Raw genomic sequence first — 288,358 nt, forward strand, 5'->3', positions numbered from 1 at the left:
CGTCATGAACCTTCCCATGAGTCTCTGCAGTGTGGCTATTCTTTCCTTCAAACTAGAATTGAGTAGGTTGTAAAATAATTTTCAATTTTCTAATTTCTTGATATTTAAGAACCTTTTCAAGAAATATACCTTTATTTGGACAAACAACACATTTAAAATTATATAAAATTGCCCTTAGATGGTACATAAACGGGCTATGATTACTTGAAATTAAATAAAAATGTCAGACAAATCGACACCTTTCAGAGGGAGGATTCCTCAGATTAGAACAACGTAAACTCCGACGGGTCATTCCCCTGCGTGATCGCAGAAAAACACAAAGTCACCAAAACAAAAGCATTACGAATACGAGATACTGACCAATTCTACCATATTCTGCCTTTTAAACTACATGTAGATATGCCTACGAAGACTTTTAAACAGAGAAGACCGTTTGGTAAGTATTTAAAGTTAAATTTGCACGATGTTATGACCGAGGACGGTTATGACAAATAAAAATTACATCATCATCAAATTCAATACACATCAACATGAAAATATTGAACATTTGTGAAGCTTAACTTTATAAGTAACCTTTATCATGTTTATGTTTTGTTCTGTTTAAAAAATTGTCCTGATCCTGCCATGGGAAAATCGGCAGGCTAAGCTGGTCAGTGCCTTACAATCAACCAGCTTTTCACGTCATTCAAAAAATGTTATAATGCAAGCGGTTTGACAAATCCTTGTTAGGGACAGGCACATCTGAGCGAGGGCGCTATTTATTTTACTTGATATTAAAGCCCTATGTAAATCTGTGCCATTTTGTGCCACTGAAAACACCATTTTGGAGAAAATGATGAATAAAACCAAAATTAATCTGTTTCAGATGCTCTAGTTTGCATTGACAACAGATTCAATGCTTTAGGAAGCAGAATGCAACATTGACTTCACTTTGAATATTTTTTTCTGTGAGATATGCCTTGGTGAAAATCACCGTTTTGGTCAAAAAAGGGGTCAAAAGGGGCATTTTGGGAAAAAATTCTATTTTGACCCAAAATTCATCTTCTGACAAAGGGAAACATGGTTTGACAAAAACTTTCATCCTTTTCACATAACAACTCCAGTTTACTTATTTGCTGGGAGAAAGCACTTTTTTGTTGTCGCTTGGGAAAAATCATTGTTTTTGCCTAAAATGGGCCCAAAATGGCCGAAAAATGGCAAAATTTGACCAAAATGAGCACAAAAATCACTTTTTTACCACCTTAAAATTTGAATTTTCATACAAAATTTCACAGATGTGTTGAAAATGATAACATACATAATATTCAACAAAAATTAGATTAAATTACAGTGAAAACAAAAAAAATTGACAGGGGGCACAAAATTATCAAGTCCCCCCATGCACTCCTATGGTAAGTCTTATCAGAGAAAATGGCCCAATGTTCCACAGTAATTTCGTCATAACTTCACTTAGCAATACAGTAGAAGATTGGTTTTGGTGTCAAATTGTTTCTGAGAAGTTCTCTCTTCCAATAAACAACAATTCATGTTAAAAAAATGAATTTGAAATTTTTATGCCTGTCCCTATCCTTGTTTGGATTGTATTTTGTTGTAGTTGTACAGACTACAGTATTTTGGAAATTTTAACATCTATTGACACCTGGATGAAGAAAGAAGCACCAAATGACAGGGGGACAAGCATCTTCACATACCCAAACGTAGTGGAGGTGCTTAGCATATGTGGATAAATCTAAAATTACAACGGATTGGCTAGCATTTCGAAATATGGATTCACATATCCCTGGCAGAAATGTCTATTCATGAATGTATTACTAACATAACTGGTTTTTAAAGGGGAGTAACCCTATTGGTTTTGGATATGGATTGTCTTTAAAATTACATATAATATCAAATATTGTCCCCTTTATGCAGCTTTGTGAAAAAAACGAGAGTATTTTCTACGTAAATGTGAATAAATAGCAAAATTTGCAACCCAATACTTGGTATGCGTGAATTGCATTCTGGGAAGGGAATGATAACATGTGCCGTAATTCCCGTTCGTAGTCATGTGCCATGCGTGCGTGGTTGCACTGACATTAACCAAGCTCCACTGTACTAGGTACACATTCCAATACTACGAGCTACTACGGTGACATTTCCCCACAACCAGTCTTTTTGTGTTCGTCTGTATATCGTTCATGATGATTTTTGTATATAAATTAGGGGTTCATTCATATATTTTCATGACTAAACGATTGTTTATGCCCGAGGGCTTTAGCCCGAGGGCAGAAACAACGTTTAGTCATGAAAATATATGAATGAACCACGTTCATACATACGCAACATTCTGCTTGCTGTTAAAACTAAAAATACCATCATTTTAAACTAAAAACTACCAGTTCCTTATCATTTTTTAACAGTTTCTCCATCGCTAATTGTAAGAAAACGTTTTCTTGCTCAGTCCTTCGTGCTTGGACGCGCGCGAGCGTCGCCCACATCACTCGCGCTTTGCGTTAATAGCTCGCGAACATAGACGCTGCGTAATATCCTACTCATGAAGCGTCCATCAGTTCTCGCGGCTTGTTTATGATCGAACGCCGGGCATAAACGTTGTTTATGCCCGCCTATCGACCAATCACGCATGCTGTTATATAGCGAGTATGTATGAATTATGGCTACATGGAATGGCAATAGAGCTCAATAACAAAGCAAAACAGAAATGCCCCGATGACAATGCTGGAAATGCCTGTATTGAACGGAAAATTTAGATTTTTAAAAACTCTTTTTCATACCAATTCAGAAAAAAAAGAAACCAAATATATTTCCCCTTGCAATATGTACATTTCAAATGAATGTAAATAATTTTGGGTTTAAAAAATGGAGCAGAAAAAAGAACTATCACTACCGGGATTTGAACCGGGGACCTCTGGTACAAAATACGATGCTCTAACCAACTGCGCCACGCCGGCAGCTTCTAATTTCGGAAGGAAGTAAAAAGCTTTATAGTAACATGGTCGATCTGAAGTCTCTTCAGCAGTTATTGCGGTTCGCTCTTTTCACACAATGTGAATGATGCGAAACCAAACTAGCTGTTGAGGAGACTATAATTATTTACGATAAGCCTGTCCATAATTCAAGAAATTGGTAGCCAGCAAGGAAGCTATTTTTGTGTGAATTCTCTGATTTCTCCGGAAATACATCGACTAGGAGCGTCAAATTTCAGGATAGTACTGAGAAAAATACGATCTATTTTGTGATACCAAAAACTCATTAACAATGACAAAAATCGGGGAGATGATGTTGTCGATCGGGTTACGGACCTTTAAATCCACTAATCCCACTATCATCAAACTACAAATCAATTCTGTAAACTACATTTTTATCCAAGAAATTAATAAAAGAAGATGTAAAATATGCTTAAAAGTTGAACCGATCGAGTCGCCTTGGTGGTGTGTTTCCGATCATTTTACAATGTGGTTGAAAAATATTTCCAGATAAAAGATCGCCATTAGGCATGGCCCGGTAACCTGCATACAAATTTAACTCAATCATCCAAGTGATAATATTCTGAACTGATGTTACAAAAATGAGTATTGTAAAATGCGTCGGTGTTAGCGTGTGGGTCGGCGTAAACAAGACACAACACAACATGCTGTATCTTTTGGGACTCGATATAACTAAAAGGGTGCAAACCACTATAGTGAGAAACATCCCACCATAGCGTCCTTTATATGGGTGTCTATCTCGCTACGGTGGGAATTGTTGTGTACATTACCCCGATAGCAAGTACCGCCACACAAATTCAATTTCTGCAGGTAAAAAAACTTCCCGCAGTTCGCCCTGTCATGTTGGCTCCCAATCTCCAAGCATGCTGTGTGGATAAACTTACTGGGGACCATCACGATCTTCCGCTACGTGTTTCAGGGCTATTTATTGTCCAACTTGATGGAGAGTTGTGTTCTGTTTAAAAAAAGATGTCAGTATGTCTGTGCTGATGAAACTAAGTTGGATGTGGACAACTACACACCACCAATAACAGTGACTGGGCAGTGATTATAGAAAGAAGGAAAAGAGGGATGAAAAGGGGGATTCATGAAGCTCAAGAGTGTTGTGAGGGATTAGTTCGACAAAGATCAATTGAGAGTTTGTAAAATGCTGTTTACTTTGCTGTCTTCCGTCTTTAAATAAATTTATCTTTATTACACAATGATCATGACAATAACAAAAAATATCAAACTTGAAAACAATTAATTAAGTCCCTTCAACATGTTCAACCCGCACCCTCCGGGATTCCAACGAACTTTTTATTTCATTCTTCATATTCCCAGAAAAAATATCTGTCTTGAGAAATCTCTTTAATTCCGCGCTTCCGCGGATTTCGAGGTCCTGCATTAAGCATACCTGCCATGCTAAAGTTTTGGAGCTTGCATCACTGGTTTTTCCATCCAGCTCTTTTAAGTCAAAATAGCGATAAAAACATGGATTTTGGAATAAAATAAAGCTTGTTTGATGAAATGAAAATATGTTATATCTAGCTAAAATAATGTTTAACCTTGATGTGAGAGTTTAATTATTATAAACTTGTAATTTTAGTATTATAGCTCTGGTGGTCTAACAGAAATGATCGCAGAATTGCGGGCATGATCATCTTAATACTAATTATGGCGTGTCCGTCCGTCCTCTGTCCGCGCGCTATCGCGTGCTCGCGGTGTGCTGTCGCGGAGTATCAACGGGGGTGTGCGCAGAGTACCGCATCGCGCATCGGAGAGCATAACAGTGTGACAGGTGCATCTCATCAGACCAATCTAGGCCTTTTTCAAGACATGATTAACATAAAATCATCAGTTATGGTAAGGCCTATATAACCCGCTTATGCTCACATTTCTCCCGACTGAATTGACGGCCTACATCCAGATACTACTAGAATCTCTGGGTGTTTTTGGGTCCTCCATCCAATGTGGTAGTAGGACAGGACTTGAAAGAGGCGAACGATGTGTTTTCAGATTATGGGTACCGAAGTAAATTAAGCGCCACAGCTACAAAACAGAGTTGATTAAGTTGTGAGAGACGTATATCGTAGTAGTTTGAAAGGTCAGGACAAGTATTATGGGTAACGGTGTTAGGTAATTAGACATAGGCCTATCACGAGAACCGCCCAACCCGAGAACCGCGAAATCTAGTTGTTTATATTAATATCGATCATGCCCTCAATTCTAAAGAATGATCAAGCCCCCAATTCCAATTGAACCCCTATAATTAAAAGATGGATTCATCATAACTGATTTATAACTTTATTGTTATTTTTGCTACAGATCAACGGAAGCGAGATGTGGAGGAGATACGTGATAAACATCCTAATAAAATACCTGTAAGTACATGTACCGTAAAACCCCGTCTACAAGCATATAGTGTGCTTCTGATGAAAGCTACATTAATCCAGTCGCCATTATGGAGTTTGAGCAAATAAATTACGGATCCAAACATGTACAAACAAGTATTATTTTAAGGCCGATCTATTGTATTGGTATATTAACGCTTGCTTCGAATTAATTAAGCTTTTATACAAAACACTATATATGCTTGTAGACGGGGTTTTACGGTATTTGAAGGGTGAATTCACACCAACCAATATTGAGAAAATGTTGAAGGCGGTTTAGGCATTTAACAAAAAGTTCTTGTTTCAGTCGTGTACACTTGTGGTCATATATTGTGTGTGTTAAATAAAGTGGACAAAATATCGGACTTGAATTATTACTTTTGGCTAGATGTCACAAGACAATTCTCAAAATAAAATTTATTGATATTTATCTGTAATGTTATACTTTAACTAACGCCTGCTGATTACGAGCTGATCAAACTTTACGGGCGGCTTATTTCCACTGGGGCTGGTCCATGACAGACAACACTGGTATGGATAGGCAAATTCGGGGCTTAACAACCTTCTTGTTTCAAAATATGACTGCGCGAGATACTGGCTCTCTGTACACAGAACCAAACAAAGGCTTAATGTCCCCTCTAGGAAGGACAAAGTCTTCTCATGGTTCATTTTCTCTGTTCTAAATCACAGCAGCTGAAGGGAGTATCCCATTATGCTTTGCGGTACCATAATAGAACTGAATGTACCATTGAAAATGTACACAAAATCCCTCACTTCAACTTTAAATAACTCATTTAAATCAGGGAAGCTTAGACATTTGTTTGCAAAAATATGACCCCTAAAGTATTGTGAAACTATCCATAGCTCTCAATATGTAAGCGGCTCTTGTTCATATTTTGCATACATTTGATATGGGCATGCAGATATATACTGCAATGCATGATAGGATACTCCCTTCAGCTGCTGTGGTTCTAAATGCACCATTGCAATAAGCTCAAAATTTCATAACCTGATGATACAGATCACTGCCACTCAAGCCTTGAAATAATTATGCAGGTGCTACATGTAGGAGTAAATACACCCTCGTTAAGCCATCAATTGCTCCTGGTCCTTATAATATTCACATGAACCAGGAGCAATTTTCTAATTTAACAACTTGCTTGTGGTTCCAGTTTTGAACTTCACGCACATGTATTACTGGTATGCTGTATTGTATGCAGAAAAGGATATACTACTTGAAAATTGCTCCTGTTTCTTCAGAAATTGCTCCTGGTTCTTGTAAAATCCCAGTGAACCAGGAGTAATGTTCATAAAACAAATTGCTCCTGGTTCCAGTCGGCTTATTTCAAGGCTTGCTGCCACTGAAGATCATGAGTACTGTCTGAAAATTCCAAAGCAGCAATAGATTAAAAGTTAAACTTCAGTCATATGAGCGTACACTACGAATGAGCCGTAAAGTCGGCAAATTGTTTCTCATTTGATAGCATTTAAACCAGTCAATAATCCTATTGCTGAAGAGGATAATTATTATAATCTTCTACCTATTTCTATAGAATCATTAAATAGCTCTAAATAGTCTTTGTTTGCTTTGGCTAAATCATGTTCAAGTGGTGGGTAATTACAATTGCATTGTATTTTGTCTATGTATGTATAACCAACAATTAACAATGAGAGGACATTCCTGAACCTCATTGACTTGGGGATAATTTGAAATGACCGCCAATTATGACTTTATTACCAGCAATGTGGAAAAAGAGACACATGTAAAACCGAAAAAGGTACCATTTTGTTGAAGGAGCAGAGTTCAACAAATCATAACCCCGCTTAAAGCTATGATATATATTTTCTAAACAGGAAATAAAACAAAATTGACCGGGGGCTGACTTTACAGCGGATTGTCGTCCGGTCACATATTGTAGCACTATATTGATATTTATTTTGTGATATTTTGTTTCAGGTAATCATTGAAAGATTTGAAAGAGAAAGAAATCTACCTTTGCTAGATAAATCAAAATTCCTAGTACCAGATCACATCACCATGGGAGAACTAGTCAAAATTATAAGGTAACTAAGGTTATTTCATTCTTGATACCAAACTAAACATGTGCTCCTACGTACCTAAAAAGGTGGACCAAGTTTGATAGAAAATTGGATCGATTGAGCCCATATTTATTGGTAGAGCTATGAGTTTTGAAATATTTTAAAACTTATTAGTGAGACCAACAGATATTGAAGTATTCAATTTGATCATTATTATGTTTTGGATCCAATATTTTCACACACTTGGATTCATCAAAACCTTATAATAAGATGAATTGGTCATTGGTGCATCAGTGTGTCTATTCATTTCTCAGAAGTTGAAAAAAAAATTGTTGCACATAAGGTCATATTATCAAAATCAGGAATTATTTTTTAAAAGCTGGAACTTTCCTGTTTCATAAATAGTGATAGGTTTTGGGTTAAGTGTGCTTGAAATGTCTAAGTCAGGGGTATCATCTAAAATTAATTGTGAAAAAGAAAAGAGGTTAAAAATTCATAAAATGTCGGTGAAATTGTTTGAAATATGGGGTCATTTTGACTTTTGGGAATAAGTATGTGTATCACCCTTTGAATACAGAGTTGACCCATTAGGAGTGTAATGGTTTCCTCATTTAAACCACAATATTGGTACACGTACATGTAGGGGCACATGGTTGGTTCATGGAGCTGTCGACCCATTGGGCTATTCCAGTTGAAATCCATACACCCACTATATGGAAGACATGCCCTTAAACGTCCACACAGGGAGTGTGAATTTTAAATTTAAATTTTAAATGTGGGAGATTAAGGTCATGTATTCCATAAGGGTTTACATGTACATGTACCGTATTCATTCTAATAAGCGCCCAGGGCGCTTAACAAAGTCATTTTGGATGGGCGCTTATTTTTTACCTGGTTTACCTTATTTTTTTGTTAGGGGCGTTTATTAGAGACAAATTTATGTTTGTTATAAATGGGTCCTGAGATGTTCTAGTAGCTTTTCTGATGTAGAAAATGTATTGGAAGTTTACACAGGACTTCTAGTCCTCCAGCTATTTCACTATCGATGTCTAACCGTCATATGCGTAACTTCAACATTGATGGTATCCTTTAGCAAATTGAAAATACCCTGGGTGGGCGCTTATTGGGGCATGGGCGCTTAATGAAATGAATACGGTAACTGAAATAGCTCATTGTGTTGCCCACCTATACCTGTGCATGGACAGTATTTTGTAACTTCCATATACATACTAATCCTTATCTTACCCCCTTTAATTTTTGTTCATGCAGGAGGCGGTTACAACTAAATCCAACACAAGCCTTCTTTCTCCTCGTCAACCAGAAGTCCATGGTGAGTGTATCAACTCCGATCTCAGAAACATATGAACAAGAACAGGATGAGGATGGGTTCCTGTATCTGGTCTACGCTGCACAAGAAACATTTGGAGGGTAGAAAGGAAGGGAATCGTAGAGAAACTTTTTTATATTATTGTAGGTGCACCAAAAATTGAGCTATGAGAAAAGATATTGAATTTATTTGAAAGATATGTTATTAAAATTGTATAAGTTTTGACTGATTGTTGTGTGCTGCATTGTCAGAAAATGATATTTGCACTTAATGAGTGCGTTATATTTAGTTGTGATAAAGTAGTGTGCATAGCCTGCATGTTGAAAATTTAATATGGACTCACACTTGTGATAAGTTACCACTTTGTGTATCCAAGTGTGGCCAAAGAAGCTCCACTTAAAGCCATATTATAACATTTGCTGAGGAGAACGCCCTCAAAAAAATTTTAAACTCAGGTTTTTCCCGATTGTAATGTACTTTAGTAAACAAAGATTCTCTGAAAAATCAAGACTTTAGGTGCTGTAGTTTTGTCAAAATCCAAGATTTTGAATAAACCGCCGGAACCGGCGTTTCGTGCGGGACACACACACACACACACACCAGAGGGTCGTACCATATTACAACCGCCGGAGTAACATGGATTGGCGCTAGTTGTAAATTCTGATTTTCTATGCTTTACCTCACTTGTTCGCCTCAAAATTAAAAGGGGACATATCTGACAGTAAATGCTAATATTTTATTTAAAATGAATACTGATCTATTTTTAAAGAAATGTTATAATATGGCTTTAAAAAACCCCCATTCAAATGAGAAATTGAAGTGTACACACATTTTGATTCATATGCAAGTAAAACATTGGTCAGAAAGTTTATTTACCATAGTACAGTATGTGTTGTCTCAAGTTGAGAGTAACGCCATTTTTGATTTCATAGTGGTAGATTCTAATCAATGGTAGTGCGTTTATGTGGTTGCGTCATCAGCGTAAAGACAAATCACCCTTCTAAGCAGGGGTAGCGTTAACCCCCGATCGGGGGTAAATGACCCCCTAAATTTAAAAAATATTAATTTTTCACCCTCCATATATTGGGAATGTGCAACCTCGGGGGTGAACTCTGACCCCTCTACTTTTGGACCTTACTCCTACCCCTGACTACACTAAAATATTTTTCACCCCCTGAGATTTAATTTTCACCCCATGTATTTGGATTTTCTGCAAGCTCGGGAGTGAAAAACACGGGAAAACAACCCCCGACTTTCGGGCCTTAATGCTACCCCTGCTTCTAAGTGTGTGTATACGTCCCGTGGGATTAGGTTATATAGCGCGAGCGATTCAAATCTACCACCGCGAAATCCAACATGGCGTTACTTTCAACTTGTGACAAGGCAGACTATACAAGTGAAGTGAAGTGAAGTTTAATGAAGAGAATTGACTCTGCCATGTTTGTGTGTCACTGATGGAGGGCAAAATAGTGTACCTGTAAATTATTTTGTCATGCACCTGACAAACTTCCATTTCAAATGAGTGCATCTTTGTTTTCGGCATGTAATGCATTGTGCTGATAGGGTGTGGTACAATGTAAGTGCTATATGCGCAAACACTTAATGCTCAAGCTTAAAGATGCAAACAATCATTCAATTTCAGGCTTTTGTAATAAATGCCAAAAGTACATGGTTTAAGTACATGTACCGTATTTGTTCCATTAACCGCCCATGCCCCTGTAAGCGCCTGCTCAGTGACTTTACAACAAGCAAACTGTGATATTAGTTAAACTTCCCATTCAAGTCTGAATCATGGTCTGAAACATAATTATGACACACTGATGATGATGATGGATGGATATTTTGGACCTTTTTTACATATCGTTGGCTTAAACATTGCAAAAATAAGCGCCCACTCAAAATGACTTTGTTAAGCGCCCCGGGCTGTTATTGGAATGAATACAGTACATGATTTTGGTCTCCATGGATGACAAACCAATGTGGCAGATTTACCACAGTGATACACATGAGGCTTGTTGTCTTTGAATCTAATCTCTTTGTTGTAGTCACATTACCTTATCACAACCATAATTTAAGTTTGTTTGGCTTATAATTGGCAAAAAAATTTAACTCATAACATCATGTATTGATATAGAATGGCGTGCACACAGTTGGGCTCAGCACTTATGCTAGTTTTGCATTGCGTAATGTGTGGTTGGTGTGTGCTTGTGTGAATTTACATGAGTGTTAGGGACTTTATTGATTTGTGTTGTGACATAAACAGAATGTTTGCCAAATTTAAGCCGAACAAACTTTAGAAGGGGCATTTGCAAACAAATGTATAGCATAATGAAGTAGCATATGTTGCTTGGTTGAACCACAGATTTGAATAGAGGGAAATAGAATAAAAGACTTCTTTGTCTATCCATATGAAATAAGTAATCAGTTATGGAGAATCCTATCAGGTAAGCTACATTTGGAAGGGAAAACAAAAATGATATTTGTTGGTTTTGTCAATTGAGCATAAATCTGCTACGGTGGTTGTAGCGCTCCGTAAACTAGCGATACACATCATCACCACCATGTCATAAAAACTAAGCACTCTTGATCTGATGATAGACATCCTGAAAATGTATCTGGGTTAAGCTTTGCAGTGAAGTATATGTTCTGTTTCCCTGTATTTAGATCTGTGGAACACAATAAAGGATATTTGATTTTGGTATGGTTTTTATTTGTACAAAATAAACATATATTCAGTTTCATGTAGGACAGGTATCACAAAAGTATATGCAGTGTTTAAATTTATGCTGGCTCAGTTTTGTAACCTTACTGGTATGCAATTTCACAGAATTTGATGAATTAACATAACCAAAAATTCAAAAATGTGAAAGCAAACAACAGCTTATATCATATGTTGGTATAATATTTTGCTGTAAACTTTTTGCCAAGTGTGTACTTCCGCGATGTGAACAAGGCACCTCTGAAACATAGTCTGAGTTGTGAGTTGCGCCTCAAATGTCAACATCGCGGAAGTACCCTCTCGTCAAAGGTTTGCAGCAATTTATTATAGCGTAATTCCACGGACTGTCTTGAAAGGCTGATAAAAACAGTGTGCATCTAAAATCCATGATGATCACTGAATTAAGTTAACTGTAGAGGTAAAGAGCTTTGTCTAGGTGCACAAGTTGCTGGGGCTCGAACCCGCAACCTTGTTATCATGCGATAAAGTGTGTACTACTGTTCCACCATGCCCTCTAGAGTTGCAAAGTTTTTAGAATGCAGATGACAACTTAGTCCTCTTCAGATCAGCCCTTAAATTAAGAATTTGAAAGGGCAGCCAATCCAAAGCAATTTGAAAATGGCTTGAAAACAGACAGAAATGTAGGGCACCAAGGCAACAGTATATAGATTAATTTGAGGGCTGCTTCAGATACTCTAAGAACAATGGCCATTGTTTTGTCCTGCAGACATCCTACACTAAGGATAAAGCACAATTGAAGAACCAGCATGAATTTAAACATAATGTGAACATTGTCTGGTATTTGATCAACATAATGGGTTACCATGGAAATGTATTATTGTATATCTTATGAAATGTTTCATTTGGGGAAATTATTTTTTCATTGAAATCAAACATAATTAATCCTCTCTATGTTGGGTATTTTGTCAGTTTATTGTGTCTCTTATTTTATGACAGTATATTATTATTGTGTAATTGTTTCACATATGAAATGCTGCTATTAGTGTTAAGCTTTTAATTTTTAAGGTCATATCTTCAATTTTGTGCTTTCACATATTATTGTATTATAGCTTTTTACAAATACAATCACCAAGTTGAACACAAAATATTAACTCCCTGAGCACTACCTGCCGATCTAACATTGCTTCTGATTGGTCAATTATGTGATATCTTCACTTTAATCACCAATCAGAATGGAGTTTTTCAAATAATTCACCCCAATTTTTTGCGTGGTGAAATTATTCTAACAATGTTGCTGATTGGTCCAATTGATAATGAAAGCTTCTTTTTGGCCAATCGGCAGGTAGTTCTCATAGGGTTAAGATGAGTGCAAATAAGTCGCATGCAGAATGCATACCACAACATTTACATGTAATATTACTGATAGATTTATGTATTTCCTGAATAATACAATCCTACCAGATAAGGTATCTTACTCTTCCCACAATGCATTTCTTCCATTTTAGTTTTCTGTACTAATTTGCTATCTGGCGCAACATGGGTCGATAATGATAAAAAGTACTCAATGAACAGAACACATCCAGATCTTGCAAAATATGTTTATTTCTGACCCATGTTTAGCCAGTCTGTTCACAGCATAACAAAGGGATTCTGTACAAAGTTATATATGAGTCCCATTTGCTGTAATGAGGTAATGCATCATGTTGCAAAGGATTCTGGGAAGGGTAAGATACCTTCTCTGACAATCTTAGTTCAAGGAAAATAAATTAATATGTCAGTGATGTGTAAATGGCAGATTTATTTATTTTCTGAATTATACAATTGTAGTTCAAGGGGAATTGGGTTCAGTGATAAGCTGTTTACTTATATATTTATTGAAATCTTTATCAGTTGACCTAACTTAAAACATATTTAAATAAAATGATATTAAAAAGTAGCTTTAGAAGTTGCAAAAGTTTTGTTTTAGTCTGTATGCTGTTAAATACCTGCATGCTGTTATTTGCACTATATCGTTATCATGCTTTTGTATGCTGCATATCATGGTGTATATATTTCTAACATACAATATTATTGAGATATTTGCAGTATATATAAACCAAATAATACTTCTCATAGATAACATTTGCTGATCATTGCAAAAATGAAAAAAATTGTACATAAGAAGTTTCAGAAGTCAGAAACAATAGTTGGAAAATTGAACATAAGTTAAAAACAGGTAGAGGTGAAATTTATTTATAATTCTGTAGACTGGCATGTTTCATTGTGGGTATATTCAGTGCAAATTACACCATCTCCACTCAAGTGTTTTGCTCACCTGTCTTCCCACTAGGCAATTTTACTTATTACTTAAAATGTTTGTTGACCCTATATTTCATACATTACAATTAGTAGATGGATTTGAGTTTGTGCTTAAAAATCTTTGAGGTGATGAAGAATATGATGTCATGGGGAAATATAGGTTCATTTGCTTTTTAAGCAAATTGCAATTTTGTTTTCCCAATCTTTATATTAGAAAAAGATAATTGGCATAGTTTGTTTTTTCAGTGTTATTTTTATTTCTGGTGGATATCAATTTATGGTTATGTTGTACCTTAAATTAAAGTAAACGACAGAGCCTAATTTATATCAGGTTACCCCTAAATTCACCGTCAACAGTGAGTAGAACATTGCCTTACCTTGACAAAAGGACACAATTGACATTTTTTCATAAATGTGACACGATCTAGTCCATGGGTGCCAAAAGCGGCAAATTTGAAACTGAGTTAAATGTCAAAATATGGAGAAAAAACCAATAAAATACATCAGAAAATAGACATCAAAAAGCTTCATAACTTTTGAACCAAGTATGCTAGACCTTTGGTGTTTTCAATAAATGATAGCCTATTGTATGTAAAATGTAATAATTACAGTAACTCAGTTTTCAAAAATGCCTCCTTTGGCCCCCATGGACCAGATCATGTCATAAATGAGTTTCACCTTTGACAACCTCAGGCAGTTGATAAAGAACATCTGAAATCCCCAATTTCAAACCCTTACCCTCAATCCAAGGCCTTTAAAGTTCGTTTTTGCTTTCAACCGTTTTCAGCAGCATGCCCTTTTGTCATGGTAGAGCATGTGCAGAAAGCGGCTAGGTTTTGGAATGTTAAGTAAGGCTGTTTATTGGAACTAATCGTTTTAAACACAATTATTGAGATAAATTTTACACTGCCACAAACTGTATAAATGTACATGTATAGCATAATAGGTACCTAAAGCCAATGGCATTCTGAAACCAATGTACAAGATGTGCATCCATATCAAAAGGATGCACTTGTCAGCTGCAACATGTGTCTCTTTTTACATTATAGCTAGGAATAAATACCAGACTCATCTCAAGTGGAGATCACTTCAAATCATCCTCAAGTCACTCTGTTTAGGAATGATCTCTGTGTTTTCTTGTGTCCACCCACCCGCTATATTGATGGTTCGGTATTTCAAAAATAAGGTTTGTTGTCTAATATAAAATTAGGTTCGCTATGCCGAAGAGGCACATTGTCATGCTAAGCATGTTGAAATAAAGCAACATGCACAGTAAGTGATTAACCAGTGAAATGTGATTATTTAGAAATGTATAGCAGAGAGATCTCTTGTGCTTTGTTTCTAGTCTTGTTAAATGTTAGTTAAATTCTAGTCAATTATAATATAACTTACATCCTTGAACAAGTTCATCTGGAATGTAATATAATTATACAACTGAGATTTTTATTCTTTTTCCGCAGTTCCAAGATAAAATTATTTTTATTCACATTTTAGTGATGTTTGGTTTTACCAGAATCATGGGTGGTTTCATCACATCTGATTTCTTCTTATAGGCAACAAGAACTATTTTTGAAAAACTGAAATGTGAGTAAATATCATTTTATCTCAGAATTGCACAAAAAGAATGAACAATCTCATTAGCTTATCCTATTTTAGCACAAAAACCCATAATTATGTACTTATGTAATATAGTATATTTTAGGTATTAAGTAATACCTAGATAAAAACCTCTATTTAGATATAATATTAGAAGTGCCTATGTTTAGTGGTTATGTGTATTTATTTAGCTCCTGTTTAATGTTAGAAGGTGGGTGGTTCTGTACATATCTGAATAAAGCTATTATGAAAATTTTCAAACATTAGTAAGACACTCCCTACGCTCTGGTTTTGTTTTAGGGATTCAATCATGTTTCATTGTTGTTCGTTATCATTGCCTCTCAAGATTTAATACAGTAGATTGATTATTTCTCAAATGGCAATGTTCAGCCGCTGCATTCAAAATAATGAATTCAACATCCAATATTGTGTAAACAAGTTCCAGGCATGAGAAATTTTATCCACTCACACGGTGAGAAGTTTCTGGGGCAAGACTACATACTGAAGGGCTTTTGTTCAAAATAATTTTGATTCTGAAAGGTTGTCTGTACATGCTTTTCTGTGGACATTCATAAACCAAAGTTTTTGTTCTGAACGGTCAGTTGTTCCGAACGGTCAGTTGTTGTTTGAACGGTGTTTATTCTGAATGAATGTCTAGAATAACATGTTCAGGCAAGCAATCCTCGGAATTTGGAACAAAAACACTTTGGAATATCGCTCTGACCCCAAATAATGTTAAAATATGGTCTTATATAGACTTTTCACCAGAAGACCCTTTCTGCAATCTTGCTGTTTGCTTGAAGCAATGACTCTCTTTGAAATTATTAATGTTGATAAGCTGTTACAACCATTTTTGATAGTCTGCTTTCTCTACTCAAAATAATATAATATTTCAAGGCTTATAAAGTAGTGGAATGTAAAAAAAAAAAATATTATTTTTTTTACATTCCACTTCTATATTTATTAAAAATAATAGGATACTAGAATAATGGTCAGAATTTCGGCTTCTCGCAAAGATTCTGTTGAACAGATTTGTCTGAATCAAGTTGATTCTCGCAAACTTTTGTAGTTTACACAGAAGTTTATTTGCAAGAATCAAATGATTACCACAAATTTATTCTGCAAGAATCAAGATTGGTTCTCGCATTGTGAAACAAAATTCTGACCCTGAATAAGTTTTACAATTCATAAATGAGCCAAAAAGCTACTTGAGTACTTTGATCAAATATGGAGTATAGGATTACTGATCTTGGCAATGAGAAGAAATAAATTGTTGTACATATTGATTGTATCATATTCAGATATTTGTTGTATATGTATTTTTATTGTGTTTGCCTAAATTACATTACAAATTAAATTACATTGACACAATTTGTTGTGTTAGTGTTGGAGGGTGGTGGTGTATGCTGTCAATGTAGGGGAGATGAACCATATCTATTCAGCATAACTTGGTGTGCTTTGCAGCTTTTATGCTTATCCCATCAGACTTCTTGTTGTACTGTGAAAAGAAAGGAGGGCAGTATGGACAATTGCATTCGAAATCCACACTACCCTTGCAGAAGATTTAGGTAGTTTTGGACATAGGGTGTAAGGGTTTTATATAGACTAGACAATTGGGTAACTTCCATTTGAAATACTCCAGTTGTGGAAGATATAGGTAAAGCCATATACAGGGGGAGGATGGGTTTCAAAATAATTCCATTTGAAATATATACTCCCTCTGTGTAAGCCTAATTTTCTTAAATCCTCTACAAATAGATCGATAGGGATTTTTTTTTGAGGTTTGGTATTGCTGGAATTTAACCAATGCTGGAATTTAACCAAATTATGTTTGAAATATTTTTATACCAAAATATCAAATAACAACACGACATCCAGCTAAAAAGATTGCAGGAACAGCACAAACATTGATCAACCAGGAATCGAACCCAGGACATTTAATTTGATAAGCATCCCTTTTCAAACAATGAAGCATATCATTCCCTTATGATTTCTTTTTCAGTCTTGAGGCCTCTTTTAATGACAAGTTTAGCTCCAGACGTCATATGTCATAATGGAAATATAATGTTACATTGTTCGAGAGGGTGATATATTTAGTGATAAAGCTTTTAAAACACTTTCAATTATGGATGAAATGATTTTGCAAGAAAATTCTATACACAATTTACAAATGTTATTGCTTTGCAGTGGATTCTACCTTTCCCAGTGATTGCAATTAGTTGTGAATAAAAATCTTTTCAGATAATTATTTTAGAACTACAACACTGTCATGGGGATGTTTAACATGTTTAAACACCTTATCAGTGCCATTTACCATATGCCCAGGAAATTATGAACCTTGCAACTGTTTGAAAAATTACGTCACTCAACCGTCTACCCAACCTTGTTGTAAAATTGAAAAAATATGGCTAATATTAAACAAGTTCTGTGATTTTTCAAAACAAGATTTGCTATTAGTTCATTATAGTAACAGAACATACAGTGCTGGGTAATGTTTTGAATAATCATTTTAATAAGGTATTGTTTTCAGTTTGGCAGACTGCCGAGTAGAGATTTGTCTCTTTGTTTAATTCATATTACCCCTGAATTGTCTTAAATTTGCAAACAGGGATTAGCGAAATTAGCCCTTTAGAGCTAGAGGGCATTTGATGGTGATTCAGCGTGATAATAAAGTTACTGGTGCAGTGCCACATGGTCTGAAACCCTGCCCTTATGAAAAAACAATGATCAAATTATGATCGTAACGATGAAAATCTTGATCGTTACGATAAAAAAATGGTCGCAGCGATCAAAATTTTGATCGCAGACGATCGTACGACCATGTTTGCCAATTCAAGAGCATTCTGAACCATGTGTAAGATGATTAAGAGATAAATCTGTATTCGGCAGTCTGCCGAACTCATAACGGTATGATAAAAATGTGATCTTTTCAACTAGACATACTTCGGGTAATTGACGTAGGGATAATTATATTGGGCAAGCTGAAGTGCTGGTGGGCAAGTAGTGGAGCATAGCAACTGGTCCAATCTACACCAACTAGCAATTAGTCGCCCAAATATGAGCCTTGCAGGAACATGTTACAGTTAGAAATGTAGGCATTTTAAGACATACTAATAATTACTGTATGACAAGATGAAGTTATGGCGGGCCAGTAGTGAAACGAAACAACTGGTCCAATCTATATCAACCAGCCAATCAATCAGAGTCATCCAAAAACTTTGAATTTATGAATGCCGATTTATGGTTACATCGGTTGAAATTCACAAACACTGTTCTTAAAACGTTTTAATAACATTTAGATGTCGGGTTATATAAAGGTCATGAAAACGCTTTTAAAACGTTTTATATGAAAAAACACAACATTTTTAAAATGTTGTCATAAATGTTATTGTAAAATATTTCTTGGCAAACATTTTTGCCCAATATTTTCAAACTTTGTAATACCAAATGTTATACGTTTTAAGTTTTATACCCTTTATATAACCGACAATAAAACGTTTTCTGTAAAATGTTTTGTGTTTGCTGGGGGTATCATGGTTCCTGAGTTTGGTATAATCTGAATCTACCATAACAAAAATCGTACAATGTCTACGCGCATCTCAATTAGTGTGCACTAGCAGCTCCTTTTCCCTTATCATGCTTATCATCAGTTGCTGAAGCTTCGTTGACTTTAAGTTGAGGTACAGGTTCCTGTATGTTGAGAGCTTTGAAGACTTCCTCCAAAGCGACATGATCACCAAAGACTTCTTGTTTGAAATTGAGGAGGACCATCTCACCACCTGGAATAAGAATGCCAAAGAAAAAAGTCCAGGATAATGCTATCAAGGATTTCTTGATTCTAGAATGATTTCAATATGAAATGGATATAGGTCTAGGGCTGGCAGTTGGTAAGAGGCATTCGGTGAGAGCAAATTAATGTAACAAATATGGGGTTATTGGGTGAGAACATAACCTTTTTTAAACGGAACCTTTGGGTGAGAGCCGAAAAAGTGCTACAGAAACCTCGAACATTAAATATCTAGTTCTAGTTGTTTTGTCAAAGTAAGTAACAAAATTAGTGATAAATGAAAGTTGCAGTTCAAATTGAAAAATAAAGGTCTTTGGGTGACAGATGAAATGGAAAAATAAGGGGTCTTCGGTGACATACCATGTGTTTGTAAACAAATATGGGGTCTTTGGGTGACAGCGACGCTGAAAAAAAAAAGGGGGGGTGTCTTAACAGCCCTACATACGCGCCACCTCCAGGTGGTGGCACCTTATCATTCCGTCGATCATGATGATCATGCTATATCCGAATGGTTGCTGTAGTAGCCATCTGCTTTTCGGGATTTCTAGTAGCTTCTAGTAAAGGGCGAATTAGCGCAGCGGGAGGGCGAGTTAGCGCAGCGGTAATTCCCTCGCTTTGCACTGCTGAGGTCCCGGGTTCAAACCCCGGCGCGGCCCAAGGACTCATGTGCACTTGGTTTATCCCGATTCCATACTCGCTCTCGCAGGTTTTCTACGGGATCTCCGGTTTCCTCCTGTATCGCAAAAATCGGTGATTAGTTGTTTGGTTATCAAAAACTTCCTTCACCCAATGGATTTTGGGGGAGCTGCACAGACAATGACAGATAATTGGTGGTTATTACAATCTAAATGCGGATAGGTGTGCGCCGTTCGGCAGCATCCTAGTTGATGCCATCTGATTGTGATGATTCGCCATTGCTAGCGAAATTACAGCGCTTTGAGTCCTGAAGATCTGGAGAAAGGCGCTTTATAAATCCAAAATTTATTAGTAAACACAACACAAAAAGAAAGCCCTCAATGTAACCCGTCATAAATCCAAACCAGATCCTGTTTATATGACACTTTGGTTGATGATACGATCGTATGCAGAATATTTTTAACTTCAATGTAATACCACAATAATGCTATAAGAAATTAAATTTACAAAGAATGACACCACTGAGTGTTTTGTTTAATTTGGAGCATCTTCCAGTTGCAAATTAAAACGATCAAGCACTGGAATGGCTAGGGCCAAGCTTGCTTGCCCGTTATGAGCTCCTGTCGACTATTTGTCGCGGTTTATTCAATTGTTATTATGTTAGTGATGTTACGCGGTCATGGTGCATTCGATATCATCTAGCGGTCGTTTCGGGCAACGACATGGTCACACTCTGTAATTAGCCTGTGAGTGCTCCATTCAATTTCTAACTTTTGAAAATGCACCGAATTTCAAATACGGTGTCAATATTTGTCAATTTGAAGCTTTTGGTAGCAAACGTGGTATTACATCAGTAACATCACATTGGTCCTAACAAGATTCTGCATACGACCGTATTAATCAAATTGTCATAGCATGCGCAGGTTTAGATTTATGACAAGTGCTCTTTGAAAGCCACACGCTTTTCATTTGAGCTAATTATGTAAATTTTGATGCCGTCCCAACGCACATGTGCTTACCTTTACTGACAATTAAAGTCCCTCCAATCTGGAAGCCTTCTCCTTTCAAGTTGCCTGCTATGCCCAACTTCTTGGCCTGAAAAAAGTCACAGATCTGTTTATTGGATGCTAGCTGTATTTTGCTCTGTTAGTCATTGATTTTAGGTACATATGACATTGAGATATATCACTTTGTATATGGAATCGTCCGAAATCCACTTAATGCTACGCAGGGCGGATTCATACTCCACATGCATACCGTAAAAATTCGATAATAAGCATATGTGCCTATTAACGAGTTGCCCGGGCGAGTTGCTCAGACAAGAACGAATTTTTAGGGTAGTTGGGTAAACTTTATAATTTTTGAAAACAAAATGAAAAAGTATAACAAACTACCCTAAAGTTTACCCAACTACCCTAAAAATTCATTTTTGTCCGACCAACTCGTTAATAGGCGCATATGCTTATTATCGAATTTTTACGGTATGCATGTGGAGTATGAATCCGCCCTGCGTAGCATTAAGTGGATTTCGGACGATTCCATATAAGCTCATATACAAACTGATATATATGTAGCAAGTATTCGTGACCTAAATCTGTTTCAATTCATGCGTTTCTAAAAGATAAGCATTAGAATTAAATATGCGGGGTTTGTTCTGCCCAAAATTTCTTCTTGCAGAAGCGAAAATAACTCTGCGGCAAAATTGCTTGCGTAAGACTGAGTTTGACGCACGGTAAAACATGCGCTAACGTGCTTACGGTTACTAACCTTGCTATATACCGCTCGTGACTTTTTCGACACAATAGCAGGTATAATGTTCACCATGTTATATCGTTTGTATCCAATACTTTGGTATGTCTGTTTCTTGGTATCTATGTACAATTCTTGAAAAATAAAGAAGAAATAACCAATTCTTATCATAATGATCAAATTACTCGTAGAGTCACAGTGTACAGGCTGTATCCAAATGATTGGTACCCATCAGTTTTGGTGTTTATTGACCAGTCCATTATGTAACATTGGATCTTCTTAAAATGCCCACTATTTATAAATTGATAACCTTTTATAACATTAATCTATAAATTAGATAGCTCCTGTTGTATTTTGTTGTACCAATCATTTTGATACACCCTGTATAAGTAATAGTTTTATCCATTTAAGTGAGCGATGGTTATTTATAAATCTGACATCACGAACAAATGGGTGATTTGACCAGAGGTGGTAAAGTACACTTTGAACCTGAAAGGTAACGTAAATTAATCCACATACCCATTGAACTTGAATGTTGAATACAGATATACCATGTGTCATGTAAATTATACGGCTTAAAGATGGAATTTTGTCACAATGTCAACCTTTTTAAAAAGCATTACAGCTGCAAGTTTACTTACACATAATGCTACTTACCCCCGTCCCAATATTTGCCTTCCTGGAATTCTTCCACTCCCAAGTCCTCAACGCCAATTCCGATGAGACGCACGTTGTTCGCCTCCAGCTGGGGCTTCAGAAGACTGAGTTCCTTAGCACCCAGCCTACAGGAGGGTCATCCAAATCGTCGCAGGAAATGGATCACACAGGATTGCTCTTTCCAAAGAGAGGACATTTTCACCATCTGACAATATGAGGATAGAAACTTGTGATTCCAGCTGGTGATTGCTAACGGTTACTTAGACAGCATCATTTCGAAAGAGGCATTAGCAATTTTTGTTTCTGAGACAAATGTCCATGAATCGAACAATTATAAGTATAAAGCTGAATTTAGGTTTTGAGCCAATGAGGTACATGAAGAGCGCTTTTTGTTGCGTTGGGAAAATCGCGCAACCTCACTTATCAAATACCAATCGCTCGATTATAAATTCAGGTTAACCCGTAAATTTCGATCATGTTTGGTAAAGGTACACCAGAAAACCAATCATAAGCGGCGGAAGCTGCGGGTTGAGGGAGGGGACACGTCCCCGTGACCTTTCCTAAATGTTTCCATGGAGGATACCCCTAAATATCCTAATAGAAGTAAAAATAAAACAATAATTGCCCTGTGTACATATATGCCAAAATAAGGTACACTATTGGAATAATGGTCCATAAAATACCAACGTACCTTCCAGTAGAAATCTATCAGGCACATCTATTTTCCATTCTATTTTCAGTCATGTTTAACCTGTAAAGGACGCCGGGGGGGGTCACTCACATTGCGGCCTGTACACCATCCGCGACAATCAACTTTTGAAAAGCACCCTAAACAAGGATTTAACCCTTGGCTAAAACAATACCCTAAACAGGTGTTTTCACACCCTAAACAGGGATTTTATTCCTTGCATCAAATTTCATACCCTAAATTTCATTTCCGCGTATTAGCAATTGCAATTTTGCTACCCTTTTTTTCCAATATATTATGTTTTTGACACCCTAAACGCGTTACGCGCGTATCGTGCGTACCCACGAAAAACTACCCTTTTTACGCGTTTTCATTATCGCGGATGGTGTACAGGCCACAATGGGAGTGACCACCCGGGAAAGGACGTTTGTTGACGTAAGAATGATAAGATATTCGACCTCAAATATAATGGATTTTTCTTCAACTGCAATTATAAGGATTTGAAAGTGAAACAGATTGAATAATGAAGACTTCTTGCATAAATATTTGACGTCGAGTTCATGGAGTAGAAGTACTTACCTCCCCTGTGACAACATCCCTGACAAGATTATTTGCAATGTTTGAGAGATCCATCGTCCCTAAATCAAAGACGGAAACAATTTCTATTCGAATAGGCAATTTAACACGTTGTATGTGATATCAAAAATAAAAGGAAAGCAAGATCAAAGTTTAATTTGTAAAAAGAGTATTACATGGCCTGGACTATGGACTATAGATTGTGAACCAAGATTGTGTTTCAATTATTATCATCCTATCATTATACAGTTGCTGGCTACCTTTAACTATTGCCACCAAAATAATAATTGGTGCCTATTAGTGGCTCCGGAACCGGGGGCCTGGGGGCCGCCCCAATAATTTTGGTGAGGGGTCCCAAGTACCCTAGGCCCCCAATAATCAAATTCCTAATTTTAGGGTAAAATTCATAATTTTAGGATAACATTCATAATTTTAAGGTAAAATTCATAATTTCAGGGTATAATTCAAAATGTAAGGCACAATTCATGTAAGAATGTATGCATTTCAAACGCCTCCCCTTCAGCGTTTCGCGCCTCGGAGCAGGCCCAAAATTTTGCCCCCTCACAATATTCAAAATCTACCGGAGCCTGTGATTATGGATTAAGCTAAACATTTTGATTTGTTTGGGTTTTAACAACCCTGGATAAACCTCTATAAACTCTACTCTTTTCGAAACTGGCTGCGAGATACATGTATAATAGGTATGGCTCTCTGTACATGGAACCAACGCCTTAACGCCCCCTTCGAAGGAAGGAGTACTTTCATGATTCCCAATTCTAAATGAACCAGGGAGAGAACGGAAGTCTGAATGTAATCTACAGAGGTTGCCAATTAATTTCTGACATTTTTCCCAAGTCAACATCCCAGCATATTCCCACCGCCGGGAATTGAACCCGTATCTGCTGACAGTAAAAGCTAACATTTTATTGAAAATTTGTTGGATTCAAAGTAGGGAAAACGAATCCCACATTTTGTGGAACATAGTGGTGCAGGAATTTATTATGTATATAAAATTTTAGATAGCGAAGGAGGCGGCCTGTATGTAGCAGGGCGCAAGACATTTCGAGACACAATTAATATATGCGAGGATCGGAAAAAAACGATGCAAGTCCGAGAGATTATGATTTAAATGATGATTTTGAGGATCGAGCAAACTGGCATATGAAAATTTTGAGAGAGAAAAAAAAGGTTATTCCTTCATGTAATTTTACACGAAATTAGGGTTAGGGTTAAGGTTAGGGTTAGTTTAGGGATAGGATTAGGGTTAGGGTTAGGATTAGGGTTATGATTAGGATTAGGTTTAGGGTTAGGGTTAGGATTAGGGTTAGAGTTAGGATTAGATTACACGAAATAATTACATGAAGGATCGAATTACATGAAGAATCAGGACTCAGCGGGGATTGAATCCTGGGCGCTGGATAACCGGTCTACCTGAGTTCACACTTGGTACTCGGGCAATCTCAACTAAAGGCATATAGGCCACCGCCTTCTTCGTTATAATATTATAAATGGCCGCTTAGTACACAGTGAGAGAGTTATCATTAGGACTTAAGTTGAGATTGCCCAAGTACCAACTGTGAACTCAGGTAATGCAGTGGTTAAGACTCTGGACCGGTAATCCAGCGACCGGGGTTCAATCTCTCCAAATTTTCATATGCCAGCATTATATACAATTTTAATACAAATTATAATGATACAACTTTAAGGCAATGACCGGTAATAAAATTAGTAGCAACAACGCAAGTATTGGTCACCCAGGAATCGAACCTGTGACCTAACTTTAATATAACCACACTTTTTAAAACATGTTAAAGTATCCCTTTTTCAAACAACGAAGCATGTGATAATCATATGATTCTTTTTTTCAGTCATGAGGCCTCTTTAATGAAAAGTTTAGTCATCAGACGTCATACTTCATAATGAAAATATCATGTTACATTGTTTGAAAGGGGGAAGCAAAAACAAAACAAAAACAAAAATAACAAACAAACAGCAAAGCCGTGCAATACATATAATTAACTACTTAGTAAAGAAGAGTAGTCAGACAAAATATTTCACGAACGTTTAGCTTTTCGGGGAAACCCTACATTGTATCAATGAATGCCAATATTATGTGTTAATATAAAATGCGTCTTTTAGGATAATTACAATCTATTTGTGAACACTGTTAAAAGAAGGGTGCTTTTAAAGGAACAGTCCGGCAATCACAACTTTATGCCTTATATGTTAGAAATATAATTATCAAGCACGAATCACGTCAGTTTTATTTAAAAGAAACTCATATTGACTTTAAAAACGAATTAAAACAACCGTCTCTCACCACGCGATATTCAAATTCCCCGGGCACCGAAATTGCCTGTGGCAATTACGACCCAGTAACACAATGAAAGCTGACGACAATTGAGCACAAATAACCATGACGTCAATTGCCACAGGTAATTTTGGCGCGGGAGTTTTGAATATCGCGTGTTGAGAGCCGGTTGTTTTTATTCGTTTTTATGGTCAATATGAGTTTGTTTTAAATGAAACCCGGTGATTCGTGATTGATAATTGTTTTTCTAACATATAAGGTATAATGATGTGATTGCCGGAGTGGTCCTTCAAACATCACACAACTCAACGTTTACCCAACTCTTTGTAAATTTGAAAAGATTGGGTGATAGATTTAGCAACATATTTTAAGATGAACAACACGATGTCCGAAATTGTACAGGCTACATTTTTGGCATGATTAGCAGCATGTTTGTACGGACACAGTACGTAAACACGGGACGTCAATCTGATGATATTCAAGAGTGCCATCTATTACATAGATTGAAGTGACACCACCCGTTCAATCTCGTCCACGTACAAAAACCGAATCCGTCAAAAAACATGGTTAATAGTATGGTTCCCTATCATGTCGTGACAAACTGACAATGAAAAAACGGCACATGGAATCCGCATGGAATGTCTTCTGCTATAGTGCACTAGCTCCCTTTCCCTTATCATCAGTTGCTGAAGCTTCGTTGACTTTAAGTTGTGGTACAGGTTCCTGTATGTTGAGAGCTTTTAAGACGTCCTCCAAAGCGACATGATCACCAAAGACTTCTTGTTTGAAGTTGAGGAGGACCATCTCTCCACCTAGAACAAACATACCAGAAGAAAAAAAAGGTTTACCTATAGGGAAACAGAATCAGTTTATGATATCTTCATCATGCCCTTGCGGACGGAATGATTTTTAGAAGCAGCTCAATCAATAATACACAGTTGGGAAGGGGAAAAGGGATGCCTTATCATTCTGTCAGGTTCTATCCAAAAGGTTCGAATGTTGTACGTGTTGTAGTAACACTACAGCTTTCTACTTTTCTGAAGTTTTAAGACGAATTTTAAAAACTGTCAAATGTAGGAAGCTCTTAGCTCTCTTTGTAAAGCTTTATACTCGACATTTGAGCTAAGAATGTAAATGTTACGGTAATTTTGATGCCGTATATCGCACATGTGCTTACCTTTACTGACAATCATAGTTCCACCTGTCTGTAAGCCATCTCCTTTCAAGTTACCTGATATGCCGAACTTCTTAGACTGAAATAAAGAAAGTCAAATCTCTGATTAATACTAACTTTAATATATTATGTACTTGCTATGTATTTGCTTGCTCAGTAAGTCAGTTCAATTTCCTCTGGCCTATATTGAATGATTAATTACATATATTCGTTTGATTAATTGTTATAAAGGTAATATTATAATGGTTTTTATAGAAAAAAGCAATGATATAACCACTTTCAACTGTTAAAAGCTCTTTTGATTTGAACCGTTGAATAGTTGTACTATTGTGCAACGGCTGGAAAAGAATTTGTTTCGTATCGTTATATAAAACAAAGATTGCTTGCCTATGTTTGTGCAATATACAAATATATCACTCTGTCAAATTTCAATTTCCGGCTCAAATGAAAATTACAATAGCATTAAATGGGAGCCTTTCCCTCTTCCCGACGACGTAGTGTAGTTACAGCATAAAAACGCTCCGGTAAAATAGCCCTGCGTTTGTCGTGACGACAAAACGCACGAAAACGTCGAATTATACTGGCGTTGATCTTGCCTTACGGTTTAGTACTAACCTTGCTATTTGCATCACGTGCCTTTTTCGACATAAGAGCAGGTACCATGTTTACCATGTTAAATCTCTTGTATCCAACACTTTGGTAAGTCTGTTTCTTGGTATCTATGTACAATTCTTTCACAATAAAGAAGAAACAACCAATTATCATAATGGTCAACATAATATGATAATAATATATTTATATTAGTTTTATCCACATAGGTAAAGTAAAAAGGGATTGCCTAAAGTGGCTAATGCTTGTCACTGGAGGCTGATGTAAACGCAATCCTTATTTCCTCCAAATGGACTTCTACAGATAAGAACTTCTACCAGGCACGTGTGGGATTCAACATTAACATGATTAATTGGAGAATAAGGGGCAATCCAAAGCGTTCTAACACTTTTATCCGTCAGTGTAGGCAGGGGCGTAGTCAGCTTTCTTGGTCAGGGGGGCAAAATAAAATTTTGGGGGCACAGACGAAAAAAATGCAGTTGCATCATACAATACATAGAGTCTGTATGTCTTCGAGCTTCCCTAAAAGTAGGTATGTCACAGTGGCTGCACAATAATTCTGCTACACTGTGCATGCAAGCATAACAGTGAATTGAAAAGGGCGCGCTTCAAATTTGGCCAATTTTAGAAAACATCCATGTCGATAAATGAATTTCTTCATATGCTTCATTTATCCAAATTGTTTAAATTTTTAATATATGTGTGTGAAGCCTTTCCGAGGCTAACATCGGGTCCTTAAATAAAAAATTGTTTTGTTTGAGAGCTACTGCCTGTTTTTATGGATTTTGAAGATCGCTCATAAATCAGTAAATATAGGCCTATTGAAGTAAAGGAACTACCACCATTTAGCTGAAATACTAATCTTTCTTAGCATGTAAATTAATTCCGTCGACAACGAATGAAACACTTCCCTAAAACTAGTTGAAGCAAAACATTAATCAATGATATTTTTAGGGAGTAATTTTCCAAACCACAATAGCTCTAAGCCATTGTGTGTGTCCAAGGCCATACTATTTTTGTATACGCGGTACAGTAAAATAGCTTTTGCTTTTACCGATTATCCTCCCATGTTAATCCAGATGACAAAATGTTAATTTAAAGTCTCTTTGCAACTGAATTTTAATTTTTACTTTTCGGACTTGGCTTTGAGTAATGGTGACACATACCATGTTTACAGTAAAAATGAAAATTATTTTCCAGACACCGTCAAAATGTCAATTTTTTTATTTTTTTGTATTGTTTTTAAATAATTAACTGCAGTTCATTTATTCAACCTCATAACAGGATCATACTTAATAAATTTATGATGAATGAACAGACGTTCATTAAATATTGAAAAAACCTAAAATTACTCATGCCTAATTTGCATAATAATATCATAAATACATAATTAGCTGTAATTACCTAATTTGCATAATTAATTACTTTTTGTGTATTTTTTTGTTATCAATTGAAAGAACTTTGTATACATATGTGTGCAAAAAAACCCGCACCTTTATATCATGTACGGTTTTCTATTGGCATCAATTTTGCATATTAATTAGCTGAACTTAGTCATTTTTTGAGATTTAATTTGTCTGCAGATTGGCCGAAATTGCTAAAATAGTATATTTGGTTAATTTATTATAATTATTCAATGATAGATTTTTAATTTTGTTTTCTGTAACGAAGTCAGGAAAGATATGCATTTAACATGTGATATTTAAATTACACTGCTTTTTCAAGCAAGCGTCCAAATATACCTTCAAAATCTTAAAATGTGCCAATTTTGTCATTACAGCCATTTGTGGCAGGATTTCATTCCATCTACGAGCATCTTTAAATTGACACTACGTCACAATGCATTGACCGATTTCAATTCTGTTTTTTGATTTTTGATGCTTTAATAAAGCTCAATAATGTAGGAACATTAAATAACATGTTTCTGCTGCGATTATTTTTGAGGTGATATGCCTACTAAAAGGGCCTTATTGGGACGATGTGCGCGCGTAGCGCGAAAAAAATGGTATTTTACGCTATTTTCGCCCATTATCCGGCTAAAAAAGGGCTTGTATTTTACACTATTTTGGCCCTGAATTTTGCTAGAAAAGGGGCTCCTTGCCCTTTTTCTTTTCCTTTGCCCTCCTGATTTTCTCTTTCATGTTCTTGTCACCCCCCCCGCTGGCTACGCTACTGAGTGTAGGGTGTTGTTGCAGATTGAAGAGTAATCACACTAAACCTGCACACATGAGATATATAAGACACATTATAATTGACTTCTTCGTGTCTTTTAGGACTGACTTGGCTTGAAGGGCCCAACAATGATTTGTGGGGAGGGAAGCCGCAGGATTGAGGGGTTGGGAAAGGTTTATCGCGAAAGTAAAGCAGCGTTATTAGATATCAAAAAGTACGGATATACGGCTTATACATGATGCTTTTCTATCGGTGTCCCAACCGCTTTTATGCGACACTGTACACTGTACTGCAGGTATTTTTTATGCGACACTGTACACTGTACTGCAGGTATTTTTTATGTTCACAAAATACTACTAAATGTACTTACCCCCATCCCAATATTTGCCTTCCTGGAATTCTTCCAATCCGAATTCCTCAACGCCAATCCCAATGAGACGCACATTGTGAGCCTCCAGCTGGGGCTTCAGAAGACTAAGTTCTTTAGCACCCAGCCTACAGAAGGGTCATCCAAATCGTCGCAGGAAGTGAATCACGCAGGATTGTTCTTCCCAAAGAGAAGAAATTTTTACCATCTGAAGTTGATAACAATGAAAACATTTGGTATCAGTTGCTACCAGTTAATAAAACAATCTTATTTTAAAAGATGCTGCTGATATATTTGCGCATTGCTGCAGCAAATTTCCACGAGTTAAACAATTAATTATTATGTGAGTATAATTGTTTGTCAATTTCGATCCGTTGCATTAAATTATCATACAAAAATGATTTTGAGGGCGAGAACCATTAAGATTACAAAAAAATAAGATATTATGTTGGAAACAGATACACACTGAAGATTTAACGTCATTTAACGTCAATGAATCTGAAATTGAATACATGAATACAAAACCCACCCAAGTCCATGGAAAGTGGTTTTGAGAAAACTATGGACTTTGGTGGGTTTTGTATTCAATTTATGTATTCATTATTGTATGCTTAATTTCCGTATATTTAGAGAATCGAGCAATTAGCAATAGGACTATGGGTATTTTGTCCGTTGGATCATCAGTGTATGATTAACAGTACATTTCGTGTAGAGAGGCACAATTGTACGTGATCTCTCTCTCTCTCTCTAGATGCCATATCCTAAGACGTTGGCGATCATGTCATGCCACAATTCTCTGTTATAAGCCATCTCCAGAAGCTCTGTCGCTTTATGTTCAGCTCCCCTTTCTTTTAGCCAGTCTTTCAGATTTGATAACCACATCACTCTCTTCCTGCCTCTGCTCCTTGTTCCTTCTATTCTTCCTGTCAATACTATGTTCTCGAAACCATCCTTTCTGAGGATATGACCAAGGAATTTGAGCTGCTTAACTCTGATTTCACGTAACAGCTTCCTGTTCACATTTGCTCTACCTAGGACATCGTCATTAGACACTTTATCAGTCCACGGGATCTTCATCATTCTTCTAAGGAACCACATCTCGCAGCTCTCTAATCTTCTTTTAATGTCTGTTGTTATTGACCATGCTTCACTTCCATACATTAATACAGTACGTGGTATAGATTACTTACAAACCGTTTCGAAAATACTAGGGTGCTGACGTCACAGTATTCCCTTGTCAGTCAATTAACACTGATTCATAATAAGAAAGCATAAAGTGATTCTATAACTCTACATTGTGAATGTAAAGTTAATAAATAATAGAGGTAATTATTGAACTTGAAATCCTTACCTCTCCTGTGACAACATCCCTGACAAGATTATTTGCAATGTTTGAGAGATCCATTGTCTCTCCAAATCAAAGACGGGCTCCTATTCGGTGAAACAATATTGAGACGTCAATGTAGTATGCAATCCAACTAGAACAAAATGTGCGCAAGATCAAGGGTTATAATATGAGGAAAACAAGAAGGACTATGGACCTTGATTGTGTAGGAAATTGTTGCGCGTCGCCCTATTATCTTATCTTAGATAATGAAGTAGTATACAGGTTGTCCCAAAAAGATCTTAAAAATCGGATGGCGAACAATTGGAGAAAAACGGTAAAACCTATTAGGTATTTTAAATCTGTACTGTAAAGAGGAATAATCAAGCTTTAATATTTCACTTCAATCGGTGTGTTAGAGCAAAACATAATACTCCAGCAAACAAAAGGGTCAAAAATCGACTTGGGGCTAGTTTCACATTCATTATGTATAGGGACTGTGCACTTTTACATATTATGCATTAGTTACAAGTGCTCTAATTTCTACATGCAAGCTGTATAAAAGTATACATTTTGGAAGGAAAGGAAATTATAGTCATGATAGTCAAGGAATCTAAATAGACACAGATTTGGTGTAAAAATAACAATGTCGGAGATAATCACGCACCCCCCACACACAAAACCACATATTTTGCTTCGCATTTTTGAAAAAGGAAAGGTCAAAAACTGGACTTTTGTGTGTTTTTGTAATCTAGACACTCCAGTTTTTTTTTAATTATTGACCAAATAATACCAAAAATATGATTTCTTTTTGCTAAATCTTCCTATCCCAAGTCGATGTTTGACCCCTTTGTTGGATAAAGCATAACTTTTGTTCTAGACCACCGATTGAAGTGAAATAAAGTTAATATTAAATCGTGATTATTACTCTCTACGGAACAGTTTTAAAATACCCTAAACATGCCATATGTTTCACCGTTTTCCTATGATTATTCGCCATCCGAGTGTTGAGGTCTTTTTAGGGTACCGTGTATGGTTACGTGCAATCTTCGAATGGTCCGCTTGTTTGGGACTCCCTGAATGGCTACGTGCTATCTTCGATTGGTCCGCTTTTTGGGACACCCTGTATGGCTACATGCAATCTTCGATTGGTCCGCTTTTGGCATTTGAGACATTCTGTACACTCCCAGCAAACACAAAAACGTTTTTAACACGTTTTAAATAAGTTATATTTTGGGTCTTGGTTTAGGTAAAAACGTTTTAATAACATGATGTCGGGTTATAGGTCATGAAATCGCTTTAAACGTTTTGTATGAAAACACACTACAACAATATTTTTAAAATGTTTTCGAAATGTCATTGTAAGCTATTTTTGCAAAAATTTTTGGCCAAATATTTTGTCAACACTTAAATAACATTATGTTAAAATATTTGCACCCAGCAAATACAGAAATGTTCTTAAAATGTTATTTACAAAACGTTTTAATAACATTTAAATGTCGGGTTATATAAAGGTCGTGAAAACATTTTAAAAACGTTATTGTAAATATTTTGGGCAAACATTTTTTGCAAAATATTTTTCAACCCCCAAAAACATTCTGTTCAGAATGATTTGTACCAAGTTTTCAAAAATGTTTTTGGAATGTTATTAAAACGTTTTTATACCCTTTATATAACCCGACATTTAAATGTTTTCTGTAAAACGTTTGTGTTTGCTGTGTAGTAAATTACCAACAAATGTTATTTAATGTTATGAAAACGTTTTATACCATTAATGTACCCTTTATATAACCCGACATTTAAACGTTTTCCGACAGCCTTTTATAACCTTTTGCGAATGATGTCGTAAACGTTTTGTGTTTGCTGGGCTGTTCCATTCTTGTTTCCATTCTTGTTTCTTTGCCTTGTTGAAATTCAACTTGACCGACGTACTTGTGACACGATTGTTTGATGACATGTAGAACTGTATTCATTTTAAGCAAACTTGAACTCTGATGGCGCTATTTATCTTAAATCTTGTTTGAATCTTTACAAGGGTTAGACACTTGCATAATGACATTAAAACATCAGAAAAGTGAGTAACAAATAGCAAGGAAATTTTCTAAAAAATTATTATCATGAAATAAAAGCAATAACTCATATTATTGGGCTAAATTAAACTATATGAATTAAAATATATGTAAATAGCGCCCCCAATTTGCACACAGATATACATTTTATAAAGTAAAAAATGCCACAAAAAAGCAGAAAAATATGAAAAATTTGATGAAGAAAGGAAAAGCTATGTTAAAAATATCTAAAAAATATATGTGTATAGTATGATAGCTATTGGTATTGTCCAGGTATAGAATTGAAAATTATATTATGTTTTGATAGAAAAATTATTAAATGATCACATCAAACAACCGTGGTGAGTAAACATCAAACAATCACATATAGTTATCTATACGGTTGAGAGTGGCATCAGTTCCAATGGTATTGAACTCATATGAAATTGAACTTGACCGATGCTCCTAGTGAGTAAACATTAAACAATCACACAATTAGTTACATGCGCGGTTAAGAGCGGCACCAGTTCCAATTGTGTGGTTCATTAACAATTATATCTAAAAACTTGACCTAACCAAAGTTCATTCCATTTATGTACAATCACATTTGAGGTTTAGGAACTGTGTCTCGACGGTTGAGTATGTCGAAATTGCAGTATTTTGAACGAAGTCAATATTCACAGTAGATACTAAAATTATTCCAATCAGTACCGCAAGAAAAATGGATATTGCAGGAAAAGTAGCGCTTGTTACAGGAGGAGCCAGTGGCATTGGGAAAGCTATGGTAGAAATAATGCTTCGGAAACAAGCAAAGGTATGTCCATAACACCTCACTTGTAAACTTCTGTATTTTGTAAATATGCTAGTGAAAATATAAAACACCAAGAATATAATGAAAATAATGTAAGCCATAACAACAACAAAAAACCCCGACAATAACAATAACAACAACAACAACGATAACAACAACAAATATCCATTCTCACACATTCAGAGGACAAATCCACAGTGGAACAAATCAAAGCTCTAAAATGCGTTTAAGGGATGTGCAATTTTGTACTCACACCGTGGATCTTAGGAGAAAGCAAGCATTTGACAAGCCGATCAAAATGTATGCAGGCGATTTCAGGCCCACCGTGTTGGGACACCATTGAGGGTGTTCCAAAAATAATCTGGCTTATAATAATCCGACACTAAATGTGAGTAGATAGCAATACGAAAATAACGAAAAGGTCCTATATGTACTCGCTCATAATAGGCTAGCTAAGATTTAGGATTTCCCAACATTTTGCATTTGCAAAGGTGGGAATGGCAATGATACGTTGGGAGGCCTGGGCAAAGATTTGTTTTGGCGACTTTACCACACTATTTTCAAAATTGTATAGAATTTTGTAAATAATTGAGCAGCCCTAACAATTGAAACACATTTATAATATTTTGATTTGTCTTTTGCAGGCAATTTTTATTATTGATATTAACGAAAAAGCAATGAAAAAAACGAAGACAGAACTGGAAAAGGAGTTCGGTACAGGAAGAATTCACATGTGCAAATGTGATGTATCATCTAAAGACCAGATGGAAGGTATAAAACCAGGATCCGGCACAATGCCATTAAAAGGACTATGTTCTGCACCCGCCAATAAGAACTGAACTAATCATGAGCCGTTCTCTATGGTATTTCTGTTGTTCAAAGTTCGTTACCCCGACCATTATATTTTGGTGAAGGGGTCGCTAACCACATTTAATATCCAAAACTAACGATTTGGGGAGCACATTCTGAAAGACAGAATACTATGGTCAATCTAGGAACACCTACACCAGTATTCTTGATTTATTGCTTCACCACGTCTGCATATTTGTATTGAAGCAAGCTTAATTAAGATAAATATTATATTATTAGGTAATGTTAGTTAGTTTTCTTACCCTTGGTTTCACATGGTTGACGCATTTGAACAACTGCACTTATTTTCTGAACAAGGACGAGTTTGTTTTGTTATTTAGTAAACGCAAACGCAAATGTTTCTACAAATTAGTTGGAAATATCATTAAAGCCTTCTGTCCCTTCCCGACCATGTTGCAGCTCATAGGAAGCCTATTAACTAACCCAACGAAGCTAGAAAGAAAATCGAGCCCAATGGAGATATTTAACTCATTGAATACTTCTTATTCATGTCGATAAAAATAGCAATAGGAGTAACTATATACTTTTACGTCATCTACACGGCTCCTATAGAAAGCGTAGCTGTAACAAAATTGATTTAGTTTTTGTCTTTTCCGCACAGAATGTTTCAAGCAAGTCATAGCTACGTATGGTGCCCTTCATATCGTGTGTAATAATGCTGGAATAGCGAATGAAGTTGATTGGGAAAGAACACTACGAGTGAATTTGGTATGTCGTTTTTATTTATGTCAGAAGATAGATTGAGAAAGAAGCAAAGCAAAATGCAATCTTTCAAATCTTCAAATCTGTTTTCCGCTGGAGGTTTCGTAGACTGCCACAGCGTTAGCGGTACCTAGACGAGTGTAGTACAGGTAACAGAACCGGGGATGGTCACTGATACACTGTTCTCCTATCTCAGGACAGGGTGTAGTTTAATCAGAACTGGCTGCGAGATATTTGTCATCGTCTGCATCTGTCCTTCAATTAAAATGCAACAATGGAGAGTGGATACTTGTTAAACGGTTTCCTTCCACTGGGGATCGAACCTGGGGCCCTAACAATTGCGCCACGCTGATCTCCTGTATACCGTAATACCAAGCCGGATACGAATGAACAAACAATATTTAAAGATTCTCCCTTCATCTCTTGTTCAACTCGTAGATGTCAGATCGTAATACCAAGAGATATGAATGAACAAACAAAACCAATAGACTCTCCCTTCATCACTTTCTTAAGTCGTAGATGTCAGATGGCAACCCAAGAGATACTAATGAGCAGACAATATCAATAGAATCTCCCTTCATCTCTTTCTCAAATCGATGTCAGATCGTAACACCAAAATATACTAATGAGCAAACAATATCAATAGATTCACACTTCATCTCTTTCTCAACTTTTGAATGCCAGGTCGTAATACCGAGAGTTACGAATTAACAAGCAATATCAATAGATTCTCCCTTCATCTCTTTCTCAACTCGTAGATATCAGATCATAATATCAAGAGATACGAATAAACAAATAATATCAATAGATTCACCCTTCATTTCTTTCTCAACTCGTAGATGTCAGATATCGTAATACCAAGATGCGATATACGAACTTGAACAAACAATGCTTGGAGACCAAGTTAAAAGAGGGACACTACAGTATCACTACCATGGACAGTTTCACCGTTTATTTATTTATTTTTTGTTTCCTACCGATCATATATAAATAGAATGGTGTGATAATCGGTACTAAGTTGGCTGTGCAGTACATGGAAGGTGAAAGTTGCGGTGGAGGTGTCATCATAAACACGTCCTCAGAATCCGGTAAGAATTATTTTAAGAACAGGCAAACTGTTAATATGACATGTATTATTTTAATAAAATAAGATAAACGGTTTTGGTAAATCTTTAGAGATGTACCGCATCGTTTTTGTAAATTTACTTGAACGCATTTTTAATCTCGCTTTTGTTTTTAGCGATGTCCCTTGAGCCGTTGGTACCAGTGCATGTAACAACTAAATGCGCCATTTTTGGTTTTACCAGAGAAATTGCTGTAAGTAGGCTATATAAATGTATTTAGCAAAACGAAAAACAGTAAGTTAAAATAAATACAGCAAGCACTACTTGCACATCATCATGTTAATAATGTTGCAAAATGAATGACCTCCGATTACCGTCAAGTTTCATCATAACAAACACGAATGTTAATAATGTTGTAAATGAAATGACTTGCGATGACCTTGAAATTACCTTATAAATTTGTGGTAATAATTGACGATCATTTTCATCAAGTTTCATTAAAAATTCAAAAGAATATTTACCTAGGCCTATTTGACTTTCGGTGAATTTTAGCTTTGAATACTTAATTATTTCCATTTATAGTGACCGTGTAAAAGGTAACATTTTAATGCTGATTATTTTCACCAAGGTTCATAGAAACCCAACCATTTTACCCTAATTTACGCTCAGATGACCTTGTAAAATGTTGCCTTTAAATGTTCATCGTTATACCAATTTTCATGAAATGCCGACCATCTTTAATTAATTAATTTGAATTCAGATTGTTCCTGATGACCTTGAAATGTGGTGTCAAATACTCTCCCACCACATTTTACCACATTAGGCCTAAAACAATAGGGTAGGTAGGTCGGGATTTTTTTTAAGATGTAAATTTGATTTGATAAAGGCTTTGGAACGTTTTGTTTAAATTTATTTATTTTAATTAATTTTTTCATTTTTTTTTTGCATCAAAAATATAAAAAAGCTAGGTCGGACCTAATTTTAGGGTAGGTCGGTTACGTCAATCAAACAATTTTTTGGCCTTATTATTATGATATATTTGAAACTCATGCATAGGGACCAACGTTTACCTATTAAAAAAAACGGTCACAAAACCGACGTGATTTAATTATTATCTCTCAATATCATATTTAGACGTTTGATCCAATAGTGGTGAGAAAGAATATTCGAGTAAATGCATTGTGTCCTCCTGGACTCCGTACAAACATATATGAAAATATGAAACTGGAAAAGGAATCATACCGCCAGATTTTGCAACCTTCAGTTGACGTTCTATTTCTGCAAGAATACACGTACGTAGAACACTGCACTTCTTACCTGTAATCATAGTAATGCGGTCCATACACGATCAAAATATTGATCAATATTGGTGACCCTAGATGCAGGAGTGGATACAAAATCTACCATTGTGCGTGTTCAATAGGTAGATTTTGTATCCACTCTTGTATCTGGGGTCCCCAATATTGCAGATTGAACGTGTATGGGCCGCATTACACATAGTGACGATGATGAAGGTGATTATGATATTGATGACGATGAAGATTAAGAGGAATAGTAAGGAGAAACAAATGTGATGATGACGATACATGTAGTAATGATGGCGATAATGACGACAACAATGTTTTTGAGAATGACGATGATATATTGGTGGAGGTGGTGGTGGAGATTGCGATGATGATGATGATGATGATGATGATGATGATGATGATGATGATGATGATGATGATGATGATGATGATGATGATAATAATAATGCTGATGGTGGGTATTGTTGATTTTATTAGTGCTGATGGTGTTGTTGGTGTGTCGTTGTTGTTAGTATTGAGGATGGTGATGACGACGAAGACGTTGATGAGATATTAAGTTGGAGATGATGTTGCTGATGGTGACGATATGGCGTGTGTAGAAAGAAGTGTGCTACCAAATATATAATGTAGTGTATAAAGATGTTGTGGTGGTGATGATGTGGTTCTGGTATTCAGTTTTATCATAATTGTTTGATATCCCTTTGGTTGTTTGTTGCTTTTGCAGGACCCAAGATTTGGCACAACATTTTGTAAAACTCATTGAAGAGCCTTACCATGCAGCAGCTATGTATGCTCCCAGTAAAGAGAAATACGAAATCATTCCAGATGAAACCAAACCATTCCGAGAACGAACAGGTCTTGAGGATACCTATATGAAACTTCGTGATGCTGCAGTCCAGCAATTATAATGGGATATGGAAATGCAATAGATTATAGCATCGTTACTTGTACAGGGTGTAACAATAACATTTATACAATTGCATTTTGACTTCTCAGGAAAAAACTAAAAGAGTTATGGCACAAATGTTATATGCAATACAATCAGTAATATCTTGGCTAAAAGAAGACGTTTAGTTGGTTTGTTTACTAGCTTGGGTTTTAAAAGTTATGTCCGATTAATTAAATCGTCCAGAAAACGTTGGGCCACTTTTGCCATGTTTGCGCATATCAAGTTTGAACCGCGTAGATATGCTTATCGTGCATTAAACATCAAAGAACTGACACAAAAGAATCATAAGTGGTGTTTCTTCATATAATTAACATGAACTTAATAATAATATGATATTTCTTTAAAATCTATAAATGAAGTCATGAAATTTCTTTCAAATTATCTCATATATAAAGTAATTTCTCATATTCCTTAGATATCATTGGTAAAACAGAAAAGTTTTTGCATCCATAAGTACAAAACAATAAAATTTTGAAATTAAGTTCAGCTGGGACGTCTAGCTGTTCTGGGGCGATCACTATTGCCAGCAGTTATGTTAACAAATTCTATACCGTGTGCAATAAGTTCCTTCCGCCCCCACCCCAAAGCATCTTTAATGTATTTAAAATCAAACTCAAACAATAAAGTTTAGGATATATTTTGTTATTTGTTATTTTATTACATTAGTAGAGTCATAGTATCCTTGGTGGTCAATCACCATGATCCCCTTCAAAACACGCTTTCCCCAGTCACCGCCCACTAATGGCACAAAAAGTTCCTTATTCTTGTCTAGTCTTGCCCATACATTCTGGACTCTATCTGTAAGTAATTGTGTTATGATTTTACAATAAGGAGTTTCACAAAAAAAACTTTCTTTTAGAATAGACCACAATATCTCTATTGGGTTAAAACCTTTCTTCGTCCATTCTCTAGCAATTTCTCTCTGCTTGAACAAGCCACTGTCGGATTTGTTTGGACGCCATCTTTAAATTCTCTGAGGTTTGGGGTTCTTTAAATTCCTCAAAGCACACGTCTGTCCACACTACAAGAAATGCAAAATGCCTGGAGAATTTTTACACCATGCATGCCTTAAGAACATTCATAGCAAGTAATCCTGAGGGCAAAAGCTGATGGGGCTCTAACTATAGTGATGATATACTTGGAGCAAACCGGACATTAGGGCGGAACGAACTTTTTGCACACCGTATAGATACTTCTCATAGTTATAAGTAATTGTATGCAATGATGGAAGACACGAGTTTGGAAAATGAGCTACAAACAATATGGTTTCTGCTTGACTCCATGTGCTACCGAATGTCACAACCATAAAAATACGCTCTTCCAACGTGAATTGGGGGTTGACGTTGTTGAGCTGCAGCCACGATTTCTAGTAAATGAGGTTGTTATGTCAGTCAGTGCTTTATAGTTGTGACTTTAAAAACTCAAGGAGATATTTTATTATGTAATCATTTCTACCAGTTCGAATATCCCATTGTTTAAAACTAGTCTCATAAGAGCACCGTCCAACGGGTCCATGGTTCAACTTACTCTATTCAGTCACTTTTGTAACACTTAGACAAAAGTGGCCCAAGCGGTTTTAAGACTAGGTTACATAATTGGCCATATCGTCACTTGCACCATCGATTTTATTGGAACAAGAAAATATCTTGATAGATATACAGGGTGTCCCAGAAAAAATTACCGGGCAAACTAATTTGGCTGTAAGTTGACAATTAAGCATCCAAATCACAAAATTTAAAAAGCAGTGTGTAGCCCATCTTATTTTGCAACTTACTTGTCAATATTACTTGAATTGGTTGACCAATTGCGAAGAAATGAGCGATTACATAATGCATGCGTCAATGCAGTTCATTCCAAGTTTGATCAAAAGGCCCTTTTTCATATTCGCTCACCTCTTCCTAAGTTCTGTGTATCTCATTAAATCTAGTCCTCGTATCTATTTTATAATCGATAATGTTTTGTTATTCATGCTTTCACCTTTGAACGTGGACGACCTGAATTCAGTCAATGAATAAGGGTAAAGCTAATGAATGAAGACATTACATCTCAAAAACTAACAACAAGCCCAACAACTCATCCCGTCTTCCAAAAAGGGTTTTTGATATTCCGACAAGTTGGTTGGAGTGGACATTATTTTATAAATGATGGTTTAACAATGGGTTTTTAATTAACATGATAATAACTGGACAACAAGCATATAGACCTAGCTGTCAAACTCAGATTGTACTTCACTTATAGCAGTGCAGTCTATGCCCATTGCTTCAATTTTTCTTGTCAAATATGGTTGGCGAACAGTTTACTGCCCGTCAAAGGGCCTTCGTTGTCTTAAGATATGCAGAAACACACAGTGCTGTCCAGGCCCAGCAAGATTTCAGACGGCGATATCACAGAAGGCCTCCTTGTGAACAAACAATCAGGAACAATTTCAAAATGTATCAGGAGAAAGGTACGAGCCTCAACCTGAATAAGGGCAGGTCACTGAAAAAGGGCAGGTCAGGGAGACCAAGAACTGTACGTACTTAGCACAACATAGCCGCTATCAGACAAGCCTTCCAACGCAATCCCAGAATGAGTGCAAGGCGGAACAACATAATGTCCAAATCCTCATTTAACAGGGTTACTCGTCTGGACATTTCCTTCCATCCCTACAAGATTTCAGAAGTTTGTATTACCATTTCTTACAAATATTCCAAAAATAAGAAAGAAAACCGATATTTTTAACCAGCTCGAATTCATTCTTTATGTTGTCCAATATGTTAACATTTTCTAAACGAAGAAAGATATTTACAAGCACTGAGTATCATGCAAGGTTTCATTTTAATACTGTAAAGTTTGTTGGTAAGAAATAGATTGTTTAAGAAGAACAAGAAGGATTTCACCAAACAAAATATAAAGCATGTTAACCACTAGTGCATTGTGTTGAGTGAACTTTCTTGCAAACTTGGAATGAAGTGAATTTGTGCACGTGTTATGTAATCGCTCATTTCTTCGCAACTGGTCAACCGATTCAAATAAAATTGACATATAAGATGCAAAATCAAATGGGCTACAGGCTGCTTTTTAAATTTTAAGATTTGTTTGCTTAATTCTCAAGTTATGGTCAAATTAGTTTGCCCGGTAATTTTTTCTGGGACACCCTGTATATAAATATCAAACCAAATAATAAGCGACATACTTGTGTCATTCTATTTTCAAAATTGTACAAATTTTATTGTTACACCCTGTACATGTTGTATCACACACATTGACATATTATTTTGCTGTACATGCTGTAACGCGCTTCCTTTTCACCGATTTTCAAACCTTTTTGCTATTTCTCTTCTTTCTGACTTTAATAGTGTGGTTTTCTATAAGACGTGTTTACGATGTATTTGCCCTAGTCCCCAGGGGCTCGCAACTTTAGAAGTGACGGGTATGTGCCTCTCCGTAGATCCCCATTTTTAAAGTCGAATTTAGTCGAGTTTTTGAGGTTCGGCTACCCAATAACCTCTACTTTCTAGAATTAATTGACCATAGTTATTTTCACACCATCTAAACGAAACATATCTTGGACGTAATTTTACTGGGGTAATAATGGAAATATGAACTTTCTTCTGGCACTAAAATCGCAGTTTCAAATTGAACGTTGGAATTTGTAAAGTATAAATTACGTTGGGTCTTAGGGTGTGCTAACACTTTTCTTTGATGACTTTGACCACAATTTGTAATTTTTTTCACAAATATCTATACTAATAAAATAATAAGCGGTCTCTATCTATCTATAGCTTTTTGGTAATTTGTCCTAATGAGGAGCCAAATTCTATTGGGGATAGCAATGGTAATTTTTCCTTACAAATCCCATAGGATTTGCACTGTGACATTTATATGGCGATTTTGGTAATTTACCCTAATTTTAAGAAAACGACATGTTATTTCAATTTTTTTCAATAAATAACAGCAAAATCGTCTTTAGAACTTATTTTACCACTTTTTTATCACTATGGGGGGAACTTACCAAAGAAATTATAAAAAACGGACCTCTCCAAAAAATGTAGTTGTACTTATAGAACCTACATACTTCATTTTTTACACCAAACTTGCCCGTATCACGAATGTGTAAATTTTTTAGACAAAAGATATCATCCTAATTTTTTTTGCTTTAAAAGTTCAAGAATGGTATTCCCCCCCATTTCTATGAAGTTTCAAGCAATTTGGAGTTAAAATATTTTTTTTTATCGCAGTTTTCTGGGCTACCTTCAGTTAGCCGAATTTAGGCCAAAAATAAAGAAAAATGGTAATTTGTCCTTTCTATCAAACACATTTTTTTTACCATTTTGACCATTAAATCATATCACATGTAACTGTTCTTTTGTATAAGATAAGAAAATATTTTTTGATATGTGTTCATTACAATTTTTACTCCGAGAAAGTATTTTTCTTCTACTTATGAATTTTTTCCCCTTTAATTGTGGTAATTTAGCCTAATTTTTCCAACCAAATCCAAAGTTCGACGGCCTGTATTTTGTAAATTTGGCCTTTATTTATTCCAGAAAATATGATTTTGGGGGATCTAATGATTTGTCTTTTTGTTGAAATCAAGTTTTCATATTGTAATGATTTCAAAATATTTTCAACTTATTTATCCAAAAAATCGGTTGGACATAGTAGTCAAGAGAGGGCGTATTTTCTTATCCATTTCGTGGCGCACACCACCTGAAAACAACGGTACGCACACCAATCGATTTGCCCACGTTTTTGTTGTTCAGTAATATTCCAGCCTACTCGGGTTCTGCTCGGGATTTCATTTAAATTTGCTCTTATAGGGGGGCCTAAATGAACCAAATTTTAAATATTGTATATTTATGTGATCCTTATATTGTTTTTCTTTGAGTAGATGTCCATTTGGCATGATTATTATTTTTTAAGGAAAAAATGACGGATTTCAAGCTGTGTTTCCCGAGAAGGGGGCACTCAAATATGACAGTGTACGCATGCGTGACCAAATTTTTTTCAAACCCCCTAAACAAGTTTTCCTCTGTGAGCAAAATGACCCCATAAGCAAGTTTTTAGCGCGCTTTCCCCAAAATTTGACCCCCTAAACAAGTTTTTGTCTAATTTTGACCCCCTAAACAAGTTTTTGTCCAAATTTGACCCACTTCACGGTGATGGATTTTGACAACTGAGCTTGACTTGATTGAACAATTTTTTATATAGGCCTAAATAATGACACGATGAATTCAGAGTTACCACGAGGCCTTCAGATTCGTAGCTTGTTACATGAATCTTATTGGATTCTCGTAAAGTAGTTTTGTGAGAATATAAAATACCATATAGGCCTACAGCGTAATTTATCCAGAGGAGGCAACGTTATGCTGTGTAGTATTCACATCGTATTTGGTTCCGAATTCGGCACCTAAGGGACCGTTCATAAATACTTTAGTGGGGGGACTGGGCAAAGTGTGTGGGGGGGGTGGGGACACAAAAAGTTTTGAGTTGCACAAAGGGGGGGGCCAAAAAGTTTTGGTTACTAAAGGAGGGGGGTCAAAAAAGTTTTAAACTAGAAAATGCCAAAAGAACAAGAGCATACAAAAATTTTTTACCCCGATTATGGCCCAAAATAGTGTAAAATACGGGTTTTTTTTGGCGCGCTCATTTAATACCAGTATCCCATTAAAGCCTTTTTGGAATCTCAAAGACTTTACATGTATTCTACAATTTGCTATAAGAAAAGGGTAGGCCTATATGTATGTATATCCCACTATATACCGGGTCAAAATGATGGAACCAGCATTTTTTTGTCTTTGCCCCGAAATTTATATTTTGCACCCTTGACAAAGAAAGCTGGCTACGCCCCTGATAGTGATAAACAAGTCTTTTAAGACTTGAAAGTATTAAAAATCTTGAGTATGTGCCCAGATGTTGCTCTCAATTTCCAGTGGCATAGCGACGGGGCGAAGGTGGGGGCATGTACCCTGGGCGCCACTCTTAGGGGGCGCCGAATTGACCAATTCAGCATCGATTCTGGGGCCCTCTAAGCGATGAAAGTCAAAATTTTTGCGCGCGCGCATTTCAGGACAAAGTCATTTGAAAGGTCAATTTAAGACCGATATCCACTTCAATATAACCAAAATTAATTAGCGCTATGCCCTATTTGGGCTCCACGCACAATAATTATTTCAAGAATCGGAGTGACACCTATCCTTAGCCCTGGGTGCCACAAGCCTTAGCTACGCCACTGTCAATTTCCCTTTTTTGTGTTACTGTTATTTATTTAATTATTGGTTATAAGAATGAAACATATGTATTTTCTAAAAATTAGAATGCATAAATTGAAATTAAACTTCATACAAGTCACAGCATGTGAAAAACACATTCAACTTTCATGTTTTTAGGAAACAGACCTATAAATAAATATGAACAAACATGTAGGCCTATAATTGTGACTGAGTTTGCACAAATGGAGTAGCCCCCCTCCCCAGACTGTTTTATAACCTCTTGGAAAGGGGGGGGGGTCAAAAAAGTTTTGTATGTCTATAGAGGGGGTCAAAAAGTTTTAGGTTCTCTGGAGGGGGGTCAAAAAGTTTTGACTCAAAAATTTCCAAGTGCCCAGCCCCCCCCCCACCAAAGTATTTATGAACGGTCCCTAAAGTTGATTATCGTGTGCCATTTTCATGCTTTCTACCGCAAATTTAATTTCCTAAAGTAATCCAGAGAAGGGGAAACTCACAAATCTACCAGCAGGAGTAGTAAATAATGTGAGGAATCTATAAAAGAGTTGAAAATCTTTTTGAAATACATGATATTTTCGTCTACCCGTCTGTCCGCTGAACTATTATACCCATCATAATTCATATGACGTCATTAATGAATATGCATGTTTTTTAATCTAAACGGGATTTTACCACACCACTCTTCGCCATACATACATTCTCCCAGCCACATTTCCCTAACATATTAAATATGAAATTTAAAAAAAGAAGGAAATTTAACTTAGGCAGAGGCGGGGCTCGAACCCACGCTGCATTGCGCCGCTATCACGTATACCATGCATATATGACCAGCGCCTTAGACCGCTCGACCACGAAGGACTTGATAGTGTCATCGTGAAAATTTAAACATATAATATTAATAAATCGCAACTTCATTACTACATCATATTTTGGAATTTCATCTGCATAAAACATGAATGTGTATTATAATAAAGCTACCATTATTTATATTGTTGAATTCTCAAGCGCATAGAGACAATTAATACGAGGGAGGGTCCTATGAATAGGCTTACATACACAATACATAAAATCGATTTTGATATCGGCCACGTGCTCTGCTGTGCATGTTGTTTCCCGCAGTGGCGGAAGTTGTATTACGAAGTGCATCCGAACGCCATTTTGAGGCAAATGCTTTTGACAAGGCATTGGATTGTTCCAGTTTGCATCCTAAATCCACATTAGACCCCTAATTTTATTTACGAAATCAAAAGATTAGATTATCATAACAACAAAACGGTAATCTTTTGTCGGGTCTAATGTGAAAATTACATTAAAAAATTACAGTTTTTACAGAATTAATTTTCACCTAATTCCAAAAAAAAAAAAAATGGCGTATATAAGATTGAAATAAATTCTCTACCTTCTATACTAGATCAATTGTGACGCAAGTTGTTATCAAAAATTGTTGTGATAGATGTACAGTTAATATTCATATATTCCATTACCTATCTGATGGTGCAGTTTTTACACAGAAAATATTTATTTGAAAAACCTACCACTCGGCTTTTTCCGGAAAGGTCACAGGGTCGCCGTGACCTGTGCAATAATCACAATTAAAATTTTTCTTATTCTAACAGCCAGCGTTTCTAAAATGCAGTATGGCGAATTGTGGTGTAGGATTTTACATAGAAGTACGAGGCCATGGTTAAATCACATGTAACACGTCATGAAATATATTTGCATAACACAGTGACACTCTAGGTTTCTATGAACGGGGAATTCCGGCACTGGAAACTTTTTCGGAATCGGAGTTTCAGCAATTTGAAAAGCGGATTAAAATGGTACCCTAAATGCGTTACAAACAATTTTTAAAACTACCCTTTTCATGAAAATCACCGTTTTTTGCCCCCTTAACGCGTCACGCGCGTAACGTGCTCAACCAAGAAAAAACACCCCTTTTCACGCGCCGGGGGGTGTCACTCCCATTGTGGCCTGTACACCATCCGCGATAATGAAAACGCGTAAAAAGGGTCGTTTTTCGTGGGTAGGCACGATACGCGCGTATTAGCCTGAATCCTTCCAGGCCCAGAATTGCGGCGTCTTTATATTACCCACAATCCTTCACGTTGCCTTATTCAGGGCCTGAATTCGTAACATGAAAAATTTTGGTGCACTTTTTTCGTCTGGAGCCAGAATTCTGGCTCCACGAGCGTGCGCAGTAGGAAACTTTTTCTCATAGTCTCCAACACCGCCAGTTTTGTTCCGCTCAAACCATGGCAGCTGAGGCCCGGGTTGAGGAGACTATGTCATGAATAAGTAATGAGCTTACGTCATAGCTTGCATATTGTCGAAATCTGGACAATCATAACTGCAGCCAGCGGTGTATAGACAGCATTAATTGATTTTTGCGGGGATTTTTGGAAAAGCAACAGTTTAATATTTTTGTTTTTAAATCATTATCATTCTTATTCTTTAATATTCTTCTTATTACCATTATTAGTAGACCTTTTTCCAAGGGGGGGTTGTGAAAAGTGGACTTTCTTCCTAAGATTTGGACCCCGGATTTGGACCTTCTTATTTAGACCAAAAACGTTAAAACTTGATTTTGGCTCGTTACGCTCACAAATTGTGATATTTGGGGACTTTTTTTTTACTTTTGCAAAATTAATTTTTCACTTTTTGGTTAAAAAGAAAACCAATCACAAAATGCCGTTCTCTCGACTTTCACTTTAACTGATTTCCCAAAAACCCAGAAAAAAAATCACGCTGTAGTCCTACTACTTTCAACCAGGGTCCAGGGATGTTGTTTCATATCAGTCTCTAAATAGTTCAACAAAACTGATTGCAGAATTTTGCCCTATGCCTTCATTAAGATTTCTCAAAAGCAACCGCAAAAAAGTCGGGTTTATATAAAGGGCATTCAACGTTTTAATAAATAAATTCAACTTTGAACTTTAAAAAAAAATACAAATATTTTGACAACATTTAAAAATGTTTTTCTTTTTTGGCAGAGTTTTTCATGTAAACACGTCTTCATGACCTTATGTTCTTAGGGAGTGTTCATGACTTCTTTGGTGGGGTGTAAAATGGGGGATCAAAAATATTGGGTTCTAAAAGGGAATAAAACCAGTCCTTAATAGCGGAGGGGGTAACAAAATTGAGGGTAAAAAGTCCGGGGTAAGATGTACCAGAAGGCATGCACATTTTAATTCTTTTAATGAAAAATTGCGTTTCATTTTATAAATTCTAACATTTACAAGTTTGTGTTTTTTTACTGGAAAAATTATCACCGAATACATCAAATATCGATTAGTCCTGAAAACACACAGATACCGGCACATGTTATATTTCTTTTCATTTTATTTTTCTAACACATAAAAAAAAAAAAAAGGATAACAACTTGATATGGTCAATATGATTTAAACAAACATCAATTTATTTTAATTGAAAAATACACTAAGAAAAGTTGCAAAATCAATAAAAAATTGGAGGAAATAAAACTGCTTTTAACATGAAGTACCTGATATCCAGATTACTCAGTTTACTTATTTTTGAAAGTTGCCACGTCCCCAACTTTTGTCCAATCTGCAACCCTAATAAACTATGACCAAAGAGGCCTAGCCAATTCTGAACACCTTTTCATGAAATTGTACATCACTCATCACTGTCAGGGCCTAGATTTCAACGAGAATCACAGAATCGATTCTCGTAATGATTCTTGTAATATTCGGGTGCGAGAATCAAAATCTCTCATTGTATCATACAGTAAGTGCAGTGACTAGGATGGATTTTGATTCTTGCAAACCAAGGCGAAATCTAGGTTTCGACTGTGCTGATTTATACAGAGCCCTCGAAGTGACATGGAAGAAAAAAACAGGGTGTGAGATAGCCTTGAGATAGTAACTCGGGGTCCAAGATAGTAATTCGAGGCCCGACTTAGTAACTCGGGGTCTAAGATAGTAACTTGGGGCCCAACTTAGTAACTCGTGCCCAAGATAGTAACTCGTGCCCCGAAATAGTAACTCGGGGTCCCAAAACTACTAGTCAGGGCCCCAATTTACTATCTCGGACCCGAGTTACTCTTGGACCCGAGTTACTATCTTGGACCCAAGTTACTAAGCCAGACCTCGATTTTTTTCTTCCATGTCACTTTGCGGGCTCCGTAGTCAGTGCAGTTGAAATTGCTGCTTTTGGAAGTAAGGCATTTTGTGATTGTGATCCACAGCATCATCCCCCCCTACTTTTCTCAATAAAAAGATTTTTATACCACTGGAAACCTCTGGCTACATAATGTTTATGTACAAAGAATTTCTTGCAGATTAATTTGTTTAGCAGAAATATCATGAAATTTTAATTATGTTCTGGTACACCAGAACAAAATTACAACAAATAATCATGCATACCTCGCAAATGCAAAATCGGAATCAACTGCAATTTTGGGAATAAGCTTTTTGGGGATATCTACCTAAAAATTATATAAAAAGAGGATGCTAGGATCACTAAAATTGAAAATTAACATTATCTAATTATTGTCCACTGTTTAATACATACAGGTACATGTATAACCCACACCACATCCCTCTCCTAGGTTATTTATTATTTATTTATTACTATAATTCATAGTCTGTAAAATTGGTACATACAAAAGTCATACGTAGCTTAACAGGGTAAGGGGACAGTTATTGGCAAGTTAAAAATGGGCGAGTAAGAGCGAGAGAAAATGGCGAGTCAGATAAGTTTAATATCCCCTGGTCCCTGCAGAGGTTAAAGATTGATCCCTGCTGAGAATACGGGAAGTCTCGCCATTGAGTTAAGATTTTTTGGCAGACGAGTTACGATAAGTCCCAGCGATGAGTTAAAATTTACGGCAAGTCCCATCAGCAAGTTATGGCAAGTCTTATCAGCAAGTTAAGATTACAATTTGATTTAGGGTAAAATGGATTTTTTTCTCATCATCATGAACCTCAAGTGTCCTCAACTATAGAAAAAATATTAAATTTGTGTACATCGTGGAACATTCAACTACGCTTGTTACTCCGCAACTAATCATGCTAACTACACATGCGTACAATGCTACTTCACGCGTCCATATTAGCGAGGCTATCTGCGTACAACTGCTTACTACGCACAGCCACGCAAAGAGTATGTTCCACGATGTACACAAATTGGATAATTTTTCTATAGTGAAAGCCATTTTCCATTCATCATAACGGCATTCCTGTAACTCTCTTACAGGACTTGATAGTGTTGCTGTAGCTCGCCGATTTGATCGTGTTGTCGTAAATCGTCATTTGGACTTGATGGCTTTGCCGTAACTCGCTGGTGGGACTTTGATGGCTTTGTCGTAACTCATCTTTAGCTTACTTTGGGGGGGTAATTGAAAAAAAAACCACCCTAATCTCTGTGGGGGGGGGGGGTAACTTGCCTTTTCTTTAACTCGCCTTTTTTTAACTCGCCTTTTTTTTAACTCGCCTTTTTTAACTCGCCTAGTTACCACTGTGTCCAGTATTTGTTGACTTAATTGTAGTCCACATTATCATAATTATATATTATGAGTTCCACTGTGGTAAAACATGTTCCAAATTAACAGTGATGGCTAGTGGCTACCAGCTAGCTAGTCCACTAAACCTAATTGATAGGTAGGCGTAGGCCGTAACAGCCATATGTTGACAATGTCTTTTTCTGTCAATAGTTTTGCCCTCGAAGTTAAATTCGCTTGACTTTTAGTTGAAGTGCCGACATTCTATATGGCACAGGTGATTGCTATGGAGCATTTACCTGTCTCTTGCTTAAGCTTGTTGCTGCAGGTGGTTCCTTCCAATAAGTTCATATTTCATCTGTAAAGAAAAATAACCAAAATATAAATTAAAATATTTAGATTTTAATATTGAACAACCTACAGATCCCCAAAAGTGAAAAAAAAAAAAAAAAATATCTTTGGGCCTGAATTAGTAGCACGGGCCTGACCAGGGTTGTCACCAGGACCCAAATAGTACTGGTTAAAATATTGAAGGCAAAGCGTAGCGAGCGAGGCTTTAGCGCCTCGCACTATCTTTTTAGTTGAACGCTAGGGATCGGGGAATAGGCTTTGAGGGTACCACCCCTAAAAAATTTTCTTCCTCTTTTTATGATGAAATATCATCATCCACTTCCGAAATGTAAAAAAAAAAATTGAAAAAAAACAACTTTAAAAAACCCCAATTTAGTGAGTGCCAGACGGCCCAGTCCAGCGTGGTGACAACCCTGGGCCTGACTATAAATAAGGGGCCCATGCTACTAAGTCAGATACTATCTTGGGGCTTGAAGTTACTATCTTGGGGCCTGAGTTACTAAGTCAGGCCCTATGGCCTAATCCTTTCATCAACCAATATAGCAGTTACTCATGGACTGTCTTTTGGAACTTGAAGGAGAGCAATAAATAGCTCTTAATGAGCCTCCAAGGAGAGCTGTTTCACATAAAGATTAAAATCAAACATCACTCTCCTATATCAGATTTAAGGGGGTACTACACTACACCCCTGGCCAATTTGGTGCCTAATTTTGTATTTTTCTTAAAAATTATAGCACATTTGAGACATGTATATTATAGGGGCAAGGAGTACAACTACTGCACTGAAAATTCAGCAACTCAAGGCAATAAGTTATTGATTTATTGATCAAATACTGGTTTTCCCTCATTTTTGACTGTAACTCCACAACTGCTGTTTGTGCTGAAATAAAATTTCCAGTGCAGTAGTTGTAGTCCTTGCCCCTATAATATACATATCTTACTTGTCACAAATGCACTATAATTTTTGAGAAAAATGCAAAAATAGGCACAAAATTGGGCAGGGGTGTAGTACCCCCTTAAGGAGAGCAGTAGAGAGCAATGCTCTCAGTCACTCTCCTCAAAAGGCAGTCCCTGGTTAATCATAGTACATGTACATACCAGCTTTTTGTTGTACCAGTACTGTTGAGTTCATCACTATACATTCTGATTAAAATGCCACCATCTCCTGAAAACAGTTGCTGCAACGTAACTGTACAGTTCACATCAAGTTGACATCACTGGTATCACCTAGTTGGGAAAATTCAAGAGACAAAATATTAAAATGGAGAAACGTTTTACAAGAACAAACATGTTTCACTGTGCCTCCAGGTTTCTGAAATTGGGCTTCTCCATGCTGCAAGCCCAAGAGTTACATGGGAGGCCTAAGTACGGTACCAATTCAAAATATATTTTTGGATATTGTTTTACCATTTATTTGCACACAAAAGTAAACTGCGGATTTACTGCGCACCTTTTAGATAAAAATTTGATCATTGCATCTGTGTGTGACTTGTATGGCATGCGAGTTGTGTTGGAGATCAATGGTGGTGCATCCGTAGTGTACGTAGCACACGTATTGCAATTTGGCATTTTGCCCATTCATGCCTAAAGGCTAAACTATGATCAGCTCATCATCATGTGTGAGATGGGAGTCAGGACTAACTATAAAAAAAAAGCCCAAAATTTTCCGCTTTTTTCCGCCTTGTAAATTTTGCGATAAAAAATTTTCAAAAAAAAAGCCTTACGAAGTTACGCCTTAACATTGGAGATTGTCAATTTTCTTTTTAAGCTTTTTCAGTTCATTTTTTCTTTTTTGGCAAAACTGCTTTTTCTGTGTTTCTTCCCAAATTGTGTGATTGTCCAACGCGGAAAAAAATTATGGTCGGGAGCAGGACTCATTGTGGTCTATCGTGGATTGCGTACAGAGCTGGCGCAGCACCTTTTTGGGTGGAAATTAAGTAAAATAAAGTCCCAACTCATGCTCGCGTAAATTCACATACATTGTAAGCGTGCGCCAGTCACGCATTACGCACAAATAGCATTTGATTTAAGCATTGCTTGCGACCACCTGCATGGCAGTGCGTGCATGCCATTCTACATACACGTATATCAATACCATGTTGTTTCTTGTTACATTTGTACAATTTAAGTCTTATTTGTTCCACCTTATAAAAAAACGAACAAACTTAAGGTGCCCTCAAAGATCATGTTGTCCGCCCGGGGTTGTCTGCGTCTGAATTTAAATGCATGAATGTCACTCTCCTCAAAAGGCAGTCCCTGGTTAGTGGTTACTCATTGTACATACCAGCTTTTTGTTGCACCAGTAGTACGGTACTGTTGAGTTCATCACTATACATTCTCATTAAAAGCCACCATCTCCTGAAAGCAGTTGCTGCAACTGTACAGTTCACATCAAGTTGACATCAGTATCACCTAGTTGGGGAAATTAAAGAAATAATATCTTAAAATGGAGAAAAGTTTTACAAGAGGGGCCTCTAGACTTCTCGCGTAAATTCACATAATCATGCGCCAGTCCTGCATTGCACAACTAGCGTAAAGCAATTCATACACTCCTATCAAAGCAGCCAATCAGAAAAGTATGAAATTGATTGTGTATATTGTGCACTCTGCGTACTACGGCGGTGTTTCATGCGTGTTCGTGTCACATAGGATTGATTCATTTTTCGGGCGGGTTTATATTTGGTTCTAATTTCCAACATTTTTAGTGATAATTTGATTTGTTATATAAAAAAAGTTAAAATCATGTGTTTTTTTCTTGTCGTGTATGACATGCGCTTATTTTGGGGGCTTTGGGGCACCAGCCCCCCAGGGTAAAAATCAGGGGCAGCGAAATTGAAGGGCTGCAAAAACAAAAACAAAGGGGGTGGCAAAAAGAATTAATAAATAAAAAGGGCAGAAAAATTTGATAAAGCATACAAATTTTTGAAAAAATGTTGCTATACATCAAAATGTGTTGCTTTTAGGGCGCTAGCACCTGAAATCTTTTTTTTTTTTTTTTTGCTCTTCACTTTTACAACCAAGCCGGAAAAAAATGGGTCAACCTTTTCGGGCTGTTGAGGAAGGGGCGGCAAAATTTAATTTTCTTCAGCCCCCCGGGGTTGGAGCGACCACCTTACGCCACTGTTTGAAATAGATTAATAAACACATATTACGTAGGCCCTATTGCCAGTGTTCGAAATATGCCTCAAAAAGTTACAGGGCAGCCGGGTTTGACCTTAAAAGTTACCGGCCAGCAACTAGATGCCAGTCAGAAAAATTACCGGCCAGGCCAAAAAGTTACAGGCCAATGGCCGGCTGACCGGCCCTATTTCGAACACTGCCTATTGCTCGAGAAATTAAGCAAAATAATGCACTTGCGCTGATGTCGATTCGTCTAATTTTGTCTCCCCCCTTCGGGGCTCATGCATTAGACGCACCAACATCAGCGCACATGCATTATTTTGTCTCCCCTTTGGGGCTTGTGCATTAGATGCATCAACATCAGCGCATATGCATTATTGTGTCTAATTTCTCGAGCAATAAGTAATACGCATTCATAATTACCTATAATTATTGCGCCCCAGGCCTTGCAGTTTGACTTTTAGGTGAGCGATCGCTCTCGCTCGCCCCCCCCCCCAAAAAAAAATTCTAGTGAGCGATTTTCCACTCGCCATGGACACTAAATATTACTCGCTGCGAATCTCACAAAATCAGCCAGCGAATTAAGTGTTTAAAACGATTTAGAAAGGTACAATTATTAGTGTCTTTCGCGTGCATTTGAACGTGAATTTTAAAACCGAAACTCTATTTGACTATACCCCAATAAGCGTATTGTGAAAATTCAACCATTCGCGTACCATCATGCTAGCGAGTGATTAACCACTCGGCTTTAAAATCTAGACAGCAAGGCCTGGGCCTGGTGCTCAACTGCGTGCATGCCATATCCGGGGCCATATCAAATCAATTGTCATTGTTGATACAGGTTGTTTATGACTGATGTTTTTTCATGGCCTGATCCCGGGCCTGGCCTACATGGCCTAGCCTACAATATGAGTGAATCAGTCATGAGTCACGACACTGCTCTTGTTTACGGTGTAAAAGATGGCCTTATAAACCATGCACATTATACGTGAAAATAATTGAAATAACTTCAGCTTTTATACTTACATTGTTTACCACCAGTGCCACTGCACCGCACCGTGAATGCCGAGGCTGTGCAGTGTGCATAGTCAGTGCATCCATGTCACTGTGTGGTCTGAGCGGGGTCTGTGGCGACGATCTTTCCTTCTCAAAATCAAGTTAAATATTGCGATCTGACGGTGTGCAATGGACTCAATATGTTACAAAACTACAAAAGTTTCACCATGATGACTAAAAATCGTGCAAAGTTGATTATTTTGGTTTTAAAATGGGAAAATTGTAGAAACTACTAATGGCGGACGCAACAGAAAAAAAAATTTAAACATCGGCTACCAAATTCGCTGGCAAAGAGGTTTATTCCCTGCATCGGTACTCAGCTGTTTGTTTTCAAGCTCGCTTTATGTATAGCGAACAAAAGCTACCCAAATCAGCCAAATGTCGGGTTTCAATCAGGGATCCGTTTGTCTTTATATTCCCATGGTAGCATCATGAACGAAGAATGGGGCACAATAGCAGGCCGTTGCAACTCGTATACTAGCGCAATGCAAAAAGATGGCGTCACCGTCGGCTTCCCCCGTGTATTACTCACCAGCGCCATTATTGGATTAAGGGCGTCGCCATTATTGGACTAGGGCGGCGCCATATTGGAAAAGTGAAGAAAAATGCTGCTGCCACCATGATAGTACTAAAAGCTACCTAAAAAATTATGCGTAGTGCTGTGAAGACTTATTTTACATGACGCCCCTTAACAACGAACAATTTTCATGAAAAGACGTAATTACATATTCATGAGTAAATAGACTTCACCAAGTCTAATGATGACCGGGAACGGTTTGCTCTATTTAATCCGGATTTCGTCATAAAAAAATGAATAAATAAACGTAAATGTCAATATTCAGTCCAAAAAAGAATACTCATGATTGTAGATTAGATTATTTCACTCCCGACTCGTCAAGATGATGACCATTTTCAGCACGAATTTACTAGTTTTATTTAAAAGTAGCCACGTACAATGTAAGATCTTAGATCAAGACCATTGCCGGTCCGATCGTAGCAGACGACGTACATCATGGCGACGTACAAGAAACTCAGATTAGATGAGTGCTGTGTATGCTCTAATACATCACACAGCACTCATCTCAAGTTCTTTAAGTTTCCACGGGACAAAGACAGGTAAATTTTTTATTATGTGTCAAAATCCTGGAAGACTACTTGACCGGGATTGCCTATATAAAGGCAAAGCCCTGACTGACTGTGTGCCGGTTTGTTTGTACCGGGTAAGACAGAGGGCGTGCGTAGGTCTAATCTGTTTATGTAATCATCTGTTTCAAACCACCCATTCTCTGCATAAACAATGACATCTCCAGTCCAGCTCATTTCGGAAGACAGTAATAATTATGCCCTTGTAGAACCAACATATCTACTTTCTTAATTGTTGGCAGATACAGCTTTTTATTTTGGTTGTGTTTAGGATCTACATGTAAAAGTGCAGTAACTGCTGTAATATTTTTGCACCACAATAAGATAGGACCCTACTGCATTTTTAAAGCACATCTCCTTTCTTTTATTACCGTTGGTTACTTTTATTTTTAGAAGCAGTGAAACATTTAATATAAAAGATATCTTTAGCATTACTTGCTGACCAAGATACTGCATTTGTATGGCCTAATTTTTTAGCCATGTGCACAAAAAATTGAGTTGTAATAATAATAATAAAAAACATTGAACGTTTAATACAATCCAAGTTTTCAAGGGCAACATAGGCCTACTTGGAAAATGGAAAAAAAAAAAATTGTTCTGGATTTGGAGTGCACAGAAGGGCTCACAAAATTTTAAAACTCAATATAAGGGGTCAAAAATAATTATAAACCGTTATGGAGGTCATACAAATATTATTTCAAAGCAAAACAGCCTGTAATTATTTCAGGACAGTAAAGTAAATTGCATTTTGCCATTAAAAAAAATGACTCCAGTCATCTACCATACTCAATCATGAACCCCTCAAAGCCCCCTAATTGTTTTGGGCAGCATATTGCATAATTCTAGATGACCAGTAGTGTCCAGGGGATTAACCCTCAAGTTACTACCAAATATTGGCAAACCAAATAGGCCTCATTGACTTATCATTTCTTGACTTTTCTTAACTTGGAAACAAACTTAAATTTCATTGACATAACATTCAAAATTCCAAACACACAAAAAATAATATCTATAATGAAGATTCCAAGACACACTTTAAATCAATTCAACTTTAAATTGAATTTTATTTGACACGAATTCAAAAATAATACACGGGTACATTTCAATTTGAATAGAATTATTATAAATACATTTTGTGATTGATATCTTACATCAAGGTTTCTGATTTTTTTAATTAAAAAATATATATCGGATTTATTTTATTTTATCCAGCCTCAGCCTGTTTTCTTTAAATCGATTTGTTTTTCAATTTTGTTTATTTAAATAGTATATTTTTTATTTGAATCATATAACACCATTGTGTATTTCATGGTGTTATATGGTTCAAATAAAAAATATCACTATATAAATCACATCATCTTTTTTCAAATTTGATGATGCATATAATCATTAAAAAAAAGGAGATATTATATTTCTATTAAAAAATTGTTAAAGCCATAAGGTGTGTTAGGGGCAGTACTTTTTGTGGGACATGAGAGCACATCAGACATATATCGAATTGCCTTCTGAATACGAAGAATCTCCTTCTGATATCAAATAACTTTGATTTTTTGAAATTTGCGATATAATACACAAGCTTGATGGCAAATGATCAAAATCTGATATTTTTGGTATTTGACAGTCCTCAATGTAAACTTAAAATATCTAACGATATGTACTGTAAGTATATGTAGGTCATTCATAACCTCATTAATATACGCAAAGCCTGTAATCCAATCAAAAGAAATTGATTGCCTGACCGCGCACTAATTGCGAGGTCATTAATTAGAGGTTAATAACTGCGCATCGGTTATTTGGAGGGCATTGTGAAAAATCTAAACATTTTGCCTTTGGAACCGAGGGATATTCCGAGGTCCAAAGCAAAATGTTTAGATTTTTCACAATGCCCGACATATAACCGATGCAAAGTTATTAACCTCATTCATAACCGTCACTTTGATCTTTAAAATTAACAAAATAACACAAAATGTTCCTCAAAAGTTTGTAAAAATAAACAATTCTTACATCTTCCCTTTCCCAAAATCGATCAGGCTAAAACAAAACGACCAATAACAAAAGTGCGTATCAGAATCTGTGCAAATATGGTAGCGCGCAATCCAAATACGGCAGCCAGCGCGCGCGCAGTTCATTGGACGCACAATACGGCGCACGCAGAAGTCAATTGTGTGCGACATTGGAACAATTACGCATTTTGCGGTCAATTGTGAGATATTAATGACCTCGATTTGCGTTCGCGTTTTCACAAATAATAAAATATGATTGGATCGCACGCATCGCGTTTATTAATGAGGTTATGAATAACTCACAATGACTCCGGACTTCTGCGCGCGCGTGCGTGTATAAGCTACGCGTTATGGCAACGCACACGCCTACACGATGCCGTCGCGCTTCTGTGATTGGTAGCTCTTGTTGTCGGCGCGAATGTTATATTCGCCTGGTTGATTTTTTTTGTAGGGTAGGTTACAACAATGATTAAAACTGGTTATATTTAACAGCGTTTTATGGCATAAAATAACATAAAATGCCATTTTGATTTGTTCAAAATATTAGATACGAACGGTAATGAATGACAATAATAACTTTGCACCATCTATTTTGTGGTCATTGTGTGAAATTGTCGGGTTTTGTTTTGGGCCTCGGTATTTTTCTGAGGGAGCGGGAGCTACCGCTCCCTCGGAAAAAAATACCTCAGCCAAAAACAAAACCCTCCGATTTCACACAATGACCTCAAAATAGATGGTGCAAAGTTATTATTGTCTAAGTAGGTGGGATGAAAATTCTAACATTTTGACCTTTCGTATTGAAGAACACACACAAAATAGGTCTTTTTAGAATCAAACATTTATCTTCAATATGAAAGGTCAAAATTTTCAATTGATCGTCGGCTTTTCATCCCAGCTACATACACTTTAAGTACATATCATTAGATTTACAAAGTTTACTTCGAGGACTGTTAATTATATATCAAAAACTTGTCATAAAATTTGTTCTCATGTCCCACAAAAGTACTGTCGAACCACTCATACCAGCTTCCTATTTAAATGTTAGTTTTCACATATCACATTCCCCCCTCAGTATGTGTGCATATTTTAATACAATTTCACTCCCAACAAGTAATACACTAATTCACATTTATCTAGAACTGCCCATCGTTTTAATTTTTGCAGGGTATGTTAATTTATTTTTATACATTACATTACAATATGAGGGGTATCACCCTCAGAAAATGTTACAGTATCATCATATTTGACTTTTGACATAAATATTTTCAATTTTGAATCTTAAAAAAAGTGTCACAAAAATATGGACCAGAATAACAGTGAAACTGTATTATACATGTAGTAGGAATTCCAACTGAATGAACACAGCTTTCAACAGCTGTACTCTATCAAACCACGATTGTATATCACATATAATTTTCAAACTACAATGCGAACGCACATCCTTGGATACAATGCTAACCAATCACAAGTGCGTTGGCATGGTTGGATTCAATTTCGCGTTACTCACGCACAGTCGCACATGCTGGCGTACATCGCGCAGTGTACACAAAAAACGTCACTATTGAAAGCTGCGTTCATTCAATTGGAATTCCTACTATAGGTGTGAATTTCACAATAGAGAGCTTGCGATTACCAAACCTACGTTTCAAACGCCTCACGCATCTATTCAAAATCCTGTCACATGAGAGTAATTTTTAATAGATGCACAGGCATTTGATTTGAAACTTACAGGCATTTGAAATGTACATTTGGTAATCACAAGCTCTCTAATATTGAATAATATATTCAGCACTTTCACAAGCAAGTGGCCTTTAAATGGCATGGAGCCACTTCAGTTCTCTGCAATCGAAAACAATCTATTTCTAACAGATTTTCAAGGCTCATTTCTCACACTATCTAAAAACCTTGAAAGTCTCTCTTTGCCTGTACATGTGTACATATATATTCGAATCCACAAATCAGACGTCTCGGTTATCTCAATCTCGATGTAATTTTGTCGGTGAAGGTGCTGCAAAGAAGTTTGGTTAACCCCAGCTTAAACTGCTACATCTGTTTGTCATGATCTTGTGCATCAACAAAGCCCTGTTAATTTCAGAACGGAGATAAAGGAAATTGTAAGGATAAAGGTATACAAAAATTAACCAAACTTGATCTAGACCGAGACTCCTCACTGTGAGTCCTTTCTTTATTTTGCATATTGATCAAATTTTTACATAACATGGTACACACTCATAGAAATGATTTGTTCACCTTGTTGGCGCAATTCAAAAGGAGTAAGTTTGGACAACTCAAAAATAGTGTAAAAGTTGCCAAAACAAAATTCATTTTAGTTATCCGAACTTAAAAAATGCTGAAAAAGCTCAAAAAGTTACGTCAACTAATCAACTTTGTTGGCATTACTTAAAAAGTTGATGTAAGTCGTTGTGTCAACTTTTTAAGTAATGCCAACTTCTGAATTCAAGTTCAGGGAACTTAGAAAATAAACAAGGTTCAAAGAACCAATTAGTTGAGTTATTGTAACTCAACATGTAAGTTGATGTAACTCGTTCATATTAAGTTACTGGTACTTTTCCAATTTGGTACTTTGTTAATTCACATAATTTGATCATTTTCTGCATAATTAGCAGTATTCAAATATTTATTTTTGTAATCAGTGCAAACTTTTGTATCACACCTCTAGAAATTATGCTAACCTAGTTTCATTTTCTGAGTTGTAACAACTCAATAAAGTAAGTGCAAATGAGTGCGACCAACATAATGATATCGAGTCAGCGTTACTCAAAATTGTACGCGTTGGCATTACTCGAAAAGTTGACGCAACAACTTACATCAACTTACTGAGTAATGCCAACGAACAATTTCTATGAGTGCATGTAGAACAATTTCACCACACATAACGTATGCTTTCCAGTGTCTGCACTACCAAATCTCTTTACATTACTCAGTTAATTTATGCGTATTCTACAAAGCTTTTTTATGATAAAAACAAATGGCCAATACATTTATTTAATTATTCACTCTAGATCTGATTATTTCCCACCTATCAGTTAGCTTGTCAAACTAGCTCTGACTATTCTACAAGACTTCTTTCTTTTGACTGTATGTTTTTATACCACTTAACACTGTATCATCTTGGAAACGCCGTTTAACATACAGTGTATGCGTGGTTTACTTCACGAAGGTAGCTAAAGCTGCCCTCACGAAGTAAACCATGTGAACACGCCAGACGAATCGTTTTCAAACGGTGATGAACAAATGTGAAACATGATTGCATCCCATGATAATAGTCACATGAAATGTTGTTACTCAAAACATGAAAAATGCTCAAAACTTCAAAAACGTGTGCTACAATGGAAAATATGAAGTGATTTAATGATATGCTATTGCCAATTATATGGGTTTCTCCAGGGTTATCTGAGCGGATTCTCTGAAGGGCAGAGTGATTTAATGATATGCTAATTATACAGGTATCTCCGGGCATATCTGAAATTTGTATACCTTAACGTTGATTAACTGAAGGGCAGAGTAATAATATGCCAATTATTACAGGTGTCTCTCTAATTCGGTAAAGGTGAGTGAAGCTACCAAAAGAGAGGCCTACAAATCTTTTGTTGCGCGTACTGCTAGCGCGTGCGAGTATTCCGCACTGCGTCTACGCATACAACGCGATACATACTCGTACCTCTATGATCGTGTTACGTGTTATTAATACGCATGATGACGTGGGGTCGTCTACCGTCTGATAGACGACACCCAAAATCATGCGATTGTCCAATCAGATTATGTGTCTACGTAATAGACCACTCCCACTGACTAAGAATTTGAAATATTAGTTTGTTTTCTAAATTACAGACAACTGAAGTGGCTCAAGGCCATAAAGAGGCCATTCCTCACCAATATTACTTGGCGACGGGTATGTGGTGACCACTTCCGTGAATACCAATGGACTAGTAATAAGGCTTACATAAAACCAAATGCCATACCAACATGCAGTAAGTATAACATTTATAACAATATAAAATTCAGAAGGGTTGCTTCAAGTTTGGTTTCAATACGGTTGGAACTGTTGACAAGACCACATTTTAACAAGAAGCCCAATAAATTGTTGACACGTAGATGCACAAATGATTTTTGTTACAACCTGGACACATTTAACAACAATATACCCTAATGGTCACTCACTTCTCAATCATGAATTACTCAATCTAAATGTCTTGCGCTAACACTGATTTTATACCTAATGGAAAGAACAGATTACGGGAACGGGGTAAAATAAATAAAAAAACATGGAAACGGAAAATCGAAAGCTAAGCAGCGAAATTGTTTTTTTAAATAGAATGAAACAAAATTGGCCCATATGTATAAGAAACTAAAAAGAAAGGAAGAAAGCTAAAAAGAAAAGGTTGAGGTCAGGTTTAAATACATAAAATCTACCTCTTCAATGGGTCTACCTGTTCAATAATTCCTCCTGTTTGAGTGAACGCTCCCATTTACTCATCTAGCTAGTTATACTAAATATTCTTACCAAACCAATGTTGTGCAAAAAGATTTAAGTTGATTCTCTTTTTATCAACAGATATTGATTCCAGTAAGCATCCAACCAACAACAATGATCATGGACAGGAAGGTATGGTAGCAATAAGTACTGTAGGGTTACTTTATTTAATTTCATTTAATTCTTTCCCATGATTGATACTGAATGTGTGTGTTTTTTTTTTCTTTTGTGGCTTGTATGAAGTTGGCTTTAAGACGTAATTGAGGGTTATTGAAAAAGTATGACTGCCTCATTATATGTGACAAAGTACAATACACATTACAATGACCGGTTGTGCCACGTGTTAAGCGTTTGAATATTTTTGGCTGGTACTGCACGCCATATTTGGACATTGCATGATTCTGCACTGGTGTTATTAGTTGTAGTTTTATCCAATGTTATGCATTATAGGCCTATAGATCTAAGTTTAGCCTTTTTTGATCCACAGATATTGATTCCAGCCAGCATCCAATTAACCACCATGATCATGGAATAGAAGGTATGTTGGTAATCAGTAATTCTAACCTTTTTTAATCTAAAAAAAAATTTGCTGCCTTTGGCGGCGACAAAAACTTCTTTCCCTGACCCCAACTTCCTACCCCCCTCAGTATCAAATGTGCGTCCCTTAGTTAAATTCTTTCAATCAAAATTTCACTCCTCTGCTAATGATGACAAGTGAAAATCAAAGTCATACTGCATTAGGCCAAATAAAAAGAAACGTTTCAAGTCCCCTCCCGCTTCCTTTTTGGAGGTTTCTTTAATTCATATTTTTATATTTTGAAATTCAGTTATAACTTTTTAAACATTATGTCTAGGAAGCTGAGATACAAGAAACAATTTGGAAGGTTTTGAGATCATTAGAGGGGGCCTACCCTTCAGAGCAACAAATAAAAAGAGGCCTCCTCCTTTTTGCAGGCATTATTGTGCACGCTAAAATAGCTCTAAATATGGGTATTTATATATCGATTCTGCGACACAAAATAAAAAGGCCCCTCCTCCTCCTTTTTTTCAAAAACCTGGACGTGAAACATGTTTTTTATTTTACTTGGACTTTATCAATATGGAACTACACCTTTATCTTGACAATTCATTTGCTCACCCTATTCCTTTTAAAGGAATTTTTATTTAATCTAAAATCTAATTAAAAAAACAAACAATTTCCCTCCGTATATCAACATTTCCAGGGAATAAGCTTCCAAATTCAACTTTTCGAGCCAAGTTCTTCAAGTTTGAGTGATTGCTCCCATTTACTCAGCTAGCAGGTTCTTGCACAGGCATCCCACTAATTTGGTACAATAAGTGCACAAAAACTGCAAAGAAGCAATAATCAGTATACATATTAATAGTTGCAAGAATTTTGCTTTTTGAATCATTTGGATGGAAATTTATGTTTTGATTCTTTTTCAGATACATCTAACACACATAACTTGCAGTACCCACCGCATCCACCACCATCCTATGAAGAGGCTCTGAAATTGCTGAAATTGAGGAAATGTGACGGTAAGAAAGTAATAACGTTTAGGCTTATCATTTAAGTTGCGTAACATTTTGGGAATATAACTAAATGAAATATTCATGTTTCAGAAACACCTAAAACTTTCAAGAATCTTTCTTGCATCCAGGCACCATCTATCGACAAATTTCTAAAATTGAGGAATTTGGGCAAATAAATTACCGCTACAAGCATATAAAAACAAGTACTATTGTAAGACCCAAAGAGCTTTTAACAGACATAGAGTGGCAATAGATTATGTAATGCTTTGTTCGTTTGATGCCGATTAAAGGTAGCTAGGGGACATTCTACGCCATTAATTCATTTTGACTCTAGTACCGTATGGATGTTTTATTTACAGATCTTGAAATCCAGCCAGCCACCTACACAAATCAAGATCATGATGCTTATTGCAAAATGGAAGGAGTACAGGAAGGAGCAAATGAAGTTAAAGGTCAATATCTATAATAAATTACCGAGTTGCAAAACTTTTCGTGATAAAAACTTGAACGGTGGTGATGCAACTGCAAATTTCACTTTTGCAAACCTAATCATTCACTGAGTTACGCTGCATATTCACCTCATTTTTTCAATCTTAGTGATTCAAGTCTAAAAATGAGCAAAAATACCTTTAAAAATCTTTTTCAACTTCAAGGCATTCATCAGTTGATAGCCTTGGCACCCTTCTTTCTCTAAAATTGGAGTGGCCATGAAAATGGGTGCAGCCAAAAATTAAAATCTGATGCCTGATGGGCAAATGGGCAAAAGAAACTGGTGAAAAATCTTTAAGTACATATCCATAACATCACTATAGAAATAATGACTGCATTATCACTTTCTGAACAAGTTCAGGTCAGACAATAAACACAATTGCTAAATATATAATTCATATGAAAACAATATCAAATGTTATGCATATAGATCTAAGATTAGCCTTATTTTGATTCACAGATTCCAGCCAGCATCCAATAAACCACCATCATGACCATGATCATGGAATAGAAGGTATGTTAGTTATCAGTAATTCTCCTGATCTTTTTGATTCTTAAAACTGATAAAAAATTCAAAATATTACAAAAAATAAAAATCATATCTAATAAATGTGTAAGTTTACCCTCTTTGATATGTGATTCATATTATGTTTTCCTACTCATACAGGCGAGTATCACAATAATTTTGGTACAAATGTCTAAAATAGAAGGAGACTGATTACATACTTTGGTAGGCATTAATTCATTTTGACTCTAGTATGGATGTTTTATTTACAGATCTTGAAATCCAGCCAGCCACCTACACAAATCAAGATCATGATGGTTATTGCAAAATGGAAGGAGTACAGGAAGGAGCAAATGAAGTTAAAGGTCAATATTACTTTGAAAAGGGGACATGTGATCAAAACCAAACACACCCAAACAAGATGTTAGCTAGAGATCCCTCTTTTGAACAGGCAACAGGACTCAAATTTCAGGGAGCCCATCATGGCCCTTGCCTGTCCCTTTTCAGTTTTAGACTTGATGCCCCCAAATCTTTTTCAACTTCAATGCATTCATTCATCAGTTGATAGCCTTGCTGCTAGTAGAAATAATGACTGCATTATCACTTTCTGAACAAGTTCAGGCCAAACAATAAACAAAATTGCTAAATATATAATTCATATGAAAACAATATCAAATGTTATGCATATAGATCTAAGATTAGCCTTATTTTGATTCACAGATTCCAGCCAGCATCCAATAAACCACCATCATGACCATGATCATGGAATAGAAGGTATGTTAGTTATCAGTAATTCTTCTGATCTTTTTGATTCTTAAAACTGATAAAAAATTCAAAATATTACAAAAAATAAAAATCATATCCAATAAATGTGTAAGTTTACCCTCTTTGATATGTGATTCATATTATGTTTTCCTACTCATACAGGCGAGTATCACAATAATTTTGGTACAAATGTCTAAAATAGAAGGAGACTGATTACATACTTTGGTAGGCATTAATTCATTTTGACTCTAGTATGGATGATTTATTTCAACAGATCTTGAAATCCAGTCAGCCACCTACATAAATCAAGATCATGATGCTTATTGCCAAAAGGATGAAGGAGAACAGGAAGGAGCAAATGAAGTTGAAGGTCAATATTATTACTCAGTATTCAAGAACAATCACTCCCTAACAATCAGCGTTTTTCTATTGGAGTAAAAAGCCGGCTTTTATCCGGTTTGGGGGGTTAAAGATTACCAGTAGAAAATGCAGTCCTCCGGTATTTGGCCGCGAATGCCAGCTAAATTTTCTCCGCTGTTTCGCCGGCATTTATCCTTCTAAAACAAGGATTTTTTCCGGAGAGGAGAGCCAACTTTTGTCAATAGAAAACCACAGCCTCCGTATTCCGGTTCGCCACAGTGCAGTGCAGTACTGTACAAAAACTCGGTTTAATCACGATGTGTGGGGATGACAACCGGCAAATATGCAAATGACATCAGCGGCATCAGGTATTTACCAGGTATTTTAGCGCAGTAGAAAATCACGGTGAGCAGGAATATTCCGGTTTAATCTCTAACGGGAAAGATTCTTTATTATACCGTATGTTCAATAGAAAAACGCCGATTCTGTTAGCTAAAATTCTGTCTTTTGGACCGGCAAATTTCAAAAGTAGACGGATTGAAAAATCCTCAATCCCCCTTTTTTGATTAGGCAGTTTTGCTTCACACAATTTATTTATATATATGAATTCAGTCAAAACCCACAATTACCAAAAACTTTTACCTGTAATTTTAAACAAAATTTGTTGATTTTGCCCCCCCGAAATTAAATTTGCCCCTTCAATGCCCCCCTGAAAAAAATTCCTGGCGCCGCCACTGAATGGGGCACAATGAAGGACAACCTGATGATGGCTTGTACAGGAGCAGTCAAACAAAGAACATCCACTCATCAGCCAGGATGTCTCAAAACTAACAACTTCTGACTTTACGCTCTGGTAATGGCGTATCAGTTTGTATATTATGATTGTTTGCAATGCCATGAGTCACGCCACTCAGCTACAAGTCACATGACAGTATTAAACCAGCAAAATGTAACAAATTAGCAAACTGAAGGACAGGGGTAATGCACAAGGTGCTCATCCAAACTATAAAAAACTAGTAATTTAGTATATAAACCGATGGATTTTGACTGTAGTATGAATGTATTATTTACAGATCTTGAAAGCCAGCCAGCCACCTACATAAATGAAGATGAAGATCAAGATGCTCATTGCAAAATTGATGATGGAGTACAGGAAGGAGCAAATGCAAACAAAGTTAAAGGTCAATATTATTACTTTGAAAGATGACTTATCACACATCACACCCAAACAAGGTGTTGATGCCTTTGCAATTATTATTAACTAGATTTCGCGGTTCTCGGTTTGGGTGGTTCTTGTGAATGTGATAGGCCTATCTCTAATTACCTAACACCGTTACCCATAATACTTGTCCTGACCTTTCAAACTACTACGATATACGTCTCTCACAACTTAATCAACTCTGTTTTGCAGCTGTGGCGCTTCACTTCGGTACCCATAATCTGAAAACCCATCGTTCGCCTCTTTCAAGCCCTGTGTCCTGCTACCACATTGGAGGACCCAAAAATACCCCGAGATTCTAGTAGTATCTGGATGTGGGCCGTCAATTCAATCGGGAGAAATGTGAACGCAAACGGGTTATATAGGCCTTACCATAACTGATGATTTTTATGTTAATCATGTCTTGAAAATAGACCTATATTGGTCCGAAGAGATGCACCTGTCACACTGTCCGATGCGCGATGCGGTACTCTGCGCACACCCCCGTTGATACTCCGCGGTAGCACACCGCGAGCACGCGATTTCGCACCGCGCGTACGCGATAACGCACCGCGCGAACGCGATAGCGCGCGGACAGAGGTACGGACGGACACGCCATAATTAGTATTAAGACTAGGCGGTACCAGTATTTCCAGATTCTCCGCTCTTGGCTGTCATGTTTATTGGCTTTTGCAGATCTCTAAATCAGGGTGTGTCCTTTGGCTGGGATCACTGTCCTCACAGTTGAGCTCAATTGCAGCTTTTTGCAATTTGACCCGACTTTCGCTCAAAATTTGAAATTTGACCTGACTTTTGACCATGGATGACCTAACAAACACAAATCTGAGCTTCCTTGGCCAAAGTTACACCCACCCACCAAGTTTGAGCGCCATGAGCAATTTGTATGTTTTTTGATCCATGACCTCTCAACCGGAGGTCTGACAAAAAGGTCGCTGTGGAAACTTTTGTTTGTTAGTCCAAGGTCCACCCACCCACCACATTTGAGCTCCATGGGGGCAATTTGAAATTGTTATCTTTTTTGACCTGATCTCTTAACCATAGGTCTGAAGAAAAGGTCACAGTTAGTCAAGGTCCACCCATGACACACCCACCAAGTTTGAGCAACATAGGGGAAATTTGAAATTTTAACTTTTTGACCTACAGATGACCTCTTCACTGTAGGTCTGACAAAAAGGTCACCGTGGAAACTTTTGTTAGTTCAAGGTCCGCCCACCCACCAAGTTTGAGCTTCATATGGACAATTTGAAAAATTATAAACGTGTTCTTCCTCATACCAAGCTGCACCACCCCTCTAAGTTTGAGTAACATTAGACCCCTAGTCTCCGCGAAAATAGGCGGACAGACAGACACACACACACACGATGCACATAATATATAGATAATTTAATAAAATATTGTCCCAAATGGGGTAAATAGGCAAATTTCAAGATGGTCTGCCAAAAAATGCTCCCCACCGCTTGTTAATGTGGCTAAAGACATTGTTCGCTCCTTCTCGGCCTCCCAAAAAATACTTGGCCCTCCACAACAAGTAGTTAAAACGCTTGAAGTTTCCTTAAAGTTTCAGACAATAAATTACTAAATATTCATATGAAAACAATATCAAATGTTATGCATTATCTGAAGATTACCCTTATTTTGATTCACAGATTCCAGCCAGCATCCAATAAACCAACACGATAATCGAATTGAAGAGAGAAAAAGAGAAGAGAGGGGAAAGAGAAGAAAAAAAGTAAAATTCTTAGTGCCAGGTAAATTGCACGAACAGCACATATATCAAGTAGTATTTTGTAGTACCTGGTACTGTTGGGGTTAATTATAGATTAAGCCCAAGCCCAAATGGCCCTAAGATTGGGTTGATTACTCAATTGTAAATAGGCCTGTAATTATTTTAGGCAGCCCTCAACCCAAAAGCTGTTTTTGTCACACCCACTTATAACTTTTAAAATTTAGGCATAGGCCTACATGAAATGTTAATTTTTTACAGATTCATTGATAATTATTTTTACTGTTTCTTAAAAGAATGCCTGGTCGGGGCAGTTTGAACATGCAGTTTTTGGACTTTTACCCCCCCCAATGCAGGTGACATTAAACAATGGTTGATGTTTTGAATGATTATAAAGATACATACTGTTTGTATTGCAAGATTTGTTGGCCCAGGTTGTCAGTTCACAGGGTTTTTACATTGTTCCTATCTGTAAATTTCGTTTCTGCATGACCACTCATCAACACGACCTGGATTAGAACACATTTAGTAGGAATTAGAAAAAATTTTATGAAAACAAGAATCACATCTGTTGTATCTAAAGGGCTGCCTTGCATGATTTTCTATTATTGTCATCAAATTACATGTATGACGACAAGTATACATGTATGATGATCACAATATTAGAATCTCATGTCCATTCATAAAAGAGAAGCATGCCGAAATATCAAACAATTATGGAATACAACAATAATAATCACACAAGGCAGCCTTTTGAGATACACCAGAGTCAACAGTATGCGATGGAGCCTCTTTTTCTATCACCCTAAACAAAACATTTGCAAGCAAGGTAAACTTTTTGCATTATCATTTAGAGCACATCAAAGACTAGGGAAGGTTTTCTCAATTTTTCAAAAACTTGTTATAAACAAAAATATACACCATTATGTGCAATTTTTAGCTTCAAAGTGACAAAATTTCTTATTTCACATTTAATTAATGTTATAAAACAGAAGAGGAAGAAGAATTTGAAGATGAAGAGGAACACTCAACTGAAACAGTTTCAGGTCAGTATTTTCTCTGTATGAGTGACATACTTGAAAGAGGTTATCCACTTTACTCATGTGTGACTTCTAACAAAAGGCGCTGATTCCCATAGTATTCCTCATTTAGACCAGGTCAATGCATGACCTCGAGAGTAACCTGCATGACTTTGGCGGGCTATTTTGAACAGTCATGGTTGCACATACAGGCACTTCTTTTGAAAGTCATAAACAAGGAATAGCAGTTGCTGATAGGATATGCAGCTTATAGAACACAGATAACTCCTATTGTGTGGTTTGTAATAAAAGTGACCGACTCTTCAGCAACACTAAGGACACCACCCACCCAACAACCCTTCACAGAGCATTAGGGATTATAGTCAGTAGTTAAACACTGTTGTACAAGGGTTAAAATAGGCAGGCTACATCTACATGCCTTGTTTCAGGCCCATGGGTTGCGTATTTAATGCGTAACTGTAGCCTACTAAGGGCGCACACCACCAATATAGCCTCCCATTGAACTAGAACAGATTTTTTCCCAAAACTGAATCCTGGTTAAAAAGCTCTCACTTTCTGTTAATACATAATAACTTGTACTTACTCTCATTAAATAAACAGATACAATAGACCACAAGTGTTACTGCAAACCTCAACCAGCAACAAATAGTTCCCCAATAGGTAAGTATTGTAGATGTTTGCGAAGTTGCAAGAAAGGGATACCTGTAACACAAAAACATAACTTCATTGTTAAAACAATTTTTATATGATGAAAAAAATCCTTGGTATAAGGCCCTTCATAATTGATTCTTAATTTCCTGTTTCATGGTTGAAAACAAGGGATGAGGTGATTTAATTATCTATTATTTTCTTTATTTTAAAACAAGTGGTCGCATCCTACATCAAGATGTTTTGACTAGGAACATGCGCAGTAAGATCTAAGATTTTATAGAGTTAGGGTTAATTAAAAAACAAACTTGAAAAAAAAACCCATCTAGCTCTTAATTGAACCTTTGTGGATGTGCGTATCAAGATGGTGATCGATTCCTGGTTCTCTGGCTTAATTCTGTGTAAACTTATTTTATTATTTTAGTTTGTGCATGGGGGTGTAAGAGGAACAATAAAATAGCAATTTGATATGGTATTAATCACCACAGATGTCACTTGTTCATTGATTCTTCCGGATTTGATCACTCACATTTACTCGCTAGTTTTGTACAATAAGTGCACAAAAACAGCACAGAAGCAATAATCATTTGCTAAAAATTAATATGAATTTGCAAGAATTTGGTTTTTGAATCATTAATAACACTTGTGTCAATTCTTTTTCAGATACACCTAACACACATATTTTGCAGTACCCACCACACCCACCACCATCCTATGGAGATGCTCTGAAATTGGGGAAATGTGATGGTAAGATTTTGATAATGCAAGGAAGACACAAGCCTATTGAGGGCACTACACATAGAGACATGTGGGAGAACTAGAACTATGAAGTTTGCACCTGAGAATGTATTTGGAAAACGTTTCTATAAAAATAACTATTTCATTTCTTGGTAGAAGTGATAATGAAAGCAAAATGTTCATATGACGAAGACTCATGAAAGATAGGACTGATAATGGTGAAGAGGGAAGATCATCCATACGTGATGAATTTGATGTCGAGGTCACAAGATCTCATATCATTTTATTTAGAATCAATCATTTCTGTGAAATGGTGAATGAAAAGAAATATTTTATCATTGCCGGTAAACACGGTAAAGAAGCAACATTATGCATTGTTGCACGCCGTATTTGATTAAAAATTCGGCACCCTGACTTCCTATTATAATGATGGTGTCATACTTTCTGCCGCTTGCCGCGTGATGCTTCATCATGCCACATGCGGCACACCACTCCAAAATCGTATTTTGTTCTGATATGTCCGAGTTGATTTGAATTCAACTCCAAGCGGCAAAGCGGTGGAGTGATCGATATATCGGCTTGCCGCTGGCTAACCGCTAGCGTTTTTGGTGCGGCTGCGCAGTGAAGTAAAATCATCTTCAAAGCGGCAAGTGGCAGGAAAGTATGAAACCAGCATAAGTTGATGATCGTGTGTCCTTACTATCCAGGGCCTAGATTTCAACTTGGTTTGCGAGAATCAAAAACCATCAGTCACTCTATGATACAATAAGGGTAGTTGATTCTCGCAGCCAAGTTTTACGAGAATCGATTCTGTGATTCTCGTCGAAATTGAGGCCCTGCTATTGCAACTAGAACAAGAGAGAAAGGAATAAATATTGGTTACTGTTACCTACCTTTGCCCCAAATCCTTGAAATGGCCAATAACACAGGTCAACTTTCATCACACCATTGGTAAAAAAATTGTTAGGGATGCTACTCTGTTGTCAATGAATTAGTGTCCCCAGGGATCTTCATACATACGACTTTGTGGCCCAACTTTGTGGCCCATCTGCACCTATCTGCTTTTTAACAACTGTAATGCCACTTTCCTGCAAACAAATGAATAAAATTAAAGTACTTTAGGCAAATAATCTATATGTTCTATGTTAATCTTCAGATGATGTGCCAATACTCTATTCCACACCATCTGTAGCAGATGTCCATGGATATGAAGGTCGTTTACCTGGTAAGTTACATTACAATAGAAAAAGAAAAATCTTGAGACTTGATAATCTGCTCATGCTTCTCACCTTGCCAGTGATGAAGGCAAGTATTTGCAGAAACTCACTGCTTCAATCTATTCCAGCTCCAGACCTTCAGTGACACCTCAGTGATTTCCCTGGGCCTTAGGATGCATTGAAATTGTCTTTAAAAAGGACAACACCACAGCAAAGATGAAGATGTGTTCTATATTTTTGTGACCTGCTCCAATAAAATGAGTATAGAGCCTCCCCAGCAAGGTCTTGCCAGCCATATGTCTGCCCGTGTATATTTAATGGATTTTACAGATGTGATAGCTCTAAAACAGATGATTTTAAGGGTATATAAACTTGGGACAAATTCAAAGTGACATGTCAAATCAGGATATATTTTAACCCAGTGACCCTTCCATCAGTGTTGTAGTCAAGACCTCTATGTCCGAGACCGAGACCTGCCCGTCCGAGATCGAGACCGAGACTAAACCTTCCGAGACCAAGACCACCCCTTCCGAGACCTCTAAGTTCCGAGACCAAGACCGAGACCGAGACCTTGGTTTAATCCCCTGGGATACTCAAGTTTGGTTTGGGTAGGGGTGTGCCGCTGATAATTTGAAAGGGAACCCATCATTGTACCAACTGTTCAAGAAATTTGGACCTGCAGTTAACACTTTTTGTCTTAATTTTTACAATTTTTTCTCCAAATTTTGGGAAAATTTCAAAAATGTTGGCGATAGTGGAGGCAAAGTTAGGCTAGTGTGTGAAGGGCCAGAAACACCAGTGCGCGAAGCACTCAAAATTGAGCAATTTTACCATATTTGGGCCCAAAACACACTTGTTTTACGTGCTGAAAAGAAGATGCACACTGCACAGGGCAACTATTTGTTCATCTATTTTGCTTTTGTGGAGAATGTTCCCTTGCAAAAGTTAAGTGGGATCCTCGCTTCCACCACCTGCCCACCTATGTTTAATCATGAACTGAAATTGGAAGCTCACATCCGAACAAGCTCACTTATGATTCATTTATAACTTTTTATAACTTTATAATATGATTTCTGTATCTTTATTCTTAACAATTTCTTCAACATTCATTGAAATTTAGGGTAAGGAATAAATGATGAACAACAACAGAAAATCATTTCTTTTTCTTCAGGTCTCGACAGGTCTCGAACAAAAAAACGTTCGAGACCGAGACTTTTGAGGTCCGAGACCGAGACTTTTGAGTTCCGAGACCGAGACCTTGACATCCGAGACCGAGACACTACAAAAAAGGTCTCGAGATGGTCTCGAGACCGAGACCTGGTCTCGAGACCTACAACACTGCCTTCCATGGATATAGACAAATTGTTTCATATTTGAGGGTCAACTTTTGGTATAGATTGGACCGGTAGTTTCTGATTTCTGGCTTAGACACTGAGCCAGGGTATTGTTGCGAACCCATTATTTTGTGGTGTGAACTCCATCAGCCGAAATGATCCCATCTGCGTACACACCAGCGTAAGTGCGGCGAGCTCTAAAGGACATCCTCAGACGTGGTGTCCACGAAGCAGGAATCTCTGAGGTCTGGACTTCACACCAGACTCTGGTGGGTTAAACACTTCCCTCTTCCCTAGATTTAATTAAACCATCATCAGAGATTGGCACTCCATCCTACTTTCAGGCTAGGAATAGCTGGTATGAGTGGCGTAAACCAGCATGCCAAGTCAATTAAATTTAGTGTCATAAAAATTAAATTAATGATGTAAGACAAATCTTATATAGGCCATATAATCATGCATAATTATTATTAAACATGATCTAACAGGATCATAACAGTATTCTGATAGGGTGCGATGCAATTAAAAATTTATGTTAGTTATAAGGTGCTATGCATCACGCTTGCTTGACGCAGAGGTGTCTGGGGATGTGCACTACACTGTGCATTAACAATACACATTGAAGTTTTGAGCCTGATCTATTGCTTTTTTCATTTTTCTTTTCACCCCACAGGTTACAGACCAATTATTGTTAAATGTATAAAAGCACCTGATCCAAAAATAGAAGAGAAACTCAACACTCTGAAAAAGGAAAACAGAAAACTGAAAAAAAAATTAGCACAACGAATCAGGAGGAGTAAATTAAGGGAAGCTAAATTAAAGGGAAAAGTAAATGAATTAATTAAACAGATCAAGAAACTTACAGTCAATTTAAAAGATCCAACACCAAATGAAATTGTTAATCATGTCAGTAAATATTTGAAAGGGTCTTCCTTTACGTTTTTCAAATTACAAATAACGCAAAACAAAAAAAAGAAAAATGGCCGAAGATATACATATTTAGACAAAATTTTCTCAATTACTTTGTACTATCAATCCCCCAAGTGTTACAGATTTTTACGTAAGTCTTTTATACTTCCCAATAAGCGCACCATTTCTAATTGGTTAAAAGATGTACAATTTAAAGCAGGATTTAACGAAGATATTTTTGATGTGTTAAGGGAGAAGGTTGAGAAGATGAAGCAGGAGGAGAGAGTTTGTTGTTTGTTATTAGATGAGGTAAGTTTGAAGGAGGGGTTGTCGTATGATAGAGCTGAAGATGGAGTAGAAGGTGTTGAAGATTTTGGTATGTTGGGCAAGACGAAGACGATAGCGAATCATGGTTTAGTATTTATGGTGAGAGGTTTGTATACTAACTGGAAGCAACCACTTTGTTATTTTTTATGTAGAGACTGTACTTCCGGAGCAAAATTAGCAGAACTAATCAAACTAGAGTGTATAAAAAGATTATTTGAAATAGGATTAATAGTAAAATCATGCATATGTGATCAAGGTACCAATAATCGAGTCATGTTTGAGGAATTCAAGATAACTGATGAAAAGCCTTTTATTACTATGAGCATGTTTGAGCACGTCAAAGAAGAAAACCCTTTATATACTATGTACAAAGAAAAGATTTATTTTTTATATGATCCCCCACATTTGCTAAAAAATATTAGAAATAATTTACATAATCATGACATACAATTTGGGGACAAAATTGCAAAATGGTCCCATATTGAGAGTTTTTACTTGAAGGAGAAAGAACGTGGGCACATGGGTTACAAGGCAGCATTTAAGCTCACGGATAAACATATATACTTGCCTGCCTTCTCTAGAATGAGCGTGAAGCGTGCTGCCCAAGTTCTTTCTCATTCAGTAGCCTCTGGTATAAGCAGTCATGTAGCTTTAGGAGATCTTCCTGCAGAGGCAATTCATACAGCAGAATTCTGCGAAAGAATGGATCAATTATTTAATTCATTCAATAGTCAATCAAAAAGAGCACCATTAGATAAAAAATGGAAAAATGCGTGTTCATCAAAATCAAATCATGTTAACTTTTGGAAAGAACAAATAGACTGGTTGAAATCATGGCAGATCGATTCAAATAAAATTCAATGTGTTAAGGGGTGGGTTTTATCAATGTTTTCTACTATTCAATTATGGGAGGATTTAAAGAATAATTTTAATTTCAAATATATGTTAACGAGACGACTTAATCAGGATCCTTTGGAAAATTTATTTTCGGTATTACGGCAAAAGGGAGGGTGTAATGATAATCCACAATGTAATCAATTCCGCCACTGTTTAAAGGCATCAATCATCGATACAATTCTAAAACCGCATGGACAAAACTGTGAACCCGATCATGACAGGATATTAACAGAATTTCTAACACTTACAAAACGCAAAACACATACATCCAATACAACAACTCCTACAAGTTCTACATCCACATGTACACCAACTTCATCAATAACGACACCAAGATCACTGCCCGAAGAAAATGTTCTCGTGTATGTATGTGGATGGCTGTGCTTCAAAATTTTGCAAAATCACAAATGTAAATCATGTTCCAATTTTATGATTAATAGACAACCAGATCTTGATGATCCCCGTTTAATGTTTTCGTACTTCAAATCATGTGATGTAAAAGACCGTAATTTTGGATACCTTAAGATACCAACCGTACCAATGATTGAATTTATTTCAAATTGTGAAGATATTTTTGCACATCAATTTCAATTATGTTACCATGCAAGAGGTCTTAAAGCCAAAATTATAGATCAGATAAGTAAGAAAACAGCAAGCAATTTAGCATGGCAATCAATATGTAAAAAAACAATGAATGACATGTTGGATTTATTTGTGCGGATGAGGATTTTTTATGCATTGAAATTTTTTAATAGGAAACTTAGGAGCAGTAAAAGAAAAAATCGTAAATACATGAAAGTCAGTCACCTGTAAATTATTTTTATACTTTTGTAATGAAAATGGGATAGGCCTACACATGTAGCTGTACATCTGAAACTTTTGTTGAAATGCATGAAAGACTTGAAAGTGTAAACAGCATAATGAAAAATAATTCAGGCCATATGTGTATGTTTCTTATGGAGCCTGTAGGTCTCTTACACTGTATTACAGCAACCAAATTTTTAATATAGTTAATTAATTACATGTTTTATACTGCATTTTATACTCATTTTTATACTAGTTTTTGAAAAAATACTATTATGGTTGGTATCTTTAGAGATTTCATAGTCCCATTATATTTATAATCAATACTGACACCATATTATACTTACTTGTTTTTATATTTTTTATACATTTCAAAATGTTCATACTTCTTTTTATAAACATTATGTACAAAATGATTTTCTGTTCAACAACTCTTCCTATACTTTTGTACAGGAGCCAACCGTTGTTAATCCGTGATGAACCCACACTTTTGCAGTAAGCGTATACGCGAACGCCAGCGCACATCCGCGTTACGCGTGACTGAGCGTGTAAAATTCGTCATGTCTGGAATCTGTGTGCGTATCACGCTTACAAGTTGAATTCAGTATTTTGGAAGTATCGGGTAAAGATTGCCGTTTTATTCAGTTTTATTGCTGATATCAACAGAAATCACATATCTTTTTGTAAGGCTGACTGTCAATGATTAATTGACATTCCTCATGAAATAATCGGAGAAATAATCATGTGAATTATACGATCTTTAGCTTGTTTTCGTTGTTGAAAGCCGGAATGAAAGGATTCAATCATGTTTCACCGTTGTTCATCACCGATTAACAACTCGCGTCCGGCGCGTCTGCGTGGTTTACTTCGCTCGTGCAGCTAAAGCTGCACTCGCGAAGTAAACCACGCAGACGACGCGGACGCATCGTTGTTAATCGGTGATGAACAACGGTGAAACATGATTGAATCCCTAACTGTATGGAATGCCTCTGCCTGAACCATGGAGATCACCTTTTTTGTATTTTTGTATGTTTTACATGTATTCTATAGATTATTAGAAATGGTGCACTTATTGGACTTTTGTATTTTTATAGGTTTTTTATTCAATAAATTATATAAATATTTAGTTAGGGTGATTAAAAAAAATACATATTTAGTGTCACTGTGTCAGGGTTTTGAAAAAGGAGGTGTTTGTATTTTTTTCTTCAAAAATGGGTGCGAAAACCCATACATTTAAGTGCACAAAATAATACCTGGCAAAAATGAGACCTTTTAATCTCATGCCTACCCTGCTGCTGAACACAAAACTTTTCTGAGTGCTCTGATTTGTAAGGCTATCGAATGTGTTCAACTAATTAATGCAACAGTTTTGTGGCTGAAATTTTAAATAATAAAAAGAAAATTTAAGAATTTTCCAAAAAGGAAGCCGGAGTGGACACTAAACATGTATTTTTTTTTACTTGGCCTTATCACATGAAAATGTAACATTGCTTATTGCCTATCCTTGTAGTGATTGTACTACAGGCTTAATTGCGTCATCTGATCCCACCATCGTTTTATCTACCATGGTCCAACTAAAGGCGACTACTTTAAATGGGTTGACTAAACAAGGTATGGTCACACGGCAGCTAGTGTACTATGTAGTAGATAAAGGGTGAGAAACAGACCATTACCATAGATAATCGGTGTCTTGTTGAGGTATGGTGAGCATGTTAGTCGCTCGGAAGGCGAGACCCCGAAGGGTCGAGCCTTCTGAGCGACTAACATGCGAACCATACCTCAACAAGACACCGATTATCTATGGTAATGGTCTGTTTTGAACCGTTTATCTTACATATACGGTGAGCCAAAATAAACGAATTTGTTGTTATGGTTTATTCATTTTCCAAAAGACAAACTGGAAAAGCTGATATGATTATCTTGTGTAACTTTAGGGTTTTCCAAAAATAAAAACACACCGAGACAGTAAACATTCTTCAAGTGTGTCCTGCGTTCGAGTCTATTTGTCTTATCTAGTGTCAATTGCAAGTGATTTAATCAAATCAATACAGCATTGATTTTAACGGGAGATTCTATTCAATTCACTTGTGGTCCTGTCCCACTCGATAGCCTTATTAATTCTTTAACCATATTCGTAATATTAATAATGAATATGTAAATAGTTCAAAGGTCAAATTACCAAAGTGGGTGTGTTTTACCTAGACATGACGGTAACTCATTTAACACCATAGAATTTATATTTATCTTTAATATACTTATAGAACAAATGTCCTGTACCAAATCAACGCATATTCCTGGGTACCTTCCTCGACCTTTTTTGGTTGGGGTTAGGCCGTAGATTGTTGTAGTTTTTCTACATCTATTCTTGTGGCCTGTAATGTACTGCATTATAGGTGCAAAATATCCTTGGTTGAACTTAATTTGTAAGACCTCATGGCTCTTGTTTTGTTACCTACTTTGTCGGAATCTGCCTTAGTTGGGAGAGGGGGGACAAAGGTAGATTGACATCCTCGTCCTAATTATACAGGCTTTAAGAGACATAATACAAACTAATTTGCATTATTCATTGAAGGTGTTCTTGGTGTCATTCAATACACACAAGTATTGTTTACCATCTTCATTTAAATCTAATATGCATAAACTTGCATAATAATTTATGCTGATCGTGTAAAATATATGCATTTTAAGTTTGTTGAAATGTCCAAAAGTCAAATAATGTGGCCAGTGTTTCTAAATATGAACATGTACTTCTCTTGTTCAAAATTTATTGACCTGACCAAGATTATCTTGACCTGACCAGATTATCTTGACCTGTCCACATTACTTGATATAATCGACAGTTGACCAGACTTTGAACAAAAGAAATACAATAGATAATGGAACAAAAGAAGAGGGCTAGACGTATATAGTTGGATAATGGTTATACGAGCCTGATTTCACACCGAAATGCACGATCCGATGACACATTGTGTATGTCACATGGTGTTTGTACTAACTACATACGTGTATAGTCCGACCATAATAAATTGGGCGCTAACAATCGTTAGACATTGGGGGAAGATGGCAAGACAATAGTCTGATCATGGTCCCTTGCGGCCACATGTACCATGGTCCAGCTATCTTAAAAACAAAGATACTCAATATGTGGTAAAAACATGCACGTGTCTGACTGGGGTCTTAGTCTGCAAGAATCAAAATTGCTCCAAATCACCAGATCATAGCAAAGTGGGCGAGTATCAATTTTGATTTAAATGCAATATGAGACAAAATAGAACCCTTGAGGACTACAAAGACCTGTAAAATGTCTGAAAAAATTGGAAGATTAGTGATTATTGTATGTAAACCCACAGATTATAGAAGGAACTGTCTGGTAAACCATTCACAACTCTAGTTTGATAATATTTTCCATCAAAGGGCTGGGTAGCTCAGATAGCAGAAAACTGGTCAAGCAAACCAGATGTTGTATGAATTTTTTTTCATCCAAATTTTCTTTACTCCATTCATTGTTGTTACTTGGTCAGTTTGAAAAATATAATTTAAAAAATGTTATTACATACGGGATACGGTAGGCCTACCGGTAATAACGTATACGGAGCTGATAATGGAAAGTTTAATATCTTTCCAAATAAACAATATATTCTGATGCTGCATATAGCCTATATAACGGTATTCCATTCGAATCTGAATGTTTTGATTGAAATTTTAAAAGAAATAAAATAATTAGTGCAGCAGGGCCGGGGTTCTCAATATTGTGATCCGCCAAACAATTGTGGTTGGCCCTTGGAACAGTGTTGAAGTGTACAGAAAACATAACAGACCAAGGTGTATTGGTCCTCAAATGCAAATCTTTAATATGATTGTGGCCCATCTGTGGCCGACGACCATACGATATGTATACATGTAAAATTGAGAACTCCTGATACATGTTTACAATGTACATAATTTGAATTTACATAGGGCAAAATGTTGTCAATAAATATGTGATGAACAATATTTTGATGAACAGTGAATATTCATTACAGTGACAACTTGCCATCGTATATCATTAATAATTGAAAAAAAAACAAAAACAAAAAAAACAAAAAAAACTTGTTATATTTGTTTAAGATTTGAGAATTAGAAAAAATATATGCTGAATTAATTTAATTCTGGCTGGCTGAATTATTTCATCATTGATTTCAATTCTCAAACTATTCTTTATTGATATTGTTTTGTTAGATATTATAATACTAGATTGAATTGAATTTATAAATGAACTGTGAAAATGCGAAATTGAAGTTAATACTGGCTGGTTGACTTTTTTCAAATTTCACAACATATATATGTACATTGTTTTTAAAATATTTTGTATTTTATTTATTTACTATACCCAAATTGAATTATAATTATATTGTACATATATACAAAGTGGTATTAAAATTAATATATATTTATTATGCATATACTGTAACAGTCTAAGATACAGTGGTCAGTACTAGTGTAATATTGTGTATTTCCTGCAGACAGAGTCCGAAATATGGAGGTTGTCCCTTGGACAACTAAACATTAATTCTGCTGGTCCTCAAAACAATTTGGTTGTCACCAAAATGGGTTATATTTTTGAGTGCACAAAAATCAAATTTGTTTGATGATTTTTGCTCTGGAAAATAAGTATATAGCCACAAATTGGTAACTTGGTACAACCATGGACGTACTAAATAAAATTCCCCATTCTGATCATGCCAATCTCAAGCACTGGCACCATTGCGTTAAGTGAAATGACCAATTAAAAATGTTCAGAACTAAACATGCTGAACAAGTGGACATCACAGCATAGGCCTACTATGAACTGAGGTCAAATAGTTGTTGTCCAGAGTTCAAGTACAGAGCTCAGTATGGTTGCCCCCAGTGATATTTGTAGAAGCGGAGTCAATATACCGTACTTATTTCGAACACTGCCTGCAGATAATTCTTCGATGTGCCTTGCAAACGTTATAAAATGTGCTTGTATGTATGTACATGAAAATGAGACATATTGGGCTAAGGTAGAGCACTACATCAGTGCAAACCTTTTGTGCTGAAGTGAAAGACATCCTTTGAGGTTCTTGCTGAAATGCAGAATGTAGCCTGCACTCTTTGGTCTATGACAATTGACAACCCAAATAAATGTAGAGAGAGTGTGTACATACTGTACATGTGAAAAATACAGGTGTGGTAAAAAACTCCATAACTTTCAAGTGCTTGTAAGTTGTAGTTATGATATATTATGATGTTCACTAGTGAAGCTTGTACATAGGCCTACTGATAATATTGTGTTGATTTTTTAATTTGTTAAGCACCCTGGGCGCTTATCGGCATGGATACGGTACAAGTACAAGTTGTGGCTTGTCCTGTATCAGGCCTTGTCTTTTGAGGCGAGTGAGAGTGATCAGCCTCCTGCATACAGACATTCTCGAAAGTTTAATTCTGCTAGGCCTAGGTCTATTTCTGTGGCCTGTGGTTGCAATGTTTTGGGCTATTCTATACATTTTCCATACACCTCCCAAAAATAAAACCCACACAAAAAATTACAACAAAGAACTATGGAACTAATTCCAAACATTTTACATTCCAATGGACAGGAAAATGTGATGTTATTTTGACATTTCCTGATGGGAACTCCTAAGCAAAATTGAGGGGAGAATGTGTGGTATTCCAAATGTCGTATTTGGAGGGTAAGTTACGAAGTACTTAGAAAGTACAGAAAATGGATCTGGAATAGCACCATTACTAGATGTATATATATGAAAGTTAATTTGCATATGTGTACCGTATGTACAAATAAATTTGACAATTTTATAACAAGTTTGTATTAGTGTCTTATTGAGCTTGTCATTTAGAAACAAAATAATATTAAAACATCGTTACAGCAAACGGGGTATGCTGATGCATGTCTGTGCATGCAAGAATTTGTGATATTTAGCCCATATTTGAAGAAAAACTGCAGTGGTGGTACATGTACATAACTTTCATTTTCTAAATCAACCCCTGACAGCAGATTTTCAGCCAAACTTCTTTACAATGTAAAAAATAATACAAAAATGTTGATATTATTAAAGTCAGAAAATGGAAAGTAGAAGTAGTTTTCACTTGTTTTCAAAAAGTTGTTTTAACCTTGTTTTTTACCCCATAATTTCCCTCATTTATCGAAGCCCTGCCCTCCTTCATTAAACCTGGCAACTGTTTAAGCTTGATGCAAAAATAAACCTTGATGTAAAAGTAATAATTTAGTTCCTATATAGCGAGGGTGGTCTAAAGGAAAAAATCACCCCTTTTTAGATGATGAGTAGGCCCTATTTCAAGTTGAATGAAGGTGTCACCATGGTAGGTATTAAGGGGGTACTACACCCATGTGGTAAATTTGTGACTATTTTTGCATTTTTCTCAAAAAATAATTACACGCTGGTAACAAAAGTTATGTACATTATTGGGGCAAGGAATCCAATTACTACACTGAAATTTCAGTGACTCAAGACAAGCGGTTCAGTATATATATTAGGAAACGAGGTACATCCCAGCGTTACCTTATTTCTGATTGTAAATAACAAACCGCTTGTCTTGGGTCTCTGAAATTCCAGTGTAGTTATTGGATTCCTTGCCCCTATAATATACAACTTTGTAACTTTTGTTACCACTGTGTTATTAGTTTTTGAGAAAAATGCAAAAATAGACACAAATTTATTGATGGGTGTAGTACCCCCTTAATAGAAGGAGAATTCACAAACCCAGTTCCCTTTGTACTATGATCGTTATGTCTGAGTCGATACTGAGCAATCAGGTATGAATGGTGCACTATCGATTTGCTAAGCTTCTTATCTATTGAGCTTGGCCGGTTATATGAACCACCGTTATCGCAACTTCTAAGCAGAATGACGTCATTTTTACCCACAAAGCATTGTGGCTGTGACCATAAACAAAGGAAAACAATTTACTTCCGGTAATTTTATAACGCCAATATTTCTTATGGCCAAGCTTGGCGGATCGTAAAAACAACTTTGCCAGTCTTGGAAACCTTTCGAAATCATTTCCACTGGTTTAAAAGTCCCGCAGACACCCGCCAGTATTACTAACAAAGTCTAACATGCTAATCACGATCAGAAAAAATACATAAATTCACCGAAACTTTGGAAGGAAATGAAGGAATGCGATCAGGTTTTCCCTAATAATAAATCAACTTGAACTCGGAAACACAATGCAATGAATGACGCAATCGAAGATCATGTGACCGATGCAAAAGGGCATTAATACCATCCATTTCCGGTACGGGTCACCTGGGGGTCGGTTTAGATTCAATTTTAAAATAGATGATCGATATTATCGCATTATAACGATCATAAACATCAAAGGCCGTGTTTGAGGGACTGCACTGATTTAATAAATCCATTCAAGTGATGACTCGCGTTGACTAGGATAATCGGCTTAACCCTATTGAGTGGATTAGGATTTTTCTGTGGAATCTCCTTCTATAATCATGAATGATAATACATTGTGATTGTACCTACCATGGATGGTGTCACCTAAAAAAATATATACTGTACATGACACTGACTGTATACATGAGAGTAAAGAGAAGACTGAGAAGTTTTTAAAATTATACTCACATTTTTTGTGCAACTGCAGTGCAGAGTTAAGTTGATGGAGATTGAATGATGATCATGATGACTACATTGGCCATTCATGCATTACGGTACCATGATTACAGCCATAGTCATGTTGATGTACGTGTCGTGGCGGCTGTGGACCACAGACAGGGTCTAATTCTGCATAAAACCGGGCAACGTTATTTCTATAGATCTGCTGCGCATTTAAATTGCATTGTATTGCATCGTAATTTCATTTGTGTCTATGCTAATTATGTTTACACACCATGAACTCACGTGTTTTCAAGCAAATTCGCCGATAATAGGTGATCAAAAGCGATCGGAATGTTACAAAAGTACAGATCGCATTCAGCTTACTTCATATGAGACGATCTTTGGAAAAATACGGCATAATTTGTCTTGGTGTTTGCGGAATGCCATGCAGTAAAATATTAAAATACGTTGCGGCAATTCATGATTGACAACTAACAATCGGCGTGTCCTTCGTATCCTCCACTGTCAATTTCTTATCCACTCACTAATCCTCACAAAAGCTTTGTGTTGATTACGTAATGTGTGGAGGCAAATTGCAATAAGTACAATGAAATAATGAGTAGGGCGGGCTCCGAGGCGGGTTTCTTCTTCATCTTACGTAACAGTATTGTTCTCCAAATAAACCCGGAAGCTTGTCGTTTGGAGCTCTAGCTGAAATACAGCAAGATAATGTAAGATAGTAAATGTAAACCTGTATTTTGGCTAGAGTATCTCGAGCTAGTGGACCAGTCTATTCTCGAGCATGATGAGTACAATTTGAATCTGAGACTCTCAGGTTGAATGAAGGTGTCAACTCCCCGGGCCCGGGTCCACTTAGTCACGATTATCGCACTTTCAGTTTCCCACGCGTTTGGACGGGAATTGGATTGCGTACTTTTTCGATGTCTAGTGAGCAAATTTTTCAATATTTTGAGAAAATGATGTCAAATTTTCTATTCTGTCCCAGTGGGCACATCAACGTGAAATCAACGTTGAATCAACGTTGATATATCAACGTTGATTCAACGTTGAAAAGTGAAAGTTGACATCAACCTTTTCGTCAACGTTGAATCAACGTTGAAGCTTCAACCTAATTTCAACCCGATTTCAACCTGATTTCAACCTTGTGTTTCATATCAACCTGATATCAACCTAATTTCAACCTGATTTCAACGTTGAATCAACGTTGAATCAACGTTGAAGCTTCAACCTGACTTCAACCCACTTTCAACCCGATTTCAACCTTGCGTTTCATTTCAACCCGATATCAACCTAATTTTAACCTGATTTCAACTCGATTTCAACATTACTTTTTAACTTCAACCTGATATCAACCTAATTTTAACTTCATTTCAACCTGATTTCAACCTAATTTTCATAGGCTTTAATTCTTGGGAGGGGGCGAATTCCTTGAAGAAAAGCGATGCACGCGTGCACATTTTCAAATTTCTTTCATGAATATTGCATTGAAAGGGTGCGCGGCCCGGCGCCCGGCGATTGGGGAAGTTAAGTAGAATTTTATACCAAACTCCATCTTGATTTTAACGTACTTTCAACCAGAATAGTTATCTACAGGTAAAGTCATTGATATGCAAAAGCTTGAACACGACATACTATCATCTATAGACCTAAAATTTTCCCAGAGTAGGCCTACATCATTCATATTTGTAAAAAGGACAGTTTAAATTTGTCCTAAAAATGGAAGTCGCACAAACTCAAAACCAATTTCATAATTATTCGATAATCATATTTCACATTTGTATCATTAATATTGGTCAAATCAGGGTTCAATTTCGTCTCGCATGGTGGTGGTTACTGAGTCATTAAAGCAATTTCGTCTTTTGTCATTCGTCAGTTGTTATTAATGGATGTACAACATGCTTATTTAAAAGGATGGTGTTCATTTCAGATGATGTTGCATGATCTTATTCTTACTTAAAAAAGAAAATAATCATAAAGTTATGAAAATGAAAGAAAACACATTCTAAGAAATATCAAAGATTACAAATAGAGTAACGTTAAAGAAAAGAAATATACATAGTATAACCTGAAGGAATATAGACCTATTCTGATCTTAAACATGTTAAAGTATATAATTGCATCAATATAATATCTGTATATCGTAAAGTTATCAGAGAAGAATATCAAAGAAAGAAAGAACGACAGAACAGAATGGCATGCAATTATAAAAGCCATCCGATCCCCGAACAAAAATAAAGTTGCTTAAGAATGTTTTGGACTTATATAAATTTTAAGATTTAACATGTTTAATCTTTGTAACAATTTATTCGATTAAAAAAAGATTTTAAAAAAAGTAAAAAGAAATTATAGGCTCCATACATGATGAGCTCATTTAAGGTTGGTCTGAACCCTGGAATTATGGAAACTTTCGGGCCTCATAACTTCTAAATTGTTTGTCTAAAGTATATAAAAGTATACATATTTAGAATGGCAAAGACTGGATAAGTTCATCTGTGAGGTCAAATTTGGGCCAAAATGGCACTTTTGGCCCAAAATCCAAAATAACGGTTTTGGCCCACTTCTTTTTGTGCACCGTAACAAAAAATTCTTGAGCCAAAATTAAATTTTATTAATTTTAAAAACTAGATCAAAATATCTAGGACACGTTTTTTCATTTTTTTGAATTTTGACCAATTTCACCAAAAATATTTGAAATTTGTGCCAAAATCGGGCTTTTTTATGATTTTTTTGAAAAATCAACATTTTTTGACCATTTTTGGTGTAAATTTCTCAAAGTTAGTAGAAATTCAAAAAAATGAAAAAACGCGTCCTAGATATTTTGATCTAGTTTTTAAAAAGTAATAAAAAAACAATTTTGGCCCAAGAATTTTGTTGTTATGGTGCACAAAAAAGAAGTGGGCCAAAAACCGTTATTTTTGGGATTTTGGGCCAAAAGTGCCATTTTGGCCCAAATTTGACCTCACAGATGAACTTATCAAGTCTTTGCCATTCTAAATATGTATACTTTTATATACTTTAGACCAACAATTTAGAAGTTATGAGGCCCGAAAGTTTCCATAATTCCAGGGTTCAGACCAACCTTAAGCATAAATAAAAGACAAAAATGTAGGCCTAAAAACATTTAAAACAAAAAGACTCAAAATCAATGACTCAAACACGAACCTTAATATAATGCTACATTTTACTTTACTTTCTTGAGCGATCAGAGTCTGCATGAGTAGGCCTAATAGAACTTTAGTATCTGAGAAAAAAACAGGTCCTATAATTTCGTCGGACTAATATCTCGGGACGAAATTAAAACGTCTTTTGCACGAATATCAATGACACAAGTGCGAAATACTCTGGGAAAACCTATCCTATAGACTTATTATTCGGCTGTAGAATATTCGATGTAACATGATTATCTATACGTTATTTAATCTAGTCCCATTCCATTTCCAGTTATGTTTATGTTGTATCAAATGTTTGATGACGTAAAATCGATAATATATTTCTACCAGATATTCTACGTATTATTTTATCGATTTTACGTCATCAAACATTCGTTACAACTTAAACATAACTGGAAATAGAATGGGACTGGACTATAAAAAAACAAAAAATAACGTAGATATGTTACATCAAATAGTCTACGTCGAATACTTGGAGTCTTATAGCGCCCCTAATATAATAGTAATCAATCCTATTATCACTTCATTCTCTTAAACATGTACTAGAAAGAATTTGAATAAAATCATTCATTACAAAAATAATATGCAAGTAGTTTTATAACGTTGTGTAATTTGCATTTATTTTAATTACAACGTTTCTGTTTTTGCACATAATGTTTCACAAATTCATATATTGTATACCGGTACTTACAATGTAATTCTATTTAAAGAGAAAAATCACAAAAAAAAAGAAGAAAATTAGTTAATTAGTACAGAAATGAAATAAAACTAATTGAAAGTAAGGAGGATTGAAGTTATAGTATGAGGGAAAGAAATTAATAAGTAAAAGTATATACTAAAAAAGGCATCAAGTTAATAGCAAACCAAAAATCAGAAATCAGAAACCAAAAATCAGAAATCAAAATAACGAAAGAACAAGGAGGAGACAAGAAATAGAGACAAATGGCACAGTCAGGAAAGTAGAGAGAAAACGTAACAACATTAGGCGAAGTAAAATAAAAAACATATTGCACGTCCGGGTTTTTGAAAAAAAGGAGGAAGAGGGGGCTTTTGATCTTTTTATCGCAAAATCAGTGTAAATACCCATAACTAGAGCTGTTTTAGGGCACACAATAATGCCGGGAAAAAGGAGGAGGCCTCTTTTTATTTGTTGTTCCGAGAGATAGACCCCCTCTAATTATCACAAAACCTTCCAAAAGTGTTTCTTGATTATCAGCAAGGCTATAGAAAGCATCTCTAAGTCCTAGACATATTTTTAGAAAAAGTTATGACTGAATTTCAAAAAATAAAAATATAATTGAAGAAACCTCAAAAAAGGAAGCGGGAGGGAGAGGTTCGATGACGTCCTAATCCTATATAAAGTGCTTTTGGTGTGATCCCTTTCCCTCCTTAAACGTAAGTGTGAAATGTTGAAAATTCTAACCCAAAAGATAACATTTTACCGATTTTTAAATATTAAACATAATCAGACTTTAGGGGTAGCATTAAGGCCCGAAAGTCGGGGTTGTTTTCCCGTGTTTTCACTCCCGAGCTTGCAGAAAATCAAATACATGGGGTGAAAATTAAATCTCGGGGGGTGACAAATATTTTGCAGTGTCAGGGGTAGGAGTAAGGTCCAAAAGTAGAGGGTCAGAGTTCACCCCGAGCTTGCACATATTCCCAATATAGAGGGTGAAAAATTAATATTTTTTAAATTTAGGGGGTCATTCACCCCCAATCGGGGGTTAACGCTACCCCTGTTTTTGACCCCTTCCCTCTAACAAATGGGCGTTTCTTTAAAGGACATAATCGAACTTTTGGTTTGTTCTCTCAACCTATCTATTTGCACACTTTCAATATGTTTTTAAATTATATAGGGTAGGGGTGGTTCAATAATTATGTGTACCCCGGTGAATTATGGGGGGGCAACAATATTTTTGGTAGGCCAAAAACGGGGGGACTTGTTTGGCATGGGGTGGGGACAAGCGATAGGAGGCAGGGCAAGCGATTTTTGGCACAGATATTTTTTGGGCAGCGTTTCTACATTATTTGCTATTGGCCAGAACTTCACAGAATTGCAGACGTAGGCATACATTCCAAGCTACTACCTTAATAATTCATATATATGTTTTTCTTCTTTTTCGTTTCTTCTTTCCCCCCTTCCGATAGAAAAAAAACAAACTTGTTTTCAGTATAGGGTTATTCACCCTGGTCTTTGATGGCATTTGCTTCTTGTTTCTGCGAGAAGGCATAGGCCTACATTGTCACCATTTATATGGTTTTCATCAAATCCAGACAAGTTTTCAATATCACTATTATCAGCGTATTAAAGTACCAAACTTTTGTTTAATTAAGGCCAAGTCACTTCTGTTGGCTTTGATTCATCTTTTCTAGAGGACTCAGAAAAGTTTACTTCTGCTTCTTTTCCATAGCACATGTGCTTCAGAGAACCGATACCAGTTTTGTTGCTCCAAGTGTTATCAACCAATGCATGTAAAAGAAAATTTGCGACTGCTTTGCGCAAGGTGTTTATGGCGAAGCTTTGATCCCGTTTTATATCATCCGTGTCTATTCTGAAGTTGGGTCTACATCCTTATTTTTTAATCAAATGCGAAGCCCTATGATATTACATTGTTATTATTATTGTTGGTACCACTGCTCTCCTGAAATCTTATCACCTTACAACATACTCCCTCTTCTGCTTGATGCATGATTCGGATTGTGTTGATGCATCTAAGGAACAAAAGAAAAGTATATTTCCAAAAATTTATTTTTTAATACTTGAAAATAGACATGTCCAGTTATTTCTTACAAAAACATTTGAGATCAAAAGTTAAAACTGTATTATACTATGATCAGCTCTTAATAGGCGGGAATTATTCGGTTTTTGTTACTTCGCGAGTCAATAAAGTTCCAACTAACGCACGCGTAAAGCTGAATTTATACTCGATCGCCGAGCGATGCGATTAATCGCTTTTGAAAAAGCGATTTGCAATCGCCGAATTTTGCGATGCATCGCCCGTCGCTTTTGCATTTATACTTATCACGGCGATAGCGATTGCAGACGACAATTAAAATATTCTAAATGCCACAAAATACATTTTTAAAACATCAGTTGCTGTCAATAATTATTGCTTTGAATTAATTCATCACCAAAAATTAATAATCGAGAAAGATAAATGAATTAGCAAAATAATAGATCCAGTTGGTTGCATATGATTGGTTGATGCATTCACGTGTCAAGCGATATCGCTGGGAAGTTGAGATTTCTTCAACTTGCAAAAGCGACGTCGTTTTTGCCTCCGCGATTTGAATCGATTGATCGGCTTGACGCTCTGGAAATGTAAGTAAACATTGAGCATGCGTGAAAATCGCTTTTCTGCAAAAGCGATTGAGTATAAATTCAGCTTAAATCCACACGTCTTCACGCAAAACGCAATTCGCGTAAGTGCTGTGCCCAGCTGTGTGTACGCCGTTCTATATCAATCCATGATGATTATGAGTCCCCGCCTATTAAGAGCTGATCAGAGTATAGTTCAGATGCAAAAGGCGATACATGCCATTTTAAAACGGATTGCATCATGGATTGTCACTTCTTCTGCATCAGCATTAGACCTCATTTTACAGGCATTCAATGGGCCCTATGCCTAGCAAACCATGCTTTATTCTTTTATGGCAGATGTTGGTGGCCTTATGCTGGTTTCATACTACCCTGCCGCTTGCCGCTGTGGCGTGGCGCACACGTATTGCAGACAAACAGACACAATCAAGGCTTGTCATTGGTTGAAACGCCCTGCCGCAGCGGCAAGCGGCAGGAAAGTATGCTGGAGGCTTTAGTGCAAACGTTTAAAAATGGCATGTATCACCTTTTACACCTGGACTTCAAATTTATGCATAGCAAGCCTAAATGAATGCACAATAATTGAGAACTCTCTGGTTTCTTGATAGAAAAACCTGGTTTCTCGTCTAGCTAGTACTAGGCTAGGCCTACAATATTTGCAATGTATTGTCAGGTAGGCCTACATTTCATTGTAAACTGTATCCTGCCCTAGGCTAGCCTAGCATGCGCCGTAGGGTAGGCTACACATGTACTGATGTAGTGATGTACACCATAATAAAATCCAAAATAAGACAATCATCATGTCTGTGCTGATCATTATGCCTAGGCTAACCTAGGGCTAGGCCTAACCCAGTCAGTACTAGTACTACTAGACAGGGCCGGGTAGTGCTAGGTTGCTTTTTAAATTTTCTGCAAGTTCAGGGGTCCCTGCAGACCCCCAGTTTTTCAATCTAGCGTTTATTGCAGACATACTATTTATGCTGCATTTGTGCAACTCGGACTCACCAAACTCTACTCCGGACCCCCTACTTTTTAATTTTCTGCAAGTTCGGGGGTCCCTGCGGACACTGGAGTGTTTAGTTCTAGCGCTACCCCTGCTACTAGAACTAGTTTTGTATCAGCTTTATACTCGTACTTAGTAACAGCTAGACGGTACCAAGCATGCTCCATTTGCTCTTTTCATGTGCTAAACGTCGCCTAAGCATGTAAAAAGTTAAGGCTAAGCTATTAAGCCATGTCATGCATGTAATTGTATTAGCCTAAAGTAACAATCCATGCAAAACACAATTCACCAGACACCAAATGAAGGTAGAGTAACTGAGTAAGTTGGACCTAGAAATGCTATGGCTTGCTAGTCTTAGACAGGTCATTATTTATACAAAACAATGCATACCAATTACCATCATAGACATCTAGTCAACATGGTCAATGAGCAAGGCAAACATGCATGCATGGTATTGGTAAATTTATTTTAAGCTTATCATACACACGATACATGTCATATTATTACAAGCTGGCTGAACTTAAATGCTTTATTTTGTTTCCTGATAATGCACAATTCACAATCAATCAAAATTCATGCAATAATTTACAGAAAAATAAAGGTGTACTTACCAGTTTTTATTTACAAAAGAAGTTCAAAACTACGTGCATCATTTCTCCTTCTGCTTGTTCCAATTAATTAGCTGGTAACTAAGTAGTGTTGGGCAGTATCCAATACTCAGGTATAACAGTGTTGGGTGATATGCAATGCAATTGGGTAGTATTAGGCATTGCAAATTTGCAATACATTTCAACTTCATATTATTAAAAAATAAATAAATATATAAATAAATAATTTAAATAAATAAATAAACAATTAATTAATAATTAAATAAATAATTAATATTAAATAATTATTAAATTAAGCAATTACTTAGTTAATCAAATTATTTAATAAATAATTACATTATAATAATTGAATACATAATTTGAATAAATGATTTAAATAAATAAATAAACAATTAATTAATAATTAAATAAGTAATATTAAATAATTAGTAAACTAAGCAATTACTTAGTTAATCAAATCATTTAATAAATAATTACATAATAATAATTAAATATAGGCCTATAATTTAAATAAAAAATAAATAAACAAAGAATTATTCATTAAATAAATAATTAATATTAAATAATTATTAAATTAAGGGAAGGGGTATGAACGTTTGGACAGTATTTATTGTGGGACATTAGAGCACATCAGACATATCGAATTACATTCTGAATACGAAGAATGTCCTTCTGATATCAAATAATTTTGATTTTTGAAATTCGCAATGTAATACACATTTTATGGCAAATCATTAAAATTGATATTTTGATATTTAACAGTACTCGAAGTCAACTTTATAAATCTGATGATTTATACTTAAAGTGTATGTAGGTGGAATGAAAAGCCGACGATCAATTGAAAATTTTGACCTTTCGTATTGGGCTCTTCCAGAAAATAGATGCACACCCCCTATAGAGGAGTTCGGATATCCGGACTTTTTGTCCCGTCGTGACTGTTGGAAATCCAGACTTTTAAAGTGCCCAAAGGCAAAAAAATCCGGCAGAACAATAGTTCAAAATCAGAAATCCTCAATTTGAGAGCTCATTTTTAACATTTCCGTGATTTTTCCTTCATTTGATTGGATTTCCAAACTTTTTCCAGTAACATTGGCAACTGGAATTCCAGTCGTTTTCAGAAAGCAGACTTGGAAATCAGGACATTTCTTTGATTGAAAATTTACTCCTCTATAGGGGGTGTGCACCTATTTTTTGGAATAGCCCATTGAATATATGGATTTTTCCCCAAAAACACCCAAAAAATTAGGTCTTTTGGGGAAAAAATCCATATCTTCAATATGAAAGGTCAAAATTTTCAATTGACCGTCGGCTTTTCCTCCCAGCTACATACACTTTAAGAATATATCATTAGATTTATATAATTTACTTCGAGGACTGTTATATATCAAAAATTTGAAATTTTTTATAATTTGTCATAAAATTTGTATTATATTGTGATTTTCAAGGTCTGAGGTGCTCTCATGTCCCACAAAAAATACTGTCGAAACTCAATAAACGCTCATTCTAGCTCCCTTAAGCAATTACTTGGTTAATCAATTTATTTAATAAATAATTAAATTATAATAATTAAATATATGATTTAAATAAATAATTTAAATAAACAAATAAACAATTAATTAATAATTAAATAAATAATCAATATCAAATAATCAATAAATTAGGTAATTACTCAGTTAATCAAATTATTTAATAAATAATTAAATTATAAAATTTAATCTACATTTATTAATCAGTTAAATTAGTAATTAGATAAATTAATAGTACATTAATTATTCATTTATTATTGACATATTAATTAATATTATTATGAAATAGACACAGGGCCGGATTTACCATTGGGCCAGATGGGCCCCCAAAATTGCAGTGCCGCCGAGAGCCATTACGGGCCCGGGGGAAGAATTAACGCACAGGCCCTCTTTGATCAGCAATGACGTGCAGGACTTCATAAGTGTGTGGGGGGTGTTAACCGCATGTAAACAGCAGTGAAAACTTCTTAAGGTTCGAAAGTAGCGTGTTTAGCTACCACATAATATTAGGGGGGGAGCGGGGAGTGTTCGCCCTATTTTTTTCTGACCAGCTAGCCTGGCGATGTCAATTTTAAGGTTAGGGATGAAATGATAATAGCCCATGTGAAAGACCTACGTCTTGGCTATGTACGACCACAATATCAGAACTATGGGCCTTATAGCAACAGGATAGCGCAAACAAAAAAAATTTGCAAAATGGCAAACTTGTCCCTTGTTGGGGCAGGTTCGCCCATATGGTGGGGTAAGTTCACCCTAAATCAAAAAAAAAGAAGGTTATAACATTGCAAAACAATAACATATTCAATACAAACATTATTTTAGCAATAGGCATTCATTATCTTCTGAGGAGTTACTAAATTTATTGCAGGGGTCGTGGTCAAGGTAAAATGTAAGGGTCAAGAGCTTAAATGTATTTTTTACAACTTCGGGGGGGGATTATGGATTAGGACATAGGCCTAAATGGTGGTATGAGTATGCCTAATACTGATATCACAAAAAACATGCTTTTCAGTAGTTTTACCTTGTTTAATGGTATAATTATAAATATTTTGCATAATACGCTGATGGGGCAGGTCCGCCCACCAGTTTGGGTTAAGTCCGCCCGGGGAAAATAATAGGGCGAACATGCCCCATCCTCAAAAAGCTTCAAAATGGAGAACGTGCCCCTTGTGCACATTGAATTTTCCTCAGGGTATGCAAAATACAAATCGAATGCTGAGTTTATTATATAACTGCATTAAATCTTTGACAAATCCCATATGTTATATATTGCAGCTCATTATGTTAGCTGGTAGTGTGGTTAGCTGGGGGGTCGTAATATAAACAGTGGCGGCGCCAGGAAATTTTTTCGGGGGGAAACATGAATTTCAGGGGAGGGGGACAAAAAAGCAACACTTTTGCACAAAATTGCCACAAAAGGAGAATTTTTTGTAAGGGTTGGGTTTTTTGCCTTAAAAGTGCGGCGGGGGGGGGGGGCAAAGAAAAGTGCGGGAGGGGGCAAGAAAAAAAATTGGGAGGGGGAAATTCTCCCTCACCCCCAGCCTAACGTAGTGCCGCCACTGAAACAAATGACCGTACGGGTATGCTTCGGTGGAAAAACCGCGCAGCTCCGAAACTGAATTTAGCGCTGACTGATATCATATCTACATACTAACAAAGTATGATGTTTTGCATAACTTTTATTTTGCATAAAGAAACACCGCGCGATGTGTGTTGTAAGGGTGCATACCACCAAATTAATGTCCCTCATCATTTATTAGACATTAGGATAATCATCCCTGAAAACAGAAACATACAGTCATGCAGCGTACACTTAAGTGTGAAACATGTGTTTGAACCTGAGGTATACTGGTATACTACTCTCAGGTTTGACCAAGAACACTAATTTATGCAGGATACACCCCATCCCGACGCCTATACGGTAGGTCTGATCAAACACGGAGAAGCTGAAGGTCACTCTACCCACTCTGTTATTTATCTTCTACCTGACCAGCATGCAAATCCCTCACAATTTAGACAACCGCAGGTCAAGGCCGTGTAGGCCCTATGTGTTGTTCGGTATCGGCTGCTTTAGGGGCAGAATGGATCCATACGGTCACTGTTCTAATATTGTCTACCTTTCAAAGAATAATTTATATTATATGTAGCCTAATACTTTAGGATTGTGGAGACAGATACAGATATTGCTAATTCATTTGTTACATACACAGTCCGCTATATTTTGCCTTTTTAAAATATAAGTTACCAATCATTGTGACATGCGCCCTTATTCACAAACACGAACTGCACGGGGTTTCCCAGCAAAACTTGTATTTTTCATAGTGACCGTAAAGTATGATATTTTGCATATGCAAAACTACATATTTTGCCGAAGTATGTAGTTTTGCATATGCAAAACTACATACTTTTGGAAAGTATGTAATTTTGCATATGCAAGACTACATACTTTTGGAAAGTATGTAATTTTGCATATGCAAAATATCATATTTTGCAAAGGTATGTGGTTTTGCACGCAGCACCGGGACTGATATCAGCTCTACGACACCTAAACTGCTAATTTTGGTATATTCCAGGCGATTTTCCAACCAGAAAGGCAAGAAAGAACCTTAATTTTGATTGTTTGCACCTCCAAAAGACCACCGTTACCTCAAAATCATTCAGGGGGAGAATTCTCACTAAAAATGAAAGGAGGACAAAAAGGTACATGGACGGGTCACGGGTACGGGTTATGATATTAACAGAAATGTTCATTATACAGGAAGAAGAAATTGGCAGAAGAAAAAGATGAAAAGAAGAAGTGGAAAACTAAACGATGTAGAAAGACTCCATTTTGCATTAAAATTTAAAAACATAATTAAACAACAAAACCTTTCACGCAAACAGTATAGTAGGCAGTGGCGTAGATATCTTTTGACATGGGGGATTGCTTAAAAGTATTGTGAATCCAGCGCACCGAGCACTACTAATATTAGAATAAAATGATATGTATAGGCCTACAAATTCGCGCAAAGGGGACGAAACATTTTGCCATATTGAAGCTAAACTGATAAATAGGCTTATGGTGCAAAGATGGTCGCGCAAAAAATGGTCGGAACCTATATATATACAGGCGTCATTGGGGGGGGGGGGTGATAGCAGTGGCCGATCTAGAGCAGACAGAGCATAGGGCCTGCACTTTGGCTCGTTTTTGCAGGTTTACATGGTCCAATAATCACAAGATGACTGACATGTGGTAACAAAGGAAGCAGTCACTGCAATTTGATTATGTCCCATATGATTGGCCATTCAAGACACCCCTGTGAATATACTATAGCGGCCTTTTCAAAATATAATACCTGTTTGCTTGACTGTATTGACAATACCGGGAACAATACACACAGTATATGCATTGGACAAACTTTTTACAATAAGCATGATAAGTGATGATGTGACCTCCAGATTTATACATCGTTCGTCTCGCACACTGACAACATTTGATTGAATGGACTGTAGGCTACTGCGCCGTGATTACGGTGAAGGACACCGGTTCAAATCCTTTGTTTGGAGCCAATCGATAAAGGCATGCAGGGCCTCTATACCCATGTACAGTTTATCCCTACATAACCTATGTCTTGAATACGCTGGCAAAGTTATGTAATAATCGGATTAATACTATATAGCAGTAGGTAAAAACAAGTTTTGAATAATCCGCGCTATAAAGTCCCATTCAGTGATCCCAGCGAAAGTGAAAAAAAAAATCAAATTGTTACGTTTATAATTTTTTAATGAAAAACAAATGGCAAAAAAACAACAACAGGAAAACGACAGTATTGACGAAGTTGAAGCCCCATTCAAATACATGTAGCTAATTTATATACGGTCAGTACCGGTATATAAATTACAGACTCATCACGTAAATGCATTATTTTTTGTCTTAGACACACGGCGCGGCTTTCGGCTGAACCACTGCACTAGCAAGCTATGTTTAAGTTAGCACATCTATGACAATGACGAAAGGTACAAAATCAGCCATAGGCCTTTAGAGAGCAGAAGACACAAAAGTGGTGTTTTATGACCTTTGACATTCTTTTGTGGCGAGTGACATGGTCTTTCAATTCACGCCGAGTGTCCTTGACAGGTTTGACTATGCTTCAGTGGTCATGAAAGAATTCAAAAGATAACCTCTGCCCCAATAATCCCAAGCAATTGTCTGAAACTGCTCCTCGGATCATAAGAACTCAGTCCTCAAATGATAGTCATAATAATGTCCAAAATATAAAAATTACTGACTATCATTGAAGACTGAGTTCCGCAATCTAGTATCCAAAATCTGAATTTTGATGATTTTTACGATCGTCGGGATGAAAAAAAATAAAAAAATCACTGAATGGGCCTTTAGTTCCCTCCTCTCCTTACCCTGGCAATATAAATCAAAGAAAAATAAAGAAAAAAATAAAGAAAACAAGAAAAGAAAATTAACCAAATTAAGGGATCTGTTTTGAGCGTTTCGATAGTATTTTTTGTGGGACATGAGAGCACATCAGACATATCGAATTGCATTCTGAATACGAAGAATGTCTTTCTGATATCAAATAAATTTCATTGTTTGAAATTCACGATATAATACAAATTTTATGACAAATTATTAAAATTTGATATTTTTCAAATTTTGATAAATAACAGTCCTCGAAGTAAATATCATAAATCTAATGTTATATTCTTAAACAGTCCCTGGCATACAGATACCATACATGTATAGGCCTATGTATAGTAAATTTGTCTGCTTTATCTGTTTTGTGCTGTTTAAGGGGGCTCGATCTTTTGTGCGTAATTATAGAGGGCCAGGGGATTCACTCTATCATTAAAAAATCATTTGAAGAAGTCAAAGAGCACTAAGAATAAAAACTGTAGTGTAATTCACGCCAGACACAATTTCTTTATATGACAAAAATTAATTTTTGTAATCGATCAAAAAACAAACGTTTTATATCAATTTTAAATTTAGCCTGAATCCGTAAATATGGTACCTCTCGCCCTTTTTTAGGTCAAGGCTGTTTTTACCATTATACAGCGAACCATTGTTGAAGCTATTTCACATACATGTATAAAACATTCTAGAGAAAGAATGATGCCATATACTGTTGAAATATCTTTTGTTGTTTTCGAATGATAATGTCATGAAGTCGTAAATTTTAAGGTCAAATATCCAAAATCTGAATTTTGATGATTTTTACGATCGTCGGGATGAAAAAAAAAAAATCACTGAATGGGCCTTTAGTTCCTCCTCTCCTTACCCTGGCAATATAAATCAAAGAAAAATAAAGAAAAAATAAAGAAAACAAGAAAAGAAAATTAACCAAATTAAGGGATCTGTTTTGAGCGTTTCGATAGTATTTTTTGTGGGACATGAGAGCACATCAGACATATCGAATTGCATTCTGAATACGAAGAATGTCTTTCTGATATCAAATAAATTTCATTGTTTGAAATTCACGATATAATACAAATTTTATGACAAATTATTAAAATTTGATATTTTTCACATTTTGATAAATAACAGTCCTCGAAGTAAATATCATAAATCTAATGTTATATTCTTAAACAGTCCCTGGCATACAGATACCATACATGTATAGGCCTATATGTATAGTAAATTTGTCTGCTTTATCTGTTTTGTGCTGTTTAAGGGGACTCGATCTTTTGTGCGTAATTATAGAGGGCCAGGAGATTCACTCTATCATTAAAAAATCATTTGAAGAAGTCAAAGAGCCCTAAGAATAAAAACTGTAGTGTAATTCACGCCAGACACAATTTCTTTATATGACAAAAATTAATTTTTGTAATCGATCAAAAACAAACGTTTTATATCAATTTTAAATTTAGCCTGAATCCGTAAATATGGTACCTCTCGCCCTTTTTTAGGTCAAGGCTGTTTTTACCATTATACAGCGAACCATTGTTGAAGCTATTTCACATACATGTATCAAACATTCTAGAGAAAGAATGATGCCATATACTGTTGACTTACGCAATTTCATCATCACATCAGTGTCTTTATTATTTGTTTGAAACCTTTCCCAAACGTTCGTGCTCTTTATGCATAAAACGGGTAATCTATCTTTACAAAACGCGTCTTTTTTAGTAAACAAAAGGCTAAAGATGGCATTATGAGATTTATCATTTATCATTACACGCCTCCACTCAACTGCCACCGTGGCCGAACGGTAAAGCGCTAGACGCGTAATCGAAGGAAGTTTCGAATCGCTGGTTCGAATCCCAACGAAGCCTGTGGAAACTTTTTTTTTCTTCAAAATTCATGATCGCATTCTGAAATGAGTCACTTGTCGGTAAATCATGTATCGTATCCTTAAGCAAATAGTTAAACATAATTTCCATAAAATGTAAGCTTTTCCTGTCAGATATGTCCCTTTTAATTTTGAGCAGAACAAGTGAGGTAAAGCAAAGAAAATTGAAATTTACTCACTAGCGCCAATGAATGTTATACGATTGTAAAACGGTACGATCCTCTGGGTGTGTGTGGGGGTGTGTGCGTATGTGTGTCCTGCACGCGTATTTTTTTCTGCAACTATAACGGGACGCAATACGATACCGGTATGTTATAAGAATCAAACTTACAAGAAAGATGGCTCTTGTCAAATCCTACAATTCTGTCAGAGAAAATATGCATATTTGCATTAAATTTTTAATTAATTGACATAATTGATTAATTAATAAATAGTTTATTTAATGATTTACCATAATTCCAAATATGTCAAACAATATGTCAAATTAAAGCTAATGAAATGCTTTATAAATTGGTCAGAGCGCATTTTGCAGAATGCATTTAGTACTTTAGTTACATGATTCCAATTTTTTGCTATACACGCATAGGAGCTGTACTTTTAAAATCCGCGCCTAATCAATAATAATAGTCTTTCACTCCATTGTCAAAGTACTGTGCTCCCTGTAGCATTATGGAGTGACCAGGTCCTAGAGTGTAGTCCTAGAGTGTGATGGTTTTGTAGCAGATGACAGTGCTCATTCAAGCCTGTCAAGGTCAGTTAGTAGCCACTTGCTGAATGGATGGCCATGCTCAGCTATCAAAGAGATGCCTTGTGCAGCTGCCAATCACAGTAGAGGTTTGATAACATTTTGTTAAAAACCCAAATGTGATATAAGGACAAAGCTGTGCATGTTGGTACTTAATTGTTTGGATTCTTACGTTGAAATTCCCTTGTATTAGTATTTTTATGTGTAGTGTATAGTGGTCATAAATTATATAGCTTTTAAATTTTGGGCATTTTTGCTCTGTTGCACTGTACCATTATGGAATTTGAGCAAATCAATTACCGACACAAGCAGGTATACAGTGTATTATTTTATTTTTATTTCGTATCTCAGGAGCACAGCTCACTTGGTAAGGCATCAGAATTTGGTACACTAGCGCTTCGAACTTTAAATCGGAAGGTGGTGAGTTCGAGCCTCATCACGGTCACATTAATTTTATAAACCAAATAGCCTATTGTTCGAACTTTTCATATTTGTTTTTCTTTTATTGTTTCTTTTCTTTGTCTTTTTTTTTTCTTGTTTTTTTTTTTATATATTTATTTTTCTTTGATCCATATTGCCAGTGTAAGGAGAGGAGGGAACTAACGGCCCATTCAGTGATTTTTTTTCATCCGGACGATCGTAAAAATCATCAAAATTCAGATTTTGTACAAGACTGCGTAACTCAGTCTTCAATGATATAGTCAGTAATAATCTTTTGGTCATTATATGACTATCATCATTTGACGACTGAGTTCTTATGATACACCATCCGAAGAGCAGTTTCAGACAATTGCTTGGGATTGTTGGGGCAGAGGTTATCTTTTGAATTCTTTCATGACCACCGAAGTAACAATTTGATTTTTTTTTCACTTTCGCTGGGCCTCAGTGAATGGGGCTTTGCAACGCGATATATTCAAAACTTGTATTCACCTACTGTTATAGCATTAATCCGATTATTACACAACCTCGCCAGCGTATTCAAGACATCCAATGCAAATAATCACCTGGATTATGACGTATCATACCGTAAATATGGCGGAGTACTCAAATTCATTCAACAAAAGCATGATTACAAGCTATTGCAATCTACCGCGACAGCTCGTCTCACACACATAACAAATGCACAAATACGATCAAATAGGTTGACGACAACGTTTGATTGAATGCACTGCATTGTGCCATGATTACGGTGAAGGACACCGGTTCAATTCCTTTGTATGGAGCCAATCAATAATTTCACGCACATCCTCTATTATTGCCCAATTATTGCCCGGGATGATTGCACACTGTAAAAGAGCTATTGTTATAATGTTTGATGAAATCGTGTTTAACTACCGTATTTGCTTAAGAACGGCACAATACAGATAAAGCAGACAGATTGACTACATGTGGTACATGTATATACATAGGCCTATAGGGAATGTGTGTGAGTCGAGTATTACCTAATTATAATAGGGGCGTATCCAAAAATGAATTCACGCCCCTTTCAAATGTCGAGCCAAAGTGCAGGCCCTATGGGGGGGATGGGGCAATTTTTGACGCTTGCAGAAGTATAACTTTTGCACAATGAAGACCTAATTGAAGCGATTTGGTGGACGATTTTGGCACTATCAGTGTGTAAAATTTGAAAAAGCCGAATTTGTGAAATGAGCGGTCCATGAAGCCTTTTGTACGTGGACAAGTTTTCCCTCATTTTTGCCTATAAATTGGGTTAAACATTGGCAAATGCACGAACGCAGAAGCGAATATGGCCAGTTGCATATCGATACGCAGAGGGCACGGCAGAGGGGGTGTCTGAGGGGGATGTTCCCCTATCAGAAGTTGGAAAATTTTGCAAAATGAAGGTCCAATTGAAGCCACTTGGTGCATCATTTTTACACTATTTAAATCAATTGCTTTAAAGAGAAAAAAGGGCCTGCTCTCATCTAAATTTGCAAAACGGCAGCGAAGTGGTCAATAACCTTGAATTACGAAAAGGTGGATATACAGAAATGGTACCAAAATTTAAGCAATCTATATTATTGGTTGAAAATTGGCCATAATGATATGAAAAAGAACATCACTGTACCCGGTATATGGTACAAATGTATGCGCCGCGCGAAAAAAATGCCATATTAAAGCTAAAGTGATATGATAAATATGGTGCAAAGATGGAATAAACTTGCACGAAGCGGGCAAAATTTGGTCCTTTTGGGGCTAGAATGGCCGGTGGCCAAATATGAGGTTAACTTTGTCAGAAACACGGCATATGTACTGACATACAGGCGTCAACATGGGAAGGGGGATTGTATGGATCGCCCCACCTCCCTCCCCCACTCACTAGCATGTGTAGCAGGCTGATGGTTAATGAAAATATTAATGTGGATGCACGATCCGAAAGTGTTGAGAATATCGGAAACCATATATTGTAGGCCTGTATTAAATTTTACTTTACGTGCATGCACATTAATATTTTTCATTAACCATATAACTGCTATTGGCCTACACATGTTAATGTCTTGTTCTGAAGGTATTCAGTTAACTATTTAGCTCTAGGCCTATTAGTGAAAAAGAATAGGCCTACAACTGAGATGGTTTTTCCGACACTGTTTGTCCCAGTCTTGCGGATGGTGCACATCGTGCATGCACATTAATATTTTTCATTAACCATTTAGACCTACTTGCTATATACACTTGCTATGTCTAGAATTTGTCTTCTGAGTATTTAGTTAACTATTTAGCTCTGGTGCAAATAAAAGCCCGCAAGATGAGGTTGAAGTGATATTTCAATATTCAACGTTGAATCAACGTTGATTCAACGTTGAAATTGATATTTCAACGTTGATTCAACGTTGATTCAACGTTGAAATATCAACCTTATTTCAACCTAATTTCAACGTTGAAATATCAACCTTATTTCAACCTTACTCAATGTTAGGTTGAAATAAGGTTGAAATCAAGTTGATTTAAATTTCAACCAGATTTCAACGTTGAATCAACGTTGAAATATCAACCTGATTTCAACTTCAGGTTGAAATCACGTTGAAATCACCCAGCAAACATTGCAATATTGGCCCAGTAATGGCTTAAACCGGTCTACTTCTGGCAATACCGGACACGGCTGACGGTATAACGCCAGTACAAATCCGATACTGGTTAATGTTTGGCCGCCGTTTTCTTACCAGGATAAGCTGTGCCGTACTTGGTCCATTATTGGGCCAATTGCAGACTACCTGAATATGGCATCGAGCCGGCATGTACATACTGGCCCAGTTGCGGCAGACACTTGTTGGCCGGACTCGTAGGTCCTGAGTACCGGCCCTGTATTGGTCCAATGTTTCATTAATGTGGGCGTGGTTTTGAAACCCTGACATTTTTTACTATCAAAATACAATATTTGATCATTATCATCTTCATTTTGAAGGGCCACATGTTATTATTATTATAAAGAAGAGGCAGCGAGTTTACGCTTGTTCCGAATATTTCATTTACTGCCTTCTAAAGAATCTGCGTGAGCAAGGCATAATTTTTATCCGATGACACCATAGAATATATATTTCATTTATCATATGGCTCGGTTTTGTTAGCTTGGTTTGTTATCGAACTTTAATACTTTGCACATCAGTTAATAACAATTCAATACTGAGTGCAAGTAACCTGTAAGTTTCCTTTTAAAAGGAAATATCTGGTTGAACAGGTGAAACTGACCAATAATGCCTGAACCGGGTAAAAGAGGAATAGAAGAACACTCCACGTGGATTGATTAAATTAATAATGGTAAATTGTTAAAAGGCCAATATTGGCCCATTACTGATTACGTATGGTTTCATAATGGGACTATATTGGCAATGTCCTATTGGCCCAGTACAGTTTCAAAGAAATTGGACCTTTACTGGGCCAATTTGAACCCATTCTGGGACTATATTGGCAATGCCCTACTGGCCCAGTACAATTTCAACTAAATTGGACCTTTACTGGACCAATTTCAACCCATTTTGGCCCAGTACTGGCAATATCTATTGGGCCAGTCGAATGCCCGTGTGCACGACCGTACCGGACCAATACATGCTGCCATTCTTGGTCCATTATAGCAGCTTTTATAGAGCCAGTATCGGGCCGATTGTGTAATGTTTGCTGGGCAGGTTGATTTGCATTTCAACGTTGATTCAACGTTGATTCAACGTTGACATGTCAACTTGTGCCCACTGGGGTATTGTTTGGTAATAATGTCTTTTGCCAATAGTACGTTTAAAGTTGTAATTTTGTGTTTTTGATCGCAAAGATCGGATATTTTCGTTCCCGATTCGAATTCTGAACCCTTCGCAAGGGTGCCGATTTCGGCAGAACTTTGACGATAATTTTGCCTTTTGGACACTAAAATGCTTTCGATCCTCAATTTTGTTTCAACCGAGTCTTAAATTAGCAAGCACAATACGGTTGGTACCACTTTTATATACATTGATGAAATTTTTAAGATTTTTTTTCAAGTTTCTAACCGGCGCAAATCGTTAAGTGTGTATTTCCCATTGACATCCAAAATGGGAAATACGAGTCTGATGGACATAGGAACGGCGTCCATGAGACTCAGCGAGTCTAGGTCCACTCGTCTTTTGCATCTAATTTTATCATCGTGTCTGGCAGTGTTTCATCCCCAGATGCAGCTCAGTTTGTCCAGTAATCACTTCAGAATATTATATTACAAAAACTTAATCAAAGATCGTCTTCGGGACGAAGATTTCGGATGAAAAATAATCACGACATGAATACAACGTGACGCCACACACACACAGCAAAATACTTCTTTCGCGGGAAAAATCCTGTGCACATGAATACCTGGATACGCACCGCCCACAATATACGTCACAAGAAAAACAAGACAGCTTCATGAATATGCTAATTAAAGAAAAATTCTGCTGCCATCTACGTCCACATAATCAGCGTGACGTTCGCTGGCTTCACATCGACGAACGGAGTTTCAAGTCCATCGCACTACGTGCTCTATATACTTATTCCATGACAATAGTAGCTGAAAGCAATGACGTAATCAAAATCTACTAAATATTCATATTTTAGCATTTTTCACTGCACCAATATTGGATTGCTGAACGATTCAGTCCTCACCATCAGCACAACCCGATGACCGTGCGTAGATGTTGAAGGACTTGGAGGATTTAGTCTACGCGCGTATCGCGTTTAGGGTGTCAAAAACATGAAAAATTGGAAAAAAGGGTAGCAAAATTGCATTTTCTAAATACGCGGAAATGAAATTTAGGGTATGAAATTTGATGTTAGGAATGAAATCCCTGTTTAGGGTGTCGTTTTAGCCAAGGGTTAAATCCTTGTGTAGGGTGCTTTTCAAAAGTTGATTATCGCGGATGGTGTAGGGGAAGGTGGGGCATAACGGACCCCCGGGGCAAAACGGAACCACCTGGAAAAATAGGCCTTGGCAAATTATATAGAGGAACACAAGTATGGCTACGAGGATTTACAACAAAAATTTTATCTGAAACAATCCACTGACATTCGAGCAAGATCGAGTCAAACAAGAAATGTCTTTAAAAAAAGACAATGCCTCCAAGATACCATTGGACACCTTTTGTTATTAGTTAAGGAGATACTTATAATGCTAGCTTTAATCTTTTTTAAGGTACCGCTATTGGATATAGATTTTTGTCTGATTAAAATATGTGAGTCCATTTTCTCCTAATACAAGACTGAAACTTTTATTTTAATCGGATATTCGGTTACCAAAATATGGCCTGTCAAAATGGAGCGAAACCAAGTCGTTGGCAACAACTTTCTTTTATTTTTGTTATGCAATGTTGTCAGGTAGGCCTTATTTTCTAATTATATATGCAAGAATTATGCAAAGTAAAATTTTCAGATAGGCTACAAAATAAGATGTAAAACCCATGGATGCATTTAGCAAATTTGAACACCACTGCAACAGTCCGACACACCGCTAGTCCGAATCTAAAAACACTTTAACAGTCCGACACACCCCTAGTCCGAAATACACTGCGCTAGTCCGAGTCTGGAAAACACTTCGCCAGTCCGAAACTGCAGAAAACCAAAGCGGTAGTCCGAATCTGAAAATCACAGCGCTGGTCCGAGTCCGAATATCGGACTAGCGCAGTGTTTCCTAAATTCAGATTCGGAATAGCGCCATGTTTTGCAAATTCGGACTAGCGCAGTGGTTTTCAGTTTCGGACTGGCAGAGTGTTTTTTAGATTTGGACTAGCGCTGTGTCGGAGGAGTGTTTTCCAGATACTGCCAACTGCCAAGGGCTAGTATAAAGGACTAGCCCCGGGCCTAGCCCTAGACTAGTCATGCTAGCATCATGCACTCAGTCATGTACTACACATAACTGTGCGACATACAATGTAGATTTGACACGGGTTCTGTTTTGTATTTTAATTGAGGTCAAACTTATGAACTTACCATTTAAATGTTGATATCAAGATGAACAGAAATAAATAATCCATTCTACTTTCTAGTCATAAACCGGCACGGATCTCACTGTTTAGTGTCATGTATGGTCACTGATGGTATATGGTCATGAGTTTGCAATATTGAAATTGTTATTGAAATCAGTTTGCTAGCCCCGGCCTAGCCCTAGACTAGTCATATGCTAGCATCATGCACTCAGTCATGCACAACACATAATTGTGCGACATACAATGTAGATTTGACATTGAGGTCAAACTCATGAACTTACCATTTAAATGTTGATATCAAGATGAACAGAAATAAATAATCTATTCTACTTTCTAGTCATAAACCGGCACGGAACTCACTGTTTAGTGTAATGTATGGTCACTGTCACTGATGGTCATGAGCAATATTGAAATTGTTATTGAAATCAGTTTCTTCCAAGTTCAAGATAAAAGTAACATGATTGTATTGAAATGTAAGTTATAAACATTCTTCCTGCTGTCCAGCGGGTATGAACTATTATGATGTAGACACGATGATTGCGGCCTAGTCGAGCCTAGCATGCTAGCCTGCATGTCAGTCGGTCTGCTGACTCGCCGCAAAAATACCTCCAATTTTGCACAAAACAATCCATGATGTCAAATTATCACATCCAAAGTGTCGCCATGAACGTCAGCTTCAACTTCTCCAGCCAAAGTTTTTCCATTGATAATCAGGTTTCATGTAATCATGAAATTAAACCTTGTTTAATGTGTATTCCATTGCCACACACAGCATAACGGTTGTCCGACTTTATTTCTACGATATTGCTGATGTGATGAGGCTACAATCCATAATTAAATACCGAATTAAAAAAAATACTAGTTTGCGTCTGACGTCAGGACAAAGGCGCGCAGTGATTGGTTGCTGACCTGCGCAGTATGGCATTTTTGGTCTGGTTGACAGGACGGCATACGCAAGCTAGTCTTTTTAATTCGGTCTTCAATTATACAATATATGAGTTTAAAATAATTCTAATGCATAATTCGTGAGCTTGATAGACCCGCACCATTGGCGCCACGTGCTAGGCGTTTCTAGAATCCCTATAGAATAAGATTAATTTTAATGCTAATTTATTGCACATGCTGAGGAAGCGTGATTACCTGTTTGAACATTCGGAAATGGCGATAGGCGAATTTATGTATGGCGCAAAGAGGTGGGGATATTTATTGGGCTCTCGATATTGGGCGGAAATTAGAGTACTTGTCAGAATATAAATTTGTACAATCGGCCTACATGCCGCGCAATGTGCGGCATTTTAGGTGTAAATTTCAAAGCATACTACCTCCTGCGGAGGCAGAAAAATTACTACCCGTCTGGTGTAAGATATGTAGATGTTTAATGCGCTGAAATTTTACTTTATTAATATCGGATTCCCAAATAATTGTGTATATTGTAAACACGAAGGTACTAGCCATGAGCTGTATTAAGTGCATGGCCTATATGCTACGATGTATTATGCATAGGCCTACAACCTATTTCTAAAAAATCGGGTATGGGGCAAAACGGAACCCTAGGTGTGGGGCATAACGGAACAGGGTTCCGTTTTGCCCCGGGCGTTTTGTCCCACAGATGGGTTCCGTTTTGCCCCAATTGGACATAACTTGTCTTCACTCAAGGAAATGTAGGCGTTATCTAGGGGCCTACTCGAACATGGTAAACACTTTGCTGAAACATAGACATATAACTAGACCTACAGATAGAATTAATGATTAAAAGTTAACCACTTACTCCACAGAGATGGTAGGCCTACTGAATATTTCTTTCTAATCAAATATTAGTCATACATATTATAGGCCTACTAGGCCTATAAGAAGTTAACCACTCACTCCACAGAGATGGTAGGCCCACTTAACATTGTAACTGAATATAGGCCTAGGCCTACATATAACTAGGCCTAGGGCCTACCGATGGAACAACTGATATAGGCCTAAGTTTGCACCCAGGGTGCCGTTTTGCCCCATAGGGGGGTTCCGTTTTGCCCCGATAGTGGGGCAAAACGGATTTTTTTGTTGAAAATATTTCTTCATTTTTATAAAAAATTGTAAGATTCAAGTTATATTGGTTAATGGTATATGTTAAAGGTAAATACAAACTTCAACTGAACATATAATTTTTACAGTCATATTACTTATGGTGACGTCACAGAGCATCCTCAAAGTTAAGTGTTCCGTTATGCCCCACCTTCCTCTACAGGCCACAATGGGAGTGACCCCCCAGGTTCACGCGTTTTTTGGTCACGCATGCTTACTTACATCATTATATTTGAGTGGCCCCCCGGGGTGTTTCCAGCTTCCAAGTCAATACCGGCTTGGGCGATTTTTTGTTATTGTATTCCAACGTGTTCAAATCGGGGCTGTTTTGTACACATCACAGTGCAAATGATGACTTGAAATCTCATCGAAATGCCAGATTTTTCCCAAGTAAGTAATATCATTACCAACATATTATGCTACAATGTATTCGTTACACGGATAGTCATAGATCGTTCCGCAAATGTGAATTTTCGGCTCGGTTAAATCAGGAGTGTAGAATTCGGCAGTCATGAATTGCATGTAAATTGAGTCAATAACATGTTACATGGCCAGGCAGGTGACCTTTACGAGCTGTGTGGAGGGCTGGTTGGGTTTAGAAGGGGGAGGGGGTGCCCGCACGGCCGCGGAGCGGCCTTCGCATGCGTTAGGACTGGTGGTTTAATACTGGTTTTGTAATGTCCGAGACAGAGAAGGCTTGTCCCCTCATTTTTGCCCTACGGCTACGCACTGAACCATGCCCATAGGGTATAATTGCTGATCCATTAATTATCCTTTTCTGGTGCATTGTGGGATAGAAAAGGGAGCAAATTAGCGACCGATTTGCCCCCTTTTCAATCCCACAATGCACCAGAAAAGGATAATCAATGGATCAGCAATATACCCTATGAACAACTTATTCCAGCTCCCTGTTTAGCTCTTTCGTTACAACAACTACAAATAGTTTCCACACACTCTCGTCTATTAGTAGCGAAGACGACATCATGTCTCCAGTGGCAGCATCTTCTCCCAAAATTACACCAACCTCATCAAGAAGTACGCATACTGGTGAAAAAAGAACAAAATGGTCCCAAAAACCAAAATGTACCCAATCTCGTGCTGAAAAAACAAATAAGATCAGCGTCATGACTATAAATTTCCAAAGTGTTAGGAATAAAGTTGGAGAGTTGGCAATCTGCCTTAACTCCTACAAGCCTGACATTCTTATATAGGCACTGAATCGTGGTTGCCAGAGGATGTAGGAAACTCTGAGATTTTTCCACCTGATTATACTGCTATTCGTAAGGATAGACCTCCAAATGTGAAAGGTCAGTCCCATGGGGGAGTCTTTATAGCCATGAGGAATGATCTTATCGTGACCCACCGTAGTGACTTGAATGAAGAAAGCGAGATACTATGGGCACAATTGGAGTTAGTAGGCGCCAAACAGATTTTGATAGGTGCCTTCTACAGACCCCCTGAATCAGGTCCAATTGTTTTGGAGAGTTTGAGAAATTCCCTGTCCAAAATTGATGTGAATAAATTCTCAAACATCTGGTTATCTGGAGATTTTAATTTGTCTCACATAAATTGGGAGGACCAGTGTGTCGTCACAGGTTGTCCTAAACCAGGTTTAGCAAAACAGCTCATTGAGATCGCAAGTGATTTTAATTTAGAACAAATGATTAGAAAACCAACCAGAGGACCAAACATCCTTGACTTGTTCTTTACTTCAAACTCCACCCTTGTTGATAGTGCAAATGTTATACCCGGTATGAGTGACCACGATGGGATAACACTGGTTACAGTAAACACAAAACCCAAAATAAACAAATCTAAACCAAGGAAAGTGTACACATACTGGAGAGCTGACTGGACTGCTATAAAAAATGATCTAGCCGAGATTAGTTCTGATTTTGATGAAATTTGCCTTGACATGGTGAGTGTCAATGAAATGTGGAAGGATTTTAAAAGTAGAATCAACAAAACTGTTGACAAAAATATCCCATCCAAGGTTGCCACCCCTAACAGGAAACCTCCTGGTTCGACCGTAAGGTGTCTAGTTTGTTGAGGAAAAAGAAAAAAGCTTTTGATAAGGCAAAAGTGAATAACACCGAGGCTGACTGGGAGATCTTCCGCTCACTTAGGAAGGTGGTTAACCGTACTGCTAGATCCAACTACAGAAATTTTGTTAAAAATACCTGTGCTGCATCATCCAAAAATTTTTATTCCTTCATCAAAAATCTGAGAAGGGATTCTTTTGGTATTTGTTCGCTTAAGTCAAAAAATGGCTTAGTGTCTGAGAACACACAAAAAGCAGAAACGTTAAACGAGCAATTCGAATCAGTTTTTACACAGGAAGATCTGGAAAATATACCTAAATTGTCCAAGTCCAAATATCCGTCAATGCCAAATATTTACATCACAACAAATGGCATAGAAAAGCTACTGACTGACCTAGACCCTAACAAGGCTTCAGGACCTGACGGCGTGTCAGCACGCATCCTAAAGATGGGGGCAAAGGAGATTGCGCCAGCCCTGGCGACCATCTGCAGGAGATCTCTCGAGACTGGAACTCTACCCGAGGATTGGAGTTGCGCTAACATTACTCCAATCTTCAAAAAAGGGGATCGCACCAAACCAAGCAACTATAGACCAGTGTCCTTAACTTCTATATGTTGTAAGGTGATGGAGCATGTGGTTCATTCGAACATCATGCAACATCTTGATGGATTAGATATACTGACCGACCAACAACATGGCTTTCGCCGCAATCGATCATGCGAATCCCAATTAATCCTGACTACAAATGACTTCGCCAAAGCCCTCGACAAGCGGCAACAGACTGGCGTAATCATAATGGACTTCAGCAAGGCCTTTGATGTGGTACCACACCAGAGGCTCTTGCTGAAACTCTACCATTATGGTATCCGAGGACTGACCCACACGTGGATTTCACACTTCATGACGCGAAGAACGCAGAGGGTTGTGATTGGAGGTGATGCTTCGGACTGGAGTGCGTGTCAAATCAGGCGTTCCGCAGGGCACTGTACTCGGTCCGTTGCTCTTTCTTTTGTATATCAATGACTTGCCCGACCATATCACCTCCACCGTCCGACTTTTTGCTGATGACTGTGTCATGTACAGAACCATCAGCAATGACGCTGACGCTGACCTTCTCCAATCTGACCTTGACAGACTTAGTAGCTGGCAACACACATGGCTCATGTCTTTTAATACAGACAAATGTTTTATGTTACGGATAACAAACTCCCAAAATCCAAAGAAACACAATTACAAACTCAACAACCAAATTCTACAAGAAACAACATCACATCCCTACCTGGGAGTTAACATAGCACACAACATGAAATGGAACAGCCATATCAATACAATCTCCGCTAAAGGTAATAGAAATTTGGGTTTCATCAAAAGAAACCTCAGGGCTTGCACAAAAGACATCAAAGAACTAGCATATTTCTCACTTGTAAGACCATCATTAGAGTACTGCAGTGCAGTATGGGACCCATACACATCAGAGCTTATAAATAAGCTAGAGGCTGTCCAACGCCGAGCTGCCCGCTTTGTACTCAATAAATACTGAACGGCAGAGCAGTGTCACCAAGATGTTACAGGACTTAGACTGGCAACCCCTTACCACCAGGAGAAAAATCACCAGATTATCTGTGTTCCAGAAAGCCTGTCAGGGTCACCTCGCCATCCCAGTTGAAAGCCTGCTGCACCCGGTAACTCGTCCTACCAGGAAGTCTCACAGCAAATCATTCATAAACATCACTCCGTCCACAGACACTTATAAATATTCCTTTGTTCCAAGAACTGCCACTGAGTGGAACCTACTGACAGAATCACTTGTATCAATAGAAGATTCAAAAGCCTTCAAAAGCCAGCTGAAACAGCACTTCATCTAGCACACTTAAATAGCACACACACACGTTCCGGTTCGTCTTTCCCCACTAGGGGTGTTGAACTGTATTATCCAGATCCAGATCCAGAACAACTTCAACAAGGGCTAGCCTAGGTTGGGTCCAGTTCCTCTCGCCCATGAGGGGGGGGGGCAAAGCTGCCTTCGAATGTGTTTGCGTATGTATACTGGTGGATTTTGTAATCAGAGAGGGCTGATACAAGTCAGGTGCTAGTTTATAGGTATGCTAGGTGAATTCAAATTTGCCATCAAATTGCATCATTTTATATATCAAATTAAAGCCCTTGAGTAAACAAAGCCAAAACTGAAAACTTTTTTTTTCATAGCACTTTCCGTAGCAAAGTTACATCTTGTCAAAGATTGACTTTCATCAAAAAGATTCATCTAGCAAAATTCCCCAAACGGCATTTCGGGGTGTTTCTAGATCTTAGTCTCATGGCGACAGTAGCTTTTTTTCCTTGTTTCTTTTATCCAAATCCCGCTAAAATTCAATGTGCGACTTGATTATCACCATAAAGGATCATATATTTGGGTCAAGTGAAGTATAGAAAACATATTTATGTAGGTTTCCTTCACCTACCTATTCTCGAAAAAAATTCAAATTTCTATGTAAATATGCATTGTGTTGGGGCCCCGTTCTCGGCGAATTCACTGACTAGTAAATGTGTTAACTAAGGTTTGCCTGGGTTACCTATAGTTTAGGTATTTGGAGGTAGTTTAAATAGAGTCGATGCATGGTCACATGGGTGGTGCAGAGCCAGGAGAGTGATAGGGCTGATTAGTGCGGGTACTTTGCTTTGGGTGGCTGGTCATGCCGGTGGAATGTGGATTGACCGGGAAGTGGGTTGAAATCACACGACAGTTACGCATTTGATGCTAGAGTACTTTGCTATGGTTTTTCGGTGGTTGGTGTGGTGGGTCAAGACAAGGGGGAGAAGGTTTGAGGTGCAGGGTAGGGTGGCACAGAGGGGAAGGCTTGGTGGTGAGTGGGACCCTGAGGGTATGTGAGCGAGGTCTAGGCTAGGGCATACTGAATGGAGAACAGAGTATGGATATAGTGTTTGCTTGAGTAGTCTAGCCATGAATTTGCTCACTGATGAGCTTCATATTCAAGTGAGAGCTTTTCCATTTGAAATTCAGTCAGATTCGCTGAAGCATGACACCATGTAAAGCAACGGAAAGTTAAAAGTAAGCACCACAGCCGATCACAACGGGTATAATCACATCAAAAATGTTGTTTGAATAAAAGTCAGGGAGGTTAAAACCACAGATAATTTTATTTTCATTTATTTGCATATTCATGAGGTGATGTCATTAATTTGATATTCATGAGGTGACATCTTTATTTGCATATTCATGAGATGATGTCATTAATTTGCATATTCATGAGTGACTTCATTTTGTATATTCATGAGATTACATTTGCATATTCATGAGTGATGTCATTAATTTACATATTCATGAGGTGACGTCATTTTGCATATTCATGAGATGACATTAATTTATATTCATGAGGTGACATTAGTTTGCATATTCATGTGTGACCTAATTTGCATATTCATGAGGTGATGTCAATAATTTGCATATTCATGAGGTGATGTCATTAATTTGCATACTCATGAGGTGTCAATAATTTGCATATGCATGAGTGACTTCAATAATTTGTATATTCATGAGGTGTTGTCATTTATTTGCATTTCATAAGGTGACATCATTAATTTGCATATATTCATGAGGTGACATTAATTTGCATATTCATGAGGTTAAATGAATAATTTGCATATTCATGAGATGATGTCATTAATTTACGTATTCATGAGGTGACATTTGGTTTGCATATTCATGAGTCACTTCATTAATTTGCATATATTCATGAGGTGATGTCAATAATTAGCATATTCATGAGTGACTTCATTAATTTTTTAATATTCATGAGGTGACATCATTTATTTGCATATTCATTAGGTGACATTGATAATTTACATCCATGAGGTGACATCATTAAATTGCATATTCCTGAGGTGACATCGTTAATTTGAATATTCAAAAGGTGACATCATTAATTTGCATATTCATGCAGTGACATCATTAATTTGCATATTCATGTGGTGACATCATTAATTTGAATATTCATGAGGTGACATTAACATATTTATGAGGTGACATCATTAATTTGCATTTTCATGTGGTGACATTAGTTTGCATATTGGTGACATGATAACATCATTAAATTGCATATTCAGGATTGACTTCATTAATTTGCATATTCATGAGGGTTTTTTTGCCTTGTTCATCAGGCTTTTTGCACAATGCACTTGGTCACATTTTTTAAGTTGGTACCCCATTGGTGCACATTTGGAAATTTGGTTGAGATCATCTCCTTTTGCACCTTTTTGGTTACATATATATCTCAAATGTAGTTCAAGAAAAGTATGTAAACCCATATACATTTCTGGAAAGCTGTGTTTCAAGGATTGCCATTACATTACTTATCATTTTAATATGTGATCGAAAGGTAATATAGGGTGTAACAAAATAATTTCACACAATAAGTTGAATAGTATAATTTATGCCAGCCTCATCATTTCCCAGTACCAGGCCTTGTCTTTGAGGCGAGTGAGAGTGATCACTCACCTAAAATGAAGCTGCTAGGGGAGCTTTTTATCACTCGCCTACACCTGCACACCTGACAAGTTTTGAGGAGAGTGATTTGTCACTCGCCAGCAATTTTCTAAAGACAAGGCCTGCAGTATATGTAGTAACTGAAATTCATTTTTATTTTAAGAAAGTACACTTCAGTCCTATTATGACCTGGGGAAAAGTGCTACTCCATTGACCACACAGGACCCTAAATCCCATAGCACTGAGCAGTATAGCTGAGCAGTGTTGCCATAAAACCAGTTTAAGTACTGCATTCATTATTTTAGCTAAACAGGTCAGCTCTGGGGTGAAATGTTACTTTTAGCCATTGATTTTATGATCAATAACAAGCTTTATTGAGATATTTGATATTTGGAAATCGGTTGGGATCCAAATATATTACCAGATCCAAATTTGCACCAGAATTTTATAAATGAAAACTTTGCAGTATAAATATATATCATTGTTTACTAAAATGATATATAGTTTATTATTTCAACACCAAAAATTGAAGAAAATTCATCAGAGGATAGCTCTCCAATTGAAAGAAACTTCTTTTTTTGCAGTGTAATAGTACTTTGGGCCCAAAGCATGACCGGTGTTGCCAATTTTAGGTATGTGGTCACGCGTTTTAAACTCGCCACCCAAAAAGGATGGAGATGTTACGCCTTTTGGTATCAAGTGGCAGTTAATCTCATATATTTTCATAATTACAGAAGTGAAGATATACCTGTTTGAAGTACAGGGGTGGAGGCAGTTCGATTTTCATCTATTTTTTTGTGTAGCAAAAATTGCTACTCACTTTCAGATTTGAGTAGCAATTCCAAAATTTTGAGTAGCAGTTTGTTTTCACCATATTTTATCGATTTTTTTGTATTTTCTTATCTTCTCACAGATTACTCAATCCCAGTACTCAATGCTTAAAAAAATGTTATGCAACTGCAGTGTTGCAGACCGAATGTGGTTCAAAATTCGGCACCTAAACTTCTTAAGGGGGTACAACACCCCTAGCCAATTTTGGGCCTATTTTTGCATTTTTCTCAAAAATTATAGCGCATTGGTGACAAGTAAGATATGTATATTATAGGGGCAAGGACTACAACTACTGCACTGAAAATTCAGGAACTCAAGGCAAGTAGTTATTGATTTATTGATCAAATATTGGTTTTCCCTCATTTTTGACTGTAACTCCACAACTGTTGTCCGTGCTGAAATAACATTTCCAGTGCAGTAGTTGTAGTCCATGCCCCTATAATATACATATCTTACTTGTCATCAATACTCTCTAATTTTTGAGAAAAATGCAAAAATAGGCACAAAATTGGGCAGGGGTGTAGTACCCCCTTAAGCTGATTATCGTGTGCCCTTTCTAAACGCAAAATTTCCTTCAGTAATCAAGAGAAGTCCTACATTTTTGAGTAGAGGAAACTCACTAATTTATTAGCTGAAGCATTAAAATAATGTGAGGAATCTATGAAATCCTAAAAATCTTGTATAATTTTGGAAGATTGTCACCAAGGACACACGATATTTCCATCTCACCACTGAACTATACACCATATAAACAGTGCTACTTCTATGACGTCATAAAATTAATATGCACGTTTTTAGTTATCTGGTAATACATGGAAGTTTGTAACACAACACGAAATTTGCATACAAGGGAGGATACTGTATTTAGTTTAATGGCGTAAACATCACGATTTAGGGACTTTTGAGTCATATTTTTGTGGATTATTTTCTTGGAAATAGAATTTATGGAAACATTTTTGACTTCGACAAATGGCAACTTGCAAATGATGGTACATGTATATTAGCGTGGTTCACGATCGCAAGTACAGGCATTTTTCCCCAATTTTTGGGATCGCATTTTTTGCTACTGGTCTGTGTAGTTGAGTAGCAGTTTTTAAAAAATGACTCGCATTTTGCGATGCGAATCCAGGTAAATCGAACACCGGAGGCGGAGGCGGCGCCAGGAGGGTGAAAGTGCATATAGGAACAATGCCAAAAACTACGTCACGCCGGTCACGCTATTGTTCGAGTTAAACTACATCATTCGCCATTTTGTAAATATTAACGCATGATCGTTGCTTTGAAGTTTCCACCGGATAGTCTGTGGATAGCGCAAGAGCATGCTTTGACCATGCGCAAAAAAATGAATATCATGAAGATGTTCAAGATTGATTCTTAGATGTTTCAAAAATTACCGTCATATTGCATAGATTCATCAAAGATGGTTTGAAGTACTAACCTTATTTAGTAATTTTAAAAAATCGGGAGAATTTTACAAAATCAATGTTTTTACCTGTCGGTATTACAACTCGTGAAACACATTAGTGATGTGCCTGGGTGACCTAATCTACTAACCTTTAACGTTTCCTCTATGAACTCTAACCCTCCTGCAATATGGCGCCTATTGTCTAGAGTTAAACTACATCATTCGGTGTGTTACGTAATAGCTACGATGCCTATCCCTTTATATCCCTGGCGGCGCCAGCGGAGGCGGCGCCGCCTGTACAAACTATATGGGAATTTCACATTTTTACTAACGTCACGGCTGTGTCTTTTTTCTTACAGGTTCTTTCTTCTTCTTTCTTCTTCTTCTTTCTGCCGACCACTACATTTGCTCTAGCACTTACATGCTTACACCGATTTTGACCTAACTTGGTCACAACCATCATTGACCATGCCCCTACATGTCATATGAAACTTGTGGGGTCAAAGGTCACGCATGGGTCATAGGGGTCAAAAACGTGATTTCAACTCAAAACGCTTCTTCTCTCACAGATTACGTAGGACAGTGACAACACTAGCACACATGCATTGTTATTACCCAGTGTCTATGGGGTCCTCACAGATTTGGAGTCAAAGGTCCTTAAGGGGTCACTTCCGGTATAAAACGAAAAACCTTCAAAAATTTTATTTGCTAAGAAAACATAGGACAGTAACTGTATGTTCACACATGAATTGTGGTTACCCAATTCATATGTGGTATTTTTTTATTTGGGGTCAAAGGTCATTAAGGGGTCACTTTCGGTCTGAGATGAAAAACCTTCAAAATGCCCTTCTGCCACAAATAACATAGCAAAGTGGTGCCACGTGCACCCATGCATTGACATTAGCCAATGTCTATGGGCGTTTTCATATATTTGGGGTCAAAGGTCATTAGGGGTCACAACATGGCTGTGTTCGTGGTCTTAGACCACAGCTAAGTCTAGTTAGTACTATTTTTGCAGAAACGTTGATATTTTTGTCAAATCTTTGTGTATGGCTAAAAATTTGGTACCAAAAGAAAGCTAACATATTCTACTTTATTGTTTTATGATTTACAAGTAGGTAAATGAATGTATAGTATAGACAAACTGGGTGATAATAAAGAAAATAATAATAACATAGTGATTTTGTGACAATTATAAACTTGCAAATCGGTAGGAAAAATTATTTTTAAAATTATATTTCATACCCATTGATTTATTTTATTTTAAAAAGCCAAATAATGTTGACTGTTGGGCCTATATATTATACTTTTCAGTAATTAAGAGTGTCACTTTTTTGTTTATTTTAAGTCAATTAATGTCAGCATGATGCTAATGACCTTTTTGCATGAATAACCAGGATAATGAACAGGAATGGTGCCAACACATCACCTTGAAGCACTCCAGTTGTTACTTGGAAAGGCTCTGAGATACTGCCATCTACCATAACGGCACTATTGGAGTCTTTGTAGAGCACCTGGATGGCATGACCACAACCTTTGGTATTCCATAATGCCGCAGCACTGAAAACATGACGGACCTGTTGATGGATATTCATATATGGATATTCATCTTATCCATTTCTAATAAAAAAGCGCCACTGGGACCACTGATGGACACATTTCCCCTGCAGATTAGGGTGGGGGAATCTATACTACTTGTGTAATGCATAAAATGATCTCTACAAACTGTTCTCCCCGAAGTTGGCAACATAGCCTTTGCTCCATTTATACTCGTATATGTATAAAAATGAACTTTGGTGATAATATGATAGTTGAATAGAGGCTTACTAGCCTCAGACAAGGTAAAATTTTCCTTGAAGAAAGTAGGGAAAAGGAAGGAGGAAATGTGCATCTTTAGTGGCAAAAGAAAGCAATGACCCATATGTGGTATTATTTTTTCATTGTATTTTTTGCTCAGTTTAAGTTTTGTGTCAATTAGTTTTTGACAATGACATTGTATGATTGGAAAAAATATGTGAATTATATCTTGTACAATATATTTGCTCTTTATAATACAGGAATCATTGCCAGGTAGGCTTGACAAGGACAGTAATAAAGACACACTGTCAGGAAAAGCACCCACCAACAGAACATGCTCTGATGCCCTCTACCGGATGATACATTGTATAGTGCGGAACATTATGCTGATTGACTTTGAAGAAATTATCAAAAGGTATTGGCAGAATCTTGTTGCAAATGCATTGAGAAAATATTGGCTTGGATTTGTCTTCGGATACACATGGACAGCAAAGGTTTAAAACAATCCCTTTACAATTTTTGGCCCCCATACATAAGTGGGGCTTATGTTATCACCCAAATGGTTGCCTGGTTATTTCTTTTTTAGGCTGGCTGGCAGTATTTTTTTTGTATTTTTTATGTGGAGCATATCTAGGCATTAACAGCTGAAATCTAGGAGATAACGCTGACGAAACTTCGGCCAGGCACAAGTGACCGGGTGAAGGGGGTCGCCGTGGATAGCTGGTCGGGGTATTTTTACAGGACAGGCAAGTGTAGCCGAAAATCGGGCGTTACCCTGATCGGAACCAACTGTAATGGTCTTTTATCATGGATCATCTGCCCCGCCATAGCAGATAAACCACGAGAGAGCCTCAAGAATAAACGCGATACATTCGATCCAATCATTTATTTGTCAAAACGCAAACGGCTGAACGGAGTTACTAATATTCGACAGTGGACCTCCGTGTGTCATCGTAAATATTAGTAACCTCCATGCGTGCCGTGTTGTGCGTCGAACAAATTGCGCGCACACTGGCCGCCGTATTTGGATTTGGCGCTATGCGCTACCAGTTTGCGCTGATTCTGATTCGCACTTCTGTTATTGGTCGTCCTGTTTTAGCCTGTTCGATTTTTGGAAAGGCAAAACGTAAAAATTGTTTATGTTTGAGGAAAATTGTGTGTTATTTTGTAAAGTCAAGAGATGAAAGTGACGTTTATGAATGAGGGTAATAACTTTGCATTGGTAATATGTCACGCATTGTGAAATATCTGAACATTTTGCTTTGGACCTCGAAATATCCATTGGGGCTGCACCCCTTGGAATATTCCTCGGCTCCAAAGGCAAAATGTTTGGAATTTTCACAATGCCCACCAAATAACCGATGCGCAGTTATTAACTTTTTTATGTTTCTTTTTTACATGGCTGCCCTGTAATGGTGCAACCTCAGAAACTATATTGTTGTTTTTCCTATACCTGGGTGCCCAGCAATGTGCAACATTAGAGACTAATTATGTATTTTATTGTTTATTTCTAACACCTCCATACCCTGTAAAGGTGCAGTATCAATGACTAATGTAGTTTTTCATATTCCAGAATGTCAGGAATGTACAGAGAGTTGCTGATGACCATTAACCATGATTTGCTGAAGATAGAGGTCATTCGGTGACAAACACCAAAAGGTATGTCCCCACTTGTTCACGCACTTAGCTATCTGCATCACTTATTACAGTGTTTAATATGAAAATGGGTAGTTTTGTATGTAAAGGTTTGTATTTTCTAGACTAGAATTGCTTTTGTTCATCTCTGCACACTGTCTGCAAAGAGCCGAATACCCCCAATTTTCTCCCCATAGCTGACAGCGCGGTTGTACGTGGCAGTATAGGGAGTCCCATTTCTCCTTTAATTCTGTGGTTATGATCGACCCAAAATGGGAGATTTTGTGCATGTACATTTCATAGGGTGATTTAGACATAGACACATGTTTTGTTTACAATAATAACATGATAATGTGTGCATGGATATCACTGCCATGTCATGATTGGGGAGTGACAGTGCCAGATGGAGAAACCATTAATGTAGCACTGGCCACTCGTGCACTTGAGATCATGAAATGAACGCCACATTAATCAGGTAAGTTACCTTATATGTGACCCGTACAGCACGAATGAGCCGTAAATGTCCTCAATTGTATTCGAGTTACAGTGTAAAATGGGCATGAAGGTCGTATTCATTGGTACCTCAATTTGGTGCTACGTGTACCTCATTTAATGAGATACACGTAGCACCAAATTGAAATACCTATGAATATGACCTTCATGCCCATTTTACACTGTAACTGAATACAATTGAGGACATTTACGGCTCATTCTGTATCTGTACGGTCACATATGTATAAGATAGGCTATTAAGATTTCCCCTGAAGACCCATGTAATTCATCATTTATAATTCATGCATTGGTCACAGCGTACAGCAGCAGAATTGCAATATGCATAACAATTTTCAAATTTTTCAAATTTAGTCATTTTCAAAGAGGTCATTGACCCCTTTGCTGTTGGGGTTAGAGGTCAGGATGGTGTCTGTGTAAAGCTTCCAGTCTCCTCTTTTATTTGATATATTATTCAAGTTATATAACCCTTGGGAAATTACTCAACTGCTTGTCTGTGAGTTATCATTTTTCTGCAGTTTTTGCAGATTTTCATAATCCTTAACTGTGTAAGGTATAGGGAGTTCAATTTTCAATTTGACAGATTTCGCAGATTTTCGATTTACCAGCTTTGAACTGCTGTAACGTTTAAACCAGGAGACCTCCTACCTTCAAAGAATTACCAATCTAAATCTTAGAGTCTCCTCTCTCATTGAACATTAAATCTATGCAAAGAAATTAGTGGGAACCTGTCCAAAATAGCAGTTCTGAAGGAAACAGCATGGTACAGCAGCAGAAATGCAATATGCGTAACAATTTTTATGTTTTTCAAATTTGGTCATTTTGAGAGAGGTCGTTGACCCCTTTGCTGTTGGGGTTAGAGGTCAGGATAGTGTCTGTGTAAAGCTTCCAGTCTCCTCTTTTATTTGATATATTATTCAAGTTATATAACCCTTGGGAAATTACTCAACTGCTTGTCTGTGAGTTGTCATTTTTCTGCAGTTTTTCATAATCCTTAACTGTGTAAGGTATAGGGAGTTCAATTTTCAATTTGACAGATTTACTTGAGATTTTCAATTGTCCAGCTTTGAAATGCTGTAACGTTTAAACCAGGAGACCCTGTACCTTCAAAGTGGTACCAATCTAAATCTTAGAGTCTCCTCTCTCATTGAACATTAAATCTATGCAAAGAAATTAGTGGGAACCTGTCCAAAATAGCAGTTCTGAAGGAAACAGCATGGTACAGCAGCAGAATTGCAATATGCATAACAATTTAAAATTTTTTCAAATTTAGTCATTTTCAAAGAGGTCATTGACTCCTTTGCTGTTGGGGTTAGAGGTCAGGATGGTGTCTGTGTAAAGCTTCCAGTCTCCTCTTTTATTTGATATATTATTCAAGTTATATAACCCTTGGGAAATTACTCAACTGCTTGTCTGTGAGTTGTCATTTTTCTGCAGTTTTTGCAGATTTTCATAATCCTTAACTGTGTAAGGTATAGGGAGTTCAATTTTCAATTTGACAGATTTCGCAGATTTTCAATTGTCCAGCTTTGAAATGCTGTAACTTTTAAACCAGGAGACCCTGTACCTTCAAAGTGGTACCAATCTAAATCTTAGAGTCTCCTGTCTCATTGAACATTAAATCTATTGAAAGAAATTAGCGGGAACCTGTCCAAAATAGCAGTTCTGAAGGAAACAGCATGGTACAACAGCAGAATGGCAATATGCGTAACAATTTTTATGTTTGTCAAATTTTGTCATTTTGAGAGAGGTCTTTGACCCCTTTGCTGTTGGAGTCAGAGGTCAGGATAGTGTCTGTGTAAAGCTTCCAGTCTCCTCTTTTATTCGATATATTATTCAAGTTATATAACCCTTGGGAAATTACTCAACTGCTTGTCTGTGAGTTGTCATTTTTCTGCAGTTTTTCATAATCCTTAACTGTGTAAGGTATAGGAGTTCAATTTTCAATTTGACAGATTTCTTGAGATTTTCAATTGTCCAGCTTTGAAATGCTGTAACTTTTAAACCAGGAGACCCTGTACCTTCAAAGTGGTACCAATCTAAATCTTAGAGTCTCCTGTCTCATTGAGCATTAAATCTATTGAAAGAAATTAGCGGGAACCTGTCCAAAATAGCAGTTCTGAAGGAAACAGCATGGTACAACAGCAGAATTGCAATATGCGTAATGATTGTTATGTTTGTCAAATTTTGTCATTTTGAGAGAGGTCTTTGACCCCTTTGCTGTTGGAGTCAGAGGTCAGGATAGTGTCTGTGTAAAGCTTCCAGTCTCCTCTTTTATTCGATATATTATTCAAGCTATATAACCCTTGGGAAATTACTCAACTGCTTGTCTGTGAGTTGTCATTTTTCTGCAGTTTTTCATAATCCTTAACTGTGTAAGGTATAGGGAGTTCAATTTTCAATTTGACAGATTTCGCAGATTTTCAATTGTCCAGCTTTGAAATGCTGTAACTTTTAAACCAGGAGACCCTGTACCTTCAAAGTGGTACCAATCTAAATCTTAGAGTTTCCTGTCTCATTGAACATTAAATCTATTGAAAGAAATTAGCGGGAACCTGTCCAAAATAGCAGTTCTGAAGGAAACAGCATGGTACAACAGCAGAATTGCAATATGCGTAACGATTTTTATGTTTGTCAAATTTTGTCATTTTGAGAGAGGTCGTTGACCCCTTTGCTGTTGGAGTCAGAGGTCAGGATAGTGTCTGTGTAAAGCTTCCAGTCTCCTCTTTTATTTGATATATTATTCAAGTTATATAACCCTTGGGAAATTACTCAACTGCTTGTCTGTGAGTTGTCATTTTTCTGCAGTTTTTCATAATCCTTAACTGTGTAAGGTATAGGAGTTCAATTTTCAATTTGACAGATTTCGCAGAGATTTTCAATTGTCCAGCTTTGAAATGCTGTAACGTTTAAACCAGGAGATCCTGTACCTTCAAAGTGGTACCAATTTAAATCTTAGAGTCTCCTCTCTCATTGAACATTAAATCTATTGAAAGAAATTAGCGGGAACCTGTCCAAAATAGCAGTTCTGAAGGAAACAGCATGGTACAGCAGCAGAATTGCAATATGTATAACAATTTAATTTTTTTTCAAATTTAGTCATTTTCAAAGAGGTCATTGACTCCTTTGCTGTTGGGGTTAGAGGTCAGGATGGTGTCTGTGTAAAGCTTCCAGTCTCCTCTTTTATTTGATATATTATTCAAGTTATATGACCCTTGGGAAATTATTCAACTGCTTGTCTGTGAGTTGTCATTTTTCTGCAGTTTTTGCAGATTTTCATAATCCTTAACTGTGTAAGGTATAGGGAGTTCAATTTTCAATTTGACAGATTTCGCAGATTTTCAATTGTCCAGCTTTGAAATGCTGTAACTTTTAAACCAGGAGACCCTGTACCTTCAAAGTGGTACCAATCTAAATCTTAGAGTCTCCTGTCTCATTGAACATTAAATCTATTGAAAGAAATTAGCGGGAACCTGTCCAAAATAGCAGTTCTGAAGGAAACAGCATGGTACAACAGCAGAATTGCAATATGCGTAACGATTTTTATGTTTGTCAAATTTTGTCATTTTGAGAGAGGTCGTTGACCCCTTTGCTGTTGGAGTCAGAGGTCAGGATAGTGTCTGTGTAAAGCTTCCAGTCTCCTCTTTTATTTGATATATTATTCAAGTTATATAACCCTTGGGAAATTACTCAACTGCTTGTCTGTGAGTTGTCATTTTTCTGCAGTTTTTCATAATCCTTAACTGTGTAAGGTATAGGGAGTTCAATTTTCAATTTGACAGATTTAGCATATTTTCAATTGTCCAGCTTTGAAATGCTGTAACGTTTAAACCAGGAGATCCTGTACCTTCAAAGTGGTACCAATTTAAATCTTAGAGTCTCCTCTCTCATTGAACATTAAATCTATTGAAAGAAATTAGCGGGAACCTGTCCAAAATAGCAGTTCTGAAGGAAACAGCATGGTACAGCAGCAGAATTGCAATATGTATAACAATTTATATGTTTGTCAAATTTTGTCATTTTCAAAGAGGTCATTGACTCCTTTGCTGTTGGGGTTAGAGGTCAGGATGGTGTCTGTGTAAAGCTTCCAGTCTCCTCTTTTATTTGATATATTATTCAAGTTATATGACCCTTGGGAAATTATTCAACTGCTTGTCTGTGAGTTGTCATTTTCTGCAGTTTTGCAGATTTTCATAATCCTTAACTGTGTAAGGTATAGGGAGTTCAATTTTCAATTTGACAGATTTCGCAGATTTTCAATTGTCCAGCTTTGAAATGCTGTAACTTTTAAACCAGGAGACCCTGTACCTTCAAAGTGGTACCAATCTAAATCTTAGAGTCTCCTGTCTCATTGAACATTAAATCTATTGAAAGAAATTAGCGGGAACCTGTCCAAAATAGCAGTTCTGAAGGAAACAGCATGGTACAACAGCAGAATTGCAATATGCGTAACGATTTTTATGTTTGTCAAATTTTGTCATTTTGAGAGAGGTCGTTAACCCCTTTGCTGTTGGAGTCATAGTGTCTGTGTAAAGCTTCCAGTCTCCTCTTTTATTTGATATATTATTCAAGTTATATAACCCTTGGAAAATTACTCAACTGCTTGTCTGTGAGTTGTCATTTTTCTGCAGTTTTTCATAATCCTTAACTGTGTAAGGTATAGGGAGTTCAATTTTCAATTTGACAGATTTCGCAGATTTTCAATTGTCCAGCTTTGAAATGCTGTAACTTTTAAACCAGGAGACCCTGTACCTTCAAAGTGGTACCAATCTAAATCTTAGAGTCTCCTGTCTCATTGAACATTAAATCTATTGAAAGAAATTAGCGGGAACCTGTCCAAAATAGCAGTTCTGAAGGAAACAGCATGGTACAACAGCAGAATTGCAATATGCGTAACGATTTTTATGTTTGTCAAATTTTGTCATTTTGAGAGAGGTCGTTGACCCCTTTGCTGTTGGAGTCAGAGGTCAGGATAGTGTCTGTGTAAAGCTTCCAGTCTCCTCTTTTATTTGATATATTATTCAAGTTATATAACCCTTGGGAAATTACTCAACTGCTTGTCTGTGAGTTGTCATTTTCTGCAGTTTTTCATAATCCTTAACTGTGTAAGGTATAGGGAGTTCAATTTTCAATTTGACAGATTTCGTAGATTTTCAATTGTCCAGCTTTGAAATGCTGTAACGTTTAAACCAGGAGATCCTGTACCTTCAAAGTGGTACCAATTTAAATCTTAGAGTCTCCTCTCTCATTGAACATTAAATCTATTGAAAGAAATTAGCGGGAACCTGTCCAAAATAGCAGTTCTGAAGGAAACAGCATGGTACAGCAGCAGAATTGCAATATGTATAACAATTTAAATTTTTTTCAAATTTAGTCATTTTCAAAGAGGTCATTGACTCCTTTGCTGTTGGGGTTAGAGGTCAGGATGGTGTCTGTGTAAAGCTTCCAGTCTCCTCTTTTATTTGATATATTATTCAAGTTATATGACCCTTGGGAAATTATTCAACTGCTTGTCTGTGAGTTGTCATTTTTCTGCAGTTTTTGCAGATTTTCATAATCCTTAACTGTGTAAGGTATAGGAGTTCAATTTTCAATTTGACAGATTTCGCAGATTTTCAATTGTCCAGCTTTGAAATGCTGTAACTTTTAAACCAGGAGACCCTGTACCTTCAAAGTGGTACCAATCTAAATCTTAGAGTCTCCTGTCTCATTGAACATTAAATCTATTGAAAGAAATTAGCGGAACCTGTCCAAAATAGCAGTTCTGAAGGAAACAGCATGGTACATCAGCAGAATTGCAATATGCGTAACGATTTTTATGTTTGTCAAATTTTGTCATTTTGAGAGAGGTCGTTAACCCCTTTGCTGTTGGAGTCATAGTGTCTGTGTAAAGCTTCCAGTCTCCTCTTTTATTTGATATATTATTCAAGTTATATAACCCTTGGGAAATTACTCAACTGCTTGTCTGTGAGTTGTCATTTTTCTGCAGTTTTTCATAATCCTTAACTGTGTAAGGTATAGGGAGTTCAATTTTCAATTTGACAGATTTCGCAGATTTTCAATTGTCCAGCTTTGAAATGCTGTAACTTTTAAACCAGGAGACCCTGTACCTTCAAAGTGGTACCAATCTAAATCTTAGAGTCTCCTGTCTCATTGAACATTAAATCTATTGAAAGAAATTAGCGGGAACCTGTCCAAAATAGCAGTTCTGAAGGAAACAGCATGGTACAACAGCAGAATTGCAATATGCGTAATGATTGTTATGTTTGTCAAATTTTGTCATTTTGAGAGAGGTCTTTGACCCCTTTGCTGTTGGAGTCAGAGGTCAGGATAGTGTCTGTGTAAAGCTTCCAGTCTCCTCTTTTATTCGATATATTATTCAAGTTATATAACCCTTGGGAAATTACTCAACTGCTTGTCTGTGAGTTGTCATTTTTCTGCAGTTTTTCATAATCCTTAACTGTGTAAGGTATAGGGAGTTCAATTTTCAATTTGACAGATTTCGCAGATTTTCAATTGTCCAGCTTTGAAATGCTGTAACTTTTAAACCAGGAGACCCTGTACCTTCAAAGTGGTACCAATCTAAATCTTAGAGTCTCCTGTCTCATTGAACATTAAATCTATTGAAAGAAATTAGCGGGAACCTGTCCAAAATAGCAGTTCTGAAGGAAACAGCATGGTACAACAGCAGAATTGCAATATGCGTAACGATTTTTATGTTTGTCAAATTTTGTCATTTTGAGAGGTCGTTGACCCCTTTGCTGTTGGAGTCAGAGGTCAGGATAGTGTCTGTGTAAAGCTTCCAGTCTCCTCTTTTATTTGATATATTATTCAAGTTATATAACCCTTGGGAAATTACTCAACTGCTTGTCTGTGAGTTGTCATTTTTCTGCAGTTTTTCATAATCCTTAACTGTGTAAGGTATAGGGAGTTCAATTTTCAATTTGACAGATTTCGCAGATTTTCAATTGTCCAGCTTTGAAATGCTGTAACGTTTAAACCAGGAGATCCTGTACCTTCAAAGTGGTACCAATTTAAATCTTAGAGTCTCCTCTCTCATTGAACATTAAATCTATTGAAAGAAATTAGCGGGAACCTGTCCAAAATAGCAGTTCTGAAGGAAACAGCATGGTACAGCAGCAGAATTGCAATATGTATAACAATTTAAATTTTTTTCAAATTTAGTCATTTTCAAAGAGGTCATTGACTCCTTTGCTGTTGGGGTTAGAGGTCAGGATGGTGTCTGTGTAAAGCTTCCAGTCTCCTCTTTTATTTGATATATTATTCAAGTTATATGACCCTTGGGAAATTATTCAACTGCTTGTCTGTGAGTTGTCATTTTTCTGCAGTTTTTGCAGATTTTCATAATCCTTAACTGTGTAAGGTATAGGGAGTTCAATTTTCAATTTGACAGATTTCGCAGATTTTCAATTGTCCAGCTTTGAAATGCTGTAACTTTTAAACCAGGAGACCCTGTACCTTCAAAGTGGTACCAATCTAAATCTTAGAGTCTCCTGTCTCATTGAACATTAAATCTATTGAAAGAAATTAGCGGGAACCTGTCCAAAATAGCAGTTCTGAAGGAAACAGCATGGTACAACAGCAGAATTGCAATATGCGTAACGATTTTTATGTTTGTCAAATTTTGTCATTTTGAGAGAGGTCGTTGACCCCTTTGCTGTTGGAGTCATAGTGTCTGTGTAAAGCTTCCAGTCTCCTCTTTTATTTGATATATTATTCAAGTTATATAACCCTTGGGAAATTACTCAACTGCTTGTCTGTGAGTTGTCATTTTTCTGCAGTTTTTCTTAATCCTTAACTGTGTAAGGTATAGGGAGTTCAATTTTAAATTTGACAGGTTTCGCAGATTTTCAATTGTCCAGCTTTGAAATGCTGTAACGTTTAAACCAGGAGATCCTGTACCTTCAAAGTGGTACCAATCTAAATCTTAGAGTCTCCTCTCTCATTGAACATTAAATCTATGCAAAGAAATTAGTGGAACCTGTCCAAAATAGCAGTTCTGAAGGAAACAGCATGGTACAACAGCAGAATTGCAATATGCGAATGATTTTTATGTTTTTCAAATTTGGTCATTTTGAGAGAGGTCGTTGACCCCTTTGCTGTTGGAGTCAGAGGTCAGGATAGTGTCTGTGTAAAGCTTCCAGTCTCCTCTTTTATTTGATATATTATTCAAGTTATATAACCCTTGGGAAATTACTCAACTGCTTGTCTGTGAGTTGTCATTTTTCTGCAGTTTTTCATAATCCTTAACTGTGTAAGGTATAGGGAGTTCAATTTTCAATTTGACAGATTTCGCAGATTTTCAATTGTCCAACTTTGAAATGCTGTAACTTTTAAACCAGGAGACCCTGTACCTTCAAAGTGGTACCAATCTAAATCTTAGAGTCTCCTCTCTCATTGAACATTAAATCTATTGAAAGAAATTAGCGGGAACCTGTCCAAAATAGCAGTTCTGAAGGAAACAGCATGGTAGAGCAGCAGAATTGCAATATGCGTAACGATTTTTATGTTTTTCAAATTTGTTCATTTTGAGAGAGGTCGTTGACCCCTTTGCTGTTGGAGTCAGAGGTCAGGATAGTGTCTGTATAAAGCTTCCAGTCTCCTCTTTTATTTGATATATTATTCAAGTTATATAACCCTTGGAAAATTACTCAACTGCTTGTCTGTGAGTTGTCATTTTTCTGCAGTTTTTCATAATCCTTAACTGTGTAAGGTATAGGGAGTTCAATTTTTAATTTGACAGATTTCGCAGATTTTCAATTGTCCAGCTTTGAAATGCTGTAACGTTTAAACCAGGAGATCCTGTACCTTCAAAGTGGTACCAATCTAAATCTTAGAGTCTCCTCTCTCAGTGAACATTAAATCTATGCAAAGAAATTAGTGGGAACCTGTCCAAAATAGCAGTTCTGAAGGAAACAGCATGGTACAACAGCAGAATTGCAATATGCGTAACGATTTTTATGTTTTTCAAATTTGGTCATTTTGAGAGAGGTTGTTGACCCCTTTGCTGTTGGAGTCAGAGGTCAGGATAGTGTCTGTGTAAAGCTTCTAGTCTCCTCTTTTATTTGATATATTATTCAAGTTATATAACCCTTGGGAAATTACTCAACTGCTTGTCTGTGAGTTGTCATTTTTCTGCAGTTTTTCATAATCCTTAATTGTGTAAGGTATAGGGAGTTCAATTTTCAATTTGACAGATTTCGCACATTTTCAATTGTCCAGCTTTGAAATGCTGTAACGTTTAAACCAGGAGACCCTGTACCTTCAAAGTGGTACCAATCTAAATCTTAGAGTCTCCTCTCTCATTGAATATTAAATCTATGCAAAGAAATTAGTTGGAACCTGTCCAAAATAGCAGTTCTGATGGAAACAGCATGGTACAACAGCAGAATTGCAATATGCGTAACGATTTTTATGTTTTTGCAAATTTGTTCATTTTGAGAGAGGTCATTGACCCCTTTGCTGTTGGGGTTAGAGGTCAGGATAGTGTCTGTGTAAAGCTTCCAGTCTCTTCTTTTATTTGATATATTATTCAAGTTATATAACCCTTGGGAAATTACTCAACTGCTTGTCTGTGAGTTGTCATTTTTCTGCAGTTTTTCATAATCCTTAACTGTGTAAGGTATAGGGAGTTCAATTTTCAATTTTGCCGGATTTCGCAGATTTTCAATTGTCCAGCTTTGAAATGCTGTAACGTTTAAACCAGGAGATCCTGTACCTTCAAAGTGGTACCAATTTAAATCTTAGAGTCTCCTCTCTCATTGAACATTAAATCTATTGAAAGAAATTAGCGGGAACCTGTCCAAAATAGCAGTTCTGAAGGAAACAGCATGGTACAGCAGCAGAATTGCAATATGTATAACAATTTAAAATTTTTTCAAATTTAGTCATTTTCAAAGAGGTCATTGACTCCTTTGCTGTTGGGGTTAGAGGTCAGGATGGTGTCTGTGTAAAGCTTCCAGTCTCCTCTTTTATTTGATATATTATTCAAGTTATATGACCCTTGGGAAATTACTCAACTGCTTGTCTGTGAGTTGTCATTTTTCTGCAGTTTTTGCAGATTTTCATAATCCTTAACTGTGTAAGGTATAGGGAGTTCAATTTTCAATTTGACAGATTTCGCAGATTTTCAATTGTCCAGCTTTGAAATGCTGTAACTTTTAAACCAGGAGACCCTGTACCTTCAAAGTGGTACTAATCTAAATCTTAGAGTCTCCTGTCTCATTGAACATTAAATCTATTGAAAGAAATTAGCGGGAACCTGTCCAAAATAGCAGTTCTGAAGGAAACAGCATGGTACAACAGCAGAATTGCAATATGCGTAACGATTTTTATGTTTGTCAAATTTTGTCATTTTGAGAGAAGTCGTTAACCCCTTTGCTGTTGGAGTCATAGTGTCTGTGTAAAGCTTCCAGTCTCCTCTTTTATTTGATATATTATTCAAGTTATATAACCCTTGGGAAATTACTCAACTGCTTGTCTGTGAGTTGTCATTTTTCTGCAGTTTTTCATAATCCTTAACTGTGTAAGGTATAGGGAGTTCAATTTTCAATTTGACAGATTTCGCAGATTTTCAATTGTCCAGCTTTGAAATGCTGTAACGTTTAAACCAGGAGATCCTGTACCTTCAAAGTGGTACCAATCTAAATCTTAGAGTCTCCTGTCTCATTGAACATTAAATCTATTGAAAGAAATTAGCGGGAACCTGTCCAAAATAGCAGTTCTGAAGGAAACAGCATGGTACAACAGCAGAATTGCAATATGCGTAACGATTTTTATGTTTGTCAAATTTTGTCATTTTGAGAGAAGTCGTTAACCCCTTTGCTGTTGGAGTCATAGTGTCTGTGTAAAGCTTCCAGTCTCCTCTTTTATTTGATATATTATTCAAGTTATATAACCCTTGGGAAATTACTCAACTGCTTGTCTGTGAGTTGTCATTTTTCTGCAGTTTTTCATAATCCTTAACTGTGTAAGGTATAGGGAGTTCAATTTTCAATTTGACAGATTTCGCAGATGTTCAATTGTCCAGCTTTGAAATGCTGTAACGTTTAAACCAGGAGATCCTGTACCTTCAAAGTGGTACCAATCTAAATCTTAGAGTCTCCTCTCTCATTGAACATTAAATCTATGCAAAGAAATTAGTGGGAACCTGTCCAAAATAGCAGTTCTGAAGGAAACAGCATGGTACAACAGCAGAATTGCAATATGCGTAACGATTTTTATGTTTTTCAAATTTGGTCATTTTGAGAGAGGTCGTTGACCCCTTTGCTGTTGGAGTCAGAGGTCAGGATAGTGCCTGTGTAAAGCTTCTAGTCTACTCTTTTATTTGATATATTATTCAAGTTATATAACCCTTGGGAAATTACTCAACTGCTTGTCTGTGAGTTGTCATTTTTCTGCAGTTTTTCATAATCCTTAATTGTGTAAGGTATAGGGCATGTATGTACATGATCCACCAGTGGAGCTTCTGCGACCCCTACGCAGAACTTCCGATAGTGGATTAACTGCGCACGGTGGACGCAAAGAATCCACTGACGGATTTTCGGCGCACGTGCGCTGAAACAACCCTCCGTATATAGGCGCCGGTGGAGTATTTCTGCGCACGGTCGCAGTAGGGTTGCAGGGAATCCACTGACGGATTTTCGGCGCACGTTTTAAAAAAGAATAACTTAGAAAGTATGAAATGTATATGAGTGAGTCAGAAGTTAGAACGGTGGAGTATTTCTGCGCACGGTCGCAGGGAATCCACAGTCGGACGTTCGGCGCACGTGCGCAGAAACTCCCCTCGTATAATAGCTCCGGTGGAGTATTTCTGCGCACGGTCGCAGGGAATCCATAGTCGGACTTTCGGCGACGTTTTTCTTGAATTGTTATGATTTAATATTGGCCTACCTAGAATGTTTCATAAGAGATAATAAAAGGTAGAAAGTAAGAAATATTATTTAGGCCTATATTTTTGAGTCAGAAGTTACGGTTCTGCGCATCGGTCGCAGGGAATCCACAGTCGGACTTTCGGTGCACGTGCGCAGAAACTCCCCTCCGTATATAGACCTTTTTCTCAGACGTCACCAATCAATCGATATTGGGGTCCAGCATTCGAGTCATCAGCACCCAACGCAAAAGCGCCCGTGGCGCGATCAACTTTTGCGCCACACTAGGCGTCCCCTTGCGGGATTGCCAGCTCGAGTGCAGCGTTTAGTTCTTACGGTGTAAAAAGTAAACAAAATTGTGAAACAAAACAAAGATTGAATTTTAAATAGCATTAAATCTATTGAAAGAAATTAGCGGGAACCTGTCCAAAATAGCAGTTCTGAAGGAAACAGCATGGTACAACAGCAGAATTGCAATATGCGAACGATTTTTATGTTTGTCAAATTTTGTCATTTTGAGAGAGGTCGTTAACCCCTTTGCTGTTGGAGTCATAGTGTCTGTGTAAAGCTTCCAGTCTCCTCTTTTATTTGATATATTATTCAAGTTATATAACCCTTGGAAAATTACTCAACTGCTTGTCTGTGAGTTGTCATTTTTCTGCAGTTTTTCATAATCCTTAACTGTGTAAGGTATAGGGAGTTCAATTTTCAATTTGACAGATTTCGCACGTTTTAAAAAAGAATAACTTAGAAAGTATGAAATGTATATGAGTGAGTCAGAAGTTAGAACGGTGGAGTATTTCTGCGCACGGTCGCAGGGAATCCACAGTCGGACGTTCGGCGCACGTGCGCAGAAACTCCCCTCGTATAATAGCTCCGGTGGAGTATTTCTGCGCACGGTCGCAGGGAATCCATAGTCGGACTTTCGGCGCACGTTTTTCTTGAATTGTTATGATTTAATATTGGCCTACCCTAGAATGTTTCATAAGAGATAATAAAAAGGTAGAAAGTAAGAAATATTATTTAGGCCTATATTTTTTGAGTCAGAAGTTACGGTTCTGCGCATCGGTCGCAGGGAATCCACAGTCGGACTTTCGGTGCACGTGCGCAGAAACTCCCCTCCGTATATAGACCTTTTTCTCAGACGTCACCAATCAATCGATATTGGGGTCCAGCATTCGAGTCATCAGCACCCAACGCAAATGCGGCCCGGGGCGCGATCAACTTTTTATGCCACACTAGGCGTCCCGCGCGGGATTGCCAGCTCATGAGTACGCGTTTAGTTCTTACGGTGTAAAAAGTAAACAAAATTGTGAAACAAAACAAAGATTGAATTTTAAATAGCATCGCGGTTTTTCTGTATCTTTTGTATTTTATAGCATCAAAACAAGCTGGAACAAAGGTTACTAGTATACAGTTCCCGTTTAAACAATTATTTTATGGAAGCTAAAGTGAAATATGACAAAACAGAGGAGAAAATACGCAGTATTTGGTGTTTTTACACCGTGGACACGTGAGAAACGCACATGTTGTTTGTTTACATCTCAGACCCCAATATCGATTAGGTGACGTCATCAGAAAAAGGTCTATAGCTCCGGTGGAGTATTTCTGCGCACGGTCGCAGGGAATCCACTGACAGATTTTCTGCGCACGTTTAAGAAAAAGGGCAGAAAATATGAAATATTATTTATATTTTTAGAGTTGGAAGTTTAATAATGATGGTTCTGCGCAATGTTTAAAAAAATAACTTAGAAAGTAAGAAATTATATAGGCCTACAGAGTCAGAAGTTAGAACGGTGGAGTAATTCTATATTATTTTTAGAGTTTATTTTTGATACGGTGGAGCATTTCTGCGGACGGTCGCAGGGAATCCACATTCGGATTTTCTGTGCACGTTTAAGAAAAAGTGTAGAAAATATGAAATATTATTTATATTTTTATTCTGCGAAACGTTTAAAAAATTTGATGCGCAGAACCGTAACTTATGACTCTAAAAATATAGGCCTAAATAATATTTCTTACTTTCTACCTTTTTATTATCTCTTATGAAACATTCTAGGGTAGGCCAATATTAGGCCTAAATCATAACGATTTAAGAAAAACGTGCGCCGAAAATCCGACTGTGGATTCCCTGCATCGCAGCAGAAATACTCCACCGGAGCTATATACGGAGGGAGTTTCTGCGACGCGCGCCGAAAGTCCGACTGTGGATTTCCTGCGACCGCGCGCAGAATTACTCCACCGTTCTAACTTCTGACTCTGTATATACATTTCATACTTTCTAAGTTATTCTTTTTAAAACGCATACGAAAATCCGTCAGTGGATTCCCTGCGATCGCGCGCAGAAATACTCCACCGGCGCCTATATACGGAGGTTTGTTTCAGCGCACGCGCGCCGAAAAATCCGTCAGTGGATTCCCTGCGACCGTCGGCGCAGAATTACTCCACCGGAGCTATATACGGAGGGGAGTTTCTGCGCACGTGCGTCGAAAATCCGTCAGTGGATTCCCTGCGACCGTGCGCAGAATTACTCCACCGGAGCTATATACGGAGGGAGTTTCTGCGCGCGTCGCCGAAAAATCCGTCAGTGGATTCCCTGCGACCGCGGCGCAGAAATACTCCACCGGCGCCTATATACGGAGGGTTGTTTCAGCGAACGTGCACCGAAAATCCGACTGTGGATTCCATGCGTCCACCGTGCGCAGTTAATCCACTAACGGAAGTTCTGCGTAGGGGTCGCAGAAGATCCACTGGTGGATAGCTTACATAACTCTATAGGGAGTTCAATTTTCAATTTGACAGATTTCGCAGATTTTCAATTGTCCAGCTTTGAAATGCTGTAACGTTTAAACCAGGAGACCCTGTACCTTCAAAGTGGTACCAATCTAAATCTTAGAGTCTCCTCTCTCATTGAACATTAAATCTATGCAAAGAAATTAGTGGGAACCTGTCCAAAATAGCAGTTCTGATGGAAACAGCATGGTACAACAGCAGAATTGCAATATATGCGTAACGATTTTATGTTTTTCAAATTTGTTCATTTTGAGAGAGGCGGTTGACCCCTTTGCTGTTGGAGTCAGAGGTCAGGATAGTGTCTGTGTAAAGCTTCTAGTGTCCTCTTTTATTTGATTTTGAGTTTTGTCTTGTAATAAAGGGGGTACTTACTTGTTGGTAGGTGTTTATTATGTTATTTAAAATTTGACCAATATCAATGTATTACTTAAATATTAATAAAATGTGTATCACTTGTTTGTGCATTAGATGCATCAACATATTAGGACAAATGAATTATTTTGTACAATTTATTGAGCAACAAGTGATACCCAGTTAATATTATTTCATTCTCACCAGAAAACAATGCTATTTGCTATTTTTAGAAACAAAATTGTCACGAAAAATGTTGGAAAACAAAAGCAATTATAAATGCATCAACCCACAAGAAAAATGAGTGTGTCTGAAAACACTGCTCATAATAGTGGTGACCCATCACATCGAAACACGGCAGTTGTCGTCAAAAATGAACTTAAAGGTTTCTTTACCAGACTAAAGGACTGCTTTTAAGCTTGAAAATGACACCTCATCCATTGATGTCGCATGTAGAATGTTGATTTTATGGGACAAATAGAATTCAAATTCCTTATTATTTCCTTTATTTTTCGGGGAACATTTTCTTTATTATCTTTAAATGTAGGTTTCCGACAACTGCCGTGTTTCGATCCCGGGGTTTCGATGTGATGGGTCACTGTGTGCACTTATATGCACTCTGATCAAACACTGATCTCTGATGTTGAACATGACATCCATGAGGAGGATGGTACCTGAGTGAATGAGTGAGTGTTGAACATTTACAGGGCATCCAGGTGCAGGAAAAACAACATTAATTTATAGGTTAATAAATGCGTATCACTTGTTGGGAGTGAAATTGTACAAAATAATGCAGCACGCGTACTGAGAATGATACGCATTTATTAACCTATTTCATACACGAATAAAAATCCCGTGATTTTTGCAATTTTTATAACAAAATTGTCACTAAAAATGTTGGAAAATACATCCACCTGCAAGAAAAATGAACACTTCCGAAAGACGCGTATCACGCGGAATGCACACCCGTATTATACAATATTTATGCACGGCTAGTAATTTACTAACGCTTGCTCTGATTGGTTCTCACTATCTAGGAGTGTAGGAATCTCTGATGTTGAACATTAATTACAGGGCATCCAGGTGCAGGAAAAACAACACAAAAATGAATGTATGACCTGAAATAGGAAAAATGCTAATTTTGCCATAACCAAAAAGTACTGAATTTTCAAGTTTATCTACCCCAGATAAAAACATGCAACAAAACCACATAAAACTATTGTACACTAGATTATTAATAGTTCATTAAAATTCTTAGTCAGTGCAGTGATTTGGCTTGTAAATGCTGAATTTCACTGGTTTCAGCATGCCATCACACGGTAGATGGCAGCAGCAGTGTTGTCGTTGTGGAAGAAGCCCTGGGAAGAAACTTGTCGAAGGCCGAGTATGTAGCGCGCTCTAGAGTGTAATACGCGAACAAGATCGCAGTACATGCAACTAAAACAAGTTAACAAGTTTCGTTCATTTCAGAAAAAGTGGAGATTTCATGACGGTAACTTAATTTTTGCTAAATAAAACGGTGTTTAGTTATGAAAATAATATTTAACTGACCAAGAATGAGAATACACGATAGGAATTTTTGTTTTTACTATCCTCTACCATGTGATAGTCCAATATTTTTATCGTAGTGTGCCGGCATCCACTGCTCAAAATATTGGACCTGTCCGTCATTCAAAATTCCTATCGTTTATTCTCTAAATAAATGGAAACAATCATTTGTAAAATACCATGATTACAGTCCAAAATATGTGGAATCCAATAAACCTTGGGTGTGCAGGGATAGCCAACTGACAAACAATAGCGAGCCAGTGGCTAAACCTAATAGCTCTCTCCAAGCAACACAGAAAGAAGATATCACACCAAGGGAAACAAGATTCCCCAAATGAACTGGGGTCATGTTATTTAAATTAAAAACATGTTTGTCAATACAAGACTGATAAAAAAAGAAACGATGAATAAATTTTTAGTAGTTGGATTTTTTGGTAATTTTTCCTGATCAATGGTAATTTTTACCCAACTAGTTGGCAAAAATGGTAATTTGTCCTAAATTCATATCCTCATTAAGGTTACACAGAGAAACGTATAAAAAGCGATATAAAAAGACGTATAAAGTTGTTCTCTAAAACGCGTTTTCTCAGCAATCAAATATCGCAGTGAGTCAAATGTTGGTGCATGGATGTATCTTTACATTGTTTTTGTGTGTTTATACAAATTTTTAGAATCTGTTTGAAAATCCTTCGTTTAAATCATTTTTACGCACCATGTTCAAAAGATCAAAAACACGTTCCATGCAGTTTTTTTCAAATGTTCGCTCCGTATAAAACCACGCCGAGTGATTATTTTCTCTTTTTTTGTATTGTACTACATATCGACCAAAGAAATAATGTTGCCATGGGGAAGAACAAAATACAGTACCGATTAAATTTTATTAGCCCGTTTTTGGGAACAATTTTCTAACTGCCTACATTATTTCTCAAATGTCTGTCGCTTACTTTACCATTTGAATTTCACTCCAAATTTAAGCTACTTTTGCAAAAACGAGGTTTTTCGCCATCGATACCTCCGACATTGACAGCGGTAACAAGCTTGTTTATCATAAGAGCCCAGCTGTTGTGCACTATTCCATAAATATCAGTTTGAGATCGATCATTTTCATGTGCCCCAGTGGCTCAATCGGTTAGCGCGTCGGACTTACGCTCTACTATATAATACTATAGTTTTGAGCTGGAAAATTTTGGTACGTGTTCGAGTCCCTATGTGGTCCATTCCATTTAGTTTATTTTATCTTTCTCTGACTTTTTTTTTTTTTTTTTCTTGTTCGCTTTCTTTCTTTCTGACTGCAGCGATTGATTGTTTTTTTTCTTTTTTTTTTTCATTATATAATTCAGCAATTTTTAGGCCTATACTAGTCTATAAAATAGGCGCGCCTATGAATATATTTTTACAAATTAGATTAACAAAATATTGGTTGTTGGTTTTGTTATTATTGTTGTAGTTATTGTTGTATATATTGCATAATCAGGGTATGCATAGGCCTACTAGGCCTGTTATAGCCTATAGAAGCATTGCGACAGATATCATCCAGGATAATTTTAAAAATTGAAAATTTAGAAAATCCAAAGGAAAATTGCTCGGAAAATTGCCGAAAACGGCTGCCCACAATCACCCCCCCATCAGCCCATATGGTCCTATAATCATGGTCGCCCCCTCCCATCCCTGCAACATATAGGATGACTCACGAGCCGTGGTTTGTCCGTGCCCTAGTTCAGATTGATACACTATTGTACGCGTGAGTTCATTCTTTTATGCATGGCTGTTTCCATTATTAACTTACGCCCCTCTGGATTCAAGCCTTGAAAATCAATTGTATTTAACCTTAATATGCGATGTATTTAATCCAATCACAGATAATAACATTCTGTTCAAATTTTACATACGAAAAACTGTCAACAGAAAATGCGAAAATAATTCATAACGAATGTTATCCCATATTAAGGTTATACTGAGGTATTGTTGGTCGAAGCAGCCAAAAAAAAAAAATCGATTTTCATTATCTGAATATATTATTGAAAAATAACACTTTCGTGTTTTGCAAAAGTTCATTCTACAAATCATATACTTTGAAAACTTGCTTAATTTATTGTTGTTTAATGAGTTATGTACGTTTTACAATTTAAGTGTTGTTGTTTCAGCCCTCTTTACAACGTAACTCAAGAACCACAGGACCTACAAAAGTATATCTGTGATATTTAAATTCTTCTACACGCTCGCTATGAATTGAGCAATGCAATTTTTGCTAAAGTTCACTACCATTCGCAAGATGCTGTGAACTACATTTTTTTGTTGCTGCTTCGACCAACAATACATCGTATTACCTTAATACATGCATTCTATTTCTTATGTATTTTATTGTTTTCAAGCACTCAAGCAGTGATATTTTAGAAATCATTGAATACAAATTAATTAAAATGCACCAGCTAAACCAAACATATTGTTGCATTGAATATCAACATGTTACAACAGTAACAATAATCATTCTAATCATCAAAATTATGTTAATTAGCTAATTAATATTCATTATTGATTTTGTAAACTTTAAAGTCAATATTCTCGTATTTCATATTTTCACCAATTTTGGAATTTCAAAAAAATGTGGAAGCAAAACTACACCTACTGGCCTGAAATTTGGAATGAACATGCTTTAATCCCTGATCTGTGCATTGAGCCTACTTTTGAAAATATTGACTGCATACTTAAAGGTGAACCTCATTGAAAATAAAGTTATATATCAATGGAAAGCTTATGATGTCAGAATATTAAAAATTATTTTTTCCGATTTTTTTGATGGCTAATAAAGCTGAACAATTAAAAAAATGATTGAATTTTTGGTCTTTTTTAAGGCGCCCAAAAAGCACCCAAATCAATCGTCTATGACCTTGGGAATGCTCGTGGACGTAAGCTCAGGGTTCGTGAGTCACGTGATCCTACTCAGGAAACATGTAAACAAGACTTGCTTCCTGTACTTTGCAAGCTGCCCGGCAAGTCTGATTTTCACAATAAAGCTTGAAATTAGAGGAATCTTCAAATTGCTGGTTACTTCTATATATTAGAAATAATAGAATTATTGTCAACACATAAATTGTCCGTACATTTTGACAAAATCAGTCATAACTGGCTGGGTATAACTGGGTAATTGAGTTTGAATTTCGCTGGGATCAATCCCATGCGCAAATGCTGCTACCGTTCATGTCATGGACTGAATAAACATGATCGAATAACAAATTAAATAGTTGTTTGTGACATTCCCTATATGGGCAATTCCACGGTAACTCGTGCTACACTTTATGGCATCCTTTTACATACTTTGTGCTCCAGCTTTTAAATTGATTTGATTGGAATCTGTATTTTTTGTATTTTAATACCCAACATTCAAGGCTAGATCCTCATAGCATTGCTAATTCAGGATATCAACTTTTGTATGTATGGGACAGCTGTAAAATCGGTAACTTCGTACTTTACGAGCAGAGGACATGCTTAAAAATCACTCATTTTTATTTTGATGGTGTGCTAAAACAAAAAACACTAAAGCCTTATTGATTATATGATAAGTAATTGCTATAATAAGGTTTGTTTTGGTATACCTTAAAAAGTTGTGCCCCTCATAGTTTTACATTGACTGGCAAAAACACGGTAACTCGTACATGGTAACTCGTGCTACAGTTTGTCCGGCCATATATAAAATGGTATTGTTCATCTAAATGTCAATTTTTTTTTTGATAACAATTCCTCAACAACTGGTGTAATGATCAAATAACTCAATCTATGTACAAATAACCCCCCAAATAACCCATCTATGTACAAATAACACTATTCAGTGTATGTACCAGCATACAATGTACCACACACATTACATACAAACATCCCAGCGTTACATACGCCTTGCTTGATCCTGTTTGGATATTTTATTCTAGGGCTTAAATTTAAACAGTTACATTGAACAGTCAACAAGTGATAAAACTTTTACTTCCATGTTATTTGACTCTAAATTCCCTCACAAAACTTGTAATGTTCATGGTTATTTGCTCTGTTTTTTAAAAATTGCTTTCTGAGTTATAGAATGTTTGGTCATCTTTTGGTTGAGACCATTTCCTGCTTGGTGCAAATACTCTAGTTTGCCCGATTTCAATCACTTCACTAAGCTGGAAAATGAGCCTCATTACACTCAACAACAAACCAATTTCCAATACAAATCTCAGAACTATACAAATCTCAGTATCAACAATGTCACTGTGGCTGTTAATCTCAGGATTTCCAGTATCTATTTTGTTTGTTTTATTTCTTCTGTTGCCTCGGTTACTCATTCAGTGGATGTTTTAAGGTATCCTCTGTTCTTCCATGAGGCCCATATTAATTGATTGGTCCTTAGGCTAGATCCTAGGGGGTGGAGGGCTAAAAGTGTTGGTTGCATCATTTTGACCAGGTATTGATAGTGGGATATATGCTAAATAGCATGTTTTTTAGAGAGACTGTACAATGTAAAGTCTTTGAGCTTAAAAAAGGACTTTATTGGTGTGTGCAAAAATTTGGTATAAATAAATTTACACTATTTTGGCACATGATCGGGTGAAACTGGCTCCTTGAATCTTATCTCTATCTTTGCCTTCCATATTTTTACTTTAATTTTCCTGCGACAGGAGGTCACTTTTCTCTTTAATTTTTGGCCCCCACACATGTGTGGTTGCCTGGTTGTTTGTTTCTTTCTTTCTTTGTTTGGCTGTCCGGGCGGAAGCAAATTCATTAATCCACTGTGCAGCTCCAACACAATAACTACAAACTTAGTACCGGTATGGTGATAGAATAATGGTGGCTTGATGTGCTGTGTAGTTTTGTGTTATGTTATTTGCATATTTATGAATATTAATGAGCTTATTTACAAATTTTGCCTACATTTTCATTAATCCACTTTGCAGCATTATAAACACAACCAATCAACTTCAAACTTGGTTTGGTTGGATATGGTGGCCTGATGTGCTGTATAATTTTGTGTCATGTTATTTGCATATTTATGAATATTAATGAGCTTATTTGCATATTGCATATTATTTTTTATTTACAAACCTTTGTTATTTACACACTTTTTGTGGGTGTGTGTGTATAGGCACCTTAATTACGAACTGCATAATTCTAGTTTGTCATGGGGTAGGCTGCCCCCTTCCCCCCACACTGGCTACACTGCTGCTAGAAAGCTGTTACCAATATCATGGTCACATATAAATGCATATTCATGTAGTTGGGAGATCCTCTATTGCTGCCAAGTGGTAGATTTTGCATTATCTTTGCTGGTACAGGGGGAAGTGGGCTATGGCAACTCGTGCTACATCGGTAACTCGTGCTAATGGTAACTCGTGCTACAGTTTTAAATGGGTCATTATTATGTGATGGATAGTGTTTTGTATATTAATTTCTTATTTTTACTCAAGGCACTACTAGTAGAAGGAAAATAATAAGTGGCATCAATTAAATTGCCAACATTTTGAAAATATATAAAAAATGCATCTTTCGGTAACTCGTGCTACGCCATATTTAGTGCTATGAAAATGCAATGAAAGAAAAAAATAGTTACCAATACCATGGTCACATATAAATGCATATTCATGTAGTTGGGAGATCCTCTATTGCTGCCAAGTGGTAGATTTTGCATTATCTTTGCTGGTACAGGGAGAAGTGGGCTATGGTAACTCGTGCTACATCGGTAACTCGTGCTACTGGTAACTCGTGCTACAGTTTTTAATGGGTCATTATTATGTGATTGACAGTGTTTTGTATATTAATTTCTTATTTTTACTCACGGCACTACTAGTAGAAGGAAAATAATAAGTGGCATCAATTACATTGCCAACATTTTGAAAATACATAAAAAAATGCATCTTTCGGTAACTCGTGCTACGCCATATTTAGTGCTATGAAAACGCAATGAAAGAAAAAAAAATTAGTGGGGGATTATTTAAAATGTGTTGGATGTTTCTTGAAGACCATATTTCAGAGATATAAAATGTATCAAATTTAAAAGAAAAGTGCCCATGTTTAATAAAATAGGCCCACTTGGAAAATATCTAAGTTGAACAGGAGTTTTTCACTTAAAATACACTCCCCAAAGAAACTTTAAAAAAAAACGAAAATGTTAGAAAAATGCGAAAAAAGTTTATAACTTGAACCTTACATCTGTTTGGAATAATATAAAAGTTAAAAGAAATTTATATTGGCAATTTCATTTTTTTGAGTCATGTCCACTTTTGCTTGGAATTGCCCATATATTCTTGATTCATTTTAAAATGTCTGATTAAAAAAAATATCGTCTTGCAGTAATTAAAAAATTAATAAAAAAACGCCGATTTCATCAAATCCAGCCCATAAAAGGTTTTCATATTTAGCGTATTGCGGTAATACATTCTTTCCACACAATCGCATCGCGATTGAAAGAAACAGATACTCGGGCAGATACTTTATTATAAAATAAATACAATTTAGGCTTAGTATGCCGTTATTTGATGGAATTCTGAAATCTGAATAAAATTAAAATATTGTCACTTGTGTCATGATTCTTTAATGATAGTACAATCAGTGTACGGTACTGAAAAAGTGAAACATTCATTTTTATGGATTACCGGACACGATGCGTAAATTGCTGCTGAATTGCAGGGACGGATATGCACAAACACAGCGACTCGCCGGGGCTTCAGCCGTCCTCCGTGTTTCATGGGGTGTTTCAGCAGATTTGATCAATCGTTCCTTATATTTGGAACATTTACAGGAATAAATTTTGCTGATGAAGTAGCAATAAGTTGGAAATATCAGAATGTGAATATCAAATCGGTCATTTTGTCTGCAAGTTCAGTACAGTCGCGGATACTGAACACTCGGCGTAGTGAGACTCAGTGCAGTCACTGAGCTCATCCCGTATGTATCTTTTCGAGTTCGCCTATCATACATAACCGGCCATGACTGGTTGTAAAGCTAAGAAATAATTAAAAATCCTGTACATGTACCTTATTCTATTCCTTCATTTTCTCATTGTGATAAGTTCATCTCAACTTGGTGTGACGATCTGTACTGGTAGCACTAGCAGTTATTTTTTGTAATCTGTTTTCATTCCGGTTCTTGGTGAATCTTCGCTCTTCGTATGCGTTACTGTAATATTCCCTATGCATATCGTGGATGGCTTGGCCTATCCCAAATCACTCCGGCCAGCACTTTTCCCATTTTTAAATCCACACACTTTATTCAGGAACTTCATTCTTAATTTGATCATGATATTTCCTTCATGTTATTCTTATTTTATTGAAGATAGTTTTCATGTAAAGTAAGTTGACAATGACTGAATTCGTGCATTGGCCCGATGCATGCCACAGTAATACACGGACATTGTGTTTACAATAAAACCCGGAAGTAACTGTGTGTCCCTGGGCTGGCGTCATCAACTAAAGCGCCCAATGTGAACGATTTCGTTTTGTAATTTAGGGGGTGCCAATATCCAATCTTTGCATGGAGATTATGTCTAGCCTGATACGCTATGCAAATAAAAATATTCTTTTCTGCTTCCTGACATCATAAGCTTTCCATTGATATATAACTTTATTTTCAATGAGGTTCACCTTTAAATGTGAAATGTCTGCCATACGAAAGTTGCCCATGACGAAAATTTCATAAGTGCCCATACCCCAATAAGCGCCCATTCCCCAATAAGCGCCCATACCCCAATAAGCGCCCAAACCCCAATAAGCGCCCATACCCAATAAGCGCCCACATACCCCAATAAGTGCCCACATACCCCAATAAGCGCCCACACACCCCAATAAGCGCCCACATACCCCAATAATAGCTAAAGGGCCATTACAGCTACAGGTGCACTAGTCTTAACAAACAAGAATATAAGCTGAATGGACAGTAGACACTGGTAGAGGTCTGAGTAGTAAGGGTAGATCTGATAAGCTTTAAGGAACGTTCAATATTTTACGCCCGAGGGATCCAATTTTTTTGGTGATGTCGGGGGGGTGGTATTTGAATTTTCTTATTTGAACCACGAGAGGGACTAAATTTTAAATGGAGAAAGTTGGGAAAACGAGTAATTTATCCCCGTTTTTCATGTTTTAATGTCTCTTTCGCCCCTTTTCAATCCTCTTTCCCATAATCTTAAATAAGATAAATAAGGTTTTATGTATATACTATAATTATACAAAGCCTAATAAAGAAATCTTCTTGCATCAAATGTTTTATATTTATTTGCACTTGATAAGTGTATGTCTGACATAAGCCAATCTATGCATGATATATAGAATTATCTGATTGGTTATCAGGTTCAAGTTTAAAGTCCATTAATATCACATCCATATATAATGCATGTGTATTTAGTTGGTAAAATAAAAGTACAGAATTCATTAATACTGTAGTTGTTTAATTTATACTCGGTGATGAATTCGCTAGTACAGTATGCGCCATTTTAAAAGCGGTATGATAAACTCGTGAAATGAAAGCTGTGATCCATTCGGAACGGTTGCTCTTTGGACATTAGTCAAGCAGCAAACTAAATTCCGTGGCCTTTTTTTTGAAGACAATGTGCCACCTATCCTAACATGTTGTTTGGGTCCCAAGTAACATATTTATACATGTTTACAAAAATCCAGATGCAGCAGATGGCGGCCATCTTGTTTTTCAAAATGGCGACCATTTTTCAATAATTTTCCAATATATTTCAAACTGACCCTTCCCATTGTGAATTTATTGATACAATAGCAATTGTTTTAGGCCTAGGATATTATTTATGACATGTATGCACTAATATTGACGATTTTGATATTCAAAATGGCCGCCAAAAATTCAAAATGGCCGCCAAATTCAACTTATTTCCTCTATACATACAATGAACATTGTAAAATATAAGTTTAAGCAAGTAACATGTTAATTAATATACCAACAGATACACAAACTCCACACTACACTGCAAATACACACCACACCACCCCACACACCCACCCCCACATTCCAATGCTTACCTATAATTCACTCTCTATGATAACATTTTATTTTAAAATAGTTCCTGAATTTAAAATCTGTAACTTCCACCTTAAATGTCTTCATGCCTCCTCATCTGGATATGATAATAATAATTATGTTCCCGCTAAGTTTGATGTACCGGGGCCAGCCCATACTCATACCCGAACCCGTAATCATAATCTTTACCCCAATCACCCCTAACTTGGTACCTAACTCATAACCCTGTAGGCCTACCCTGCTAAACGTACATCGTACTCTGATATCTATACCCAATAATCCCGTACTAATACCCGAATGTCCTACCCTTATACCCTCCTCGGTTCACATAACCCTGTATTCTTGGTACCCCTAACCCCATCCCTGGCCAGTAGCACTACCCATCCCTGGGGCCCCTAGACCCATCCAAGGGACCCCTAACACAACACCGGAACCCATAATCCACTGCCCAGTGGCCCATAACCTGATATGTTCTGGCTAAATTTGATGTACTCGGACCAGCCCATAACCACTCCCTTGGCACCCTAACCATATCCTTAGTACCCTAAGTATCTTACTCCAGTACCCTTACACAGTCCTCGGTACCCCTAACGCCATCCCTGGGACTCCTATAACGCCAAACCTGGAAACCCGGAACTCCATCCCCAGTACCCCTAACCCTATTCCCGGAACACCTAACACCAACTATGGGACCTTTAACTCCATTCCTAGAACCTCTAGTCTAATTCCATCTTTGGTACCGGTAACCCCACATCCGGTACCCCTTACCTAATGCCCGGTACCCTTAACCCCTTTCCTGGTACCCATTACCGCAACGCCGGGACCCCTAACTCCATCTCCATTACCCCTTACCTTATTCCCCAGGACCTCTAACACCAACTTTGGGACTTTTAAACTCCGTTCCTGGAATCTGGAACTCTCGCAAGACCCATACAGACCTGCCAACTGTCCCTCATTTTGAGGGACTGTCCCTCATTTGGGGTTTTCCAAAGTGAAAAAGAGGGACAGTCCTGCTTTCTGAAAATATAAGTGATGGCAAATTTAAATGTAAGAACAGCAGAAAATGATGCAAATTTCACTTTAAAATTTTGTTATAGCATTCTCTTTAGTATAATTGTGATAAATTTAGACCTGCAAAACCTTCCCTGAATTCTGAAAGTATTGCACACCTCAAGTCTTTGAATTTGTCGGTACCTGGTTTGTGTACAATCATGTACAAAGTTTTGGCCTCAATGTCTCTCTTTCTTACTGCGCTAGGTTGGCAGGTCTGCCCATAACCCGTCCCTGGGATCCTAATCCCACCTTTGGTACATGCAACCCTACAACCTGTTTACCCTTAACCAATGCCCGTCACCCCTTACTCTGTTCTTGGTACCCATTTAATGGGCTACCCCAACCCTGGGACCCCTAATTCTATCACCATTACCCCTTACCCTATTCCCTGGAACCTCTAACACCAACTATGGGACTTTTAACTCTATTCCTGGAACCCTTAACTCCGTCCTCAAGACCCATGACCCATCCCTGGGACTCTAATCCCCTCTTTGGCTCCTGTAACCCCACATCTGGTTCCCCATATTCAATGCCTTACACCCCTTACCCTGTTCCTGGTACTCATATCCCTAACCCTTGGCCTCCATCCCCATTACCCTATTCCCGGGGACCTCTAAACACAAACTATGTGACCTTTAACTCAATTCATGGAACACCAAACTCCGTCCCTGAGATCCGGCCATGAAACATCCCTGGGACCATAATACCATCTTCGGAACCTGTTAGCCCACATCTGGTTCACCATACCCAATGCCCAGTACCCTTACTCAGTTCCTGGTACCCATTTCTCCAACCCTGGTACCCCTAACTCAATCCCCAGTCACCCATATCCTCCCCCTTGGACCTCAAACACGCGTCACGATCATGCGACCTCTAACCCCATTCCTGGACCCATGACCGGTCATCTCTGAAACCCCTAACCCATAACCCGTTACCCTGTCCTCAGTACCCCTAGCCCTTCCTCAGTGAACCTAACGCTGTCCTCGGTACCCATTATCCAAATCCTGGGACCCTTTACTCCATCCCAGTAGGCCTACCCCTCACCCTATCCAATATTTTTCAAATTGACCCTTCCCATTGTGAATGTATTGGTACAGTAGGCATTGTTTTAAGTGCCCTAACACCGACCATGGGACTCTCCACATTCCTGGAACCCCTAACCTCATCCCCCGAACCCCTAACCCTGTCCTTGGTACCCCAAACCCCATTGCTGACACCCCTAATGTCACCCCTGGAACCTATATAGCACCTTCACCTGGATCCATATAAACTGTTGTCCCTGGTATCCCTAACTCCATCCCTAGAAACCATTAAAAATTCCATCCCCCGGGACCCATAAACCATTTCTGGGACCACTCGGTACCTTTTACCCTGTTCTCAATACCCCTCAATACCTCTCAATGTCTGGCCAATGCCATGTCCTGGGGGGTCTTCCTGTTTGAAGGTGTACAGGAAGGTGCCACGGTTTTGGGGTACCTTTTTCAGCGATTTTGGTATATCGATGGGTGGGTTTTCAGTGGAGACCAGTGCAACCAACTGGGCGAATTTGGGCAAAATTGTCCTTAAATGGTTCAAATTTTTTTGAAGAACCACGTGCCCCCTGCTGCCATGTGCTTATGGATGTAGTAATACAGCCTGTAGCCCAAACTAGCACCACCAACTGTGTATAAAGGATGCCCGTATGAGCCAAGAAAACGTTTTTGATACATTTTCTGTGGCACTTTAAAATAATATACTGAAATATAATGGGGCGGGGGTAAGGGTGTGGGGTTGTGGGGTGTGCATTAAGTATGGGATTGTGTGTGTTATTATTTTAATATTCATGTCACGTGTCCAATCTCATATGTTACCAGATTGATGTAGACTTATTGTATGTTTGAAGGAAATAAATTGATTTCAGTGGCCATTTTGAATTTTTGGCGGCCATTTTGAATTTGTAAATCATTAATATTGGTGCTACTACATGCCAACATGAGAAAACTACTATAACAAGCCTAAAACAATCACTACTGGGCCAATAAAATCACATTGGGAAGGGGCAGTTTGACAACTATTGGAAATATTTTGCCAAAATGGGCGCCATTTTGAAACACAAGATGGCCGCCTTCTGCTGCATCTGGATTTTTGTAAACATGTATAAATATGTTACTTGGGACCCAAACAACATGCTAGGATAAGTGGCACATTGTCTTCATCAAAAGGCCACAGGCCTTAAAAACTGGGTAGTTTGCTGCCCGACTACATGTTGGGAATTAATTTGGTAAGCTTTACAAATATCTTATCCATGCATTTTAACAACATTTTTGTGATAAAAAGAAATAATTTTTGACATATTTTACTTGTGTTTAGAGGAAGATGAATAGCTAATGAAGTGTTTGATGTTGTATTCGTCGTCTATCAAGTGGTATCATGTAGGGCCTGTATCCAGTTTAGCCAGTCGTTATAGTGGACACACACTTGGGTCCTAATGGGACCAGGCTCAAGCAAAATGCGCAAACTAAGCTTAAAACTAAGAAACAGAATGAAGAAAAAGAACAAAGAAAACAAAGGCCACTCCCAACAAATCAATTGTACAATTTTTCTCTTAGCCCTTGGGTCGAGAAATAAGAAATTTTGAATTTTTATTCTGTGCCCGATACAAAATGTTAGATCTAGACCTATACCCAACGAATCTAGGTGTTGCAAATAAATGTACGTGTATGTACCGATTAGGGGTGGGTGGGGTAATAATTATGTGTCCCATGGAGAGGGTGCAATTTTAATGAAGCAATGTTGGCAAAGGGCGAAGGGAACAATTATTTTTTGGCAGATATACCACCACAAAATTGGTGTCTAAATTCCATGTTATGTACGCACATATTGTTTTATCCTGGTAGGGGGGGGTAATTTTTTCATCCCTGTGGCCAACGCATCCCTGTGGCCAACGCATCTCTAAAACGACGAGTGAAACAATTGATACGAATTTATTTTCACCTTTCACCACAGAATTAACCATGCTGGCTTTGGTATACCTGATACCGGTACTAGCTGTTTCTGTCGGTGCGCAGAATAACACGTCCTATTCTGTAAGTACTGCAAAATGTAACATTTTTAGTTTAGCTCACATGCACGTTGACATTAGTAATGTTTATGTTTTGGTCCTAAAAGTGATTTTGTATTCCATTACCTTTGTTGTTATTAATCAGGGACAGACTTAGGTTTCAGTTTTCTACTGGCCCTCCGGGCCAGTGAAATGGCAAATCTAATGGCCCTGTAATAAATTTACTGGCCCAGCTTTTTCAATATGTTCTACTGCAAAAAAACCTCAAAAAACCCTTTTTTTTTTTTTTTTTTTTGGTAAATATCTATATGAATTTTTAATCATTTGTCATGAAATGTGTATATCGCGAATTTCCAAAAAAAAAAAAAATCAAAATTTTATGATATCAGAAGGACATCCTCGTTTTCAAAATGTAATTCGATATTTCTGATGTGCTCTCCCACAAAAAATAATATGTGGAAACTTTGCTATCCGAGCCCTTTAAAGTCAAGCAAACCTTGTTTTGTACTGAATGTACTCAATGTAAAGAGTGTAGTTATACTAGGAGAAGCCAAATGGCGCCGTTTTCCCAATTTTGGCGTCGAAAGGCGCCATATGGCGTCAAAAGGCGCCGTTTAGCGTCACTTGGAGTCACTGGATCCATTTTGGCGTCACTGGCGCCAACTTGGCGTCACTGGATCCATTTTGGCGTCACTTGCGCCAACTTGGCGTCACTGGATCCATTTTGGCGCCAGTCGGCATCATGAGATTTTTTGTCGTCTTTGGCGCTGATTTGGCGTCGGGTTATTCTCCCACATGGTGTTAGTGGCGCTAAAGTGGTGATCTGGTGTCAAACCTGCATCAATGGCCAATTCTAACATTGCAATTAAATTGAATAATGAATATTTTATTATTGTGACATTGTCTACCATTAATTGGTGAATAGACATGATAAAATTGCATTTAAAAAAAAATTTATGTGCATTTTGATTTCCTTTCTTAATTTTACCTGCATTAATTTATAAATAGGCCCAATAAATATCAATCCCGCTGCAGTAATTGTTTGTTTGTCCTTTTCCAACCTTACCCTAATTGTGAAAATCTGGAAAAGTTTTTGTGTCAGTTCCTGCAGAACTGACACCTTTAGTACAGGTTTGGCGATCACGTGACAAATCGAATCTGTGACGTCAGTATTAATATCGATATCAATTTAAGGCTGTTCTAGTTAAATTACATACCCATTGGCATTTTGGCTGTTCCATTTAATTTACATACTCAACATTTCCCTGTGCACTTAGTCCATGAATTGATCCTGATTTGCATTGTCGTATAGAGTTATATTTTTGTACACAACATGGATGTTACTATTGTTTTAACTAAATGAAGCATACTTTTGCTTTTATCTTTCTTTGTCCTTTATTAATTATAAATTAGGTGATTTAATTAAAATAATTCTTTGTTTCAGCGACCCAGGGGTAAACAGACAAACAAAAACATAGGTCAAAATCCTTCAATTTCTGTGAAAATTGAACAAAAAGTACCCAAATCCCTACATTTTATATCTCACTGTGTTATAGACAAATTTTATACGTCACATTTAAAATCATTTAAAATGACTTATAAATTGCCTTAAATGCTATAATGGGGTCTTATACATTAGTATTGTGTGAACTTTGTTTTTAAATGCCTTTGGCTTCCAGGTTAGTTTCTCGGAGCTGGTGAGGTGTATCTGAGTGTAACTTGGTAGGGTGGTGGTAAGTGGCTGCCTTAAAACTTGGTGCATTTTTTTGCGCAAAATATGAAAATTAGGTAACTAATTTGCATATTTAACTTAAAAATTGTTTTTTGGGTTGTTGTTTTTTGCCATTTCGAAGAACTGGTGAGGCGTATAGGGATGTAACTTGATGAGGTTGTGGTAAGCGGCAGTTTCTCGGAGCTGGTGAGGTGTATTGGGGTATAACTTGGTAGGGTGGTGGTAAGTGGCTGCCCTAAGACTTGATGCAATTTTTGGCGCAAATTAGCTAGCTAATTTGCATATTTAACTTAAAAATTGTTTTTGGGTGTTTTTTTGTTGCCATTTCGAAGAACTGGTGAGGCGTATAGGGATGTAACTTGATGAGGTTGTGGTAAGCGGCAGTCGTAAGATCCGATACAATTTTTGTCGCAAGATGTGCAAATTAGTCACCACATTTGCCTATTATTTTATTTGTCGAATTGCTTTTGGCCATTTCTCGAACTATATAGAAATGTAATTTGGTGGGGTGATGGTTAAGAGCAGTCTTAAGATCAGATGCTATTTTGTCACAAAATATGCAAATCAGCCACCTCATTTCCTTTTTTCTATTTTTAAAAACACTTTTGCCATTTTTGGAACTGGTAGGGGTATATAGATGTAACTTGGTATGGTGGTGGTAAAGGGCAGTCTTAAGATCCCACGTGATTTTTTGTCGTAAAATATTCAAATTAGCCACCTCATTTGCATATTTGTTTATTTTTAAAAGGCTTTTTGCCATTTTTTGGAACGTGAGGCGTATAGAGATTTAACTTGGTGGGATGGTGGTAAGGGGCAGTCTTAAGATCCCATGTGATTTTTGTCGTAAAATTTGCAAATTAGCTACCTCATTTGCATATTTCTTATTTTTAAAAACGTTTTTAGCTAGAATAGAAGGCTGACGCGACGCTGCGCCAAAACACGTATGTAAGTGTATAATTATTTAATAATAAATGAACTACCACTAAATGTTCCTGTCAGTGCTGCAGTGCAAAAGTTCTCATGCAATTCCATCTTTTACATTACATTCAAATAATAATTACATTGTAAATTGGAACTGACACCAATTTTTTTCAGGAATTCTTGTTTACTTTACAAAAGAATACCAACCCTAATTTTGGAAATTCCAAAAAGTTTTTTTTTCTGAATTTTTGATAAATGCTGAAAAGTTTTTAAACAGTTTCTTCACACTTTACACAATTCCCTACTATTGAGTCTAATAAAGAAATTTCAGTTACAAAGTCATCCAGTGGAATGGGTTAAAATTCGCTGTACAATTCTTCAAACACTGCTTAATATGCATCTGTGTGAGCATTGAAATCATCAACAACCAGCCCCAGCAACCAGCATGCGTGCCATGTACCGTTGGATGTTGGTATTCGAATGCAACCCTAATGTTTTGGACTTGCAAAAAAACCACAGTCCTTGATTAGGGTAAATGGAATGTATGCTAAAAACCAGAACGTAGCATCTGTATGTAATCACAAAATTACTAAAATAGTGATTCTGGACCTAAAAATATTTTCAATTATTTTTGGTAGTACATACTTAAGTACATGGTTCCACAAAAATGCCTAATTTTAGCCCAAAAATGTACTACATGTGAAGGTTTCCATTAATATTGAGTTCCTCTTTCAGTTGAAGAACCATTTTGAACAAAAAAATTGCAAAAAAAAAAAAAACAACAACAACAACAACAAAAAAACCTAATGGTTTGCTGGTCGATATAGTAAAATGAAGCACACATGACAGCTGGTAAATCCAAGTATTTATCCCCTTCTAATCTTCCTCGAATCTGATTTTTCTTTTCAATGAGCAGACCGTCGTCTATTTCAGTACATATTTTTTAACAATTAAGCCGTATTCAGTTTTGCATGGCAGGCATGTATGTGAATTTGCAACTTTCATTGACATATGATTAGATAGTGAACGTATGGGCCTTCTTTATGTACCGATATGGGCATTGACATGAATGGCGGTGTTTCACAATAGGGTCATGATGCCAAATTGTATTTGTAGGCAACATTCGGCTACCGAAAGTTACCTACGAATACTTAGTTATTTTGTTAATATCTCAGAAATAGTTAAATGTAGGCTATTGAAACTTGGTAGTATTAAAAAAATACATTTGATATTGTAATTTCACTTGTGAATGTGGGGGTCTGGGAACCCTTGGGAAGCTCTATGGATGTTTGAAGTAGGCCTATATACATAAAGTTATTGTAACATAAATGATATATTTAATCATTTTAGTCCAAATGGCAGGGAAGATGGGAGATCCGGGATGCTACAAACCACACAACCCAGTGTTCGCATGCGCAATACACAAAAACTTCAAGGGCTCTTGAGTCGTAGAGTTTAAATCTGGGTGTCATCAATTTGGACGGGTTCAAAATCAAATTGTAAAATTAATGTTAAAATGGTTCATGTATTGTGACACTTTTTAAAACGTTCAAATCAACAGCAGGTAATGCTAGTCAATCTTTGTAGGGCTGTCCACATCTTCAAATAAATGTGGGTATCATGGTGTTTGAGGTTTTGGCTGTTGAAAATATCTAGCAGTTTGTGTTGATTTTGCTTAGTAATATGTCACTAAAAAAAACCTATATTTTTTTAAGTAAACATGGTACCAAAACCTACAAACACTGTAACACATGGTTGGTTTGGTTGCCAATTTTTCAGAATTGCTTGATTTGAGATATTGAACAGGCTGCGGGCATACCGGGAATGAAATATATTGTTTATTGTTTATTTTTACGCCCTGGCGCTCGAATATCTAAAAGAATTTGGGGGAGTGAGGGAAGAGACACAAAACATTGTCTCTGATTATATTTTGGCGATGTGTGTGTGATATCATTACCTTGGCATGATATTTTGAATTTTACCTTGGTGTGTGGGCATGAGAAAGTGCCTAAATTTGTGATACCCACGCTGAATGCATAAGAGAACCAAATAGGTGTCATTAAATACCAAAGGGTTTGCAAACTGAGCCTCTTGTACATTCCCAACTAATTGTTGATGTTCCCAGAACTTAAAAATCTATACATGGTTACTACATTTTGTCTTCCATCATGTGTGACAGCTGTGTCGGGAGGGGTTGAGGGACTCTGCCTTAGTTATTATGAAATTGAGGATGAACATTTCAATGATTTCAGTAATTATTGAAAACCCAAAATACATGCCTTTTACATGTGTGCAAATTTTTCCTTTATCCCAACTAACTGAAATAATGCATACACATAATTGCTTTCATTTTTTTGTTCTACCAGTGAGTCTTTATCATTACTGATGAACACAAAATATTGTTTTTGATACAGGTATTATTGTAACACTGTGTTTGCTGCCCCCCAAATGAACAACTGACATGGCAAATCCACAAGTTACATTCATATACTGCCATCTTCTGGTAAAGTAAACATTGCAACAAGTGTCCAGGTTTCAGAGATCAATTTCTATTGGTGTAAAGTTTTACTTTTCTTCCAACCAAACCCCTGCTGTTTACATTATGAAACAAAGCAGCCTGTATTTTTATAAGCAGATGTTTCTGCATTGATTACAGGTAGAACCAAAGTATACTCAGATTCCACCATGTTTGTGTGTCACTCATGGTTGCAAAATATTGTATCTCTTGATTATTTTGCTATATGCCTGGCAAATTTTAATTCAATGTACATTGTTGTTTGCATCACTGTTTTTATCATTTTGTGTAAACCAAATATCAATTTTGAATGACTGGATTAAACTTATATTATTTAAAAGGATAACATATTGATTTTAATAAACAAAAGATGTGAACTTAATTTGGCTTTTAAGAGTACAATGAGCATTTTAAAATATCTTGTTCCAATTTTTGTCGGCCAAAAGCAAGATTGCAAAATCAGAAACTGCAGAGAGTTTCACCATAGAAATGATACATTTTTAAATCTTCAATGTCAGCATTTTCCACCCAAAAATATTTTGTTCACACCTTTGGCTGTTAATTTTGGGAAGATTATGAACACTGCCTTAAGGGATCTGGAATGAGCGTTTTGAGCGTTTCGACAGTATTTTTAGGGACATGAGAGCACCTCAGGCGTGTCGAATTGCATTCTGAATCTGAAGCATGTATATCTGATATCAAATAATTTTCATTTTTTGAAAATCACGATATAATACAAATTTTATGACAAATTATAAAAAAATTGATATTTTTCAAATTTTTGATATATAACAGTCCTGGAAGTAAATTTTATAAATCTAATGATATATTCTTAAAGTGTATGTAGATGGGAGGAAAAGCCGACGATCAATTGAAAATTTTGACCTTTCATATTGAAGATATGGATTTTTTTTCCAAAAATCCCTAATTTTTTTTGGTGTTTTGGGAAAAAAATCCATATCTTCAATAACTGAAAAGGTCAAATTTTTCAATTGATCGTCGGCTTTTCATCCCACCTACATACACTTTAAGTATAAATCATCAGATTACATACAGTTTACTTCAAGTACTGTTAAATATCAAAAATATCAATTTTAATGATTTGCCATAAAATGTGTATTACATTGCTAATTTAAAAAATCAAAATTATTTGATATCAGAAGGACATTCTTCAGTATTCAGAATGCAATTCGATAGGTCTGATGTGCTCTAATGTCCCACAATAAATACTGTCCAAACGTTCATACCCCACCCCTTAACTAACTAGTCTTATAACCAATTCAACTTAATGTAATGGTTCCCTTCATCTTATAATTTCTTATATGCTTTTCTATATTTCTAACTAGCGGGAGACCCGCACTTTGCTCAGGTGCCCGCGAGGTGAGTAAAGGGGAGCGGTTAGTCAACGGGGGTGGTTAGTAAACATGGTAAACGGTGATGATAATCATGGTGTCTTGGTGTAGATTATTCATCCAGTATAGTAAAGATCATGTTAGCTTGATAATCATAGCTCCTGTCATATTAAAGAAGCTAACCTTTTTAAAGTGAATATCCAGACCTGTGATAATGTTATTACTCACTTTTAAAATCCCTCAGATTCTTTTTGAAACAGCTTGTGACAAAATGGTTGATTTGAACTTTATCCCAACAAACCTAAAACATTAAGGGCTGGGGTATGAGCGACCTTGAAGTTCCGGTATCTGGAGAGGGGAAGCAATGAGTTACCCCAAATCACAGCGGCAGGTAGTGACTGGGCCGCCAAGTGATAATATATATTTATTTTGGAAGGTTCGTGTTTGTTTTAAATTTTGGGGCGTTTTTCCAAAATTTGATATTTTTGGTCATATTTCAAAAGCGACATGCCAAAGACAACTCTTTGGGCACATAGTTTGTTATTGTTATTGCAGTTCTTTTCCACATACCTACGTTAACATTCGATTGGGTGATTTACTAATATTATATATTTTATGACTGCAATTTGGCGTTTTCAATGCGTTTTACACGTATCATGAAATTAACGCAAATATCTAGTCACGCTGCTTTTAGAAATTTTACCTGATCGTCGGCTTTTGCAGGCAACAGAATGCAGATTGGCTCACGATAGATGTCGTATTCCTCTATGTGGTTCACTCATTGATAAAATGAGTTTGCATTCCTTGTAACAACACACACATTGCCGCCTGGAAACCGGGTCTGGTACTGATTTTGGGACAGCCAATAGACTTCAGCGCCAGTATCAAATCTCATAAAAACCACACGACTGCGACTATGTGTTTATGTTTCCCGCACGAAAGCTTGTGTCTACATCTATTACTATACTTCTTTGGAAGCGTTGACCTTTGACCATTCTTTGTATAACGCCTGATATGACCTTGATATGTTCGCTTGATTGGGATGCGTTATAGCATCCATTTCATTGAGGTGTTAGGACTTGGTCAGTACTATACTTGCAGGGATACAATAGTTTAACATGGTGTGTGAGCATGGTGAAAGACTCATTATTGATTAGGCGCGGACATATTAAAGGCACAGGTCCTTTGCGTGTATAGCAGAAAATTATAATAGAATGTGTGAATAGAATGTTTGGCATTTTGCAACTAAAATACTAACTGCATTCTGCATTATGTATTTATTTATTTATTTAGGCCTATGCCTATTTATTTATTTACTGACTTATTTATTTATTTTATTTATTTGGTATATTAGTTAGTAGGCCTAGTTAGTAATATTCCATGATAGGCCTACGTCGGTTTATTATTGATTGTTGATAACTTGACAACTTGATTGATTGATCGATTGATAGTCATTTCACATTATATTCCTAGTTTATAGGCCAATTTGAATAACATCGTACATTAGATAAATAGAGCTATCAGTCTTGATTTATTCTATTCAGCAATATCAAGGATTACTATCAAACTTCTCATAGCTGATTGTAAGTTGGCTCAGTGGTAAGCAGTAGGTTTTACAACACCGAGGTCCGGGTTCGATTCCCACCTCTGCCTATTTTTTGCAAGGCTGAGAAAAAATGAAATTTCTGGACTGCAAACTTATTTGGCGCGCGATCTGAGCTGGTCCTTTTCTGGTGGCTGTGTCTGTTACAGGCACACTCCCTCTGCATCCAAACCAGGTTCACGCTCATTACACCTCCCTTAATGTTAGAAGAGGTTGCTAGAAAATTTTCAATTTCGGGTTATAATGGTATAAAACATGTTTAAAAGTTGCAGCAAAACATTTTAAGCGAGCCTGTGTTGTTAATAGCTAGGCCTAAATTATAGCCAGGATTTATTTGCGGGGGCCGCAGAATTTCCAAAATGTGGACTTTCAAGTAGTTCTACTAAAGTGGGCTCACCAATTCCCTCTGAAAAGTGTCACCCAATGACCCCCCTTTTCATCAGCTTACACCCAATGATCCCCCGAAATGGCTTAGTACTTGTTTGTCTGGGGAGCCGTGTACGCCGCAGGTGCGTGACTTGCCACATACCGCGCGTGTTGGACACCGCTTGCATTTGACGCGTTGCTGTGACCTGACCCATAAGATCATTGACCTCAACGGCCTAGCAACTGACCATTTTTTTGTTATTTCCATAGTGAATAGTTTTGCAAAAATGAACGTCAGATGGTTTAATGGCAATATGTACCCGATCAATGTACGAATAAATCAGAGCTGAAAATGAAAGCATCTCGGAGCCTGCTTCTGGACAAGATTTAGCAACTTTCTTTTATTTATATAGAAATTGACAAAACAATGGGTGTAAATTGCTGTCCATGTAATCTGTCTTCTCTTTGAATTCTCCTAATAGCTTAAAATTAAAGAAGCGCTGTATATCAATACAGACAGGCCCTTTCAGTGATCCCAGCGAAAATGCAAAAAAATTAAAATTGTTTATCAATTGCTTAAAAGTGAAGGATAAGCCATGTTCAGCCTTTGTATATAGAGAAACATGGACTGACTCTAAAGCTGTGTCCATGTTCAGCCTTTGTATGTACAAGAAACAAAGATACTCTAAAAACTGTGTCCATGTTCAGTCATGTTGAGTTATATATACATGTAGCTATTATGCAGACATGGATTATGGTCATGCAACTTTCCACCTCACGTGATATCACCTCAGGTGACTATACCTGAGGTGGTCAGACATTACTCTGCCAAAATAACGACCGACTTTCGTGTATGCACAGCCTGTGTGTCATGTACATGTACAGCATGCTTGTGTTTTAAAGGATCAAAAGATGCGGTATGACAATCAAAGTGTGATGTTAAACTTCGGGTGATAAGGAAGAAAGGGATGGTGGTTCTGGCTGTACGTATGCAGTGTTATATATTCCATGTACTTGCGTCTAACAAAGACAGTCATGTTGCTTAAGTGGCATTAGCGTGAGTCATCCTATAGGGGGGGGGGGAGGGCACCAACCATGATAGTTAGGGCACTGGCCTGATCGGCAGACACCATTTTTCTGCTTCTTTTCCTGTGGATTTTCCAAGTTTTCAAATCGATTGGGGGGGGCATGTGCAGTCGTGTCAAAACAATATTAGCAATAGCAATAAACTACTTCTTTAGCTTGATGATTAATGAAAGTAATTTTACATGCAATAAATTCAGTTTGTAAATAATAGTACAACCACAGAGTAAGATTGCTTTCAGTTAGGCCTATGCAGGGGGGCTATGTCCTAAACGGATTTTAATTATAATCGTTGGATTTCTACGTAAACATTAACAGTATTGCACCCAAGGCATGTTGGACGACTTACCATTTTACCATTTCACAGGGCGTGTAAAAAGCACCTGTGTGCACTAAATGGGTGTGGTGTGTGCATTTGAGAGCCCAATGGCGTTGATTCATTGGGGCTAAGAAAGCTGCTAGCAATTGTAACGACTCTCATTAGTGGTACAGTCCCACAAATTAGCAGGTAAAATAAACTGATAAATCAATTTAAGGCCAGAATAAGGTGAGACACATTTGTCCACGCCCGAATTTGAGATTTTTTGAAATCTATCAACACTAAGATGTACTCTTTCACTTGAAACTGATGAAATACAATATTGCGATTCGTGTCGCGTGACGCGGCGCAACACTGCACGTATGTCCAACACAGTCAAGGCGTATTCTGCATGTTGTTAATGCCAGCGAATGTGGTGTAAACAAAACAAAAATTTGCAGTCAAAATGCCACAGATTTTTAAAATTATTTTGAATTTTGGCGCGCTAAAAGCAGACATAGAATCGTTGGTGCAAAAAGATGCATAGTTAGACCATGCACCAGATACAGCTTTTACAAGCGTGAAAGTCTTACCGTTATATATAAAATATAAGGACGTTTTGTGCATAATTTTGACTTCTTTTTTACTAAAACATTGATTTCTCAGAGTTCACTTTTGACAATATTGCACAATCTTTGTGACAAGATAACTTGAAAAATATACAAACAAAAGGTAAATTTTTGCACTATCGGTTAGAGCGCATCAAAATCTAGGGAAGGTTTTCTCATTTTTTTTGTATATTTGTTTTGTTTTATACAAAAATATACACCATTATAATTTTTAGCTTAACCCTAACCGCTTACGCCTAGGGGCTTTTTGGCGACAGGAAGGGAAAGAAGGAAAGAATAAAGAGAGAAAAGAAAGAAAGAAGTTGTTTGCTCTGGGTGGGATTCGAACCGAGACCCTCGCATGCCAAGCACTCGGTCGGCGACACTTTGCCACAGGTCTTGGGCTTCGCTGGCCAGCGAAACCGTGCCTATCTATACCACTTAGGGCGATTGCATCATCACACCACGTGGGATGCATGCACGAACAGCTCATATATCAAGTAGTATTTTGTAGTATTCAGGAGGGTTAGGGTTAATAGAGTGACAAAATTGCTTTTTTCACATGTTTTTGAATATTTCAAAAAAGAGATGAATTTCAAAAAATAAAAAAACCTTCCCTAAGTTCATGTCTCTTCGCCATGAAAAGCTAACTGATTTTTTTTTACTGCGAACTGATTTTTTTTAAGTTGTCCCAAAAAAATTGGGGCAAAAAAGTGAAATTTTGTGATTTTTTCAAAAACTCGAGATTGACTCGAGATTGACTCATTTCCTTTCCAAAAATGTATAGTTTTGGACTTTGGACATACAATTCAGAAATAATGATGCTTGAAAAGGTCCATGTTCTCTCCCATTACTCTGGCAGCAGTGGACTAGACTGCTGAATGCGGTTCCACATCGAAACCAATTTAAGGTAAATGAAAAAATGAATGAAAATAAAAGACCTAAAAGACCCAATTTTGCGGACTCGAGGAGGACTCGGCTCGACTCTAAGTCCTTACCCCGGTCCCCGCACTCCGTGCATCCGCGGGTATTCATCCTTGTCGGTGAACTTTAAAAACACCCCCTTTTGCATCTCATTTCGCGAAGTTTTTAGGGGAAAAACACCCCTTTTTTTAGCGATGTCGCGAATTATTTGCCCTTCGACAATACCCCTATTTTCGCTAAAACGCGAATGATATTTCTAATATAGGCCTATTCTTTTCTGGCAAAAACGCGTCGGCTGCTGGATGGAAATACCCTTTTTTTTCAATTTCGCGAACACGTGGTTTGAAAAAACACCCCTTTTTTGTGTGTTTCGCGAATCGAGTTTCTTCATCTGAATACACCCCTTATTTCGCGAAATTTTCGAAGAGCATGAATACCGGCAAATGCACGGAGTGCGGGGACCGGGGTCCTTACTCGAGTCCGAGTCCAGGAATCAAGTCCTCCAGCACTGCTTTTAACCTCACACTACAGGTTCTACTATAATGGGGTTTCCAGTTATGGTTCCTCAAGTATTCCCACAGCATCAATTAGGCTAGTTGTGGTAAACCCCTTTGCCTTTCTGGATGAATGACACACTCTCAATTTAGAGTACACCATTGGGAACCAAAAAATGAACTAAAATATTGACTTGTTCTTAAATGTGGCTATGACCTTTTTAGTCACACAGGTCTATTAATAAAACTTCAGATTTGTCAAGTAAACTCAACAAAGTTTCAGAAAATGAACTGAAATGAACTTTTCCTTTTCCTAGTGACAGGGTCTCTTTTGCTATTTTTTCATTTGCCACCACAATACATTCTCCTGTGTTTATTTCAGTAATATTTTAACTGGAAGTATTTTTTATTTTAAACTAATTTTGCCCAAAATCACAAACATAATGCATCTTTACCCCAAATTTTACATCAAGATATAAACATGCAATGCAATATTTTATATATTTGTATTAAATCCACCTCACTTGAAATCTCTGCAGCCAATATATGAAGTCTGTTGTCGGTTTGATTTCAAATTTATAGCCATTTTAATATATATTGACAGTTTTTTAGTAAATATTTGTGCAAAATCATACAAGATCCATTTTTCAACCCAAATATCTCAACTCACATCTGTTTTCATTTTTCAGAAGGGACACTTTTTAGCCCTTTAAAAAAAATATTGGCTAAATATTAAAATTGGACTTTTATTGCCAGTTATAGGGCTCTGGTATGATGTTTCAACAGTATTTTTGTGGGACATGAGAGCACATCGGAAATATCAAATTGAATTCTAAACATGAAGAATGTCCTTCTGATATCAAATATAAGCTTTGATTTTTTGAAATTCACAAATACAAATTTTATGACAAAGTATTAAAATTTGATATTTTTCAAACATTTTTCTCCCAAAAAGATCTATTTTTGTGTGTGTTTGGGGGGAAAATCCATATCTTCAATACGAAAGGTCACAATTTTTAATTGATTGTCAGCTTTTCATCCCAGCTACATACACTTTAAGTACATCATTATCATCAATTTTTAATCATTTGCCATCAAATGTGTATTATATCCCAATTTCTAAAAAATCTAAATTATTTGATATCAGAAGGATATTCTTTATTTATTCAGAATGCAATTTACTCTCATGTCCCACAAAAATACTGTCCAAACGCTCATACCCCCCCCCCTTAAGTACAACCCAGGGGGGGGGGGCACTCAAGTTTCACAGTGTACACATGCGTGGCCAGAGACTTTTAAAACATAGCCTAAACAGGATTTGCCCTTTTGAGCAAAATACACGCCTAAACAGGAATTTGGCAGGGTTTTGCAACAAATTTTATTCCTTATAAACAGGACTGTAAACCTAAAAGATATACCCCTAGGCAGGATTTTATCTGAAATGAACCACCCTTACAGGTTTTTGATAACCCTTAATATAGTAAGTAGGCTTACATGTTTTTGTTTATAATTTCCTAATATTTATGTTTGGGTGATGGTCCTGATGCAAAACATGCGAGGGAAACACGCTTTATGAAATAGTGGGATCATTAAAATGACCCTAAATGCACCAACTAGAAGTTTTAAAAAAGACCCCTGTTTCTTGAAAACAGGTGTTTTTGACCCCCTAAACGGGATTCACACAATTTGTGTTCGTTCTCCAATTCTTCACAGTGTGCACTGAAACTTAAATGGCCCCTGGGAGTACAACTAATGTATTATTATAAGTTAACTTTTATTAAATATTTAACAATGTGACAATATATTAAGCCTAAATGTGAAAAATCAGGAATTAAAATACTTCAAGAAAATTCATGGTATGTACCCTGATAACCTAATTTTTAAAATTGATTGTGTGAAACCGTCAAATTTGGCTATGTTTTTCATCAGGATATTGTTTCAACTTGAAGAACCTGATGAAAAACACCATCAAATTTGATTTTTTCCAGTGATCAATTTTAAAAAGCTGTAGATTATTAGGTACCGTGAATTTGTTTGTTGAATTTTTAGATCGATCATTCCAATAATTACATGCAATGGGACAATTTGTTTCCAAATGTTGACGGGCAAAATAGCAATATTTGCGAGGAATTTGTGTTGAAACATTGTTGTAATTAATGCCAAGATGAACTAAGGATTTCAGAACTCTATAGGCCTAGCTTAGAAATACATTTTGAATTTATTATATTTGTTTCATTCTATCATTCTTGATTATTCTTAATATTTATTTAGTTTATCTATCTATACATTTATTTATAATACTTTTTTATTGTTTGTTTCTTGGTGTGTTTGTTGGTAGTGGTGTTTGTGTTGGGGTGTGTGTGTGCGAGGATATAGGGATATGGGAAGGGTCATGACTTATGCAGGGATGTAAGTTTTCTGTATTTTTACAGAATTCTGTAATTTTGTAGTCCAGATTTACGCAATTTCTTTTATTTTCAGCCCATTTTGGGCTTTTTAGCCCGAATTTACGCGCTTTTTTCCGTATTTTCCGTATTTTTTCTTGAGGGTTACTTACATCCCTGCTTATGTTATAATATGTTTTTATTCAAAGTATAGCCTACTTATTCAAACAAGTTAATTTGTTTTTTGGTGGTGGCCTGAAAACCAAAACTAGATTTTGTTTACAAAATAAGTATTTCAAACTAAGAAAATTATAAGTTTGTGTAGCAAGAGGGTTATAATTTTGATTGATATTGCAATGTTGAAACTAATATTATAAATCTACACATTAATCGTTAATTCATTTTGCTTGCTGTATATCAAAAGTATATTTTAAAACAAAATGTTTATGAATGGGTTACAGAAAACAATTTTTGTAAAATCAATGTAGCTAGAAATTCCAAAGGGTATAATGCTTATTTTCTTAGAAAGGAAACACTGTGGAAAGAATTATGATATTATCATTGTTTCGATGGAACTACATTTTTGAGTAGTATAGGAAGGAACAGCATACGCAAATATTTTACAAAGAAACTTATGTGCAATCCTCATTGGTGTAGGATTTGGCTATGATTTATTTGATAAAACAGGATAATATATTTTCAAATCCACAAAAACATTACTCATTAAATATGGATCAAGTTATGGTCATATTTTCACTTTCTGGAACAACCACAGTGTTAAAAATAAGACAATTTTCTGGGACAACCACAGTGTTAAAAATAAAACAAAATTTCTCAGGGGGGGCCGGCCAAGATTGGCTCAATTTTGACGTTGTCATTGGTTTTACACGTAAACACAAAATGTCTCAAATTATTCCAAAACTGTACGTATGTTATTAAGCACTATTTTATCAGTCTAAATCCGTTGAGGTTCGCCAGTGAACCTCATTGTAAGTACTGTTTTTTTTTTTTTTTTTATGAATAATGCACGATATGTTACGATATATACTGAACATTTCCCCTACGTGTATCAATGAGTTTACGTGGTGTTGTTGTTACGTATCTCGCCTCCCACGCAAAGGGTCCCGAGATCGATTCCCATCCCAGCGATGGTTAAAATTTTTCTTCTTCTTTTTCTTTAAATTTAAAATTATTTATTTTCATGTGAAAATGTATAATTGCACTGGGAAATATATTTTGTGCATTTTTTTTCTGTAATGGGGCCACCCAGCCAATAGAGCTAAGAACGGATCCCCGAACGGATCTTGGCTCCGGGAAAAAATAATTGCGTCCATCGTGCAGGCAGTGTTGCCGTCATATTGTCTGTTTTGTTTACGCTTTTGGCTGTTGCCACATTGAATAATGTAGTCCACCATCGTCTGAAATTTCTATAAAGATTGATATGTGTGTGTACGGGCCTTCACCAACAGGCCCAAACCCAACTTCAGAATATTAGGTAATATTATGATTATTTTATTTTGTTTGTTGGAAAAATGAACAAAATTTTCAAGGGTTATTCAGGCCTTTAGAAGGTCTGAAAAGTTATTTCTAACATACACTACATTGGCTTAGGGAGATTTTCAATATGGGGGGGGGAGGTGAAAGTTGAAAAAAAATTGGTGCCCCCCTTCCTAGGCCTATGAACAACACACATGATTCTTCCAAAATCTGATTGCATATATATCTTTGTCTTCCATATTTTAATAAATTTCAATACTTTCATGTACATTTTTTTTTTTTTTTTTTTGTAGAGATGATGATAAATATTTATTTAAAAACTGCCCAAAATAAACATGCAGTTTGCAGCTGTATGAATTTGAGTCTGAAAGGCATTCAAAACCTAATTTGAATATCTCTGCAAATAAGCCTGGCCACCATACTCTTGTTCAAATTTATCTTAAATTTCCTGTAAAATATGTATACTGTATCACAGTAGTACTAGTACTAGCAAGTTATGACTAGTAGTAGTAGAGCTAAAGATAGTTCAAATTTACCACTATTTATCATGATTGTCAAATAGGGCGAGCTAGGGGCAAGAGGTCAACATGCTTCATAATGGCATTTGAATTCCAGCACTGCTATTAAAGGTGCACTGGTATATTTAGAGTAAATTATTAATATTAAACACATTCTAGTGTTTTACCCCATACATATAGCAGTGAATCAGGTGTTTAAAATATATGCCTTCTCTGTGTGCAATGTATTTAAATTATTTACATGAATAAAAGACTAGAGTAATCTAAAATAGCAACAATTAAGTGGCAAATTCAATCACATTCGCTTTCTAAGAAAACAGCCATTTTTAAGATCTGTGTAAAGGTTGTGTTCTTCATATATTAGTATCTCAATTTATACTTTAGCACTATACTTAGGCCTAAAAATATTGTTTGTAACATAAAAAATTAGGGTAGGTAGGTCGGGACTTTTTTTTTACTTAATAAAGCTGTAAATTGTGTTTTTAAAAGGCCTTTGAACTTTTTTCTTTCTTTTTTTACATTCAATTTTGCAAAAAAAAAACTCAGGGTCGGGCCTAATTCTAGGTCGGTCAGATTACGGCAATCAAACATTTTTTAGGCCTTACATAGACCTATATGTATGAATACAATAGAGTACATAGCCGTACAATACAATTTTGAATATGGACAGTTTTAAATTATAGTATGACTGAATAGTAAGTTTCTGGTTAAGGAAATGTTATGTCAATTTGAAGTTGAACATAAACTATGAGTTTCTTATTTGCAAATGTTTTTTTTGTCTTGCATGATATTATTTATTCAAAGTGTAGGCCTACAATAATCGCAGGCCTACAATAATCGCAGGTATATATTACTTCCCTGATGAGTAAAGGTCTGTATTTGTGGGCCTTGATGCCTTTTCATTTAGTGCTCCATCAATTGCACAATACATCTTTTTGATGTGGATAATATCTGGAATAGCCCATTACTGTGGCCCAGTACTGTGGCACAGTCCCTACTTAAACTTGGAAGTCAAACATTCCATGTAAACACAAGAGCTCACAAGCAAGCAAGCTGCTTTTCTGCCAAAATTGACCATACAATGGTCAAAATCTCAATCTCAACATGTACAATTAACAATGCTAAAAGAAAACAATACTTCAAGCAACATTTTGATATTTTCACACGTAACTAATTTTTTTTACACACCCATTTCATTACCAAAAAAAAAAACAAGTCTCATTGAATGCTGTCATAAGCAGGGCCAGTCCTGGTTCCACATTGACCCAATTCTACCAGGGTATCGCAATGGGCCCTTTCTATTTTTGCTTCACCCTATTTATCCAGGAGCTTTCAGGCAGGGGGGGCACTCAACTAAGATTTTGGTAGGGGTGTGCAAGATACAAGAACCGATTTTCAGGCAAAATAGGACTTTGTGAACTTAATTTCAACATGGGGGGGGGGGGTATTGTTAACTAAAATGCTGCCTATGACATTTTAAAGCAATTTTTATCTGACGACCAACCTGCAGAAGCAAACATCTTTTTAGCTGAATTGCATCAACTTGATTTGCTCATCAATATTTGAAATTCAGAACAATGCAGCCTATTTCCAACTTCACCTATGCAATCGTACTAGCCAGGAATCAGAGAACATAAAAGCAGTTGTTCTTTGTGACCCATTATGTAATCCTGCTAATCCCTTTGTTCAACACTAAATTGCTTATCTACAAACACATTCTGTACTATTACAAGCCCTCTTGAATGCCTTAAAATGTATAATACAAGAGTATAATTTATATGCATAATATTTTAGCTGGCACTATCGTATATTGTTCACATTTGTTTATATGCTGTATCTGTTTTCATGATTGCACAAAAGTGATTTTCTGAAGATTTTCAGAAACATTGACCAAGCATTAGATTTTTACCAGTTTAACTTCTGGCATGTCTTGGGACTATCCAGTAGAAATTGGGGAGCTATTTTGGCACAGTATAGTAAAGGGAGTAAACCTGAAATGTTGTTTACCTTTTCATCAGGAGGAATAGAAGTAACATGCTCACTTGGCTTCTTAGTATATATCAAAATCATATTAAATTTTATTATTGCAATGTTAGAATTGGCGAAGTATGCCGATTTGGCACCAGAACCACCATTTTGGCGCCACTGACTCCATATGTGATGTGAGAAAATACCCTGACACCAAAGTGGCGCCTAATGCGTAAAATGGCGCCGATGACGCCAATAAAATCACTTGATGACAAAACAGCGCCACTGGCGCTAAATGATCCAATGACGCCAACATTTGGCGCCAGTGACGCTAAGTGGCGCCATTTGGCGCCTTTTTGACTCAATTGGCGCCTTTTGACGCCAATATTGGGAAAACGGCGCCATTTCACTTCTCTAATTACTAACACAAATTCAGTCAGTAGTCTTGCCTTTTTTAGTTCCAAAAGTTCACAAAGGTTCAAATATGTGTTTTTTGCGGTATCGCTATCATCATCAGAAAGAGCACGAAAGAGATTGGAAGAGCATTGTTGGAAGTTTACTGGCCCATTGCAAAATCCACTGGCCCCGGGCCACCGGGCCACTGCTTAAATCTGTCCCTGGTTATTATTATCTGTTTTAAGAGTTATTCAAAACCAGTTACGATATCCAGAAAGAAATAATAAAGGTAATTAAATCAAGAATAAGCAGATCCCTATGTTTGAGACTGCAATAATATTTATCAAATGTTGCATGAATATTCTGCTCACGTGTCATTCTTCAACCCTTAATCTTTCATTTTTGTAGATCAAATTTGAATTACTAATGATTGCAAAAATAATGTATGAATTGCAAAAAAGTAATTAAGTAATAGTATAGTAAACGAAATGCTTTCATTATTTCGTTATTATTTATTTTATTACAATTATTTATCAGCCCCAAATCTTGTTTTCATATACAGGTGCCCCCCCAAAAAAAAAAAAACCCCAACAACACCCAACAGAACCCTCATTGCGTCATTTCGTTTTCTTCTATTTTTGGAAAATTAATCAAATATATTTTGGTATGAAAAGGAACCTTTATTCGTTAGCTTTTGTAAACCGAAAAAAAAAATATTCCAATCGGCTCACAACTTTTGAAGATGTGCTCTTTTAAAGAAATGTACCCGGAGTTCACGTACCATGCATGAATACCAAACATTCGTCCATGATAAATTCATAAAATAGCAACTTTATTTAGGGAATGGGCTCTAACGGGTGGGCATATGGGCTATACTTGCAATTACTTATTTTTTGGTTATTTATTCCTTTTTGTTTTATTATGTTTCTTACTTTCTTACTTTGTTGTTTCTTACTTTTTTTATTTACATTTTGGGATAAAAGGTAGCCCTGAAAAGGGCAGTTTGGTTTTTCTTTGGTTCTTCTGAAGTGAGTTTACTGTGCTGCTCTGCCCTCTATCTAGTTGCCTCCTTGACGAATACAGGTTTCAGCTACTGTTCTTCATCACATCAGTTGAGTTGCGTACCATCCTTGTACGCCGGATAATGCATCAGTAACATGGTTGAGAAGATCTTGGAGGCTAGCTGGTTATCCTCGCTCAAAGTGAATGCGTTCCAAAGCCATATGTTATTATCTTTCCATTTCATTAAGGGGGTACTACACCCATTGCATTTTTTTTGCATTTTTTTGCATTTTGTGAAGAAATGAGAAAAGAAATTGGACAAAGTGGTATGCAAAATGAAGGGCAAATCTTCTCGTTCAATTGGTGGCATCAGTATCAATGGCGTACATGCTTCTAATGGTATAAGCCAAAAAGTGGTACATCACTGATGTTTTAAATTCACTTCATTTTGGAAAGCTTACTATCAACGGATTTCGTTAACATTTTGGATATGTGTTGCTAACACATTAGGGAAATAATGTTGATATGTAAAATGGGAATAAGTGGTCCCTGATTTCTTTAGGATAGGATAGGATAGGATAGGAAGCTTTATTTCACCACGGAGGCCCAAATCAACAAAGTTGTTCTTCCTTGGGGCCGTGGACATAACATAACATACAAAATATTAATAAACAAAGTACAAATAAAATTTACATCATCATAAAATTGATAGATTTAAACAACAGTTAAAAATATACACTTTTAGCATTATTTTTGAAAATATGTAAGGTCATGGATTTTTTTTTAGTTTCATCTAAATTGTTCCAGATGATTCCACCTCTATATGATAAACTACGTTTCTTATAATCTGTCCTCGGTTGAGGGATCTTAACATTAAATTTACTCTGGCGAAAGTTGTAATGATTCTCTGGAATTGAAAATATGTGAGTTAAGTACCGAGGTGACAAGTTATTCAAAATCTTATATGTTAAAACAGAACAGTTGTACTGCTGCCTATTTTCCAACCAAGTTGATCAAGAACGATATTACTAGATGTGTCCCATTTAGCATTACAAATTATACGTGCAGCCCTGTTTTGGATAATTTGTAGACGTTTTGCTACAGAAATACTACAATTTCCCCAAACAATGTTACAATATTCTAGATGAGGCAGAACAATTGAATTATAAACCATCTTCAAAATATCTTCAATGAGGAAATTAGATCTACATTTTTTTTTATCATTAACATTCCTTTGAGAGCTTTTTTACGCACAGTATCAATTTGTTGGTTCCAAGACAAAGTATCATCAATAATAACACCAAGGTGTTTGCTCTCTTGCACCCTCTTAATATTAACACCATTTATATGAACATGGACATCTGCATTATTAATATCTTCTTTTACTGAGTGTAACCTTTGTCTTGAGCCTATTAACATGAATTCTGTTTTGTCAGTGTTTAGACTAAGTTTATTACTTTGAAGCCATTTGTTGATGGTGTTAAGATCATTATTTATACTGCTAAAGATATCATTAATTTCATTAGAAGAATAATATATTACAGTATCATCAGCATACATACTTACTTTACAATGTGTTACATAATTAGGAAGATCATTGATATAAATTAGAAAGGCAAGAGGGCCATCAATTGATCCTTGTGGCATGCCACATACTATTTCACATTGATCAGAGAGTACACCATCTACAGAAGTACATTGGGTGCGACCAGTAAGATAGCTTTCAAACCATTTAATACAATAATTACTTAAGCCATATATTTTTAGTTTTTTTAATAAAAATTTCATGATTTACTGTATCAAATGATTTTTTAAAATCTAACATACAAAGTCCTACCATATTACCTTTGTCAATTTCATCATACCAGTCTTCAGTTATGTTAACAAGAGCAGAACAGGTTGAATGAGATGGTCTGAACCCAGACTGGTTGATATTAATTAATCCATTTGTATTTAAATAGTTGTACAGTTGGTCAAACACTGCCCTTTCAGCTATTTTTGAAATTACAACAAGTATGGAAATGGGCCTATAGTTACTGGGATCACTAGGGTCACCAGCCTTAAAAACAGGAATGACTTTAGCTCTTTTCCAGCATTTTGGAAATTTACTTGTTGTGAAGGAGTGATTGATTAAATGAGTTATAATTGGTGTAATGATAGGTGCTGCCAATTTGAGCAGCTTTGAAGGAATATTGTCTAAACCAGTTGCTTTGTTATCAGATAATTTACAAAGTTGATTAAAAACATAGTCATAAGTAACAGGAATAAAATCAAAAGTAGGTCCTTCCATATTTTGGCTGTTTTCATGGTTATAGTTACAAAAATCATTATCACTAATATTATCTGCAAGTTGAGGACCAATTTTAGAAAAGAAATTATTTAGTTCATTAGCCTTTTCTTTTGGCTCTGTAAGCGAACCTTTTCAGTCTTAATAAAAGAAATTTTTGTACCTTTACTTTTTGAAGGAATGACATGTTTCAAATGTTCCCAAGTCTTTTTGATATTATTTTTGTGTTCATTAAGACCTTGATTTAGGAATTTTCTCTTGTTTTCTTTGATCATTTTGTTAGTTTCATTCCTAGCCTTGCGGTAGGTTTCCCAACAAGTGTGATTATTTCCTGATTTGATTGCAGTAACTTTAAGTTTATCTCGTTTGCGCATTGAATTTAAAACATCATCATTTAACCAAGGGGCAGTTTTTTTCGTGTTCTACGCTTCTTATAAGGTGCATGTCTGTCAATTATACTGAAGAAGTATTTTCTCAAATAACTCGGCACCTTTGTCAACATCACTGCTATTTAAATCATCCTTCCAATCATTATTTGCTAAATCATTAAAAAATATCTGTTCATTGAATTTTTTATAATTACGAGACTTTTTAAACTTGTGATTTTGCTTCTGTGCATGGTTATCATCTTTGCTATCAGTATTACTAGATTTAGTCTTACCCCAAATTGATGCATAAGTGAGTGAGTGGTCACTAATTCCAGTATGAATAACACCTGATTTGCTTATCTTGTTAATATCAGAACAATATATTACATCAAGTAAAGTTTTACTATTTTTAGTTATTCTTGTTGGTTCAGATATAACTTGTTTAAGGTTGAAATTATCACAAATTTCTTTAAGTTTAATTGTATAGCAGTGGGGTGTGGTTGTCAAGAGATCACAATTAAGATCACCCATAAGAATATAATCCTTTCCTTCAGATTCAATGACATGTAAAAGATTTTGAAAATGAACAAATAAATCAATAGAGGAACCAGGTACTCTATACCATAATACCATAATGATTGGTTTCCTCTTCAATGGCATTATTTCTATTGTTAAGAGCTCAAGTTTATCTGAATTTAGGTCATCTCTAATTTTATGGTTACATGTTTGATTTACATAAAAGGCTACACCTCCACGTCTATTGACATTTATGAATTTTCTATCCTTTCTGTACAGGAAGTAATTATCAATATTTACATTGTTATCACTTATAACATCAGACAGAAATGTTTCAGTAAGTCCCAATACATCAATGGGATTATCGTTTAAAATGTTGTTAAGTTTCATCAAAATTGTCAACTAAACTACAGATATTTAGTTGAGCAATAATTGTACCATTTGAATGCAAAACACTATAAGGATTATTAATCTCATGATTTACCACATTTGTACATGTATCATCTGGTATTTGATTGTCAATAACATTAACATGACTACTTTTATCGTCATTTAATGAAGTTAAATTTACAGCACCATCATGATTATTCTCTACATTATCATTTCCGAAATGAGCATTATTTCTTACAATTTTAGTTTCATTGACACTATCTTCATCATCAAAGTCATTAACATTGTTTGCACCATTGACTTGAGCATCTGGAGAATAATTTTCATTAACAATTTTCATAACAGAAGTACATGTACCAACTAAAACATTGACATTATTTACACTATTTACATTATCATTCATAATTTCTTCATCATTACATGTATCATTAGGGAGTGTTCAGAAATACTTTGGTGGGGGGCTGGTAAAAGGGAGGGGGCCAAAAAGTTTTGGATCTTAAAAGAGGGGGGACCAAAAAGTTTTAGGTGGTAGAAAAGGGGGGGCCAAAAAAGTTTTCCTCTTCAAAACCCAAATTTTTGCGCGCTTTGCGCGCATTGAGACCCTCTATATCACTTTTAAAATGGGCAAGTTTTGGTTTTCAGTGCTCTTGTTTGAAAAAATGATGCCACTTAGTGTACACATATCTATTAATTAATATAACATTAAAGATGATCAGCAACATCTGGGTTGGTCTAAGAAATACTGGCACTTTTTATCACAGAATTTTATATCTCTTCAAAGTACATGCTACAAATATGATTATATACCAATCTGATCAAAATACAACTAAATCAAGAAAATATTGGAAATAAATTGGATTTCTTTGCACGTAAACTGCACATTTCAGTTTACAATTTCTCATTGCACAATTATTTTGTACACATAGTCCCATGGGTAGATTTACCATAGCCCAGAGTGGGCACAGGCCCAGGTGCCACGGTCTTTGGGGGCCAAAACTGATACCGGTGTACATTTGTGTGACCAAATTTATCTCATATTTGACCATTTTAGCTTTTTGCATATTGAATTTGTTCCAATTTTAACAATTTTTGACCATTCAAGCCTCAATATGGCCAATTTTTTTGCGCGGTTCGCGCGCATTTGTACTATCTTAATAGCCACGGATCCAAATTATGCTGATGTGCCTATGAACCTCCAAATAAATCCTCTATTTCATTTATCCCTGTAAAATCAGATAACCACCCTGATTTGGGACAAATCTAAATTAAGTATAAAATGAAAATTTCCTTGTGCTTGTATTATTATGCGCAATTGTCCCACCGAGAATGTTTCAAACATTTGCCTCCCTCAATGACATGTGACCCAGATACCACACCACTGGAAACAACACTATTAAGTAATACGTATACATGTTAATCTTGTCTTGTTAATATCAGAACAATATATTACATCAAGTAAAGTTTTACTATTTTAGTTATTCTTGTTGGTTCAGATATAACTTGTTTAAGGTTGAAATTATCACAAATTTCTTTAAGTTTAATTGTATAGCAGTGGGGTGTGGTTGTCAAGAGATCACAATTAAGATCACCCATAAGAATATAATCCTTTCCTTCAGATTCAATGACATGTAAAAGATTTTGAAAATGAACAAATAAATCAATAGAGGAACCAGGTACTCTATACCATAATACCATAATGATTGGTTTCCTCTTCAATGGCATTATTTCTATTGTTAAGAGCTCAAGTTTATCTGAATTTAGGTCATCTCTAATTTTATGGTTACATGTTTGATTTACATAAAAGGCTACACCTCCACGTCTATTGACATTTATGAATTTTCTATCCTTTCTGTACAGGAAGTAATTATCAATATTTACATTGTTATCACTTATAACATCAGACAGAAATGTTTCAGTAAGTCCCAATACATCAATGGGATTATCGTTTAAAATGTTGTTAAGCTCATCAAAATTGTCAACTAAACTACAGATATTTAGTTGAGCAATAATTGTACCATTTGAATGCAAAACACTATAAGGATTATTAATCTCATGATTTACCACATTTGTACATGTATCATCTGGTATTTGATTGTCAATAACATTAACATGACTACTTTTATCGTCATTTAATGAAGTTAAATTTACAGCACCATCATGATTATTCTCTACATTATCATTTCCGAAATGAGCATTATTTCTTACAATTTTAGTTTCATTGACACTATCTTCATCATCAAAGTCATTAACATTGTTTGCACCATTGACTTGAGCATCTGGAGAATAATTTTCATTAACAATTTTCATAACAGAAGTACATGTACCAACTAAAACATTGACATTATTTACACTATTTACATTATCATTCATAATTTCTTCATCATTACATGTATCATTAGGGAGTGTTCAGAAATACTTTGGTGGGGGGCTGGTAAAAGGGAGGGGGGCCAAAAAGTTTTGGATCTTAAAAGAGGGGGGACCAAAAAGATATAGGTGGTAGAAAAGGGGGGCCAAAAAAGTTTTCCTCTTCAAAACCCAAATTTTTCGCGCGCTTTGCGCGCATTGAGACCCTCTATATCACTTTTAAAATGGGCAAGTTTTGGTTTTCAGTGCTCTTGTTTGAAAAAATGATGCCACTTAGTGTACACATATCTATTAATTAATATAACATTAAAGATGATCAGCAACATCTGGGTTGGTCTAAGAAATACTGGCACTTTTTATCACAGAATTTTATATCTCTTCAAAGTACATGCTACAAATATGATTATATACCAATCTGATCAAAATACAACTAAATCAAGAAAATATTGGAAATAAATTGATTTTTTGCACGTAAACTGCACATTTCAGTTTACGATTTCTCATTGCACAATTATTTTGTACACATAGGCCCATGGGTAGATTTACCATAGCCCAGAGTGGGCACAGGCCCAGGTGCCACGGTCTTTGGGGGCCAAAACTGATACCGGTGTACATTTGTGTGACCAAATTTATCTCATATTTGACCATTTTAGCTTTTTGCATATTGAATTTGTTCCAATTTTAACAATTTTTGACCATTCAAGCCTCAATATGGCTAATTTTTTTTTATGCGGTTCGCAAGCATTTGTACTATCTTAATAGCCACGGATCCAAATTATGCTGATGTGCCTATGAACCTCCAAATAAATCCTCTATTTCATTTATCCCTGTAAAATCAGATAACCACCCTGATTTGGGAAAAATCTAACTTAAGTATAAAATGAAAATTTCCTTGTGCTTGTATTATTATGCGCAATTGTCCCACCGAGAATGTTTCAAACATTTGCCTCCCTCAATGACATGTGACCCAGATACCACACCACTGGAAACAACACTATTAAGTAATACGTATACATGTTAATCTTGTCTTGTTAATATCAGAACAATATATTACATCAAGTAAAGTTTTACTATTTTTAGTTATTCTTGTTGGTTCAGATATAACTTGTTTAAGGTTGAAATTATCACAAATTTCTTTAAGTTTAATTGTATAGCAGTGGGTGTGGTTGTCAAGAGATCACAATTAAGATCACCCATAAGAATATAATCCTTTCCTTCAGATTCAATGACATGTAAAAGATTTTGAAAATGAACAAATAAATCAATAGAGGAACCAGGTACTCTATACCATAATACCATAATGATTGGTTTCCTCTTCAATGGCATTATTTCTATTGTTAAGAGCTCAAGTTTATCTGAATTTAGGTCATCTCTAATTTTATGGTTACATGTTTGATTTACATAAAAGGCTACACCTCCACGTCTATTGACATTTATGAATTTTCTATCCTTTCTGTACAGGAAGTAATTATCAATATTTACATTGTTATCACTTATAACATCAGACAGAAATGTTTCAGTAAGTCCCAATACATCAATGGGATTATCGTTTAAAATGTTGTTAAGTTTCATCAAAATTGTCAACTAAACTACAGATATTTAGTTGAGCAATAATTGTACCATTTGAATGCAAAACACTATAAGGATTATTAATCTCATGATTTACCACATTTGTACATGTATCATCTGGTATTTGATTGTCAATAACATTAACATGACTACTTTTATCGTCATTTAATGAAGTTAAATTTACAGCACCATCATGATTATTCTCTACATTATCATTTCCGAAATGAGCATTATTTCTTACAATTTTAGTTTCATTGACACTATCTTCATCATCAAAGTCATTAACATTGTTTGCACCATTGACTTGAGCATCTGGAGAATAATTTTCATTAACAATTTTCATAACAGAAGTACATGTACCAACTAAAACATTGACATTATTTACACTATTTACATTATCATTCATAATTTCTTCATCATTACATGTATCATTAGGGAGTGTTCAGAAATACTTTGGTGGGGGGGCTGGTAAAAAGGGAGGGGGGCCAAAAAAGTTTTGGATCTTAAAAGAGGGGGGACCAAAAAGTTTTAGGTGGTAGAAAAGGGGGGGCCAAAAAAGTTTTCCTCTTCAAAACCCAAATTTTTCGCGCGCTTTGCGCGCATTGAGACCCTCTATATCACTTTTAAAATGGGCAAGTTTTGGTTTTCAGTGCTCTTGTTTGAAAAAATGATGCCACTTAGTGTACACATATCTATTAATTAATATAACATTAAAGATGATCAGCAACATCTGGGTTGGTCTAAGAAATACTGGCACTTTTTATCACAGAATTTTATATCTCTTCAAAGTACATGCTACAAATATGATTATATACCAATCTGATCAAAATACAACTAAATCAAGAAAATATTGGAAATAAATTGGATTTCTTTGCACGTAAACTGCACATTTCAGTTTACGATTTCTCATTGCACAATTATTTTGTACACATAGGCCCATGGGTAGATTTACCATAGCCCAGAGTGGGCACAGGCCCAGGTGCCACGGTCTTTGGGGGCCAAAACTGATACCGGTGTACATTTGTGTGACCAAATTTATCTCATATTTGACCATTTTAGCTTTTTGCATATTGAATTTGTTCCAATTTTAACAATTTTTGACCATTCAAGCCTCAATATGGCTAATTTTTTTGCTGGTTCGCAAGATTTGTACTATCTTAATAGCCACGGATCCAAATTATGCTGATGTGCCTATGAACCTCCAAATAAATCCTCTATTTCATTTATCCCTGTAAAATCAGATAACCACCCTGATTTGGGACAAATCTAAATTAAGTATAAAATGAAAATTTCCTTGTGCTTGTATTATTATGCGCAATTGTCCCACCGAGAATGTTTCAAACATTTGCCTCCCTCAATGACATGTGACCCAGATACCACACCACTGGAAACAACACTATTAAGTTTTAATGTTTGATTTCAAAAAGTTTTGTCTGTCAAAAGAGGGGGTCAAAAAAGTTTAGCGGTCCATCGAGGGGGGGTCAAAAAAGTTTTCGAGCGAAAAAATGGAGGAAGACCAGCCCCCCTACTAAAGTATAAATGAACACTCCCTTAGTATCATTTACACTTTTTGCATCTATCGCATCAGTTTCATGTGGATGAACAAATTCATTAATGGTAACAGAGTCTAAGTCTTTGGGAAGTGAGGGCTCCAACAAGGAAAAACAGTTGTAATAGCCTTATGTAGGTTGATTACAAGTCTACCTAAGCCCTTGTAATTTAGATGCACGTCATCCCAATATAGTTCCTGTAAAATATCTCCTGTCTGTGTCACAAAAGATGTGGCATTGTCTACAAATGAGACATTGGGGTTGTTCATTGAGTTCCTGGCAAACATACTGTTGAGATCATAGGCAACGCGATTTGGCTTATTATTATGCAAGGGGCATAGTCTTGGCAGAACACCTGAGATGAGTACATGAGCTGTGGGGAATTTCACCATAGTCGCGTTGATCAGTTCTGTTGCATCTTTGTGGCATTCATCAGGGGTTTGTCGCGTAGTGTTATTTGTCCAAGCTTGGAGAATGACAATTGCAGGTGAAATTTCTTTGCAGTCTGCAACTAGCTTCTCTACATCCTTTATACGGGCACCGCCTTTGTGATAAACTTTTGTGTTCTTACCTCTGTAGAAACGCTGTTCAACAATTCTTGCACATATAGAATTGCTGAAGATTACAATGTCAGCTTTGGAGTCTTCTTTGGTTGGGGGCTTATTAAGTTGCTGATCCATTTGTGGCTTAGGAGTACTAGTGGGTTTGGGGGGATTGCGACGAGGTTTACGTGTAGATGTCTGTTGTTTAGGTGGTGTCATCAGAGACATGTTAGGTGCACTTGGGACTGCTGGTGCTGGTTCCAAATTTGTCAGTTCATCCGTAAGAAGATTGAATGGATTCGGGGACGTTGATATGGCAGAATCAGGCTGGGGGGCAGACACATGTTTTGGAGGTGATGATGTAGCAACTGGTATTTCAAAGTTCAAACATGTTTCTTGCTTGATCAGGCTGGAGAGCTTAGCTTCAAGGACACAATTGCGATCACTCAGTTCTCGATATGCTGATGTAAGGTGGGCAAAGTTACTGCGTACCTCTTGGAATTGGGCCAGCTGTATCTTGTAGTCTTCAACTTTTGATGTCAAAGATGATATGACATCCTTCAGCTTAGGGGTCTCATCTAGTTGAACAGGAGTTTGTGTTGCTCTATCACAAACTGAGGGGCTAATTTGGCAGCCAGCATGTTGAACTATACTAGGTTGATAGTAGGGGGGTGTAGACTGGTGGTGTGGTGCAATTGGTGTTGATGTGCATGTAGGTGCTGGTTGATCTTCAAAAGAAACAGAAAGTTCATGGTCATCATCATGTGGACTGATTTTCTGTTCAATAATGTCCAGAGTAGAACCAATCCAGGATTCATGAAAACATCCTTGAACATGAAGTAACTTGGAGGAGCTGTAACATGTTATGGTGACAACAGCTGGGGTTCCATTTTCATGTTCCATGTTGCATTTGTAGATCAGTCCATGTTTACCCTTGTTCACTGGGCATCCATATAAATTTGTAAGTTCATCTGTCACTAGATGGAATTTCTGTGGGTTCACATACACTGTTGTTGATTGAGAGTTTTCTTTAATTTTCCATAGTGAAGAGCCAAAAACTTCTTCATTGTTAAATCCAGTGAAGGAAGATCTCTCCATTAAGCTAGTGCTCATTCTTGACCAAATATGACTCATATAGCTCCCATTGTATTGTTCAATATTTCCATTGTTATCTATTGATGTTGCACAGCAGGAAGTTCAAGCAGGGTTGCCAAACCCGCGATTTCGGCGCCCAATTGGGCGATTTTCAACTTCCGTCCCGCGACAAAGAAAGTGCTCCCGCGATTTCGCAACATTTGGGCTACTTTGAAAATCTCACCCGCGAAATGTATTAAATGTTGGGCGATTTGTAACAAAGCCGACTTCAAAACTTTTTGATCATGATTGCCAATTCTTTCCGATGGTCATTCAACAAAAGCACCAAACAACTAATTCAGTAAACAAAAGTTACAAAACACTCTGTGGTCAGTGTGCTTCCCATGACAATGGGACGCACAGGGAGGGGGCTGGTTAATCGCATCACATGTTGTTGCTAAAGACCACTTGAGCTGGAGGATTATCCTTAGAATATTCCCATCTAAATACTCACAAGTGGTTTAAGACGACTTTCGACTTAAGTAGCTTCTTAGTGTCAGCGGGGTGCCAAGTTCAGTCTACTTCAACATAAGTTTTTGGTGTTTTTTTCGTTGGCGGCAGTTCTTTTGAAATAAAAATGTTTAAACACCTACCGCACATTTTCTTTTAAAACGGCATGATGATCAAAAAAAAAAACCGGCCGTTTTGAATTTGATTAAAAATAGTACATGCACATGTTGTTATCACTCAGCTGAAGGCAAATATTTGTAGGCCTATCCCCATTGCAATGAATGGCATGTCTAATTAATTTGTTTGTTTTCCTGGCATTTTTTTAAATAATTTTTGTTCGTTTGTTTGTAATTTGTTTCAGCATTTCCCAAAAATTAAAAAGATAGTGCAGAACCCCGTCAAAAGTCAACATTTTATTTTCCTTGCAGTTAATTTTTTTTCTTACATTTTTGAAAATGTTTGTTAGTTTTTCATTATTTCAATTTGCAGTTTTTTCTTTCAATATTGTTAGTTTATATATTTCCACAAAAATTCACAAATAAATTTTCCTTACAGTAGGCCTAGGCCTATAACAAAAAATCAGTTTTTGTTAGTTTTTTTCAGCATTAAAAAAATAGAAAGAAAGGGGTGTAGAACCCCCTGAGCCGTCTTTTTAATTTTTCCCTTTTTTTTATAACTTTTTCATTTTTTGTTAGTTTTTATAATTTATTTCAGCTTTTCCCAAAAATTCCCAAATAAAGGGGGGTATCAAATCGACTTTAAAGGAGTATTTCGTGATCCTAGCATCCTCTTTTTATGATATTTTTCAGTACATATCCACGAAAAAATCATATTCCCAAAATTTCAGTTGATTCCGATATTGCGTTTGCGAGTTATGCATGATTATGTGTATTACACTGCTCCATAGACAATATTGTTGTAATTTCGTTCTGGTGCACCAGAACGAAATTCAAATTTCACGATATCTTTGCTAAACGAATTAATCTGCAAGAAATATTTTGTACATAAACATTATGTAGCCAGAGGTTTCCAGTGATATAAAAATCTCAACTTTTTTGAGAAAAGTGGGGGATGAGGCTGTGGATCACGAAATGCCCCTTTAAATGTTTCAACTTTTTTTTAATTTAATTTTTTTTCCAGTTTTTTTTTTGTTGTTTTTTAGAATTTATTTCAGCATTTTCCAAAAAATTCAAAATAAAACGGGGGTGTAGAACCCCCCCTAAATCGACTTTAAAATTGTGGGCGATTTTTTGGCTATTTGGGCGACATTTCACGGCTAATACCCGCGACTTGGGCTAAAAAGTTTTGGCAACCCTGAGTTCAAGTGGCAGGAAGATGCTTGATGATGAAACTACACAGTCAATATACTGAGATATAACAGCAATATTTGGTTCTATTTCATTAATATTTCAGTAAATATGCAGATTTATTGTAGACAAAGCACATCAAAAGAATCCTGGTGTAAAACCCTTGAAGATGATATAAAATTTAGTATTGAAATATGTCAAAAAAATGATATATTTCGGATGAAAGCTGGAGACTTCAGAGAGAGCACCCACACAGCACAGCAGCCAATAAACAATTTTATGACTTCATGAACTTGGAGCTCCACAACTATCAAAAAACGAACCGGTTAAAATGCTTCTATTTTCAATGTTGAGCTATATTTTGTATTTTGAACTGGCAACACTATTTCACTGATACTTAATTAAGCCATACATGTAGGTAACAGGTTATCACAACCACACTACAGCAATGTTGAAAAAGATTGTATTTTTTGTCACCTATACCACCATTATGCACCATATTAGGTAGTTTTCCGTAAGCGTCATATTTGTGATTTTGGTAACTATTTTATATTTATTTGCCCAATCCATCTCAACTAGGCAATCTAAATTGTACTCACCATTTACATCCCAAGGTATTTTAGTATATCCACCTCACACATTTCCATTATATGAGTAACAGACAAAATATCAAAATTGATGCCTCATTATGACATGTATGATATCACAGACTATCACATGTATTCAGAATTGATGCCTGAATTTGACCTGAACCAATTGACCTATAACCTGACCTTTGATGACCTTATAGCCTTTTTTAATCTCTTTTCCTAACAACACATTATGGAAGATACATACATGGTGTAGTATTAAATTGTCTATGTGGAAGAGATTAGGCATATTTAATTTATTCAGTGTTATAATCAGTGAGTACATTTCTATAGATATTATAACAAAGGATTTAATGTATTCTATTCATGTATTCTACTTGGACATGTTCAATAGAATAAATTATGGTTTGTTATGAAACACACATCTCAGTTACCAGGATACAGTAAACAAAAAAAATATATAGGGCTAAAATGATTTTCTAAAATGGTTTAAAATCACTTTGTAGGTAGAGATATTTTATAAGTTTAGGACATGAGATGATGAACATATTTATGTAGTTCATAAATTTGCAAGAAAAAAAAGAAGAGGGGTACTGATGAAAATCAGGGTATTATTCCCCCTTAACCACGTGTTTCATTTTAATCTTTGATGTAGCCAAACCTCATCCGTGGACAGAGTGAAAATGGGTACATTTCTTAAAAAGGGCATAACTTCAAAATTCGTGAGCCGATTGAAATAGTTTTTTTGGTTTATTAAAGCTAACGATTTAAGGTTTCTTTACATACCAGAATATAGTTGATCAACTTGTCAAAAGTAGGAGAAAAAGAGGGCGTAATGAGGGTTCTGTTTTCTTTTGGGACACCATGTACTACATGTTAACATGTATTTATATGGCCCAGTATAATTACAGGAAAGTCTGGGTTAAGCCATGCATCCACCTTCCAATAAGATCACAAAAACAATCAAGTCCCGGAAATCAACATAGTGTAACAGAGCCTAACTCTAAAATGGCCACTTTATACAGGGGTGAAAGTTAGTCAAATCATGTTAAAATTATTCATCTCATTATAAGGAGTTCAGAAAAAGTATAGTCTCCGACCTACAGTTCATGATTTATAAAAAGTTCAATGGGCTCCACATTGATCTACAATTGAAAATGCTCCGAGTGGGAAATATTAGACATTGTTATGTATTGTATCTTTAAAAGTAATGATGATAAATACATTTTTGGGAGAGGTGCCAAATTTGATTTTCCATGCGAATTTTTGTTAGTCCACCACAACAACTTATCCTAAATTTCCAAATCGATGAAATCGCATATTTATGGTCTAAAGAAACATAATTGAAAAACAATTTCCTCAATTTTTTTGAATTAGGACCTTATACTGTTTTTATACCCCTTAAAATGTCCAAAATGTTTGCCAAAATTGAGCTCAATGGACTTTGATCTCTGTTGCCCTTTTACCCGATAATAAAGCACCAGAGATTATGGCAAACTGTTATTTGTTAAAACTGTTAAAAATGCAAGCGGGTAAATCTGAAAACATTTTGATTAAAATCGGAGAATATTACAATTTTCTCACTATCAGACTATGGAACCCAAAATTTTACATTTGATTTTTTTTCCTATAACTCAAGAACTGTGCATCGGAGATAATTCTATCTGCACTTTTTCTGAATCCTTATGATAAGACAAATACGTTGCTATGGTTTTATTAAAACAGAATTGACAAAATTTGAAATTTCACCCCTGCATAAGCAACCATTTTGAATTGATACAAATGAGGCACTGTTCCACTACTTGGATTTTCCGGGACTTTTGATATCTTTTTATATGTTTCGGAGATGGCTGAATTTGAAATGGAATCTGTGGCAATTACATGCAGTGGTGGGTCATTTTATAATATGTCTTGCCTAACAGGTACTTATTGTCCATATTAGAGTTTTTGGTAGCAAATGTGGTATCAAATTGGAGCTAACAAGATTCTGCACACGAACATAAAATCAAATTGTCATAACATTCGCAGGTTAAGATTTTTAACGGATTAAGTGAGAACTTTCTGTTGTGAGAACTCTCTGTTTGTGTTGTGTTTACAAACCAATTACCATTTTCTCAATTGAGTGGCTCAATATAAAAACGGCCCGTGGAACATTTGTCATTTCGAGAAAAATGGACTTTTGAAATCTTCTATTCATATGGAAATAATTATAAGAAAGGGTGTTGCACAGTGGATATGAACATACGGCACTGGAACTTAACATCCAATAAACGACACAATACTTATGATGGTGATGTTGTGTTTGGAACTAGATCATATCCGGACCTTCCCAGCAAACACAGAAATGTTTTTAAAACGCTTTAAACATGTTATACTTTGGGTTTTGATTTAGACACAAACATTTTAATAACATTAAATATCGGGTTATAAAAAGGTCATGGAAACGTTTTAAAACGTTTTGTATGAAAACACACTACAGCAATATTTTAAACATTTTTTCAAAATTTTTTTCAATGTTATTGTAAAAAAATTTTTGCAAAAATTATTTGCCAAATATTTTGTCAACACTTAAATAACATTTTGATAGAATATTTGCAGTTGCTTATCAACAAATGTTTTTGAATGTTATGAAAACGTTTTATACCCTTTACACATCCTTTATATAACCCGACATTTTAACGTTTTCTGGCGACCTTTTCTAACCTTTTGCGAATGATGCCGAAAACGTTTTGTGTTTGCTGGGTTTAATAAAATGAATATTAAATCTGTTCATCTGGACTTACATAGTGCAGTTACAGTTCATTTTCCTATACACAATACACAGTGCTCTCACCATTGATGTATGACCTCTACAAACAGTGTATGTTAGAGGTATAGGCCATTGCCTAGTTAACGTCACTGTGAAAAATAACCGGCCAATATTGTTTGTACTCTCTGAAATTCTAGAAAATATAGGTTTTTTTTAAAGCTAATTTAGCTATTTGGAAATATTCGCACTTTGGTGTTTTAGTAAGGAAGGGTACGGTATGCCTGCAAAATTCCCTGTGTAAATCGAATGCAACTTTTAGTGACTATCACTCATTTGTAGACCGCTCTCTTCCGAAGGGCATTAAAGCTAAACCACTTGACGGATATATTTTGTACTTGCTGTCAATCAAGAATAATGTATGCATTACATGTAGGCTAACAACTGAGTAGGTGGGGCATCTGTAAATGTTCGTACTTCCCTGATATGTAAATGACAGATAACAGCAAAAACAGCTCCCATATCTGTCCATAACTTTGGTCAGTGCATCGAGTCAGGGGATTTCAAGTGGGTGATTATTGATTGGCAAGTGCCATATTTGGGCATAAGTGCAGTCCACCATTCAATGTGGAGGATAGACTAGACTTTATCGATTGATTTTGCTGGAGTAATTTCCTGTTATTAGTGTTAACCAGTTTTAAGTACTGCAAAGGTCGAATCATGTTTGCTGTGCAACATAACTGCACTATGACTATTTTTTGACAGCGACAGTATCGCGTCTCATCCAAGACGCATCATCAGGCTGACTGAACAGATGATGATCAATTCATCAATATTTTATTAACATTCACCAAACAAACTGGTATAGTTAATATTGAAGTTACAAATACAAATATTTACAATTGAAGTTGTAATCTTAAACTTACAAGTTACAAGTACAAATACTTACAATTATGAAAGAAATATAAATAATAGTCTTAATAATAATAGACAATATTAATAGTGACGCTCAGGTCCACGGTGCATTGAGCCCTGGAATGAAAATATAACAGGGGGTCGCTGTTGCAAGCCCAAAGGGGCACTTCGTTATTATCTATAAGTCCCTGTTCGTACGTGAATCAAAAGCTGACTTGACGAATTTGGATATTGAAGTAATACTGTCAAAATCACTTGCACTCATTATAAGTTTGAAAATGTCAGTGTCTGCCATACCATCTATATCATACATTTCATGTATCTATATTATAATACGCTATTCTCTGTCTGTGCTCTGTTTGTCTGTCTGTGACTGCTAATGTGAGGCCGCCGTGGGTTGTACGGGGCTCAAACTTGGGGTGGGTGCAGCTTGGTATGAGGAAGAACGAGTTTATATTTTTTAAGGTCAAAGGTCAAGGACGGGGTCAAGTTCAATTGAAGTCTAATTTCAAATACTTTAAATGGCAAATCTAGCCATGCCATTGTGTTGACCTTGGACTATCAAACAAAAGTTTCCACGGTGACCTTTTCGTCAGACTAACGGTTAAGAGGTCAAAGGTCAAGAAAGGTAAAAATTTCAAACTGCCCCTATGAAGCTCAAACTTGGTGGGTGGATGGACCTTGGAATAACCAATAAAACTTTCCACGATGACCGTTTTGCCAGACCTACGGTTAAGAGGTCATAGGTCAAGAAAGGTAACAATTTCAAATTGCCCCTATGGAGCTCAAACTTGGTGGGTGGGTGGACCTTGGACTAACAAACAAAAGTTTCCACGGTGACCTTTTCATCATACCTACGGTTAAGAGGTCATAGGTCAGAAAGGTAACAAATTCAAATTGCTCCTATGGAGCTCAAACTTGGTGGGTGGGTGGACTTTGGATTAACAAACAAAAGTTTCCACGGTGACCTTTTCATCATACCTACGGTTAAGAGGTCATAGGTCAAGAAAGGTAACAAATTCAAATTGCTCCTATGGAGCTCAAACTTGGTGGGTGGGTGGACCTTGGACTAACAAACAAAAGTTTCCACTGTGATCTTTTCTTCAGACCTACGGTTAAGAGGTCAAAGGTCAAAAAGGTAAAAATTTCAAATTGCCTATGGAGCTCATACTTGGTGGGTAGGTGGAAATTGGACTAACAAACAAAAGTTCCATTGTGACCTTTTTGTCAGACCTACGGTTGAGAAGCCAATAACTATGATAGCCGAGAACCGCGAAATACGGGTAACCGCCTAGTCTATATTATAATACGCTATTCTCTGTCTGTGCTCTGTTTGTCTGTCTGTGACTGCTAATGTGAGGCCACCGTAGGTCATACAGGGCTCGAACTTGGTGGGTGGGTGCAGCTTGGTATGAGAAAGAACGAGTTTATATTTTTTAAGGTCAAAGGTCAAGGACGGGGTCAAGTTCAATTGAAGTCTAATTTCAAATTGCCCCTATGGAGCTCAAACTTGGTGGGTGGGTGGACCTTGGACTAACAAACAAAAGTTTCCACGGTGACCTTTTTGTCAGACCTACGGTTAAGAGGTCATAGGTCAAGAAAGGTAACAAATTCAAATTGCCCCTACGGAGCTCAAACTTGGTGGATGGGTGGACCTTTGACTAACAAACAAAAGTTTCCACGGTGACCTTTTCATCATACCTACGGTTAAGAGGTCATAGGTCAAGAAAGGTAAAAATTTCAAATTGCCCCTATGGAGCTCAAACATCGTGGGAGGGTGGACCTTGGACTAACAAACAAAAGTTTCCACGGTGACCTTTTCATCATACCTATGGTTAAGAGGTCATAGGTCAAGAAAGGTAACAATTTCAAATTGCTCCTATGGAGCTCAAACTTGGTGGGTGGGTGGACCTGGGACTAACAAGCAAAAGTTTCCACAGTGACCTTTTCGTCATACCTATGGTTAAGAGGTCATAGGTCAAGAAAGGTAACAATTTCAAATTGCTCCCATTGAGCTCAAACTTGGTGGGTGGGTGGACCTTGGACTAACAAACAAAAGTTTCCACGGTGATCTTTTCGTCAGACCTACGGTTAAGAGGTCATAGGTCAAGAAATGTCAAAATTTTCAATTGTCCCTATGGATCTCAAACTTGGTAGGTGGGTGGACCTTGGACTAACAAACAAAAGTTTCCACGGTGACCTTTTCGTCAGACCTACGGTTAAGAGGTCATAGGTCAAGAAAGGTCAAAATTTCAAATTGCCCCTCGAACTTGGTGGGTATGTGGAAATTGGACTAACAAACAAAAGTTCCATTGTGACCTTTTTGTCAGACCTACGGTTGAGAGGTCATAGGTCAAAAAACAAAGATTTCATTGGAGCTCAAACTTGGTCGGTGGCTGTAACTTTGGCCAAGGAAGCCCAGGTTTGAGATCTGCAAAAGCCAATAATTATGACAGCCGAGAACCGCGAAATACGGGTAACCTTGGTGGGTGGGTGCAGCTTGGTATGAGGAAGAAGGAGTTTATATTTTTTAAGGTCAAAGGTCAAGGACGGGGTCAAGTTCAATTGAAGTCTAATTTCAAATACTTTAAATGGCAAATCTAGCCATGCCATTGTGTTGACCTTGGACTATCAAACAAAAGTTTCCACGGTGACCTCATCGTCAGACCAAGGGTTTAGAGGTCAAAGGTCAAGAAAGGTAAAAATTTCAAACTGCCCCTATGAAGCTCAAACTTGGTGGGTGGATGGAACTTGGAATAACAAATAAAAGTTTCCACAATGACCTTTTTGTCAGACCTACGGTTAAGAGGTCATAGGTCAAGAAAGGTAACAAATTCAAATTACTCATATGGAGCTCAAACTTGGTGGGTGGGTGGACCTTGGACTAACAAACAAAAAGTTTCCACGGTGACCTTTTTCGTCATACCTACGGTTAAGAGGTCATAGGTCAAGAAAGGTAAAATTTCAAATTGCCCCTATGGAGCTCAAACTTGGTGGGTGGGTGGACCTTGGACTAACAAACAAAAGTTTCCACGGTGATCTTTTCGTCAGACCTACGGTTAAGAGGTCATAGGTCAAGAAAGGTCAAAATTTCAAATTGCCCTCTGGAACTCAAACTTGGTGGGTGGGTGGACAACAAAAGATTCCACCGTGATCTTTTCTTCAGACCTACGTATAAGAGGTCAAAGGTCAAAAAACTAAAAATTTCAAAATGCCTATGGAGCTCATACTTGGTGGGTTGGTGGAAATTGGACTAACAAACAAAAGTTCCATTGTGACCTTTTTGTCAGACCTACATGTACGGTTGAGAGGTCATAGGTCAAAAAACAAAGATTTAAAATTGCCCATGGAACTCAAACTTGGTCGGTGGGTGTAACTTTGGCCAAGGAAGCCCAGGTTTGAGATCTGCAAAAGCCAATTACTATGACAGCCGAGAACCGCGAAATACGGGTAACCGCCTAGTTGTATATAATAAATCTTGGCGAGGGTTGGTATAGAAAGGACATATCATTACAAAATGAAATTCATCCTCCACCTTATTTAAATTACAAAGTGTACAAATTCTATTCTCTGGATTAATTTTTGAGAGAAGTGGCGCCTTTTCGATCATGAGATTATGTGCGCTTATTCTTAATTTACAGAATGCAGCTCTGGAAGATCTTTTAGCGATAATAACATAATTTTCTGTACTGAAAGAATTTTTGAATGTACAATATGTTCTGAGTTTAGGACCAAAATTATTAATATGAGTAACCCAAAGATTGCTATAAACGATTTGAAGTTTAGATACAATAATTTCATTAAAATTGGAAGCGGTGATCGTATTTGGTTTATCCCAAATATCCATCCTATTGATAAGGCTAAATATATTTTTTTATACCTCTCGACCATGTTATTAGTACACAGTAACTTTCTGTTATCTAAAGTGCTTGGATTACAAGAGAATCATTACCATTCATACATTTTTCGTTAAGCTTCCACCAGTATTTTACAGATAAAGAAAGCATGAGCAGTGGAAAACTACCTAGTTCGCCTCTTACTGCATTGTTAGTGGATTTTTTTTATGAACTCCGAGTATAATTTTGCAAACCTTATAATGTGAATAGATTCACTTGGAAGTTTATCACATGTTGTAAGAAAGTTGGAGTCATTCAGTTTGTTTAACAAATATGGTGCCCAAACCTCACATCCATAGCTAAGGATTGGTTGGATGAGGGTCTGAAATAATTTCATGCTACATTTATAGGAGTCGCTTAAATAAAATTATCCCTAATTTTATAATATGCTTTCATTGCTTTGTCTTTAAGTCTAATCATTGCTTTTGTAAATGAACCAGATGGTACCCAAATAGCAATATTCATTATATAGTTATGTTGATGTTACAATTACCATAATTAAATTTACAACATTTCAAAACATGACCACCTTTATTGAATATCATAACATTTGATTTGTCAATGTTAACTAACAGTTTCCACTTCCTGCAATAAACCATTGACCTGTGACACACTTGATGGTATGACGTCACAGGAGATTCGCCGGGGAAGCTTTCTGATTGCTGTATCGTAAGTCCTTGAAAGGTTGTGGCGCAGTCCCCCTCCTCTGTTGAGCAAAGGTTCATCCCGCCGGACATGTATGGCCTCCTTGACCCCTCATTCAAACCACTTATGTTCTCTATATATCCTTATCCGCAAATGTATGATTGGCAAATTTGAGGTGCGTGTAAACCGCTGAGTCATTCTACCCCGTTAACGCTTTCTTCTGAGAAAGCTACCCCGGCGACTCTCCTGTGACGTCATACCATCAAGTGTGTCACAGGTCAATGGTTCATCATCTGATCAGTCAGCCTGATGATGCGTCTTGGAAGTTGGATGAGACGCGATACTGTCGCTATCAAACAAGAATTCCTGAAAAAAATTGGTGTCAGTTCCAATTTACAATGTAAATATTATTTGAATGTAATGTTAAAGATGGAATTGCATGAAAAGTTTGCAGCACTGACCAGAACATTTAGTGGTAGTTCATTTATCATTAAATAATTATACACTTACATACGTGTTTTGGCGCAGCGTCAGCCTTCTATTCTAGCTAAAAACGTTTTTAAAAATAAAAAATATGCAAATGAGGTAGCTAATTTGCATATTTTGTGACAAAAATCACATATGATCTTAAGACTGCCCCTTACCACCATCCCACCAAGTTAAAATCTCTATACGCCTCACCAGTTCAGTTCCAAAAAATGGCAAAAAAGCCTTTTTTAAAATTAAACAAATATGCAAATGAGGTGGCTAATTTGAATATTTTGCGACAAAAATCACGTGGGATCTTAAGACTGCCCCTTTACCACCACCCTACCAAGTTACATCTATATACCCCCTACTAGTACCGAAAAATGGCAAAAAGCGTTTTTAAAAATAGAAAAAAAGGAAATGAGGTGGCTTATTTGCATATTTTGTGACAAAAATAGCATCTGATCTTAAGACTGCTCTTAACCATCACCCCACCAAATTACATTTCTATATGCCTCACCAGTTCCGAAAAATGGCCAAAAGCATTTCGACAAATAAAAAAATAGGCAAATGTGGTGACTTACATATCTTGCGACAAAAATCGCATCGGATCTTACGACTGCCGCTTACCACAACCTCATCAAGTTACATCCCTATACGCCTCACCAGTTCTTCGAAATGACAAAAAAACAAAACCAAAAACAATTTTTAAGTTAAATATGCAAATTAGCTACCTAATTTGCATATTTTGTGCCAAAATTGCATCAAGTCTTAGGGCAGCCACTTACCACCATCTTACCAAGTTACACCTCACCAGCTCCGAGAAACTAACCTGGAAGCCAAAGGCATTTAAAAACAAAGTTCACACAATACAAATGTATAAGGCCCCCATTATAGCATAAGGCAATTTATAAGTCGTTTTAAATGATTTTAAATGTGACGTATAAAATTTGTCTATAACACAGGGAGATATAAAATGTAGGGATTTGGGTACTTTTTGTTCAATTTTCACAGAAATTGAAGGATTTTGACTTTTTTTTTGTTTGTCTGTTTACCCCAGGGTCGCTGAGAACAAAGAATTATATTAATTAAATCACCTAATTTATAATTAATAAAGGACAAAGAAAGATAAAAGCAAAAGTATGCTCCATTTAGTTAAACAATAGTAACATCCCTGTTGTGTACAAAAAATAACTCTATACGACAATGCAAATCAGGATCAATTCATGGACTAATTAGTGCACAGGCAGAGGGAAATGTTGATTTCTCAGCGGATGGAACAGCCATTATTTTTCAGAGGGAGTATGTAAATTAAATGGAACAGCTATTTTGGGGCCATTATTTCAGAGGGAGTATGTAAATATTCAATGGAACAGCCAAAATGCCAATGGGTATGTAATTTAACTAGAACAGCCTTAAATTGGTAGCGATATTAATATTGACGTCACAGATTCGATTTGTCACGTGATCGTCAAACCTGTAGGAGAAGGTGTCAGTTCTTCAGGAACTGACACAAAAATAGTAAGTCCAGATGAACAGATTTAATATTGATTTTATTATGTTTATCTATATACCTGGATGATTGAGAATATTCACAAATTTGTTTGCTGGGTTGTTTCAGCTACAATTTATGCTACTAAAATATTCTAATGTATTTCGGTCCACAGAGTGAATCAATCGCAGCATATAGAAGCGTTTCTTTACAACTTACTTCAGAAGGACAAGGTACATAATGCTCATTACTGTCATAGCTGTAATGTTCTGGTATAAAATAAGCCAGCAAAATTTGTTGACACATGCCATTGCATGATATTGTTAAAAGGTAGAGAATAAGCATATTAATTTGTTTCAAAATAATTAGTGTACGTTTTAAAATGCTTACAATCAGGTGTGAAACTATAAGAAATTCCTCTCGTTAGTGAGACTAGCCATCGATCGGTTATGAATAATTCACACTCGACCGCTTGATCATGTGAAATGCACTTCGACCATCAATTAAGCAGAACATATGAAGCCCAAAAGTTTCCATAAGTCCGGGTTTACGACCAGGCTTAATTATGGTGGTTCCGTCCGGTTGTCAGAGGTCATGCATGAGTAACATCCGGCGGTTGATTTAAATCTCTACGTCTCTATTAAGATTGGGTTCACATAGGAGTATACTGTATACGGTATACGGTATTCGCTATACGATATACGCTCATTCGATCAGGCTGAGCTCACATAGTATACTCCTAATGTGAACTTAGCCTGATCGAATGAGCGTATATCGTATACCGTATACCGTATACTGTATACTCCTATGTGAACTCAGCCTTTGAGTTAATTCTAATTTTTCAAGAATATGCAGATTAAAATGCTAAACACAATATACTTCTATTGTGCTTGTACTGTACCAAGCCTCAGCTAGATAGTCCTTGTATAGTTACTTGGCAAATTAACTTTGCACAATTGGGCGTAGGTAATTTACATCTTTGACCACGCTTTCAGTTTTTCCAATAACTCCGGCCTAATTAGTTATAGCCAAACGCCACCAAACGGCAACGAAGTGGTCAATTACGAAAAAAGTGGATTGTAGTTTTTATATAGAAACCAATGGAAATCACCCACTTGAATATATGAACCAGGGTATGACGAATCACCTTAAAACTGTGTATATTTCGCCGGTCGAGTTTTGCTATACATTGCGAGTGAAAATCAGCCATTAGCAATTTGTTATCCACAGAAATTACTATTACTATTATTATTATTATTAGTATTATTATTATTAGTTATTATTATTATTATTATTATTATTATTATTATTATTATTATTATTATTATTATTATTATTATTATTATTATTAATTCACAGAAACAACAATGCCAACTGCAACACAAGATTTACCATTACTTTCTGATCTAGCGAAAGGTAATTTTGTTTTCCTTGCTTTTGTTTTGCTTTTATTTTTAATTGTGTGTAAAGTAACTTTTAAAGTTGGAGGGAGTTTTCGAGTGTGAAGGTGTGGAGTGGACAGGGATGTGTGACATATTTGGGGTGCATTTTCAAGACAACTGCATGGTTGAAAGATGGGGTGTTTTGTTTTTTCAAAATTGTGTCAAAAAAAATCTGGAAAAAGTGCAGATTCTTCATTGGTTTTACAGGCCTTCTTATCTAGAATTTGATGGAGCTTTCTTTTTATACTCTTGGACTTGTCTAGGAGCTCAACAAGGAGCTCAATTAGAAATTGTCAGCATCAACATCACAGGTACAAGAAAGAACAAGGAGTTCAATAAATAACTCTGCTCAATAAATAACTCTCCTCAAATAGAGTTAGGTGCTAGCTGCTAAAAAATAAAACTTCTGCTTTTAGCAAATTTTATCAGAATTGAGCAAGTGCTGTAACAAAAATAATTGAAAATTAATAAGAAAGACAGAACAGCAATCGTTCCCCATTGTGTTTATATGTTCTTGTGCAGGATGCGTAGCCCCATTACCAACTTCATGAAAATTAATGTTTTTTTTGGTTCTTTTTCATCAGGGCTGTGATTTGTCTGGTGTGGCCAAAATTTACACGATTTTATTGATTTTCAGCCCGTTTTAGGGTATTTTGCTCAATTTCACGCTGTTTCACGTGTGTAAAGTAATTTTTACATAAAAATGCATAAGCAAATATTTGTATTGTATGGTCGTGCGATTCACCGAAAGAGACCTTTTACATCACCGAGTTTTATATGCATAATTCTTCCTTTCGTTCAATCGTTCTTTCAGCAATAATTATAATGTTAGGGGGTATCGTCGGCTTGTTGGTTACGATGTGGGCTGTATTGCGGTTTTGTTGCTCTGAAAACGTTGCAGGTTGTTTGGTCGACAAACCGTGTTGTCTCAACTGTCTGAGGCGTTTTGGAGCAGTACAACACGAACCTGGTAGGTCATTGTTACACAAGAGTGTCACTAATAATGTTATACGAGTATCACAGCGAATAAGGTTTACTCACATAGGGGCTGTGCAATGATTATGAGCTTTTATATTACCGTTACCATGGTAAAGGTGACTATCTTGGATTTTCACTACGGGGTATATAGCTGCTGCGACACTTTTCTCAGCCATATTTTTGTATTTATTCCTGATTGTTTTATATTGAGATAATAAAGGTATTGTTTTTAGACGCTGGAGTACATCTCATAACACGGGCGACATCATTGTTTTACGCCAAACACTTCAATTCAAATAATAGATATCACAAATTTAAATCAAATTAACATTTTACAAGGAATTACCTAAGGCTTAAAATCGACCAGTCTCGTTTTTGCTGTGCGCCTCCGATTGGTTCAAATAGCAAGTACGCGTATTGCTTCGATGCACACGTGCTGACGCGTGTTATATCGTGTCATATCACACGGGTAAGAAGCAATAAGATTGCAGGAACGTTCTCAAGTGTTTAAGAATTGCCATATCTAGGTCAGGAGCAAAATATTACAGAAGCACTTTTCACCAAATAAATATCAAAATTTCCTTCAGTAATTGTTTTGGTTAAAGTGTGTATAACAATCCTGCCAAGTGAGAGCTCAATTAGAATTAGATATACCATTACCGAGAATGACCGAGGTGATCGCAGAAGGTGTTAACGTTCGCAAAATTACCATTTCGTAGAAAACGCCATTTAAGTTAAGAAACGCCGAATATGCTAATTAGGCAGCAAGTATTCATATTAATATTAAAAAACATTTTTTCTGTCAAAAACCATGTGTTCTGAACTCTTAGCGTTACCATGGTTACATCACAAATAATATGAATTTTTACACCAATCAAGTTTCAAAGTAGAATATCTCCACAATTATCAACCCTAAACAAGCAAAAGTATACATTTTTGAAAAGCTGAAGGCTTAGGAAATTGAAATATATTCATTTCAACTCATTATACAAGATGACCTAGAAATTATACAGGGTGGAACAAAAAAAAATCCGGATAAAAAATGGGTTATTTAATGCATTGCTTATTACTCACTTGCAGTAATAAACTGGAAGTAAACAACATTCATTTGGTTAGAGGAGAGGGGGAGCCTACTGACTTTGGAAGAAAAAAAATCCCAGCTGTTGTTTGGTAATCTCGGAAAATAGGGTGTCCCAATATATGTTAGAATTTTTTACTATTCATCATATTTTGAACTGAAACATTTTACCCCTAACACATACAGAAAAAGTAAGTCCATATTTAGATTTCTCATCAAATTTCCTTTCAGAAAATGTATACTTTGACTATGATAGGATACGTAATAAAAAATTTACCGTAACTTTTCGATTTTGAAGCCATCCGCATTACTTAATACAGTGTTTAATATGAAAGCGGGTGGTTTTGTACGTAAAACCAAATGTTTACCTGTTATTAAGACCAAAACCAAGTTTATGGCCCCTGTAGCAGTTAATTTATTCAAGTTACACATGCGAAACGTACTGTTCCCTCCACCACTCTAACTGCTCGCAATTCAATCAACCACAGCTTCGTTAGTTGAGAAGCTTTATTGTTCATATTTACAGATTAGTTAGTGGTAATATTTAGCTTTCAAGTGAGACCAAAACCATGACATTATCCACACATTATAAATAAACTAAAACCTTTCCAGCTCGACAAAGATGATTTTATGAACTGGAGAATTGTGCTCTACTACAATTCCAAAAGGCAGCACTCTCCATACTTTAATTCCCGAGAAATCTAAAATATACAACAATATCTCATTTCAGCGTCTTATTTCCCTTTAAAAAAAACCGACTCATTTTCAGTCAGTGATTGTAGAGCATGAATTTTATGCTAATGTTGTTACATAATCAAGTGTGTGATATAATGGATACATGTGTTGTTTGAAAGAAACCTCCATATATGGGGTCACTTTCATTACATACTGACCCCCCGTATAGGACACAATTCAATTCGCGTATTAAACTTTGTTTCATTTGATTACTCGAAACCTCTGAACCAAATGTCCCATTTGAAATAAAAAGCAAATAAAAGCCCGAATTCTATAGTGTTTTAATTTGGAAAACTTAATATGTCAGAAATACCCTTTTAGCGCCCCCTCCCCCTCCCCCCTTATTAACCCTTTTCGAACTAATTACCCTTCGGACTAATGGGCTGTTCCTCCAAAACATTACAAGAAGACAACAACGATCGGAAGGAGGAGGAGGAAAAGTCTTAAGTTCTAGTAAATGTACTCAAACCTATTTATTGACCTTCCTGTTTTAATATATATAATGAATCTTATTTTCATTTTGTTCTCTATTCGGAAGTTGGCATCACTTTATCAGAAGAAGACCTTGCATGGACACCAAACGGTTTCAATGTCACTCCTAAAGTTGAGAATTTTGTTGGTGAACGCAACGTGAAAGTCGATTATTTGTTTGAGCGGGCAGATGGGGAAAGAGTACAATGGAAAAAAAATTCGTACAATAATCTTCCGCACATCTTGGAAGGATTTGACAAAACATGGGAAGGCTACCTCACAGCAACAGCATCAAATGAGAAAATAAGATGTGGTTGCTGCGTAGCACAATGCTGTGGATACAAAGCACGAACATGGATCCAAATTAAGAAACAAGGTAAACCGTCTTAATTTGTTTAAAGACTACTTGTTCTACTTTTTGCACCATTGTAATGACCATTGGTGTACATAAATGTCCTGTTAAAGACTAAGCCTGAAGTGCTTTAATTACAGTAAAATTTAACAATAAAACCGGAGATCTCCGGTTTTATTCTGAGCTCACTAATCGAGTGCTGGACCAACACATCGCTTGCGTGTGTTATATACCATTATACTGTGTGTATCTTTAAATCATTGTATCAGTGACGTACGGTATAAACTGTACGCATATTATCGCGTTTGTTTGCTTGGCTATTTTCTACTATGAAGACCAGCATGAAGAAAGTAATGATTGATATCAACTTATATATTAATCGTACTATTTTGCCTTAAATTGGACTTATCGAATTAATCTTAATTAAGTAGTTTGTTCACTTGATTTAATTATATATATTATATTTGCTCTTATGAAGATAACCTGAATGATATAGATTCCAAAAGCAAAAAAATCAAAGAAACAAAACAAAACAAAACAAAACAAGCATAGGAAAAACTTCCATATTAAGAATCTTATAACTAAAAACCAAACTTATATGGAGAATGTTTGTACATGTAATGTACTTATTTACTACTAGAGACATATCTATACATTGCTAGCCTGCTTAGTACCAAAAAATCTAGGCTTGGGTTGCAGCACCACTCCTTCATAAGATTTGTTACCAAATTTATCGGTTAAGGGCGCATTACACCAAATCACTGCGCGAAAGGTGCAATGATGATGAGTTCCGGTTAAAAGTATGGCTACTTGAGACAATGTGGTGTCCTTAGGGACCATGTTATTCGTGCGGTTGGCATGTTCTGATTTAAAAGGAAAGATGCTACCTATTAATGACTAAAATAGATATGAAATTAGACAAATCGATTTCACAAGAAAAGTAGGCCCTGTCCAAATTACTGCTAACGGAACAAGTTTTAATGCTAGTTTTGGCGTTGAAATAGCGGTGTCGCTTTTCAACATTTTTTAATAAAAAACTTTATCCATAAAGTTCCCCAAAATTGAAGCTTAAATGAAATTTCAGTCCTTAATTGATACAGGGATGACGTAAAAAAGTGAAAAATATTGTCACGCCATGTAGAAAACGCCGCTTAAAAAGTGATTTTTACGTGCTTTTAAATGGAGAAGTTATTTGGTGGTCTACGCCCTTAATTGAGCGATTGCGATTTATTACGTCACGGTGCTTACGCCCGTTTAACTCTTCCAAATTGCAATGTTGCGTTTTCTTACGCGCGCCTTGGTGGTTACGACCGTCTATTCAAAATCACGTCACAGGAGTGTGAATTAAGAGGTTACGATTTCTCTCGCCTAGGTGCATACGTCCGTCTAGTTACTCAAAAGCAAACCACAAAGGCCACAAAAGAGTGATTTGAGAGATTACAATTTCTTACGCTTTGTTGCCTACGACAATCTGATTATGGGCTTGAGAATCAATGCGTAAGAAATTCCCAGCTCTCAACTTTGCGTAATAAATCGTATCCTCTCAAATGTGTATATGCAATGTCTTCATGCTCCTTGAAACTCGGAAGTAAAATTTATTTACAATTTACACAAATGCAGTTTATCATGTTTATAGCGTTGATTCTTCTTTTAACTTTATCATACCCAGTATCCATCAAAAGCTTGAATCCGGTATGGACACAAGATGGTTTGTCTGTTGCAATTGAAGTTGAACATTTTGATAACCCAGAAGTGGTGAACATTACCTATTCGTATAGTAGAGGTGATGTTGCCAATATCGAAAATCAGAATGAAAGTACACCATGGACCAATCTATCATACTCCAATCAACCGCACCTCTTGAGAGGAATAGACAACTCATGTCAAGGCATTCTCACAGCTACAGCATCAGATGGGAGATACAGCACTCCACCAAAATCTGAAAATATAGAGAAACAAGGTACGTCTTTTGTTTGACTTTTTGCACTGTTAAGAAAACTATGGCGAAAACGTTTGCAGGGAAAAAGTAAGTGAATGACAACAAATTGAAAATGAAAAATAAAGGAGTTTCGCAATGTTAACAAAAAAGTTTTCTGGAGATGCAGAGTTTTTAAAAGATCTTTTCTACGCCTTACAGGAATTGTCAGTAATTTGCTGAATCAGAGCATCCTGAAAGTCATCAAAATATGCTGAATGGCAAACGTGAAAGCAATCTGACAGCAAAATTAAAGACTTTTAGAATACAGGGGGGGCACTCAACTTTAGAAGTGACAGTATGTGCCTGTCGTCAATAGCTCCCTCTTTTGAAGTCGACTATACCCGATGACCCCTTTTTTAAAAGTCATACCCGATGACCCCCCTTTTTTTAGGTGCGGCTACCCAATCACCCCTCATAATAATTAATAATAAACTTTCAAATTCTCTTAATTCAACAAATTTGTATTGGAAATTCGGAAAATTTGGAACAAGAAATAGAATTTTGCTCCATTTTTTCTAACCGATGACTCCTTTTTTGAAATCTATACCCAAATGACCCCCTTTATTCAAAATCTTATACCCAATGACTCCATTTTTGAAATCTATACCCAAATGACCCTCTTTTTCCAAACGTGAAAGCAAGCTGCATCAAAATTAAAGACATATAGAATACGGGGGGGGGGGCACTCAACTTAAGAAGTGACAATATGTGCCTGTCGTCAATAGGCTCCCTCTTTTGAAGTCGACCAGATGACCCCTTTTTTAAAAGTCATACCCGATGGCCCCCCTTTTTTAGGTGCGGCTAACCAATGACCCCTTTTTTAGTTGCGGCTACCCAATCACCCCCTTTTTTCTAAAATGGTATCATATGCCACAAAATAATGCGTAAACTTTCAAATTCTCTTTATTCAGCAATTTTGTATTGGAAAAATTGGAAAATTTGGAACAAGAAATAGAATTTTGATCCATTTTTTCAAAATTTTCTATCCGATAACTCCTTTTTGAAATCTATACGTACTCAAATGACCCCCTTTTTGCAAAATCTTATACCCAATGACCCCATTTTGTTTGTATCCAATGAATCACCCTTTTTTTAAACAACGTTTTGTACTGATGGGCCACTACTTCGCGACGTCTGTAGGCACACCCGTCACTTCTAAATTTGAGTGCCCCCCCAGATAGATAAGTCAAGTGATACTCTTGAATTCGGCATGGTACGGTACAGTAAGCATTCAACATTAATGGGTATATTTTCACGGGAAAATTTTCTGGACACGTGACCAATGCGTATCATTGTGAGTGTAACCTCATGCATTATCGCTTAACCCCGGTTAAGTCTTAGTAATTTTGAATTGGAATAGTTTTCTTGGCCGCAATTTCAATAGAAATTTGTGTATTGCAAATTTATTGAATATCATGCAATCTTAACTTCTTCACAATATCATCAAAACGTAATTTCAAAAATATCTACCTGCGGAAAAATATTTATCTACGGAAACTCTTACCATAATATTATTAACTTGCGACAAGTTACTTAGGGACCGATCGTTATTTACGGCAGGGGCGAATGGGCGTTTTGTAAAAATATCGACAAAAAAATTTCCCGTTCCCCCCTTGCGTCCGCTCAAAATTTTCGGATTCCCCACACAGTGTCATCGCCCCGATATCTTCATGGCAGAAATCGCCATGGTAGGTTGAATCCACCGCCACGCATGGCCATTTTGTATCGACCTGTTTAATAGTTTTGAGTCGCATAATGGGCGAAGGACATCTGACTAAGGCTACTGACAATAGCCCCGATTAGGCGGTGACTGACCTCGCTGTGTGTGAGTCGAGCATGGTACGCCATAGGTCATATGATTTTAGACTACCTCCACGAATGGCCTATACACTGCGCTATATAATTCGGCACATATAAATCAGAATTATTGTCAGTTTTTGACTCAAGACGCAAGCTTCTTTCTCAAGACGCAAAGCTAACGACTATCATATCTGTTCAAAATATATATTCAAGTGCAAGGAACCATATCTGGTTTCTTTATACGAAATCATTTACGGGAGATATTCATCATTTTTACCCCGGTATTCAAAGATTTTCGTCTCATATCATCCCGGGTATTGATTTTAGTATCTCTGCTGACAAAGTAATTATTAGCCAGGCGATGTCGGTGTGCCCCATTGTTTTCCCGAATTTCTCCATTTAAAATTTAACAATCCCCCCTCCTGGTTCAACGAAAAATTTCGCTTCGCGTTCCCTCAAGACCCCCAAAAAAATTCGGGTTCCCCCCTTAAAATGCCCATTCCCCCTGTCGTAAATAACGATCGCTCCCTTCATCATCATCAGCCCATATCATCCCACTGCTGGGTAAAAGCCTCTCCCAAATTCTGCCAATTTCTCCTGTCTCCTGCCATTCCTGTCCAGGCTGTTGTTTCCAGGTAGCTGACCAGCTCATCTCTCCATCTAGCTCGAGGTCTTCCTCTTTCCTTACTCCATATAACGGTTGCCACTCTGTTGTGAGCTGACTCCATCTTTCATCTGTTATCCTACTCAGATGTCCAACCCACCTCCATTTAATTCTTTTTACTGTTGTTAACACATCCTTTACTCTTGTTTGTTCCCTAATCCAGCTGGTTTTTTTTGGTCTCTCCTTGTATACCCCAGCATCATCCTTTCCATACTTCGTTGTGTAGTCTGAAGTTTCCTTTCCATATCTTTGTTTAATGTCCAAGTTTCACTTCCATATATGTTATGGCAGGTAAGATGCATTGATTGAAAAGTTTCCTTTTCAGACAATTTGGCATGTGTTTGTCTGTTAGTATATCTTTGTGTCTGCTGAAAGCTGCCCATCCTGCTTGGGTTTTCTCCTTATTTCCTGCGGTTGATTACCATCTGGCCAAATCTCTTGTCCTAGGTAAGTGTACCGTATTCGTCCGAGTATAGTCCCACGCTCGAGTATAATCCCACCCCCCATAATCCCACCCCCCACTCTATTAATGATTTCAAAATGCATTCAAATTCAATGCATTTTGAAATCATTAATAAAGTATGTTTTATGAATACAAATTATCAATTTTTTTTTTTTTTAGGTCAACCATGAATGATCCTAGCATCTAGGTCTAGGTCCAGGGACACTCCAAAACCGGAAAAAAATAAACTTTATAAATATTTATCTACGGAAACTCTTACCATAATATTATTAACTTGCGACAAGTTACTTAGGGACCGATCGTTATTTACGGCAGGGCGAATGGGCGTTTTGTAAAAATATCGACAAAAAATTCCGTTCCCCCTTGCGTCCGCTCAAAATTTTCGGATTCCCCCACACAGTGTCATCGCCCCCGATATCTTCATGGCAGAAATCGCCATGGTAGGTTGAATCCACCGCCACGCATGGCCATTTTGTATCGACCTGTTTAATAGTTTTGAGTCGCATAATGGGCCGAAGGACATCTGACTAAGGCTACTGACAATAGCCCCGATTAGGCCGGTGACTGACCTCGCTGTGTGTGAGTCGAGCATGGTACGCCATAGGTCATATGATTTTAGACTACCTCCACGAATGGCCTATACACTGCGCTATATAATTCGGCACATATAAATCAGAATTATTGTCAGTTTTTGACTCAAGACGCAAGCTTCTTTCTCAAGACATAAAGCTAACGACTATCATATCTGTTCAAAATATATATTCAAGTGCAAGGAACCATATCTGGTTTCTTTATACTGAAATCATTTACGGGAGATATTCATCATTTTCTACCCCGGTATTCAAAGATTTTCGTCTCATATCATCCCGGGTATTGATTTTAGTATCTCTGCTGACAAAGTAATTATTAGCCAGGCGATGTCGGTGTGCCCCATTGTTTTCCCGAATTTCTCCATTTAAAATTTAACAATCCCCCTCCTGGTTCAACGAAAAATTTCGCCCGCGTTCCTCCTCAAGACCCCCAAAAAATTCGGGTTCCCCCTTAAAATGCCCATTCCCCTGTCGTAAATAACGATCGCTCCCTTCATCATCATCAGCCCATATCATCCCACTGCTGGGTAAAAGCCTCTCCCAAATTCTGCCAATTTCTCCTGTCTCCTGCCATTCCTGTCCAGGCTGTTGTTTCCAGGTAGCTGACCAGCTCATCTCTCCATCTAGCTCGAGGTCTTCCTCTTTTCCTTACTCCATATAACGGTTGCCACTCTGTTGTGAGCTGACTCCATCTTTCATCTGTTATCCTACTCAGATGTCCAGCCCACCTCCATTTAATTCTTTTTACTGTTGTTAACACATCCTTTACTCTTGTTTGTTCCCTAATCCAGCTGGTTTTTTTTTGGTCTCTCCTTGTATACCCCAGCATCATCCTTTCCATACTTCGTTGTGTAGTCTGAAGTTTCCTTTCCATATCTTTGTTTAATGTCCAAGTTTCACTTCCATATGTTATGGCAGGTAAGATGCATTGATTGAAAAGTTTCCTTTTCAGACAATTTGGCATGTGTTTGTCTGTTAGTATATCTTTGTGTCTGCTGAAAGCTGCCCATCCTGCTTGGGTTTTCTCCTTATTTCCTGCGGTTGATTACCATCTGGCCAAATCTCTTGTCCTAGGTAAGTGTACCGTATTCGTCCGAGTATAGTCCCACGCTCGAGTATAATCCCACCCCCCATAATCCCACCCCCCCACTCTATTAATGATTTCTTAATGCATTAAAATTCAATGCATTTTGAAATCATTAATAAATATGTTTATGAATACAAATTATCAATTTTTTTTTTTTTTTTAGGTCAACCATGAATGATCCTAGCATCTAGGTCTAGGTCCAGGGACACTCCAAAACCGGAAAAAATATACTTTAAAAATTTTTTTTTTTTTTTTTTTGAAATTGAGTATAATCCCACCCCCAATTGTGAAAAATTTTCACATAAAAAACGGGTGGGACTATACTCGGACCAATACGGTATTTGGATACATGTTCCAGTGTTTCATTTCCAATTTTGATTTCCTCAGTCAGCCAGCAGGTCACACACACACAGTCGAGGTCACCGATTTTCTAACAGCGAGTTCGCTATAATCAGTCGCTTTGCGACTGGACCAAAAGACTATGTCTGAACTTTTGAGGGCGATTTGTGACCCCTAGTGCAAAAGCAGAGTCAACATGGACGGTGAGTAGTTTTGTTTACAAAATTTGCCGTAGAATGATACCAAATTCGACATGTTTTTGTTCTTGTTTGATGATGAAAAGTTGTTCCGATGAAAATTTGGGGTGTTGAAATTTGGAATCTTCAAACCGTGTTATTATCCGGGCGGAATTCGATGTGAAAAAACGAGTGAATTAGTCACGTAGCGAAGGATGTAAGCTTTCGTGTGATACCAAATTCATTACATCGTGGTTTGGTTCAGTTTGCAAAAACACGATTTGCAATTGGGGTCGATTTTGAAATGGACTCGAAATCAATCAATGATTATAATATTGTGTGGAGCTAGCTTGCAATTTACATTAATATGGCTTGCAAATTTAATTTAAATCGTTATTGTTTGAAGTTTATAATTATTTTATCTTGTTAAATAATTAATTAATTATTAATTTATTTGTTCTATTTTTTATATTATTTACGATTCCAGGATCTGTGACGGGAGGCACGAAAAACCGCACAACAAAGAGGAAAATGACAGAGACAAAGACGGAACTTCAGTGGTTGATGAGGAATATGAGGAACTACAATTCATATTTAAATATCTCTAAAACACTGTCATGACTGTAGACTGTCATTATTTTTAAGGGGACTGTTGAATTGTAAATTATGGAAGTAAATCTCTGACTGAGACCGAGACGGTATTTGATGAGAAATGACGTCAAAGACGTGCGTCGTCTTGTGGTTGGAATTGTGAATTTTATTCCTGGACCTGCACCGTACTGCAGAAAGAAATCAGAGGCTTGGAACGTAGAATGGAACAAATCCGAACAATAAATATTTAGTTTATACGATGATCTTGATTTATTAATTATGGTTATGGAATACAATGGAAATACTTCATCGTCAACGAATGTAAAATATCAGGTACTGAGCTTGAAATCACAAATCATTTTCTTTTTTTAATTGTGCTAAATTATTGTGTAAAATCAGCCTTATTTATTTTTGCCTAAATTTATTGATTTTGACTGAAATTTTCAAAATATGTTTGCAAAAAATTGTCCTGACCGACCAACACTAATTTAAAAGTCTATGCACTCGTAAAACAACCTTTTTTTGGTTGCCTCACAGTTATATTTAAAACGGCAAGAAAATATTATTGCATTGTATAGTTGAACAATTGCCTGCATAAATTTACATCAGATTTGGATTGTTCATTTGACTCGGCTTCACCTTCATGTATAAACTATCTATATGAAAATTAGTTAATTCCTGTTCATCGTAGAACTTTCCCACATGGGGTATACAGCGTAGAACGCAGACGCGAAAACTTGTTATTGCACAAACACGATTAGTCGGTTCTGAAAATGTTGCAGCTAAGCGCTGTACAAAAAATGTATGCCCTTGTATTGGGTACCGGTACGAAAATGTCCACAATGAACATGAAATTAGCAATTTTCCTATCCAGGATCAGCTTTTGAAAAATATTGTTTTATCAAGCCCAGTAATCCCCAGATGTTTTTTCCTGAATTCATTGATCTGCTAGTCCTTCAAGAATGACTATCGGCTTAGGTTAAAATCTATTAATAGCGAGGCGACTTGGCCTTCGGCCTCGTTGTTCGGCTTTGCCGAACATGCTCGCCCCCCCCATAGCTGAGGTCATTCTCGAAGGACTATGATCTGCCAATGCATTGCATTTGTATAAATCTCTTCCAAAATGTAAATACCATAGTAATTTGATTATTCAGTTTGTACCGCTAGAAGTTAAAAAGAAATAAAACAATTGTTTCAGAAATTAAAAAAAGTGAAATGCTTTCTTTTTAATAAAAAATAATTTTCAAAATGGAGTGTTTTGTAGCCGTTATATGGCTATTTACCCCACAGGTGTGGTAATCGTATGCAGCTTAGCCTGAGCCCGGGAGCCTGAGTGTGTTTACCGAAGCTGGACCAATAATATCTTGCTTTATTCCGCAACTTTTATGTATGCATAGTGTGATGTTGCATCATTGATTTACCCATCCCTGGTTTACCCCAGAATATTTGATAAAACCATTGAAGCCTGCTTAAACAAGAACAAAGTCAAGTTAGTTTGGGCTGAAGATGCAAGAGTGCAAGAAATAGGGCCTACATATAACATATTCCATTTCCCCAGATCTTTCTAGAAAATAGTGTGGTATCTTGCCTGGCAGTGTGACATCCATTCAATCAATTTAAGCTTAGGGACCGTTCACAAAACACTTAGGCCTGGGGGGTGCTCTAGTGCCGTACTATTACGCTGACTTTCGTATTCGGCGAGGAGGACGATTTCGACCTCCTGGTTTGTTTACAAACAGAGAGGTAGACAAAAAACCGTTCCGCGTGTCCAAACACTCAAGTATCAGAAGGATGGTCCACAATAGCGTGATTCACGTAACCTGAATAGGGATTAAAAAGCTGTCACGTAGAACCATGTGCTTCTATTGTCCAATTTGCCATCAAGATTTCATATGGAAACAGTTCAGACCCAGTACAACTGATCATGTCAGAAATTAATATTTTGTTCTGGGTCTGATTATTCGGACTAGGGGTGCTCATACAAAATGGGGGTGGGGCTTAAAAGTTTTGACCATAAATTTTCCCAGGAAAATTGAGTTTATTTATGTATGGGGTTGACCTATAATTTTCATTTTAAAAATGGGGGAGGGCCTGAAATTTTTGAGATCTGAAAAGGGGGCCCCGAAAAATTTACGTGATGAAATTTTTTTGCATCCCCCCCCAACCAACAAGTGTTTGTGAACGGTACCTTACTGTTTTGACCCAGGGCCAGGCGCTCGGCCGATCATAATAAAATGATCGCGATCGCCGTAGTTCTGCAGTGCAAAGCTTCATGCTTCAAGTAAATAAAGGAGCCACCTGGTTACATTTTTTTGATGCATACATTTCAACATTTCCTTTTAATTACTTCAGCTGCACGTAAAATGGTAAAAACAGCTTGTTTACTTCATTGTTTATTTCCGGTTTATTTACCTATCGTAATTTTGAATATTCATGATCTTGTATGTCAATCGACCAATCACAATCGGTTATTTGCATGACGTAAACACAAAATTTGACCTATGTTGTGACCTGATAAACAATTCTCCTCGTGTTAAATTCTGTCATGGACGCAAATAATTTTGATGTCGACAGTTGAGATATTTTTCGTGTTATTATCCGGGCGGAAATAGTTCATGTAAATTGAATACTTGTATTACGTGGAAAACAGATCAAACTTTGGAAATATTGTGTTTTTTCTGGATCATGATCCGATATTATGTGAAAAATAACCACATTTCTTGACCGAAATTTGAGGCGAATCATATGATTTTTTTCCGAGGTAAGTTTGACCTTCCAAAATATGTTTTAACCCATTATTTTATCATCAAACACTAATATATAGTATATAGATATAATATTTTGCAGAAAAGCAAATTATTTTATGATATTTTAAGGAGAAATTTGAACTCCAATTTTGGGGTTCGACCACGCAACTGCATTGAGCTACCGAGGTCACGTTGTGTGCACGGGTCGTGGAAGTTAGAAACTAGACGCTCGCTGCACGACCTGCTGGCTGACTGTCCTTATTATCTGCATACATGTTGAACATGACCTTTGTTTTTGACATGTTCATTTTTAGCCCCACTTTCCTACTCTCATTGCTCATTTCTTCCAACTCGGCTGCATCTCCAGATATGATTACAATGTCATCTGCAAAGTGCAAACCTTCGATGGTTTAATTTCTTTCCATTTACATCGATGCCTTTATCAACCCAGTTCAATCTTTTGAAGATTTCTTCTAGGGTTGCCACAAACAACTTGGGTGACATGGTATCTCTCTGACGAACTCCCCTTCTGATGAAAATTGGTTCACTGTCCTTATGAAGTGTTAGTGTGGCTGTGGCATTGGTATATATTTCCTGTATGGTCTTTATGTAGATTTTGTTTATGCCTTGGTTTTTGAGTGCTTGGATGACTGCATTTGTTTCCACCGAATCAAAAGCTTTTTCATAATCCACAAAAGCAAGGCATAAGGGCAGCTGGTATTTCCTAGTTTTTTCAACAAGTTGATTCACTGCCTGTAAGTGGTCAATTGTGGAGAAATTGCTCCTGAATCCAGCTTGTTCTGCAGGTTGATTTTCGTCCAGTTGAGTGGTCAATCTGTTTGTGATCACTTTGGTAAAGAGTTTATGTGTGCGAGAGAAGGCTAATTGGCCGGTAGTTTTTAAGATCTTTAGTGTCGCCTTTTTTGTGCAGAATAATAACATTAGCACTCTTCCAACTTGATGGTATGGTGTTGGTTCTTAGACATTTCGTAAAGAGTTTTGCCAATGCTTGGATGACTGTGTCTCCTCCACACTTAAGCATTTCTGCCACGATATCATCTGGCCCTGGAGATTTTCCATTATTCATTGACTTCAAAGCTGATTCCACCTCATCTGCTCTCACATCAAGGATATCTTCCTCTTTATGTTCTGGGACCAGATTTACATCAGGTACTGGGGTTTTACTGTCATATAAGTCTTGGTAAAATTCTTCTGCTCTTTTGATTGTTCTATCTCTGTCATTGATGATGGTACCATCTTCTTCCTTCATTTGAATGATTTGATTTTTCCCTATGACTAAGCTTCTTTTGGCCTTTTTTACACTCCTGTTATTTTCTATTTCTCTTCTGACATGCTCTGTATTAAAATTGCGAATGTCGGTTTTCATCTTCTTTCTTGCTGATTTGCATAGTTCTCTATATTCTGGTGTATTGTGTTTTTCTTGTGCTGCCATGTCCCTCCTTCTGCTTAGTAGATGTTTGGTTTCTTGACTAAGATTGTCTGTATTCCCTTTTATTTTGGAGCCAGCCACCTCATGTACCTTTGTAGCTACTGCATCACTAATGTCTTCGTACATGTTTTCAACACTTTCTTCTACTTCCAATCCTTCAAATCTGTTTTTCAGTTCCACTTCAAAGATGTATTTCTTCTCCTGTAACTTGTTTAAATCAATTACCTTTTTCTTGGTAATGAGTTTCCTCCTTTCTTTACGGATATTGAAGGTTGCTATTATTACATCTAACCAATCTGTGATCACTTCCTGTCGAAAATTTGTTGAGTACTGAGATATCTAGCAAAGTTTGTTGTCTGTCACACAGAATATAGTCGATTTCATTCTTGTGAAGACCATTTGGGCTTTTCCAGGTCCACTTGCGGCTTTCTTTCTTTTTGAAGAAAGTATTTCCGATTTTTAGTTTATTTGCCTCTGCGAAGTCCACTAAAAGATCCCCTCGTTAATTTCTCTTCTTGTATCCAATGTTTCCAACTGATGTTTCTTTTTCATCTTCTTTTTTCCCAACTTGAGCGTTAAAGTCTCCCATAACGATTTTAAAGTGTGTCTTTTCCTCTTCAATGAATTTGTATACTTCCTCATACAACTCAATCACTTCTTCCTCATCATGGTTGGTTGTTGGTGCATACACCTGAATTATCTGAAGTCTGTATCTTTCTGAAAGTTGGATGATAATCTGAGCTATTCTATCCCCTGAATTCCTGTAGCTGATGATTTTGTCCTTGATGTTCTTGTTCACCAAGAAGCCCACTCCACTGTTGCTGTCATTATCCCTGCCTTTATAATAGAACATTGACCCACTTCGTAGTTCCACTAGTTCTTCGCCTCTTCTCTTAATTTCACTTAATCCAACTATGTCCCAATTGATATGTTTGAGTTCGTTCTCAAGATCAATAAGTTTGTCTTCTCCTACTAAAGTTCTTGTGTTGTAGGTGCAGATGTTTAATTTCTGCTGGCAACTCTTATTTTTCTTCCAGAGATTCTTAGCACCCTCCGCTCCCTTATTATGCATCAAGGAGGAATTCTTCCTATTCAAATACATTGGTAGACCACCCGCTGTGCTCGGGGTCATATTCCATAATGCTAATATGTCTGCGCCCATGGGTGTCACATGTCCAGAAAATTTTCCCGTGAAAATTAACCTATTAATTTTGACTGGTAAGTGTAAGTGCCATGCTACCATGACCATTCAGCTCGTCCACTCAATGTAGTGGTATGCCTTATCAATATCGTATATCGATGCATTAGCTGTTCGGTACTCTACATGAAACATGTCGAGGTTTGAGAGCCAGTAAGCCTTAACTCACAAAGGCTCAAAGACCAAGTTGTGTTTGTTTACCATTGTTTACAAAAGCTTCCAACCGTTTTCCATTCCATTGAGGTACATTGCAATCTCTCTAGATCTGATTGTTAAGGCGCACAGCAATTAAGCAATTAAGCAATTATATCAGGTGGCATGTAATGCCACACTGATATATTGTCAAGCACTGGAATCTTCTGCTTCTTCTGATTCTTTCGTCAAACCATCTTTTAAAATGCTACTAGCGCCAGACGCTTGCATCAATCTCGACCAAAGTTGGCCACAAGAAGCACTGTCCCAAGATCCTTCTAAGTTGTACACAGTTAGGGGTGAAAGGTCATGTAGGGGTTATTAGAGGTCATTATGTGAAAATCTTTACAATGCTACTAGTGCAAGACGCTTGACCCAATTGCGACCAAACGTGGCCATAAGAACCGCTGACCCAAACTTGATATAAGTTGTACACAGATAGGGGTCAAAGGTCATATAGCGGATATTAGGGGTAATTTAGAGACAGTCTTAAAAATGCTACTCCTTTAAATTGCATGCTATGACCACTAAACTTGGTCAGAAGAACCACTGGCCCAAGCTTTAAATATATTGTATCACAACTGAAGAGTCAACCCAAGGTCAAAGGTCAAAGGAGGTCACATGTTAAAATTAGCTTGATTTGGCTTTGAACATCTTTGTGTAAAATTTGATAGAACAGCTATCATTAGGCACAGTGGCCTACATCTACAGTAGACAAGCCACAACTGATTTTTTTCCAAGAAGGTGTAAAGTAAATAATTGTGAAATAGTACCCAAGTATTATTAAAGCAGAATCTTAACCACAGAAGATAGCTAACAGTACTGGATCTCACATAATATTTCTTGGGGGGCATCAACTGTATAAGTGTTCCAGGCAAGAGGCGTCGAGAACTGTTAGGAGTGCAATTTCGCTTGTTCATGGGTGGGAGGGCAGAATGGGTAGTGGGGTGTTCACTCAAATGTTAAACTTTGCCCAGGTCAAAGGTCAGGTCAAATTTAAAGTTGCTTCGATGGGATTGTAACTATGGGAAAACAATCCCTGGCACTTGGGGAGTATGAAACCGCAAAGGTCATCTGAGATCAAAGGTCAGGTTGAATTTAAAGTTGCTCCGATTGGTCTGTAACTTGGGGAAAATGATCCGTGACACTTGGGGAGTATAAAACTACACATGTCATCGGAGGAAGGAATTAACAACACATGGGGAGGGACGCTCATAGCTACGGCATCAGATGGGTGGGGACACAGAACGCAACCAAATTATATTCTTATACCACAAATGAAACAAGGTATGTCTATTGTCTGACATTTTGCATTGTAACTGAAAAGGCAAATTATGGCGATAATATTTAAAGGGAAAAAATTGTAACAGTAAATGACAGAAAATGAATAAGGAAAATTAAGGAGTTTCACAATTACAAAATAAGAATTCAGAAGAAAGTTATATAAATAAAGCAGAAAAAGAATTTAGAGGAACATGAAGAACATAATTAAGAAAAACAAAAACAAAAACATTACGAGCAGACAATAACAAGTGAGGAGGAGGAGAAACAAGTCTTAGAACTTAAAGTAAATCCATCAAGCCTATTCATTGACTATCCTATATTGTGATAATGTATCTAAAATCTACTAGCACACTAGCACAATTAATCATGAATTTACAAATGGAAACAAGACATGCATAGGCAGATATACCTCCGGACATATCTGCCTGTGCGGGGACTTGAAACCCAGACCTCTCGCTTGTCGGGCGAGCGCTCGACCACTTGTTTCCATTTAATTTGTAAATTCACGTTTAATTGTGCTAAGTGTGTGATGCGTAATTCTTCTTTCCCCTGTATATTGATATATTTAGAATAACGATTGAGTATCATTAATTGTATCTCGTGCGCTAGTTTGTACTGTTTGAATGTTTCCATGTTCCAGTGTATGATTCGTAAGCCTCTTACCTTGTTTGTATCTTAAATCTATTTTTCTACTCGAGTTGACACCACATTAACATATAAATGGACACCAATTTAATTTTTTTAACTACTCTACAGCAACCATAACAATAAAGTAATGTTATCCTTTGTTTTGTTTTTGTTTTTCATTCGAAAGTTTCGACCACATTTAAAACGGAATGGACATCATCAGGTTTGGAGATAACTCCTGAAATTGACAATTTTAATGACTATGACAAGGTCAAAATTACCTACTCATGTAAGGTGCTATCCAGGGAATGGACCAAATCATACTCTGACCGTCCACACATCTTGGAAGGAATTGACAACACATGGCAAGGGATCCTCACAGCTACAGCATCAGATGGTACGTACACAACGCAGCAATGTCAGCACCAAATCAAACGAGGTATGTCTATCTATGCATGTTTTTCAGTCATTTTCACAGGTACATGCATCATTATGATTTTGGCAGAATTGCGAGTGCCGATTTGTTTGTTTCTTTTAAGTCCTGTCATGCATGTATTCACTTGAATTAGCGTACAGGGATTTCACGGTAGAGAGTCATGGGGCAGCATGTCAATAATTATTATTTAATGGTGATTTCACTATATTGAGATGACGGCATAGAGCGTTAGTAAACGGTGCAGTGTCGCACTGTCTGAGCCCTGTTATCTAATTTGAAATGATTCATGCGTAACACTTTTAACAAGCAGACGAATCGTTATTTGGCATTCTACCAAAATAATTAGAAAATATTTAAAAGCTAGCTACTCCAGGTATGTCCAATTTTCATCATGACTGTTGGGTGTACGCCAGGCGTGGACAAGGTGATTTAAGTTATCCACAACAAGGTAAGTTACTCTAGGTTTAGTGATCCTTCAAGACGCAAAACAAAATAATGATGGCTATTATAATATATGAGTACCTTAGAGGCAGTTTGTCAAGGAATCCAGATGTTGAATTCACTGGTAATTACTTTATTGCCGAGTCCCACAACGCTCAATATCAATGATACTATGTATGTTGGACTTTATATCGTTTATTACATGGTACAACAATTTTATACTCAGGAGATGATCATTGTGAATGAAATATCGCTACTATTAAAACTAAGCAATCATTATGTAGATGCTTGATTAGCTCCCATCACATAACCTCCGATTCTTGTTTACTTCTGTTTGCTACGAGGGGTGGTCAAAATGTTTCCGCAACACTAAATTTTGATGAATCTCTGAGAATTTTTCAATTTGTTTACCCTATTGAACCCAAAATTGTATATTTGACCTTTAGGTCAAAATAATTATTCTCTATACCATGGTCACCCTTGGTGATCAGACTACCAACTATAGACTTGATATTAAGTAGGCCCAACGACTGGTCTGGACGGAGTCTGCATAAACCGCACGGGCTAAATATTAAAGCCATAATGTGTGATTTGCTCCACAGCAGCGCCCTGAATTTTGTTTTCGAATTTCTACTTTTTGCACCATTTTAATGGCCATTGGTGTACATAAATGCCCTGTGAAATTATTGGTATTTAGGTTCAGTAAATATCACCTCAAACCGCAATAAATAATTCACTACATTATGAGCGCCATAATGTAAACTAATGGAATTTGTACCATCTCCCGACACACGCCAATTAATATTTGGCCCGTCCATTTTATGCAGACCCAGACCAGTCTTGGAATTTTGCGAACAAATATTCCATACTTAATGTCAAGTCTGTAAAAGTCATCCTCAGCCATGCTTATAGTGTAGTTTGTATTTTGTTTGTTCCTTCCCTTATTTGCTTGTTATATACTTTAGCCATTATTTCAAGCAGGTGCCTCATAAGACAATTTACAAGTGATTTACATTTGTGGTTCGAAATTTTTAAAGCTAATCTTAAAAATATGCTAGGAAGACCATTGTTTATTATCTTGATGTTCTTGATTGTATGTTAAAGCAATATTATAACATTATCATACAAAATAGATTAGCAATTCTTTGACATAAAATGTTAGTTTTACTGTCAGATATATCCCTTTTATTTTTGAGCCGAACAACTACGGCAAAGCAAAGTAAATTGGAATTTACTACCAGCGCGTATGTCGCCAATACGTACCACTCCTTCGGTCATGTTATGGTACGACCCTTTGTTGTGTAGATCACCGTCCTGCACGCCGTGTGTACTGTGTGTTATGAACATCGTGTATGCGTTCGACTAATAATTCCATCGTAATAATAAGACGCCGGTTCCGGCGCTTTATTCAAAATCTCAGATTTTGACAAAACTACAGCACCTAGAGTCTTGAATTTTGCAGGGTATATTGGTTTAATAAAGTACAATATAATCGTGTAAAAAAGTGAATTTAAAAAAATCAGTGAGGGCGTCCTCCTCAGCAAATGTTATAATATGGCTTTAAATAAAACAAAAAAAATGTGCATTTAGAAGATGTTCAACAATCAAGTGTTTTTTGTATGTGAGAGTTTGGGGCCTCCGGGAGGATGGTGGTAGCGGTGTGGGTGATTGTTTCAAAACCAAATCTTTTCATACTTGACCCTAATTACAACTACCAGATTGATTCAACTGAACAATGTTAGATCTACATTGGTTTGCTTTAATTAACAGCTGGAATAAATAAATATTTTGCTAATTCATTTATTTTGTGCTTTTGATTATACAGAATTTGATTTGCAGAAATTTAGAGAAAACTTGATAACATTATACAAAAAGAACTTATCAGAAACTGTGCTGTTTCCATGGCGTGAAAGATTGCACAAAGAGAAGAGTATGGATGATATCTACGTGGAGCCGCAGTTAGAGAGGTCGGCACGTTCAGAAGAGGAAGAGTCAGACTTATGGGATGCACGTGCAAGGCAGGTAATGGGTGCAAGAGATGACGGTACGGTTCTAATGGCAGATCTAGTTACTCTTGAAGATTCAAAACATGGTCATGAAGGACTAGCGAAACGCGTAGTTCTAAAAGGCGAAGTCGGTATTGGTAAAAGTACTCTACTCTGTAAGCTTGCATATGATTGGGCCACTGGTAGTACCGCTCCCTTGAATAAGTTTCAGTTAGTCTTTCTGTTACAAATGAAACGGTTGGACCAAAATATGGGTTTGTTTGAGGCGATAAGTAGACAAATCTTTCCATTCGATGACTCGAAAAGGTTGTGTAACTATTTAAAACAAAACCAGGACAAAATTCTAATTTTGATGGATGGATGGGATGAGACAAGCATTGGAAATATTGCACTAGATGCAGCATATGAGGGAACAATGACGATCATGACGATAGAGCAAATACTTGCCTGTCGGCAGTTACCCCAGACCTGTGTGATAATATCTACACGTCCTCACAAACCACTAGGTACTATACAGTCACGCTATATTACAGTGAATGTTAAAGGATTCTCGGATGACGATAGGAAAGAGTACATAAGGTCTTTCTTTTCAAGTGGGAGAAATTCAGAAGCTAATGAGGATATCGATAAGACACATAAGGAGGTCACTGCCGAGCTGAACAATTCGCCAATGATTTTTACTTTATCCAGGATACCCATTATTCTGATGTTACTTTGCACGGTTTGGGAAGATGCCCTTAAATTTCCCGACACATGTGATCTGTATCAAAGATTTGTAGAAGTAATTGTGAAAAGATATAAACACGCCATTCAAGGGGGCAAAACAGGAATAAAGCTGAACGATTCGGAAGACTTTCAGCGAAAATTAGGGAAAGTGGCATTGGAAGGACTCCTTTCAAACACAAATATTCAGAAAGATACTGTTGAGTGCTCGGAAGATATGTTTGGTGCCACAATGTGTAGCTTGGGTTTAGGAACAGGTATTCTCAGGAAAGAATGGAGGTTAATCAGATCTGAAGAGGAATCTATTGTCTCCTTTTTGCACAAATCCTTTCAAGAATTCCTCGCAGGCAAGTACTTGGCCAAGTTATTTGACAGTACGTACACTGAATTTAGGGCCAAACTAGAAAAACTAGAAACCTGGGATCTTGTTCTTCAAAAATTTGAAGTCCTTAGATTTTGCTGTGGTGCTTCTCAATCAGCTGCCAACGCTGTCATTGAACACGTTAATCGTATTTTTGATGTGAAGTACAAGGGCCGAAACGCAGGGCCTGCAATAGCGTGTAGGGCTGACCATGCACATCGTGTGCATATTGAGTCGAAGATTTCAGTTGGACATGATATGGCGCATCATGCTGCTGATCAAGTTGATTGTCTGCCCATACTCAGTTTGTTACAAGAGTGCAAACTGAAAGATGACCCTAGTTTGATATCTGTATTCAAAAAATCCATATTCTCAGATGCATTATCTGTTCATATCAACTGTGATGATCCTCGGTCACTTCCAATATTCAAGTCTTTCATTGAATCTGAGATTGGCAAAGTAACAAGTAAACAAGTCAGGTCAATCTTTCTAGATACGATTAAGCTAAATGTACAGAATGCAAATTTGACACAAGATATACTGAACGGTGTTTCAAATGTAGAGCATTTGAAGATTGAAGAATCTCCGAGCTTCTCAAAACCACCCACAGACATTCCGACGGAATTGAGCAATACGATAGCTTTGATTCCAAAACTAGGGATTCCAAAACTAGCAGTATTGTCCGTATCTAATGGCTCAGTCCATGGGCTTCTTAGTCAACTGTCCGCATCCACATCGCTCAGACACGTTGAGTTTACCGGGTGTTATATTGGTGATGCAATCACAGACATTGTTACAATATTGACACTTCCCCGGACACACCACCCCGTTAGTTGTCTCATACTTCGAGACGAATGTGTAGGCCTAGGACGGGAGGGACTTGGGATACAGCTGAGTGCAGCATTTCACGGCATTCCATCAAATCTTAAAAGGTTGGATCTATCGGGAAATGCTGTAAATATTGCCTCATTGGTTCGTATTCTACAGTGCTGTCCGCATTTACAGGTGTTGTGTCTGAGTGAAGTAGGCTTGAAAGCAAAAGACATCAAGACACTGAGTAATCACCTTTGCGGAACACTGTTGGAATTAGATTTATCTACCAATTATGTAGAGGACAGCATTGCACCATTAACTGCTGCCCTGTTGCATTGTAAGAAGTTGGAAAGGTTGAGTCTTCAAAGAACGGGATTAAACAAGGACAAGATCAAGACACTCAGTGAACTGTTTTCATCCACAACCAACCTGATAGAGTTGGATTTGGGATGGAATTGGATAGAGGAGCGTCCCGGGGAGAGTATTGAGTCATTGGTCGATCACCTGCAGAATTGCCACCGGTTATCAATGTTAGATTTACAGTATACAATGGGTGATGCAGGTATCGTTATATTGGCAAACAGGCTCAACAAGTTGCCCAATTTGACACAGCTCAATCTTGTTGGTGCAAAAGGAAATGCTGGCTTGGATGCTGTCTTCAATAATATCCATCAGTTGCCAAACCTTACGAGGTTAGATATATCCTTCAAAATTGACAATCAATGTAGTGACTTGGTTAAGAATTGCCTGCATGCAGTAGGCATGGTAAAAGAGGATGGCATAAGACCCATACGTTGGGATCTGGATATGATAAGAAAGATCAAAGCAGTAGCACCTAATTAGGCATGTCCTGTAAACATGGTAACGCACGGCAGAAAACTAATACTTGCAGTCACTGAAATGAGTGATGGTTTACACTGACACATGTTAGAGATAACAGTTACGCAGTGCAACCTCTGCATTTAGATAATCTATCACCGAACTTGCTCCAGTAAACTCCATTAAGGCGCAGGATTGGTCATTGCACAAATAGCCTTCAATTGCAAGAAAGTGTGCAATTTGTATAAATAGCACAAATTGCACAAATAGCCAGTTGCTTAAGCAATTTTCACAAATTGCATAAATAGCCACAGATAGTTACAATTGATGTCGGATGTCTATGTCGGACAAATTGCATAAATAGCCACAGGTGTTGCAATTTGTGGAATTTATGTCAGTAAATTGCACGAATAGCCTACAGTTGCAAGAAAGTGTGCAATTTGTACAAATAGCACAAATAGCAACGTATATGTAAGCAATTTTTACAAATTGCATAAATAGCCACAGGTGTTGCAATTTGTGCTATTTATGTCAGTCAATTGCACAAATTGCCTACAGTTGCAAGAAAGTGTGCAATTTGTACAAATAGCACAAATAGCCATGTACGTAAGCAATTTTTACAAATTGTAGAAATAGCCACAGGTGTTGCAATTTATGCAATGTATAAAAGCAATGAGGACAATATCTGAGTTGCTTCCAGTAAGCGCTATTTGTGCAATTTGTGCAATTGGTGGAAAGAAAATTTAAGGAAGAATGATACGTACGAGGATGTTTATAAGCAAAAAAAATCCGTCAACCACCCTAACTACGGTTACACTCAACTTTTCCGGGCTCGCGCTGCTCATTTCTTTCGAGAACCGCTTCCATATCATAATTATCATCATCATATTCATCATTATCGGAGTCATCATCATCCTAGGCATCATATCGGAGTCATCATCATCCTAGGCGTCATCATTATAGTCAAAAGCTGCGTCGGTAGTGTGATGATATTATATCCAATTCATCATCCGAGTCATACTGAATCTGAGGCATCGCCAAATTGCTGACGGCTAGAAGGGACTTGGCGATCAATGTCATAATTGCTTATATAGTCGGCACCTTAAAGCCCTTTCCACCAATTGCACAAATTGCACAAATAGCGATCATTGGAAGCAACTAGGATATGAGAAAAATAATCTAAGTTCAAAATTGCATAAATTGCACAAATTGCTGACGGCTAGAAGGGACTTGGCGATCAATGTCATAATTGCTTATATAGTCGGCACCTTAAAGCCCTTTCCACCAATTGCACAAATTGCACAAATAGCGATCATTGGAAGCAACTAGGATATGAGAAAAATAATCTAAGTTCAAAATTGCATAAATTGCACAAATTGCTGACGGCTAGAAGGGACTTGGCGATCAATGTCATAATTGCTTATATAGTCGGCACCTTAAAGCCCTTTCCACCAATTGCACCAATTGCACAAATAGCGATCATTGGAAGCAACTAGGATATGAGAAAAATAATCTAAGTTCAAAATTGCTTATATGGCCAGTACGTTAAAGCCCTTTGAATCCTTGTCTTTTGCATTTACTTCTAGCTATTTGTGCTATTTGTACAATTTATATATGTGGCGAAATGTAAAATTTTCCTATACCTTAAGTATAGGAAATTTACTAAAACAACCAATCCTGCGCCTTTCTCGTAAACTGACAGTATTTCATACTTACTTCGTACACACCAGCAGTGGGTTGTGTGATGATTTCTGCTTCACGATATTATATCTGCCTCGGTTTGTTGTTAGCCTGCTCATTTGTGTTAGGGTTGGCATTTCTCTTGCTTGCCCATATGCTTTAGCACACTCCAGCCATCTTTTATTTGGTCTTCCTGTTGGTCCTTTTTAATATATTTTGCCTTCAATGTTTATCTTTGAATAATCTGTGTGTCTCAATCTGTTTAATGTGGTTAAAGTACTTCAGCCTCCTTTCTGCAATAGTGTCTAAAACTGTGTACTTTGCCTAATGATTCTCGGATAGCCTGGTTGCGGACTTATCTAGTCTGGTGACTCCAGTAATTCGGCGTTCAGGTTCAGGTCTTTTCTCCAAACTCCGTGGACAGAACTCCTTGGAATTGCTGGATTAAGTTCCCGTGATATTATCCTAACACTTTTCTTTGGTGACTGTAAGACCTGCACATTAAGTGTTTGGATATTTCCACTGTTCTCGCTGTTCTTGGTCTTATTATCAGACAGGAACTGGCTGATAAACATGCTCCTTTAGATAACCCCATAGGAAGAAATCTGGACATGTTAGGTCGGGAGAATGAGCAGGTCATGAGAATTCATATCTTCTGGAAAGTAGCCGATGTGGAAAATTCTCATTGAAATACTATAGTAATCCATTGTGACGTTGGCAGTATGGGGAGTGGCCCCATCTTGTTGGAACTACTGCTCACCCATATCTGCCTGGAGCCATGAAGACATGGCAGGAAATGAGTCCTCAGCATCTCTATGCATCGTTCTTTATTCATAGTTACTGTGCCTTAATTTTCCCAAAAGAAGTACGGGCTATAACCCCTTGCTAACAAAGTGCGCACCATAGGGCCTACTGTCACTTTTTGCGAATGCAATGATCTTTCTGCGACTTCATGGGGTGAATGTCCTTTAAGACCCCAAAACACCATGTTCTTCTTGTTTACATGTCCACTTAGAAGAAAGTGGGCATCATCTGTCCACCAGATATCATCAAACCAATCAGGATACAGTTCTAATCTTGCAAGTGCAACCTGGCAAAAAAGGACACGCTCTTGCTTGTCTACAGCAGGGTATATAAAGAGTATAAAACGTTTTCATAACGTTAAAAAACATTTTTTGATAATCTACCGCTTAGCCAACAAAAATGTTTTACAGAAAACGTTTAAATGTCGGGTTATATAAAGGGTATAAAAACGTTTTAATAACATTCCAAAAACATTCTTGAAAACTTGGTACAAAACATTCTAAACAGAATGTTATTTTGGAGTTGGAAAATATTTTGCGAAAAATGTTTGCCCAAAATATTTTCAATAACGTTTTAAAACCGTTTTCATGACCTTTATATAACCCGACATTTAAATGTTATTAAAAGGTTTTGAAAAAAAAACATTTTAAGAACATTTCTGTGTTTCCTTGGTTCAAATATTTTAACATAATGTTATTTAAGTATTGACACAATATTTGGCAGAAATGTTTGCAAAAATAGTTTACAATAACATTTTTGAAAACATTAAAAATATTGTTGTAGTGTGTTTTCATACAAAACGTTTTAAAACGTTATCATGACCTTTATATAACCCGACATTTTAATGTTATTAAAACGTTTTTACCTAAACCAAAAGCCAAAATATAACTTATTTAAAACGTTTTTAAAACGTTTTTGTGTTTGCTGGGATGTTACTGCTAGACCTACTCAAATTACCCGCCAATGCATTGTGCGGGTAATGAACCGCGTGTTGCATTATATCACGTACACATGGTAAACAGCGTGCTCAGAAATACGTGGAATGCGGGCTAAATACGCACGTTGTGAACTTGACATTCACAGGAGTGCTAGTAGAGGGTATATAGATTATGCCATGAAAAGAACATTTAGATTGGTTGACATTAACTTAGATTATTTTCAAAAATCTACATGTAACCTTTTTTAAACACCCGGTATATGCGGTGAGGTTTTTATCATAGTACTTTCATTTTTGTGTATCTGAATGACCTTTGACCTCTCATTTCAATGGTTCACAGAAGTTGGTAATTTTGGAGCCTATTCAAAAATCGATCACAACAATATTAGGAAGCCACATGCCCAATTCGTTGCTCATGTCATCTCTGTCCGTATTTTGATGAAATCAGACGTTAGAAATAAAAAGAATTTATCGCGTCTGATGTCACTGTCAATTACGATCCTTGATTGGTTTACACAGGTTAAATAGCGCGTAAAAGGAAGGCCGATTTATCTGGTGCCGATCGGAGAAAAGGAATAGCAGAAAATTACGTATTTTTACAAGCCAAAAGCAACCTTTTTAGGTATAGATTTTTCGTCGCCTAATGTACTTTTGAAGTATTTTTCTATAAGAAGTTGATAAAATTGTGTATTCCATGATACATGAATATGTTATACAGAGGATACAATACAATTGTTACAATGGACGATTTTATTACTAGTAAGTCATTTGTTACCATGTAAATAGTTCTGTAAACATTTCCTTATAAATAATGTACTTTTGAAGAACTTTTCAAGACACTTTTAATCTTGGAATAAGTTGATAATATTTTTGATTCCTTGATGTATGTATATGTCATACAGAGGATACAATACTAGGGTTACAATGGACGGTTTTATACAGTCGTTTGTTACCATGTAAATGGTCATACGAATATTCCAAGTTAGACCAGTTCTAACGTTAGGCCTGGTTTAACTATGGAGGTTTGACTTAGGGAGGAATCCTTTTACTCTTTTCTTTTTCTGCTTTGTTCCTTGCAAATTCCAAAACTTAAAGGCAGCCATCTAATATTAAGCTACATTGTATTTGCCCCAGGATCTAACATAATATAGAATAAGGTATGTATGTAAATACCAAAGAGTTCCTTCTCCCTAAGACTAATTTCCATAGTTAGACCAGGTCTAAATTTAGACCTGGTCTAATTTGTTTTGAGCATACTGACCATTGTCTTAGAATAAGAAGTTGATAATATTTTGTATTATTTGATGCACAGTGAATATGTCATACAGAGTTAGGATACAATACTATGGCGTCAGTGAACGCTTTGATACAGTCATATACGAATATATATAAGAATATTTCCATAGATACGAGTAATGTACTTTTGAAGTACTTTTCAAGACTCTTACTTTTGTAATAATAAGTTGACAATATTTTCATATTCTTTGATGCATGAATATGTTATGAGATACGATACTATGGTGCAATGGACGCTTTTATACAGTTATTTGCTACCAGGTAAATATGAAACATATGTGATGCGATCAAGCAAAATCAGTCGGAACTCGGAAATTTTACATTTTCAGTATCTTATAGGATAGTAAAAAGCATTTACAATCTTGATTTTGCAGAAAACCCCATTGAAATTGAACAACCAGTTCCAAAGATATGAGCAATCAAAGAGTTTCCAAAACAAAAGGAAACAAAAGAAAATATGTTCTTTGTTTGGCTATATCTCAAAATCAATATTTCCGAGTTCCGACTGATTAGCTTGATCGCATCACATAATGTTCATGTTTTGTATTATGTAAAATATTACTTTTGAAGTATTTTAAAAGACTTTTTGTAAATTTATAGTTCCGGGATTTTATTCCTTGGTAAATGAAGTGATGTAGGGCATATAAATCTTTTTATGCCTTTAAAGAGGTTACGGTTCGCATATGCACTTTGAAAGTATTATGTTATTGTAATATCATGATGTCGCCTCAGCAGTATGTTAATGTATGCTTAGAATTGATAATAAATCAATATTTTAAATCAAAACGTACAGAAAAAAGTCTGTGATACGGTGTCTGATCTCCGCCAAACTCCCCCTTTTATAATTCATATCCCCAAATTTTAGTTTTCCCCTTTTTTGCGAAATGCTTTCCCCTTTTTCAAATATTTCCCCCTTTTCGACTTTCCCCCTTTTCAAATAGTTTCCCCCTTTTCGACTTACCCCTTTTCAAATAGTTTCCCCTTTTCGACTTTCCCCTTTTCAAATAGTTTCCCCCTTTTCGACTTTCCCCTTTTCAAATAGTTTCTCCTTTTCGACTTTCCCCTTTTCAAATAGTTTCCCCTTTTCGACTTTCCCCCTTTTCATATAGTTTCCCCTTTTCGACTTACCCCTTTTCAAATAGTTTCCCCTTTTCGACTTACCCCTTTTCAAATAGTTTCCCCCTTTTCGACTTTCCCCCTTTTCAAATAGTTTCCCCCTTTTCGACTTTCCCCCCTTTTCAAATAGTTTCTCCTTTTCGACTTTCCCCTTTTCATATAGTTTCCCCTTTTCAAATAGTTTCCCCCTTTTTAATTTCCCCTTTTCAAATAGTTTCCCCGTTTTCGAATTACCCCTTTACAAATAATACCCTTTTTATTTTCACCCATTTTGTAAATAGTTCCCCCTTTTTACAAATAATCCCCTTTTAACTTTCCTCCCGCTTTTCACAAATAGATTCCCATTTTAAATAGTTTCTCCCTTTTAAATAATACTCCTTTTTGTTTTTTTAATACTCCCTTTTTGTTTGGGTACTCCCCGTTTTCTGTGCGTAGGCTTTACCAGTAAGCCTGGACCCTGGAGAGTACCGTGCACTCACCAGAGCTCATTCCGCTACATCCATTATTGGAAAGGCGTTCTACATGAATTTGGATTCCAACGTAGGTAGATTTATAGCCTGTTGTGCAAGCGCTCGCTAAATTCAATGGGTTAGGGATCCGTCAACTTTTATGCACGTTTATAGAGGGGCTGTACAAAGAGCAAATCCGATATGATTGATAAACCAAATGATGTTCAGAATGTTAAACGGGTGAAATGGCATGCATAAATATTTATGCTGGTCAAATTCATAGCAATGATGTTTGAAAGTCTGTAAAGAACTTGTCTATAAACAGGGATATGTCAGAGACAACAAACAACTGGCTGCCATTGTTACAGAAGCCTAGATAATACAAATTGTTTGTGCTATATATTCAAAAGGTTTTTTTTTAAAGTTAGCACCAAAGTTTAAAACAAGCGGTCTTAACAGTGAAATGACAATAAAAGCATACATTTATAAAACGGGCCTGGACAAAATGGGCATTGCATATTTATGACAAGTGTGGCTGTGTGATTTTATGCAACTTTATTTTTAAGCCAGTTCCGAGTAATTTTCGCTATTCTTTGTTTGTCAACAATCCCGTTAACAATAAAATGTGCTTTCTAATCAAAGGCTCTATGGCATATTCAATTGACCAGACAAATGAACCAGGGACTTCGGTCAGTGGTGCACGCCTCAAAAATCCAAAAAGAATTAGTAGGCCCTATATGTTAGATGAAGAATTAAGTAGCAATTAAGCCTAGTCTTTTTTAAAAGTCGAGACAAGTCCAAAATAATCTTACTATAAATAGGGGAATGTTGTATGTATGTATCTATCTATGTATCTATTTATCTATGTATGCCTATAAAGGCTCCGTCAGTTTCGATCCAAATGTCGCCAAATTCATACGGGAGCTCGAGAAACTTACCGAGACGGTTATGCGAAAATTTGGTTGAAAACGGCCAAGAATTGGCCTCAAAATCAGTGAAAATGTGGTCCGTTGCTATCCAAGGTAAACAAAAAAAGGAGTCAGTTACTAAGCTAGCCCTGCGAGTCGCACGGGCGTATCTAATGCCAAGCCGCTCGCGTAGCGCAGCGATACCGCGCGGGTAACGCAGCACTACGCCATGACATGCGTAAACGACGCAGAGTCACGTAATGAATGATATTACGGGTGAACGACCGTAGCGTAATAAATACGGGAAAAGATGTGTGTTAAAAAGTACAAACAACATGGAGAGGTAGGCCTACTATCTATAACAAATTACCGAGTTGCAGAACTTTTCGTGATAAAAACTCGAACGGTGGTGATGCAACTGCCAATTTCAATTTTGTAAACCTAATCATTCACCGAGTTACGCTGCATATTCACCTCATTTTTTCCAATCTAAAAATGAGCAAAAATACCTTTAAAAAATATCCAGGGACCTCAAAATTGTGAGCATCAGTTACTATGTCCGCCAAACAACTACATCGCGTGAAACAAAAAAATCATGAGTCTTCGCGTATCAACACGCCGCGTCAAACAAAAAACGCGTATCATTTAATTCGCGTCATCTCGCGACATCGCGTATCAACACGCTGCCACTATAAAGCAAGTGGGAATAAACGCGGGAAAATCAAAATGAGTGAGGAGAGTGCATGGGTGCCATGGGTTGGCGATATTATTTAATAATCCGCGATGCATGGGTTACCATCTTTGTGAACATGCCAAAAATACAATTAATAGTCGTTATAAATGTTTAGAGCATTGAACCTACTTATACTGACTTAAAAACTGTACATTTTATGTTTCTCATTCACAAATTTTTTAGCAGTTGACTAGCAAGAAGTTCTAAAACCATGATACTAGGGACAGATGGCAGAGCGCGAATAAGAGGATGGAGAGGGATGTGAGCTAAAGGGGGAACAGTGTAAAGAACGGCCGAGGATAGGGTACACGGGGTGGTAACAAAGAAGAAGTTGATATATCCAGGGACCTCAAAAAAGTGAGCATCAGTTAATATGTCCGCCTAACAACTACGCGTATCAATACGCCGCGTCAAACAAAAAAACGCGCAACAGTTCGCGTCAGCTCACGACATCGCATATCAACACGCTGCCTGTAAAGCAAGTGGGAATAATAAACATGGGAAATCAAAATGAGTGAGGAGAGTGCATGGGTGCCATGGGTTGGCGATATTATTTAAAAATCCGCGATACATGGTTGACCATCAAACTTTGCGAACATGGCAAAAATACAAATTAATAGCCGTTATAAATTTTTTGAGCATTGGACCTACATATACTGACTTAAAAATTGTACATGATTTTATGTTTCACATTCACAAATTTTTTAGCAGTTGAAGTACTAAAACCATGATACTATAGGGACAGATAAGAGGCAGAGCGGATAAGAGGGGAAAGAGGGATGTGAGCTACTAAGGGGGAATAGTGGCAACAACGGGAGGATAGAGTAGAACACGGGGGGGTAACAAAGAAGAAGTTGATTAAAATGAATTAAATGAAACAACTGATCAATCGGTAATAAATTAGGGAGTTGGTAAAATTGTTCGCAATAAAAACTCGGAGGGTGGTGATGCATTTGTAAAATTGCATTTATTTACGAACCGCGAAAGACGGGTGACCGCTAGTAAATAAAAAAGAAAACAAAATGCGCACAAACAGGCTGTACGAGTATGTGGGATATACTTAGTCACAAAATGAAACCGGGAATAAAATAGGCTAAAGAAGGAAAGAAAGAAACTCTTCAGGAAATGTAAGGGGAAAAAAGCTATAATAAGATCAGGAAGTTTAAATAAAAAAGCTATTAAACTGAGGACAGAATTAAATAAATAACATGAAAACGGGAAATCACAAGCTATGCAGCAAATAAAAAAGAAGCTAAAAGGGAAATGTAAGAAAGGACAGATTTAGAAAATAATAACGGGAACGGGATTGAATAAATAAAAAAACATGGTAACGTAAAATCGCCCGGGAAAATCGCAAGCAGAATTTTTTTTAATGGAACAAAATTGGCCCATGTAGAAAAAAAAAAAAAAAAGAAAGAAAGAAGTTAAAATGGAAACGTAGGCTTAAGGAGGGTCAGGTTCAGATAAATAAAATTTACCTTTTCAATGATTCTACCTGTTCAGTAATTCCTCCTGTTTTAGTGAACGCTCCCATTTACTCACCTAGCGGGGACCCGCGCGTAGCGCGGGTGTCCCGCTAGTAACGATAATAAGCCAATCTAATTGATTCGAATTCCAATCTCCTGGCCTTTTCCTGGGTCTATATTTAGTTGCATGATATAATTCAGATTATGATTTTTCTTAAATGTAGATCTATATCCTGTAGAATTCATAAATTACATAATAAGTATCATTTTATTCATTTTATTTAGCTCAAGAATTTGTATCAGATAATCACGTGCTTTCAACGTGTAGGCTGGACCCCGGGGCTGGACCTATTTCAATATCGAAGTACATGTATGCACGATCGAATCGAAGCATGAAGGCTGACACTCCACGTGGTTAGAGGCGTGATTCTATAAAGCCTATAAAACATAGCCATACGCACATCAAAAAGCGGGGACAAAAAACAAATCGGGGAATCGAATTTGAAAAGGGAGAAAGTAAAAATGGGATAAACCATTCCTGAGTGTAAAAAGAAAAAAACTATTTACACCAAGGGGGTGAGTATTAAAAGGGGAACTATTTACAAAAAGGGGGAAAGTAAAAAAGGGAACAACTATTTTCAAAAGAGGGAACTATCTTACTATAAATAGGGGAATGTTGTGGGTGTGTGAACGGAAAAGCTCCGTCAGTTTCGACCCAAATGTCGCCAAATTCATACGGGAGATCGAGGAATTTACGGGAACGTGTTTAAACTTTATTTGGTTGAAAACGGTCAAGAATTGGCTGCCAAAACAGTGAAAATAGGGGTAAAAACGGGGTTTTTTGTTATGAAAATCGGCTGCCAGCTTACGCGCCACTGCAGCTGGCCGGCAGCGCGTCGGCGCCGCGTGCGTAATTCGCACTACGCCAATGTGCGCGTAAACGGCGCAAAGCCACGCGACTTGCGAGCCAGAGACCAGTGGACATGATAATACGGAAAGAAGCAAAAATAAATGACTAAAAGGTACATGGATGGGTCACGGGATTATGATAACGTTTGGACACGTCCGCAGACACGCTATGAGAGGACGTAATAAATACGGGAAAAAGATATATAAACAACATGAAACGGTACTATAAAGAAAAATTAAATTAAAATTAGGACAAAAAAGGTACGAGTAATTATAGGCTAACGGGTTAAAGTGAAACGGGAACCAAACAGAGAAGGAAAGAAACTAATCAGGAAATAATAAGAAAAAAAGAAGCTAAAATAGAGAAGAGATGGGAACTGGGTTAAATAAATAAACAACATGGAAACTGAAAATCACAAGCATGACAAGCTAAGCAGAAGAAACTTTAAAAAAAGAAAATGTAAGAAGAGACAGATTTATATAAATAAAATGTACCTTTTCAATGATTCCACCTGTTCAGAAATTATTCCTGTTATAGTGAACGCTTCCATTTACTCATCTAGCGGGGACCCGCGCGAAGCGCGGGTATCCCGCTAGTCTTACTATAAATAGGGAAATGTTGTATGTATCTATCTATGTATCTATGTATCTATGTATGTATCGCTCAAAGGCTCCGTCAGTTTCGATCCAAATGTCGCCAAATTCATACGGGAGATCGATGAATATACGGGAACGTGTTTAAACTTTATTTGGTTGAAAACGGTCAAGAATTGGCCTCAAAATCAGTGAAAATGTGGTCACGCGTAAACGACGCAGAGTCGCGCAATGAATGGTAATACGGGGAGGCGTAATAAATACGGGGAAAAGATGTGTGTTAAAAAGTACAAACAACATGAAGAGGTAGGCCTACTGTAATTAAAAAAGAAAACAAAATGAGGACAAACAGGTAGGCCTACGAGTATGTGGGTTAGCCTATAGTTAGTCACAGTAAGAAAATGAAAACGGGAATAAAATAGGCTAAAGAAGGAAAGAATAATAAAATCTAATAAAATTAGATGATTTAAATTTAAAAAAAGCTATTAAACTGAGGACAGAACTAAATAAATAACATGAAAACGGGAAATCACCAGCTAAGCAGCAAATAAAAAATGAAGTCAACAGGGAAATGTAAGAAAGGACAGATTTAGACAATAATGGGAACGGGATTGAGTAAATAAAAACATGGTAACGGAAATTTGCAAGCTTAGCAGCAAAATGTTTTTAAAAAATGGAACAAAATTGGCCCATGTAGAAGAAACTAAAAAGAAAGAAAGAAGCTAAAATGGAAACTTAGGCTTAACGAGGGTCAGACTCAGATAAATGAAATTTACCTTTTCAATGATTCTACCTGTTCAGTAATTCCTCCCGTTTTAGTGAACGCTCCCATTTACTCACCTAGCGGGGACCCGCGCGTAGCGCGGGTGTCCCGCTAGTCTATATAAATAAAAGGAAGATTGTCCATCTTGTGCGCGAGTGTTCTCCGAATTGCCTAGACTTTCGGCTTTGATTTAGTGGTATATTGATCGGGTACATATTGCCATTTTTCCATCGGACATTCGTTTTTGCAAAAATTGATGGTAACTAAGCGAATAACATAAAAAACTGTCGTGTTGCTATACAAAATCGCAGTCAGTAGCATTGTGGGTAATAAGGACAATGTGAACCGCGTAATAATATTTCCATTAAAAAACCATACGCAGAGCAACATTGCCCGTTTTCTGCCAACTGCGAGGTAGCCAAGAAATGATTCAGGCTATCTAGATGCACAACAGCGCATAATTTAATAATGATCTTACGAGCTTTTCGTCCCTACGCAGAGCTACGCGCCCCATTTTCCCCCTCTGCATCGAGGTTGGCAGCCAAGAAATTAACATCAGGTCTTTGCGTCATCACTAAGGTCACGTAGAAAACAGTGGTCTGGTAGACTAGAGTGGTGATGCAGACAGTCGGTGTACAATTTCATTATTTATTCTAGGCCATAGGCCAACTTTCCGTGCCAGAGAAATAGAAAAGAAAAGAAAGTAGGACAAAACTTAAAAGGTAGGCCTACTATGGATGGGTTATGGGTTATGGGTACAGGGTTGTGGATTAGAGTAAATAAATAAATAAATAATTCATGAAAAAAGGAAGCTAAAACAATGAGAACATAATTAAATGCAAACGGGAAATCACACGCTAAGCAGGAAATATGATAAATGGGAACAAAATAACTATGTAGAAAAAAAGCGACAAACGTAAGAAAGGGTAGATTATATTTATAAAGTATCAAATAATAATAACTAACATCAATAAATAAATAACATGGAAACGGAGAATAACAGCATATATTTATTGGAACAAAATAGATCTATGTAGAAGAAACTTAAAAAGAAAGAAAGAATAAATGAATAAAAAAGAAAAGAAAAAGAAGACAAAGATACGGGTTATGGTTACAGTAACTAAATGAAACGGGAGCAAAATAAAGAAGGAAATAAAGAAACTAATCAGGAAACGTAAGAAAAAAAGCCAAAATTAGATTAAAATTAATCAGGAAATATAAGAAAAGAGAAGCTAAAATAATGAGAACAGAATTAACATGGAAACGGGAAATCACAAGCTAAGCAGCATATAAAAAAGAAGCTAAAAGGGAAACGCAAGAAAGGACAGATTTAGAAAATAATGGGAATGCGGTATAGGCCTAAATAAATAAATAACATGGAAACGGAAAATCACAAACTAAATAGCAATTTTTTTTTAATGGGAACAAACTAGGCCCATGTAGAAGGAACTGAAAAGAAAGAAAGAAGCTAAATGAACTGCCAGAAGGGACAGGTTTAGAACAATAAAATTGACCTTTTCAATGATTCTACCTTTTCAGTAATTCCTCCTGTTTTAGTAAAAAAGCGACAAACGTAAGAAAGGGTAGATTATATTTATAAAGTATCAAATAATAATAACTAACATCAATAAATAAATAACATGGAAACGGAGAATAACAGCATATATTTATTGGAACAAAATAGATCTATGTAGAAGAAACTTAAAAAAGAAAGAAAGAATAAATGAATAAAAAAGAAAAGAAAAAGAAGACAAAGATACGGGTTATGGTTACAGTAACTAAATGAAACGGGAGCAAAATAAAGAAGGAAATAAAGAAACTAATCAGGAAACGTAAGATCGCTCCCATTTACTCATCTAGCGGGGACCCGCGCGGAGCGCGGGTATCCCGCTAGTTTGTAAAAAGGGGAAATTTAAAAGGGAATTATTTATTAAAAAAGGGGGAACTATTTACAAAACGGGTGAAAGTAAAAAGGGGGAAATATTTACAAAAATGGGAACTATTTGTAAAAAGGGGGAAATTTAAAACGGGGAATTATTTGTTAAAAGGGGGAACTATTTACAAAATGGGTAAAAATAAAAAGGGGGAACTATTTACAAAAAAGGGGAACTATTTGCAAACAGGGGAATTAAAAAGGGGAATTATTTGTAAAAAGGTGGGGGGGGGGGGAAGTAAAAATCGGGGAATCTATATAAATAAAAGGAAGATTGTCCATCTTGTGCGCGAGTGTTCTCCGAATTGCCTAGACTTTCGGCTTTGATTTAGTGGTATATTGATCGGGTACATATTGCCATTTTTCCATCGGACATTCGTTTTTGCACAAATTGATGGTAACTAAGAGAATAACATAAAAAACTGTCGTGTTGCTATACAAAATCGCAGTCAGTAGCATTGTGGGTAATAAGGACAATGTGAACCGCGTAATAATATTTCCATTAAAAAACCATACGCAGAGCAACATTGCCCCGTTTTCTGCCAACTGCGAGGTAGCCAAGAAATGATTCAGGCTATCTAGATGCACAACAGCGCATAATTTAATAATGATCTTACGAGCTTTTCGTCCCTACGCAGAGCTACGCGCCCCATTTTCCCCCTCTGCATCGAGGTTGGCAGCCAAGAAATTAACATCAGGTCTTTGCGTCATCACTAAGGTCACGTAGAAAACAGTGGTCTGGTAGACTAGAGTGGTGATGCAGACAGTCGGTGTACAATTTCATTATTTATTCTAGGCCATAGGCCAACTTTCCGTGCCAGAGAAATAGAAAAGAAAAGAAAGTAGGACAAAACTTAAAAGGTAGGCCTACTATGGATGGGTTATGGGTTATGGGTTATGGGTACAGGGTTGTGGATTAGAGTAAATAAATAAATAAATAATTCATGAAAAAAGGAAGCTAAAACAATGAGAACATAATTAAATGCAAACGGGAAATCACACGCTAAGCAGGAAATATGATAAATGGGAACAAAATAACTATGTAGAAAAAAAGCGACAAACGTAAGAAAGGGTAGATTATATTTATAAAGTATCAAATAATAATAACTAACATCAATAAATAAATAACATGAAAACGGAGAATAACAGCATATATTTATTGGAACAAAATAGATCTATGTAGAAGAAACTTAAAAAAGAAAGAAAGAATAAATGAATAAAAAAGAAAAGAAAAGAAGACAAAGATACGGGTTATGGTTACAGTAACTAAATGAAACGGGAGCAAAATAAAGAAGGAAATAAAGAAACTAATCAGGAAACGTAAGAAAAAAAGCCAAAATTAGATTAAAATTAATCAGGAAATATAAGAAAAGAGAAGCTAAAATAATGAGAACAGAATTAACATGGAAACGGGAAATCACAAGCTAAGCAGCATATAAAAAAGAAGCTAAAAGGGAAACGCAAGAAAGGACAGATTTAGAAAATAATGGGAATGCGGTATAGGCCTAAATAAATAAATAACATGGAAACGGAAAATCACAAACTAAATAGCAATTTTTTTTTTAATGGGAACAAACTAGGCCCATGTAGAAGGAACTGAAAAGAAAGAAAGAAGCTAAATGAACTGCCAGAAGGGACAGGTTTAGAACAATAAAATTGACCTTTTCAATGATTCTACCTTTTCAGTAATTCCTCCTGTTTTAGTGATCGCTCCCATTTACTCATCTAGCGGGGACCCGCGCGGAGCGCGGGTATCCCGCTAGTTTGTAAAAAAAGGGGGAAATTTAAAAGGGAATTATTTGTTAAAAAAGGGGGAACTATTTACAAAACGGGTGAAAGTAAAAAGGGGGAAATATTTACAAAAATGGGAACTATTTGTAAAAAAGGGGAAATTTAAAACGGGGAATTATTTGTTAAAAGGGGGAACTATTTACAAAATGGGTAAAAATAAAAGGGGAACTATTTACAAAAAGGGGGAACTATTTGCAAACAGGGGGGAATTAAAAAGGGGGAATTATTTGTAAAAAGGTGGGGGGGGGGTAAGTAAAAATCGGGGAATCTATATAAATAAAAGGAAGATTGTCCATCTTGTGCGCGAGTGTTCTCCGAATTGCCTAGACTTTCGGCTTTGATTTAGTGGTATATTGATCGGGTGCATATTGCCATTTTTCCATCGGACATTCGTTTTTGCAAAAATTGATGGTAACTAAGAGAATAACATAAAAAACTGTCGTGTTGCTATACAAAATCGCAGTCAGTAGCATTGTGGGTAATAAGGACAATGTGAACCGCGTAATAATATTTCCATTAAAAAACCATACGCAGAGCAACATTGCCCCGTTTTCTGCCAACTGCGAGGTAGCCAAGAAATGATTCAGGCTATCTAGATGCACAACAGCGCATAATTTAATAATGATCTTACGAGCTTTTCGTCCCTACGCAGAGCTACGCGCCCCATTTTCCCCCTCTGCATCGAGGTTGGCAGCCAAGAAATTAACATCAGGTCTTTGCGTCATCACTAAGGTCCCGTAGAAAACAGTGGTCTGGTAGACTAGAGTGGTGATGCAGACAGTCGGTGTACAATTTCATTATTTATTCTAGGCCATAGGCCAACTTTCCGTGCCAGAGAAATAGAAAAGAAAAGAAAGTAGGACAAAACTTAAAATGTAGGCCTACTATGGATGGGTTATGGGTTATGGGTACAGGGTTGTGGATTAGAGTAAATAAATAAATAAATAATTCATGAAAAAAGGAAGCTAAAACAATGAGAACATAATTAAATGCAAACGGGAAATCACACGCTAAGCAGGAAATATGATAAATGGGAACAAAATAACTATGTAGAAAAAAAGCGACAAACGTAAGAAAGGGTAGATTATATTTATAAAGTATCAAATAATAATAACTAACATCAATAAATAAATAACATGGAAACGGAGAATAACAGCATATATTTATTGGAACAAAATAGATCTATGTAGAAGAAACTTAAAAAGAAAGAAAGAATAAATAAATAAAAAAGAAAAGAAAAAGAAGACAAAGATACGGGTTATGGTTACAGTAACTAAATGAAACGGGAGCAAAATAAAGAAGGAAATAAAGAAACTAAGCTAAAATAATGAGAACAGAATTAACATGGAAACGGGAAATCACAAGCTAAGCAGCATATAAAAAAGAAGCTAAAAGGGAAACGCAAGAAAGGACAGATTTAGAAAATAATGGGAATGCGGTATAGGCCTAAATAAATAAATAACATGGAAACGGAAAATCACAAACTAAATAGCAATTTTTTTTTTAATGGGAACAAACTAGGCCCATGTAGAAGGAACTGAAAAGAAAGAAAGAAGCTAAATGAACTGCCAGAAGGGACAGGTTTAGAACAATAAAATTGACCTTTTCAATGATTCTACCTTTTCAGTAATTCCTCCTGTTTTAGTAAAAAGCGACAAACGTAAGAAAGGGTAGATTATATTTATAAAGTATCAAATAATAATAACTAACATCAATAAATAAATAACATGGAAACGGAGAATAACAGCATATATTTATTGGAACAAAATAGATCTATGTAGAAGAAACTTAAAAAAGAAAGAAAGAATAAATGAATAAAAAAGAAAAGAAAAAGAAGACAAAGATACGGGTTATGGTTACAGTAACTAAATGAAACGGGAGCAAAATAAAGAAGGAAATAAAGAAACTAATCAGGAAACGTAAGATCGCTCCCATTTACTCATCTAGCGGGGACCCGCGCGGAGCGCGGGTATCCCGCTAGTTAATAATAAAAGGGGGCATTTGGCGGAGATCAGACACCGTACTGTGACGTGCATTTTTTTCTCTGTGTCAATTTATTAATTACACCTGGCATCTGATGAGCTGGAGAAATAGGGTTACAAGTGACTGAAGAGGTTCATCAGGTCTGTTGATTAAACAGCTAATTAAAGTTCTTTGCCAAGACCAAAGGAAAAACTTTCGTTTTTCTGCTGACAGTTTCGCCAGAAACCTTCTGGCTTTCTCAAAGCAATTGATGTTGTTATTGATCCATCTGCTTGGAGCGGGAATCCTGTCTCCAACGTTGGTCTTGAGCAGAGGATCACAGATGTGGCTTAGAAAGAATGTCCCCTCGTCTCTGTTCATGGTGTTGTCTCCTCTCTTGCGAATCCATACTGATTCCTTGACCCATCTTGCCCTGCGGTTTTCTTCCCTATCAAGGATTGATGAGCTGTCCCAGTCTATTAAATGGTTGGCCCTTGACACGTGATCTGTGATGGCCGATTTGACACGTGATCTGTGATGGCCGACAATTTCTGGCGAAACTGTCAGCAGAAAAACGCAAGTTTTTCCTTTGGTCTTGGCAAAGAACTTTAATTAGCTAAAGGGTTACAAGTACTGTAAGAAAAGCACTTTGGGAAAAATTGCGGGATGTGCCGCAAACATGCAGGATAAGTGGTTATACAGCATTGTACTCACTCTATTTGACATATGATATTATATTCCTTATTCAATCTATTTCAACTCACTTTTATCTTCTAACGAATGTGTGTTGACGGAACAAATGTTATGTCGAATTTCTGTTGGAAATATATTATCGATTTTACGTCATCAAACATTCGTTAGAAGTTAAACATTACTGGAAATAGAACGGGAATAGATTTAATAACGAAGACCTTTTGCATCGAATATTCTACATCCACTAAGAAGTCTGTTGCGGCATCAGACTAATGGTATAGCGATGGGTCCACTTCTTTGATTTTCGGAGGCAGCTTCTATCCAAACCAAAATTGAGTACTCCGGGCCTGGTGCACATTACAAGTTGTTACACCGCCGTTATGTTGTCCGTATCTCAAGTGTTGTAGCCTCATATTATGTGCGAGTGTGCTAAATTAGATATAAAACAAAAAAAGTGAAAATTTTAACCAACTGCTACACATAGTTATTATACTGCTGATTAGCGAACTCGCGAAGTTAGCTTAAAGATCCACACTCATAGAAATTGTTCGTTGGCATTACTCAGTAAGTTGTTGCGTCAACTTTCCGAGTAATGCCAACGCGTACAACTTTGAGTAACGCTGACTCGATATCATTATGTTGGTCGCCCTCATTTGCACTTACTTTATTGAGTTGTTACAACTCAGAAAATGAAACTAGGTTAGCATAATTTTCTAGAGGTGTGCTATAGTATACAAAATTTTGCACTGATTACAAAAATAAATATTTGAATACTGCTAATTGTGCAGAAAATGATCCAATTACGTGAATTAAGTAACAAAGTACCAAATTGAAATAACTATAAACAATAAGTACCAGTAACTTAATATGAACGAGTTATATCAACTTACATGAGTTACAATAACTTTGTTTATTTTTCTAAGTTCCCTGAACTTGAATTCAGAAGTTGGCATTACTTAAAAAGTTGACGCAACGACTTACATCAACTTTTAAGTAATGCCAACAAAGTTGATTAGTTGACGGAACTTTTGAGCTTTTTCAGCATTTTTAAGTTCGGATAACTAAAATGAATTTTGTTTTGGCAACTTTTACACTATTTTGAGTTGTCCAAACTTACTCCTTTTGAATTGCGCCAACAAGGCGAACAAGTCATTTCTATGAGTGCAGACACATTTTTCTTTACGTTTTGCAATGACACAGTCCATCCGACAAGGACTTAAATTCTCACATCAAAAATGATTGGAGAAATGTTGTTATTGACCGAAACGATAATACGATGGTCAGATAATTATTAAACTGGCTATCAGAGATTTTCTGTACAAAATATTTTGTCCAACTGCACCACTTAAGGGGGTACTACACCTATTGCATATTTTTTGCATTTTTTTGCATTTTTTTGCATTTTTTTGCATTTTGTGAAGAAATGAGAAAAAGAAATTGGACAAAGTGGTATGCAAAATGTAGGGGCAAATATTCTCGTTCAATTGGTGGCATCAGTATCAATGACGCGTACATGCTTCTAATGGTATAAGCCAAAAAGTGGTACATCACTGATGTTTTAAATTCACTTCATTTTGGAAAGCTTACTATCAACGGATTTCGTTAAAATTTTGGATATGTGTTGCTAACACATTAGGGAAATAATGTTGATATGTAAAATGGGAATAAGTGGTCCCTGATTTCTTTTATGACTTCATGAACTTGGTGCTCCACAACTATCAAAAAACGAACCGGTTAAAATGCTTCTATTTTCAATGTTGAGCTATATTTTGTATTTTGAACTTGCGACACTATGTCACTGAAACTTAATTAAGCCATAGGTAACAGGTTACCACAACCACACTACAGCAATGTTGAAAAAGATTGTATTTTTTGTCACCTATACCACCATATTAGGTAGTTTTCCGTAAGCTTCATTTTTTATATTTTGGTAACTATTTTATATTTATTTGCCCAATCCATCTCAACTAGGCAATCTAAATTGTACTCACCATTTACATCCCAAGGTATTTTAGTATATCCACCTCACGCATTTCCATTATGTATCCAGCAACAGACAAAATATCAAAATTGATACCTCATTATGACATGTATGATATCACAGACTATCACATGTATTCAAAATTGATGCCTGAATTTGGAAGAGATTAGGCCTATTTAATTTATTCAGTGTTATAATCAGTGAGTACATTTCTATAGATAGTATAACAAAGGATTTAATGTATTCTATTCATGTATTCTACTTGGACATGTTCAATAGAATAAATTATGGTTTGTTATGAAACACACATCTCAGTTACCAGGATACAGTAAACAAAAAAAATATATAGGGCTAAAATGATTTTCTAAAATGGTTTAAAACCACTTTGTATGTAGAGATATTTTATAAGTTCAGGACAGGAGATGATGAACATATTTATATACTTCATAAATTTGCAACAAAAAAAAGAAGATGGGTACTGATGAAAATCAGGGTATTATATCGCCTTAACGATCAACAATTACGGTTTCCTACACTCTTAGATAGAGAGAACCAATCAGAGCAAACGTTAGAAAAATGTCAGGAGAGCATTGATTTTGTATAATGCACGAGTGCACACTCCGCGTACTACACGCATTTATATTTGGTCACATTTCCAGCATTTTTAGTGGCAATTTGTTATAATCACTTGTTGCTCGAGAAATTGTACAACATAAGGGGCTGTGCAATAATTATGAGCCCCGGGGAATTTCAAACGGCTCGCCAAAAGCGCTTGCCCCCTCTCGCCCCGCCAAAAATCGATTGCCTCCCCCTCTCGGCCTGCCAAAAATTCTTTGCGCCCCCCCTTGCGCATGCCAAATTTTTGGGATCCCAATTTATAAACCTTAAAGGTTCTAGATACATGTTGCGAGCGCAGCGAGCATGAAAATTTGCATATTTAAGCGTTTCCGTACTGTTTTCCTAAGCCTTTTTAGAGCGTTTTTTAAAGGCACCCCATGAATGTGTGCCAAAAATCGCCCCCCTCTCGGCTTGCCAAAATTGCTTGCCCCCCTTTCGGCTCGCAAAAATTTCTTGCCCCCCAAATTTACCCTCCCCCAGGGCTTATAATTATTGCACAGCCCCTAATGTACTTGCACTGAGATGTTAATACGTCTAATGCACCCCCTCCTGCAGGGCTAGTGCATTACACGCACAAACATTATAGGTGTAGATCCTGGGGGTGGGGGATGATTCCACTCGATATTTTGATAAGGGGGAATGGTCCATACATTCACCCCCTTTTGGTCGAATCGTAGTATCCTATGATCCTAGTAATGATCTCTGCCGAAAATTGTTGTGGTTATTTTGAAGCGGGCTTGACGAAGAATTCAAATATTACAGTTACACTTTGTAGGTCTTGTGGATTTTACCGTGCTATACCCCTACACATGTCGGTAGCTCCCGGGTAGTAATCAGTTTCCCAGTCTGTGACACAGACTACCCTGTTCATGGATATAGGTGATTAACCACGTCACTTCACCAGCGTATACGCTGGCGAAGTTACGTAATTAATTGGATTAATTACCATATCAAGAGATGAAAACAATTTTGAACATATCGCGCTGCACTACAAGCAGGTGTATCATCTGTGTATGTATGCAATAATAGATTGAGTACAATACTGGTCTTTTCAAAGATACTAATCTTACAGGTGCAAGTGATTAGCATGATATGGTTAAATGCAGAGGTACCGCGTGAACGTATCAGTGCAGTGCGGTATATTCAAAATTGTTTTCACCTATTGCTATGGTAGTTAATCCGATTATTACGTAACTTCGCCAGCGTATACCCGTATGTTGGAGTTGCCTATAGCCTATATGTGACCGTCCAGGTCGAAACGCTCGTAAAGTCGGTCCCTGTTCAAATCTGTTTTTTTTTTCGTGTTTAGAAAATATATATCATAAGCTTTATAATGATATATCATTTGACTTCAAACGATATCCAGAAGCGGAGTTATAACTTGTTAAACTTTGCTCCTTCAGTAAAAGGGTACATTATTTTGGCACTACATTATTTCTTTTTTCCACATTGCTGGTATTAAATATCAAATGGTCATAATTGGCGGTCACTTCAAATCATCCCCAACTGAACGAGATTCAGGAATGTCCTCTCATTGTTAATTGTTGGTTAACCCACCACTTGAACAGGATTTAGCCAAAGCAAACAAAGACTTGAGCTTTTTACTAATGCTATAACATAAGTATAAGCTTATTATCCTCTTCAACAATAGGATTAAAGATTGGTTTTTGACTGGACTAAAATGAGAAACATGTCGGACAAATATTAGGGACATATGAATACAACCTCTATGCATATTTTGCACTGTAACTCGAAATATAATTTGCCGACTTTATGAGAGGTTTGAGATGGATGGTCACATATGTTTAAAGTTCAATTTGCTACTAATAAGTCATGTGGTCCAATGGATTAGCGCGCTGGACTTGAGTATTCTGTATGTGGCCGAGGCGTGGGTTCGAGGCCCACCTTTGGCGAACTGAAATTCCCTTTTTTAATTTCATATTATGGAAATGGGACTGGGCGAATTAATGTATGACGTAGGGAGGAGTGACCCCGGGCTGATTGCATGCAAAACAAATCACTAGATGACTGACTATAGGACATAGCGCCACCACACGAGCGTTGATTAAGTTGATGGCTTCACTGCGATACATAGCTAAGTAAAACCGTACGCATTAACGTACGTAAAAACGTATGGTCTACGTCTACGTTTGGAAAATCGCAATGTCTCTAATAATAATAAAACAAGGGTTTATGTCCAGGGCAGGGTACAAAGTTTGAAAATATTTACCTTCCCACACATTTGTCCTAATTGGATACCGTGATTGTGAGCAGGGTATTTCCAATTCAACTGACATGAATCCGTCACCGACTCGAACTTTGTACTTACAATTCTATTGTGATAAAAGGTAACTGAACCTTTTGCATTACGTCTTTGCTCATAAATGTTGGAAGTAAAATCAGTGCGGAAAATCGTCCTTCAAATCACGTTTTGTTCACACCCTCTGTCTATTTATGTGTCTGTCTCTCACAAACACCCCTACATAACACCCATACCCCACGCACCACACACCCCTCCCTGTGAGGGTCGACCCTCAACAATAAACACATTGGAGGCGTATCAAGATCATTTTTCAGAAGAGATCACCCAATTTTACTGGGACGTTTTTCACACTAATTTAGCCAAAAATCAAGATATTTACCGTGCTAATCAAACTTAAAAAGAAGATTCACTGAGCAATTCTGGTCGATTTCCGCCCGGTAGATGGAGCTGGCTCGCCCTGTAAAAGCCGCCTGGCAAGCAATCTGCCCCTTAGTGCTTCCTCCAAGTGCTGGTGCTGAGAGGGTATATGGCCCCTCCAGTCAAAATAAGACATTTAAAACATTTAGCTCCATCTGCCCACTAGCCATACTATAGGCTAGTGCCTTTGTGGTAATTCAAAAACCGCGCTATTATAGACCTAGGCTATATCCAGAGAACTGCTAAACCCAGTGACCGCTCCTTCCGTAACCTGATTCTTATCTGGAAGGGGGACTAGATTCTGTAATTACGCCGTGAATTTGGCTTGTTTTTATGTATGTTCTTTTTTTTTAAATTAATATTTTCTTCACTTTTTTCTGAATGGCACCATGGAGCAATTTATGCTCTACGTGTGTGTTATAAATCCTCAATGCCATTATTGTTGTTACAATTGAAATACAATCATCTGTATTTGTTGGCCCTATCGTTTTACGTAAACAACAATCAAAATGTAACAATAATAGATTCAAAAGCATTATTTTGTCTATTTATACACCTACTATTTACACAAAGGTTACTGGAGTAAAGATCATTGTACTCTTGCGCAATTCGACCAGATATTCTAACATTTTGTTTATATAATAATATTTATATTTTAATCAGAAGAGTTAGGCATGGAGATCTCGTGACCTGATAAAATAAACGTAGATAAGAATATTCTTTGTTAAAGTTAAAAGACATCAGATTCCCCGCCGACCCTGATAAATGATTTATGCAATGCTCCCGAGCTGAGCATGGAAGCTATGTCGACACATATTGGGCACGGAACATTGAGAACAACCATGAGTAGCAGTACGTCTGGTAAGTACATTATATCAAAAAATATTACAAATAGAAAGAAAGTTTATATATATATAATCATCATCCGACATAAAAGTAGTTTGTAACTTGAACAATTACCATAGCGATGGGTTTACACTATTTGAATGTAGCCCAGCACTAGACGTTACGCCGTTCCTCTTCATTGCATCCTAGATTATCAGTGAACAGAGATAAAGACCTGGATCGTAATTCTATAGAAATTTTACATTGTGCTGAGGCATATGATGACAGTTAATATGCAATATTTGGATGGTACCCCGGGGATGGTACAGTTTCTTCACAAAAGTATTTGATTGAAATCCCTCCTACTCGGCTTTTTCAAATGTAATCAGGCTTCCCAACCCTGTGCATTAAAGTAGCGTTATTTTTATTTTATTCTATCAACACTTTTAGAAACTTTTCATTTTGGCGAATACCGCTGTGGAGCTGATGAGTGATGATTGGCATTAAGCATCAGGCTGCGTGGAAAGAGAGGGACAATAAATCTCTGATATATTAAAGTCCCGGACATGCAAACAATGGTGCCATTATCAAGCTATATTTTTGCAAGCGATTGTCTCAATTGATTCAGATAATTTCCATTGTTCAGATCTGATTGGCGATAGAATGCTCCAAAAAAAAAATTCATTCACTGCCAACGGTTTGTCACCTGGGTACCTAGAAAACCGAGAAGTTATGGGGGAAAACCTCAGTGCTGAAGGAGACTGAACTGTCCAAAAATGGAAAAATGACGAAAAATCGCGAAAAACGTTATGCTCTAGTTAAAATAACTGGATGTGCTAATCAATGGAAAGCACGGCGCTAGTTATCTTGTTCAAGAACGCTATGTTTTTGTGTACAAATTTTGAATTTGCCTTTTACTTGGGTTTTTGGATCATCGTGTCTTTTTTTCTTGAACGACGTTACCGATTCGGAATGAAGTCTTAAAGCCGAGCTAAAAGACGCTGCCAATAGCTGTGTCTTTTAATAAAAAAATAAAATAACTGGTACCTTAAATTGTTTTGCGGCCTGTATACAGCCTGTCTCAAAAAAATTGTGCAAGTGAAAAGCGCCCTCTGTGGCAATTATAAAAAACCGTTGTGACATACTGCTTACATCAACGTCAAGGGCATAGTCTTAGCTCTCAAATGCCGTATAGTCTGTTCAATTGCTTGTTTTAATCTCGAGATGTGCTTACTTAACAACAAAAGGGTAAAATCACAATTGTGCCACTTTTACAAAGGAAGAGGGCTGTACATGTAAATCAATGATAGCATCGAGTTTATCAAGAGTTCCTTCGTGAAATCAAAAGAATGCATCAATTACACAACAATACAAAAAAATGTTTAATGTTTTATCATGATAAAGGTATAATGATTCTCTTTTTTCCACATACGACAAATTAAACGATAGATAAATATTTCACATTCTGCTGTAAAATTAAATACATGTGCATGTCAATGATTTTACCATGGTAAATAATGTTCTTTTTGTCATTCAAGACATGTTAAAAGACAAACAAATATTACACACTTATAGGTTAATGAACTTTGACAAGTTCATGAAATTTGACAAATTAATGAAATTAGACAAAATAATGCACACGCGCTGGTGTTGATGCGTCTAATGCACGAGCCCCGATAGGTGAGTGCATTAGACGCATCAACATCAGCTATCATTGATTTACATGTACATTATTCCCTAGTAAAAGTGGCACAATTGTGATTTTACCCTTTCGTTCTTAACTAAACATATCTCGAGATTAAAGAGAGCAAATTGAACAGAACAAAAGTATTTGAGAGCTAAGACTGTGACCTTGACGTTGATGTAAGCATCATGTCACAACGGTATTTTCTAATCGACAAAGAGGGCGCTTTTAACTTGCACAATTTTTTTTGAGACAGGCTGTATACATACATACATTATGTATTTAATGTATAATGCGACATTTGATGTAGCAAACAACAATATGAAAAATACAATAATTCAAAGTGAAACATAATAATTAATAATATGTACACGACAAATATGATTTCATAGCCTTCTTGAATGATGGAAGTGAGTTGGCAGTGGTGAATGACAATGGGAAGGTTATTCCACAATGGCGGAATATAAATTCAAAAATGATCGAAAAACCTTCCGAAGTATTGTACAAAAGGTTAAAATGGAATTAATAACGCTTAACTTTCCTCCACAGAAAAAAAGAAATCGGTAAGAGGACAAAAAACTAAACAACAAGGCTTTACACTTGCGAATCAAAGGCAAGTGCAATCTTCCACGCCTGGGTTTTCCGAAAAGACTGATGATGGAAATCACAGGGGCACAACGTCGACAATTCAAAAGAGGAAAGGCGATCTGAAATCGTCCTTGCCCGGTATGTACAATAATCAGTGTTACTTTTACTTATCATCGTTCTTCTCGATGGACTGTACAAAGATTATGAAGCGTAACAAAATGGGTCCTCTTTAAAACGTTTCCGGTCCCGCTAATTTGGCCGAGTGGATAATGTGAAAAGGTGTTACTCAAAATTTTGGTCATTTCAACACCGAATCTGATCGAATCTAGTGCCTAATTAAATGACTGAGTGGACTTTGTATAACAATAACCAGCAAGAGACTAACTTTCTGAGTGAATGCGAGTAATGGTAACCCGGGAATGATAATCGACCAAGATCGAAAACCACCGTACTCCAGCCTTGGGAAAATACAAATTATACCATTTCCCACACTGACTGTGGCAGTGACCCCAGTGCGCATATCATGTGCATGTAACCTCCTTTAACTCATTAGTATAATTTTGGATCAGGATCGTATTCTGATTCGTTCAACTTCTAATTAGCACACATGGAAAGGTTTGTATACAAAAACGATTCTTTTATAAACCATCTATGCACAGTTTCCACTTCGATACACCCGAGCACACATTTTCGTCCAAAAGCTTCCAAACAAGCAGTAAATTGTCTCTATACAGTCTTTGGTTACACTACACGATTGAGTGCATACAGTCTGTATCAAAATGATGGGTACCCATCAGTTTTGGCTGTTTATTGACACATGACAATCCTATGTACTTCTGTAATATGTGTAAAATTGAATCCTCAAGATACGCACAGGATTTACAGGGTTTTTAACCTTTATAACATAAATAAACATAAATAAGACTATCATATTTTGATATGGTAGTCTTGTCCATAATCACTGGAAACTGTATGAGCTTCTAGCTGGAATATATTTTTGATATCGAACGAAAACTAACACGTCCCCCTAAAAACACTTTTTCTCATTAGGTCAACAGATAACGCAATTCAATGTTTATAGCAAGGCGAATGTGGTAAATCTGTTGAAAACAACCTATCCCAAGTTTTGACCAAAATGTAATCCTTACAATATTTTTCAAATTTTATACCATTAAATGAAAGAGCACACTTATATTGTCCATGTACTAGCCTCAATAGAATGAGCAATGACCAATTCTCTTTAAATTGCAAATATTGTGCAAAAACTTTCGCCTGTTTTGTCAAACTGTTGTAAATTCAATGAACTTAACTTTGCTAAAAGCGCTTGCAAGTTGATGTACTTCTGTATACCTCCATATTTGGGTTTACCCAATACGTAGTGACGTCATTAGAGCTTGTCACTTGTCCGATGTGAAACATGACGAACATTTGCACTTTTCTTTCCATTAATGTTATATCGTGAAATACCATATAGCGGAAGTGATAGTTTATTGTTTTGGCCGCTGAGAAACAATGAGAGAGTTTTCATAGGGACTTCAGTTGAGTTTGCCCGAGTACCGACTGTGAACGCATGTAGTACAGTGGTAAGACTCTGGACCGGTAATCCAGCGACCGGGGTTCAATCTCTCTCTCAATATTTTCATACGTTAGTTTGCTCGAGCCCCAAACACGTCATTTATTTTTTTATATTAGGAAAATATTTCTACCGATGATCCCATGTTGAGAATTGCTCAGTATGATGTATTAAATCTGGAAAGAGTCTAGCGATTTGTCCGCCTTTTTTATTTTTCAGACGACTTGACCTTTTGAGATCATTTAGTAGACTTGCTTACCAGTCGTTTCTGTTATCCTAACTACAGTTCGCACATTAAAAAGTGAACTTCGACGTACGTGGTGCGAACATTCTTGCCATACCATTTAAAAAAAATTTAGATGGATGTTTCAGCCGGGACGGTTACGTTTGCGGACACACCACGGTATACATATGACCAGTTCTAGCTGTTTATAAAATTTCTTTGGTGCAGCCTCAAGTCGCTAACGTTCGTTCAAATCGCACGCGCTTAAAAAGATGCGTGAGCGAAGCAGAATGATGCCTCAACGCGTTGATGTCACTGTCACATCAGGGTGAAAAAGTGTGTAGCATCCCTGAGTTCAGTAGCGTAGCCAGCGGCGGGGGGCAGGTGGCAGAGTGCCCCCCTGACAAACAATGAAAGAAAAAAGTGCCCCTCTGACAAAAAATGAAAAAGAAAATCTGGAGGGCAAAGGAAAGGAAAAGGACTATGGAGCCCCTTTTCCACCAAAATTCACTCCGACCATGGGCCAAAATATTGTAAAATACAAAAAATTTTAGATGCATGTTTCACAATAAAGCCCTTTTTTATCCAAGTCATGGGCGAAAATAGTGTAAAATACAAATATTTTGCGAGCTGCGCGCGCACATTGTCCAAGTAAAGCCTTTTGTTGAAGCTCGAAGACATGCACAGTCTCTCTAAAAACAAATCCGGTATATGTGTGTATGCCGCAACTGCAATGTTTTTCGCCTGTGCCCAAAAAATGTTGTTTTGCCCCCCTTGACCAACTCAGACAGGGGCGTAGTTCCTTATCCCCGCACAGTGGCGTAACTAGGGTTTGTTTAAGAAACAAAATTGGCGCCCCTACCCCCTCGCACCCGAGAATATCTTAGACCCCTTATTATCTAGACTGAGCGAGCGAAATTTTGGACAAATAAGGCCTACCACTAATTAATTTTGGTTACCATGGTTACTAGAAGTTGAATACTGTCTTAAAATGTTCTTTCAATTGATTTTGTGCTGAAATGCGCGCGAAGCGCGCAAAAAATTTGACTTTCAGCGCTTGGAGGGGCGAAGAATCGATGCTAAATTGGTCAATTTGGCGTCCCCTAAGGGTGGCGCCCGGGGCATGTTGCGCCCCCCCCCCCCCTCTGCCCCCGTAGTTACGCCACTGTCCCCGCGATACATATGTTGTTAGTAGTTGTTTCACTATTGGATCCCTTTCCTTCATGGAAGAACCGGACATATCTTTAAACATCCACTGAGTGAGTAATATAGCCTAGGCAAAAGAAGAAATAAACAAAACATAATGGCCATATCTTGCAAAGATTCTTACCAAAAAATCATCCATATCTCGGTTGATAACGCATTCGGCTGGCTCCGATATGATGGACCAATTATAACAAATTTTCTTATGTAGGTACCAGAATTCCAGATGAATTACCCTCTGATTTGTTGCAAGCCGCAGCAGATAAGATTAGAACTGATTGGCCATTTGTTGCTAGATATTTACGCCTCGAGGAAAATGACATCAAGACTATTCGGGAAGAGTATAAAACAACCATAGAGAAAGCGTTTCAGGCCCTGTACCAATGGAAAAGGAAAGCGCCTCTACGGGAACGTACATGGAAAAAACTAGAAAGTGCCCTTGAAAAGGCGAAGATTTCACAAGCTGATATAGATGGTAAGATACGCTGTAAAGAATTTACTATGCAAATGTTTATCATAAATTGTGAGAAATTTCGTTTCTGATGATTTAACCCTATTTTTAGACGCGGCAGAGCTAAGAGGATAATTGTTTGCCTTTTTCTATTTTGTTTTAGACTAGTATAAGCTAGACTGTGTATTTTGCATACGTCTGGACCATGGATTTTCCGTAGCCCTATAAAGCGTTATATATATATGTCCATTACGGACCAACCTAGGTAAACATACAAACAAACAAACAAACAAACTAACAAAAGTGGTACACTTGAGCTTTGCGGAGGCATCAGAATCACGACTGGAAAAGAACCTCGAAACTAATGTGCAAATTAGCTCATGAATGATTAATGAGCTAAATAGCCAAAGATTACACAAAAATATTTTGATTTTTGCATTTTAAAGTGTGCACTTTAGCGTTCTCCAAATCCACTTCGTTGTTGCTGGATTAGTTGTACATTAACTACGCAAAACAAATGACTGGTTCGCAGGTTCCTATATAATATAACCCAATACAGCCCAATATAACACTTGGATAAAAGACCCCATTCTATAATAGCTTATATTTAGCTTCATATAGCAACATGTATTTCCCATAATTTGGTGCAATACAATGATCACACGGTGTTATCTGGTTATTCCCAAGATATATCGCAATAGATTTGACTGACTTTGTGCAGCTCAATTTCGGGAACAAGATTGATTTGGATTCATTTTACTTATTGTATCTGAAATGCTAATTTCAACAATTTTGTTTTCGGCAAACTTGTTCAAAGATAATACATTTTAAGGAATTTTAAAAATTCTGACCATTAACTATAAATAAACCTGAGAAAAAAGAGGTCGAAATTGGGTGCCGTTGTTATTGAGACATTATAATACATGTATTAGAGAGTTTACAATTTGTACTCGAAACGTGAAAATTGAACTGCAATGGCATTTGACACTAGTCCAAAGTGAGTATGTCCTCTAGATGGCGACCCGCCTTCAGCATTTTGTATTGGCCTGGTCTGTATATTGTCCATGGACACAGGACACAGGGTAAACAAACACACAAATGTGGATGAAACATCGATTGCTTTTCATATCATCGTATTCTATTTGCAGATATCAAAAAGTTCGTCCCAAGTTCAGTGACCATTATCAAACCATTGGCACACTCGAGGAGTAAGTAAATAAGTTATTATAGCAATTGTATTGTTTTATTTTGAGAGTGAGTGAGAAAGAGGGGGGAGGGAGGAGAGAAAAAAGGGGAGACTGAGACAGAATGAGGGAGGGTGTGGGAGAGAGAATAAACTGCGTCGGCATTTATTGTAGAAAAGAAACACGCACAAGAATAATGTAATGCCGTTAATAATTCAAATAAAATTTCCGTTTATTTTGTTGGTAAATATAAATATATGAATATCTTTAAAGAAAAGACTGATACTATATATTACCATATACAAAAATTTATTGATTTATTATGTTATTACTCTACAACTACGTCTTAAAAGGTAAACTATAAATCTATGTCACGGTTGTTTGATGGGATCACTTATTAGCTCTTCAAACAAAACATCATGTATAACCAAATTTTAGGCTTAAACAGCTAAAACTGATATCGTGCTAATGTATACAGATGCTTTTGAGTCGTTCTCAACTTTAATTTCCCCTCTTTTACAAAATTATTCACTTTTATAGTATTTCTTAAAGCTTTTTCGATATAAAATGTATCTATTAATGACAAAATTGGTGGCGCTATTTAGTTACTGGAAATTATCCTTTCAAGCTTTTAATACAAAAAATTCCATTTATTGTTTGATAAAATGTGTTTATAAAATTTCCTTGTTGTTTGTTTCACCTCTTCCAGCTGTTTTAATGGCGGTATTAATCACCTGACCTTTACAAATAAAGAATTATGATTTAGGATAAATAGCGCCATCTATAGTTTTCATTTAGTTAATAATGAAGCCAATTCTATATACATCAAACAGCCGTGATGTGTGTTCATATTTCTAGCCATTCCGGAGAGCTCTGATGGTGACGATGATCTCAATGTTGCCACTAAGGTAGATGCAATGATCATAGACACGGCACACCGAATGGGTGAGTTTCATTTTATTAGCCTTTATACCCTTAGCTTATGCTATTACCACGAAGCAGACATAATAAAAGAGATCATGGCAAAAATGTTATATACAGGGTGTCCCAGAAAAAGTTAACGAGTGAATAAAATTGACCGTAAGTCGAGAAATAGATATCAGAATCAAAAGATGTAGCGAATGTAGCGAATAGCCTATTTTATTGTGCATCACATACAAACATTTTATTTGATTCGGTTGACTGGTTGCGAAGAAACTGACGATTACATAATGTGCGCATCAATGCAGTTCATTCCAAGTTTGACCACCAGGCACTTTTTCATACTTGCTCACCGCCTCCTAAAGTTTGTGTATCTTATTAAATTTAATCCACATTATCTATTTTATAATCCGAAAGTGTTATGTTATTTATCCTTTCACTGTTGATGAAAAACAGTTTATCCGAGAAAACCTTGATTTCTGCAATTGGAAGCTTTCCGACTTTAATTCTTTAGGTTGTGCAATTATGTTATATTTTAACTTTCCAAAGAACATTTGAGCCAAAAATGACAATGATCAAGTGCTTACAGCTTTATGTATGATTTATTATACCATGCAACATTAATGTTAATAGGAAGCAATTTTAAACTTCTACGCTACTAAATTTTACTACACTCACCGGAGCGCTTTCACCGGGTCAACCGGCGTCTTCATTAATGTTCAAGTTTAAAAAAATTTCAATTTGGAAATCAAATTTCTTGGATTGTGGGTGTGAAATTTTTTAAGCCAGCTGGAATTCTTTATGCAATAATTCTTTAGTCAACATTTACACTCCTCAAAAGAATTAAAGGAGCAGTTGAATATAATCAGCATTTTTATAAACATTGAATATGATGATAATATTATTGATAATTGTGCTTTTTAGATTTTTAGATTCTGATGTCTATTTCTCAACGTACGTCCAAATTCATTCGCCCGGTAATTTTTTTCTGGGACACCCTGTACAATGGAATTAATAACATCTTGGCTAACAGAAAAACTTCTACTTGGTTTCTTTACTAGCTCGGGCTCAAAGGCTATGCTCATTTAGCTAAATCGTACAGGAAAAGAATTGGGCTACATTTAACATATCAAGCTTGCATCGCGTAAAATTGACTTTCATGATAAGCAATAGAGGTTATCCACTTCACCCATGTGTGACTTCTAACAAAAGGAGCTAAAAGGCGCTGGTTCCCGTAGTATTCCTCATTCAATCCAAATCAATGCACGACCTCGGAGTTACCTGTATGACTTTGGCGGGCTATTTTGAAAAAGTCATGGTTGCACATGCAGGTACTTCTTTTGAAAGTCCTAAACAAGGTATAGCAGTCGTTGATAGGATATGCAGCTTATAGAACACGGATAACCTCTATTGTATTTTTACTTTTCAGAAAAAAATAAGAAGGGGTCATGTCGTAAATGCGATATGTAGTAATATCAGCAATATCTTGGCTATCAGAAAAAACTTCACGTGGTTTCTTTACTAGGTTCAAACAGTATACCCGATTTGCCCGAGTTGGGCCACTTTTTGCCATTTTTGGAAGAGAAAGAAATAAGGAAAATAGAAAAAAGCTGAAGGAGGGGGAAGTGTGAGGGGAACGATAGAAAGAGAAAGGAAAATAGGAAAAGAAAGGAAAAAATAAATAAATGGAATATTATTAGGAACAAATCGTTTTCGACTGTGTATTCAGTCGCGTCGGGTGATTTGAATTTTTCAAACTTTTTTTCCAATCAAAAGGAGTGATTCTCAATCTTTTAAATTAAAGTTATGGATAAATATTTTTCGATACTTTTTCAGTAGAAAGTAGAAAGGATTGATTTTCATTGTTTTTCAATCTTTTGCCGTCCCAAATTAGGGACAAGTCCTTTCCAGTTGAAAAAAGATTGAAAATGTTCACTCTAAAACAGTTTGAAATCTCATTCCAAACATATGCAACACATGTCATTTGGCAGTACATTAGGAGTAACACTTGATTAGAGAGTGAAATCAGTCTACAAAGAGAGTTAGAGTGAAAACAAAAAAACATTTCAATTTATTTTTTAATCTATTTAGTTTGATTCCTATCATCAATCGTTAAAAGATTGACATATTTCAATCGGCCAATTTAAGAGAGATGGAGGCAAAAAATGATGATTGTAAACATGTGCAAAAATTGTTATTGACGAATTACGAACAGAGATTATGTGTACTTTAAATACTATTTTTCTTTAATTTAGCTCAAAGAGCAGGACAAAATTTTAAGAAACCAAAAGAGACGGACACAACGATAGTTCTTCTCGGACACACTGGAGCAGGGAAAAGCGCTACAGGAAATACCATTTATGCAAAAAAGAAAAAAATATTCAGCGACACTCTTCAAGGTCGTTCAACTACATCTAAGTGCAAGCTATTTTCCGACTCGGTGGAGTTTGGCAAATATCGCCAAGGTATAGCAATACTTGATTGCCCAGGTTTATATGATACTAGTGCATGTAGTAGTAGTAGCGATGTAGATGTAGATGTAGATGTAGATGATGCCAATTTTCACGCGGTAGGCTGTGCCCTCCCAGTTATTGACGTGATTGCATATGTCATTAATGTTGCAGAAAAACAGACCGAAGAGCACAAAAAGAGCTTCATGAAAATTCGCCAAATGTATGGCAAAGAATGTATTGAGCACATGATTATTATTTTCACTCACGGGGATGAATTAGAATATAATGAATTAACTATCAACGAATGGATAGAAGAAACGGGTGGTTGGTTAAAAACCCTTATCAATGAGATATGTGAGATTGGGATGGGGTACGCTGTCTTCAATAACAGGGCAAAAAAATGTGAAAATCAAAAGCAAAGAAATGCATTTTTCACCACGATGATGCGTGGTATCCAGAAAAAGAAAGGAGCTCGGTATACTCATTTGATGTTTGTTTCACTCAGAACCGCGGCGCTCTCTTTGAACAATCATGAGGCAGATAAAACTCCTTTTGGAGTGACGGAAATGCAAAGAACAAAAAACAGTTGGAAAGGTCCCAGTCTTGCAAAGATAAGGTTGATGCTCTTGGCGATGTGCACGATTCGTTAGAACAAATTTTGGCAAATTATACACGCGAATTGGATAGTGTTATCCCCATGCATGGCCGTTGTTTGCAGATGGCAAGCGATGTGAAAATGAATGATTATATTGACACCGTTAATCTCTGGATGAAGAAATGGTCTTTGAAGAGCGATATGAACGCTGTATTAAAAACACTAAAAAGTGCCCAGAAAAAAGCCCCAGAACTGACAAAGTTTATGGCGGAGCATTCAAAACCCGAGTGAATACCAAACATCATATTGAAGCATCTGATTTCAGTTGCCTTAGAATTTTACTAAAATTCAAGTTGCCTTGCAATTATTATCCAAGCTAGCCATACTATGCGTAGAATAATGTATTTTTATAGCAAGACTATCGCGATATACTTCCTTAAAACTATGTGGAATTATTACTAGAATCTACTGTGTTTATCACTTATTAAAGCCTGTCCAATTGAGAACAAAATCTACAAGAAAAACATATATATATATATATGGGCAATTCCACGGTAACTCGTGCTACACTTTATGGCGTCCTTTTACATACTTTGTGCTCCAGCTTTTTAAAATCATTTGATTGGAATCTGTATTTTTTGTATTTTAATACCCAACATTCAAGGCTAGATCCTCATAGTATTGCTAAATGAATATATCAACTTTTGTATGTATGGGACAGCTGCGAAAAACGGTAACTCGTGCTACGAGCAGAGGACATGCTAAAAAATCACTCATTTTAATTTTGATCGTGTCCTAAAACAAAAAACATTAAAGCCTAATTGATTATATGATAAGTAACTGCTATGCTAAGGTTTATCTTGGTATAACTTAAAAAGTTTTGTCCCTCATAGTTTTACATTGACTGGCAAAAAACATGGTAACTCGTGCTACGGTAACTCGTGCTACAGTTTGTCCGGCCATATACAAAATGGTTAATGTTCTTTTAAATGTCAAAGTTTCTTGATAAAAATTCCTCAATGACTGGTATATGATCAAATAACCCAATCTATGTACATATTACCAAAGTATACTTTGATATAACCATGATAACCCCCAAAATAACCCAATTTATGTACAAATAACACCAATACAGTGCATGTATCAGCATACAATGTACACTGTACCACACACATTACATCCCAGCATTACATGTACTTAATCCCTTGCTCCATCCTGTTAACAGTTAAATTGAACAGTCAACAATTGATAGATTGATAGGTTATTTCACCCTAAATTAGTTCACAAAACTTGTAATGTTCATGGTTAAATACAATGATCGGCTCTGTAAGTTTCTTTAAATTTAAAAATTGCTTTCTGAGGTACCGGTATAGAATGTTTGGTCATCTTTTGGTTGAGATCATTTCCTGTGATTTCCTGCTTGGTGCATTACTGAATACAGTTTACACAATTTCAATCACTTCACCTGGAAAATGAGACCCATCATACTCAACAACATGAACAAATTTTGTATCAATCATACAAATCTCAGTATCAACTTGAAATGTCACTGTAGCTGTTAGCTAGTCTCAGGATTTCCAGTATCTATATTTCTTGGGCTAGATTTGGGAGGGGGGAACTAAAATTTTGGTTGTCTCATTTTGACCAGGTATTAGTAATGGGATATATACTAGAGCATTTTTTTTTATAGAGACTGTACAAGTTCTTAAAAGTCTTCAAGCTTCAAAAAAGGGACTTTATTTTGGTAAAAATTTGGTATATTTACACTATTTTGGCGCATGATCAGGTGGAACTGGCTCCTTGAACCTTTTCTCTATCTTTGCCTTCCATATATTTACTTTCATTTTTCTGTCAGAAGGGCACTTTTATCTTTAATTTTGGGCCCCCACACATGTGTGTTTGCCTGGTTGTTTCAAGCAGAAGCAGATTGATTAATCCACTGTGCAGCTTCAATGCAATAATCGATCAACTACATACTTGGTATACTATGCCAGATAGATAGATAGGTATGGTGATAGGATTTGGTGGCTTGATGTGCTATATAGTTTTGCGTTATGTTATTTGCATATTTATGAATATTAATGAGCTTATTTGCATATTTTGCCTACATTTTCATTAATCCAGCTCATTAATTGCAGCTTAAATGCATTAATAACCAATCAACTTCAAACTTGGTTTGGTGATTGGATATTGTGACCTGATGTTTGTCATGTTATTTGCATATTTATGAATATTAATGAGCTTATTTGCATATTGCATATCATTTGTATTTACAAAACATTGTTATTTACACACTTTTGAGTGAGTGCCACCTTAAAGCTATATTATAACATTTGCTGAGGAGGACGCCCTCACTGAATTTTTTAAATTCATTTTTTACACGATTAAATTGTACTTTATTAAACCAATATAGCCTGCAAAAATCAAGACTCAAGGTGCTGTAGTTTTGTCAAAATCAGAGATTTTGAATAAAAGGCTGATTCAGCCCTTTATTATTACGATGGAATTGTTAGTCGAACGCATACACGATGTTCATAACACACAGTATGTACGCGGCGTGCGCGACGGTGATATACACAACAAAGGGTCGTACCACAACATGACCGAAGGAGTGTTACGTGTTGGCGACATATGCGCTGTTAGCAAATTCCAATTTTCTTTGCTTTGCCGTAGTTGTTCGGCTCAAAAATAAAAGGGATATATCTGACAGTAAAAGCTAACATTTTATGGCAAAGAAATGCTAATCTATTTTGTTTGAAAATTTTATAATATTGCTTTAATTACGAACCGCATAATTCTAGTTTGCCAGGGGGAAGTCTGCCCACCTGCCCCCCCCCCCCCCACTGGCTACACTACTGCTAGAAAGTTGTTACCATGGTTACATAAATGCATATTCATGCAGTTGGGAGATACCTCTATTGCTGCCAAGTGGTATTTTGCATTACCTTTGCTGGTACAGTGGGGAAGTGGGCTATGGTAACTCGTGCTACATCGGTAACTCGTGCTACTGGTAACTCGTGCTACAGTTTTTAAGGGGTCATTATTATGTGGTGGATAGTGTTTTGTATTTCAATTTCTTATTTTTATTCAAGGTACTACTAGTAGAAGGAAAATAATAAGTGGCACCAATTAAATTGCCAACATTTTGTAAATATATTAAAAAATGCATCTCTCGGTAACTCGCGCTACACCATATTTAGTGTTATGAAAACACAATGAAAGGAAAAAATTAGCGGGGGGTTATTTAAAATCTGATGGATATTTCTTGAAGACCATATTTCATAGATATAAAATGTATCAAATTAAAAAGAAAAGTGCCCCTGTTTAATAAAATAGGCCCACTTAGAAAATATCTAAGTTGAACAGGATTTTTCCACTAAAAATACACTCTCCGAAGAAATTTTTTTTTTTTTAACAAAATGTTAGAAAAATGCAGAAAAAAATTTAGAACTTGAACATTACATCTGTTTGGAATAATATGAAAGTTAAAAGAAATACAAAGAGGCAATTTTATTTTTTTGAGTCATGTCCACTTTTGCTTGGAATTGCCCATATATATTGTCGGTATTTACACATACAGATTAAAATCTCTTTATTATCAGATAGGGAATGATTTATATTGGTTATTTTCCTTCTGTTGTTACTACAACTCAATGTTGCGTGCCTACCATTTCGATAACAAAATGTTCTTTGAACTATTCGGTCTGTTTTCTGTACCAAGGTAAATGGTCCTGATAACATAGCTATGATTATAATGAATCCTCAATCCTGGCCAGGTAAAAATGTAATTGTACTTTAAAAGAGAAGGTCGGTTATATGTGAAATCTGTAATGAAATGTTTTGATATTCTTGATTTAATTATGATATTGTGATTGTAAATCACAATGAATTTCAATTTTGTATTTTATTTTTTTAAACATGTTGAAGCTTTCATAAAGACCCCCCCCCCTCAAATAAGTTAACCGTTTGTACATGGTTCAATGGCGGATCGGTATTTCGACCCCCCCTTTTTTTCCCCTTCCCCTTGTGGTAGATTTTCCCCTGGCTGACCCGATCGGAAAAGTATAGTACTATCTGGTGAGCAAAGTCACATTTTTGACTCTACCGGGGCAAACCCTGAAACTGAAAAGAAAATGGTCTGTTCTTCAGCAAAATAGAAAGGCAATTCAGAAAAATAATACAGATATGTAAATGGATAATACACTAGTGGAAGTTTTGGATGAGAAAACGGACATTTTGAGAAACGGCCAAAATGGTGAGAATTTAAATTTTCTCATTCTTTTGGATGAGAAACTTCCTGGTGTGTGTGTCAATCATTATTGTCTTATTAAAACTGGTGAGAATTGCTAATCCCCGCTGAGCTCAAAATAACATTATTATTTTCTCATCCAAAAGAATGAGAAAATTAAATTCTCACCATTTTGGCCGTTTCTCATCAAAATGTCCGTTTTCTCATCCAAAACTTCCACTAGTGATAGGATTAAGCTGACTTTTACCTTTTTCACCATGTTACCCTGGGATGTTATCACGGTAAGGAAATACCCAAGCTATGGCAAACTATTACTGGTTATAGAATACGACCAATTTGAGACCAATATTGATATAAAATTGAATCGATTGAGCCCATATATATTGGTTGAGCTTCGTCCAATATTTTAAAACTCATAGCGAGACCAATAAATATTGGGCGTAAAGCATTCAATTTTATCATTATTATGTGTTGGATCCAATATTTTCGCACACTTGGATTAATCAAAACATAATAATGTTGACAATCGGAGCATTAGTTAGGTTTTGACACTTGGAGGTGCCAAGTTGTGACCTTCGCGACACAAACCGAGTTTTTTCGATCGAAAAGCATGGTTTTCAGTCAATAACTAGGTTTTCGATTTAAAACACTTAAAAAAATTCTTGATCGGGAAACCTGGATTCTCGTCGATATACCACGTTTCCATTGATAAACCAGGTTTGTCGATTGAAAACACATGTTTCTCGATAAAGAATCTAAGATCGAAAAAAACACCCCAAAAACAGGTTTTTCGCTTGAAAAACTGGGATTCTCGTCAATATACAGGTTTTTTTTTCTAGAATCTAGGTTTTTTGATAGAAAAACCTGGTTTCTCGGCGAGAAACCTGTTTTTTTAATTAAAAACCCTGTTTTTTTCATTATTGGTAATAATTCGAAAAAAGGTATGTTATAGCGTGAAGGTGACACTCTATTCTTTATTTTGATGTATGACTTAACTGACTTATTTTAAGATTAAAATGTCAACGGGATTTATTTTGGTAACACACTGCACTATAAGCGCGAAAGAGATTTATGCCACTCGGAGCTTAAACTATTCCGTTGTCGACTTGATTCAGAACATCACATTCAATGTTTGTGATAGGGAAAACAAGATATTCCTGAAAAAAATTGGTGTCAGTTCCAAGTTTTGCACTGCAGCACTGACAGGAACATTTAGTGGTAGTTCATTTATCATTCAACAACTCTTCCTATACCTTTGTGCAGGAGCCAACCGTTGTTAATCCATGATGAATCCACACTTTTACTGTAGCGTATACGCGAACGCACGCGAGACTACGCATTACGCTAGAGCGCGTAAAATTCGTCATGCCTGGAACATGTGTGCGTATTCAAGCTTTACAAGTTGAATTCAATATTTTTTCAGGCAGCGGCTAAACATGCAGTTTTATCCTGTAGTTTTATTGCCGATATCAACAGAGAAATCAAGTTTTTGTAAGGCTGAGGGGCAATGATTAACTAACATTCCTCATGAAATAATCATGTGAATTATACGATCTTTAGCTTCGTTTCGTTGTTGAAAGGATTCAATCATGTTTCACCGTTGTTCATCACCGTTTAACAACTCGCGTCCTGCGCGTCTGCGTGGTTTACTTCGCTCGGGCAGCTAAAGCTGCCCTCGCGAAGTAAACCACGCAGACGACGCGGCCGCATCGTTGTTAAACGGTGATGAACAACGGTGAAACATGATTGAATCCCTAATTAAATAAGTATACACTTTATACATACGTGTTTTGGCGCAGCGTCAGCCTTCTATTCTAGATTATTCTTCGCCTTTTTTCACAGGACGAAGACGGCGAATTCTATATCGTTCGACATTATCAAAGACAGAGATAAAAGGACTTTATCGCGTTATCTGTCAAAACAAACTCGGTTTGTTTACAAGTGTCGTGATCAAAGAGCTTTCAATAGTCGTAGAGTAGCAATAGATGATGTAATGCTTTGTTCCTTTGATGCCGATTAGAAATTGCGACAGGCTATTCATAAAAGTGGTACCATTGTTTCAAACAAAGGGGTTCCGCCATTAAATTGGTCACTGATCCGGCATCATATTAACGCTTTACACAACAGGCGAGTATAAATAAAGTGACCACAATACAGCCATATGTAAGGGCAGTCATGTGTAAAGTGGTACCATTGTACTCACATATCCCAAATGTGCGCTTGTGCGGGTCTGAAGTCTATAAAGGAGACTTAAGTTGTCGATATAATCTTTTTATCACCCACCTGACTTCAGGCGCTTTATTTAAATAAATTGAATGCTCCAGGTGATCGATTACACATCAGAATGTGAAGGCTGCCGGGTCCACATTTCTATAGTACTCTATAATGGTAATCGCTGCATATACATGTAAGTATAAGTATAGGCCTATAAAGGTTTTTTGTCAAATGTCCATTTAATTTTAAGAATGAGATTGGCATAGAAATATCGGCGTACCCAAAGGGGGTGGGGAGGGCAGCTTCTCCTGTGAGAAGTCTTGAGAGGGATGAGGGAGGAAGAGGGTATAGGAGGGATATGGAGAATGAACAGGGAGAGTGAGAGTGAGGACAAAAAGAAAGAAAGAGGGGGAAGAGAGAGAAAGAGAGCGAGGGAGTGATAAAGTTAGTGTAGGCCTAGTAAAGAATAAGTACAGAGAAAGAAAAGAAAGGAAAATAAATGTAATAATAATTATTATAGAAACTTAACACATAACAGCACTAAGCAGCCATTCGATGACATCAATGCCGTTGTGCGTTACGTAATTAAAGTGCCCAGTCAGATGTATTTCGCACCTGCCAAGCACAAGTCACCCAATTTCGAAAACTGGACGTTGAATGTACACTCTCATGAATATTGATTGGCAACATTTTCCAATATGTGACCCCTCAGCACAACTGAGCCCTGAAGTCGCCAATCATCATTTTTGAGATATTCAACCAAAATATTCTGCTTGAAATTAGCTTTAAAATGATGTATATCATGTCTATAGTACTTGACATTTAAGTAGTGAAAAATCAATAAAACAGTCAATAAATCCTTTGTTTCATATTGTTTATTGTTAAGTTCAATGGAGCATATCTCAATAGTGGCACTGGCGACATCCGGGCTCAGTTGTGCTGAGGGGTCACATATGTCAGCGCTCTAATAAGACACAATAGAACAATGAACGTTGCAGCCCGTTGGTCGTGATGATGACTTGCTGAACGCAGCGGTATAACCGGGCGCGTTATTGTTAATTCAAAAGTTAGGTCTTTATAATAGGAGGCAGCATGTCAACAATGCCTAGAAAAGTTGCTTTTTGCCTTGTAAAAGTACGTAATTTTTCGCCATTTTCTACTACTCAGCATGAGCCAGCATGGAAGCAGGTCGATTCGGACCCAAACCAATTCGGCCACAGTTGACTTGGCCATATGCCAATTTGGTCCCAAGCTATTAAAGTCAGCCACAAACCAATTCGATATTGACCAAAGGGATAAACGATTTAATATGTTAATGAATATATGTAACCGTCCACCACGAAACGGCTGTAAAGTCGGCTCGCGGTCAATTTTGTTTTATTTCATGTTTAGAAAATATATATCATAAGCTTTAAAATTAAAAAATCATTTGACTCCAAGCGATATCCAGAAGTTAAAAAAGAGAGTTAAGTGCACAAAGTATAAAAAGTGACTATATCTCATTAACCAATGTTCCTTATGACCAGAGGAAAAGTTCGACATATGGCACGACTCTCTAGGATATTTGGTTAAAAGATAGAGGGTTAAATGCACAAAATTAAAAAAGTGACTATATCTCATTAATCAATGATCCTACAGATATACGACCACTGACTTTTTTGTTCCTTATGACCAGAGGAAAAGTTTGACATATGCCACGACTCTCTAGGATATAAGATAGAGGGTTAAGTGCACAAAATTAAAAAGGTGACTATATCTCATTAACCAATGATCCTACAGATATGCGACCACTGAATTTTTGTTCCTGATGACCAGAGGAAAAGTTAGACATATGGCACGACTCTCTAGGATATTTGGTTAAAAAAGAGAGTTAAGTGACAAAGTATAAAAAAGTGACTATATCTCATTAACCAATGATCCTACAGATATGCGACCACTGACTTTCTTTTTGTTCCTTATGACCAGAGGAAAAGTTCGACATAGCACGACTCTCTAGGATATTTGGTTAAAAAGATAAAGGGTTAAATGCACAAAATTAAAAAAGTGACTATATCTCATTAATCAATGATCCTACAGATATACGATCACTGACTTTTTTTGTTCCTTATGACCAGAGGAAAAGTTTGACATATGCCACGGCTCTCTAGGATATAAGATAGAGGGTTAAGTGCACAAAATTAAAAAAGTGACTATATCTCATTAACCAATGATCCTACAGATATGCGACCACTGACTTTTTGTTTCTGATGACCAGAGGAAAAGTTAGACATATGGCACGACTCTCTAGGATATTTGGTTAAAAAGATAGAGGGTTAAGTGCACAAAATTAAAAAGTGACTATATCTCATTAACCAATGATCCTACAGATATGCGACCACTGACTTTTTTGTTCCTTATGACCAGAGGAAAAGTTTGACATATGGTACGACTCTCTAGGATATTTGGCTAAAAAGATAGAGGGTTAAGTGCAGAAAATTAAAAAAGTGACTATATCTCATTAACCAACGATACTACAGATATGCGACCACTGATTTTTGTTTTGTTCCTTATGACCAGGGGAAAGTTTGACATATCGCACGACTCTGTAGGAAAAAATGTAGAGTTAAGTGCACAAAGTACAATAAGTGACTATAATCTCATTAACCAATGATCCTAGAGATACGCGACCGCTGACTTTGTTTGTTCCTTACGACCAGAGAAAAAACGAATTGGTTTGTGATCGAATGCAAGACGTCAGGGTATCTAAATATATGCACAGATTTGGTGTAAAAACAACGATTATGGAGAAAATCACGAAAAAGTTAAATTTGGCCAACATTTTTTGTACATACAGGGTTCGAATTGGCATGTGGGCGAATTGGTTTGGGACTCAATTTGACGATACGTGGCCGAATTGATTTGTGACTCAATTTACATTAGAATTGAGATTAGATTCTGCGTTGTGGATATTTAATTATGCATGTTAGCATATTTATGTCAGATAAATTGTAAGGATAGTGGCACAGTGTTCCTTAGTTAATGACATTCATATTTGATGAATTGTAACAATTTTTTCTGAAAACAAATGTGTTTAAACATGGAAATGGTTGAAGGAAATGTGTTTTTGAAATTTGGTTAATTATTAAAATGACAAAGAAAATGTAAGTTTTTTATGTTTGTATACAGCCATAACAGTTTAAAAATGTATTAGGCAGTTTGCATTTATAGGCAGTGCAATAGTATCATGATCATATTTACGAAAAATGGTGTAGGAATGAAAATCTATCATGTTTTGGTTGAAGTTACATTAAACATGTCACATGTTCTAGATTAGGTATGTGATTGAAAATCCTAAACACTTCTTGGCTAAACATATTGTCCTAAACATGTCATGTGTTGAACAGCATGTTTAGTTTCTAAACACTATAGTGTCCAGGTCAACTAAACTTTATAGTGTTTAGTTGCTAAACACGGTGTTGACTGCGGTAAAAACTAAACGTGTCACAGTATGTAATAAGTGTTACAGGTAATTAAAAATGTCACAGTGTTTAGTTTCTAAATTCTGCGACATGCTTAGTTTTTACAGCAGTCAACATCATGTTTAGAAACTAAACACTATGGTGTTTAGTGAAATCCAATATGGCGGCATAATACAAACACTGTCAGCGTCTCGCTCTCACCAAATTCATCATTAATACTCGATTATGTGCGTTCTGACTGTAAATTATGGTAAAATTGCAGTGCTAAAGTGTTTCCTAAATAAACTGGGATATCATGGGTGTTCCTACGACTATGTGGAGAGCTAGAATAGGAGGATTTACACAACCAGTATCGTGGAGAAATGTACGGACATGGGGGAAGTATGACCCAGGCGGGAAATATGAACCCCGCGATAGCTGTTATGGACTGGTCAGTGCAGTCATCGTTATAGCGTGCGTTGTGTATGCTACAAATGGGCTGTTGTACTGTACCGATCAATTTCTACCGACCATGGAAGCTTTGTATGGACTATCATATAATAACAACACCTTTGATAACGACATCGGAAGTATGTACACCGTCAGGTATGTACAATATAAACCTTATATACCAAGAATGTTGGAACTGTCAAACGATATAGAATCGAATCCTGGACCCGTTCAAATGGAAGCTGCCCTTGCAGATATGAATAAGAAACTAGATAAATTAGACCAAATTCTTGAACGCATAGATCATCTAGACAAGAAATGGGCGTCCATGGACAGACGGGTTGCGTCATTAGAAGATGACTTGGAAAATACCAAAGCGGATCTGACAAGCGTGAGTGAAAAACTTGATAAAACAAATGCTGTTGATGATAGTCTCAAACGCACGCAAAATGAACTTGAACAAACCCAGGAAACAATTAAGTCTATGCAAGCTAAACTCGACGAGCAGGAGGACAGATCTAGGCGAAATAATTTGATATTTGATGGTGTAAAAGGACCTTCATCTGAATCATGGGAAGATGCAGAAACCAAGTTGAGAGAAACAATTAGTAAAAAGATGGGTGTTAAAAATGATCATATGGAATTTGAAAGAGTACACAGAATCGCAAATGGACCAAAGACCAACGGAAGCGTTCCAATCATTGCAAAGTTCACTAAATTCAAAGACAAACAAGAAGTTATGGGAAATGCATACAAATTGAAAGGCGCTGGAGTTTATGTCCATGAGGATTATTGTAAAAACACTAGGTCAATTCAAAAGAAACTCAGAGACAAAAAACGTGAACTTGGGAAATCGGTTTCTAAAGCACAAATTTCATACAAGAAATTAATAACAACAGATCAGGATGGAAACAAAATTACATGGATTGTGGATGAAGAGGAAAATGAGGTTGTAATCAAATAGGGATGTGGCCAACGCCCTTCTACTTTGAACTCTAATCACGTTAAAAATGGTAATTTTATGTGTTGGAATGTAAATGGACTGAAAAACAAATTGCAAAATGATGCTTTTATGCGTTACTGTACTGGTTTTGATATTATTTTCCTTACTGAGACTTGGGCTAAGTCTACCGAGGAATTTAAAAACACTTTTGATGGCTATATGGCCTATACATCATTTAGACCAAAAATTAAGAAATATGGTCGATTCCTTGGTGGTATTGCTGTGTTTATCAAAAATAAATTTATGCAGGGCATAACCAAAATTAACACTGATTTTGACCATGGTATTTTCTTACTCTTTGATAAAAACTTCTTTGGTCTTCTAGAAAACATAATTGTTGGAATAGTTTATATCCCTGATGTTCAATCAAGCACGTATAAAGCCACTGAAGAAAGTCCTCTTGAAACACTCAATGACATCTTATTTCACTTGAAGGATACATATGATGCAATGATTATGTTGTGTGGTGACTTCAATGGACGCACTGGTGTGGAAAATGACTTTATTTCAAATGATTCTGTACAGTATATTTTTGATTATTCATGTGAAGAGTTTAATTATGACTATGATGATTTTGAATGCAAACGTGTTTCAAAAGATAATATTGTAAATAAAATGGTAGAGATGTTTCAACTTTGTGTAACAATCACAATATTCATATCATGAATGGTAGAAGTTGTGGTGATGTTTATGGTGAATATACATTCATTAGTTCACAGGGCAAAAGTGTGATTGATTATTTGATTATTTCTTCACCACTTTTTGAGTATATATGTGATTTTTCTGTAGATATTATGACTGAATCTGATCATATGCCTTTAAAATGGTCTTTAAATTGCAATGTTAAACTTTCTTTGCATAATGGTCTCAAGGATAATTGCAAAATTCATACCATTGATAAGTATTGCTGGTCGGTTGAGAAAAGTGGTAAGTTTTCAAGAAATGTGTTTGAAAATAAGCATGTATTTGATGAAATTTGTACAATGATAGCTAATGGTCATATAAATGATGGTGTTCAAAAGTGTATTTGTTTATTGCAAAAAGCTGCAAACCACATGAAGTGTTGTACCACATACAACTCCAAGAAACAAAATAAAGGTGGATGGTTTGATGATGAATGTCGTGATATGAAAAAAGAAAAACTGTCTCGTCTAAAGTTGTTTCGGAAAAGTAGTACCAGTGAAAATTTGAATTTTTACCAGATGAGTAAAAGGGCATACAAGAATTTATGTAGAAAGAAGAAGCGTGATTACAAAAATTCTTTGAAGGAAAAAATGGTTTCAAACTGTGTCGATCCAAAGTCTTTCTGGAAATTCATAAAGTTTTTGAGAACAGAAGGTGAGATCCAAAAGATCCAAAAATTTCTCCATCTGATTGGTTTAATCATTTTAGCTCTCTTCTCAAATCAGATCTAAATCGTGATGTGAATGATAATGAACATAATATTATGAATGTTGGTGTAAATCAAGATCATGCCCAGTGTTTGAATGTTGATATAACTGATATTGAAATCATTGAGGCGATAAGAAAGTTGAAGTGTAACAAGTCAACTGGCACGGATGGTATATGTAGTGAAATGTATAAATATTGCATTAATGATATTTTGCCATGCTTGACTTGTATTTTTAATGTTGTTTTCTCCTCAGCGATTATTCCTGATAATTGGTGCATGTCTGTTATCACTCCTCTTCACAAAAAAGGTGATACAAATGATGTTAGAAATTATCGTGGTATATCATTGATTAATGTGTTCAGTAAGATATTCACTAGTGTGCTAAACAGTCGATTGAACAAATTCATTGAAAACACAAGTATTATTCCAGAAGCTCAAGCTGGTTTTCGGAAAGGCTATTCAACTATCGACAATGCCTCATTTCAAATATATAGTTTTAGTTTTGGTTTTGGTTTTGGTCACGTGGTTTCCTATTGTCCTGCCTAACCACTTGAATCATAAGATATCGAACTCATTGTTTCTACCTTTTGTTTAAAACCGAACATTTGTGTCAGTCAGTTTCGGTTTTGGTTTCAGTTTCTTATAAGTGGTGTGGATCGTAAAATTATTTGATTTGAAGTTACCTACTCTAAGTATACAAAAGAAATGTTTAAATTTCGCAGTGCAATATTCACGAGCAGAGAAGTCGAACAAAGCAGTCTACATTTGAAAGCATTGATTTAGTTTGAAAGCATTGACTTGAGACTACGAATTAGCCTAAGCTGATTTCACTGTGAAAATATATAGACCATCGAAATATTTCCACAGACATTACAATAGCCACTTGACAGATTATGACTTCATTGTTATAAACACTATTATACGCAACTCTATTTATGTGCATGTCGCATGACGGAAGATCAATATCATAGAAAGCCACATAGAAAGCTGGTTTAAACTAACTTTTATTCAATTTATTTATTGGAGAATAGAGAGAGAGAGAGAGAGAGATAGAAGAGATCGCCAGGGAAAGAGGGTATGTGTGTGTGTGTGTGTGTGTGAGGGGGGAGGGGGTAAGGGTAAGGGTAAGGGTAAGGGAGAAAGAGAAACAGAGGGGAGAGAGCATTGGAAGTGGGAAGGGAAGGAGGGGGAGAGGGGGGCTCAAGAGTGGAGTGGAATAATGGGGAAGAGGCGATATCGAGTGTGGGGGGGGGGGAGGGAGGTGGTTATATATAGGTGGCGGAGGGAACATAGGTAAGAGGTATGGGTTGTGCTTTCCGGGAAATAATCTAATTCACAATCAAATCATCTGCATCATCATGCATCGTTTATATTTCAGACAAATAAACAAAACACCCCCCCCCCCCACCCCTCAATATATGCACATGATTTCTACATGTAGGCCTAGGTCTCGTATATATATCCATAACTTATCAAACGGAATCTCGGTGTAATTTATGGTGTCATGGAAGTGGGCCACCTACGGCAAAAGTCGCCGGCGTTGATAGATATCGATAATGAAAATGTTAGCACAATAGGCTGTTATATACGTATGGTTATAGGGCATTATACTTTTGATTATATATACCCTCTTGTGTCCTCCCAGCACAATAGTGTTATGATTGCATACCAGTTCATCTCCACATTTTAATCCCTTGATTTTTGGTTTCTGAACAATAGAGAAACCAAAACTATATATTTGAAATGAGGGAATGTATTCACTCTCCATGCAATTATCAACAATCAATTCAGTCGAGGTCGCAAATGTTATTGTATTTTTGTTGATTTCGCACGTGCTTTTGATACAGTGCAAATTGATAAGCTTTTGTCGCGCCTATCCGAAGTTGGTATTTCTGGTAACTTTTATAAATGTATTTCTGGTATATACAAGAAGCTAACATCTGCAGTTAAAGTGGATAAAAACCACATCACTGATTTTTTCCTTGTAATATTGGTCTTAGGCAAGGTTGTATGCTAAGTCCATCTTTCTTTTCGATTTTTATATCAATTTTTCATGAAATGCTTGAAAATAGAGGTGGAAAAGGTATCAATATTGGAAAAGGTGTGAACGAAATCAAATCCTTATTTTTTGCCGATGATATTGTACTTATTGCTGATACGGTTTATGACCTACAACGGCATATAAATATTCTCGCCCGATTTTGTGATGAATGGGGTTTGGATGTAAATATCGCAAAAACCAAAGTGCTTATTTTTAGACGGGGTGGCAGAATTGCGCAGCGTGAAAGATGTTTTTTTAAGGGAAATCGCATTGAAATAACAAATACTTATAAATATCTTGGTTTAGATTTAACACCAGGAAATACATGGGGAAAAGCAACACGCACTTTGTTGGACCAAGCTAGTAAAGCTATGGCGCAGTTGCGTTTAATTTCAAAAAAGGTGGGTGCTTTGCACATGCGGCACTTCTTTAAAGTTTTTGATTCAACTGTCGCTCCCATTCTTATGTATGGTTCTGAAATTTGGGGCTTTGGTGAATATCATCTTATTGAAAGAGTCCAAACAAAAGCGTGTAAGTTTTTCCTTGGTGTAAATTCATCAACTCCAAATTGTGCAGCTCTGGGTGAGTGTGGTAGATCATCTTTATACACTCGTCAAATAATCAGGTTTATAAAATATTGGCTGAGGATTTTGCGACTTCCCGATCATAGATATCCAAGAATTGCATATAAGATGCTACTTAGACTTGATGAAAATGGTAAAACAACTTGGGCAAGCGCTGTTAAAGATATGCTGTTCTCGTATGGCTTTGGCTATGCATGGCTTGCACAAGATATAGGTAATGAAATCGAATTCTTAAACTCGTTTAGCCAAAGAGTTTCTGACATCTCTCATCAAGACTGGGTGGCAGAGGTATCATCAAACGGTCGTCTTATTCTATATCGGGAATTTAAGAACATGCGCATTTCTGAACACTATCTTGATGTATTTAATGATAATCGATTCATAACTGATTACGATGTTCTAGTCATTGCCTTCGAGTCGAGACAGGACGGAGAGAAAATTTGCCTTATGATGAACGTGTTTGTTTTTTATGTGACGAAGAAGAAGTTGAAGATGAATTGCACTTTCTCCTAAAATGCAGCTTCTTCGATGATCTTAGAGCAAAATATTTCAAAAAAATATTTCCCCTCCTGTTTGGACTCGAGGCCAACAATGGCAAATTTCATTCGTTTTATGACTTCATCAAATGAACACACTTTAAAAGAACTTGCTTCATACTGCCATTATGCACTGCTTACCAGATACAGTATTGAAAAAAATGACTGACTTTGTTTGTATGTGTTTCTATAATTGGTAAATATTGTAATCATTGATTTTATAGATGTGAAAAGGGCCGGTGGCCTATATTTACAATGTAATAAAACTCTCCTTTTGGGGAGGCTGAAACTGAAACTAGTTGATCTGGACACTACAGAGTTTAGTTTCTAAACATGGTGTAGACTGTTATAGAAACTAAACACTGTGACATGTTTAGAAAATAAATACTCTGACACATTTCATAAGTGTTACAAAAAGGTGTTTAGAATCTAAACGCTTGAATTTTGCATTGTAAGGACTTGTAAAGATTCTTAGTCTTGGAATAAAAAGTTGTTATTATAATTTTGTATTCCTTGATGCCTTGCGGATACGATACTATAATTTCAATAGGCGCATGTTACCATGTAAATAATTATATTTTCGTGTAGATTTGTTAGGCTACAAAAGAGTCGTAACCCGATCGACAACATCATCCCCCCGATTTGTTTCATTGGCCATGAGTTTTTGGTATCACACAATAGATAATATTTTTCTCATTACTATCCTGAAATTTGACACTCACGGTTGATGTATTTCCGGAGAATTCACGCAAAACATGCTCAATTACAGGCTACCAGTTGTATACCACTTCGGTCTTCTGGGCAGGCATTATTATGAATGAAATCGTAATATTCAGTCTCCACAACAGCTAGTTTAATTTCGCGTCATTCACATTGTATGAAAAGAGCGAACCGCAATAACTGCTGAGGAGACTTCAGATCGACAACGAAACTATAAAGTTTTAAAACTTCCAACGTATTGCGAGCTGCCTCCGTGGCGCAGTTGGTTAGCGCATCGTATTTTTGTACGAGAGGTCCCCGGTTCAAAATCTTTTTCTGCTCCATTTTTGAACCCAAACTTTTTTACATTCATTTGAAATGTTCATAATTGCAAGGGGAAATATATTTTGTTTCTTTTTTTTCTGAACCGGTACGAAAAAAAATACACAAAATTCTATCATGAACGATATACAGACGAACACGAAGAACTGGTTGAGGGGGAAATGTCACCAGTGCAACTGCAACCACACACGCACGTCACATGACGAACGTAATTGCGGCACATGTTGTTGCTTGCCTTCCCAGAATGCAATTCACGAATACCAAGTATTGGATTGTAAATGTTGCTATTTATTCACATTTACGCAGAAAAATCTCTCGTTTTTTCACAAAGCTGCATAAAGGGGACAATATTTGATATTATATGTAATTTTAAAGACAATCCATATACAAAACCAATAGGGTTACCCCCCTTTAATATAAAAACAAAACAAAAACAAACAAAAAACAACAAAAACAAAACAAAAACAAACAAAAAACAACAAAAACAAACAAAAACAAACCAAAACAAAACAAAAACAATCAAAAAACAAAGAAAAAGCAAAACATAAAACTTAGAGTAAGTAGTTCGTAATATTTTATATTATTTGATACATGTATATTTTTATACCTGAGATACATTACCATTGTTTCAACGGACGTTTTATACAGCCCTTTGTACCATGTAATTATGAAACAGATTTCCATGTTTGGTATTATGTAAAGAATTTTGTTTTCTGAAGTACCATATGATAAAAGACTTTCCATAGGTGCAAATAGTTCCTGAAATATATTGTTATTTCTTTGTTATAGAAATAGATAATGTATTTTGATTCTTAGTCTTGTAATAAGAAGTTGATATTATTTTGTATTCCTTGATGCATTGCGGATACAATATTATGGTTAAAATGGACGCTTTTATACAGTCATTTGTTACATGTACCTTGTAAATATTTATAAGAATATTTCCATAAATAATTACTTTTGAAGTACTTTTCAAGATTCTTAATCTTCGAATAAGAAGTTGACAATATTTTGTATTCCTTGATGCATTGCGGATATGATACTAGGGTTACAATTGATGCTTTCAGTCTTTGTTAACATGTCAATAGTTACAAGAATATTTTCATAGGTAATGTACTTTTGAAGTACATTTCAGGAGTCTTAATCTTCGAATAAGAAGTTAATAATAAAATTATTTTGTATTCCTTGGTGCATTGAGGATACGATGCTTGGGTTACAATGGACGCCTTTATACAGCCATTTGTTACCATGTAAATAGTTAGAAGAATATGTCCATAGATAATGTACTTTTGAAGTACTCTTCAAGATTCTTAATTCTTGGAATAAGAAGTTCATATTATTATGTATTCCTTAATGCATTACAATATTATGGTTAAAATGGACGCTTTTATACAGTCATTTGTTACATGTACCTTGTAAATATTTATAAGAATATTTCCATAAATAATTACTTTTGAAGTACTTTTTAAGATTCTTAATCTTCGAATAAGAAGTTGACAATATTTTGTATTCCTTGATGCATTGCGGATATGATACTAGTGTTACAATGGACGCTTTTATACAGTCATTTGTTACCATTATTTATAAGTACATTTTCATGCAGAAATGTTAGGATACAATGTAAGTGCGATAGATAATGTACTTTTGAAGTACTTTTCAAGGCTCTTTTAAGGGCTGGGGTATGAACGTTTGGACAGTATTTATTTTGGGACATTAGAGCAGATCAGACATATCGAATTGCATTCTGAATACGAAGAATGTCATTCTGATATCAAATAATTTTGATTTTTTGAAATTCGCAATTTAATACACATTTTATGGCAAATCATTAAAAATTGATATTTTTGATATTTAACTGTACTTGAAGTAAACTTTATACATCTGATGATTTATACTTAAAGTGTATGTAGGTGGGATGAAAAGCCGACGATCAATTGAAAATTCTGACCTTTCGTATTGAAGATATGGATTTTTCCCCAAAACACCAAAAAAAATCCATATCTTCAATATGAAAGGTCAAAATTTTCAATTGACCGTCGGCTTTTCCTCCTGCTACATACACTTTAAGAATATATCATTAGATTTATATAATTTACTTCGAGGACTGTTATATATCAAAAATTTGAAAAATATCAAATTTTATAATTTGTCATAAAATTTGTATTATATTGTGATTTTCAAAAATGAAAAATTGATATCAGAAAGACATGCTTCGTATTCAGAATGCAATTCGATAGGTCTGAGGTGCTCTCATGTCCCATAAAAAATACTGTCGAAACGCAATAAAAGCTCATTTTAGATCCCTTAAGAGTTTTTAAACTCTCAAAAGAGTCTTGAAAAACTCTTAAATGAGTCTTGAAAAGTACTTAAAAAGCAAAATTAAAAAACAACTTAGAATAAGAAGTTCGTAATATTTTATATTCTTTGATACATGTATATGTTATATATGGGATACATTACCATGGTTTCAACGGACGTTTTCATACAGGTATTTGTACAGATATCTGAGACAGATTTCCATGTTTCGTATTATGTAGAGAATTGTGTTTTTTGAAGTACCATATGTTAAAAGACATTTCATAGGTGCACATACTGCAGTTACTGTCCGTTTTCCTATACACAATACACAGTGTTCTCACCATTGACGCGCGACCTTTACAAATAGTGTATGTTAGAAGTATATTGCATTTGTCTAGTTAACATCACTGTGTGAAAAATAACCAACCAATATTTAAACTATTCTCCAAACTTCTAGCAAATATATTTCTCTAACATGACCTAAAATTACAGCTATAGTTAGATGTTCAGAAATAGTCGCACTTTCGTAAAATATGAGTGAGGGCAAGGCATAGCTAGCTCATAGCTAGCCAACTCCCCGTGTTAATTGAATGGAGATTTGACCGAAAATATTGAGCTATATTGGTAACGGACCGCTCAGTTCTGAAAAAAAAAAAAAAAAAACGGTACAAGCTACATTTAGATTATTCTATGAAATTCTAGAAAATATAGCTTTGTAACATGTCCTAAATTTTTAGCTAATTTAGGTGTTTGGAAATAGTCGCACTTTTGTGTTTTAGGAAGGATATGTAAACGACAGATAACACCAAAAATATGAAGAAATTATTTCCAAACCGTGTTAAGTCAACAATCATTATGTTGCTCATTTTCAAGAATGCTGGTTAACAAAAAGCAGGCCATTGTTTCATTTCGTGAACAAAGGTTCACATACCATTGTTTCCTTGCGTTTCCTTTATAATCGGTTACCCAACTGAAGCTGTATTATATCAGCTCATACCGCACATATAAAACAGACACATGTGCACAACCAGAGAAGATCCGATTTAATCAGTTGAGCTGTTTCAATGAGTGTTATCTTGGTTTAATAGCTTTTAATGGGGTTTAAGTCCTGCAAAGGTCGAAGTGAATTCTACTGTAGACATGACTGCATCATGAAATAGTTCCTGAAATATATTGTTATCTTTTGGCGCCATTAATAAAGTTATGGTTATGTAATTGTAATATCATGTTGTCTCATGTATGATTAGAATTTATACAAAATAAATTTTAGAATTGAAAATTAACTATAAAAAGTCTGTGATGTGCATTATTTCCTTTTACAAATGATACTGGGCACCACCTGGGATCTGATTAAAGACATTATCAGTGATTCGATAGATCAAAATATCTAAAATATCATCGAAAACTAGAATTTTTGAATTTGTGTAAAAAGTAGGATGCAGGTGTGTTGATAATGTAGTCAATGTTGGAGGAGTCTCTCCGTACGGACATTTCTGACTATACACACAATTGGATGGAACCTCATTTATCAAAATTTTCCGATGTTTGTTCCTTTTTAGCAAGTTTTACCAATTGTTTAGGCATAATGACAACTTCACTTTTAAGCAATCATTAAAAAAAACTCCTTTGCAAGGAACACAATATAGTGCCTTAAAGGTTGGTCTTATTCCTGGAAATAGAAACCTTTTGCGCCTCTAAATTGTTGATCTCGTTGAGAGTAACACCATCTTGGATTTTCCAATGGCGGATTTTAATCAGTGCGTTTTCGCACTTGACAAATCCATCTGTGAGGTAAAATTTGGGCAAAATATGTAGAACCCATTTAAAAAAAAAAAAAAATTAACTTTAACGTTGAGATTTGGGTGAAATCGGGCTTTTTATGATTTTTTTGCAAAATTTAGCATTTTCAACCATTTTTGGTGAAAATTTCTCAGTTGGTGAATAATTTGGTTAATAAAGCTGGTTATCAATTTCTTAAATTGACCGATTTTGTGATGTTACCTTTGTATTCTTTGTTTAAAATGTTGTTCCAAGCGGAACAATTTGAGACACAATCAAAATCGGAGCATTTTTGATTATGCAAATGACTATTTGCCCACTGTGTCCTTGTTTTATCCTTTTTGAATAAGTTGTTCAGGAGGGTGTTAAGAGTCATTAGCAAGCAAAAACATTTGTGTTCCAATTTTCTCTAGCTCAAACGTAAATTGACTCGTCTATTAGTGCTTCGTCCAGTTTATATCTCTACATTGGTATACAAGGGACTTCCCTTGTGTATTTTATATCCAATCCAACTGGACCAAAAGGGATTACATCACATATTAGCAACCTTGGCTTTCAGAGACGTGCTGCAGCACTGTGCCGCTCCAATAGTAGTATTCCTCATTCAAACCAATTCAATGCACGACCTCGGAGTTACCTGCATGGCTTTGGCGGACTATTTTAAAGCAGTCATGGTTGCACATGCAGGTACTTCTTTTGAAAGTCCTAAACAAGGTATAGCAGTCGCTGATAGGAGAAGTGTTACGTGTAACCAATTATTATTGTCAACTGGATCACGCTTTTGAGTTCTTCACCACGATCGAAATGATCGCAACACAAAGTCTATTCCAAATGGTGCGTGATCCAGTTACCAAGGAGTTGTGTAACCACTTCGCTGGCGAATTGCAGAAAAGTGCAAGGGGCATGATGAAGCGTCACGCAGCTCAGCGGCAGGGGGCAGAAAGTATGAAACTAGAATTAGATTATCAGGCCCGGAGGTTATCAGGTTCAAGTTGAAAGTCCATTGCCACATCTGTGTATAATACATGTGTATCTTGGTACTTATTATTCCGGTGATTTTTCATCCAGTTGTTAACTCATAACAATTTGGAACTTTGTTTAATTACATGTGTAGGCCTATAAGTATGTTGATGACTCAGCATGTGCAGTAAGCGCCATTTTGCAAGCGTTATGATAAACTCGTGAAATGAAAGCTGCGATCCATTTGGAACCGTTACTCTTTGGACATGTTGGGAATCCTTTTGGTAAGCTTTACAACTATCTTATCACAGGAATTTTAACAACATTGTTTTTATAAAAAGAAATAATTTTTGACACATTTTACTTGTGTGTAGAGGAACATGAAAGCTATTAAAGTGTTCGATGTTGTATTCGTCGTCTATACGCTGGCGAAGTTACGTAATTAATCGGATTGATTACCATAGCAATAGGTGAAAACAATTTTGAACATATCGCGCTGCACTACAAACAGGTTACACTCATCACCTGTGTATGTCTGCAATCATAAATTGAATACAATACTGTTCTTTTCAAAGATACTAATCTTACAGGTGCAAGTAATCAGCATGATATGGTTCAATGAAGAGGTACCGCGTGAACGTATCAGTGCAGCGCGGTATATTCGAAAATTGTTTTCACCTATTGCTATGGTAGTTAATCCGATTATGACGTAACTTCAGCGTAATACCGCACAACACCACATAATGACATAATCTTAGGGTCCTTTCATCTTTTCTGTTTCGGTTTCGGTTTCCGGTTTCGGTTTCGGATCTCATTGTTATTTTGAAGTGTTAGCATGGTACGTGTGAACAATCCTTTTATTCTAGTCTTTTGTTGACTACAGAAAAGTTGAACGAAGATAACTTCTGTTTCGGTTTCGGGAGTTATGTTAATTTCTGGCAGCAAAAAAGTGAGATGAGAGGGTTGATGCTAATCTAGACAAAAGAAGTGTCTAAATTTTACTGTCGTAAATTCGCGATAAATTGTACGGCTTCAATTGACTTGCGTTGGGTGTATAGGTACTCCAGCCTAAGCGGGAGTAGATTGTGAAAATTGCCCAACGTAGAAATATATACATTAACACGAGTAATCAGTGTTGCCAAGAATTACGTACTTGTTCGTGCAATCGCGCAAAAATCGGTTATATTATGATTATGTAGCGATTAAACGGGGAATTGTTTTCGTCCCAAATACACCTTATAACTTGGTAATATGCAACACCAGAGAAGTGCGTTGAAGTGAAACTAATTGGATTTCTTTCATTCGAATCGGTAATCTGATAATTGCTTCAGGCAAAATTGCCCGACTCAAAATCTATTTTAAATGTATATTATATGAGAGAGTGGGGATGCTAGACGAGGAGATGATCTGGTGGAGGGAGGGAGGGAGGGGAGGGAGGGAGGGGGAGGAGAGGAGAGGAGAGGAGGAGAGAGGAGAGGAGAGGAGGAGAGGAGGAGGAGAGGAGAGGAGGAGGAGAGGAGAGGGAGGAGAGGAGGAGAGAGAGGAGGAGAGGAGAGGAGAGAGAGAGAGGAGAGGAGAGGAGATCGAGAGAGAGAGAGGGGGCGAGCAGAGCAGGGAGGAGTTTATTCCGTTTATTTTGATTTTTCCACGTTGATCATAGGCCTACTGCTAAAACAGTGAGAGGGGGAGAAGGGTAAAGGAAATACAACATCAAATATAATTCAGATATCCACATAATTCAAAAGATGGCACAGGTGAGAGTTGGGGAGGGAGAGACAGACAGACTAGAAAGAGAAGAAAGCGAGAGGAGAAGAGACAGGGGTCCTTTTTTTTTAAAGTAAGAGTGAGTAATATTGCCCACTTGAGACGCCAGTGTTGCATATACTTGACTTATCTAACCTTTATTGACAGACATAAGTGTGATTGACAGCACCTATTATTACCTCTTCAAATGAGAAGCATGATGCCCCAAACGTAACAATGAAGTCAACTTACACACTATCCTACTTAATCCCTTGCGTTTTCGTTTCTGAACAATAGAGCTCACGAAACAGAAAACTTGAAACGAGGGTTAGTACGTTTAAGCACAGAGCATACCTTGAGAGGACACTTGGCTCATTTGCATGGCAGTCGGACTCTCCATTGTATTTGTTCATTTGTGTATGGAGAGCATGGCGATCCTTCATTGTATTTGTTCATTTGTGTATGGAGAGCCATTCTTGAAGCCCATGGGACTCAGGCTAGGTCCTCAGGTAGAGTCAGACGCTGTATATACTAGAAACGCATATTCTTAATTCTGCGTTTATTCAATGTTAGCATTAAATTTGTATTGCCCGGCTGCCCCGCGCAATGGAAAAACCTGAAGTTGTTACATCAAAAGAAATGAAAATTAAAAAAAGTCAGGTTCCACCTGAGTACATATTAAATGGGTGTAGAAATTGTTCTGAAAATATTAATTAATTTAGACAAACATACGGGATATAATGAACCTTCGGACATAACGCCATGATGACATGATTTTATTAGTCATTTTATATCACCTATACCGTGTGTCATAATACCAATATTTTGTAATTTTATATAAGAACTAATATTTTGCATCATAAATGCGCAGTCCATATGTACAAATGAATACTAATCTTCAAGATATTAAGCTTTAGAAGACTTCAAAATAATATGTCACTAAGCAGGTCATAGGTGCTGGCCTTGTCCTATTGTACTTGTTCATTTGTGTATGGAGAGCTGACTGACCTGTATAGAGGTCAATGGGAGAGCTTCTTTACGGAGCACTTCTCCATCGGTTTCAGGGCGTAGTTCATTGAACTCAACGGGCTGTTATTTGAAGTGCTTTTATGTTATTGCAAAACGGATCGTGGCGAAAGCTAATAAATAATGCGGACATTTCATTATTCGCAAACCACCGGGATTCGATATAGGTTTGCGTTGTAAAATGAAAATGTGAATAAGAGTGTCATCCCCAGACGTGGTCTAATTCTGCATAAAACCGGGCAACGTTATTTCTATAGATCTGCTGCGCATTCAAATTGCATTGTATTGCATCGTAATTTCATTTGTGTCTATGCTAATTATGTTTACACAACATGAACTCACGTGTTTTCAAGCAAATTCGCCGATAATAGGTGATCAAAAGCGATCGGAATGTTACAAAAGTACAGATCGCATTCAGCTTACTTCATATGACATGTATGAGATGATCTTTGGAAAAATACGGCATAATTTGTCTTGGTGTTTGCGGAATGCCATGCAGTAAATTATTAATACGTTGCGGCAATTCATGATTGACAACTAACAATCGGCGTGTCCTTCGTATCCTCCACTGTCAATTTCTTATCCACTCACTAATCCTCACAAAAGCTTTGTGTTGATTACGTAATGTGTGGAGGCAAATTGCAATAAGTACAATGAAATAATGAGTAGGGCGGGCTCCGAGGCGGGTTTCTTCTTCATCTTACGTAACAGTATTGTTCTCCAAAAAAAACCCGGAAGCTTGTCGTTTGGAGCTCTAGCTGAAATACAGCAAGATAATGTAAGATAGTAAACGTAAACCTGTATTTTAGCTAGAGTATCTCGAGCTAGTCATCCCCTTGGTTTAAGGGACCCTTGGACTATGTTTGCCGGAAGAGAGGTAGAAGGTTAGATTTGAGGTGCATGTGTTTGGTTAGAATGTTAAACGAAAGTTTATACTTGGCCTAGCACCTACGGACATGCGCAGACGTGTGACGATGTTAACCTTGCGTGCATGCTTCATACTAATTCGTTTATTTACACACGGCACGCGAGAGGCATATTCGAAAGGCTAGCTTCGGGCGACGTCGCAGTAGATGCTGGTAGATGTAAGTATGAATACAATATCATCCAAGTGTATAATCTCTTATAATCTTTAGGTCCGAGAAGTACTCAAGTTTGTTAATGATGTTCTTTATACGTCAATGGAGAATTATGCTATGCCACCGCATCCGCAGTAGGCATGTATGGTACAATGTCATTAAACACTCAGACAAGTATTCAGAATCAAAGGTCATTTGACAGCAACGGTTGAGTACACATTCTCTAAACGCTGGATAAACAGACAGATTTGCACCACAGCGGCCTTCGCCGTTGGCCAAAGCGTGTTTAAAATGCGTTAAAAACAACTTGGTTTTAATGCTAATTATTGCGTGTTCTAGGGAAGTCTGATTATCTTTATAAAATAGCAGGGTGGGCGGGTTTTCGCTGAAATATTTTTTATGTAAAAAGTGAAGCATTCTACGTATAAAGGAATATATGAATATTAACTGCACAACATGTAGAACGATTCGTGATACCCAATTGTGGTACATTTGGTGTTGCTTAGGAGGAGGAGAATTTTATTTCAATTTTATATACGTCAAAATATTGTTTGAATTTACTGAAAATAGACGCTTAAAAATGATGAAAAATCTATGTAATTTTTACATAGAACCCCGATAAAGATAATATGATTAGATGATAATCTAATCTTCCATTTTCTAAAAACATCTTGGGGGTTCTATGTGGAAATCTTGAATAAACTGGAGGAAAACCCAACGTCTCTACTCCGGGGACTATAGGCCTACAAGAAAATGGCAGAATTCCTATACATTGCACGGACAGATATACCATGCACGATGCAGCCAAAATCGATATTATGTATATCCGAGAAATGTTGGAGTTGCATATTGCCAAACCCGCGATTTGGTAGCCCAATTGGGCGACTTCAAAAGATTTTCCCCGCGACTTTTGACAATTTCCTGTCCAATAGAAACCAAAAATTTGAGCGACTCAGTTTTCAACATTGGCTCCCGCGACTTCCGATAGTTTCCTGCCCCATAGAAACCAATGGTTTTGGTAAAGAGAAAAATTAAGCGACTTTTCGATTATTTGACCCGCGATTTAGGCTGAAATCTTTTGGCAACCCTTCCTATAACCTATATATATGTTTAAAATTCAATATGGCTACCAACAACTCATGTGGTCCAGTGGATTAGCGCGCTGGACTTGGAGATTCTGTATGCAGCTGCGGCGTGGGTTTCGAGGCCCACCTCTGCCAAACTGAAATTCCCTTTTTTTTAAATTTCATATTTGGGAAATATGACTGGGCTAATTTATCTATGACGAAGAGTGGTGTGGATTTGCACTATAGACCTTTAGTTCAGGCCACGCCAACAGAATATTTTGTTTACTTCCCAACTAACATTACAAATGCAGGCGTGCATTAAACATGTTTAACGCCAATTGGAAAAATCAAGTACTAACCAATACTTTGTAAGTCAGAATTATACATAAAATTTAACTTATTCCCACAAAGTATTCTTAAAGTGAGCCTTCATCAACCATCACACAGGTATTTCGTATCTTTAAACATGGCAACAAAAATATCTGTGACATTATTTCCAGCTTGAAAACTTTCTTTGAAAAAGAAAAGGTGGAGGAAATCTCATTTTGTTTTAGACTATATTTTAACAAATACAAGTTATAGGCCTATGATGTAAAGGTATTAAAAAAAAAAAAAAAAGTATAATATTAATCAAATCAAGAAGAATATCAAAGAAATCATTTTCTCGCACACATTACACTTGAAACAGGCCTGTATTGTGATTATAGGCCCCCGGGTATAGGCCTACGGTAAAAATAAAGATAATATACTAGTTACGTTAAACAAGAAACTTTTCATGCTTGGCTGATCCTTACTTGATGAAGGTCATATTGATTTATCGTCTACAGAGATGCCTCCTCTCCAGGCCAATGGTACGTTCAAATCGATCGGTTGGACGTCCAAAGGTCCCGTAAACGTATTATACCAAGGGTCTTTTTATCTTTTCAGTTTCCGTAAGTCTATTGTTCAGATACGAAAACGCAAGTGATTCAGTGATACTGTAATCTGACTTCATTCCCTCATTTCAAATATATAGTTTTGGTTTCTCTTTTGTTCAGAAACCAAAAATCAAGGGATTAAAAAAGTAGAGCTGATCTGATCTGCAATCATAACACTATTATGCTGGGAGGACACAGTATAGGGTATATAACCAGAAGTATACAATAGCCTATTGTGCTAACATAATTATTATCATGATTGATATCGGAAATCTATCCCGCGGACGACAGTTGATGCTCTCTGTCGAAGGTAGGTGGCATATTACACTCACGAGTTCTAGGCCTAGAAATCATATACATGCACGTATACTGAAGGATGGGGTGGGGTGGGGAATTTGTTTGTTTGTATGAAACATAAACGATGCATGGAGATGATTTGATTATGAATTAGTTTATTATCCCCAGGAAGCACAACCCATACCTCTTTAAGAGGGGCTCCCCTCCCTATATAACCACCTCTTTCCTAAATTACCCCTTTCCCCTCCTCCTCCCCTACATTCGATATCTTCATCTCGAGCTCTCCTCCCCTTCTCTTTCACTTCCAATGCTCTCTCTCATATGTTTTCTCTCTCCCGGCCCATATCCCCTTGCCCTCAACCCCCCCCACACACACACGCACATCCCAATCTTCTCCCCTCTATCTTCTACTTTTGCAGTAAAATTGCTTCAGTAAAAGTCATTAGGTTATTAGAGGTCATATAATGGCCTTCCATCGATTCTGGTACATGGGATTAAGGACATGAATCGATTTTGTTTATAGCACCTATACAATTACAGTAGTGGCCCTTTTGTAATGTCGAATGCAAATATTTCGATGGTCTATATATTTTCACAGTGAAATCAGCTTAGGCTATTTCGTAGTCTCAAGCCAATGCTTTCAAACTAAATCAATGCTTTCAAATGTAGACTGTTTTGTTCGACTTCTCTGCTCGTGAATATTGCACTGCGAAATTTAAACATTTCTTTTGTATACTTAGATCAGGTAACTCGAAAATCCTGTAATTTTATTCGTCACACCACTTATAAGAAACTGAAACCAAAACCGAAACTACCTGTCACAAATGTTTAGTTTTAAACAAAAGGTAGAAACAAAGAGTTCGATATCTTGTGATTCAAGTGGTTAGGCAGGACAATAGGAAACCACGTGACCAAAACCAAAACCAAAACTAAAACTATATATTTGAAATGAGGCAATGTTAACTTTGAAGTACCAATCAGCTTATTTCAATAGAGCAGATGCCTATGTCAATAAAAGCGGGAGAGACAACACCGCTGTTTTTAATGGCCTAGCGCCCTCTCGTCTTTGATGCATGCCAATCCGAATGACAAAGTCCACTTTTTTCTGTAAAAACGTTGAAAATAAGCTCTAAAATCACAAAAGGCCCGCTTATGAGCATATCGCACCCCAATGCACTTGTGCAGGGCCACAGTGTCGCCCTTCCCTCGTATCAATGTATATCTCCCTATTTTGCTTCCTCCTGCCCCCCCCCATGATCAGTCTCCCACCTCCCTCCCCGTCCCCCGGTCCCTACTCTCTCCTCTCGAGTTCTTCACTTTCTAGTCTTTCCGTCTCTCCCTCTCCTCTCTTTTTTCCTCACCCCCTCCCACTCTCGCTTGTTCAGTCTCAACAAGTATCTCCTCCCTCCTCCCTCCCCCCCTCGCGAAATTTATCAGCATGATTCATGACTGAAAATAAGCTCTGCAAAAATAAACATTTAAAATAAACCCGAGTCTTGCATATAGAGGGTATTCATTACTACGTCATTGGTGTGATTGCTCATGCATACAATTCCTCCACATAGGCTGTTTAGCTTATTCATGAAAGTGGCCTCTTAACAGTAACCTTTATGTCATTAGTGACGCCCACTTACAATCCCTCATTTCAAATATATAGTTTTGGTTTCTCTATTGTTCAGAAACCAAAAATCAAAGGATTAAAAAGTAGAGCTGATCTGGTTTGCAATCATAACACTATTATGCTGGAAGGACACAGTATAGGGTATATAACCAGAAGTATACAATAGCCTATTGTGCTAACATAATTATTATCATGATTGATATCGGAAATCTATCCCGCGGACGACAGTTGATGCTCTCTGTCGAAGGTAGGTGACATATTACACTCACGAGTTCTAGGCCTAGAAATCATATACATGCGCGTATATTGAAGGATGGGGCGGGGTGGGGGGATTTGTTTGTTTGTATGAAACATAAACGATGCATGGAGATTATTTGATTATGAATTAGTTTATTATCCCCAGGAAGCACAACCCATACCTCTTTAAGAGGGGCTCCCCTCCTATATAACCACCTCTTCCCTAAATTACCCCTTTCCCCCTCCTCCTCCCCTACATTCGATACCTTCATCTCGAGCTCTCCTCCCCTTCTCTTTCACTTCCAATGCTCTCTCTCATCTGTTTCTCTCTCTCCCGGCCCATATCCCCCTTGCCCTCCAACCCCCCCCCCCCACACACACACACACACACACACACACCCCACACAATCTCTTTTCCCCTCTATCTTCTACTTTTTGCAGTAAAAATTGCTTCAGTAAAAGTCATTAGGTTATTAGAGGTCATATAATGGCCTTCCATCGATTCTGGTACATGGGATTAAGGACATGAATCGATTTTGTTTATAGCACCTATACAATTACAATAGTGACCCCTTTTGTAATGACGAATGCAAATATTTCGATGGTCTATATTTTTTCACATGTGAATTAGCCTAGACTTATTCGGTTTTGTAAACCACGTCTTTCAATGTAGATTACCATGTTCGATTTCTCTCCTCGTGAATATTGCACTGCGAAATTTAAACATTTCTTTTGTATACTTAGAGTAGGTAACTTCAAATCAAATAATTTTACGATCCACACCACTTATAAGAAACTGAAACCAAAACCGAAACTGACTGATACAAATGTTCGGTTTTAAACAAAAGGTAGAAACAATGAGTTCGATATCTTATGATTCAAGTGGTTAGGCAGGACAATAGGAAACCACGTGACCAAAACCAAAACCAAAACTAAAACTATATATTTGAAATGAGGCACTGTTCAACACAAAGTGAACAATGCTATAACTTGGAGGACAAACAAACGAACACCGCCAAATTCGACTGACGTGTGTACAACGTGGGAAGCTATGGGAAAATTGAAGACTCGCTCTCTGATCATGCATGTGTTTATGGTTCAGTTAGCGGTTACTTAGCAACTCTCGTTCCGCTTGGGTTTATTGCATACACTCTATAGGCCCAACCAATTATCAGATTAGCTTGCCATGAATAGAATACATTATCTTTGCTCCAATGCAAATTCTTTTGTATTGCATTTCAATATAAAACATGATTACCAAATCACCACTTGTACGCGCCTCATTGGGAGATTTTAGACGCTCGTTTCATCGCCAATATGAAAGACTTTTGCTTATAACTTGGCAACATGGTTAGTATATATTTCAATGCAAGTCTTTTTTTATGATCCACTTACGTCTAGGCGTAAGTGCATATACACCAAACACAAGTCAATTGAAGCCGTACAATTTACCGCGAATTTTGGACCGTAAACAACCGCACATCTCAAGGTTTTATGTAAAAAATCAATATAACTTACCAAAACGAAAACTGAAATTCACGAGCTTCAAATTTTCAGTAACTAACAAAAGGCTAGAATAAAGGATTGGTCACACCTAGGAGACTACCACTTCAGAATAACATTGCCTCATTTCAAATATATAGTTTTAGTTTTGGTTTTGGTTTTGGTCACGTGGTTTCCTATTGTCCTGCCTAACCACTTGAATCACAAGATATCGATCTCTTTGTTTCTACCTTTTGTTTAAAACTAAACATTTGTGACAGGTAGTTTCGGTTTTGGTTTCAGTTTCTTATAAGTGGTGTGACGAATAAAATTACAGGATTTTCGAGTTACCTGATCTAAGTATAAAAAAGAAATGTTTAAATTTCGCAGTGCAATATTCACGAGCAGAGAAGTCGAACAAAACAGTCTACATTTGAAAGCATTGATTTAGTTTGAAAGCATTGGCTTGAGACTACGAAATAGCCTTAGCTGATTTCACTGTGAAAATATATAGACCATCAAAATATTTGCATTCGACATTACAAAAGGGCCACTACTGTAATTGTA

The 288,358-nt window shown here is 36.7% G+C and overlaps 5 protein-coding genes, 2 long non-coding RNA genes and 1 pseudogene across 8 annotated transcripts; 5 read left to right on the plus strand and 3 right to left on the minus strand.

Annotated features, from left to right (window-relative positions):
- Nucleotides 1–266: 266 nt before the first annotated feature.
- LOC140137501 (microtubule-associated protein 1 light chain 3 alpha-like) lies at nt 267–16,597 on the plus strand. Of its 2 annotated transcripts, XR_011856852.1 has the most exons (5): nt 267–436; nt 5,292–5,347; nt 7,314–7,420; nt 8,666–14,128; nt 14,399–16,597. XR_011856852.1 is itself a non-coding variant. In XM_072159217.1 (4 exons), exons 1-4 carry the CDS (start codon nt 400–402, stop codon nt 8,826–8,828), a joined length of 363 nt encoding a protein of 120 aa, XP_072015318.1. In that variant the 5' UTR covers nt 267–399; the 3' UTR covers nt 8,829–16,597. The 2 variants fall into 2 exon arrangements, 1 of the variants encoding a protein (XP_072015318.1); XM_072159217.1 differs by having other exon boundaries at nt 8,666–16,597.
- Nucleotides 16,598–18,900: 2,303 nt separating this feature from the next.
- LOC140137079 (prostamide/prostaglandin F synthase-like) lies at nt 18,901–23,447 on the minus strand (annotated as a pseudogene).
- A 2,902-nt stretch (nt 23,448–26,349) lies between these two features.
- Nucleotides 26,350–31,428, minus strand: LOC140137080 (prostamide/prostaglandin F synthase-like). The gene is made up of 5 exons (XM_072158739.1): nt 31,375–31,428; nt 30,027–30,231; nt 27,491–27,606; nt 26,879–26,954; nt 26,350–26,513 (listed from the first exon to the last, which is right to left on the minus strand). The coding sequence occupies exons 1-5, from the start codon at nt 31,426–31,428 to the stop codon at nt 26,350–26,352; spliced, it is 615 nt and encodes a 204-aa protein (XP_072014840.1).
- A 2,688-nt stretch (nt 31,429–34,116) lies between these two features.
- LOC140137081 (15-hydroxyprostaglandin dehydrogenase [NAD(+)]-like) lies at nt 34,117–36,249 on the plus strand. Its single transcript, XM_072158740.1, has 4 exons — nt 34,117–34,209; nt 34,851–34,977; nt 35,678–35,784; nt 36,217–36,249. The coding sequence occupies exons 1-4, from the start codon at nt 34,117–34,119 to the stop codon at nt 36,247–36,249; spliced, it is 360 nt and encodes a 119-aa protein (XP_072014841.1).
- Nucleotides 36,250–49,873: 13,624 nt separating this feature from the next.
- LOC140137502 (uncharacterized) lies at nt 49,874–55,488 on the minus strand. Its single transcript, XR_011856853.1, has 4 exons — nt 55,263–55,488; nt 53,401–53,528; nt 52,215–52,343; nt 49,874–51,123 (listed from the first exon to the last, which is right to left on the minus strand). It is a non-coding gene; the product is annotated as an uncharacterized lncRNA (long non-coding RNA).
- Nucleotides 55,489–61,788: 6,300 nt separating this feature from the next.
- On the plus strand, nt 61,789–77,092 carry LOC140138228 (uncharacterized). The gene is made up of 12 exons (XM_072160143.1): nt 61,789–61,802; nt 62,291–62,430; nt 63,015–63,065; nt 64,380–64,472; nt 65,416–65,469; nt 66,181–66,234; nt 70,520–70,573; nt 71,168–71,227; nt 71,879–71,962; nt 73,110–73,178; nt 75,178–76,535; nt 77,078–77,092. Exons 1-12 carry the CDS (start codon nt 61,789–61,791, stop codon nt 77,090–77,092), a joined length of 2,046 nt encoding a protein of 681 aa, XP_072016244.1.
- A 33,376-nt stretch (nt 77,093–110,468) lies between these two features.
- LOC140137507 (NLR family CARD domain-containing protein 4-like) lies at nt 110,469–226,824 on the plus strand. The gene is made up of 11 exons (XM_072159222.1): nt 110,469–110,585; nt 121,033–121,187; nt 122,346–122,431; nt 152,539–152,618; nt 195,659–195,716; nt 196,843–196,899; nt 197,740–197,895; nt 200,255–200,563; nt 202,209–202,499; nt 215,913–216,164; nt 218,428–226,824. Exons 4-11 carry the CDS (start codon nt 152,547–152,549, stop codon nt 221,346–221,348), a joined length of 4,116 nt encoding a protein of 1,371 aa, XP_072015323.1. The 5' UTR covers nt 110,469–110,585; nt 121,033–121,187; nt 122,346–122,431; nt 152,539–152,546; the 3' UTR covers nt 221,349–226,824.
- On the plus strand, nt 207,509–208,582 carry LOC140137503 (uncharacterized). The gene is made up of 2 exons (XR_011856854.1): nt 207,509–207,663; nt 208,124–208,582. It is a non-coding gene; the product is annotated as an uncharacterized lncRNA (long non-coding RNA).
- Nucleotides 226,825–288,358: the final 61,534 nt, after the last annotated feature.

Source organism: Amphiura filiformis, chromosome 17, assembly GCF_039555335.1.
Source record: "Amphiura filiformis chromosome 17, Afil_fr2py, whole genome shotgun sequence".
NCBI classification, from domain to species: Eukaryota; Metazoa; Echinodermata; class Ophiuroidea; order Amphilepidida; family Amphiuridae; genus Amphiura; species Amphiura filiformis.

What these genes read in the sequence shown, in the direction of transcription:
- LOC140137501 (XM_072159217.1), top strand. Translation starts at nt 400, where the DNA reads ATGCCTACGAAGACTTTTAAACAGAGAAGACCGTTTG. An exon ending in AACATCCTAATAAAATACCT is followed by an intron (nt 5,348 to 7,313) that starts GTAAGTACATGT and finishes ATTTTGTTTCAG; the next exon opens with GTAATCATTGAAAGATTTGA. An exon ending in GAACTAGTCAAAATTATAAG is followed by an intron (nt 7,421 to 8,665) that starts GTAACTAAGGTT and finishes TTGTTCATGCAG; the next exon opens with GAGGCGGTTACAACTAAATC.
- LOC140137081 (XM_072158740.1), top strand. Translation starts at nt 34,117, where the DNA reads ATGGATATTGCAGGAAAAGTAGCGCTTGTTACAGGAGGAGCCAGTGGC. An exon ending in TGCTTCGGAAACAAGCAAAG is followed by an intron (nt 34,210 to 34,850) that starts GTATGTCCATAA and finishes TGTCTTTTGCAG; the next exon opens with GCAATTTTTATTATTGATAT. An exon ending in GAACACTACGAGTGAATTTG is followed by an intron (nt 35,785 to 36,216) that starts GTATGTCGTTTT and finishes TTCAACTCGTAG; the next exon opens with ATGTCAGATCGTAATACCAA.
- LOC140138228 (XM_072160143.1), top strand. An exon ending in CAATGATCATGGACAGGAAG is followed by an intron (nt 63,066 to 64,379) that starts GTATGGTAGCAA and finishes ATTCTTTTTCAG; the next exon opens with ATACATCTAACACACATAAC. An exon ending in ATATGAAGGTCGTTTACCTG is followed by an intron (nt 73,179 to 75,177) that starts GTAAGTTACATT and finishes TTCACCCCACAG; the next exon opens with GTTACAGACCAATTATTGTT.
- LOC140137507 (XM_072159222.1), top strand. Translation starts at nt 152,547, where the DNA reads ATGCTGGCTTTGGTATACCTGATACCGGTACTAGCTGTTTCTGTCGGT. An exon ending in ACTTACTTCAGAAGGACAAG is followed by an intron (nt 195,717 to 196,842) that starts GTACATAATGCT and finishes ATTAATTCACAG; the next exon opens with AAACAACAATGCCAACTGCA. An exon ending in TCAGCACCAAATCAAACGAG is followed by an intron (nt 216,165 to 218,427) that starts GTATGTCTATCT and finishes TTGATTATACAG; the next exon opens with AATTTGATTTGCAGAAATTT.